The sequence below is a fragment of the Pelecanus crispus genome, chromosome Z (genome assembly GCF_030463565.1).
Source record: "Pelecanus crispus isolate bPelCri1 chromosome Z, bPelCri1.pri, whole genome shotgun sequence".
In the NCBI taxonomy this organism is placed as follows: Eukaryota; Metazoa; Chordata; class Aves; order Pelecaniformes; family Pelecanidae; genus Pelecanus; species Pelecanus crispus.
In genome coordinates, this window is record NC_134676.1 from 4,757,457 (window position 1) to 5,045,814 (window position 288,358).

Here is a 288,358-nt window from a genome sequence, read left to right on the forward strand (position 1 = left end):
AGGCAAGTTCAAGTGAAATGATTTGCAGAAGACTTGTCCACCTCAGTGCTCCCTAAACATGCCCTTTGCCTTGTAACTTGTTTTATAGCACTTTTCAGGGAAAGAACTAGTTGCAGGAGCAGCCAGGTGAATGAAAAAGATGATTATATCTGCAGATGATGAGCCAATGTAGCAAAGATGTGCTGCTCATGATGCATCTAGAAGATGGGTGGAAATACAGCCTGGTCCTTTGGTAGCAATTAGCAGGAGAGTGTGGATCTGACACCCCTAAACCCCTTTTTTCTCTTTAAATCTCCTCTCCCCAGTGTAAGTGGCAGCCATATGTACAGATGGGTATGGACTTATAAACCTAGCTGGGGAGAGGTGTGAAATTCATGCACCTTGGTGATCAGAGATGGCTTTGGTTCTTCTGGATGGAGAGAAAGGGACTGAGCTGGGGATGCAGAACATCAGGGCTGGGGCAATGGGTGCTGGGTTGGTTGTGGTGTCCATCTGTCCTTGCTGAAGATGGTACTGAAGTGAGAAGGGGGAAGCTTGGAGTGTTGGGGACATGGGGCTGGGGTGGTGCCTGGCCTTGGCCGCAATCAGTAGGTCATCAGGGTGGTATGGGATGACTTGATAGGGGCTCACATTCCCACTCCTGAGCCTTCCCTGTGCCTTGGCAAGGGAGAAGCTGAGTGAATGTAGGACCTGGTGCTACAGCTCTTTTCTTGAGCCGTGGAGGCTGGGAGCTGGGCAGGGAACAAGCAGAGCTGCACTTGGCCTCCACAGGGAGAAGCAGGCACGTGGATGCAGGCAGCGGTGACGTGTTCTGTGCCACCGGGATGGGAGCAAAGCTCTCGGGTTTGCTTGGATCTGCTCCGATTCAGGTGGGGCTTCAAGCATGCATTGATCTCATTGACTTTGGAGTTTCTACTCATGCTTTAAATCTCACCATGCTCAATACCTTGCAGAACTGAACCCTTTTGGTTCTTTACCCCTGCTGCAGTGCCTGAAGATAGCTGCTTTCCTCCTCATATCCCTGCTGCTTAGTCACTTCTGCTGCTGCCTCTCATTGTGATCTGTGGTGTTCTTCATTGGGGGGAAAGAACAGTGTCCTTTGAAATACTTTAAGCTGATGTGAGTCACAGTTTTTTTAAGAAACACTGGATTTTGTAGCCTTCTGGCAGAACATATATGTCAGAAAGTTTTAGGATGGAAGGAGGTAGATTGATCCCTCCTGGGCGAAACTTAAAATAACTCCCGTACAAGATGATGAAGGAGCCTCACCATCTGTGGGGATGCTTAGTACTTGGTACAGAAGTGGCTGGTGCTCTGAATCCCTCTTCCCACTTTTGGTGGTTGGGCTAATGTATGTTATGATCAAAAGGAATAGATGAATTACAGTCCTGGGGCTGAATCGCTCATTCTCTTGGAATCAGCAAGGCTCAAACTGTTAGCCTTTAAGGAAAAAGTCTCTTCAATAGCAAACCACATGCAATACTAGTGATTATAGCTAATGCCTTAATCAGGGCTGGCTGTGCAGCTGGTTTAAGCAGAAATAATGTCCTTTAATTTGTTTAACTGATAGTCTAGTCCCTTATGCATCTATATACACTTGAAATTCCTGATCTCTTTGGGTCTTATTTTTGTATCGCTTTGTGAAAAGGCAGTTGGAGAAGCAGGCGAAAATGCAGTCAGCTCCTTTCCTGTTTTCTGCTGTTGCAAAACTCCTTTCTCTTTATGTTCTTTCCCAACCCATGTTGCACAGCTCCTTTGGTGACAGAGGTGGACTTCTCAGCTTTGAGACCCCTCTGTTTATGCAAAAAGCTGCAGACAGAGATTTTGCAAGCTTCTTGTATTTGCTCAGTACACGTAGGCTCAGCTTGACTTTCTAAAGACACAGAATCACAGCTGTAATCACAGTTCAATCTATTTTTAATTGTCACTAATTAATTCTTAGCACTGCTTAAACCTTGTGAATTGATAAAAAAGAAGAGCACCTCTTTCACCACCCTTACACACTTGTTCTTGTAAGGGCTCTGTTTTATCCTTGCAGCATTAAGATGCTGTTTCTTCCCAGGCTTGTGGCTTTTAAAACAACTCATGGCTGTGAATAAACCTTAATGGATTACTGTGCGCATAAGTTGCAAGCTGTGGGTACTCAGATCAGATCCTACATGTCGGACAAGAGCTGTCAAATCAGAGGTACCACAGCCCCAGGGAAAAGTAGACGAGGGCATCGCACTCTCCCAGCACCTCCTTATTTCAATCAGAAGTGTCAGCAGGGTAAAAACCTCTGGGAGATGCTTGGGTGTTGAACCTACGTTGAGCTGTGTGCTTCTGCAGCTCCTCTGGCACCTGAAAGTGGGTAAGTGATGTTTAATGCCTGCGTGGCTGTGTCCTAGGAGGTGCAGGTGAGCTCCGGGAGGTGCCAAGGATGCTGGTGGGGTCTGTGCTCTGGTGCCTGCTTGTTCAGGCAATAGCAGAGACTTCCTTCTGCGTTGTGGAAGAGTCACACAAATCCCTATCTTGACATGGATTTAAGGCCCCCAACTTCAATCATCTGTTCTTGAAAGAGCTGGTATAAAAAAGGGCAAATTCTGTTAAGAGACCTCGTGCTTTATTCTTGTTTTCAAGACTTTTTCTTACGAGCTTGAGTAAAGCAGTTTCCCCAGTCCTGAGTTTGAGATGCTTACAGGAGCTGCTGTTTTGAGGCTTTTGAAGGCTCGGGGTCTATGAGTGTGTCCCTGCTGATGGACTCCTGCAGCTCCTGGGGACCAGGGACTGCTGCTCATCTCCTTGTGGGACACTTAGCATCTCTGATAGCATTTGCTAAGGAAATATTTCTCTTGGCTAAACCCCATTTTACCAGCAGAGGCCCTCATGCCCATACACTTGAAGGCAGTGAGCTCCCACTGGAGCCCATGGACATATTAAAACCTTTCCAGCCTGTCTTTGAGATGGATCGGACTCTGTATCCCAGTATCCCCAACCGCCTCTTGCTGAGCTCTTGGGCTGATGGGATTGCAGTGCAGATGCAGATTTTGTTATTTGCGTTAAAAAAAATAAAAAAAAAAAAGTAATGAGTAGTCAACCGGAGCTGGAAGAAAAAGCAAAAGCTCTTAGTAGGCACCGTGAGGTCTGATTAAATCTGTAATGACTGCTGCTGCAACACTGGCAAGCGGCTCCCCCAGCACCTCCTCTGCCCAGCCTGGTGTAATCTTGTGCGTTACTCATGTACATGGGAGAGAAACGAAATGGGCCCATTAAAGGAATCCTTTGGTATTTATTTCTGTGGCATTAAATACATTTATTTTCTGAACGAGATGGACTGTGTGTATACATATATCGTAACTATATGGCGTGCTGGGCTGCAGGGAGTATTTTCAAGAAACTGTTCAGAGATGGGGGTAGATCCTGCCCTACTGCCAAGTATACGCATAGAAAAAAAATGAAATCCTGCAATACTAAAGCTGAGGCAGTGGCTGCCAACCCTGCCTGCCCTGCTGTGCCCCAGGGGCTGGCAGGTGCCCTGGGCAGAGCATCGCGTGCTTCAAAGCCCCCTGAAGCTCTGCTACCTGTGGTAATTCAGCTGGAGTTCAAGGATGCCCTTTTTTTTCTGGATTATACCCCAACCTGAGCCCCACAGGAGCAGTAGGAGAGGCAGACTCAAACACCTGGTTCATAAAACATCTGGAAAACTGCTTTGCCTATGTCTTGCTGTCTGTCCTTGACAGCCAGTTTCTTTACCCTCATCTCCATGGGGTGTGTTGGTCACCAGAAGAGCATCCAAATACATACCAGGAATGCAGACACCAATTTTTTTTCTTTAAATTGCCCCCAGACTGTGCAATGAGGATTACAGATTTCTCTAGCCAGAAGTGCAGAGCAGCATGTATTGAAAAATAACCTCTCCTGACAAGAGGCTTCACTGCATCCTCCTTGGGAAGGAGACTAGAACAAATGTTTCTTTGGGATATGTCAGCTGTGTTGCATCATGCCTGGGTACAGGACATCTGGAATTCATGGTAGTAAGTGCAAAAGAGGAAAGGGATAGAAGGGAATGAACTGAAGAAAAGGTGTGTTCATGCCTTGCCTGATATCTACCTAATAATTATTAATAATAATCCCATTGCTATTATTAATGGGATAATTCCAGGTCAAGCATTGTACAGCTTTTAGCAGCCCAGGAAAAAAAGGTTACAGGTGAGTTAGGACCTCAAAGAGCCAAATTCTGACCTCTTGTACTCCACCAAATCCGTTATAATTCAAGAAGTCACTCTGGGCTCAAGGTGCTCTGGTGGGTTCAGGCCCAAGTCTTTTTGGGAGGGAGGATTTTGGGGAATCTCTTGCTGAATGCAGGATAAGAATACAGACCCATATAAATACTGTTGACAGTTTTAACTAATGGTTCTCACCAATAGCTTGGTTGCTTTCCCGGTAGTTCTTTATGCACCAATAAACCCCATTGTTCTTCTCCCAGCTGTTATTCACGAAAAGAACAAAAGCGCGCTGGAGTGTTCTCGGCACATTTCTTTTTAATTAGAACAACAGACGAAGGAAGTGTACGGAGCGAAGTTTGAATGAGACATGGTAAGTATCTCGTCTCCCCTGTCACTTTAGCCCGTTGGATAGGAGTGATTTTTTTTTTTTTTTTTTGGCTTATACCTGAGGTCCTGTGCTGCTGCACTGGGAGAAAGTGAAGTGCAAGGTAGCTCAGAGGGGTGGTTCTCACTGGGGCAGCTACCGTGGTGTCCCACCGGTGCCTTCGGTGCCTTCAGTGCCTCTGATGTTTCTTCCTGACACGTGACTCATTAACTGGGGTATCTCTGCGAGCGTAGCTGGGACCGGTGCACGGCCTCAGCCCTCGCTGGGGCTGCATCAGCCTGACGCTGCTTCCAGAGGTGCCCTGAGCATCGTAAAACTGAATCTCTCGGTGCGGGGCGGGGCGGAAAGGCATTTCTTCTATCCCATCTGCTGTCAAAGGCAGGTGACTTACTACGGGGGTGGGGGTAAGCAGATATTAGGAAAACTAATTTTGGACCAGAAGGGACCAACCTTGCACTGGATGACTTGTCCTGAGTAATTGTAATGCTGCCTTTTGGCCTTAGATGTTGATGCTGTCAGCATTTTGCTGCATAGAGCTGGAGCCGTTCAGAGCAGCAGAACTCAGTCAGGGACTCGGTGTGATGAAGTGTTTACCTTGTGAAAGCATAACAAAGATGAGCTTTGCTTTTCTGAGAGATCCCATGATTTTTTCTTTTTCTGAAGGTGTGTGTTTGTTCTGTTCTGTGGGAATTGTTTTTTGGAGGAAAGGGCTGGCTTTTCTACAGCCGAAACCTAAATCCAGCTCCCAGCTTCAAGCTGAAATGTTTGTGCCTGCAATTTCTGCTGCAGACTGATGGCTCTCCCAGAGTGGGGAAGGGCAACAGTTATGAATGTAGCTCACTGCAAAGAATCTGTCTGAGAAAATGTGCTGCATCAGCAAATATCTCTGCAGGATCCCCAAGCTCTTCCGGGCTGGCAACATCCACGTGCCTGGATGGATCCCTTCGGAGCAGTGTGCCCCCAGTGCCTGCTGAGCCAACCGTCCCGTGCTGGCTCCCAGAAGTGCCATGCAGAGATGTGCTATGTGCCTTTCTGCTGCTTTCCAGAAAATAAAGGCCTAAAAGTAAACAGGGGATTTCAGGCACAGTGCAGGTCTTGTGGTGCTGATGTCCCAGGATTTTGGCAAGTGAGAGCTGTATCGTAAAGAAGGACAGTGATTATTTTTTTTCTTTATGATTTTAAGACCTTGGAAAAGCCATTCTTGTGTTTCATCCTGAACCTGTGCTGTAACCTACTTGGAAGCTGTCCCTGAATAATTTACTTTATGATACTTAATAGAAAGATTTCCATTCAGCAACCGAGACCGTAAAAAATACAGTGCTTTTTTAAAATTATTATTCACATGAAATTGTTGGAGACTGGTGCCAAACACCTGCTAAGGAGGGTGGGACAGACCCTTACCAACCCTGAATCCTCTGGGCCTGGTGCTCCCTGTCTGCTCCTGCCTGGGGCAATGCCGCTGCACATCCTGCTGTCGAAACATCTGTCCCTCGTGTTCCTGATGACCTGCCGCTGATGCCATCCCCCCTTCCAGACTGGCTGCTGGAAACCCCCAAGTTTATCTAGGAAGAATTTTAAATCATGTGCATTAAAGACTTAGCATGGCCAAACCCCCTGACTTACCAATACTTCCAGTATCATTAACTTGGGCAGCATACCATCAAGCAAATTGCACTTAATTCATCATTTGAGGAAGCTGTGGGCCGAGTTATCCCACAGGCAGGGTGGGTGGTAGCAGAAGGCTCTGTATCATCAGCCTACAGCCCTGCCATAAATTCAGCTCTTGTTTCTTCCATTAGTGTGATTTAGTGCCAGGCAGAGCGCCCTGCTTGGTTTACGTGCGCTTGAGCTACACCAGAAAAATTCAGTATGGTTTTCCATATCACAATTTTTAATTAAACTTCATTTTCTGTGACAACCCATAACAACACCTTTGAATACAAAGAAATCATTTTTCTTCTTTTCTCTTCCTCTTCGCAGTCAGACTTTAAATCATCTGCTCCTGACTGCAGCTGAGATTAGCCCAGTCTCATGGTGTTTGTCCTTCCCTTACCTGCCACGAGAGCCTGCCAGAGCCTCTGCAGGGCTGGATGCCAACCCAGGCTGAGCAGTTGGGGCTGTACACTTACAGTCATGGAGCTTCGACCACGGCTTGCGCTGGTGGCTCAGGTGGGAAGAGAGAGATCGAAGGACCCTCAATCCCTTCCTATCTCCTGCTGGCATATCTACGTCTGGGCATGGGATTGAAACCGCTGTTGAATGTACTAGATGTTAGGTGAGCCCCATGCTGACATCCCTGGGCACAAGCTGGGTGCTGGGCATGATTCATGCTGTGGTGTCCTTCCAACTATGCTGTTACTTCATTTATTTTTCCCATCCTCCACCTCCCTCGCCTCAATATTTGCCCATTAGAGCTGTCAGATTGGTATATTTGTGCTTGTGCTCAGTTATTAATCTAAGTTTTATTTCTCTTTGGTTGGCCAAGATGGGCTGTTATAAGGGCACCTTGTGTAAAGTGCATTCAGTGTCGTCTTCTGACTGTTGTATTTATTTACTGAGTGTTGATTTTTCATTTGGTTGGAGGTGCAGCACAGTAACTGGGGGCTGGAGGAGCTGGATGCAGGAGTGTGTTGCTGATGCTGAAGGTCTCCAGACAGAGGTCCTGGAGGTGTTTGTTTTTCCTGGTCACTAGCCTGGCTGGTCCAAAAAAAAAAAAAAAAAGAAAAAAAAAATCCACGTAAAGTTGAGACCTTTGTTATCAGTAAGGCGATCCTGATACCATGAATAATGGAGAGGAAATGCAGACCAGCACGATATGGTTGCTTGGTGGGTCTCCTTTTTCACCTGCCCATCTGTCTTATAACCACATGACTGGATAGCACTAAGTAATTTTTCATGAGGTTTCTGAAGCTGCTACATGTTATGAGGAGGACAAATGCCTCTGTTTTATCCTGTCCTGAGCTGGCATGTGAAGGACAAGAAGCAACTTGACCATGTGCCCTCATCTGACCGATTTTTCCAGGGAGCTACAACTTTGATTGGCACATCCTGATACTGTAGACCTAGATTGTCAACTGACCCTGAGCTGAGGCAGCTTTGAAAAAAAGAGAAAGTTCTCAGCACAGACCAATGAATAAATAATAATAACGAAAAGGAGAAAACCCGAAGACCAGGAGAGACAAAAGAGAGAGGAAGATGCCTCAGTCAAGGAGGTGAAGGAAGGCAGGAAGAGTCAGAAGGAGGTGAGCTGTTGGCACCCGTGGGCTGAGAAGGACAAGGGACTCCAGGACATACCTACACTGAGCCGGGGAGGAGGAAGGACACTGCGAAATGAGGGCAGCCCAGCCCTAGGCAGGAAGAGGAGGACTAAAAGGACTTTGGCAATTGGTAAAGGAGCCAGGGTAGGTAGTAGAAGTCAGGTTAAGAGAATCATAGAGCATTGTTAAAAGGGTAGGGGTGAAAAACAATGACATGAAAGAAAAGACCAAAAAGAACAAAGTAGAAGAGGAGGAAGAGGAGGCAGTGGAAGAGGTAGTTGAGGAGGTAGTTGAGGAAGATGGGGAAGATGAAAGCCAGGAGAAAAAAAGCAAAAAGAAATCAAGGTCCAAGGACTCAGAGAATGATGGGGAAGTGAAGAAAAAGAAAAAGAAAAAAAACAAGCGAAGAGACTATAGCAGTGAGGATGAGGATGACTATGAGTGCAGAAAGAAAAAGAAGAAAAAAGGCAAAGAAAAGAAGAAGAAAAAAGGTGACAAGTCCAAGAAAGGAAAGACGGATGAGAATTTTTTGGAGATGTACGAACAGGAGCTTCGGGACTATCATTCGGACTCCTCCAATGCAACAGAAGATGAGTACAACAAAAAAAAAGGTCAGATCCATCGTTTCTCATCTCCCCTCTTGAGCAGGCAGTTATGCTGTTGGCCCTGCAGATGCCCATCTCGGGACCCTTCCTGGGGGGCAGGCACTTGTCTTTCCTATGCGGGGAATATTTCTAATCAAATAAGAATTTTTACTGTGTGAGGTGGCACTGACAGATTGTGTCTGTATTAGCTTTTCAGTTTATGAAGTCACTTTGCCCTGTGCATGGTACTGCTGTAATTACATTCCCCTAATTAATGTTTGCATTGTGGTGCCATTCAGGAGCTGCAATTATCAGATGTGGACAGGCTGGAGAGGGTCCAGAGAAGGGCCACAAAGATGATCCAAGGACTGGGAAGCCTGCCATATGAGGAAAGGCTGAGAGAACTGGCTTTGTTCAGCCTTTAGAAAAGAAGGCTTTGGGGAGACCTTAGCACCATGTTCCAGTATTTAAAGGGTAGCTACGAAGAAGATGGAGACTCCTTTTTTACGAGGAGTCACATGGAAAAGACGAGGGGTAATGGGTACAAGTTACTCCTGGGGAGATTCTGATTGGACACAAGAGGAAAATTTTTCACAATGAGAACAATCTCCCCAGGGAAATGGTAGATTCCCCAACATTGGACACTTTTAAGATTCAGCTGGACAGGGTGCTGGGCCATCTTGTCTAGATCATACTTCTGCCAAGAAAGGTTGGACCAGATGATCCTTGAGGTCCATTCCAACCTGGTATTCTCTGGTAACTCCCCTGGTGTAAGCAGGATACATAGCAAAGATGCACAGTCCTGCTCAAGCATATGCAGCAGGAGCATGCTGGTGATTTCAGCAATCAGATGAGCAGGCAGTGGGATGCTTAGGATTGATGTAGAAGCAGGAGGTCCAGCACACCATCTCTCTGGCTGTTGTAAGCAACCAAATAGGCTGTGGAAATATTGCTAGTTGTCTCTAAACCTTAATAATAAATAATCCACTTGTTTTATATGCACAGGGTACTTTAGTTCAATGCATTCTGAGCTGTGCAGTGACTCTAGGTTTTAGATGAGAGGTGGGCCTGTGTGAACCTCATGAGGTTCAACAAGGCCAAGGGCAAGGTCCTGCCCCTGGGACGGGGCAACCTCCGATATCAGTACAGGTTGGGGGATGAAGAGATTGAGAGCAGCCCTGCGGAGAAGGACTTGGGGGTACTGGGGGATGAAAAGCTGGACATGAGCCGGCAATGTGCGCTTACAGCCCAGAAAGCCAACCGTATCCTGGACTGCATCAAAAGAATCGTGGGCAGCAGGTTGAGGGAGGTGATTCTGCCCCTCTGCTCTGCTCTGGTGAGACCTCACCTGGAGTACTGCGTCCAGCTCTGGGGCCCTCAGCACAAGAAGGACATGGACCTGTTGGAGCGGGTCCAGAGGAGGGCCACCAAAATGATCCGAGGGCTGGAGCACCTCTCCTGTGAGGCCAGGCTGAGAGAGTTGGGATTGTTCAGCCTGGAGAAGAGAAGGCTGCGGGGAGACCTTATTGCGACCTTCCAATACTTAAAGTCGGCCTACAGGAAAGATGGGGAGAATCTTTTTAGCAAGGCCTGTTGTGACAGGACAAGGAATAATGGATTTAAACTAAAGAAGAATAGATTTAGAATAGACATTAGAAAGAAATTTTTTACAGTGAGGGTGGTGAAGCACTGGCACAGGTTGCCCAGAGAGGTGGGAGATGCCCCATCCCTGGCAACCTCCCAGGTCAGGTTGGACGGGGCTCTGAGCACCCTGCTCTGGTTAAAGCTGTCCCTGCTCCCTGCAGGGGGGTTGGGCTGGGTGGGCTCTAAAGGTCCCTTCCCACCCAGAGCATTCTATGATTCTATGATGCACTCAGTTTCATTAGAAGGCCATGGTCTGGAGAAGGATTGTGACCATCAGCCTGGCAATATCTAGACAGCTTGTGGGAAAAGACTGTGCTTTAGCATTTTATCTGTTGGGTGGCAGCTAGTAATCCTATCCCCAGCAAACCTGCAGTGCTGTGGCAGAGAAGTGAGGAAACTGCAAGGCGAGCCCCAAAGACCTGTGGTGTAGCTCCATGATTAAAAAAAACCTCCTTGATATGTAGGAGGATGCTCTCAAGCACAGCGAGGTTATCTCCTTATCAGAGAGGTGGGCAGCAAAGAGGTAATGGACTGCTGAGGGGTGACACTGGCCACCTGTGCAACTGGATCTCAGCGTGACTGGGGCAAGACACTTAACCTCTCAGCACTGTGGTTTCCCCATCAGTTAATTAGAGTAATAACACATCTTGTATGTGGCAATTTAGAGAACCGAGCATGCCTAAGGAATCTTGTAAAGCGTCTCACGCTTGAGGTGTGGTTAGAGGTTAACTATGACTTATGACATCTGTAATGGTGCTATATGGCTGTACTGGGAAAAGAAAAATTATTCAACTGCTCTAATGCAGGAGAAGGGAGGCTCTCCCATACACACTGTATATAGGCCATGCACATAACCTACTTTGTTTGTGATGGCTCTTTAGGGGGAGAGAGGTTGTCTCCCCTCATACCACAATTTTTGTGTAGTAGCAGAACAATAACTGTTACACTTCAAAAGGAGAAGTTCCAGCAAATGTTTGTAATAATCTCTTTGTTGAGAAACTAAGCAGAAGACCACAGTTTCTGCAGGGAAGGTAATAGCTTGTGGCTGAAACATTGGGGAATGAATTCAGCAGGGGCTTGATCCTTACAGTCCCTATCAGAAATTAAAAAACTTGGTCCAAAACTTGCAACACTTACTACCATGACAGCCCCAGGACCTCCAAGAAACTCATCACGTGGCCAAAAGTCCCAAGGGTGAACCACTGGTTGCTCCCTTGGATTGTGGACTCTCCTTCTTGAGCTGTGTCTCAGTATTTTGCACCCTCAATTTCCAGATATTTATGGAAGTGAGTGCACACGTATGTGAAAGAAGAAAGAGAGGGCAAGGGAGAGAAGGATGTTGGGTAAGACATATGCAATCAATGAACCACTGAGGTTTTCCACCACTGAAAACCTGCTACTGGGCCATTGGGCACTAAAAAGCAAAAGCTCAGGAGCAAACTCTAACTGCCCTGTCCTCTTGCTTGAGTTTCAGCTATTCCCTCTGCCATGCACTGTGCTGCTGCTCTTCCTATTTTGATTCAAAACAGCAGATTTTTTTGGTGTGACTTAGCCAGAGGCCACCACTGCTTTTCTTCCAAAGGACCATTGAGTGAAGTGACTGTTGTTGGTCAGGCTCTTGAGAAATGTGTAACCTCTGCAAAAAGTCTCCCAGCACCTTTGGGGATGTCAGCTGCCTTTGGTACTGGTGAATATTCAGTAGAGATATATTTCAGTTCACAAACTGTGATTCCTTTTGCTGTAAAAGGAAAAGAGAGATGTTGTAAATGTTTTATAAGCAGGGAGTCGATGGTGCTTGTGTCATGTGATGTCCTCTTTATCTTATTGTATTAGCAAACAGGAGAAGGGATCCCCCATCACATTCGATTGATGACTGAAGAACAAGGCAAATCCAGCTCCTGGGGACAGGAAAACAACAGATATCAAGTGACGGGGTGATAGTGTATCTGAGAAAATTATAACAGAGATAGCTGGCATTTTTAACTAAATTGCAGCTGTTGTCCATTCCTGTGATCCTGGTGTTAATGAGATTAGTTATTTATTAGTAAGTATTTTCAAAGTTACTTCTACAGTACAGTATGTAAGGCTCTGGGGAGACCTTATTGCAGCCTTTCAATACTTAAAGGGGGCTTATAAGAAAGGTGGAGAGAGACTTTTTACCAAGGCCTGTAGTGACATGGCAAGGGGCAATGGTTTTAAACTGAAAGACAGCAGGTTTAGATTGGACATAAGGAGGAAATTTTTTACTACAAGGGTGGTGTTGGAATAGTTGATCTTTAATGGTCCTTTCCAACCCAAACCATTCTATGATCTTGAATTGCCAATAATAGTGCAAACAGGGCACACTGTGTAATGTAAACTTAATTGGTGGAATCAGTAGATTTGAAGTGCAGTAAGTATCTGGAGACTGGTCATATAGCACCCTGGCTGCCTAAACCATCATTAAAGCTTCTATAGGCACCAGCTACCTGAGGTTCAGAGCGGATGTCCAAGACCTGACACCAGCCCTTTGCAGGAACTCAATCTCTTTCTTTCTCCATACCTTTCTCTTTGTATCTTGAATCTTGTCTGTGATAGGGAAGAGGGAGGCTGGCACAGTTATTTAACCTTCTGCTCAGGTTTGGGGTCAGAGAACCATGAAGGAAGGGCCCAAGTGTCACTATCTGTTTTCTAGGTCCCTTCTGCCAAAGCCATGGATATCTCTGGGTTGGTAGGAAGAAAGAAAGTGTTTCCTTCTCCAAACTTGCTTTTATGCCATTAACTGAGTCTTCCATCTGGCTGAGCTGGTAGCTGCTGGCTTGGTGACTCCAGCCCTGAGACACCCATGGGCTTGTGGCAGATGGTGGAAAGCTCCCTCCTGTACTGTGTCATGGTAAAGTGCTGCTGACTCAGGAGATCTTGGGGCTTCCCTCTTTGCATAGCTGTAGCTCACCAAGAGGCATATCTCATTTCAGAGGAAAACAATCTTTTGGGGGTCCTATTGATGATAAAATCCTCTTTTTTTTTCTTTTCTCCCCTCTTTTTTTTCCTGCTGAGTTTCAGATCTGGATAGTAAGAAGTGGGTATCTTCCCTTTAAAGGGAAACAAATCCTCTAGTGGGTTTTCCTTGTCTCTTGGAAGTTTTTCTGTAGCGTGTAGTCAGACCTGCTGCACTATGCTCACTTGGACACCATCTCCAGGGCCAAGGTTCCCAGGACTGTTTCACAGAGGAAGAAGAATAAGGCACTTCCATACATGCAGTCTCTTAAATGGCAGGTCTGCATGACAGGACATGGCTAGGAGAGCTTAGATGACTCGTGATGATAAAGACACTATGGAGTTCCATGGGAAATGTACACTCCCATGCAGGGGAGCAAAGCTTGGATTAGCTCCCAGGAGATGCAGCACTTTGAGGCTGCAGTCATCTCTTCCAGGGACAGATGCTGAGCACTTTGTATGAAACGCTGCTGGTTTGTCCGTATTGCAAAAAGGGGTGAAGCTGGACTCTAGTGATCTTGGCAGTGCTGATAATAATTATAAAATGAGGAAAGCTACTCAAGAAATGCATGTTTTTCTTAACACATTGTCTCAAATGGTGATGGGAGGAGGGAAATGGCCACTGTTGATTTGTAAACAGATATACAAGCTGCTCATCATTTCTTTTGATGTGCGCCATTATTGTGTTACATTTATCACATCATGTTCCTTTAGCAACTGTGGCAAAGGGTTACTCACACAAAGCATTCAGGACACGCAGAGTTGATTGCTAAGTCCTGTTTAATGTAATTTAGCAGAATGAAGAAGGAGGGCAAGTGCCGTGTGGTCACTAGCTCTCTCCCTGTGCTATATACAGCACTGGAGAGATGTATCACATACTTTTATGATAGATGATCATCCGTTGCAAAATCACCTCGTTTGCACCCTGCACCCACTGATCTTCCCAAACTGAGGCTTTGATTAATATTCCAGATCAGAAGAAACAAGGACTCCTCTTTGGAAGATGACCTTTTTTTTTTTTTTTTTTTTTTTCTCCTTACTGCTAAAATGAGCTTTGGTTTTAGGCATGAAACATTCAGAGAAGAGTTTTGTACCACTGGCAATTTTATGTCTTATGATCCAGTGGGACATGCAAAGCATGCTACCGAGCGAAGGTGCTGCTGCACCTGCCTTGGAGATGTGGTGGATCTTACCTGCTTGCATCTCAGCATTTTCCACAGTTACAAATGACTGCATGAAATAAGAATTTTGAAAAGTTTACATCACTTTTAGAGTTTGTTAGATGAGTGTGTAACCAGGAACTATCAGCTTGTGTGACAGAACAAGCAAATACTAAACTAATTGTGATCTTAAAATGTTGATTACGTTGCAGGAGCACTTGCTAGTATTTTTATGTAGGCACTGAAAAATCTTTGGCCTGGCTATTAGACACTCCCCACTACCTGTGTAGTCCCACTGGAGAGTTAAAGTCGCCTGGAGGTGTCATGCTGAAATGGGGTCTTGCAAATTGGAAATGAGTCGTTAAAATGCTGCAGATGGGGCTTTGCAAGGAAGCACAGTGGCTCTTCGTCTTTGACCTCCATGGTTGGCGGTTGACCTGCAGCAGGGCTGCTGCTGGTCATTGGTATGGACAATCAGTATCGTAAAGCAGATGAGAGTAAAAATAAACCTTGTAGAGCAAGCCCTTGCTGCTATCTGAAGGTTTAGGCCCTTGCAGGTGTCTCCCTTCATTTGCAGGTGTGTGCTCAGCAAGTGCAGGCACAGGGCTGGGGCGAGTGAGTGCTTGGGTACCCCACACCTCTCCCCCTCCCCGGGCAGGAGCCAGCAGCCCCAAGCATATGCAAAAGCCATCCTTGTTACGCACACACGATCCATTTGGGATGCCTCAGCCCAGCTGGCAGCACCACAAACGGCATCGAGGAATAGCAGTAGGTGCCAGGCTGCCAAACACATGGCGCAGCTGATGTGCAGATGATGTGCCGGCCGATGCCGGTAAAACCCACACCCATGAGGGCTGCAGTGTTCCAGCTTTGCTGCTCTCCTCACACCCAAAATACTTAAATCCAAATGGAATGGCAAGTTTAGTTTTATATCCTTGATTGTCTGTGGCTACTTTTTAGACTGAATGTTTCGGTTTTGGACTTTAAAAGAAAATATCTGAGAGTTCCTGAAGAGAAACGGAACAGGATTTCCCTGAGAATCAGATGTTAAATGCAGGTTAATGTATTCAATTCTAGATGTGTTCTCCTGAATCTGTCTGTCCCATCAGCCTGGATTTAATGATGTGTAACATCTGAGGTGGAGGGCAAGGTGTCCCTGCTGAGCAAGGTGACCTTTAGAGGATGCAGGACTAGAACTTGATTACATTGGACTAATTCAAGAAGGTTTGTCTTTTTTTTTTTTCCTTTTCCTTTTTTTTTAATCCTTAAGAAATGAAGCAAGATTCTTGTGTTTTTAGAAAAATCCAAGATTTGCCTGGGTAGTTTTTCATTCTCTGGTTGCAGAAAGAAAACTGAGGATCTGCTTTTGCTCACAACTACAGCAATTCCCTCCACTGGTGCATCGAATTCCCAGTTTCAGGGCTGCATTGGTATTTTAAGGATCATGAGTTTTGTTCCCATTTATAGTTCGCTAAATATACATCTTCTGGGCTCTCTGTGAAGCTGTTTATCATCCTGTCCCTGGGTATTTGGACGAGTAGCTGAATACTGGTCGGCCAAAACAGCAGAATTGCCTCCATCTGGATGGAAAGCCTGGGCAGAAAATCGTACTGAGCTATAAGGGACTAAGCACAGAGGGGGAACCAGGGCAAAACAGTTTTTTATTGCAGCTTAGGTCAATCCCCACAGCTTCAGGTGAGGTGGCTTATCCATCTGAGCCCCAGGAAAGCAGAGACTTGCAGTAGGGTTGGTATCAAGAGCCTCTGACCGCTGCTGAGATGCTATGATTTCCTGGGGGGTTCTGTGTCAGCTGTCGAAGATGCAACTGGGATGTTACTTCCAGATAAGCTTGTAACATACTTTTTGTCTGCTTAAGGCCTCCTCTTGGCTGACTATTGCTGCTCCAACAAATACTTGTTCTCAGTGCCTTGCGGGTGCAGATATTGCCCCAGGCATTGTCAGAGCGGTTTCCATTCTGCCTTTGGTTTTTTTTTCCTTGCTGGACACTGCTGTGCAACACAATGTCACAAACACCTGAGTGGCAACAGTTAAAAACAGACTGAAAATAATAATTGTGGCTTTGTTAATGAATTTACATGCACTACAAGACTCACTGGACATGTGTCACAAAGTAGTTGTTCATCATTGCTGTAACTGGATGTGGCTGTTGGAAACTGTTGGTCTTTTCGGCACTTCACCCCCTAATGTTCAGGTCTGTTGTATTTTTCCACATCAGTTTGGTGGCCTCCATTTTATACGTCTGTATCATAGTAGTATTTCTATCAGACTTCCTCTGTGAGCTGTAAGTATTAATCAGGGGATATTTGTAAAGAAGGAAGAGGTAGGATGTGGGAAGGCCATAGGTTATATTTTTTTTTTTTTTTTTAATTTTTTTTAAGGTGCTGTTTGGATAGTAGTAACTGTCCATGAATTATTAAGTTGGAGAGTTACGATTAATTCATAATGACATCTAACAATGTGCATGTAAATATAGGTAACACTCATAACTTGTAATGAGCTTGTGACAGGTATCAGTCCCTGCTTATGCCAAACATCAACCTGAAATGCAGCTGGAAATTGGGTCTTGGGAGCAAAAGGTGCTGGTTCCTCAGCCGATACCTGCCAAGGGTGCAGTGTCACCCTCTTGTTTGCAGATGGTGTGCCCACCATGGGCTGACCATCCCTGCTTGTGGCATCATCTGGTCCTCACCTGCTGGTGGTTTTGCCAGCTGTTGACTCCTGACCGTGATCCTGCTGGATTCACTGCCTCAGGCTAAGTGGTTTCAAAACATGTCACTGTCGGTGTGTTTTTCTCTGCAAAAACAACTCGGCTGAACAGTGAACCCTAGCTGAATGGTTCTGGGGAACCCCAGAAACAAATTGGGACAAATGACCTGTCAGGGCACATCCAGCATCCAACACCTGCAATGTCTCCAGATCAAGGATGCTGGGGGGTCAACAAAAAAATGATTGTTGGTGAAATTGCTCTTCCTGCTCCCTGGGCATTGGGGGAGGGGTCAGAGCTGGCAGCAAAGAGAGCATCTTTCTTTGGTCTTGGTTGTTCTGCTGCCTAGACAACTAGAAGAAAGTGGGGCTCTTACTTGAATCTGGTCTTGGGATGAAGTAACAGACAGCAGGGCGTTACTTCCAATTGCGTTCTGCGGATAGATTACTCTACCGCAGACTTTGCTTGCTCAATGTTGCAGGTAAAATCTTTATCATATTTTACCCATGCTGCATTTTACACTTCCCATTGGACAGTAATGTTGTTGTCCACAGTTGTGATTCAGAGACACCCATGTCCTGGCAGGCCCTCCCTGTCTCTGAAAGATAATGAAAGAAATGGAACAGGTTTTTTTCAAAAATGTTTCTCTCCCCTGAGGCACAGTTTTCCTCCAGCGCAATTTAATTTTGAATAACAAGATGTTGATTGCTAAGCTAATTCTACTTTGCTGTTCCAACAAAGAACTGAGATGGTTTTTCTGGTGGTGCCAATGAAAAAGCACTTTTAACTGATAGCTGGAGCACCAGATGAATCGAGTTTGGTTTCCTGCGGTGCACGAGAATGAAATGTTGATTTTGCAATAGCTGATGAAGTAAAACAAACTCCAAACCACAACTACTCTGCCTGTGGAAACAGACGGGATAGTATTCAGGGTTGGATTTATATATTAACAGAAAAATGGTGTTTCAGAGCTCAAGATAATGCTCTCTGTGTTTACTAGCGGTAAGTTTGGAGGAAACTTTCCTAATTCATGTCTGTGAAGTGTCTCAAAATGCAAGATACTATTAATTCTGCAATTCTTTATATAATCTGTGAATAACAAAATGTGTAACAGTGTGCAGACAGTCCAAATAGTAGTGGAAAAAACCCCTCTCTTTTGCTTTGAATAATTAATTTGGCATCCATGCCAGACTCAAAAGCTGCTTTCGATAAAGCATATAAAGAGCAAGCAATCTCTCATAGCGTGTGAGGCCCAAATCTGTTCACAGTTTTGCCAATATGAATCCAAAGTCATTGTGCTCAAGTCAATGGAGTTAGTCAGGATTTGCTCCAGAGTGAATGAGAGAATTTGACTCATTTTGTGTATGACAAGAGATTATTGCTCAAATAGTGGCTTGATAAAAACAAACAAGCGCTGATTTCAAAGGCCCATCTTCATGGTGGGTAAAGGATGGTCTTGATAGAACTGTCACCATAGTAAGTATTTAAGTGGTGTGTTCATGTGCATAAAGCATCGTTTTGCAAGCACAAGCTGTAACAGTCAGCACAGACCCTTAAAAACTTCCAAGTATTTTGCATAAATATCAAGGTACTTTTCAGGTGCTCCAAGACAAACATACACTGAAGTGCTTCAGTAGAAGCCAGAGCGATTGGTGCTTTGCATGAATCAACATGACGCGAATATTGAGAATAATCATTAAATTCCCAACGGGAAATACGGTGAAGTGCAAACAACCATTACCGCTGCTGAGGTAAATGCATCCTGCTAAACAGATGCATCTGAAGGTAGCTCTGATAGCCACAGCTTCAAATAAATTTGTGTTGGTTTGAGTTTATATTCAAGATGAATCATAGAATCATTGAATCGTTTAGCCTGGAAAAGACCTTTAAGATCATCCAGTCCAACCATTAACCTACACTACCAAGGCCACCAATAAACCAATTCAGGGGAGAGTAGTAATTTCATGTTTCCTGGCTTGGTGGCTGGATTATTTTTAATGAAAGTAAAACCTAGGAATCATTAAGGTTGGAAAGGATCTCTAAGATCATCAGTCCAACCATCAACCCAACACCCCCATGCCCACTAAACCATGTCCCAAAGTGCCACGCCTACCCGTTTTTTGAACACTTCCAGGGATGGTGACTCCACCCCCTCTCTGGGCAGCCTGTTCCAATGCTTGACTACCCTTTCCATGGCGAAATTTTTCCTACTATCCAATCTAAACCTCCCCTGACGCAGCATGAGGCCATGAAGGCAGCATCTTGCTGTTTTCTTCCACTGCTTTGGTGTAGAAGGGTTTAGTTCTTGCTCACCTTGTGCATGCAGTCTGGAGGTGTGGGTTTGTGGATCTTTGAGGAAGCAGGTAGTGATGAGGGAGATGAGGTTTGCCATGGGTGTGGTGTATGATGTAATAGATCAGCTGAGAGAGGAGTAAAAGGCAGAGATACTGGAAGGTGGCAGGCTGCCTCCAGGACACCGGTGCTTCTGTGCATGCTGGGAGGTTTCATGTCTGCAGCCACCTTGGAGCTTTCACCCCCTTTGTTTCCCTGCCCATGCTCATAGCATGGCTCAGCTCTGGTTTCTGCTTTCCCTCTTCTTTACCCAAATTCTTTGACGATTCCTCACTAGCTTTGCAGTCTTATTCCACCTGTTTAATCATTCTTGTGGCATAACCCTTAATTTTTTTCTACCAAGGGCCACTCTTGCTAGACAACAGTTAGGCACCATAGAATCACAGAATAGTTTGGGTTGGAAGGGACCTCTAGAGATGATCTAGCCCAAGCCCCCTGCAGTGAGCAGGGACATCTTCAACTGGATCAGGGTGCTCAGAGCCCCGTCCAACCTGACCTTGAATGTTTCCAGGGATGGGGCCTCCAATACCTCTCTGGGAAACATGTTCCTGTGCTTCACCACCCTCATTGTAAAATATTTCTTCCTTATATCCAGTCTAAATCTATCCTTCTTTCGTTTAAATCCATTACTCCTTGTCCTGTCACAGCAGGCCTTGCTAAAAAGATTCTCCCCATCTTTCCATCATGAGCTCCAGCTCAGTTCTCCATATTCACTGTACGAGAACATGACCTGAAGGGACCTGCAGTCACTGCCATAACTGGTGCTAAGCAGTCCTGTGTTGTTGGAGTCAGAAAAACCTAAATTTATGAGCCAAAGCACTGTTCTGCCCTGATGATATTCCTTCCTTGTGGAGCTAAGGGAATTTTGCATACTCTTAGCTAGAGGATCTCAGTCTCCACTTGTCAGTCTTTACAGCTTTACAACAATTTTAGCAACTGTTTTGAAGCAAGTATTTCTCTACTCTGGCCATTGAATGGATGGGTTTATAGTATCAGCTTTTTGCAAGACAGGGAAATGGATGTAAATTCTTCCAGTGATGCTGCAATGTAACTTGATACTGATTTTATGCTGTCTATATCTTGTGCTTGAAATGACCATTTTTGAATGCTTATTTTCAACAAAGAAACTAGTGTCTATTATTTCCTTTATTGAGCTTGTAAATGCCCATGAAAAGTAGTAATAGGTTTGCAGTCCATAGCAAACCTGTTCTGCTTAGCTTGGTGAAACTTTCACTGGTTTCCGAAGTCTTTGTGCCAGATAGCTGAACAGGGGAGTCAGCTGGGGATTCAATATCTAACAGATGAGATAAGTGAACCAAATTCCACTCATTTGAGATAATACTTGGAACAAAAGAGTCTGTATCAGTGGCTGTATTAAAAGCTTTGTATTGACTCTGTCTAGCCCATTGGGAGAAGAGCAAGATTTGGAGACTGGCTTGAAAGTCAAGCATTCCCATACTGGCCCTGTAGATTACTGTAACTTGGCCATGTTCTGGGTGCTCAGAATAGATTCAGCTTGGCCTTGGGGATGAGATTGTTTGCCGATTAAAAACACCTAAATGTAGGTGTCTTCCTGGGAGCACTGGCCCACAGAGCAAGACAATGTTCAAACTGGGATCCAGTACTCTCCCTTTTGCTTTTGCGACATCTCTTTGGGGCTCCTCTCCTCATGGTGCATGATGAACTCAGCCAACACTGGTAGCAAAAGCTTTAAGGAGTAGCACAGATGGGCAGGAGCATCTTAACACTGGCTTAATGACCTGACCACTGGCTTAATGACCTGAACCAAGCAGCAGCTTGGGTGAAGAGGCATGGACATTTGGGCCATCCTGTGCATGTTTGAAGGGATGTGGAAGACCGATGCCGATATTTGACAGGGGGACATGGCAGTGTCGTGGTTTACACCTTATATTTGACCAAGAAAGAAATAGGCGTATGGTGGGTACAAAGCCATCCATCCATGGAGAGGCTAAGAGAGCTCTGCCAAAGTACTTCTCAATGTGTAAGACCAGCAGGAATACATACAAAGAGTTGTTTTTCACATCATGGAAGCCAAAAGTTATTGCAAAGCTCTGAAGACAGTTCATGTTTCAAGTCCTGCTGACCAAGACTGGGAAAACTAGAAACTCTTGAGGTGTGCAGCTGGTAAACCATTGCAGTGTTTGCTTAGGACTGGTCTCAGCTGACTCTGTGGAGGAGATGTCAATCGGGTTGAACCAGCCCTCCTAAACTCCATTATGGGAGCAGATCTCTTTGAGGAGCTTAAAGGTTCCCCACTGTAACTCTCAGTGATGTCAGACAGCTAAAAGCAAAGCTGCTACATAGTGACATCCCATAAATTAGTGAGGGAAGAGGGAGACTTTGTGGATGCACTTGGAAACTTTAAGGGTGACCATAAAATCCCTGCGGATGCTCTCTTTATTTGCATTCAGTGATTCTTTCTATTGAGAAGTTGCCTAAATAGTAGGATATAGCCAAATCTGGAGTGCTATACCAAAACCTGATTCTATCTTGAAAAACTTTGCTATAATTTGGCTTTAGCTGCTGGACCGAGCAACAGCCTGAAAGAAAACTTGAACTGACTATGAGCATCAGTGTCAAAGTATAGGAAAATAGCAAACTGTATTTCATTACTTTGCAAAGAAATATTACAGTTTTATTGTGGGTTGGTTGTTGGTTTGTTTTGTTTTGTTTTTTTACCCTTCTATTTGACAATATTAACTGGATGGATTTTTTTTTTTTTTAAACTTTGCCTGGCAATAAGCACATATTCCCTGTGTAACTGATGCAGGTGAAAGATAAGAAAAGCGAATAAACAGGTGGCCAAACTTACTTACACACTGCCCCTGCTAAAAATGAGTTGGGAGATTCTGGAGAATTTGAGTAGGTATTTTCTGCCAATGGAGGGGTTTTAAGGGCTGGCATTTTTGCACCATTGAGGCAAATCTTTGGTGAGCATTAATGCCCATGATCCTAAGAATATTTACAGCAGTGATGGAGGTGGATCCTCAGTATGCAATTGGGATCTCTTGAGTGGTGGAGAGGGGTTTGAAAAATGGGGACTCAAAATGAGAAGATGGGAAATTCCATGAGAACATCCAAAAAGAAAGAGAGGAACTTGGTGGGAAAGGAAGACCTAGCTTGCATGATGAAACAGATATGATACTTGAGATACTTCTGTATTTTCTTAATCTTCTCCTTCACAGCTGGGGCACTGAAGTAGCAAAATTGGTCTTTCTAGCCCAGATTCCACCCTTGGTTAGAAGTGTGACTTCCACAGAAATCCAATTTCGAGCTTTTTGGCTAATTTGGCTTTATTGTCCCAAATCATAAAGTACAAGATGTTTATGCTTGGGATTTGCTAAGGTTGGACATGTTCTCTCAAAGCCAGAACATCCAATATTATTGGGGAGCAAACTCCTGGGGCAGTTAAGAAATGTCACTAGCCTACAGTTCCTGTTGTCTTATATCATGGACACTGTTCCCAGCGAAGGGGCCTGGGGTAGAAAATGCTGCGCCCACAGCACTGTATCCTCTTCTGCCTGCTGGGTCCTCAAGCTGCAAAGATGCTCCCAGCAAAGATGACACCCATCAGCTGTCAGTGGCTGATGAAAAATAAAAGAAATGCAAAGAAAAGAAACAATCCTGGATCCAGACTGCTGAACTTTCATGCCTTCAAAGGAAATGGCTGAATAAGCTGTGTTTGTCTCCAGGTACCTTTTCCAGAAAGAGCTAGCATCAATATCAGTGTTAAACTTTTATTTTCTTCCTGCAAAGGATATCGTAGTCCCTGCATCCATGACATCACTGGAAAGCTGCGACATCGTTTACTTGCACAGCTGGCTGCACAGCTGCAGTGCTGGAGAAGGAGTGGCAGGGCTCCTTTCCCCTTCCAGGGGTGCGCCATGGCACGTGTCAAATGCAGGGACATGCTGGTGTCACCAACCCAGCCCCTCCTGTCCCTCTATGCAAAGTTAATTAAAACGGCGCTAACCACAGTGTCTGCTCAGTAATGACATGGGCTACTCAGGCAGGGCTCAGCACATCTGTCCTGGTAAAAACTGTTCATCCATGCGCTGCCTGCTCGCTGCAGTGCACGGAGGCTGAATGTGGGGTTGTGAACCTAAAGCGCAAATTTGTACGTACTCATGGCTCGTGTTTTCTTGCAACTGTGAGACTCCTATTGTGGGAATTAGAGAAGGGGTTTGATTGTTAAGGGTGGGGGGGAATATTGTGGCTTGTTGATAGTGTTGTCTTAGACATTTAATTTCCTTGTATTTGGTCATCTCATTTGTTAGGAGTTGAAAAGTGGAAGGAGATCAGTCTGACTTACATCTTCTGTAAGGAAATTAAGGTTAGATGTATAGATGAGGTGACGTCAATACCCACAGAGGTGCAGCAGACCGGTTCAGGAATGGGTTTCACTTGATGTAGCACAGGCAGATGTTACATGACAGGCTCTGCCTGCCGCATATAAGTCCTAGCACTTCTCTAGCAGTAAAAAAACACCTCACTAGAAAACCTGCCTGAGCTTTTGAAAGGTCTCTGGGAACTTACAGAGTGTTGTGATGACTTTTTTTCTTCCTTTTCACAGGAAAAATGCCTTCAGCCATGTGTCTGCCAGCACAAAGCTGGGCACAACTTGACCTCACCCCCTGAAAACAGGAACGGGACCAAATTTTGCTGAGCCTCTGTGGGGAGAGGGGGGACAATGCGTTAAAGGCCCTTTTCCCGAATGAAAGCTTGCAGACGGATGCTCAGCTGTAATTGCCACTTTGGCAATGCCTGCAGGGTGCTCTGACAGTGATAAGTACTTCCGTGGTACAGTTAAGTTGCAATATGCTTTGAGATGGCCAGACTTATAAAGCTGCTATAAACGAGTGCAGCAATATTATAACTTAATGACGTAAGCTCTCTGTCTCCGAAGCAGAGTCAATACAGCGCTGAAAACCATGAAGCGATCAGTGGTGAATCACTGGGGCAGGGTGGATTATGAGCCTTCCTCCTGTTAATGGCTAATGCAAGGATGTTGTCTGTCTCCCCGTGCTATGCCAAGCATCTCCCGTTGGCATGTGTGAATGCTAACAGGAGGAAGGTGAAATGAAAACATCGTTCATACATATTACTCATACGCAAGCTGTGGATTTCATACGTTCTTTTTTGCAAAGAAATCTCTTCTTCCTTTGAGCCCATAAATGAAATACACCAAGCCAAGGGATTCTTCAAATTTATCCGAGCACAGATCATAACTTCCTGTATTTATTATAATAATGTCCCTTTCCTGTCCTATTTACATTCATGGAAAGGTGAGGTTAGGAAAATATTATGGTATTTTTTTTCTGTCTCAGTGCAATAACGCTGCTGGAAATGAGAAGTAGTTTCTAATCAGTTTTACATGAGTGGCCTGGGTTTTGCTCTAACACTCGGTCTCCATGCTTTTCAGTTAAAATGTTGATTTAATTTCTTCTCCGTGATGCTTTGAGGGAAGAGTGTTAGTGGGGAAAAACATTTGATGCTCAGAGTCCCAATATGGTTTTTACCTCTTTTGAATATATATGTGATGTACTGAGATAAAGGTGGGCACTGACAAAATATGTAACAGTTCTGATGCACCATGAAGAAGGATGTTTTTCCAGCATTAGTTCTGAGAAATCACACCCTGAGCAGTCAGGCTGTGTAAGATGAAATGATAAAGGTTTAGCCTTTCCTCCAGCTTATGGGTCTGAGCTGGAAATATTGTTATTAGCTAATGACCATCATGTGATCTAAAGCCAAAAAGGTCCATCAGGATGCTTGATCTGGCCATAGGCAAAGCTTTATAATTTCTTCCAATTCTTTCTCTACTGAGCCAACCAAGATGTCCTTCAGAAAGGTAACCTGTTTTCAAGCCTTAACTCTTGTTCAAGCTTCACTCATCATCCTGCTTAAGAAATGCGTGACTGTAATTTGAATTTATCTAGCTTTACCTTCTGGCCATTGGGTCTTGTGAGGCCTTTGTCCATTTGACTAAAAAACTCTTTTTAACTTGTGTATCTCCCAAGAAGATATCGATGTCTGGTAATAAAGTCACTACTCAATCTACTGCTTGGAAAGATAAATAAATTGATAGAGCTTTGAGACTCTAATTTAAGCATTTTCCTACCTTATTCTCCTCATGATTTACCATTTTGTCTTTAGTAAAGTCTCCAGAACAACTGAAATGCAAACTTTCTGGCTGTAGTGATTCTCAGCTTCATTCAAATATATTATCAGAGCAAACAGAAAAGCGTGCATTGAGTTGACATGTGCATAAATGAAAAATGGCTCAACAGCTTTACTCTAACTCTTCATATATATTCATCTGTTATATGTAATACATGCACATGCATTATGGTAGGGGAGGCGATGTGTTCACAAAGTGTTTTATTTTCAGCAAAATCTGTCCTAACTCAATCCCTCTCTGCCCACGTGAAGCATCTCCAGCAGTTTCAGTTTGATGTGATGATTTTCACCAGTTGTGTTGATCCTTAGCAGTGATCGTGCCCTGTCCAAAAATTGGGTTTGTTTTGATGGTGGGTGCAGAGATCCATCTCTGGGGTCTGTATTTCAGCTCAGGTTTGGGGATGACTTGGACCTATAATGTATAGGGTGAGGGATTTCTTCCCTTGTCCTGATCTTTCTTTTCTCCTTCCACAGTTTACGAGGTGGTGACAGTGACAGGAGATGTCCGGGGAGCAGGAACTGATGCCAACGTCTTTGTTACTCTGTTTGGAGAGCTTGGGATTACTCCCAAGACTCATCTCACAAGCAAGTGAGTATCTGGAAAGAAATCTGTATCTTTGAGGCCTTTTCTTCAGTAACTTTTATTGCATTTTGATGAAACGTAGTATGTGCTGATGGATGCAGAGGGAATAAATCTAAAAGGTATTTCAAGATCTCCAGGGAAATCTGCATTTTTGCTGTTGCATATTTCTTACCAAATCCCTTGCAAACCTGCATTCCTTTCTGGTAATGTATGTTCAGATCCGTATTATGTAAGGCTCACACTTGCAAGGTGTGGGGATACTTGCTTTTCTTAAAGCTTAAATTAGGAGCTCCCAATTTAGGAGCTGAGAATATTCATCACTTTTTGGAGTGGGCATGATGGGCCATGTTCTCATGCCTAAATCCCACTGAGGTCTCCATGCTAAGTCAGGTACAGAGAGATAACTGTCCTTGAATGTTTCTGAAGAATAACTCAGTGGGTTTGAAGTAATGTTGATGGGTACCCACCCACACCCAGCCATGGGAAATCTGAGGCAAGCAGAAATGGAAGAATTTAAGCTGTTTCCTAATTTAGGCTGTTTCCATCCTATCTGCTATATGCTTGGTTGCACACCATTGTGGCTGCACACCGTAGTGGTGGCACTGGTCTGTTCTCCTCCAGCTGATGCCAGTGACACCCTCTGGATGCAACTTCTCAATTCTTATCACTATGTTGAACTTCGTGGAAACCATATTTTATCATTTAAGAACCTACTATGAGGCTTTTGACTTTCTCAATAGCTTTTTTTTTAAAAAAAAAAAAAAATAAAGTGAGCATCAGGGCCAGCAGGTACTCAGTTCCCATGAAAGCAAGGTCACTTTTAACAAAGTCCTAGCTCTGCATGTACTAATTTGCCCTTAGCCAGACAATTGCACTGAGAGAGAGCAGAAATCCCTTCTCCACGGAGCTAGGAGAGGTTGTGTGTTTCTGTTTTTCGGTGTTCTTATTGTTTTGGTTTTCTTGAAAATGTGTTTCAGAAATTATTAATCCTGTGCTAATGTCACACGGTAACTTCACATTTTCTCCATTTCTACAGCATGGACAAGAGGTACCTGCAGCTATTTTAAATTTTACCCTCAAAAGAGCTTCTCTTCCCAGTGAAGCAACTCAAACATGAGAGTCTGTAAAGAAAATGATATGGGAATGGTAAAGAAAATACATGAAATTTCAGCCCTGTTTGCCATATTTGAAATTCAGAAATCAGAGCTAGACAAAGGAGTTTTATTATCCCAGCATCTCTAGAAACACCAGGGAGAACTTGCTGATTGTATATGATACATCTATACAAAATGCTTTGCCTCTGATTTCCATCCAGACATCTCAATGAAGTTATAAAGCTGAATACCATTTCTCTTGATTTAACAGAGAAGGAAACCGAGGCAAGGAGGTAAAAGATGACATGGTCCCGTAGCAGGTCAGTGGCAGAGCTGGGAGCAGCAGCAGCAGCTCTGCTGGGGGAAGAGTTTCTAGCACCCAAACCTGCCTCGTAGTATTTGGCAAAGCCATCAAAGCAGCATCTGCTTTCCAGGGAATTTTCTTGTGGTCAACATTTACATTAAGAGTCGTTTAATTGTGAAAGTGCTCTTCTGCATGTGGCTGCAGAAAGAATCCAAATATTACCTTCCAAAAAAAAAAAAAAAAAAGCTGTATGTCCTTTAGAGAAGAAGTCAGGAGATCCCCATAATAGATTTCTTAATCAGCTGTGACCTTAAACAAGCTACTGGTTGTACAAGTCATCTTTGCTGGCACTCTGGTGAATGCCTGCTCTTTCCTTCTGCACGCACCACTCTTTTTTTTTTTTTTTGGTGAAAAAAATAAGGAAGGGACATGCAGGAATAGTTTTAGGTTGCAGCAGCAGCAGTCTGAGCTTGTTCAGACCTAGGTTAGCATTTTGGGCTTGGTCCCTGTTGCTGCAGAGAGCAGATGGCTGAGGTGTCGGTAAGCAAGGATGAAAGGCATGGGAAGCCAAGCTTCTGCAGTTCAGGGCTTTTAAAACCAGTCCCGTAGGAAGTGACTGCTGGAGCTAGAACTGCAGCTACAGCTTTCCACTGGGGGTTTCCCAAACATCAGCAAAATTTCTGCATCTCTAAGAAAAGTCTGACACGTTACAGTGCTTCATCGAGGAGCGGCGAGAGAAAAGCTAGTCTGAGTGTAGGAGTGTCTGCAGATCTGCTTAATTGATAGTCTTGTCTCCTAAATATGAAGCAAACCATGAAATAGTCAGTTTGCCCCCAAATTGATTATGCAGCTTTGCGAATATGGCAAAAGGATGGAATCTCATGCATCTTTCAACTAAATGTTTACACGAGTTCACTTACAACTGCAAATGCATGACATTTTGTAGGTGTTTACATTTCCCAGTGTATGACAGAAAGCTAAAATATCATGCATTGCCTAAAGATGGTACTACCATTTCAGCTTCTGGTTAGAATAGGTTTTTCTTACTTCTTTTGTGATTGTGTGCTGGTAGTGAAATACATGACATTTCAGACCTTTTTGTCATGCACAGTAAAGGGGAGACATGGCAAGCTGATGAAATATCATGTGTTTTTAGCATTTGCCAACAATAAGGTAACTGTGAAAAACAGACACAAATCATCATGACTTGTCAGGAGGAACATCAGTTCTGGAAGTGGCAGCACCCAAATTGTGTCCCAAAAGATGCATTTACTTAGATCAGGGGATTGAGCTAAGTCGTGTTTGGGTCTCGGAGGGACTGGAATAAATCTTCCTTTGCAGTCACTGTCTGCCAGTTTGGGGGGACGGGAACGCCTCCCTGCCAGTGCTGGAGGTGGTGGATGGTGCTGGCAAAGTGCTGCTCAGCCCCGGCAAAATCCTGCTTAAAAACCCAGCGCACGAGACTCTCTGGATCCCCACCTGCCATCCTGCACCAGCTACAGCTCAGTCAGAAGTTAAAAGCACTACCACAAATGAGTTTCTTTCCACAGGCTCCATCACGGGCACATGGGTGAACACCAAGGCATTGCTTGGTGGCATTTTAGCAGTCGCTGAGACCTTTCCTACAGGCACGAGCTGCTTCTCCATGGTCCAGTGCCGAACAAACAGTGCTGATCCTCCATAGTGTTTTGTTTCTCTTTGCTCATGTGTTTTCCACAATGTTGGGGCTGAGGAACAATTGCAAAACTCATCAAGGAGTGCTGCTGCCAGCTCATTCACAGTATTTAGTAGCAAATTTATTTATTTGTTGTTAGTGTAAACAAATCCACTTTTCAGCATCAGGCTTACCTGGTCCAGCTTGGGACAGCTGCAATAAATATTCATGGGCAGATTTTTCCTTTTAAAAAAAAAACCAAAGAGATAGGAAAGATTTAGCGGCTATGGCAATCTGGAAGAAAGATGAAATAATTGGTAAGTGACAGCTGGCTTCTTACTGAATTTGAAGACCGTGCAGTGGATTTTATTCTTTTTATTTCCTGTGCTGAATACCTTTAATTGGCAGTCCCTTCTACCTGGTCTCGAGTACAGAGCTTTTCCTGCTCCTAATGCCAGCAAACATGAATTGCAGAATATGTATGTGATGGTCTTTAGAGGATGTTAACGTTTGTAGCTCTACTACAGCTAAGCCATACTGAGTTGCAGAAGATCTGATTTTGTTGTTTAATGGATCTGGAATAAATAAACAAAGAAACACAGGGAAGCAAGCTTATTTACTCTGAATAGTTAATATAATAAGTTAGGAAGTGTTAGAAAGTTGGTACAGAAGGGGCTGTTCAGGCTAGGAAGCAAACAAACCCCAAGTGCAGTGGAGGAAGACTTCTTGCATTGCTGCTGAAGCACTTCTTCAGAGATGTGTTGCAATCCCTTTCCTTTAATGACAAAGGATGTTTCCTAATTTAAACCTGTTTATGTATCTAACCATACTCTGATTTAGGCCCGTACAAATCCACAGCACTTACACTGCGCTCTGCAGACTTAATGATCTGGGGCAGCGTTAAGTGACAGCACACTTTAGAGTCTATACTCGCTTCTGAAAAAGCAACAAAGTGGGAAATTTCTTCTCTGTCTTGCGCAGGCTTATTGGCTAGCCCGTGTCTAGCATTTCAGGAACAAACCAACTTGGGAGAGTACTTAGGCAGCGGTGATGAACAACCCAAAGATAAGAGCCGGTAGAGTTGGCATATGTATAAATTATAATCCACCTGCAGCTATGCATGTAGCAGCTGGTGGTACCAACTACAAGGAAGGTCAAACCTTAGAGGGAGAAACATGAATTTACTCAAAACAGGCAAAATTTTAAGGGAATTTAGCTGCTAGAGCAGGTCCTTGCTGCTAAGTGCCAGCAGTATTTTTCAGACTGTAAAATCTGTCCAGTTTTCCCATGGGATGAATATAAGGTGCCTTCCTGGAACAAACTCAACCTTTCTGCCTTGATCAAAATCCTGCCCCTACCCCCAACTCATTAATCTCAGTCTTTAAAATGTCTGAGCTCATTCTCATTAAAATTTTCAAAAATATTTCTCCATGGGAATGGGATAGAAATTTTCAGCAAAATAAAATTTGCCCCCAAATTTGACAAAGTAGATGCAATTCAAACTGTAATTTAATATTGGGAAATGCCGAGCAACGTTTGCACCATTATCGATGGCACTATCTGCTTTGTATACAGTTTCTCCAGAAAAAAACAATGAAACCACAGGTGAGAAAGACATGAAGCGTAGCTAAGATTGCCTAAATTAAATACCATTGGTTTATTTTCTTTATGTAAATCATGCCATCAAAGATGAAAAACTGATATTAAGATACTGCTGCTCCATGCAGTACAAAGTGAAGGATCACATATCCAATGTGTGTCATTAAGGCTATTGAAATCTGTACTGGGAATGCTTATGGATAAGGCAGGGGCTGTTTCAGTGTGCCCTATGGCACTCTGTAAAGTTTCAGGGTAAGTTCAGACACAGGCTCTCACAGTTTTGGGCTGGTGTTTGGCTTCTGGGTATCATGACACTGCTGCACCCCTGAGCAATTTATCTTATTTAACTAAATCCTGTCAAGTGGGACCATTTTTTCACTAATTCTTCTGTGCTTGTTTAAGCAAGTTTCCTTCTGTTGGTCAGGTTATTGGTAGAAAAAGAAAATAATGTCCTTGGTGCAGAGATGTTTGCAGTAGCTGTGCTTTTTAGCTGGTTTCTTTTCCATCTGGAGTATTTTTGGACGCATGCTGCCTTATGCAGTATTTCCAGCCACCCGTTGACTGATATTGTCAGCTTCATGACAACAGTCTTGGCAAAATATTTGCAGACCGAACTCCCTGGAGCATTCCTTGCTTCAAGAAGGAGGTTAATGATGCTGCTATTGCAGCTCCATGTTAAGAGTAAATATGGTTTGAACATATGGGTTTTTTGCAGTTAGGCTGTCCGTAAGTTCATCCAGGCCACTGTCGTCTCTCCAGGAGTGGTTGATTGCGGCACGTACAGGACAACCAGGTGATCAGGCCCAGTCAGCATGGGCTTATGAAAGGCAGGTCCTGCTTGACCAACCTGATCTCCTATGACAAGGTGACCTGCCTAGTGGATGAGGGAAAGGCTGTGGATGTTGTTTACGTAGACTTTAGTAAAGCCTTTGACACCGTTTCCCACAGCATTCTTCTGGAGGAACTGGCTGCTCCTGGCTTGGCTGGGCGTACTCTTCACTGGGTAAAAAACTGGCTGGATGGCCGGGCCCAGAGAGTTGTGGGGAATGGAGGTAAATCTAGTTGGCAGCCGGTCACAAGTGGTGTTCCCCAGGGCTCAGGCTGGTTTGATGGGCTGAGGCCAACTGTATGAGGTTCAACAAGGCCAAGTGCCGGGTCCTGCACTTGGGTCACAACAACCCCATGCAACGCTGCAGGCTTGGGGAAGAGTGGCTGGGAAGCTGCCTGGCTGAAAAGGACCTGGGGGTGTTTGTTGACAGCGGCTGAACATGAGCCAGCAGTGTGCCCAGGTGGCCAAGGCGGCCAACAGCATCCTGGCTTGTGTCAGGAATAGTGTGGCCAGCAGGAGCAGGGCAGTGATAGTCCCCCTGTACTTGGCATTGGTGAAGTTGCACCTGGAATACTGTGTCCAGTTTTGGGCCCCTCAATACAAGGAGGACATTGAGGTGCTGGAGCGTGTCCAGAGAAGGGCAACGGAGCTGGTGAAGGGTCTGGAGCACAGGGCTGATGGGGAGCGGCTGAGGGAGCTGGAGGTGTTCAGCCTGGAGAAGAGGAGGCTGAGGGGAGACCTGATCGCTCTCTACAACTGCCTGACAGGAGGGTGTAGTGAGGTGGGTGTTGGTCTCTTCTCCCAAGTAACAAGCACTAGGACAAGAGGAAATGGCCTCAAGTTGTGGCAGGAGAGGTTTATTATTAGATATTATTAGGAAAAATTTCTTCACAGAAAGGGTAGTCAAGCATTGGAACAGGCTGCCCGGGGAAGTGGTTGAGTCCCTATCCCTGGAGGTATTTAAAAGATGCGTAGATGTGATGCTTAGAGACGTGGTTTAGTGGTGGGCTTGGCAGTGTTAGGTTAACAGTTGGACTGGATGATCTTAAAGGTCTTTTCCAGCCTAAACAATTCTATGACAGTGGATATATAGGGAGAAACAGAAGAATGAGGCAAATGCATAATAAACATTTTCCCAATATCTTTTTGGATCTTGTGGCAAGCTGCCGTCTTAGCCAGAGGCCTGATAACACAGATTCACCCAGCCTATAATGTATATTGGATAATGTGAGGATGAGCAAAGCTGTCTGTATTTTCAAGCCAGGAAAACAATAGGGATAGACCAGTGCTCATCCCTGCCACATCTGTACGTCAAAACTATGCAGTCTACCCCTAGTACATAAGAAACTCACCTTCTGTGAGATTGCAGGTGATCCAAATGGCGTTATTTTTTTCCTAGTGAGTGACAGGCTGTAGGATGGATTTTGCTGTGCGACCTTCTGAAATCATCTCCGGTACCAAACCCCCTCCCGCCGCTGCTAAATGTCAGTGGCAGGAGCGGGCAGACCTACAGGCAGGGTTGCAGGGAGGTGCCACCGAGAATTGACTCTTTCTGTTCATTTAATAGAGCACCTTTAAAATTTTGTTCGAACTGACATCCATGGTAACAGTTCGTGCTGCTGTGTAGCCCTTCATCCATGGTGCTTTTGCAGGCCATTCTATGTGTACCAAGCATTGTCGGATAAAACTCCTAATAGAAAGGCAATTTAAATGATCATTAATGCAGTGATTCAAAGCTAATTTATAGTTCAGGTTACTCCATCACTGCTGAAGGTTGTGGTTATTATTTTTATGCCTCTGCTGTGATCAGTACCCAAGTTTTCCCTCTGTTCCTAAAAGCTCCGCTCTGGAAAGCATGCTGTTAGCTGATCGGAAGTTAAGACTATTTTCTACAAATACTCAAAATTTCAATTTCAAATGTGATGTTTCATTTAGGTAGTGGGATTATCTCTTGTTAATTCCCCTTTATTTAAAAAAACAAGGTGATTGACTAGTGCAAATATTTATTTTATGTACTTTTGCATTTAAAATTGCATCATTGATGGTTTCTTCTTGTCAACATATCAAGCAGTAGCAAAACTCTCATGGTACTGGCTCTGTTTTCTGTGCCAACGGCCTACAGAAGAGATGCACGCAGGGATTTATAAATACTATGCTCAAATATGCACCAGTTCTTGCGGTGCTTTTTAGCAACATGGCTTACCCAACCAGGGGACACAGTGCTCTAAATCATTGTACAGTTGCAGCACCACGAGCAGTGCAACCTGCAGGCAATCATTCAACCAAAAGAATCTGCAAACAGCTTCAGATACAAAAAATATTTGAGAATTTCATACACTAATCTTTGGTGAAGTTCCTTGGATGTTTCTTGCAAAGCAAAAGGGTAAAACACTACAACGGACTATGAAAAATAGAGCTGCTAAAGCCAATTAAATATGTGAAATAAAAATCCCGATTGAAATATATTTCTGAAGTTGCTCTATCCTGATATCCCAGCCGAACGATAGGGCTCCAAGTGAAATTCTGCTGATCTTTAAGTGTTTGCTTATGGCTGGCCATGCCCAGTCCCTGGGTCTGAATCCAGTCAAGCCTGAACATTAGAAATTTAGTGCTGCAATTTCCAAGTCAGATTTTTCCCCACTTTATTTGTTACTGGGGCTGTGCAAGCCAGTGTGCTGCATTGTTCGGTGTAACGAGTTCCTTATGGTAATCAGGCTATGAATTTCTCACCCCAGTCTCAGCCTGAACCAGACTCTGACACAGCCCAGCTGTAATTTCTTCTTCTCTCGCTCTCTTTTTTTTTTTTCTTCTTTTTGGATAAACTTCAGTATAGCCATTCACTATGGGATATTTGCTCACTCTCTCTCCTCCCACTTAATTGACAACACTAGAAAAATGCTAGAAGGAAGGACTGGATTTTTCCTTAAAACATTCCCCTTTTTTGTGCTCTTGATGCTGCATATCCATCTCAAGGGAAGAGACTTGTCAAATTCTTCCTACCTTATAATGGCAAGACTTCCCAGGAGTTCAACTCCTGGACCACAGTCATGTTTCCCAGTGCTTCCCCAAGCTCTTTCAAGATGCATGAAGCATCTGCTCGATGGGCACTTTCTGATGCCCGCTTGGTGCTCCTCCAACACCAGGTTTCCTCCGCACCGCTCTCCCACCATCCCATCAACCAAAACAGCCCAGCACAGTGGCGGGACTGCCGTAAACCAGCAGCCACCGGGACCGATGTGCTGAAAGCTTTGGGCTAATTAGTCTCACTTAATACTTTTGTGCCATCTCCGTAGCAGTCTGCAGCACTGCATTGATCTCTGGAGCCGATGTGGGGAGAAGCCGCTGTCATTACAATGCTCGCTCAAGCCTGACAAACTAATTGCCTGGCACTCGCTGACTGTTTTCTCTCTGACAGCCAGGTTGGGGGAGGCTGGGCTGGATTTAATTGTCTCTTGTCTTCACGGCAAGGTTAACTGTTTTAGCCTTTTCATGTAGCAGTGATGCTCCTGGCGTGGTATCTGAAATAGCAGAACAGAGGAGGAGGAGGGCTTCGCATGTATTTGCAGAACAAACAAAATAACCTTTAAACAAAGGCTCATGCAGATCCTTCAACGATGTGGAGAGCTGAGCAAAACCGAACCCCCTTGCTTGGTTTATTAATATTCATTAACTTTCTGAGTACAAGCTGCTTGTCACTGTGGCTTTATGCTGCTGAAGTGCTGTGGTTTCTTGTTCATTTTAATATGACTTCTGGATTTTGCTGTGTTTAATCGTCTGTAGCAGTGCTTAGTTGCCCAGGTGACATGGGGGCCCATCAGGGAGGGCAGGTGGGAGAGGCTGTGTCTTCAGAGCAAGGGTGGGTTTTGCCTTGATGTTGTTCATCGTGTTTTTGTGGAAAATGTGAGCTTGAAAAGGATGGAGGGGCTTGCCAAAGATCACACTGCAGGCTGCAGGCAGAAGTGGGAATTAAATTCTACATCCCCTGACCCGGGCCAATATACTTTATATTGCCTTCCACTTGCATCTGTGAAATACAAACCACACACTTAACACTTCACAAAAAATCATAGAATCATCGAATCGTTTAGGTTGGAAAAGACCTTTAAGATTATCCAGTCCAACCATTAACCTAACACTGCCAAGTCCACCACTAAACCAAGTAAGGGGAGAGTAGTAATTTCATGTTTCCTGTCTTGGTGGCTGGATTATTTTTAATGAAAATAAAAACTAGGAATCATTAAGATTGGAAAGGACCTCTAAGATCATCATTCCAATCATCAACCCAACACCCCCATGCCCACTAAACCATGTCCCAGAGTGCCATGTCTACAAACTAGTCCCTGTCCTATAGCCATTTTGCTTTGAATGAGATACAAATTGTAGGAGAAAGCTGCAAAGGAAGTTTCAATAGTTGTTAAAAAAATGTCTGAAGATCGGTGTGGGAAGAAACCTTTGGTGTGGTTGGATGCTTTTATCTCTGGCTGAGCTCTGGGTAGATCTGTGGCTCCATAGGGAACCTGCCGGGCTACGGAACCCCTTCGCTCCATCAGCAAGAGTGGGTCCGCTTGATACCTGGGGACCAGGATGGCAGGAGACAACACCTCTGGGAGTGGGAAACAGAGATGAAAAGCATATTGAGGTCCTGTAAAGCAACTGAAGTGGACATGCAGGGGTCCAGATTTACCGGGGTCTTCCATGTTGGTTGGCTGACAAGGGCTGTTCAATAAGGGCAAAATGAAGCTCTGACTCGACCATTCCTAATGAACACTTTCCAGCCACCACGGAGGGGAGCAGCTGAAAACATCCCCGTGTTTTTTGCTGTTACCTCTATGTTTTAGCAACCGATGGGTGGGCTAGCAGTGTTGACGAACCACAGACAAGGTGTTACCAAAGAGTTGGAATTCTTAATGTAATTTTTGCCTCATTGGCACTACCTTGAAATATCTTCACTGAAGGTTATTCTCAGACATCTCTGAAAGCCACTTGCTGATGGGAAGGTCTTACAGGCTCCCCTAGCTTTTACCTCTACGGGGAATTTTGCTGAGGATTTTGAAAAACCTTTGTGATGTTTTATTCTTGGAGGTGATATGGAATGTGATCCAAGGTTTGCATCTGCTTGGGCCAGCATTGCATTTCCCCCAAAGCTTCCATCTCAGTTTCTGAAAGGACTCTTAGAGCTCGAGAAGGGAAAAAGTCTGTTAAATGTCAGTATTTAGAGCTATCCAAAACTCGTCATGGGAAAGAGGACAGTGAAAAGTAGGTCTATCCAGTGCTAGAAATGACATTTCTTCATCCTTAAACACTAGCACTCTGTCAGGCCACGAGGCATGCTTGCTGACAAGGTTGCTATTTTCTTACCATAGCTTTTGTTGCATGTGTATTACAGGAGCAGCACGGCCTTTGAGAGGAGCAAAACAGATGTGTTCCGAGTAAAAACCAACAATGTCGGACAAATAAAGAAAATAAGGTACCGGCACAACGTTACTACCACAGTACCTGCTCTGCGAGCTGCTAATCGAATGACAGGCTGTAGAGGCTTTAGTGTTGCCATGTTTTATTCATTATTTGTTAACATGCTCTTATCAAGGTGAAGTTAAGGGGTGGTAAAAACTTGTTTACTGCCTAAGATTTTAACTGAAGCATGAAATCCCCTATGGTACAACTTATAACTATCCACGGTCCCCACCAAGAATTGTATTTCTGTCATATGCAATCACAGAGGAAGGCATTCAGGACTGTTTTTATGTCCCAACAGAAGTAAATGGGTTTTTTTATCCTCTTTTGCTAAATTAGTGTAATGTAAATGATAATTACTATGTTTAACCACCATCTGACTGACCTATATAAAATTAAAAATTAGTAAGTAGTACAAAGAAACCTGGGAAAATGGGAAGAGGTGGATAAAACAAAGAAAAGAGCAGAAGGGATTCAGGGTGGGACAAGAGTCACTTATGTTTTAGCTGTGCAGTGTAAGGTGAATGAAAGCCTATGTTGAATGAACATGCGAGTGTGTGTATATTTGTGTGCAACCCCTTGCAGACTTACCACCTGTGATATCTGCACTCATATATATATATATATATGAAAGAATGTTGTTATTTACAAAATACCCTGTAAAAGCCCATAAATCCTACGAAACACTTTGGACAGGCAGGTATAAGTAGGCATTTTGTATATAGTAGGTCTAGCCTTGCCTAATATAAAATATTCCACAAAATTACAGAGTTAGTGGCCAGTCTTAATCAAAATGTCAAATCCAAGGTTGTTCTTCCTCTAGGATTGAGCACGATAACACCGGACTGAATGCAGGCTGGTTCCTCGACCGCGTGATCGTGACCGACATGAACAGACCTCACCTCCGGTTTTACTTCCCCTGCAACAACTGGCTGAGCAAGGAGGACGGGGATGGACTGTATGTCAGAGACCTCATCGGCAGCCTGAATCCCATGGATGTGCCCAAAAGTAAGGGTTTTCCAAGAAGCTCGGCTTTCTGGTGCCTTGTCGGAGAGGACAGGGTTGCTTTCAGATTACTTCAGCCATACAAAAAATAATTGTGTAGTCTAAGCTAATTTGAGTTTTCTTTATAGTCAGTGGAGAGAGAAATACGCAAGGTGCCTCCAGAGGGTAGGTAATTCCTTGTTCTGTGTTAGACCTGACATCAGGGTGGGATAAATCACTATTTGGAGAAGCTCCACTTGTTGGTTGAGTACTAAAGGATCCATGATGACTACATTAAATTAGATTAAATGGCTACACATAGATGAGAGGCATCCCATCGCAGAAGATGTAGCCGGTATCGTTGTGTGCTATCAGAAGAGGCAGCGTGGTTGCCATGTTGTGTATAAAGTTAAGTGTTTCCAGGCTCTGGTGATGACCTGCAGGAAATTTCCATAAACAATCTCACTGTAATTCTATGCCGGTTTACTGTATGTGTATTATATCCATATTGAACTGGTGCCTATTTTTCAAAGTGGTTTTAAGCTAATGATGTTGAATCCAAGCCAGGACAGCTTGCGAACCAGACATGTACTCCCAAATTGATATCAGCATGTAGGCCATGTGGTGATGTATAGTGCATGTAACGTGAGTGGGAAGATGATCGAGATGTGAAAGTGGAGCCAGCAAACCAGCCTCAGGTGGTATGTCAGCAGTTTATCTGCAAGTGCTAATGAGGAAATTGAATTGTGTTTTCCTGATGGCCTCACCCAATGCACTGCTCCTTTCTGGGAGCTTAACTTTGGGCATGGAAAGTGAAGTACACCAACCACTAGCCACAGGTCTGAGGGAAAGGAGAGGTATAGTTCGGTGCAAAAGGGGGGAAACTTGTGTTTTTGCTAGTATCACATCTTTTGAGAATAAATAGTAGATTTATCACACTAATGTTGCTGACGTGACCACTTAGGAGCATTTTTGTGGTAAAACCAGTTTATTGACAGCCTTAATACAGTGCTTTTAGCATTGCTAGATGCTCTAGAAGGGCAAAGTATTGTTATTTTTATTGAGATCCTGTTTGAAGTTAACGATGAAACAATACCCTATGACACGGTTTGTCCCTGAATTGTTAAATATTTTTTCCCTATTAAGATACAACCTCCTAAACCAGTTTCAAGTATGTTGAAGATGTAAGTATTAAAGGATACTGCATGTGAGTTACCGTGCACAAATAATATCCATAGAAAAGAAATGTATGTGGGAGCATTTTATAAATGCAGACCTCTCCAGGGTGGCTGCCACAGGGGAATGAGATAATGTCTGGAGATGATCTGCCAAAAACCCACCCAGTTACTGCTGGGGCTGCGTGTGCCAAAGTCCTTTGCTGCTCTTTTTTCCTTTCAGTTTGTGAAATGGAAGAGTTAAGGGCAGGAAGGGTCTGGAGAAGGTAGTGGATGAGTCAAAGCAATACACAATTAAGAAGAGGTTCCCTTGAGGAGGAAGTCAACCATTCAATCTTAATAGATCTTTAAATGACACAACAGTTTATCTGAATTTATTATTGCTCCTGCCTGGGAGAGCTGATTCAAAGGAATGCATATGATTTCCTCCATCCTGTTCAACACCTGTCTCTCAGCAGGAAAAGATTTGTGGGCTAAACCCTCAGCTGGTAAAAATCAGTGCAGCTCCAAAGAAATTGCTGGAGCAACTTTGCATTTCACCAGCCGAAAAGCTAGTCCCACTCATTCTTCTGGAGAAGTCGTTTTGGGTTATAGATCAGCTGCTCACTATGTACTTGGTCCAGGACAAATATGAATAAGATTGTTTCCTGCCTTAAGAGTATGAAAGAAGAGATTCAACCAGGCATTTGTCAGAAATGCATCTGTTCTCGTTGCCTTTATCAGATAGAAAAGCCCACTTTTGAGTGGCACAGGCTGGATGCTCTGTGGCCATCCATATAAATGCAGGGAGCTGGGCTGAGGCCAGAAACATGGGTGAAGGGTTGGATGCCTTCCAGGTGGCAGGTCTGGATCTGTAAGAGGAGAGGGTTAGCTCAGCTATCTCAGGTTGCAGTTCCCCTTGAACCATAATTAATGAAAGATAAACATTTGCAGGCTGCTGAGGTGAACTGTCAACTGCAAATGTAAATTTATCTGGATTCATTTGGCTCGCTCTGGATCTCTAAAGGTCTGAAACGAGATTGTGATATGATTTTCTTTGTACATACCAGTCATTTGCCCTAAATTTGGTTGGTTTTTTTCTTTCAAATGGATTAAACAGCGGTGTTTACTCTTTGAGTATTAATGTTATGTGGTTTGGTGATTTTATGTGCCTGTAAAGAAAGAAAGATTAGTTACTTTCTCTTAAGTCCGTGTTCCCATTAGCACTGTTCGGTGCCATACTCTTCTCCTTTTTGGTCATGTCTCTTCAATCACTGTTCCCCTTTTTTCTTTAGTTCTTCTTTGTAAACCACCTGGGCACTGTTGTTACAGACCTTAGTCTCATGCTTTGCTTTCATGCTCCATTTGCTGCCACAGTCTGGTATAGTTTTGGAGGTAACCAAACAAGTTTCCTCCATGTTCCCTCTCCTGCAACATCTTCAGCTTTCTATATTCCTTGGAGAGCTTTCTCATCTTTGTTATGAGGATTTACCTTCCTCTCTTGAACTGGAGGTCATTGCTGGGATCTGCATCTTCTCTGTGATATGTGTGGGATGTGGACTGGAGAAAAATTAAATGACTTCTTGTCTTATTTTTGGTTTGTTGAAGCTCTGTAGAGGCATTTGAAGTATACTTGAAGGGGATTGTTGGTGCTTGTACCAAAACCCACCAAGCCATGGGGAGACTCAGCCTCTTTCTTGGTAAGGAGCACAGGTCAGCCAGAGAATCCAAGTAGGGCTGTGAGCTTTGAAGAGGTTAATTTCAAGGGAAAAAAATAGAGGCATTATTAAAAAATGTAGAAAATAGTATGTTCTGAAAAAATAGTCAACATGTAATTGAAAAATTGGACACACACACACACAAACCAGACAGAGCTCTCTTCATGATCCAAATAGTTACTGAGGATTGGCAGGAATACTTAGTGATTGCAGATGCCCGAGTGATTACATTTACTTATCTGAATAAAATGGCTCCTGTCAGGTTCCCCGTTGAATGCCACACATTTCTCAAGTAGAAAAAGTTACATTTTAAGCGTTCCTGCTTGAATGATCCTCCATTCCTTGCATTCACATCCATGGCATCATATGCCCACTGCCCTTTGACAGTGATAGTGCCACAGATTCTTATTTACCCAGCAGCTGCTATTGGCAGCCTGGATTAATTTACATTACAGGTATTAATTACAAGGAAGGGCTATTGTTCAGCCTTATACTGCTTCACTTGGGTTTATGAAGCCTTAGGATTGTATGACTGTGGCTGAGCCTTTGTGCAAGGGACCGGCTCAAAGCTGAAGTCAGGAGATGGTTTTCCTTTGAGTGTTGCAGGTTTTGGCTCACTCTGAGGGTGTCTGATATCCTACCAAAGCGGCAGGGGAAGAGAGCATTCATAATAGCTTGTAGCTGCACTAATAAGAACTGCTGACCCAACGCAGAAGCAAAAGCAAATGAAATTTGGGAGCCAGTTTCCAACCTGTTGTTTGATATCTGCAGAGCGGTTATGAATCACCTCGGTCACTCTGTGAACAGACCCTTGTATCTCCCACCCCATGGTGACTCTCATTTGGTTGGACTTCATCCTGCTTCCCCGGGGAATTTGCAGCCCCAGAGTTGCTCTGCAGCTCCAGTCTGAGCCCGGTACATGGCATAAGCACCATGGTGGTTACCCCACTGGGTTGATAGACATCACTTGGAGCCAGGCATGGCACTGCCCATGGGAACCTGCTGCAGGTGGGACACGAGGGCCATGTCTTTCTCCATCCCTGTGTGTGTGATGGGTACAGGTTTTATCACCCAGCTGTAAAGCAGAGAGTCCTGAGATTTGGTCTTCAGGTGGATTGAAGGGTGTCTCAAGACATCATACAGGAATATTTTTGCAAGGCTACATTTTGTACTCATTTATAAAAGAAGCTGAAGTTTGGTTGGGTTAGGTGATATGTTAATTACCCACAGGCCATCTTCTCTCTGGGATAACAACCGGCTGTTATCACTGTCTAGGTGGTTGAGGTTAGTCTAGGCTCTGCGCAGTGGGACCGCCAGTTTTCCTCAGAATGAGGGGTAAAGTTAGGTTAGCTATCACCAACACATATTGATGGTTCTTGATTGCCCTTGCAATCTCTCCCTAATCAAAACAATTACCTGGACTCGCTCTTTTATTGAGATAAAGCAGGAATGCAACGGGTGCCTTTACTCACTTGGTCCTTAAAACCATACTCAAGAGCACAGATACCTGAAAATTAATTCAGACTTCTGTGCAATTGCAATTTATGCTAACCTGTCAAATTTTGGTCAAGTCTTGCCAACCTGCCTGTTGCAAATGAGGTTCAGAGCCAAGGACCAATTTCCAGCTGGCTCTTTGGCCATTAGCACCCCGAAATTGTTTAAGATTGGACACGATGGGCTATAAATGTGCATGGGACAGCAGCTCGTGTCAAACTGTTTCAAGGCTGCATATTCACAGTAGGACAGAACCGCGTGTGTTACCTCAAATTGTAAAACTCTATTCGCTACTTCTTCTAGGTAAAGTTTAGCCTTCTTTTGTCTATTAATAATAAATGTGTTTACAATGGGTGCATTACACAGCACAGTACTGAGGAGCAGGGCAGTCACAGTGCATGGCACACCCAGACCTTGAGGATGGGAGCATCCCACACAATGGCGTTACCTTTATTTTTTTCCATACTTAAAAATGCTGGGCATTGGTCACCTATTGTTTTTTGTTATTATTATGTCAAAAATGGACTACAAGACCAGATTAGGTGTAGCTGTGCTGTGCCTAGGGCTAAGTCTGCATAGTCTTTTGCAGGCAGACATAAGCTTTCTGCCTTGCTGAGACAAGAACCAGCTTTGAACTGGAAGGTCAACGGTTGTGTCAATTCTGGCCTGATTTGGGGTTGATATATGGTGCATCTGAGAGTTTGCATGGATACGTCCTAAGGGGTAATGGCTGCAAGGTCACACCGAGCAATTGGGAACTGGATTCCTGTAAAGGCAGATGAGTGGTGAAACGTGCCTGTGTGCTTGTGCATGCAGAGGGTAGTCTTGCCTTTAAAAAATGAGAACAATATTTATTATAATTACAAATGAGAGAAGTTCAGCCGATCAAGTTGCAGGTCAGGCCCAATCCATTAGTCTTCCACAAGTTTTGTTGAATCATTGGTCTGTCCTCATCTGGGGTAGAGTTAATGAGATCACCCGAGGAGACGTGGACAGTTTCTGTTCGTGGTGGGTCAGAGGAGAAGACCACAGGCAGAGAGCGCCACAGAACAGTTTCCTTCGAAGGCAGGAAAGGCAGTCCTTGCAGGCACTATGAAGGCAGTCTGTGCGCACGAAGCAGCAGCCTGTGCCGGACTTCTCTGCCCGGTGTGCTTTTGAGAGCATCTGTGCAAGCACATGCAGAGTTAACACGCCCTAGATATTCTCTGAGGTTTTTAGATCCACTAGGATCTAAAACTCATATATTTGAGCTGGGAATGTGAGCTGTGTTATTTCTTTCCTCTGCGAAGGAGGTTTGCGTTAAGACTTCACAGTTCACTGTCCAAAGTTTTAATGTTGGCTGACTTAAGACTTATGAGGCACCGACCTGGCTGTGGCTTGAGGAAGCACTTGGGGCAGCAGGTATTGATGCACATGCTTGACTTTGAGTCATTGGCTCAGTCATTCCTGTCCCAACGGGATACACATGTCCCCGAGGGCTGGACTGGATCGAACTGAAGCTGTGGCCAATATTTCTCAGTAATGTACTGGTGCTAGAAGCTCTGATAAGGAGCAGCATTTCGGCTGCGAGGCACCGGTAGATGATGCACCGTGGGCTTTGCAGCCTCATTTTACAAAGCGCCAGGCATGGAGAGTGGAACCAGGCCCTCTCCTGACTCCCCCAGGTCATGATTCAAAATGAGGTGTTACATTTTGGAAACTTCCATGATCAGAAAAACTAAAAAGATTATTTATGAGGGGGTGTGTGTGAATGAAATATTAATAGGTGTTGCCTGCTCATCAAAACTCATCTTTATTTACACTGAGAACTGGAAGTGTATGATCAGCACAGGAAAATGCAGCTAAATATATTTATGAAAGAAATATGAGTTGTTTACTTTTGAATAATGGTGAATACCCCCTGTATTAAGGATGAGGCCTTGCTGCATGCTGAGATATTCCATAAACAAGGTTTGTAGAGGGAGTAATATCTTTTACTACCCAATTGCTAAAAATGGAAAAAACCTGTCATGATATCTGGCACACTGAGTATCCAAAAATGTCTTCCCCCCCCTCAAAAAAAAAAATACTTCAGTTGGTCTAATAAGGATTTTATTCTCCCTGCAAACTTTGCCCATCGTATATTGCCATGTCTGAAAAAAAAGTCAGCTATGGACATTTTACTTGTAACGTATTTTTTGCCTGTTGTTTTGTCTCTAAAGGTGGGTAAGGACAATGAAAAATTGAAATGTAGAAATAAAAAGAAACACTGGTGGCTTGTAAACCACAAGGAAGAGAAGATGCACAGAGCTCAGGAATGGGATGGAAATAGAGATTTGTAATTCATATAAAGGACCTCATGTTTCAAGAGAAAAAATTTTGGAGAGGCATGAGACATCTCTATGTGTGGCTGGTGTATAGATCTATATGCATCCAATACAAAACAGATAGCGCAGCACATTTGTGAAGATGGGGGGGATAATTTTGACCAATTATGTCTAGATATTGTAATTATTTCAACTATCAGTTTTGAAATAAAGTAAATTTATTTAAGTATATTATTTAAACAAAGTAAGACTGAAGCACAGTGACAATAATATGATTTTAAATAATACTGTAAAATTATTTTACTCTTCATTCTGAGCAGAAATGTTTTACCCAAGAGGTTATTTTCAGTGATTTCCCTGATTTTGATAATAGCAGATCTGGGGAAAGCAAGAAGCGGATACTTCTTTTGTGAAATGTCAGCCTTTTTTTTTTTTTCATGGGCTCCCACCCTGGGGCTGAACTAATGAAAAATAATGAGAAATCTTGGAGAATTAGATGAACAAGGATTTCCGCGCCGCTGTCACAAGGTGGGTTGCCGCGTGCTAAGCTCCATGCCTCTGCAACTAAATCGCTATTGTCTCTTGAGCAAGGTCGTTCAAAGCTCACTTCAAAATGTCATCATCACTTTGAAGTTGCAGTAGGAACGTCAGTTTAGCATATCCTACAAGCAAAGACTCCTGCATGTGGTAGATTGCCTCTCACAGGCTTTGCAGAGGGATGATCTGGGCTGAATCCTAATATATTAACTGTTTTGATGCATACCTTGATTTCACGTAGAAACCTCGCAAAATGAGGCTGAATCTCGTGGTCTCTGAGCTGGATGGGGACCAAGTGGCTGAGTTCATTATAGGAGGGGCACGAGGCAGCGGTTGAGGATAATGCAGAGCAAACATAATCGTTTCCTTTTCTCATGTCTTATGCCTCCTTGGGTGGCAGCAATAATACCTCTTCCTTAAGAACACATTTTTAGAGAGTTCTTCTGTGAGTAATGAAATGCTGATCCGGGGTAGCACCAGCGTTGCATCCTTGGTGCTGCCTCTGACGATGTGCACCCCAAAGCCGTGCAAAGGCTCTTCAGCCTTTCTCCCCCACTAACACTGTGTTTTGGCAGGGGTGCTCATGGCCGAAAGCAATGCGAAGTTTTTTCTTCATCAGCATCCTCTGCACTCCAGGTGTGCTTGTAATCTGCATTTCCAGTTTGAACCCTTGGTTTAAGGAGCTGTTCACCACCTCTGAAGGCGCAGCTCATTAGGAACGATAGTTGTCAATTACTCTTGACAGAGATTAATTATTCTCAAGCTCTAAACCAACCCTTCAAATTCAACCCTTTCCTGGGTGGGGGAAAAAAATTCTTCCTTAACTGTGTGCAGTTGCTTTGTGCAAGAACAAGCCATGCTTCTGAGACAGAGCTGGCTCCTGGTGAACTCCACAGGGCTCCTCTGCTTTTACAGGCGCTGCTTTAGGTTCTCATTATGTCTTGGTCTGAGGAGCTCTCTCTAGGGTCCCTGCTACTGCAGTAGAGACAGGTGTAATGATTAGGGCTGGGTGAGTTTTCTTCTCTGCAGTGTTTGCAGAGGCTCCAGAGATAATGCTGTGTTGTATGAAAATGCAGTAAGGCATTACTGAGCGTGTCCAGAGAAGGGCAGTGAAGCTGGTGAAGGGTCTGGAGCACAGGCCTTATGAGGAGCGGCTGAAGGAACTGGGGTTGTTCAGCCTGGAGAAGAGGAGGCTGAGGGGTGACCTTATCGCTCTCTACAACTGCCTGACAGGAGGGGGTAGTGAGGTGGGTGTTGGTCTCTTCTCCCAAGTAGTTAGCGATAGGACGAGAGGAAATGGGCTCAAGCTGCGCCAGGGGAGGTTTAGGTTGGATATTAGGAAAAATTTCTTTATGGAAAGGGTGGTCAAGAATTGGAACAGGCTGCCCAGAGAGGTGGTGGAGTCACCATCCCTGGAAGCGTTCAAAAAACGGGTAGTCATGGCACTCTGGGACATGGTTTAGTCTAGTCTACCCTTAATTGGTTTAGTGTGGACTTGGTAGTGTAGGTTAATGGTTGGACTGGATGATCTTAAAGGTCTTTTCCAACCTAAACGATTCGATGATTCTATCTCCAACCAGAAGGTTGGGAGAAGTTGATCTAGGAAGAGGTGCTGTTAGCTTGGTGGGATGGGCTCTTTCCCAGGACAGACAAGAACTAAATTCACGTGCTTGCTCTGAATCAAGCGTGTTGGGATGCCAGATCCCAGCTTCGTGCCCTAAACATAGGCTGTCTGACCTTTTAAGGTTGCTCTGACCAAGAAGTCTAGCTGTCACCGAGGAATATGCTGTCAGAAGTGGTATAAAGGAGCTTCCATTTTGACAAGTCAGTGCTTTCCATCAAGAAGGGGTTTTGTCAGACAATTTCTGGTGGGCTGGAATGACTGACTCGATCTGACAGCAGGGAACCAAGGCATATGGACGTTAAACCACCATCCCGAGCGCTCGCAAAAAGGCTGTGGCAGACTCGGGTTGAAACTGCACCTTGCCTGCAGATCCAGCCCCCTGCCTCTGCCTCTAGCAACAATTCTTTTCACTTTTCATACGAACCACAACTGTATTTCTTTGCCAGCAGCAATTCAGAGACAGTAGCGCTACCTCTCCCCTACCTGTCCCCCCTGCCGCCTCTTCTGAAATCTGCCTGCTCAGTGCTGAGCCGTACAGGATGGATCTTAAACATTGCCACCCTTGGGAGCACTGTGAAAGCAGAAGGATAATTGCTAAAAGTTGCCTTATGAGAAGAATCCATCGCTGCCTATGACTTAGCGCCCTGCTTTTAACCCAGCATGTTTTGCTTCTGAAGGCTGTGACATTTCTTAGTTGCTGGATGCTGTGCCGCTGCCCTGCTCCACGGCAGGTCATGCACAAGGGAGGTAGGCAGGGATGTCTAGCAGGGAATTCGCTGTGCCCTGCAGGAGGTGATAACTCTAGGTAATGAAGCATGGTCGACTTTGATTCCCTGCCTAAATCTGGTGCTCCTGCTGCTACAAACTCAGCAGCTTGTGTGTAAACGCCCTATCTGATGCCCCAAATAATACTAGCTACAAGATTTCTTTAGGCAATTCCATCCTATGGCATTTCAGGTGACCGTGATATCATATTGCTAAATAAACCCCATTAACAGATGAATATCAGATGGCTGAGCAGTCAGCTGCAGCTTGCAGGTGGAAGGATTTGGCTGGGATGTGTCCATGCCGTTTCCATGGTTGGAGGCAGGAGGGAGGTTGCCTGAGAGCACCAGGGGTGCTGGGGCTGGATAAAAAGATCCTGGGTGAGGTGTTGGGGTAGTGTTGCACCCGGGCTCTTTGGGATGGAGATGGCAGTGGGACCAGCCTAGAAGGGGTAAACGGGGTGTGGGGGGTAGGAGGGCTGCAGCCCCATGCCCGCCATCCCCTGGGAGCAGTGCTCTGAGTGCCTGTGGCATCGCAGCCCTTCACCGAAATAAACCACTTGGCTCTCAGTGGAAAGAGCCTGACTCTAACCCACAGTGTGATATTAATCTTCCCTCTTAGCTGTTGAAAGCCGTGGCTGAGTTGATTAGTAACAGACAAGCTGCTTGACTGTCACACCTCTGCTAAATCAATGCAGGGGGGGTCGTATCAGTTAGTGCCACCCCACTGCTTCCCAGAGATGGCATCCTGGCAATGTCTCCGAATGCCTTCTTGGGCCAGCTTTGTGTGCGTCAGCACGTTGGATAAGAGATGTCAGGGGCAGCTGGTTTGTCTCTAATGAAGCAGACACCTTGCTGTACAGAAAAGGAAGGTGCCGCAACCACACAGGACATTAGCGCTTATGAGTTGCAACGGGGAGAGGAAAGACAGCAGAAAATAGTTACTGCTCTTGCTACTGAATTTTTGTTAGCTCTTCTGCTCTTGGCATCTTGCAGTTCGTGCCTCTGAAGTTGCTAATTTCACTTCTAGGAAAGCTCCCCTCTCCCTGCCTGTGCTGCAGCGAGCCCGCACTGCTAGATGGAGTCACAGCTTTTACCAGCCGTACATTAGCATTTTGCATGTTCTCAGTGCTAGGAGAAGCATTCAGGAAAAAAAAAAAAAAAAATATCCAGGCAACATCTTGATCTCTGTTTTGCAGATGAACTCAGAGTCATGTATTGAGATGAAAAAAATACCAACTGGGTATTTTTGAAAAGATGATGTTACTGTTTTAAATAATGCATGATTAAGGGCTTACAGGAGAGGGAACAACATCCACCCATGCTTAAAATGAAGAGTCCTTGACTTCAGCCAGATCTCTGCCTGGCTGCAATGAGAGCCTTTTCCTGCATGCTTCTAGCAGCTGAATCCTTGCTGTCTTTTTGAGATGTAGCATCCCTTTCTATTTAAATTTGCACATCCACCATGTAATTCTGTAAGATGTGCTGAGGTATGAAGCACAGAAGGACCCCTGAGCAGAATGAAGAGCTACTCTCTCTGCTGCAGCTGAATGTTGAAGTGCTCAGGGAGGGAGAGAGCGCTGGCAAAAATTCAGCACGGCTCAGGATTGATCCTGTTTGCTTCCTGAAGATGAAGGAACTAAAATTGTCCCACATGCAGAGCTGAGCTGGGCAGGGATGGGGACTGGCTTGAGTGCGCACAGTTTCAGAGTTGGGAATGTATGAAAAAAAAATGAAGGGGAAAACCTGGTGAGCACACACTAGGCGTGATTCTGTGGTTTGCGAAGCAGGGATATGCTATGACCTAAGCCAAGGACCGCTAATGCTCTTGGAGTAGCTCTGCCTGTGGAAACACACCTGCGAGGAGCACGGAGAAGCGGCATGCAAGCACGTACCATGCACCCCAGCCTTGCCTATACTTCAGAGGACAACATCAAACCCTTGCAGCACAGTGGGCTGTGATCGCCACCAGCCCAAAGTGATAACCCAACGCATTGCCCATCTCTGCAGGATCAGGAATCAGCTCTGTCAAGGGGGTCTCCACGCTGACACTCCGACAGCAACGTCGTGTGTGTGGAGAGCCCTTGGGAGCACTTGGTGTTCTGAGCAGGTTGTCAAATGATGTCATTATAAACCTTAGATCTGAAATATAGCGATGCTGAGAAACGTTTCAAGGTGTTGAGTCTGGCAAATAATTTTACCAGCATTTTTCTTGCTGACCAGATGTATTTCTACAGAAGCTGTACAAGGTGCCCTTCCTGCCCTGTTTTTGGTCACTGTTGCTGATTGCTCTTCATTGACTTGTTCTGTACACGTCCTCCTTGGCGCTCTGCATGTGTTCAGGCACCCTTCTAGTCTATACTTCAGAGGCATAAAGCCTGATCCTACCGGCATAATCTAACTTCAGCCGCTGATGCTTGTCCTTTTGTGGATCCTTTTATCCTGCCAGGCTCCTCTGGCCCCTAAAAAGTGGAGTGAAAAATTAATTGGTGAAATCAAAATAAATATTCTAGATGAGGTGCAAGGAGCAAAGCTTCTTGAAGAATGTGTTCTGTGATTAAAGACCTCAAGGTACAGTGGGTCACTTTTAGTTACAGCAGCTTAGTGGCCAAAGGGGAGCTGTAAATTCCACCATCTCCATCCCTGGCTAATGCAAATGAAATCCTTTGGTGTTGGTGTATCACAAGCAGGTTGTAAGAACTCTATGAACTGAAACAAAAGAGTTAAAGATAAACATTAAGGCATTTTCTCCCTTGACTGAGCCTGGCTCTACCTTCCTCTTGTTATTTAGTATTTATTGCGCTTTTATCATTATTATTTGTAATGGCATGTTTTGTGATGGGGCGCCAAGAATGTCAGCTTGATTTTTAGCCTTTTCAGAGCACATTCATTAAACCGTGACAGGTGATTTTCCCTTCTGTTTGGGCTCTGCCCTTGTACTCCTCACCCTGGGAGCTGAGCACATCTTTATAATTCAGGGGATGGTCCAACAACCGCTTCTCATACGCTTGCTCTCACATCCTCTGCCTCAGGGGGAGCATGTGCACCGAAGTGTCTGCTGTCTTTTAGAATAATTTTTAATGTACACTGATTATGGTGGAGAAGGCAGGTGACCTGCTCTGGGAGTGGTAACCCAGCATTTGTGATGGTCCCTAGCTCCTGAGGGAATTCATTTCTGGTGTTGGCTGGGAAGCCCAGACAAGCTTCTCCCCTAACTTTGCACCTGCCAAAGGGAAAAAGTTGCTCACCATCGATCACGGTGCAAAGAGTTTTATTTTTGCAAGGGAGGTATGTGTGATGTGGCCTGCGCGTTTGTCCCTTTTGCCGAAGCAGCATGCTCAGGACTCGGAACTAAAGAGGTGATGTAGGACAGAGCTTGCAGTATCAGCCAAGGCTCAGTAATGCAGGGTAGAACAGATACTTTGTTGAGGGCATCTATGAGGTCATGTAATGTTCAGTAGTAGATTTTGCATTAATATTTATCAGTCTTGTTTTGTGTCTTGCTGTCTGTCTCCAGCACTGGTTCTGCACAGACAATACAGCACTAGAATGTCTGTCATGTCTGATTTTGCTTGGAGGAACAAGGTAGTCAGGTAGACTTCAGTGGTAGATTTTGAAAGTTGCTCATGTTTGCCCCAAATATAGCCACAGTGAAGGCCGTGAGGGTTTCTCACTGGTTTCAGAAGCAGGTGAGCTCACCCTTGTTGTCCTTTGGAGCCAAGTTAGACCCATCCTGATCCCTCTGAAGGGATTTGCTTCTCAAACTCACTGACACAGCATGTGTAAAATGTTCATGGTGTGGCTCACCCATATGATTTTTGTGTTGCTTGGTGCCACACAAGATGTAGCTTCATAGTGTCACCGCTCCTGGGCTTTACTCCTGTTTCTCCATTAAATGAAAAGGACTGGTTTTTATTTTTTTTTTTAAACTGGGCAGGTTAGCAGGGCGGTCACCTTCAAATTTTTATGCTCGTGCAGTGTGACTGACCTTTCCTCAAAATACTTCTTGTCACCAACCAGGCTTAATACAAGCTAAGCTGAAAAAATAGCTCTAGGATAGCATTCAGACCAGAGGGGTCAGGTCTGAGCTTGGGCAGATGGCTGGCTCTGTAACTCACTGACGTTTTGAAAAAGCAAGGCTGGTGTGTAGGTCCAAGTTCATTTAATGGCCATGTATCAACATCAAAATTTGCACCTTCTTCTCATCTATTTCAGCTTTCAATGTCAAGGCCAGGAACTGAGTGACCTTTTCCTCTTGCCCAGGGCAGTGGCTATCCAAAGCATCAGAGCTCTGCCTATGGATTTTATTCCTCTTGTGGAGGAGAGTGTCAATGTACGGGATCTAGGAGCCATGGTTCAGGCATGCTTTCAAGATAACATCAGCACCGCCTGAATTGGTTTGTACTATTATGTTTTCTATCAAACCATTGAGTTGTTAATGTATTGGGCTTTCTGCCTCTCTCCTTGCAGTCAACAAATACGTGGTCCGAGTTTTTACGGGTGAAGTTAGCGGCAGTGGAACAGATGCGGATGTCTTCATTAATATCTTCGGTGAGAAAGGAGACACAGGTATTCAAATGCAAATAATTTCCTAAAATATTTCTTCCTGCTCGGCAGGCCTGCGACCTGAACAACACACAGCAGCAATCTGGCAAATGCAGAATAATTTGGCTGAGTGAAAGGCACAATAAATGGTGTTAGCTCTGGGGTTTCTCACATCCACAGCTTCTGGAAGCTTCGTCTGCAGAGCAGTAGTCGTAGCTGAGCTGTGAGAAGGACTGAAGTTACCTACCACCAAAAAACCCAAACCCTAGGAAAATGCAGGATGAACCACCAGCATAAATAGTGCAGTAAGTGCAAGTCTGCTGAGGGATCCAACACAAATGTGTATTTACAGGGCATGCAGTGAAAGCTGCATGTCCCATCTGTCTGTGGCCCTGGGTGGATGAAGCTGTCCTTTCAGTGTGGCACAGGCTGTGGCTGAGCCTGCTTGGCCATGTAAAAAGATCATCTAACCAAGGTTTATATTAGCTGGCTTTAAAGTAATGGTGGTAGCTTTTTTGTTTGTTTTTTTTAAATCTAGACTGTACTACAACAGTGGCCTAGGAACTTGAATTTGATTTTTTAAAAATATTTTTAACTGAATAATACTGAAAGATGTGCCCAGACTCTCTGGGTCATGTCATGGAGAAGAGTGGGCGGAAATTCCTGGAGACCCAGCTAGCAAAGTCTCTCTCTTCTATACTGCACCTATCCTGTCAAATTCAAGAAAAAATGACATGTCTGCCAAATGTCCTTGAACAGATTATGAAACCTAGCGGATAGGTCTCATCCTTGATTAATTCTCCCGACTTTTACAAGGGGATTCATCTGATCTTACTGGAGACAGCTGAAATTTAGAGTTTAAATCTAAGCTGGTTGTCCAGGCACTCTGTCATATCTACATAGAGGAATAACACCCCTAGAAAATGATTCATCCCCTTCCAAGGTAAGTGGGATGAATTGTCCTCTGACACCTTTCCCTGCACTGGTGCCTTGGGCAGGTTCAATCCCACCCGCAGCATCGCTCGCACAGGAACAGCGTTGGTTGCAACTGGGGTCAATGCTTTAATACTTTTCATAAAGACAAGCTCCTGTGAGATCAGGAAGAGCCAATACCCCTGGTTGGGTCCTAATTTGAAAAGAAATCCTTCCTGTGCAATGCAGTAAAGAATCCTATGTCCTGAAATGACAAAATCTGCAGCTTGTGACCAAAGTCTTTTTTAAACAGTTTGGAGATTTTTAAAGACATTAAAAATAAAAGGGAAATGTGGTGGTATGAAAAAAAGATGCAAGAGCCATCTGGATATATATTTCTGAAAACTCTGAGAGCTGTAAGTAACTGTGACATTACAGTGAAAATCCTGGTCTTTTGTGTGCTCAAGAAAAGGTACATTTTTTATTAGAATATAAAGTCCTCTGCCTTTACCTTGAATCCTGGTTGCAGAGAGCTGGTACCTGGAGAATATTTGATTAAATCAGTGGTGACATTCCTAAATATTTGCTTCCTTACAAACACGCATATGCCAGTAACCCTTTCCTCCTTGGTTCTTCTATATTTTTTCTCAGGTGTGAGAAAACTGGACAATGACAAAGACAACTTTGAAAAGGGAGCAGAAGACAAGTTCACACTCGATGCTCCAAATTTGGGAAGGTTAAGGAAAATTAATATAGGTCATAATAACAAGGGTGGCTCTGCTGGCTGGTTCCTTGCAAAGGTTAGTTACTCCTGAGACGTTTAACGTAAGCATGTTGTAGGATCAAAATGTCTCACTTACCCTCTCAGTAGTCTGATGCCAAGAAATGAAAGGATGTTTGCTGGTGATACAGGTTCCTGGTTACTGAGAAAGGCACAAATCAAGTTTTCACCTTTCCAGAAGTCTCCTCTCCAGCACTTGCTTTTTCTGCAGAGCAAAGGGGGGCTGATGAAGTGCTGGCAGCAGCCTGCTGCATGCCACTGTGGTGCATCTAAATCAGCTCCAGCAGATTCAAATTGAGCAGTTAGAAAATGAGGGACACTCTGGGTTTAGGTAAATTGTTGAGCATCTCAGGCGACTTTATGGCAGTGAGAAAATCCGATTGTTAAGACTTGAATTTGTGTGCTCTAATAATATTTCTTCTGTCTCAGTCACTGCAGTTTCTTTGACAGATGAGAGGGAATTCTCCAAGCCGGGTCCTCCAAGCCCCCCCCCACTCTGTTGACTTAACTCATTACCAAGACAGTAAAGATACCAGAGTCTTAAGAAATATCTGTTGCATCTGTTTACGCTGGAAATTTGCAAAGACTTGTAGCTTGGCCAAATTTAAGTGATTTATTGTTGGCACAGCAAAAAAGATATACCTGCCACAAAGATCCTTTTCTTCCACTCCCACTTTCCTCCTCATTTTAATCTCCTGCTCTAAGGTGTGAAGGTATTGCAGCTTTTAGTGAAATGGTTGAAAGAGTACTTTAAAAGGAGAAATCTATGACTCTTTCCTCTAATCTCATTTTCTTTCCTCTGCTGGTGTAGTTTAACACAGCTGGCTTTAATCCACTGAAGATCTGACCCCAAATTTGTAAATGCTAGATAACAGGGTGGTTTGATGCATTACAAATGCAAATATTAGCACATGCTTTTCCACCGTCACCATACGCTGCACTAAAAGTTATTATGTTGGTTGTCCATGAAAAATGCAGAAGATGAAAACCAGAGCTGTTGTGCTCCCTGTTATAAATAGGGGGGAAAACCCATGGAAAAGGAACCTCACCTTCACATTACAGATGCAGTCTACATGACATAATTTTTGATGTTGGTTAGGTTGCCTAAGTCCCAAAGCCTGAAGCAGCGACTAGTTGCAGCCAACACATTAATCCTATATTCTGCCACAGGAACCACTGAGATGTTTGTGATTAAGTAAAAGGCAACTTTTGCCTTGCCAGTTCAGCTGGAAGCTTGGAGGAGTGAGCTAAAACATAGCCCAGTTATCTTCTACTGTTGGTAGATGTTTTTCTCTAATGTGCTCCAATATTTGGGGACTCTAGCTCACTCCTGGATGAACTTGCTAAACATCATCAGAAGTTCTTCTCAGGTGTCCTGGGTTTTCCATGTGGCTTACACTCAGAGCTGGTTTTCTACCTCTAAACATATGAATAAAGATATTAACAAGAACCCAGAGGATCAGCAGGTAGAGGGGAATCTGAGTGTTGATATTTCTTCTGAACTTCATATATTTTAGTCTCTAACACTCCAGCACAACACTGCTGTCTCATGCTGACAATCCCAGCCCTGGCAGACACTTCTGTCCATGTTTACCGAGGTACAGTGAGAATTGGTAATGCTACAGGCAACAGCAGATTGTGGAAGGAGTGACAGGAGGGGAAGCTCTGGTTCCCAAAGAATGGTTTCACAAATCTGTCAGAAAGGACAGATTTCAGATTCTCCCTGTTTGCTGTGAAGGCAGAGAAAAGTGACAATGACTTTCTATCCCTAATAGTGAATTTTCTTTCTCTGAGATATAAGCCATGCAGGAAAGTAGAGATTTTGATTTCTTCTTTTCTGGCTGAAAATCTTCAGTACTCTTCACCGCTTGTTTAAAATACTGCAGTCACTCTATGGCAAGCTTCAGGAACCCAGAAGAAGATGTTGGTAAGAAATGCCTCAGCAGGAGGTGCAAGAAACTTCAAGTGGGTAACACCGGCTTAAAGGTGAAGACTGTTCCCTGGCTTGTGTCAGAGGAATATGTCTCTAGAGTAGGGCCAAGAGCCAAATCCTTCTAAATTAGAAACTATTCCTACCACAGGGTTTCATGGCTGTTTTTGCAATGGTTCCATCCTGGAGTAACTGAGGAGAGTTAACACGATATTACTAGGTCACACAAACTGACCCGACAGTCTTGACTTGTCCTAAAATTCCTTGGTATTATTTTAGAACAAGGCTCTAAAACTGAGTGAGAAAGAAGACAGCCTGTTCCCAAAGCAGAACAAAGAGCTGCCATTCAGCTGATGGAGAAGAGTAGCCAGCAAACGGGCTCTGGAGGGAAGGAAGACAGGCCAGCCAGCTGGTCTTGCTAGCAGAGACATCTGGTCTCATACACTGCGCGAGATGCAGATTGAGTTCACGGGATAAAAAAAGAAAAAAAAGAAGCCTGGTTTTTACTCACTGATTGTCTGAAATTCTATCAGTACTAATTAGGGTGCGGAGAGGGATCTGCTTGAGTATTGAATATATTAAATATCAGGTGAAAGTGTGTACATTAAGCTTCTTCCCTTCTGTCACCCCCTCGTGTAACACCTTTGTTTTTTCCACATGTATTTTGCAAGGTGCTGTTTCCTTTCTCTCAGGTCATTATTGAAGACATTGGCAATAAATGTGTGTACCAATTCCCGGTTGGCCGCTGGTTTGCTTTAGATGAAGATGATGGAAAAATCCAGAGGGACGTACTTGTTGGGGGCACCGAAGCCACAGGTAAAGTCACGGGCTGAATCCATGGTGGGAAATGCAAAGATACAAAGGCCTAATTAATACTACTGGCCATGGTTTTTTTAGAAGATTGAATGCCTTGTGCTCAGGGAGACCTGCAGCGGACCGTCTGCTGGTGACAGGCAGTTTTGTCTGAGGGTCCCTGGACTACCATCACATTTCCCACCTCCACATCTCACTGGTGAAGCCGTGCAGGACCTACATGCTGATTTATCGCCTGATGCACCTAGATATGGGGCTGTTGGGCAAAAGATGAAAGATCTGGCTTGTACTTCAGCAAGTTGCTCACCAGCCTTCAGAAAGTAGATGAGTATTTCCACAGTCACCAACGTGCCACGCAGTAGTGCATATTGTACTGGGGAATTATGCATCCTTTTACAAAACAAGAAAGGCAGTGCTGAGCCTTAAAACTGGCTTTTTTATTATCAAACATGGTTAGAGGAGAGACAACCAAAAGTTATGTCTCTGTTAAAAGAAACCTGGATGTAAAGTCAATAAAACAAATTACTACGAGGCAGAAGATGATTTGGATAGCATTCTGCCTGTATTTATTCATTAGCATAAAGGTAAGCACTTTGACTATGCACATAACAGCTGTTCTTTCCTTTATTGCATGGTTTTCAACATCTGCAGTGCTCATACTCCTCCCGGCATGCGTGCAGGTAAAGTGGTCTGGGTGCAGTGTCCTGACTGCAGGATGGGAAAAATCAGGAGAAAAAAATCTAAAAAAAAGTAATTAATTTACTCAAAGCTTCTCTTATTCTTTTACTATTCATGACTGTGCATTTTCTCCTGCTTTCATGCGTTTTGTTGAAGATATTCCATACACACAAGAAAACATGCCTGAGTACAATTTTTAATGTAAACTTTAAAGAAAGAGAGGATTGTTTATAGGAGAGTGGGTTCTGATGTTTCTACTTCATCCCTATTGAAATTTCTGGGTGATTTAAGTAAAGGAAGAGCTTAGCTTGCACCTCAGCTGTTTTATACATGCTCCCTAAAACACTGTTATAGTTACAGAGGTGTCTCCTTATTTGATGCCGTGACACAGCCCCAAGATATGCCCGTCAATGAGCCTACTGAGAAGTAAGGCTTGTAGGAAGAAGTGTTATCTTTCTTAGACCAACATTTAGAGCTAGAAGAAAACAGGTGAGCTTTGATGTATATAGACTTCTTTTCAGAAATACTTTTCTTTCTTCTAGCTGGGCTAATACTGCTCCCAAGCCTTGCTTTGCTGAGATCTTTAGGCTCTCAGAGTGGCAGTGAGGGTCTTCAGTGGCATCGGAGGCTGCTGGCCCCATATTTTCAGAGTTTTGTCATGCTGCAGATCTCACCACCACTGTTTAAAGCAACACCCCTCCATCCTCTAAGCATCCTCTGCTGTGTCTGCTGCTTAGTACCTCTCAAATTCAAGCGACTGACTTAGTTGCCAATTCAATTTTTTGCCTTTCTTCACCTAATCATCACCACATGGTGATAAAAAGCCCCATACTTTTTTTGAGCGAATTTGTTGCCGCAAATCTGTTTCTCTTAGACAGTCTGAAGGTAGCTGTGAGTATGCGTGGAATGAAAACAAATGAAGCGTTGCACTGTGTGTAATTCGAAAGCTAAAAAGACGAGTGGGAAACCAGTAAAGCCCAATGTAAATCCAATCAAAAATTATTACTCTCAGCCTTTTTTCCTCCCTTCCTTTCTTTCTAACTGAATTCCTGTTTCCTTCAGGTATTGTGTACAACGTTGCTGTAGTGACAGGAGATATCAGAGGAGCTGGCACAAACTCCAAGATCCACGTAATCCTCCATGGCTCCAAAGGCTTAAAGAACAGTGGGAAGATTTTCTTGGAAGGAGGTGAATTTGAGCGTGCCAGGACAGATCTCTTTAACGTGGAGATAGCTGCTCTTCTCAGCCCTCTCAGCAGAGTCACCATTGGGCATGATAATTGCGGCGTCAGTTCTGGCTGGTTTTGTGAGAAGGTGAGACTAAGTTGTTTGTCTGTAGGCAGCTGTCAGCCTGTTTCCTATTCATAACCTGACCCCAACAACCAAATACGGTTTAAAGAAAAAAAATTCTGCTTTTATTTGGATGACTATATCACAGGTAAACCAAGTCAATATTATACATAATGCATGGTGGTAGCTGATTGCCTCAAAGGCACATTACATGCATAAGTCATTCACTTGCTAATTGGGTTGATTGCCCCTTTGCAGTCACAAAGATAGAGATTACTGTTTGCCCAGTGCCAAAAGCACCTTCAGATGTTCGCCCAAGGGGCCGGATGGAAATGTAGTCTTGGATTGTGCTGAGCATTTCAAAGTTATCTTCTGTACTCAGACTTTCCTGAAGTTTTTAGATGCTGCTCTGGAGCTCAGAAAAAAAACAAAGTGGCTGGCCACAGCTGTTACTGGGGGGTAGTGGAGCAATATAATATGTGAGTTCGTGTACAAGATAAGCAGGAGCTAATGGGAGGGTGGAGAGGGAGGCAGCTGCCTACCCTGAAGCTGGGAGGAAATGCAGTTTTCCTGGAAAGCAAAATCAGCTTAGGATGTGTTTGAAGGCTTTTTGTATCTTGTGTTTCTTGCAAAACCCTACTGTGCACTGGTGTGGTGCAGGGCATGTGCTGCACACTGACACACGCTGACTCCTGCAACCACACTGCCTGCTCCTGCTCCCTTCCCCTCGTGGTGTTTTACCTTTTCTTGGTTGACCCATTTTGATGTACTTCTGGGAAAGTGGGGATAACAGGACAGGTGGGTCCTAGCTATACGCCAAATTGGGAATTGTGCAAGCAGTCCAGTTCATGTTGGTCCAGAAAATCTGATTTTGAAAGCAGGGCCAAGATCTCCAGCTCTGTCTTTGCTTCAGTTACTTAAGTTTTCAGTACCAAGGTCCTGTGGGCTGCCAGTAACAGAATAACCAAACTCACCTTCCCAGTCTCTTCTCCTAGGTGGTGGTTTACTGCCCATTCACTGGTATTGAGCAAACCTTCCCGTGTGGGAAATGGCTGGATGAAGATGAAGGAGATGGTCTCATAGAGCGGGAGCTCTACGAAATGGTGTCCCTGCGCCAGAGAAGACTGAAAAGTAGGTACAAGTGCCCAGTAGCCTCCTGTGACCCCCCTCATGTAACAGCACCTGGTGTGTCACCTATGCAACATGACATGGGTAGACTCATGGTCAAGTAGAGGCTCAAGTGAATTGAGTCCTGCATGAGTTTCGGCTTTGAACATCCTGGGTTGGGGAGTTTTAAAATGAAGCTTTTTTAAATATTTTGAAGAATTCCACTTATTTTCTTAAGGGAAGAAATTGGACCTGGCAGCCTTCCTAGGTTTACTGAGCTTAGGGCTGCCTCAGCTGCCATCTCACCTTTGCAGACAAGCCAGGCTACGTTTCTTATCACTACAGAAGCAAAGCTTTCCTGTTCCAGATGGAAACAAAACCTAAATATAATAAAAGGACAAACCTGGGGGAAAACAGGAAGAAAACCCAAACTCTCCCCACTAACTTCAACTTTTTTTGCTCTTGGCCTTAGAGAAAAAGCAGCTTAGTCCTGTCCAGCTGCCAAACGTGCCTCCCAAGGCACGCGAGCGCTGCATTTGAAGCCTCTTCTCTAGAGGGAGGCAATGGCACATGTTTGCTGGGACGTGCTGCTCCGTGTCATGCAGGGCAGCGTACCGGCACGTTCATCCATCCACACACAGCTCCAGCACCCGCCTTCGCTGGCTGGTTTTGCACCAAGCAAAACGGTTCGCTGCCGTCTCGCCTGTGCCGGTGCGTATGTGTAAGCAGAATGTTTTCATTAGGATAATAGATACAGTTTAATCCGAAGGCTTCTGGTGGGCTCCTGCTTAAACAGCAGTTCATTTAAATAAGCTTTATCTAAATGTTAGTCAGCGTTATAACCACATCGCGCCTCTGACTCGGTCCATTTAACTAAAGCATCTGCAACCTTTAACCCTCTATTATCAGCTCTGATTGTTATTGACAGGCTAATTCCCCTGCTGCCGCAGTGCAGGAGATAGACAGAGAGCATTAGCCTTGAGAAATCTGTGACCTTTAGCTGCCAGATTATAGAAGCGTAAGACTTGGAGTTAGAAAAGACCTATTATGTCATCTCGCCTATCTCCCCGTGCATACAGGACTGTCCCTTTCTGTAGAGCTGATCAAAGCTTGGTTCAACCTCACTTTGGGTATCCATGGTGAAATGGCTCCCTGCGCAGCGTTTGCAAGCTGTTCCCCCAGCGGATTGCAGCTCGACGTGTAGCTTGTATTTATTCTCAGTCTTTTTTTATCCTCCACCCCCCCCACCCCAACCTTATCTCGAATGTTATCCTGGAAACTGTTGTGTCAGGTCTAGCCCTGCCCCCGGTGTTTGTGCCCTGGGGAATATTTGCTCTGGCTCCAAGAATTTCCAAACTGCCTGGATCCCTTGATGTGAAGGGATAGGAAACAGGGGAACGTGCCCAGCAAGCCTTGGGAGGATGATGATGGGTATTTGGGGAAATGCCTGCTCGTCTCCGGCAGCTGCAGACCTAGCTCACCCACGTTTCTCCCTGTGTGGTTTCTCCCTACACCCCTCTATCAGCATTTAATTCTGGTACAAGTTCACCTTTCCCCCTCCCTGCATGCATCACTCTTCCTTTCCTTCAGCAAGAGGTCAGGGAGGCCATACCAGACAGATGAGAGAAATCTCTGGTGTCTGAATGGCCCTTGCACTTTTCCCCAGGGAGAGCAGGCTGCTTTATCACATGCCATACGCAAACTTGCCTTAGCTTCATTTCTGCTCAGATAAAACTTGCTGGTGTTTCTCAGAATGGAGTGCCCGTCAACATTTTGCATATGATTATAATAAAGGCAAAACTTTTTCTAAAAGTGAGTTCCCTCTTCCCCCTCATTTTTTTGAGTAGCTGTCACCTCTTTTTTTACAGTCAAATGCTGAGTAGATCAGTAAAAATCTAATTTATATGCATGTCATCATATTTTTATATTACATTCTGGGCTCTGAAGGTCAAGCCGTGCTCATGTGGGCTCAGGCATACTGAAAGGGTTAGCAATTCTTTCATCAGGATTTGTTAAATATTCAGCTGATGTCTGAGTCAGGAAAGAAACCTGTGCCGTCTCCTGTAGGTGCTGCAAGACCTGCAGAAGTGAAACACGTTATTATCAATAAAGAATGCAGATGAGGGGCTCTTTAGAGGAAATAATGTCACCTTTGTATGTGTAACCATCCTCCGGTACGAAAACCAATGTGAAGCTGCTGCGGGTGGACTGCTTTTATAGTTAAAATGTTGGATGAAGACTTGAGAGAGAAAAATTTTGTAGCTTTGCCACGATCTTTGGGCATGTCGCTTAGAGTAACACAAGTGTTAACTAAAGTCAGGTGGGATTTAGGCATTTAAATAATTTAAAGACTTTAAAAAAATATCTTTATGTTGCTCTGAGCATGTTTGCCCCACACGATGCAGCCTGGCTAGAGATACCTCAATGGGCTCCAAGCCAGTCTATCCTGCAAAAGGCATATTTGGGGTAATTGGTCCAGTCTCAGGAAGACTCATTAGCTCAGGATGAAATCATAGAATCATAGAATCGTTTAGGTTGGAAAAGACCTTTAAGATCATCCAGTCCAACCATAAGGCTACATGGCTGTATCCATACTCCTCCTTGTTCCAGACGCAGATCATCTGGAGCAAGTTTTAGGAACTACCTGGAGCTGCATTGCACCATACGCACGTAACTGGAGACTCTTTCTCATTGACAAGAAGAAAGCTGACAGTATTTCACTGGCTTTGAAATGATCTTTGAAGATAGAGTTGTAGGTGTTGAAGAAGTACACTGAAACTACAGAGATGGAGCACATCCCTGGATTACCCTGTTAGTAATGTGTGACATAAAAGAATATGGTTCACCTGGAAAGTGGTGATTTATGGTTTTTCTCATTTTATTTTGAATGGAAACACAGAATTATATTTCCAGGCAAGCTGATTCCTGTATATCATGTAGCAGCTGATTATGTTTGTGCAGAAAAGGATAAAAGGCCCTCGTTTTCTGTCATACCATCCTGTCCTCTCTACCACCCAGGGGAAAGAATGAGAACTATGTTTTCACTAGGACACCTTTAAAAATCAGTTTCTAAACAAAATGTCTTGAACCCTTCTTTGTAGAAAGCCCTTGGTCTCTGTGGATCTGGACAAGTGACATTAAGAATGCAGGGACAGATGCCACCATCTTCTTCCAGATTTATGGAGACAAAGGGAAGTCAGATGAGATGAAGCTGGACAACAATTCAGACAACTTTGAAACTGGACAGACTGACAAGTTCATGGTATGAATCTCGTGATAGTGATAAATTTGGTGTGGTATTGTTTTCCAGGGCATTAACTTCAGCCCTGTACGGAAAATCAGCAGCATGAGATCTTTACCTCAGTAGATCCTTCTGAAGTGGAGGTGAAGTCATTCGGTTTGGTGGTGAGGCAAATGATTTCCCCACCTATAGATACGGCTTGTCTTTGCCAAGCAGGGCTTAGGCTGGTGTTCCTGGGTGCTCAGGCAGTGATGACTTCAAGTCATGGTGGTACAAAGTGCCACATCTCCTTTGTGGCTCCTGAAGCAGATAGTCTCCCCTTCAGGCACAGCCCCACTCATGTTATAGACTGCTCTACCCATTTAGACCATGCCTCTCTAAAGCTAATAATTTATCTAGCTTTCCCCCAGTGCGTATGTGGTTATTAGGTATTTACAGGAGAATTAGCAGTGGTGTTTCCTCTCCTCAGTGATCTGTTTTTCAGCCATGCTGGACATGAGCCTCCATGGATGTTTGGGGCTGAGCTCAACAGCATGTTGAGTTTGGAGGCTGGGGAGGGTCTTCTTGTGTTTAGGAACAAATATGTTTGTTTAGGAACAAATATGTTTAAAAGTTAACTGGAGACTGGTGAGAGAAAAATGGAGAAACAAAGGATTTTAATGCATGGCTGCAGCCAAAACATTTACCCGCTTTGCACCAGCAGCTGTAGATGCCTTCTGGAGGAAGCGTGGCTGTGCTTTGCAGACCCTTTGAGAAAGAGCTGAAGCTTGAGAACTGGCCTTAGTTCCTGCTGGGAAGAATGGTTTCAAGGAGCTCTCATGATCAAAAGTGTATGGGTTCAAATTACATGTTCTCCTCTCCTGAAAAGAGAGGCATCAAGCTGTCTTTGCAGAGTAGGGTTTATTACTTTTAAAGAACTTTTCTTTTTTTTTTTTTTTTTTTTTTAACTTTAGTTTTTGGCTCCCCTCTGATTTGGCTCTTAAAAGATGTTCAGAGGTGTCCTTTGTGTGCATGCTTTGCTGACTTACAGAAATGGACAATGCATTTTTTTTTTTCCCCCTCTGTAGATCGAGCTCCCTGATCTGGGCACATTTTATAAGCTTCGGATATGGCATGAGAAAAGAAATCCCTTTGCTGGCTGGCATCTGAATAAGGTGAGGGGACGGCAAGGCAAGGTAGACCTGAAAAGCCAGACTGGTCACAGAGGTGTGTGCAGTGTCAGTCCTGGGTCACTGCATTCCCCAGCTGGCAGCTGAGTTTGATGGGCAGTGGTCAGAGGTGCCTCTCTTTACAGACGGTGCTGGCCAAGGGGTGGAAGTGGAAATCCTACATGAAAATGGGATGTGAAGAGAGCACATCATAGATTCGCAAAAATATATGGGGAGAGAAGGATTCATTGCATGCTTTTTGGAGGAAATTCCTTCGCTTTCCTGTCCCTCTCATTTCAGCCCAGCTATGTATGGAAAATGGGAGCAATGGGAAATGGCAGCTCCCAGCAGCCCAGATTGATGGTGAAAATCACATTTCCCCATCCTTCCAGCGTCAGACCACTGTAGTCCCCCCTCACTGCTGCCGTGGGAGGTTTTCCTTGGTCTTCAGAAAGCTTCCTACTCTTAGACATCATTACTACTCAGAGGCAAACCTACTCCTTCTATGGCCTATTTAGGCTGGTCATAACAAAAACCTGATTATGGTAGAAATCTGTTGTATGGTGGAGTATAAACTGCCCTGAAGTGCTGACAGCCCCATTGCAGGAGGTGGACACCTGGAGGCTGGAGGAGCCTGTGTAGACTTTGCAGGAGAGAGCAGTGCTGTGCTGTTTGGGAAATAAAAAGGGTGATCTTCTGGATCCTCAGTCACATGTCCTTTGTTCTACCAGCAATGATTACCGCGCTGTCAGCCCTCACCTGGGTCTGCAAGGCAGCAAGTTCATCTCTAAGCTTCATCCATACTCCTACAGAGCTTTGAAGACGTTTTCTGCACTTAACAAAACATAAACTTTGCTACGCAGCCATAAATAACTGTGATGATAAATCACAATTTACCGCTTAGATATTTCTCTCGCATGCTTCTAATGACACATTCTGCTCTCCTGCATTGTCAGGGAGCTGCGAAAGCATATGCAGCCAAACAACTTCCCCAGTGGGGAGAGGGCATCAGGTACTGCTGTGTTCACCATTTGGTGGGAGAAGGCGTCTGGCTGTGGTCTTTATCAAAAATAAAATGCTGGTCAGACTTCGGGCCACTGTAATCGTCTCTGTTTGTTTGTTCACAGATGATGAGCAAGAATGTTTACACCTTCCATAGCTATACATTTCCCTGGGGTATCCTCTTTTCCTGCACAGAAATTGTGTTCAGGGAGGACAAGAGGGATCTGACAGTGTGTCAAGGATTCACTTTGGGCCAAACTGTCCAAGCAAATCTGGTGAAGATGCATGAAATCAATCTGCCTGTATACGCCAGTCTGACGTTTTCTGGATGCATCAGGCTCATGGCACATGAATCCCATCACTTGTGCATGCATTTTAGCATCTAGGAACTTAGATGAAGCTTTAACAATGCTTTGTTCCAGTCCTCACACGTTTCATGCCAGGCTTGCTTCATGTCGGGGCAGGCTTCCATTTTCTATTACAAGAACGTAAGAACAGCCATACTGGTCAGGCCAAAAGTCCATCTAGTCCAACATCCTCTCTCCTGTGTCACTTAAGTGGATGACTAGAGAACAGTAAGCAAAGGACAAAACATTTATGATACTTCCCCCTAATATTCTTCCAGCTTTCAACTATTTCCAGTTGGAGACTTGCTTCCTGAACAGATCTACTAAATATGAAGCATTTAGTAGGTTTCTCTTCCATTTGTTGAAAAGTTCCAGTCTCCCCTCAAACAATTAAACTTTTAGAAACCATAATAGTGTTTGGCAAGGACTTAACAAGTCAATTTTGTCCTTTTGTTTGCTTTGAACTGTGTTCTACAAGGATCATTTGATGCCCCGTATTTCTTGTAGCAGAAGAGTGAATAATGGACCTCCCTCTGCCTTCTCCACGCCACCTGTGATTTTGTAGACCTTCATCATACCCTGCCTTCACCCCTTCTCCAGCCATCTGCAAAGCCCCACCTTATTTGCTCATGGCTCCTTTGGAAGCTACTGCAGATCTTTGATCATTCTTGTTGCCATTTTCTGGGTGTTTGCAGTGCCATGCACTGGTTTTGAGCCACAGGGACCAGCAGTGCAAGCACCATCCACGATTTGCTCTGTGGATTTATACAGTGGCATAAGACGAACAATTACTAAGAGCCACGGTATCCATCAAAACTTTCACAACACCATGGAGTGACTGGAGAAAGGAGGAATGAAAAGCCATCGGCTGTGACAGACTTTGCTCTGTGCATCGCTGCAGTGTGCAAATCTGAATGACGGTCTTGTTATTAATGTGTGTTATTTCTCTGCTGCTACCTACTCTTGCTTCTCAGGCAAAAAACCTGTCAGGAGCTTGTTGCTTTTTTGTCTTTAAGCCTCTGAACTCATGCAGTGTTTTGGTTTAATGAAGGTAACTCTGCTGAAAACGCTGACAAAAGAAAAATACTCATTCAACTGTGGCCGCTGGCTAGATATAAATGAAGACGACAATGAGATCGTGCGGGAGCTCCCTGCGGAGGGATCTCTGGTGACTGAAGTCATGCCAGGTGAGAGCCACGGGCTCCGTGCAGGGGCTCGCTTAGGACCTGAATAGATAGAAACCCTCTTTGTGTAAGGGATGCAGAGGCAGACTGATGCAATTCAATTAGCTCCTCTTTCTGGCACTTTCTCTCTGCAGTATTTTCTGTGTGCATCATTAGCTGCATGAAGCCTCAGAAATCCCAGGCGCTTATTCTGAACAGATTTCTCTGTGGTGGGAGATGGGAGAGATCTGGCCACAGCACAATTGTTTCCAGAGTTATATATCTTTTTTTTTTCAAACCTGTATTTTTTCCAGTCTCCCTTAAAATGTGAAATGCCAGGTTTGAAGGGATGTTCATGGAAAGGAAGCTTAGCTGAAGTACAACTTAAAATTTAACAATGATTTTTGGACTTCAAAGTTTTATTTAATTATACGGACAGTTATGCAGCTATATGTGTAAATGTATAGGAAGCTGCACAGAACAGTTGTGCAAGAGCATAGGCACCTTTCACTATGTGTCAGCAATCTCAACTATTTATTGGGTTAACTATGCTCAATCTGGAGATTTAATTAAGGAAAGCTGCAGAACATTGTGTTGGCTTCCTGAAGCGGTCAATTCTGTCTTGACCTTGTGTCACAAGAACGAAATGTGCTTGGAGGGAGAATTTTGGAGAGCAGACTATCTCAAGGTGGCCATTGGGATTTCTCTTATTTCCACCAAAGCACCCAATGGGGCTCTACACTCTGTAAACCATGAGCCCCCTCTTTTCTGAAATTTCCAATGAACTCAGTGATCTGCATGCAGCTGAGCAGTCCCTCAGAAGAGGAAGAGTAATTGTAATTGCAGATATTATTAAAATGTAAATAAACCTGGTTTTGAAATGTATTTTTAATCAACTGTGGAGAGGGCTGCTTGAGTTCAAATGCAGGCACTTTCCCGTGAGGAGCAGTTGTGCTGAGTAGAGGTGAGATGCAGCACTCACGTGTTGGGCTTGCAGGAGGGTTTTGGAGGGAGGGTGGGAGCATTGCTTCTTGTCTCTTCCTGATGCTGGAGAAAAAGCTCTCTCTCTCTCAAAGGTTGTTTTGTGGGCTGGTTCTTTGTTGTGAAATTTCTTCTGGAAATCCTTCACCCAATGGGTGGGGAGGGCAGAGATGAGGGCAGGGTGGGGGGGAGGAAGGTGGCAGCTCAGAATCCATCCAGCAAAGCCCTAAATAAAGATCTCAAAGGTGACAAGGAGGCAAGACACAACCCAACCTCCTGCACTATGAGGGTCCCAAGGAGATGGGGCCAACTGGGCTTTTCCTGGCCCATAAAGCCAACATGAAGAGCCCGTTCCTCAGGTCCTTGAGCGCTCAGCCCTTTTGAACTCTTTTTGTCTGCCTGCCGTGCCCTGGATGCTAACAACAATGTTTTCCCCAAACACGCTGTTACAAGGTCCCCCATCACCAGGACCCTCTCAGGAAGGCAGGAGGGGAGGTAGGAGGGCTGGGGTCCCAAGGAGGCTATGCACTCCAATTTGTGAGGTTTTACCTGAAGGAGGCAGCATTTTTCTGTCCTCCTTTGGAGGGGTTTTATGGATTTTCTTAACATTTCAGGCCTTCCCATTTTGGCTTTTTTTCTTTTCCCAGTGGTAACTTGGAAGTGTAAAAGTCAATACATCAGCAGAAGTACCAACTGGAAGTATGAACACTTAAAATTAATTGCAAGTCTGTGGAAAGTGCAGTAAATTTAAATGGCAATTAATAGTGTTGCTGAAATTGTTTTATTAATTTATGTCTCCACAGTGATAAAATACCGGGTGACAGTTTGCACTGGGATGGTAAGTGGGAGCGGCACCGATGCCAATGTCTTTGTCTGCCTCATCGGTGACCAGGGAGACACGGGAGAGCGAGTTCTCTACAACTGCATCAACACTGTCAATAAATTTGAAAAAGGCAACGTAAGTTCACACAGCAGCTCCTTAAGATGGGTTTTAAAGTGTGTGGCCGTTTGTAGATTTTTTTTTTTTTTTTTTTTTTTTTTTTGTGAGAAGTGTATTTGTAAACTCGTCTGATTTCCTTGCCAGTTTGGGCTAGGGCAGCAGGGAGAAAGAAATCATGTCCACAGAACATTGTAACAGGTTGCAGTTGGAGGGAGGTTTAGGTCAAGGACAGCATGCCCTTGCTTGACATCTCTATGTTCATAAAAGAGTCTCCTGGTTAGTCCCCAGCTAAGTACTGACTGTTGAAATTGCATCTTCAGACTGAGGAAGGCTTCCAGGAAATCTGTCCATCTTCCAAGAACAAGAGGGAGCCTTTTCCCCTCTATCTAATATGGCAAAAATTTGGCTCCCAGGGCAAAGGAAGAAAAAGCATCTTTCTTAATGTGAAAATCAGAACCGAAAGCCTAATGTTTCCTTTATATTTCCTCCAGTCTCCCCTCAACCATGCTGCACGCAATTTTTGTGTCTTATTTTCAATCTGATCTTCAGCATGTTTTTCTATGCCTGTGTCCTGAATGGAGGGGGGTGGAAATTGCCTGATCTGAAGACAGAGCTTGTTCCCAGGAAAGCTGGAGACAATGAAGAGGTCAAACTGTAGTTAAAGCCCTTGCAGCATTAACAAGGAAATAGTGTGCTGATCTGATCCATGGGGTCAACATACTTAATATGTATTCAATTATGAGGCATATTTTGGATCTCTAGGGTCCAACTTAGACTGGTAAAATGTAATCAGTATCTCCTGGAGAAGCTTTTGAGAATCCAATAACAGAACTCCACAGATTTTCCATCTTTTGTGTCATTGTTCAACTGAAGATTTGGAATGGAAAGAAAATGAGGATAAAAGGAGGTCAAGTTTTCAAAACTGACCACTGAATTTAGGCTTCTGAAATATGCATTAACACATTGGATTTGCCTTTGAATGTCCAGAATTTCCAATTCTTCACTGAAATCACTGAGTTTTTTAGACTTTAAAAGAACTTTCATCAAGGTTTTCTTGTGCCTGGAAGACCTGTCCATGGAAACACGTGGCATTTACATAGGGTGAAAGTTTGTTCTGCTTCTAAATGATATAAAGGTTTGCAGACATGGACATTGCAAACATCGTATTTTTGCCTATGCACTTACATTATAGATTTTATTTTTAAAAGGTAGGTCCAAGCTGTAAAGGACAGCATTTTGTCATTTGGCGTAGTCTAGTTTTGTCAAAATGGTAGCAAAATGAGTCATGTTTTGATGGTTGTTTGAAGACTCTTTCAGTGGTGTTCCAAAGAAAGATGCTTGGTTCACAGAAGATACAAATATTTTAAACACAGATGATGACTAGTTTATTTTTACTGCCAAAAATGAGTTATAGGGTAACTTGCATGAAAGGGAGAACAAAAAAAAGGAAAAATAATTGTGGAAATCAATTCATGTGATTAATAGTATCCAGATGATATAAGCCAAACTGGAATCTGTTAACGGAAAACCGCTCTCTTGGCATGAGGAACGGAAAGCTGGTGAATGAATTGGAAGCTGTTTAAGGATTGATCCTGACAAACTTAGAGCTCATATATTCAAGAGACTGAATGAATATATCTACACTGATTAACTCAGATACCCTGTTAAAAAGAAATGTAGCTAAGTCGGTGCGGTCTGTAATCTACAGCCACTTAAACTGATAGTACCTTGATTACCCATTTAACTTGAAAAGTTTGCTTGCAGATGCAAACTAACAGCCTGTATAGGAGGTAAAATTTAAAGATGCCTCTAAATTAGGTGTTTGCTCTGCTGCATTTCCATTTAGTTACTTACTCGTTAATTTATATCAGCCGTTAATAAGTACGATGAACATCAGGCCTAATGAATTAGACTTCATTGACTTAGACTGACTCAGTGAGGTTTTGATACTTCAAATCCCCAATTCAGCAGTTTTGAGTATGCAAGTAACACTTATTCATGCATGTAAACCCATCATTAACACTTAAACCAGTGATAGTATGTTTAGTTGTCTTTATTTTAAAGGTCAGTTTGGAGTCCTGAATGATGGAAAAAATTATGATTCTTTTAATGAATTTAAGTATTTAAATAAATATTGCCTTGCCACCACGCTTTCTGGGAGCTAGCTGGATATATGCTACGACCGTAGGCGCTTCACGGGCTTTTGGGAGATGAAGAATGAATGAATCGCAGTGTTTGGTTAGCTTTCTTTTACCTAATGAGGCATCTCAGCCAGATGGTAACCACAGCAGTTGTGTCTGTTTGCTGGTCCGTATGCTTCAGATACGCTGTGTATTTACACAGGTATTTACCATACATGTGTGTGCATCTGTACATGTACCATAGATACTTGTCTGGCCTGATTCCCACAGGAGGAACTCGCTTTTTTAATACATCTCTCTTCCTTCAGTCATTGGGAACTGCTGCTCCCAGTATGATCTTGGGTAACAAGCTCTGGTCCTGAGGGGCCATCACTTAGGCTAATCTGTAGGTTGGTGATTTGAGCCCTTTTCTGGGGTGGGGGAAAGACACAAAATTCATGTCTCTTGTGGGGTATTAAGGGTATTTAGCTGCTAGGTTAGGTTCACACCAACCTCTGAAGACGACTCACAGGGCAGCTCAAAATACCCCTGTGCAGCCAAGCCTGACACTTGCATGCCAGGAAATGGCTGGGGTTAAATTGTGCTCAGTAGTCCATGTTGTCTGAATTGAATGTGGGGTAAATGTCTTTGAACTGTACCTCTGCATACCTCTGTGGATTTGGGCTGAAGTGACCTGCTCTGGGTTTCCCAGAAAGCTGATATCTGAGCAGGGGTTTGAACTTGGATTTCCTGCCTCGCTGTATGAACTTCTTAATAGTCACATTACTTTTCTTTTTTTACAGTTGTGGAGGGCATGCAATGACGTGGGAGATTTAAAATGCTGGCAGATCATATTTTTGTAAATCTAATGTTATACATCTAGCACAAATGTTCAAGCTTTCATTCTTTGGTAAATTAATTCATACTTTCTCCTTCATCTTGTGAAGAATTATCTTGCAGCATGCTGCTGATGTTTGTTTCATTGCAATAATAAATTTGGTTTGTTTGTTTGTTTTTAAGGAGAAATATTGCCTTACCTTTTTTCTTCTCCTTCTCAAAGGCTGATGAATTCTTCGTTGAAGCGGTAACGCTGAAGCAGGTGAGGAGGGTGAGGATAGGGCATGATGGCAAAGGAGGAAGCAGTGGCTGGTACCTTGCCAAAGTGATAGTGAGGGAAGAAGGACAGCCAGAAAGTGAGGCTGTGGAATTCCCCTGCTACAGGTACTGGAAACAATGCTTGCAAACTATGCCTCCATCTATGCGTTTGCCAGACTTTGAAGAGCCTAGCTGTTGTTCCAAGACTGGAATTTTCTGAGCACAGCTTAATCATTTTTATTTATCCATTCACTTATTTTTACTAAGCCTGAAAGCAAAGAGTGTGGATTGGGAGGTTTAAGGTACAGTTAACTCTCCTTACCAAATGAACAGCGATCTGAATTGTGAACTTCTCGGCAATTAGCTCAGTAATACAGAGAATTTCCAAAAGGTAAAATGCAACCTTCCAGTACCACATCCAGTGTCACTGCAATTGCCTGCTGCAGAAACACGCTCTGCAATCTGCTGCAATCTGCTAGTTTGATTGCATGTGTGGGACAAAGTTCTGGTCTCTTACATGCACATCCCATCTTTCCAGGAGCAATGGGATGCTATTTTTGTGTTGGGAGAATGCAAAATTGTTATGCTGCCATCTTGAGAGCTCCTTGCATGAAGGGAAATGCATATCGTGCAGACAGAGATAGTGGTAGAGCAGAGGGCTGTAACTTACCCCTATGGGTGGGTTATAAATGTATTCTTCTCTTTCCTAGACAATCAAGTGGCCAAAAGAAATGTGCTGTACTGAGGCGGGAACGAGATGCACCATCTGTCCTGGCACTAATTAGGGTGTTCCTCAACATCGCAGCACAAACCAGAGGGAATTGGGTGAAAACATAAGAGACTAGAGCTTCAGTATAGTTCAGTGTCCTGTAAAGTCCCACTTGCCCTCCTAGCATGTTCACCCTGTAAGGTGGAAGTCCACTGAGCTCCACTTAACAACATCAAGTACCCGCTCTAAAAAGGCATTTCCTGGGGGACGAGTGGAATTGTAAAACACAAACACAATTATTTTTTAAATTGCAAACAAAGGTAAACCCACTAAGCTGGTTACTTGTCTCTTGTCACTGTAAATCAGGAAGAACTCCACTATAATGAGGGGAGTCAGCCAAATACAAAACAGGAGCCAGCCCCAGCCTCTCTGCATCACTAAAGCCCCGTCACATCAGAGAGCAAACTCACCGGGGAGACAGCACGGAGCAGCAGATGCAATGTCATCTTGGATGTGAAAAGCAAGCCAGTCTCTCCCTTTTCAAAGAACAAACCACCATGTTGTCATTCCTGCCTTTTGATACATATTTAACAACCATATGTTTTACTGAGTTAAGCAGGCAAGCGAGACAGGTTTTTACTTGGACATGAAGTGTCCACATGAAGAGCTGTTTCGCTCAGACTCCTCAGAGATATTTCTGTGTCTAACCACACTGTGCAGCTGGCTCATTTCAAAGATTTCCTTTTGAATTGTCTCCTTACTGGACTGTATAACTGGGTGTCTTTCCTCAGCTTGGAGTGATGACCCTCTTCCCCTGAAGTTTACACCTGTGGGTCAGAAGCACCAGAGTCCATGGGGCATTCCCCTCAGGCCAGGGACTGAAAAGAGAGAGAAAAAAACGCCAAGACCTTATCACCAAAATATTAATGGCGTGCATTCAGGCTTCAAGTCACAAGTGATGGAATTCCACTCTTCTTGCCTTTCTTAATGTCTCTTTTTCCAAGTGATATCAGTGTTGCTCGTGCAGCTTTGTTTGCTGTCCTTGTGCCAGCATTATCTCTTCCTCTCAGATGGAGTCGGTAACATGACTGATCACCTCCAAACACAGGGACGGCTGCTCCCTCTCACTATCTTTGGTGCCTGTGTCTCCTGAGAGACTGGGGCATCATCGCAGTATACGGGTGTCGTCATGGAGTCTGGAGATATCTGAGGGCGAAGGTGCTCACCCACTGCATCCTCCATGTGAGGGATAAATGTCTCCATGACCTGCAGCGTTTGGATGTTCCCCTCCAGTCCTGTAGGCCAAGGACAGCTTATGTCCTCACTGCTTGGGCAGGTGCTCAGAGAGGCCTGCTTCACCTGCTTCTTCAGAGCCAAGATGTGAAGATGACTTGGCCAAGAAGAGCAGCCTTCTTTTAGTGAGCCAATGCAAGGGAGGTTGGTTAAAGATTCCGTCCGGGGGACACCAGGGAAGCTTCTGTTTCTGCTTGGCCAGTCTGTGGCCAGCCAGTGGACATGCTGATGTTCTCATTGCCTTCTTCTCCAAGACCTGATTAACTTCCACTCTTCTATACAGCACAATTGCATGGTCTGGAGAAAACAACTGCTGCTGCTGTGTCCTTATTGAAAGATACTCCATTGACTTTCTGCTGCTAAGCTGCTGCTGTGAGACAGCTAGAGGACGAAATGCCTTCCAGCAGAAACACATCTCACCCGTGCTGGAAGCTTCAGAGGCTTCTTAACCTCTGTAAAAACTAGGGTGTACCAGCATGTGGAGAGCAGATACGATAGCAAAGAGCTGGCTAACCAGCTTTTGCTATAACTAATGTCTGTAGGATATCCTTCTAGATCTTCATTGCATATAACTTGTTGAAGTCTCTGTTCTTGTTATTTACATATTCATATACACAGCTATGTTTTGCCTGTTAATTTGAAAGGTTTTTTATGACTCTATAGGAACATCTATTACCTAATAGTCACAAGACCTCTATGAGAAGAACTGTCTTTGTTGTACAAGGGAGCCAGCAGAGATAAAGAGAAGCTAAGTGGATTAATTGTGAGTTTGTGTCAGATTCAGGAAGAGCATTGAGAAATAATGACTCCCAGGCCTGTGCTTTCAACTCTTAGAACAGTTGGCTGTAAAGGGAATGGCTTGTAGCTCTTAGATTCAATGATTTTTAAAGTGGTCATTTGATCTATGCTTGCAAGAGGTAAATGCAAGTAACTTCCCAAGCGTTATCTGCAGAATTACTAGTACATCACTTGTATGCATTGCAGTATTATTTCTCCCTTATGACCACATGACATCATAATATCCATGCTTTTAGGGACCGAACGCTGAATCATTCAGTGGCACAGCTGAACAATTTATACCTTATAATACCTGATGTGATTCAGGTATTGTGATTATGAATATCACTAGGAAGTTCAAAATGAAGGAGTTCACCTTTTGCCCCAGAACTGGAGCCAAACCTTTTTGAAGCTCAGAACTGAGTTCTTCAGATTTCATTTTCTCCTCAAGGCTCTTTGGAAGTCCAGGAATGGACTAGCTGACATCCTCTAGAATAGCCTATTTTTCATAATATTTATATCCCAGACAGAAATGAATTTTCAATCAGGCAAAGTCATGAGTTCATGATAGGATAGAATTTTATATGCTATAAGTCATTACAGCTCCACTGAAATCTTCAATGATACTTTATTACATTTTTTTCTAACCATATGGACTGCACCATCCTAATTTTTCTCCAGCACAAGTGTAAGGGAACATCGTTAATTCGCAGAACAACAGACAGACCGTGAATGGGATGATGCACTAGGAGGTTCCTGTGAAAGAACATTTATTCAGCCAAATGCCAAAAGTGTTCATCATACAAAAGATCCAGAGAAACTTCCTTTTGTTGCCTAAAAATAGACTGAAATGTCTATCTATTTTACACATATTTTTATACATAGTTTATATTTAAAGACACACACAAATACATACTGAATCGAATGGATGTGCTAGTCATTCTAATTGCATGCAGGCTATCATCTACTGGATTTCAAATGCTATATATGATGTCATGCCACATTTTTTTCCAGTGCTTCCCTGACTCTCTGATCCTCTAGAAATTCTCTCTAAAGTGGCTTTCATGTCTGCCTTGGGTTATCAGACATACAATATCTCTTTAGAACTAGGTATATGATACAGGAGACAACTACACCCTTGCAAAACCCACAGTAGCATGTGAATTGTATGGAAGCTCTGGTAAAATAAAAGTTTTTGACAGGTCTTTTCTACTAAGAATGTGATGGCACTACACTGAAAAATTCCATTTTCTGCAGCCTGATGTGTTTATAATGTGCCAATCCATTTGTGTTTAGCGTAAGACTATAAACCCCTGGTTGCAATCTGCTGCTCAGCGATACACTATTGGAATTACATCGAAGTAAAATTAGGATATTGCAGCATATGTGCTGAAGGGAAGGAACACAATGGCATTGCTCATCCAAATACTTCCTCTGTCACTAGTTAAAGTCATCTTCTTGAGAAAATAGTGCTTCTGCCACTTCTGGCTATTCTCTTGGCTGAAACAAAGTAAGGAGCTTTAATCCACTTCTGCTGATAAACCTCTCTCTTCCTCTTCCAGCCCAAGACATACTCCTGTTGCCATCAGTAGCTACCAACATTGGTAGAGGGAATTTCTTTATTTAGGGGTGTGTCCTCCTTTTTGGATTAATTTTTCTTGTCCATCCTCACTGCTGAAGCAGTTAACATTTTCCATACTGCACAGAGATCTGTTTCTTGTGGGATGTATTTTCATCCTTGCCACCTTGGCGCAGAAGTGGTTCACCCAGATTCATCCCACGATTCCCTAAAACATCAGCAATGGTGAAGGTGACAGAAAACAACAGCGTGTACACTGGCAGCATAAACAGCAGCTTGCAGGACACAAAAACCAGCACCAGGAGAGCAGAAGTGTGTCTACTTTGTGAGCTTCTGCCTTCCTGAACACCATGCTGAATTCAGTGGTCCTGATGTGGTGGAGTCCAGGCTCGAATTTTGTAGGTCCTACCAGTTAACATCCATGTATGCAGAAGCATCTTGACTTTTGGGATGATGTGATCCCCTAGCCATTGGATACCTGTCCAAGGATGTGAATCCTGAGCCAGCATCAAGAACTGCATGATACAGAGATATTAAGGACCAGTTCTAACAGGTAAAAAAAATCCCCCAACCCCAGAACATCAATAAAGGCTTCCTTTCTTAAGACAACGTGATGTCCTGGCATGCTCCTCTTCTGCCTTCCTTGCACTCCAACCCTGCTTAGTTCTTGACATCAATTTCACGGTCTTTCCTACAGATTTTTCTGCTCCTCTATCCCCACTACAACTCTCAGCCTCCATTGAGGCACACCACCTCACCCGATGCCCTCACATGGTGTTCGTGTGATCACCACACGTTCACATGTTCATCACCTTCATGCTGACTCCCTTAGCTTTTAGTCCTTTTCAAGCCACCTGCACATGGCCACCTGCTTTACAGAGTTGAAAGGGAAGAATACGGGGTAGACTGCATACCTGACAACCCACCGAAGCTTAGAGGGGAGCTGGGAGTGGAGGTGTGTGTCTGTGGTGGGGCTGTATGCACCACTTTTGCATGGGGACTTTGCTGCTAGCGCTTCTGGACCGGCTGGCTTTAGCTCGTGTTTGGATTTCTCTCCCAGTGCTGGTTTTCTGCATGGTTTCTTGGTGCTTATTGTTTTCTTGCAACTGGGAAGGGAGAAGAGACTAAAAAGATAACCTTCCTTCAGATAGATGAAATGGAGACCTATCATCCTTGGTCTTCCAAAATGTTTGGTTACTTCTTGGTCACCATGGCGAGTCCAACTAGTCATGACAGTAAGCTGTGCTGGCTTATTACCAGTGAGTTACTATAGGTTTGATCCAGCTCTCGGTGGGCATTTGTTCGTGTCCCCAGATCCCTGTTATGAGGGTTGTTTGCTGGTTTCCTCATGTGCTGGCTCATCAGCAAAATCAAAAGTGGAAACTTAACTGGGAAGTAAGTTCTCCTCCTTTTGGGTGTGAGGGTCACCCAAGGAGAACACACATGGCACAGTGACATTGCAGGATCGGTATCATGAGTTTGGGGATGTAATTCTTTCAACCCTGAGGCTCAAGGAGCAGCTGTGAAGGTTCCCAGATTAGCAATTGGTTCCCCTCCATTTTCCTTTCATTTTTTTTTTTCCCCTTGAGATCATGTTACATTCTGCTTTGTGCCTGGCTCTTCTTCATTAGTCTAGTTGGGTCATTAGATTAATGTTGAGAAACAAGGAAAATCCTTCCCTTTGCTGGTGTGAGCTGCCTCCACGTACCCAGCCCTGAAAATGGGAACAACAGAATTCAGCCCCTTCCTGGTGGAGAAAAAAGGGTTATATGCTTATCTGTAAGGAAGGGAAAAATGATGATGATAAACTAGAGTGAGCAAACACTGAAAAAGAAGGGGGTTTAGTAACTCAAATGCTATGTAATCAAGGCAGCTAGTACTAAAGGCTGCAAGTATTTCTGGTCAATGAAGGTCAATGCTTTCAAGAGACTGAGACTGCCCATTTACAGGAATAACTTGTGGCTATGGAGTTTGTGCTTTCCAGACAGATGCACATCACAGCAGATGCTTATCTACTGTGAGCAGGGCCGTCATGATCTCTCTTCTTGGAAGAATGGAGGTTTAAAGCGTGACTGCCGTAGGGTCTGGTCAAATTCCTGCAAAGTTAACAGAGGTGCAGAGCCCTGCAAAAATAGCTTTTTGACTATGGTGTGGATTTTTACTATGTGTGGAGCCAGCCTAGATTTTGAAAGGTCTAATAGGTCCTAATTACTCAAAGATAACTTACTTCTGTTTGTAAACCAGATGGCTTGACAAGAATGAGGATGATGGTCAGATTGTCCGAGAATTAGTGCCCGCTGGGGAGTCACCAATGCTAAAAAGTGAGTTTAGCTTGGAAAAAAGAAGGTCTGGGTTTGAGTTGTGTATGCACGTATTTACTTGCTTTATTCTACTTAATGATTCATGTCAGCTCACAGTAAACCTACTGGGTTTTTTTTTTTTGCTATTCTTATGCAAGAAGCTGCAGTGGGTCACTCGGGGGGAAATGCCTCTGACCCTTAAATCCTAGTTTATGAATGGGATTAATTTGCATAAAAGAGAATAATTGGAATGTTATATATGTAGAAAGAGACTTTGATTTTTAATGTTGTGATTTGTGTAAGAATTGCTTTCTAGTATAGCTTTCTTTGAAGTATCTTGAATTGCCACTGCTTTAGTAGAGTAAATTCCATTCAATAACATTGTATTCCCAGAAGAAAATCACCAAAAAGATTACATTGTCCTTTTCTGGAGAGCCAGGGCTCCAATACTACAATTTTCTTTAGAAAACAATGCTTACAGAGCTCAGGTTGAGATGCTTTTTGTTTTGTTTTAGGAAAAATGTCAAAGCTATTGAATTAAACTATAAGTATAAAAAAGCGAAATCACCTCACTTGCCCAGGCTCATTTTTATGGCTTGGTAATCATCTAACAGTGAGAGGGAGGAGTACAGAATATTTTCTGCTTATTAGTGTAACTGTTGCATCTCTTATGTTTTGGTGAATAAATCCAAGGTGTGACAGCTTATCCAGCGTGGCCCTAAGATGCTGGATGCATGAATGGAGGAGCAAAGCCCTTTCTCTGTAGCCGGAACCCCCTGTGTCTGTTTGAAGCCAGTTTCCTGGCACTGGAAATGCCACTCACGTGTCTGTATTTTGTACATTGATCTCACTTTAGATGTCAGTTATCACATCAGTGTGAAGACAGGAGATATCCCAGGTGCCAGCTCAGACTCCAAAGTTTTCATCAAACTCTACGGTGAAAAAGTAGACTCCAGCAAAGAGCCTCTCTTAGTCTCTGATAATGATCTAGGCAATTATTTTGAACGTGGTCGAGTGGATGAGTTTACTCTAGATACGATGGATATTGGGAAGGTAAGAATTGATTGCAGGTGGCTCTGTGCTTCGTGCAGCGGCTGAATTCAGAATCAATATCTAGCTAAAGATTGAATGTGATGTAAGAATCTCTGACCTTTTGCATTGGAGATTAAGAAATATATTTTGTATAGACTATTACATGGGCAGTCTAGCATACATGCTGGTGTGTGAAGAGTGTGTTTTAAGTTTATAGTTAATACATATATAAATGATTTACACAAACATGGTGTAAGAACAGGGTGTCAGGGGAAGGAGATTTTAATATATTAAATAAATGCTGTTGTGTTGGGGTTTTTTCTCCCCTCTTTTTTTTTTTTTTTTTTTTTTTTAACTTTTTTAAAGATCAACCGAATACTGATCGGACACGATAACGTGGGTCTCCGGTCTGGCTGGTTCCTGGCCAGTGTCCAGATCACAGTTCCAGTCCAGGGAAGGCAGTACATGTTCCCCTGCAACCGATGGCTCGACAAAGATGAGGCTGATGGCAGGGTGGAGGTGGAGGTCTACCCAAGTGAGATTGTGCCTATTGAGAAATGTGAGATAAAACACATTGAGAAATGTGTGCTTTTTTTTATAGCTAGGACTAAATTTGTATTACTAGCATTCCTAAAGGACCAGGATACCACTGTGTTAGACACCAAAACCAAAAAGTTCCTGTCCCAAAGAGGTTATGCTGGTGAGGAAAATAAATTATTCTGCTCTCTGTATTTTCTAAAACAGCTGGAAAAACATCATTGAGTTTTCCATCTGAATTTCCTGAGATCGTATGAGAAATTTATGTCCTGGGCAGTGTAACACAGCACAAGGTGCTGTGCTTCTTCATTACAGTATCAGTGGGTTCCTCTTTTTTTCACATTTACCTGCTCCAGTCCTGCACAAGCACACGTCCCGTCCTCCTTGTATTACCCCATTGGCTGGAAGAGAGAGGCTGTTTGATAAATAAGGACCAAATCCCTGCTGTCTATTTGACTTTTATCAGTAGATTTGTTTTCTTTTAAGGCTATGGTTAAAATTTGCGTTGGGATCCTGAGAAAAGATGTGTTTTCCCTCTGCTCTGTGTAACTCCCTCCCTTGTATTATATTAAGATGATCATTTAACCGCTCTATAGTTAATACTGAAATGAAATTCCCATCTAAGGCTCTATTTTGCACCCCTCTGACACTGGCTCTATACCTGTAAAAGGGAAAACTATTAGGTTAGTCCTCAGTGAAGAGCTGTGTTATCTCACATTTGGTTTGGATAAGAGCAAATGGTCGGCTACGTGGTCATTTGTTAAGACAAGGTAATCTAATTTTGAACCTGAGCCCTCGGGAATGTTGTTATCTGAGCTTCTCTGCTGATTTAATTTCTTTATTTTTGGACTAGTGATAAACTACGAGGTGTCTGTAGTTACCGGAGATGTGCGGGCTGCAGGCACCAATGCCAAAGTCTTCATGCAGATTTATGGTGAGACTGGCAAAACTGAATTGATCATCTTAGAAAACAGATCAAACAACTTTGAACGGGGAGCCACAGATATCTTCAAGGTATGATGAAGGCAGTTGTTGATGCTTCTATGAGGGGAAAGAAATGACCGACCAAAACTGAGACATCAACAGACTAATTGGCCCAGTCATACAAAACCATTGACTTTTTAACATTGTCAGGCCTGTTGGTGTCTGCTCTATCCATATTTTTAAGGGATTTTCTGTATCTTTCGGGTGGTTTTGTGTTTTATGGAGTGACTTTCATCTTCTGAGGGACTGGTAGCAAAGGTGTCATGGAAGAATATGGTCTAATAGCAGCATTTGTTTACCTTTAGTTTCAAAAGGAGGTGCTTGCATTAGATCTCAAAAGACCTTAAGCTTAAATTTTGGTCCTGACCACATATTATTGTCCCTTTTCTTTATCTAGTTGGTACATGTTGTCAGCCCAACCCCGCAGAGGTTTGCTGCTCTAATTTCTGTGAACGTGTGAGTGCCCCATGGATTCTACTGCCTGTAGCTCTACTCCAGCGAGCACTGCACAGTCACGGTGCTCCAGGTGTACGGCACACTCCGCCAACTATCAGTCTGGCCAGCATTTAGGTTTATACTTCAGAGTCCACACCTCTTTCTGAGCAACCCAAGCGTAAGCAGAGTATTTGCAGGGATGAAAAGCCTCAGGCATAACTCAGGTATGTGAGCCAGGACCTGGCTAATCCAGCAAGAGGTCCTGGGCTGACAAGGCTGAGCAGCAGGCATGCACCACAGTGTGGTCTGGCATCCTCTCCTGAGTGGGACCTGGCTACACTGGACCACCATCCTTTTATCATAGAATCACAGAGTGCTTTGTGTGGGAAGGGACCTTTAGAGCCCACCCAGCCCAACCCCTGCAGTGAGCAGGGACAGCTTTAACCAGAGCAGGGTGCTCAGAGCCCCGTCCAACCTGGCCTGGGATGTTTCCAGGGATGGGGCATCTCCCACCTCTCTGGGCAACCTGTGCCAGTGCCTCACCACCCTCATCGTAAAACATTTCTTCCTTATATCCAGTCTGAGTCTCCCCTCTTTTGGTTTAAAACCATCACCCCTTGTCCTATTGCTACAGGCCCTGCTAAAAAGCCTGTCCCCATCTTTCTCCTGAGCCCCTGCCAGCACTGCCAGGCCGCAGTCAGGTCTCCCCGCAGCCTTCTCCTCTCCAGGCTGAGCACCCCCAGCTCTCCCAGCCTGGCCTCACAGCAGAGCTGCTCCAGCCCTCGCATCATTGCTGTGGCCTCCTCCGGCCCCGCTCCGACAGCTCCATGCCCGTGCGGTGCTGAGGGCCCCCGAGCTGGGCGCAGGGCTGCAGGCGGGGTCTCAGCAGAGCGGAGCAGAGGGGCAGAACCCCCTCCCTCGCCCTGTGCCCACGCTGCTCTGGGGGCAGCCCAGGACATGGTTGGCCTTTTCTGGCTGGCTTGCTTAGGTTTTCTGTCCAGAGAAACGGATGTCTGGGGGAAAGGAATGGTCTTAGTTCTTGCCCTGATGTGGGGTTAGAGCAAGGACAGGATGTGCTGTCAGGACATGTCAGAGCCATATCCTTTTGTATTGAAGTAACCTCAGGAGACATCAACATCTGGACAGTGAAGCACAAAGTCCAGATGGAAGCAGGATTTAAGGTACATCTGTCATATGTGCTCACAGCACAGGGCTCAGCACAGTGGTGCCTAGGTCTCCTTGTGAATTTGCAGTCCACAGAGGTGGGATCCATTTCATCACAGTTAAGCACCTACTTGGAGTGAGTCACGGAAGCTCCCCTAAATCATCAAGACTGGTGTATCACTCCTGTTGTCACTGGCCAACGGGGGTGCCTTTATCCACAGCTTTACCACAGTTTTGTAATGCATAGTTCTGAGACCAGTTCACCTCCTTCTGCCTCAGTTTCTTGCCTTATAGAATGGAGTTAGTGATGTTCATCCATTTTTAATGAGTTCTTTGGGATTTAAGATGACTAGCACCTTATAAATGCTTGCTTTTATAAGACTCTATAATTTTAAGATTAGGTTTCTCTGATTTTTAAAGGAAATAAGCTTTCCAAAATTTATGAGTAAAAGCTATTAGCCAATATCAGATTTATAATAAAGCCATATGTACAGTGTTCTCTTTACATAGACATGTTTATATCCTCTCTCAGATGTTTATTGCCAGACTTTAAAGTTCTGCCCATTTTCTGTGACTTCTTTAATAAGCATACAAGGCAGAAGCTCTGAAGCATTAATAGACAGATCCTCTATCTCTTTCATGATATGAATATTTACAGAAAGGTATGGGCAAGAATAAGATTCTGTGAGCTACATGCCAATAGGAAATGCCATCAGTTGTAGACAGGGCATGCAGGATGATTATAGCAAATCTAAGGGTAAACAGGTGTAAGGAAAGACACATTATTTATGCCAGGACAGCTGGATTAATTTTAGTTTTCTGATAAGCATCTTGTATGCAATTGATTTTGTTTTAACCTACTATAGAAAAAAATGCTTCTAGACTGAAACCTTATACGCCAAGTTGCCAGTTTTCAGCCTGAAGCAAATGTTTGCAAATTTTATAACATAAACACTGCCTAACAGCGTAAGCAATCATCAGAAACAAGTCATTGGTTTTTGAAGGATTGCGTGGAGTAAAACCTGCTATCCAACTTCATTAGGTAGTAATTCAGATAAACGATCTAAACCAGCAAGGTTTTTTATCTGCTGTATTGACTAGAGAGATGGAAATCTTATTGGTACAGCCTTCTGCCACTGATGCACAGTAATCACTAATGATAGCACCCTCTCAGCTCTCACTACCCTCTCGCTAGCAAAGTGAGAAGGTACTCTTCTAATTTTCCAGATGAGAAGTATGCAGAAGGGCAGTCCAAGCCCATGGTCCGCATCAGAGAGCAAGTTATCCGAGTCCAAGGTTACTGCTTTTTTGCTATACCATTGTTGCTTCTTGCTTGGTTCATATCTTGTGCTAACTATTAAATGTATCTTATTAACTTAGAATCATACAGTCATAGAATTGTTTAGGTTGGAAAATGCCTTTAAGATGATTGAGTCCAACTGTTAACCTAACACTGCCAAGCCCACCACTAAACCACGTCTCTAAGCACCACATCTACACATCTTTTGAATACCTCCAGTGTTGGGGACTCAACCACTTCCCTGAGCAGCCTGTTCCACTGCTTGACAACTCTTTTCCTAATATCCAGTCTAAACCACCTCTGCCACAACTCAAGGCCATTTCCTCTCGTCATATTGCTTGGTACGTGGGAAAAGAGACCAACACGCACCTCACTACAACCTCCTTTCAGGTAGTTGTACAGAGCAATAAGGTCTCTCCTCAACCTCCTTTTCTCCATGCTAAACAACCCCAGTTCCCTCAGCCGTTCCTCCTAAGACTTGTGCTCTAGGCCCTTCACCAGCTAGATCCTCCTTCCGGCCCTTGTAGATGGGTGTCACATTTGCTGACCTCCAGTCAACTGGGACCTCCCCAGTTAGCCAGGACTGCTGGTAAAGGATTGAAAGTGGCTTGGTGAGCACTTCTGCCAGCTCCCTCAGTACCCTTGGGTGGATCCCATCCAGCCCCATTGACTTGTGTGCATCTAAGTGGTGTAGCAGGTTGCTAACCATTTTCCCTTGGGTTATGGGGGCTTCATTCTGCTCCCCGTCCCTGTCTTCCAGCTCAGGGGGCTGGGTGCCCAGAGAACAACTGGCCTTACTATTAAAGACTGAGGCAAAGGCAGCATTAAGTACCTCAGCCTTTTCCTCATCCTTTGTCACTATGTTTGCCCCTGCATCCAATAAAGGATGGAGATTCTCCCTAGCCCTCCTTTTGTTGCTAATATATTTATAGAAACATTTTTCAATGTCTTTTATGGCAGTAGCCAGATTAAGTTCTAGTTGGGCTTTGGCCCTTCTAATTTTCTCCTTGCATAACCTCATGACATCCTTGTAGTCCTCCTCATTTAAAAACAAGGGACTGAGAATCTGATAAACTAGTATGATGTTTTGGCATATTCACCTTTAATGACAACATAGAGACAATACTGGTGAGGAGAGCAAAGGAGAAGCAGGGAGCCCAGTAAATAAGAATTCAGCTCCTATCCTCACCATGGTTGTTCTGAATGTCATCTCAGTCTGTTCAGATGAGATTTGGTGATGGGAATTATGAAAGAATAAAAGAGGAACGAAAAAATAAAGGTAAACTTGCATTAAAAATTGATTTTATCCTTGCTTAGATGGTTTTGGGTGATAGAGGTGATGCTTCTCATTCTTAAGAATGCTCTTTATGAAGTTAAGATGTCTTATATCCTCCTGGGTGCTGACTTTCCCTTGGTGGCAGAGAGAGGCTGCAGATGTTGGCAAGATTTATAAGATTCGGATAGGCCATGATGGGAAAGGCATTGGGGATGGTTGGTTCCTGGAAAGTGTCACCTTGAAGCGGCTTGCCAAGAAGATGAAGGAGTCTGATAAAAAGAAGAAGAAGAAAAAGAAGTCTGATGAGGACGAAGAAGAGGAGACCAAAGTGGAAGAAGTAATGGATGTCTATACATTTGTGGCACACCGCTGGCTGGCTAAAGACGAAGGAGACAAGGAGCTTGTGGTCGAGCTGGTGCCTGATGGAGAATCTGCCCTGGAGGGTAAATATCAGAGGGAACGTGCATGTGTGTGTGGATACAGCGGTTGCATGAAGGATGATAACTGTACTGTGGTGCTTTGCAGGATCATTCATGACCCCCCAGCCATCCCATTGCCCCAGGCCCGCAGTGTAGGTTACACTGTGAGTTGGTCGATCAGCTCTGGGGAGGAAGAGGACAGTGGTTAAACTCAGGTGGAGGATGGAGGAGACAGCCTGAAATGGGAGTATCCTAAAGGACTGCTATAGGATTCTCCAAGGCTTGTCTGGGGAACTTGGGTCACAAGTCTCACAAGTTACCACTGTGACTAGGAATTTAGCAAACTTTAACTATTTATTTGGTTAATGACAGGGGCTGGAGAAAGATGGAGCCCCTCATGTTTTAAAGACATGTGCAAACATTTTAACAAACTCCAGACAAAACCTTTCTTAAAGCTGACTGTGCCAGCGTTTTTGGGATACCTGCTTTCATGGTAAGCCACAGATCTGCTGTAATACAGCTATTTCTGGGCTCTTCCTGATCTCCCTTTGCAATTTTACTTGCAGAGAATACTTATGAAGTCCGTGTTCTCACTGGGAATGTGTGGGGGGCTGGGACGGATGCTAATGTCTTCTTGAGTATCTATGGCGTCGGAAGAGGAGACACGGGTGAGCGCCAGCTGAAAAGGTCGAATAACCTCAACAAGTTTGAAAAGGGCCAGGTAATGCATGAACTCAACTCGCTCAAGTAAGCAGAAGGCTGGCGGAGCTGTCTCAGTTACGCTGGCCATTCATTACAGTCTCTTCTCTGCAAGGCTTGGCTGCTTGTTTCAGCTTAAAGCTCAGATGTGCTTTGTTTCTTAAATATATTATTTAAAGCAAAATGCCTCAAAACATTTTCCAGGGGAAATTCATCTGAATAATAAGCTGAACACCAATTCTACATTGGAGCCACCTGCTGCATCTGCTTCTTGTAGGTATTCTGGTAATGTTTCCTGCCAGAAATACTTGAACACCATAAACTTTAAATTAATATTGGAGAGCATTTGTGAGGCAATTCCAGTATGTCAGTATTGAGATTGAAAATACATTTAGAATCTGAATGTTCTACTCTACCAGTCAGGCAATAGAAGTAATATCACATGGTGTGTTATAATTACATTATAATCTAATCCAATTAAACAACATCTCTTGTAGATTGAATATTTACCAAAATAATATTTATGAACAATTAACAAGCTAGTGTTATATCCAGCAATTGTTCAAGGAATAATTTTGAATAACGAAAAATTACGGAAACAATAACCAGCTGTGGAAAACTTGAGATCTGAAAAAAGAGCCTAAGGTTGCTAAATAAGCTGTTAGCTCTGATTTATGAGCTTGGCACCGGTGAAACTGCAACCTGCACATGGTTCTTCATTCAGTGGGAAGAGCTCCAAGCTGCAAATGTAACATGCTCTGCTCTTGGGAGTAGAAGCCCAAAGTCTACCAACAAGTTAATCACATTAAGATGTTTAAAGCATTATGATAACAAGGTCCATCTGTCACGCTAATACAGCTAATAAATGAACCTCATGATTGTAGTAAATGACAAAAGGAAAAAATTCTGTGGTTTGAAATGAAGCACATGGAGGTGCACAGGAGAGTTTCCGTGGAGTCAATGCGTTTGTGTCCAGTTCCAGATTCAGTCTGGAGGAAAATGCTAAGTCTGAAAGGAATGAGATTTAGGAGACATCAGTTAAACCTAGAGGAAGCTGAAATGGGGATGAGGTAAAGAAAGGATCGAAGGGTCATGCAGCTCCATGGCTGTTACAGCCTCATAGGAGCCAAGCATGAGTGTAACAGGAGAGCTTGCAGCTTTGTAGTTATTTTAGTACATCTACCCTAAGAATACAAGGGAGACTTACAAACACCTTTTGTTTTAATAGGAAAAAATGACTCTGGCCCAGTTACTGTCTCTCTTTCCCCCTTTCTTGGAAACACAGTTATTTACCTCTTGCCTCCTGCGCAGGTGGACATGTTCACTGTCAAAGCCATTGACCTGGCTGAACTGAAGAAGCTGCGGATCCGCCATGATAACTCTGGTGCTAGCCCAAGCTGGTTCCTGGAGAGGGTAGAAATTGTTGACCTCAAGGAGAGCACCACGTGAGCAGCCTGTTGCACCCTTTTCATACAGTCAGAAGAGGGGGCACGTTCTCAGGAGCCTGCAGAACTGCGGGAAGGCAGAGGAGATGCAAAGGGGCATGGTTGTAGCTCCTCACCAACTCACAGGGAGCAGGCATCCCTTGGGAGCCTTGTGATGATTGTGCTGTTATACTGAGTGTGGGGCCATTCTGGGGTACCTCTGTATGGGGTTTTTTCTGTCCCAGCATCTCTGCAGTTTGGGAACCAGCAGTGTTTGGAAGGAAACCTCAGCTTTTCTCTGTTTCTCCTGGGAGGGACTCTCCCTCCTGAAGAGGTCCCCTTGCAGAGCCTGCACTCACGTGTTTCCTTTCAAGGCTCCATTCTGGAAGTCCCTGACCCCGCATTTCATTTGTCTTTTGTACCTATTGCAAAGATCTGGGCCAAAAGCAAGTCCTGACCTAAGCCAGCTCCCATGATTTTCACAGACAGCTGGATGAGTAAAGCCTAGGCTGTTAGAAACCTGAATTACAGGCTTGCCTTTGAGCTAGAACATGCTTGAAGTCACATCCTTAAAAGCTGCACAATGCTCTGGTGGGTGGGACTGCTCATAAGGACCTCAAGATAGGTCCACTCTTCATAAACATAAAATACCTGGGAGACTGGAGGTTCCCTCAAGCTACTTAACTTTTTCTGGGAGTGAAACCCAAAAGGAATCAGTCATATGGGGCTGACAGCTCAGAAACAGCACTTTTCAGTAAGTGCTCGCTAACCTATTTAGGTATTTAGTTCCCACCAACAATACCAGAGCTCAAGGATGAAAACAGATGTATTGTTCAGCTTTGAGTAATCTTGTTTTTTTAAGTAGCCTCTGATCTGTGCCTGTTTATGTTATTAAAGCCTGTGAAGTCCTGTGTAAGTGCTGGGTGCTGCTGTCATTCTTGTAGGTATTATTTTCCATGCCAGCGGTGGTTAGCAGTTGAGGAAGATGACGGTCAGATTGTCAGGGAGCTGGTCCCAGTGGATGAAGCATTTGTAAAGAAAGATTCGGAAAATGATGGCCAGTCTCTTGCAACGCTGGGCCTGGAACAGAAAGGTTTATGTTAGCCTTGTATTTCTTCCAGTGTGGGGTTGAAAAGGAATCAAGTTATTAGCACTGCTGAGGGCATTAGCAACTAGCATTCACTGGGCTGTGAGTAATTCTGCCCCGACCACGAAGTTTTCAGGTGTGAATGAAGTGTGAAGTGCATGTCAGCCAGCGAGGTGGGGACACACCTCATTTTTAGGTGATTTAATCATCTTACAAGATTGGACCCAAAGTGAGAAAGCTAGGAAGATGGATAACATGTTCAGTCCTCATCTCTCAACTGAAATGCACATTCATTGCTAATATCCAAGGTATAAATCCCAGCCATCCCACATCATGGACTGGAATGGTTTAAACATTTTAACATGAAACTGAGCAGAGAGCAAACATAACCAGAGAAAGGGAAGGGACCTAAATTAGTCTCACTTTCCATCTTGCTGCTTGTGTCCTCCTAAATAACTTTGTCTCTCTTGTACGTTATTTTGCACATTAACCACAGAGCAATGACACCCTCCTGGGTCCAATGCTGAAAGGTACTGAATGCCCAGCACTTCTATTGGCTTCACTGCCAGTGAAAGGTCTTAAACTCCCCCCTCAGATGCTTTTGAATACATGAATGATTTCCACAAATAGTATAGCCAACAAATTTCCACAAATTGGATAGCCCTTTGCTTCAGGAGGACCTTCTGGCTGAGCAGCATCTTGGAAACATGTCTAACTATGGAAGAAAGGTGCCTCTTTGGAAGCCTTGAGTAGGTCTTTGCAGCGCAGTGAAGACTATATTAGACTTTTCCACAATTTTTATGAGTTTACTGCGCTCGCTAGATGATGGTGTGATAGAAACCTCCCTAACGATGCTATTGTGAAGGGTGTGTTCATGAATATGAACTGTTTATGTCAATGTGCACATACTTTCTGGTATGTGTTACATGCACATATATTATTTGGTGCTATTGGAATAAAGGGGAGGGTGTTGTGGGATTTTTAAATGAAATAGCATTATAAGCAGAGGCAGATTTGAAGAGCCTTACAGATTCCCAGGAAGCAAATGGGAAGGCTTGAGTACATTAATTATCTGTAGATATGCCAACAAGGTACTGAATGACTGGAACAGTAGAAGACTCTGCAACCAGATAGCCCAGCTCACCCCAGGAGCTGCCACAGCATATAGCAGGAATTAGAGATTATAACATGGCTGTAATCAGTCAAAATAAAACCCAAACCAAACACATATACGCATTGAAAAGTAGAGTTAATTCCTGCTCAGACTTCACACTCTTAAATTAAGATATTTTGTCTGACAGCTAAATCAACAACATACACTGTGAAAGTGAAAACCGGGGACAAGAAGAATGCTGGGACAGATGCCAATGTCTTCATCACTCTCTATGGAAGTAAAGATGATACAGGTATGGCTTCACATGATGGAACAGGATAGCACCTCACTGCTGGACACCTGAATAGACAGGTCATGGTTTCCTTTTGTTTCCTCAGTACCCATTCCTCACTCCTTTTTAGCACAACTTCTCACTGTCTCCACATACATCGTGATAGCTGGGAGCACACCACCAGCTGCAGTAAATCAGTGTCGAACTTTGCGCTGCTGATTTGCACCAGCTGCCAATTTAAAGGCTTTAATTTCAATTATAGAAACAGCACAGTTGACTGGGACTACATTACTGAGTAGTGAATGCAGTGAGTGATTTGCTTTCCTCAGCAATGAATCAGCATGCTCCTGAAATCCAGCTCTCCTCTGCCTCTTTGAGTGGCCCAGAAGTATTTAATCAGCTGATGAGCAAATCCTCTTGGAAGCAGCCGAGTTGTGTGTGCAGTGACTCGGATGCCTGTGAGAGTGACAGGGAACTGATGGGTAGGACCAGTTTCTTTAGCTGTAAACACAGCTCAACGGCATCGTCCCTGTGGCACTGCCAGAGGATCACTCAAGGGAGGAATTATGTATGTTTTGGGTGTTGATACAGATTTGGGTTCAGAGGGAGGGAGGGAGGGTCAAAGCTCAGATCTTGAGATGAAAAGCCATTTTTTATGTGTTAGCCACTGTTGACATTCCCAGAGGATTTGTTTCACATGCTGAACAATGTCCTTTTGCATCACCACAACAGGGATAGTCAGCCTGAAGGCCTCAAAGATTAACAAGAACAAATTTGAGCGTGGGAAGGTAGATGAGTTTACAGTGGAGTCTGTGGACATCGGAGACCTGAAAAAAATCAAGATAGGCCATGACAATAAAGGTAAGATAATCTGCTTTGTAATGTAGTATTTCTAGTACATTAGGCACATTGCTGTATAAAATAACCTGCCTCCGAGACCCCAAACGTAATTTACCTTTTAGTGACAGATCCGTGCTGTCACTTTGGCTGTTGCTGCTACTCTCTCTCCTGCTAATACCATTCCCATGGCTGTGGCAATAAGAGCACAGTGGTGACAACTTGCAGGTACTTTTGCAACCTCTGTCTCTGTAAGAGACTCTTTAGTTTTGCAGCCGCATCTTTAGAGAGATTTCTCATATGTCACAAAACCTGGTAGTTTGTCTTGTTCCACATGGGAGCTATAGACTTGTCTCATTTCTTTTATCAATGTTTTTGTCGTTCTCATCATCAAGTCCTAGCTGCTTCTTAGACAGAGATGTGTCTCTACTTAAAACCAGGGAAGCGGTGGAAAGACACATGGATTCCTTCCCTGTGGGGCACCAAGGGACATGTTTGTTGATAACTCCTCTGTCTTATTACAAAGGCAAATTAATCCAAGTGATGGAGTAATTAGCACTGCTACGTGCACATCTTTAACCTGACGCATATAGAAACGTAAAGCACATTAGCTCAAACCTGGACAATCGCTTGCAATGATATTTATGGTATCTATTCTATTTTTCCATTGTCAAAAGAGAGGAAGACTTATTTCTTAGAGGTCTGGAATGCAATGATTCATTTGCTGTTGTCTGTAAAGGCTTTGTGGGTTATTCACTGTTATCTCTCCAACCACAGGTAATTCAACTGGCTGGTTTCTGGAGTGGGTGGAGATTGATGCCCCATCACTAGGACAGTGCCTCAAGTTCCCTTGTGGCCGTTGGCTGGATAAATCAGAGGATGATGGAGCCATTGAGAGAATTATCTTCCCTGCAGAGCTGCAGACAACAGAATATATCCCATGTAAGCAGAACACCATTTCCTCAAGATACACCCATCGTTACAGACGATAAAATCTCACTAGCTCATGCAGTTTTATAGGCTTGGCCTCTCCACTGAATTTGCTTTGAAAAATTTATAAATACGTCACATGCCAACTATTCCAATTACTACAAGAAGGTTCCTCTGGGTGCTACAGACTAACATTTCCTATATTTCCCAGATCAGAGAGTCATTAGAAGCCATGTGGCTGTGTCGTTTTGCTCCCTCTTGCCCTTTCATCTCCAAGTCTTCAGTCCATTTCAAGCTGTCTTCCTTGTCTCCAGTTTCCCTTTGATCTTGTTCCATTCTAATATTGCTGTTTCTGTTGTCAAAGCAGACACTTTGGTCTTGCTTACAAGTCTTGGTTCTCCCAGTGCCTTTGGCATTGCACACCCCTCTCCTGCTGAAAGACCCTCTTCCAGAGTATCTTCAGTGTCGTGCTTTTCTGATAGTGTTGCAGCAGTCTGCCTCTTTTAGGGTTCTCCAATTTTTCCTTACTTTTCACTTCACTCCCCTCTAAATTAATGTTTGGGATAAACCCAGTGCCTTTTAAGAGCTCCTTCAGACTACTAAGCTTACAATTTTCAAGTCTGCTATGGCACCTCAAACTCTTCTATTCAGGCGACTTCTTTTCCTGTCTCCAGAAAAATGAGAATCAGATAACAAAGCTTTCTTGAAATAAATGACTGGAAACATTATTTTGTTTATTTTGTAGCCTTCTCTTTCCCTTTTCACATGTGCATCCTTGACTGTGTGCAGGGAACTCACAGCCCTGGGACTGTATTTGACTTGTCCCTCCCCAATCTGCCTCATGTCAAGTTGTGGATAAACATTTGGGGGGGAACATTGTCACCGAGGACAAGTAAAAGGCTGAAGTACTTAACGCCTTCTTTGCCTCTGTGTTCAACAGCCAGACCGGTCATCCCCAGGGTACTCAGGCCCTTGAGCAAGAGGATAGGGATAGGGACCAGAATGGAGCCCTCATAGTCCAGGAGGAAGCAGTTAATGACCTGCTATGCCACCTGGACGCTCACAAGTCTATGGGGCCGGATGGGATCCACCCGAGAGTACTGAGGGAGCTGGCGGAGGAGCTTGCCAAGCCACTTTCCATCATCTATCAACAGTCCTGGTTAACAGGGGAGGTCCCTGATGACTGGAGGCTTGCCAATGTGACGCCCATCTACAAGAAGGGCCGGAAGGAGGACCCGGGGAACTACAGGCCTGTCAGCCTGACCTCGGTGCCAGGGAAGATTATGGAGAGGTTCATCTTGAGCGAACTCCACAGGCAAGTACAGGTCAACCAGGGGATCAGGCCCAGCCAGCATGGGTTCACAAAAGGCAGGTCCTGCTTGACCAACCTGATCTCCTTCTATGACCTGGTGACCCGCCTGGTAGATGATGGAAAGGCTGTGGATGTCATCTACCTCGACTTTAGCAAAGCTTTTGACACCGTCTCGCATAATATCCTCCTCGGGAAGCTGGCAGCTCACGGCTTAGACAGGCATACTCTTCGCTGGGTAAAGAACTGGTTGGGTGGCCGAGCCCAGAGAGTAGTGATAAATGGTGTTAAGTCCAGTTGGCGGCCGGTCACGAGCGGTGTTCCCCAGGGCTCTGTTTTAGGGCCAGTCTTGTTCAATATCTTTATCAATGATCTGGATGAGGGGATCGAGTGTGCCCTCAGTAAGTTTGCAGACGACACCAAATTGGGTGGGAGTGTCGATCTGCTCGAGGGTAGGATGGCCCTGCAGAGGGACCTGGACAGACTGGATCGATGGGCCGTGGCCAACTGTATGAGGTTCAACAAGGCCAAGTGCCGGGTCCTGCACTTGGGTCACAACAACCCCATGCAACGCTACAGGCTTGGGGAGGAGTGGCTGGAAAGCTGCCTGGCCGAAAAGGACCTGGGGGTGTTAGTAGATAGCCGGCTGAACATGAGCCAGCAGTGTGCCCAGGTGGCCAAGAAGGCCAACAGCATCCTGGCTTGTATCAGGAATGCAGTGGCCAGCAGGAGCAGGGAGGTGATTGTGCCCCTGTACTCGGCGCTGGTGAGGCCGCACCTGGAATACTGTGTCCAGTTTTGGGCCCCTCACTACAAGAAAGACATTGAGGTGCTGGAGCGTGTTCAGAGGCGGGCAACGAAGCTGGTGAAGGGTCTGGAGAACAAGTCTTATGAGGAGCGGCTGAGGGAACTGGGGTTGTTTAGCCTGGAGAAGAGGAGGCTGAGGGGAGACCTTATCGCTCTCTACAACTACCTGAAAGGAGGTTGTAGTGAGGTGGGTGTTGGTCTCTTCTCCCAAGTAGCTAGCGATAGGACAAGAGGAAATGGGCTTAAGCTGCGCCAGGGGAGGTTTAGACTGGAAATTAGGAAAAATTTCTTTACGGAAAGGGTGGTCAGGCATTGGAACAGGCTGCCCAGAGAGGTGGTGGAGTCACCATCCCTGGAGGCGTTTAAAAAACGGGTAGATGTGGCACTTCGGGATATGGTTTAGTCTGGTCTACCCTTGATTAGTCTAGAGTGGGCTTGGTAGTGTAGGTTAATGGTTGGACTGGATGATCTTAAAGGTCTTTTCCAACCTAGATGATTCTATGATTCTATTCTATGATTTCCTGGCCTACCTTCAGGGGACTATCAAAATTGCCTTTTCCCTTCATTGGGCTGGATGCCACAATGATGAGGGATGAGGTCTGGGACCTGAGAGTTGATTTCCACCCCATGCCCTACCAGGTGCTTCCTAGGTCACTCTGGACGTTTCCTATCTCATTGCATCCCTCATTTTATGCATTGATAGTATCAAAAGCTGTACCTCCCGCAGTTCCTTATTTAGACATCAAAAGTTAGAGCTGCCCAATCTCTCTTTTTCTGTCTCAATTTCCTTCTTCATAAGTAGTTGAGAGAATAACCACACAAAAGACTATCAGCTGCTTTGGCTCCTTCTTTTTTACTGTCAACACTGCGGTTCATGTTAAAGGTCTCTTTCGCACTGGCTGGCCTACCCTCCAATGTCCAGATCCTCATATCCTGCAGTCTGTAACATAAAATCATCTTTCTTCTCTAAGGATCTGCTAACATTATCTCTTTGTGCCTCCCCCATGCTTTGACCAAGGTATTTTTTATTTCTCATGTCTTGCTTTATTTACATAAACTCTCTGGAGCAGAGGAATGGATACTCTTTGCTCCCTTCCTCACTTTCGTCAGTCAGCTGGAAAACATAACAGTCTTTATGTTGGAGAAAATACTTTTGTAGATAGATGTAGTGAATACGTTCATAGGAGTGAATGTAACCCAGAGACCTTGTATGTGCTTCTCAACAGGTTTGTCCATTTTATGCCAGTCAATATATATTTTGATGCGGATCTTGACTATATAACGTATTCATGTCCCCGTATTTTACAGTGATGTAAGAGTTTCTGGCATACTGTGCCTTTGAGTACCTAGGTTGTGTAAACCTGATTTTTGTCAGCCGTCCACATTCAGCCTTTGAAAATAGTCAGGCCTCTCTGGCAAAAAGATTGCACCAGACTCAGTGTCAGCTTAGGCTGTTTCACCATTTAAACCGTTCCCACTGTGCTATTTACTGCATTCTGGCTTCCTAACTATTAACCTGGGGGTTTACGTTTGCCAGAGGTAACTAAAACGGTTTGATTTGTTTTATGATGACTCGTGCCAGAATTGTTTCACGCTGAACAAACGATGAAAACATGTCATCGGCAGTCCAATTAAAATCATGCCTGTGGGGATACAATTTTAAAAGTGCTATGTAAATGAAATGGGAGTCTGACAGCTGAAAGTTGTGCTGCTAGTGACCTTGTTACAGTGCCGCTTTGCTGATTCAGTTCTAATGTGACGTTAATATTCAAGCAACAAGAGCAAGTGCCACGGACTTCAGCGGAGAAGATCATCTTTAATTCATCATGTGTAGCATGTGATTTTTGGTCGCCAGGATTTTTTTCTCCTCTCTTACATATTGGAGAAACTATTCCAGTTTACCTGCAGCACAGCAGAGCAGATCTCATTGAGTTGGACAGAAAGAATATTAAGTACCTCCAGGCTGACTCTCTGTAGAAGAAAACTACTTCACCTCTGTTCTCCTGAGAGCCGTATTTAGAGAGCCTGGGTTTTTAATGAATGATTAGTTTCTGATACGCATAATCAGAATTACTCCAACTAACAGATACGGCGCCAGAAACCTGCTCTTTAGCCTAACGGAGATGCTGGATCTGAAATATAGCACAAAGTACTGTAGCGTAAATAGCAAAGATGACTGAAGTCGATGCAGTGCAGGAGGATGCAGATGACAAGCAGCTGAGAAGATTGTAGTGAAGGATGGGAAATGGTGGAAGCTGGGTGTCAAAGGCTGTGCTTCTGAGTAGTGATGTGGACTACCAGGGATTGTGTCTGCTTGGGGCAGGAGAAGTCCCTTCAGCTAATCAGTGGTGCGCAAGTCTTACCTGGCATTTTTCATCTATAGATTTCAGGAAGGATTTAAAAAAGATAGGGACAGGATTCAGTTTGCCAGATGGCACACCTGAGTTTACATGTCCTCATGACAGTGGAGTGTCTGATTTCCCATTATCATCAATAGATGTTTGGTCATTCACAGATGGTGGATTTGACTGATTCAGCTGACCCTAGGGAAGATACCTGCATTTGCTTGTCTGACTCTTTCTCCAAACTCCACTGACTTCAGTGATTACATGTACACACCTATTTGACGTGCAGACATCTGAACATAGGTCCCTCACTCTGTGAGCTAAACACCATCTCAACTTGAAAACTGAGGTGGGAAGTGACTTGGCTAAGGATATTCAGCAAATCTGTAGCAGAGCCAGGAAGAGAGCCCCAGTCTTATTCCTGGGTCAGTCTTATTCCTGAGCAAGTCCGAGTCATGCAGGACTCAGGACTGAGAAGCTGTGAAGATAGAAAAGGACAAAAGGAGGCATCAGATTTTGGGGTCATGGGGCATTTTGGAGAAACCAAGGGAACAGAATAAGGAAGCATTTAGGGGATTGATCCTTAATGTTCTGCAGTCACCATTGATCTGGTAGTAATTTAACCTGTTTGCATTGGTGTTAAAGAGAAAGTATTACTAAGAGAAAACTAGATCAGAGTGGACAGCAGAGAGTTTTATTTCTTTTCCTTATGATTGATTCCTGTCACTTGTTTAGTAATGAAATAATAGGAGATTTTTTTATCAATAAGGTTCTCTTGAATATTTACACACTGCCTCCAGCTGGCTTAACGTCATCCATCTGCCTAGTTGCTCAAAGATTTGTGAATTCATGTTTTGCTTTAAGACTTGAGCTGTTGAAGTAAATCCTGCTTCAGTAACTTTAGATGGCAGGTATAAATCTACTGAGTGCTTTCTGATCACGTGATTAACCCCAAAATCTCAGTAAATGAACATGCATCAAGGTCAATCGGCTTTATAGGGTTAAAGGAAGTTCCTCTGGATTCTTATAGTCCTGACCAGCTTGATAACTAAATGACCACAAGTGTGTGATTCCTACCCTGTCCTCTTTAACTGTTGAGTTTTCTAATCCAGTTGTTGTTTCATTAAAATATTCTTAGGAGCATTGGCATACTGCTTGCTAACTTTTGTTGGTTTGTTTTAATTTTCTGCCATTTCCTAAATCAGTTGTTCCTTACGAGATCACAGTCTACACCAGCGACATCTTTGGAGCTGGCACGGATGCAGATGTCTTCATTGTTCTCTATGGAAGCGACGGGATCTGCACTCGGCAAAAATCCCTGTGCCTCAACAAGAGAGAGCAAAGGATGTATTTTGAAAGGAACTCGGTGAATCAGTTCATTGTGGAGGTAAGATCAAAGATGCTCACTCTCATCTTTGGTTGCCCTAAGGGGATTAAGAAGAGAAAAATGGAGTGAAGTGGGAACTTTTCCTCTTTTAGGGAAAGCTGTTCAGCTCTTTTACTCAAAGAATGGGGGTTCAAAACTCTGTTCTACAATAGACTTACTGTGTACTGGATCAAATCTTTTCTCACTGACCTCCAGTTAGCAGCAACTCAGAGGCATCAACATGCAGTGTCCCTGTAGCCTAACGCTATGTTAAGCCTTGTAAAGGCTGGTGCAATGTTATCATGGAGCTGAGATGTACCAATACATGGATATGGAGGCTTGCTCTTCCACGCAAAGTTAAGAGCCACTTTGGAAGGTCTTTACATCTTCCATTTCCTAGACCATACTTGGTAAAGAGCGGGTGTCAGTCTCCATGCATGCCAGGTCTAATGTGTGTGCCTCTCCTTATCACTCTTATTTGATTGCATATTTGCTTTTTCTTGCAGGTTGCAATACTTTGAAAGGTAACAGGAAACAAATGCTTGTAGTATCGCTGAAACTAACTGCCTTGTGTTTGAGGTCCCTATGCATCCTTTCGTGTTTCTGTTTCAGCAGATTATGTTGAAGGATCTGGTCCATGGTGCTCACTACTTACGTAGCACTTCATTTGGGGTGGATGGTCTGTTCATTTTTTCTAACTCTGTGGCAACCTAAGCATCATGTTCAGTTTCTCTGTATCCTTGGACAGAGAGATTGTTACTTTGCTGCAGACACCATGATTTTTGAATACCCGAGGCTAACTTTTTGAAAGATCTTATCAAATATTTCCTGAAGTGTTTGCACAACTGTATGTAAATACTAAACTAGTGCACGTAAATGAGCTCATTCACATCTACAGTATTCAGCAACTCCAGTTCCTAATATGTTGTTATTGCTGAGAATTTGTGAGAGGCAAAAATATAGGCAGTCCTGCTCTGGCATATTCTTTTGGTATTGCTTCATGTCCTCACCTTCCCTCCCTGGATGCAACATCAGCACTGACTTTGTAGAGGACCGCACAACCTCTCTGTGTTTTGAGTTTGGTTTGGTTTTGTAAAATAATTGAAGGCAAATCTTAAACCAAACTTTTTAACAAGTTAAAATGCTTCCAGCCTACACTGTTGTGTTATGGCATGAATCATAAAATAAATCCCCAGTGTGATTCCTTAAAAACAAAGAGTGAGACTTATTTTGGTGGAGTTTCCACACAGTTTTTCATAATAGATGTTGCATTAATCCATAGGTATAAATCTTAAACTGAGCAGTGTTGTTATTTCTTTATTCCACAAGATTTATGTTAGGTTTGGTAGAATCTGAAACATCAGTACTTTCCTTAGATGAAGTGCATGAAAATGCAGTTTGTTCTCCAGATTTATAACATCATATTAACCTGTCCCCAAACTTCATTCTCTCTTCCCCAGTTCCTTTTGCTGCAGGAGATGGGGATGAAACAAAATATATTCTTCTTTCACCTACTTGTGTAGAGCCATAATTTGGAGTTCAACAGACCTTAAAAACAATTTGGGCACCTCAGGAAACACAAACTGAGAATTGCCCATTTGTTTTAGGGTTTTTAACTGCCCCTACCATTTTGTATTCTGCAAAAGAGGTGAAAAAAATTAGAGACTGGTCTTGGCTATGCTCCCAAGTAATGATTTGTTGGAGACGCATGCAGCAAAGACCACTTCTTTAACACAGATCTTTAGTGGTCAAGCATCACTTTATTGCTATGTATTGATTAAACGCCTCATTGAAAACTGAGTATTTGGACAGGACAAAGGAGGAAGAAAATAATTTTCCTCTAGTGTATACTTGTGTGCATGCATGAGGTTTAGAAATTAGTTTGGAACATTTAATTATTTTGCAGTTGCTGCTTATGCTGTCTAAAGTCAGGGCAGGGCTGGTGAAGTCAAATGCAGTTCGTCTGGAGTGTGAACTCCTTGAGTAGTGCAGTCAGTCTCATTGAGTCAAGGAGTCTCCTAAAATTAATGATGTCTTTTCCTCAGTATGGGGCAATTCTGTCAGCTGGGAAGAGAAGAAGGGAGTAGTCTCCAGTGGAGGAAATTGAGATGTTCAGTTTTCTCACGTTTCCAAGAAAAAAAAGACTCCAAGTCCCTATGGACACAAAGACAGCTCAGTGTGCTTCTCCTAAGTGCAAAGGAGGTTTGCAGCCAGCCTTGTTTTTTTAAAGGCCAACTGTACAAAAGCTTGCACTGAAATAACCAAAAGCTATTACTTAGAAGCAAATATCATTTTTCCTGTTCACGCCTTTGGAAGGGAGGTGACTTAAAAGTAATGAACTAGTAACAAATTACTCAAGTAATAAGGTGAGGCATAAAAAACCAGTAGCCACTTCATAAGATAGTGATCTTGTTGACTTGCTCAGAATGGCATTGGGATTCTGTGGTGGAACAGGAGAGAGATAATATAAAATGCCAGGCTGTTAATATTGTACTTTGACCTCAAAGCTATTCTTCTGGTGTTATAACAGTGCACATTAAGTGTTTAAAAAGGAAAGGGATGTAAAAAGAACAATTAAAGCTGCAGCAGCATTGCAATTTCTAAAAAATTACCTTCATTCCCACTTATACAGAGAAGCCTGAGATGCAAGATTGCTCTTTTGCAGCCAAACCTATCTGAAACAGTGGGTAATTTGTGTAGAGCAAGATTCTCTCCATTTTTGGAACAGAAGTTCAGGGAAACCCTTCAGTTAAAAAGCAAGTTAGGGCATAATTGACATCAACGTTAATATTTGCTCCCCTGGACTTCATACAGACTGGAAGAATAGAACATAAGCTAAAGAAGTAGTGTCTCAAAAGTCACCTGTTGTTCTTGCCACAATCTTTCTCTTTTATTTTATTTTTTTTTTCTTTTTTCTCTAGCTGGAGGATGTTGGTGACATTATCGAAAAGATTCGCATAGGACACAAGGGTGGAGGACTGAACTCCGGATGGCATTTGGACCGTGTGGCGATTCGGAGACTGTTGCCAAATGGAAAGGTAGGCTGCGAATCCCAGCACTCTGCAATATGTTTCCATTAGCAGCCACTTCCATTTCCCAAAGAGCATCTTCTGTATACAAAGTGAGATTAACAGTGCCAAATGACTCCCTAAAGAACAATGCACACTAATGAACTTGCTAGAGCTTGAGGACCTGAGGACAACAAACATGTATTACCATGTTTTATCCTTCAAATGTTGATTATAAGACCCTGCAATCATTGTTTTTTAAAAAATGCTTTTCTCATCGTACCTTTTGACTAGAATGGAGTTGTTGCCTCCTGGCAGTGGATGGGAGCAAAGCAGTGATGTTGCTCCTCAGCCTTTTGGAGGTCTTCACTACTCTTTATCTTTTGTGTGAAGGAGCGATCTGTCTGCTGAGTTTGGAGGCAACGTTATCATGACTTGCTTGCTGGACTGAGAGGGGAGATTCCTGAGTTTGTACCCATCACTGTGCAGATACAGCTAAAGAATCACAGGGCTGAGCAGATGTCCCTGTGCTGCACTACACCACTGTCAGAGAGTGCCCGAGGCTAACTTACATAATGGTGGTTTTGGGTGACAAGAGAGGCCAAAGCTTCATATTTTCATATGTAGTTTTGTTTTCAACGATCAGAGGGAAGGAAGTGGGAAGTGGGTGTGCCATTTTAAAATAAAAAGTATTGTTGCTAAACATGGACAAGAAATAATTTCATCAGTCCCTTAATTCTGGAAGAATAAATGCAGGGAGCCAGTACAATTAAAACAAGCAAAATGCCTGTCAGTGCAAGTCCCTGAAGCACTCGTATAAAAAACATCAAGTTAGATCCTAGGACTTCTGGTTGCTCATGTCAACAGGATTAAGGCAGCGTGGCCAGATTGGTCATCTTGATCTTGTCCACATAAGAAACTGTTCCTCGGCCCTGCTTTCAGATGCGGCTGTAGGAACAGGAATGAATCTGGCTGCAGGGGAGTTCAGAAGAAAATCATCTCTTTAGGACCAGTTCAGAACTGGAGCAGTAGCTGTGTCTGGGAACACCTGGGCTCTCTCCTCTGTCTTGTCCTTTCCCCTTTTATTCCAAAGGGATGCCAGCTTTCTTCTCCACCTCAGTGCTTAGGTCTGGCCCCTCCTGAAGTGACTTCTAATATCAAGTGTTGGTGTAAACACAGCTTGCTCCGTCATAGTGAACCTACTTCTCATCTTGCTTCCTCCTTCAAAATTTCCAGGATATGTTTTACTTTCTTTGCCTCATGAGCAACTCAAAGGTCTACCTTGAACCTTCCTCATCATGCTCAAACCTGTATCCTCCTGTGAGAGCTTCTTCACAAGCCAATACCCTTTGGCTGTTTCTTATGCTCACCTTTTTGCCAGTCTGTTATTATCAGACCCTCTATGTGTGTATTGACTAACCCTTGCCTTGTACAGCTTCATTGGGTTAAGGAACAAGATGTCATTGTTTTTGGAGATACTGTTTTTGGTCATAGGCTAGGGAAGATGAAGAGGGGGATGCACAAAGGTATGTAAACCAAGGGAAAAGAGATTCCTGGGCTGCCTCTTTCTACACTTACCTTTAACTGAACACTTTGGGAAGCTCCCAAGAGCTCCATGTTGGTGCTTTTCCATTAGCCCAGAAAGGCTCTCAGGGTTGCACAGCTCTGCAGTCATTACAGCAGCTTTGAAGGACAGACGGTGAGAAACCTGGGAAGGTGGAGGAAGGGAGGAAAACGGTGAACAACTTAAAAATGGAGAGATTTACAATTCTGCTGATCTTTTGATTATGGCATGGGAAAAAAGAAGAAAGCAGAGCACTGCATGATGCCGTTGATCAGCTGCAGGATATTATGACCTGCCACAGAATAGCAATATGCTGCCAACGCTTCTAAAAGCTGTGCTACCTGATTAGACTGCTAAGATGTGTCTAGATGTATCTGTAATGCTGCAAATGAAAAATGAGGTCAGTACCTTTTCAGATTAAATTGAAAGCACTTGGGTAGGAAACTAGGATTGTTGCATGCCAATAAAGCTCTGTCTTGGCATGCCAATTATATCTGATAATTATATTTCATTTGTTACAACTTGGAGAAGAGCAAAGCACTGACTTTTAGCACACTATCACACCCTGCTTCTAGCTTAGGGCCAGACTCAGTCTCTAATGAAACAAATTCTGTTCGGAGCTGCAAGAGGATTTTACCGTGGGTAACATAAACCAGTGCACTTTACGTTACTTAAATATGAATGCTCTCACTAACAAGGAAACTCCAATAAAAACTGTGGCAATGACATGGTGATTAACAATAATGATACAATTAACTTTTGCAGTAACTGCACATTATGCCCCACTGTGCAGGCACTCAAGTCCCTAGATATCCTGTTACCAAATAAACAGTGTTCGTATCAATGGCACGTACAGCTAACATTATGAATGTTTAAGAGTGAGAGACATGACTGAAGTGGGATCTCGACTGGGAGGAGAGAGATTCAGCACTGAAGCATTGTTCTGGAAAGCCCTCTCTTCCCAGACTGTAGGTGGGGAGCTAAGCACCGTTCGTCGGCTCAGCATACAGTGGGATAATACAGGTTATGTGGCCAGACAGCCAGCACAGAAATGAGGAGGCAGGAGTAGTGGTGTGGGCAGTCATTAGGTGCTGTATTTTGCTTACACAGCACAAATAACACTTGAAAGCAAAATACCTGAAATCATCTAAAGTGCTGCCAGTTTTGTTTGACGCCGTTTTGTACAAGTCCCTCTCCAAACCGCCTTATGGAGTTAAACGTTGCAAGCCTCGGGTTAAGCAGCAGCACTGCAGGGAGGGGCAGAGAGGAGGAGAAATGGTGTTTTATTGACAGCAGAAGGTTTGGGCTGCGTGGGTTCAAAGGATGGTGTCGTGGTTTAGCCCCAGCCAGCAGCTCAGCACCACGCAGCCGCTCACTCACTCCCCCTACCCCGATGGGATGGGGGAGAGAATTGGAGGAGTAAGAGTGAGAAACACTCCTGGGTTGAGATAAGAACAGTTTAATAATTGAAATGAAGTAAAATAGTAATGATAATAATAATAACATAATAATGATAATAATAATAATAATAATAATAATATACAAAGCAAGTGATGCACAATGCAATTGCTCATCACCTGCCGACTGATGCCCAGACAGTTCCCGAGCAGCGATCGCTGCTCCCCGGTCAACGCCCCCCCAGTTTCTATACTGAGCATGATGCCATGTGGTATGGAATAGCCCTTTGGTCAGGTTGGATCAACTATTCTGGCAGTGCCCCCTCCCAGCTTCTTGTGCCCCTGGCAGAGCATGGGAAGCTGAAAAGTCCTTGACTGGTGTAAGCAGTACTTGGCAACAACTCAACCATCCGTGTGTTATCAGCATTCTTCTCCTACTAAATCCAAAACACAGCACTATGCCTGCTGCTAGGAAGAAAATTAACTCTATCCCAGCCAAAACCAGGACAGCTGGTTCTGCTGCAGACTCAGGAAACTCGATCACACCAGGCCCTTGGAGGGGTTCAGCTCCTGCAGCTCGCCTTCCCTGGGATCTGTGTGCAGCGGTACGATGACCTGCTCGTACCAGGTTAGTGGTGACTGGAACGGGTCTCTGACCTTAGGTGCGCAACCTATTCCTCCCCAGTGACCGTGTCAGGGAGGACAGGATCCGGCAGCTGTAGTACGCAGCGATAACAATATTCAATATTGCTACAGTGAGAGCTATTCCCTTCTTTTTACTATATATTCATTTTTTAGTGTTTAAATTGTAAAAAGAGCAAAGAAAGGGCCCTGTGTTGGATTGATAAATAATTACATGAGAGTAATTAAGGTGGACAGTATTCATATGTATGTTATACATGAAAACGGTGGCAGACAGAGTACTGCAAACACCAGAAAGCCCCTGTGCTACTTAGGAGAGAAACGCTGAAGTTGTCAGTAAAGAAAGGGCCTTTTTTTTCTTCCTTCACTTAGTTACTGTGAGATTAAAAGTAACTTTTTTTTTTTTTCCTGTTCAGTCTTGTGGGCTCTGCAAGTTGCATGATGTCTCATGCCCCTTTCTTTATGGAGACATCGCCTGGGGTGCCCAGCGCACAGGAAGCTGCCTGCCTCTTACCATCTTGGAGGCCTTACAGGAGTCTGTTCTTAATGAGTGGTCTGGGACTGATTTTGTTTACCAAGTGGAAAACACATGTTCCATTGTTTTTGTTTGTTTGATGATAGAAATCATATTTGTTTCCACCAAAGTGAAGTCAAAACAAAAGATCAAAAATTAAATCGCTATTTTTCTCCCCTTAATGCACGTAGGGGAATTGCCTGGAAACCAGCTTGAGTCACAGAATTATAGGGCAAAATCTTGAAGTATTGACTCAGAAAAAAACCCCTACCGACTTCAAAGAGAATGCTGCCTGAAAAAAGATCGAAGAGGGATTGCAGAGGCTCAGTAAAACACGGCTTCAGTGGGAATGATGCAGTCCTGATTAGGAATTTGCGAGATCAAAAACTGGGAAGGGCAGAGATCTACTGGATCATACAGCCAGTCTCACGCAGCCATTGGGAATACTGTTCTCTGCTACACATTCAGTTCTGCTTCTCAGAGCCCTCAGATGTCATCTTTCTGGGGAAAATATATTTCTATGTACTATTTCAGGTCTGCATCTACATACACATGCATACATACATGAGTTGAAAATTCTTGCTTCCATGTCAGAGTATTTTCAAAGGGAAAATGCCAACATGCGTTCACTTTGTGTTGAAGAGTTTGTCTCTGTCATGTTTACTTCAGGGCTCGGAAACTGTCACATTTCCATGTGAAAGATGGCTTGCAAAGTCTGAAGAGGATGGTGAGATTGTCAGAGAACTGGTACCATCTCATATTTTTACTGAAAAACTCATGAAGGATGGGACACTCAAGCAGATAGAGGAAGAAGTTGAAGACCCATTAGAAGGTAATACAACCCTCGGAGTATGTAAGGACCTGTTTATCTGATTTTTTGGAACAAAACATTTGGATGTGTGGTTCAAGCAAATGCAACGCTGGTACAACTGCTCACATTTCTTTCCCTTCCTGTTCTCTGGCCTCTCTCATACCTGAAGCACTTCTGTACAATACCACCATTATTTTCCTGTAGGGCATTTATAAACCTGTCACAGACACACTTTCACACGGACATAGTTTGTACATCTCCTCTGATGCCTAATGAATTTCCTCCATCTTGTCCTTGTCTCCCAGGCTAGGCAAACATCTTTCTTTGCCCAATTTCACCTGCCCTGTGCACTCTGCCTCTTCCTTTCCTACCCTACCAGTCTGATTTATGCTCCTCTTTCCTTCCAAAGCTGTTTTTCCCGCTGCTCTTCAGGTACCTATGGTCACCCTCTGAGGGCAGCCACCCTCACTTCATTAAAGTGCCTCTGGGGAGGAGAATAAAGTGTTCACATTCAGTGTTTGGTCCTCCTGCTAGATGAAGCAACTGAACAAGAACTGAAGTTTCATCCTAAAGTCGTTGCTTCTCTGTATGCCCAGCTGTTCCTAACTCTTTTTCCTCTAGGATGTCCTTTTCCCACTCTGAGCTCCTTCCGCCTTTGAGAGAAGTTGTGAATGTTCCTATACCCTGAGCGAAGCAAACAGAATTCAGCTGCCATCTTCATTCTTGGTTCTTGCATCTGGCAACAAAATGATTCAACAGAGAAAACCGTTCCTCTCCCTGTTTCTTTTCTCTCAGAGTGATTTGCATTTACAGTACACCGTTGTCAGGGTGGAATTTATATGGATTGCGTGTGTTTTCCATTGCCAAGGGAAGAGGTGTCTTGCTGTAAGGAAGGCTGGAGCCTTTGCACTGTGCCTGTAGAAGAGACGGGTACTTTTTCCCCTGTTAGGAACTACGTGATAGGTCATGGGAGACTTTTTTCCTGCGGAGGCAAAGACAGTTTTAATATCAATTAGTAAGTGGCATGACGGCTAGATGCCTGCATGGCATTTTCTTTAACTTACTAACTTCTGTTGCTTTATCTTGCATTAGTTACCACATCTTAACTAACCTAGGTGACTCATTTTTTCCTTCTAAAGGCAAAGCCTTAAAACAAGTTTTACAATCTATGGAATAGGATTTTTTGGATGGCTGAAGATTTCTTTTGGTTGGGAGCTAGGGCTAAGTTTGGGAACTTCTGCTTTAGATATAAAATATCTGGGATGGGAATTGTATCTTCTGCATCTCTATGAGTCCTCATACATCTTGGGCACTGATGCAGTGTAAATGACAGCAACGGAAAATCAGCTTGTGGTATTCGGAGGATCATCTTTTGTATAGGAGACTGCATTTCAGTCCTGAAGGTCTCCAGAACTGGCAAGCAAAATCCAAAGAGGGATTAATCGACTAATTAGACTATATGCATTGCTTCCTTCATTACTAATGTAGCAGTTGTCTTGCAAATATGAAGCTGTAATTCTATAGGACATAATGCGAAGAGGCAAACCAGAAAATCTGGCATTGCACCTAGCCTGATGAGTGGTCACGATCCATTTCTTAGAGAAATCGATGGAAAACTTTCATGGACTATGAAGCAGAATAGGCTCTGTTTTACTGGGAAAGCTAGGTACAGAAGAAAAAGACAATTTAGATATTTTCTTTGATGTTCTTAATGCACAAAGAAGATTCCTAGCTAAGACTTTGTGCCTCTTCCTCATTTGTTTTGCCCTGGGATTTGCAAGGAGGCATTCTCCAAGGCTTGTATGCCACCAGGGTAATCAGAGACTTGTACAGTTCCTAATTGTTTTCCTGGCAAGGATGCTTTTGGTGACTGTTTGTTTTCCCTCTATAATTGGGAAAAGTGTAGCAAAATAAAAATAGGAGTATTTAACAGGTTTAGTAAAGCACATTACTAAAGATTTGATGAGGTTTTATTGGATCGTCATTGAGCAACTAAAGAAAAAGGGTACTTAAACAGTACAGCTCCAACACTTCCTTAATTAAATACTGTCTCAGCAAAAGGACCCAGAAACCTGTTCTCTTTCTGTTTGGGGAATTTATAGAGATACATGCCATTAACTCTTGTAGTAATTGCACATCTGAGTCCCTGGAGTTTGTTTATGGAAGATGGAGTATTAAGAATTCAAAACACTGAATCACTTGTTCTCACATGTAGGTCCCTTGAGCCTCGGTATGAAAAGGTGCTGAGTTCCCTCACCTCTATCGACTTCGCATACAGTAATAACCGTAATGATTCTCTGCATTTTTATGTGATCAAAGTAATACACAGACATTGATTAGATGGGGAAAAGGAAAGTCAGCAAACTTCAGCCCAGTGATTCCCCAACCTTTGGATCATTATCAGAAGCCTGGAAGGATAAAGCATATGGGGTTTTTAAACCTCCAAGAACTGAGTGATGAGCAGAAAGTTTTGGGACCATTTTCTTAGGTAAATTCAGTATCTAAGGTAGACCTTGATAATTCACCTGGCCAGAAATCATGTGTCTCTTTCTTTCTGCAGTTCACACGTACAAGATTAGCGTGTTCACTGGAGATATCTATGGTGCTGGGACAGACGCTAATGTTTTCCTAAATATCTATGGAGATCTGGGGGACACAGGAGAGAGAAAACTCAGCAAATCTGAAATGAACTTCAACAAGTTTGAAAGAGGACAGGTACAAATGCAATGGGTTAATAACACTTTCTGTTTCACAGTCTTTAACCTAACCAGTCCATGACTTTTTTTATAGGATGAGTTTTCCTATGAGGGATGAATTGATTGATTCCATTTACCATGTTCATTACCTCTTAAAATGCTTTGTATGGATTGTCAGCTGGGTATTACGACTGACAGGCACTGCAGCACATGGGTAGATGTTTCTGTGAAGTCACTGATAGACAAATTATGAGCTTGTTCCATACAAACTGGCTTGAATTGTTAGCTGCAGTTTTGAGAGCACACAAAACCCAAGGTCTCTCATTCCCATAGCCTGTGTGCAGCTGATTTGCATGTACATAGTATATATTGTAATTCACCGCAGAGCATGATAAACTGATGGGACCTAAACTGCGGCCACATTTGACAAAATAACTCCAAAAGTGGTACTCTGTGGTCAGTCCATGAGTCATATCCACAGCCTTATATGAGAATATTCAGACATAATGATGGCAAAGATTTTCTTATCTTGATTGCCTATACCAATCTAACTGGGTTAGAAAAGAAAGTCTTACTTAAACTTAAAAACCAGGATGTAACATTCCAGGAATTCAATATTGTAATTGGTTGTAAAAGTGACATTTTGTGCAGCTCCCCTCATAGCAGAAGCAGGCTTCAAAACACTTCCCTGCAGAACAGTTTTAGCGTACAGAGACGCCTCTATAGACTGCTGCAAAGCTTTTAACCAAACACAGTCATGTGAGATGGAATTTAAACACATATTGTGCTCTGTAGTCTCTGTTTGCTTTTGTCCAGTAGATGATCTGTTGAGAGCTCATTAACAGAAGCAACTGCTATTGAACGCTCCACAGGAGGATACGTTTACTATACAGGCTGTGGACCTTGGCATTTTGTACAAGATCAAGATTCGTCATGACAATAGCATGTTTGGTCCTGACTGGTTCCTAGAAAAAGTAGAGATCCTGGATGAGACCACAGAGGAGTCGTTCATTTTCCTGTGTGAACGCTGGCTCTCTAAAAAGAAAGAGGACAAAAAGATAGAGCGTACTCTTTATGAGCAGGTACGGTTATAGCTCAAAGCTGCGATCCCACTGCTACTAAGAAATATAAAATGATTGAATATCTGGTTGAAGTCCAAGATAGATCATTAGGGGCGTATGCTTTTTCACTTGTCCAAAATGAATTTGTGATTTTCAGACAAGTGCTGAAAGTATGGCCGCTCTCAGCCCAGTATCACTAGCTCTGTAATTTGCAATTTCAACAGAAAAATCAAGGAGTCTAAGTGCAACTCTTCAGCTGAGAGTCGAAGTACCTTGCTGATGCACAGTAGAGTATATTTTCTTGCTGTGCTCACAAAGTAGGTTAGTTATGGGTCCCACTATTCAACATCCTCAAGTCAAAATATTGGGTCCTTTGACTTCATCCTCACTGCACTGGATGGGTTTATCTTTTCAGCTCTTTCTTCCACCACTGTCCAAACACAAAAAGCAATCTGTTTGCTACCACTCAAAGCACCACATGTTTTTAGTGAAATGGCCTTTCTACTTGCACATTCTCCATTGCTTTATCAGGCTAATATAGCTAATTGGAATTCAAGGTACATGCACTAATTAAAATTAGCAAACAAGATTAATAGACCTCTCTTGCTTCTATACAGTGAAACATAATAAAGCAGCTGATTATAAGTCCATTGTATTTAAGGAGTCCATTTTGCAAAATACAGTGACTTTTTAATTGACAGTTATCACTAAAATTATCATCAGTGAAATTGGGCCAGACTCATCCTGAATACAACAGAGTGGATGTAAGAAGAGTTACCATGGATGAGTATGGCCATATGCTCCCTCATAAAAATGCAGCACACAATGCTATGAATACTTGTGGTCACACTTACCCCATTGCTCATATTAATTCATAATGAGGAAAAGCTAATAACTTTTTTTAATTGTGTCACTGTGTGGTAAGAGCCTCACATTTATTGGACAATGACACTGAACACATCTGCAGTAACTCTTCAAATACAATAGATGTTTTGTATCATTCAGCTTTGCAGTACTCTCCCTCTTATGCTCTTTGACCTGTACTAGGCACATTACTTTGACGCTACACTGTGTGCCCTGATAAGCAAATCTGGCACTGTTCCATCCGGCTGAATTTTCTGCAGCTGTTGCTCACACAGGTAGCAGAGAAAAAGTCACAACACACCATTAAAATCTGTTAGGTCCATTATATTTTCTTTTATTATAACACACATCCAAAATGGCCTGTCGAGATTACCAATGAAGAAAATGAATGACTTGCAGTAAATTACAAGTCACATTCATTTGAGCTACACTGCGCAAAAAGCTACCTGGGGAACTACAGGGATTTCTTCGCATGTTCTTGGAGGCACATGGGAACAGCTGACAACACTTGAACACTCAACCTCATTACCCTCCCGTACATGCCTTCCAACTAGAGCTATGACAGCGAGCAAAACAGCCTGGATGGCTCATCTCTCAGCCTGTCGAGTCAGGATAGCAATGCAAACCTGAAGGAGATGAGAAAATCCAGTTTGGTCAAAGCGGCAGAAGAAGGATCACGTGAGTGAGCACCGTGTTTGATTGCATGCATGCATGTGTTCTTGGCTTTCAGTGCTTGAGAGGCTGTGTTCATCCTGGTGAAGAGCAAGGAGAGGCAGAAGAGCAACTTGCTTCTCTTCCCTGTGTGTTGTGACCGCTTTGGGAAGGGCTGGGTCAGTGCTTGCGTTTCTGTGTTTGTTGTTTTTCCTACAGCTCTCCAACCCTTCAGTGTTCCTATAGCTCTCCAACACTTCAGTGTTTCCAATGCTCTTCCTTCTCTCCTGTGGAAATCTGTGATGCTGTAGCTTGTCAGGATTAACTTCTCCATTGCCAGCAGATGTAAGTTCTCCAAACAGTGTGGTGCTTTGGACAGTGTGCCAATATCGTTAGGTAGGTGTTTTTTCAAGGGTATGCTGTTTTCTTTCATGGTGAGGTAGAATGCACAGGTGACCTCTACGGGCAACTGCAATAACAAATCATGTCCCTTAGATGCCTAAAGTTAGATGAGTCCATCCACGCCACCAAATGTAGAAAAGGAGCTAGTCAACAACATCCATAGGGCCTCTTCAGAAAGAAACCCACTGACCTGAAGAATCACACTCACTCTTCCTCCTCCTCCACCACCAACTTCATTGCAGACAACACTTCAGAGGTGGGAAGAAATGACACTACCCTCTGAACAGCGGGGTGTGATAGAGTTAAGGGAAGAATTTATGCAAGTTTTTTATAATTTTGTCTTAAGTGTTCTTCAAAGGACCCAAAACTCTTTGCAGTGAGAGGGACAGTAAGCAAGTCAGACATGTTATCACCAAACTCCTGGGCTATCTCCTGGGCTATCAGAGGCTCTTTTCCACATGATTCCTTAAAGTAGCTCTTGTTGCTGATACCAGCTTTTTTCCCCTCCTATATCTCTTTGACCTACTCAAGATGAGATTTCATGTAGCATATTAGATCTGAATTACCAAAGGTGGCTTTGAGTTTCTTGAGACCTTATTTGCCACGTTTAAGCCATCTCCCTTTTTTGTGATCAGGCTAGTAGTTCTCATCACCAAGGATGTTTGTTTAATATGAATTTAAATGTGATTTATTTTAGAACCCTTCGGGTTTTTTCCTTATGACACGTACCTGCATCACCGCAGCTGTTGGGTTGGGAGGGGAGTGGAATATGGGGAGCTGAGCAAGAGCACAGGTAAGTCTCTTGGCTCTCAGAAAACAAGCTTTGACTGAGAGGGCTCAGGTGAGTTTGTTTTTTTCTAGAGGGTGGTCTGTCTTATAACTGGGCAGAGGAGGAGGGTCTGCAAGCGCTGTCACCGGAAAACAGGCAGTCCATGAACTCTGAACTGAGTTTTCTGCTCAAACAACTGATGGAAACACTTGGTGGCTGTAGTGTAGAGTTTCATCTTTAGGCTCTGGTTCCTGAGACAAGGCAAAGCTGAATATAAAACAAAAATCTGTTTCTGGATTGCCTCTTATAAAAAGTGCAATATGCAGGACTGTGTCTGCAAAGGCCAGGTTTGCTCGGCTGCTGCTGATAGGAAGTGGGAAAGTTGCACAGGTTTTGCTTCTGTCCTGTGTGTGAAGGAAGCCTGGAAGATCAGTGTCCATCAGCTGAAGCTAACCTTTGTGGAAAATTTCCCCAGTCCATCGATATTTCCTTATAACTTCATTACCACACAGGCTTTTTTTCTCTGTATTTATATACCTTTTGATTAACCACCTCTGTGTTCCAGGACAATGATTTATCATCTAAATTGCACCTACAGTTTGTTGTCATCCTACATGGCATCTTTTAGCTTTAGATTAAGATTTTAGATGTATGGTTAAGATACTGTGTTGTAACAAGTAACTGGGCAGCCGCTGAGTCACAGTTACTGTCTGTATATGTGCTCTTACTCCACAGCAAGTACAAAATAATTAAACTTATCTTAAACTTCCATGGTAAGCCAAGTGTAAAATGATGTAATTTGACTTTGGAGTTAGAGATAGCTTTCACTGACATGGTCCAAGGGAACTCACACAAATGGTTACTGCAGCTCAGCTGATGGCCAGTAGCTTGTTGTGATGTGATACCTGGGGTGCATGTCCCACACCTTTAAGTTGAGAAGCAGACATAATGCTACACATCATTGCTTATCCTGGTCTGCAACGCATGTGTCTTGGGGCAACCCTTCTTTTGTATTCCCATATTGTGCTCAAATGAAAAATAAGTGATTCCCATGTTCCTTTTGATATTACTTCTGTGGCGAGAAAATGGATAACATCTGCCACATTGGCATTCCATGTAGTTTCACAAATAATGGGTAAATCATCAGCATCTCCCATGAGAATGCCTCTCCAGCAGAGCTAGGATAGTTCCCATCATCCGCATTGTGCCAGGGTGGTCTTTCCTGTCTGAGTCCTGGAGCTTGTCATCGCCACTATCTCTGTTGCAGTGACATGGCCTCATTAAGGAAACTGCATCTTGAAGGAACGTCAGATAAGATGGACTCAGTCACTGAGGTGAGCAGCTCCAGTGCCGGCATGATCGGCAGTGAAGCGCTCTAGCAGGGAGTGCAGGGGGGGTTCCCAAACCGGGGGAACCTCGGGGGAACCGAGAGATGCCGGGAGCCCGCAGATCGCGTCACAGTGGCTGATGAGGCCTGGGTGGGCCAAGGAGCCACGGCAGCCAAGCTGCCCCACACATATAAAGTCCTTAGGGAGCATTACCGTGAATGTCACCAACAGGGCGGGCACAGAGGATGTGGCGTGGCAGTCTGCACAGCAGTTGGCACAGCAGGGCGTGCAGGAAGGGCACTGAAGCTCTGCCAGCTCGACCAGGGAGCAATGGTATCCACCCGGCAGAAAGCCATGGCATCTCTAAGCTCTGCACCCACCACGACTGACACAGATTCCCAGACAGAGCTCCAGCGGGAACATGCTGCTACCCAGGTGTGGGACTGCAGGGTGAGCCCTGCTCTTACGGCAAGACCGGAGGGCAGCAGCGAGCACACCTGTGGGACGTGTGCCCAGGGAGAGGAACTCCTCCACTTGGTGACAGAGCTCCAGGAGGAGGTGAGTAGGTTGAGGAGTATCAGGGAGAGTGAGAGAGAGGTAGATTGCTGGAATCTCACCCTACGTTCCCTGAGACAGGCCCAACAGGCAGACAGGACGCATGATATGGAGGATTCCCTGTCCTCTCTCCGCCTGGCTGAACACAGTGACTTAAGGGACAGGGGGAAATGGTGACAAGTTCCTGCCCGGCACAGCAGGCATGTCTCCTATATGACCACCCCATCTTCCCAGGTGCCCTTGCATAATAGGTACGAGGGTCTGCAAGTGGAATTGAACAATAATGAAGACGATGGTTCTTCTAGGTTGGATGAGTGGCCAAGGTTAAGTCAGCCTGTGCCTTGCGTCAAAACTGCTTCCATAAAAAAGGGTCATTGTCCTAGGAGACTCCCTCCTGAAGGGAACAAGAAGGCCCAATGTGCAGACTGGACCCACTTTTTAGGGAGGTCTGCTGTCTCCCTGGGGCCCAGGTTAAAGACGTGAAGAGAAAACTTCCTACCCTGGTATGGCCCTCAGATTATCATCCATTCTTGATTTTTCAGGTAGGCAGTGATGAAGTTGCAACAAGAAGTCCAAGGGCAATCAAGAAAGACTTCAGGGCCTTGGGATGACTGGTTAAGGGATCAGGAGCACAAGTAGTGTTCTCCTCTATCCTTCCAGTTGCAGGGAATGATGAGGGAAGAAACAGAAAGAGCCAACAGGTCAATACCTGGTTCCAAGCCTGGTGTCAGCGGCAGAATTTTGGGTTTTTTGATCATGGGTCTGTCTACATGACACAAGGCCTGCTGGCAACAGACAGGGTACACCTGACTCAAAGCGGGAAAAGGATTTGTGCACAGAAGATAGCAGGGCTCATTGAAAGAGCTTTAAATGAGATTTGAAGGGGGAAAGGGATAAAACCAGGCTCACTGGAGATAAGCCTGGGGGCAGCACGTCAATATTTGAGGGAGGGTGTGCTAGAGAGATCCTTTGGTCTGCTGCCTCAATGGAGGTAGGGGATGGAGATTCATGTAGCAGCAAAAATGCAAGGGTTATGGATGTGTTAGAAACCACGAAAGCACCTGAGAATGGCCATGTAGGAATTAGGATTTCTCCCCCCAGAAAGGTGGTGGGATCAATGGCCCAACTGAAGTGCATCTACACCAATGCACACAGCAATGGGCAACAAACAGGAGGAGCTGGAAGCCACTGTGAAGCAGGAAAACTATGATATAGTTGTGGTCACAGAAACATGGTGGGATGACCCACACAACTGGAATGCTGCACTGGATGGCTATAAACTCTTCAGAAGGGATAGGCAGGGAAGAAGAGGCGGTGGGGTAGCCCTGTATGTTAGGGAGTGTTTTGATTATCTAGAGCTTAATGATGGTGATGAGAGGGTTGAGTGTTTATGGGTAAGAATCAGGGAGAAGGCCAACAAGGCAGATACCATGGTGGGAGTCTGTCATAGACCACCCAACCAGGATGAAGAGGCAGACGAAGTATTCTATAAGCATCTGGGAGAAGTCTCACAAATGCTAGCCCTTGTTCTTGGGGGGGACTTCAACTTATCAGATCTCTGCTGGAAAAGCAATACAACAGAGAGGAAACAATCTAGACAGTTCCTGGAGTGTGTGGAAGATAACTTTCTGAAACAGTTGGTGAGTGAGCCAACCAGGGAATGTGCCCAGCTGAACCTGTTGTTTGCAAACAGAGAAGGACTTATGGGTGATATGACGGCTGGAGGCTGTCTTGGGCCTAGCAATCACAAAATGATGGAGTTTTCGATCCTTGGAGAAGTAAGGAGGAGGGTCAGCAGAACTGCTACCTTGGACTTTCAGAGGGCTTTCTTTGGCTTGTTGAGGAGCCTGGTTGACAGAATCCCTCAGGAGGCAGTCCTGAATGGCAAAGGAGTCCAGGAAGGCTGGACATTCTTCAAGAAGGAAATCTTAAAAGTGCAGGAGCATGCCATCCCCATATGCCAAAAGACAAGCCAGCGGGGAAGAAGACTGGCCTGGCTGAACAGAGAGCTTTGGCTGGAACTCAGGAAAAAAAAGGAGAGTTTATGACCTTTGGAAGAAGGGGCAGGAAACTCAGGAGGCCTACAAGGATGTCATGAGGTTATGCAGGGAGGAAATTAGAAGGGCCAAAGCCCAACTAGAACTTAATCTGGCTACTGCCACAAAAAACATTGAAAAATATTTCTATAAATATATTAGCAACAAAAGGAGGGCTAGGGAGAATCTCCATCCTTTATTGGATGCAGGGGCAAACATAGTGACAAAGGATGAGGAAAAAGCTGAGGTACTTAATGCTGCCTTTGCCTCAGTCTTTAATAGTAAGGCCAGTTGTTCTCTGGGCACCCAGCCCCCTGAGCTGGAAGACAGGGGTGTGGAGCAAAATGAAGCCCAGATAACCCAAGGGAAAATGGTTAGTGGCCTGCTACACCACTTAGATGCACACAAGTCAATGGGGCTGGATGGGATCCACCCAAGGGTACTGAGGGAGCTGGCAGATGTGCTCACCAAGCCACTTTCAATCCTTTACCAGCAGTCCTGGCTAACTGGGGAGGTCCCAGTTGACTGGAGGTCAGCAAATTGATGCCCATCTACAAGAAGGGCCAGAAGGAGGAACTACAGTCTTGTCAGTCTGACCTTGGTGCCAGGGAAGGCTATGGAGGAGATCATCTTGAGTGCCATCACATGGCATGTACAGGACAACCAGGTGATCAGGCCCAGTCGGCATGGGTTTATGAAAGGCAGGTCCTGCTTGACCAACCTGATCTCCTTCTATGACAAGGTGACCCGCCTAGTGGATGAGGGAAAGGCTGTGGATGTTGTTTACATAGTCTTTAGTAAAGCTTTTAACACCATCTCCCACAGCATTCTTCTGGAGGAACTGGCTGCTCCTGGCTTGGCTGGGCGTACTCTTCACTGGGTAAAAAACTGGCTGGATGGCCGGGCCCAAAGAATTGTGGGGAATGGAGTTAAATCCAGTTGGTGGCTGGTCAGAAGTGGTGTTCCCCAGGGCTCAGTTTTGGGGCCAGTTCTGTTTAATATCTTTATCAATGATCTGGATGAGGGGATCAAGTGCACCCTCAGTAAGTTTGCAGACAACACCAAGTTGGGCAGGAGTGTTGATCTGCTTGAGGGTAGGAAGGCTCTACAGAGGGATCTGGCCAGGCTGGACCGATGGGCTGAGGCCAATTGTATGAGGTTCAACAAGGCCAAGTGCCGGGTCCTGCACTTGGATCACAACAACCCCATGCAACGCTGCAGGCTTGGGGAAGAGTGGCTGGGAAGCTGCCTGGCTGAAAAGGACCTGGGGGTGTTTGTTGACAGCGGCTGAACATGAGCCAGCAGTGTGCCCAGGTGGCCAAGAAGGCCAGCAGCATCCTGGCTTGTGTCAAGAATAGTGTGGCCAGCAGGAGCAGGGCAGTGATCGTCCCCCTGTACTCGGCACTTGTGAGGCCGCACCTGGAATGCTGTGTCCAGTTTTGGGCCCCTCAATACAAGGAGGACATTGAGGTGCTGGAGCGTGTCCAGAGAAGGGCAACGGAGCTGGGGAAGGGTCTGGAGCACAGGGCTGGTGGGGAGCGGCTGAGGGAGCTGGGGATGTTCAGCCTGGAGAAGAGGAGGCTGAGGGGAGACCTTATTGCTCTCTACAACTGCCTGAAAGGAGGTTGTAGCGAGGTGGGTGTTGGTCTCTTCTCCCAAGTAACAAGCACTAGGACAAGAGGAAATGGCCTCAAGTTGCGCCAGGGGAGGTTTGTATTAGATATTATTGGGAGAAATTTCTTCATGGAAAGGGTTGTCAAGCACTGGAACAGGCTGCCCAGGGAAGTGGTTGAGTCCCCATCCCTGGGGTTATTTAAAAGATGCGTAGATGTGATGCTTAGAGACGTGGTTTAGTGGTGGGCTTGGCAGTGTTAGGTTAACAGCTGGACTCGATGATCTTAAAGGTCTTTTCCAGCCTGAGCAATTCTATGATTCTATGACTGTGTGAGCCAGACAGCCACCTCCTGAGCTGGATAAAAAGCCAGCTGTTAATTAGTTGATTAGGGGAATTGGTATTGGGAGTTGCCTGGGAAAGGGAGTGACAGTGTGAGCAGCCCAGTTCTGACTGTCTCATGCGCAAGATGGTGAATACCCTTGAGGGGTAGGAGGTGATGTGAAGATGGAGCACAGAGAAAGGTCCTGTTGACTAGGAATCTCCTTGGGTCTGAACTGGGAACCCTGCTCCGTGCTGGAAGGCAGTGCTGGAGATGGTGTGGTCTAGATCCCTAGTGAAACCCAACCCCCTGTGAGGGGGACACATGCCCTAAACCAGCCTGAACCCTGCACAGGGATTCAGGGAAACGGGGCAAAAGGCATGTTTGCCCTATGGAGTCCCAGAGAAAGAGGGAGACGATGGAGAGAGGAGATAAATTAAAGCATCAGTTTTCTAGTTTTTAAAGGAAAGAACAGCAAACAGTGTTTCCTGCTGTCTGGTAGCAAGCTACTCTATGTCTCTGTATCCATTATTTAAAGTGGGGAATGATAACAATTTCTCATAGTTCTCATTTTTTACATAGGTGTTTCAAGTACTTTGGCTTGAGGATGCAACATCAGTTGGAAATGCTGTGAACTTAGTCTGTCACTGGAGAACAGGGTAAAAACTGTATAAAAGAAAATTTTATCCCTATTCAAAATACACTTTTTTAAAAAGAGGAGTCTGGAGCTGTTCTAAATATGACCCCTCAACATATTCTTATAAAATCTGTCTTGCCTACAGCTAAACCCTTTCTCCTGCTAACGCCAGCAGTACCAATGGTTATTTTGCGAAGAATGCATTGCATATCATTATGCTGAAGTGCACACTGAAATGTAAATGATACCATAAAGGGGAGAATATCTCTTGCCTAATCATCAGTTCATTTTGTGTTGGTACACAAAATCCTCAAACTGGGGCTGAATGAACCTCTTTGGGTTCTGCTCTGTCCAGAGGTAAGAACAGATTTGGTCAGCATGAATTCATGCCTTCCCTGATATTGCACACATATTCTGAGCTTGATGTGAGTTTCTAGCACAACCCCCACCCCAAAAATGCTGTTAGTCATCATAAAGAAAAATTAGATGTCAGTCCCAGATGATCTGAAAGACAACCAAGTTTTTTGTCAAGGTTTATAAACCTTTTTTTTTAAATCGAAAAAGCGATGATGAAGCTGGGCTGAGTTTTGAGTCTGTGACGAGGCAAGTTTCAGAGCTCCGAGTCTTGTCAGAAAGGTTTGAACAGCCCTGCACAAATGTTCTGAGAAATCAAATGAGTATTCAGCATCTAATTCTGCACTGCCAGCTCAGCTTACCCAAATGAGCTTTTGGAAAGTCTGGCACTTCCTTCCTTTTAATAACTCCCTTTTAAAAACTGAACTGCAATTTCTGAAAACCACAGGAAAACCTGCTAAGTCCCAAGCCTTGGCCTGAAGGTTTTTCCCGTAACCAATATTATTATGCAATATATAAAATTATTGAGTGACTTACCTTTAATACAAGGCTTATTCATAGTTTGCCTGGATTTGCAAAGGGATGCTGAAACCCTGAGCTGCCCCATAGATCACAGCAATCCTTCAATGAAGCACAAAGGAGAACATTTGCAGTTGTACTGGGACATTCAGTCAGTGATGGTTTACCTTGGAGTCAGCATGGATTTATTTGCCTTTATTGAACGGTGAGCGTAAGATCGCTTCGGTCTGATAGCCTATTTAAGATTTAGGTGCTCAGTCTCATCTTCCGGAAGGTCTCTTGGTGTAAATAAGGATTAAAGCCTTTTGCTGTTCTGTTGTCTATTAGGGAATAATCTGGACTTATAAACTCTTTGCAGCCAGTAGGGTTGTCTGGGGAAATTAACCCTTGCAGAATTTGGTCCCAAGCGTGTACGGGAAAGTAGTCTCCCATGCATGTTTGTAGCCCAGTGCAGCATGGCGTTATCCCTCTCCGAATGAGTTCAATGGGATGTGAACCTATTCAGCATGCACAACTGCTCCCTCTGATGGGATGAGTCCCTGGTTTTCTGAAGTCTCATGTAAATGCATATGTGTGTGGGGTTTCTGATGACTAAACCTCTGTTGCAGTGATCCCATACCACATCACCATCACGACAGGCACAGAATACGACTCTAGCACCGACAGCCGAGTGTACATCATCATCATGGGTCCTCAGAAAGTGCAGACGGAGAGGCTGTGGCTGGATCTCCCAGAAGGAAAAGACGAGTTTGCAGATGGCTCCGTAGAGAAATTCTCTGTTTGGGGCCTAGATGTTGGAGAGATCAAAAAAGTGGAGGTACTTTGTGAATGCAGCGCAAGCACTGGAGGCATATGAAATACGTGGCCAAAGGAAGCACATGTTCCTGTTATTCTTAGCAGCAAAGGGAAGGCACTCGGGTCTAAAAGGAATGTGAACAGGGATGTGCTAATGAGATTTCACGTGTGTCTGAACCTGAAAATAAGTACGTTTACATCTCACAAAACCAAGATCCTTGGGAAGCAGAATATAATTTTGAATTACAAGGAAGTTGTAACATGCCCCAGTTTTGTCCCATCTCTGGCACTGTTTTTTCATAGTCAAGCCCTGTTATTGACAGATGCAGTGAAGGTTTCCACGATGCAGTCCTCCATCAGTCTTCTTCCTAGTTGATTTTTACACTACTTCCATTTGGGTTTCATAAATTGTGCCTGCAGTGAGAAACACATCTTCTATAATTTTCTAGCTAAATATGAAAATTGTTTTCGCTTGGAGGACCCAGGCTTAGAGAAGAAAATTAATCATCGTTCATAAGTAACATGCACAAATAGATTTCAGTACAGGAGCCATTTTTTCTGCTATGGCTCAGGGAGACAGAATTTGCATAGACTTTCCATCACTGAGCTTAAACTTCACATGAATCTTTCAGAGCGCTTGTGTACATCATTCTTGTTTCATACGGCAGTTCTGTCTCCTGAAAGCCTGCTCCAGCCCCTTGAGTGCTGAAACCCACAGCATCTGAGGACTTCAAGAGCCTATTTAATTTTAATTTTACCCCATGCTCTGTGTTGCAGTAAACCTACCTGTCGATGGTCATGCTTGTGTATTTGGAGGGAGACAAGTGAGAAAAATAGAGAGAGAAATCCTAACTAATCAAAAAATCCTTGCAGTTGTATGTCCTGTTGTAGCAGCTGATAGACTGAAGCACTCCCATTAGCTTTCATTCAAGCAATGGATTCTGACACCTTGAGAAGTCTCCATCCTAGATTTGAGTTTATTATCAAGAGATTTTCTTAATGCACTCCAAGTGCCTGGTTATTACGAGTATGAGTGGCACTTTCTATGTAGCCATCTCTAGGTCAAACTTTGAAAGTGAAGCAAGTACATAAATCCTTTTCTTCCAGACTGTGTGCACATGGAAACAGCCATGGGCTGGGACAGAGGAGGAGAAAAAAGCCAGAAAAACACCTCAGTGTCAGAGAGACCAAAAAGGCTGGATGAAGAAAGAAACAGAAAGGGATGCTGGAAAAGGGACAGTGAGTAGGATGAGGAAGGGGCAGAGAATAGCAGAAAGTAGGAGCAGACACGTGGAAATAGAGGGAAGCAAGGAAAAGAAATAATTTGAAAAGGATTACAAATGTCAAAGAAGAGAAAAGGTTGCAAACGAAAGAAATAAGATACAGCTTTCAAGCTGGGTGATGTTCTTCTGCTCTCTTTCACCCCTGTTCTCAGTGATCTCACCAGTCTGCTGCCTCACCTCTTGCTCATTTTTCCCTTTTAGTTTGTAACCCCCCAGCTCATGGCTGGAGGAGCCATCTGCTGCTGGCCTTCTGCCCTCCTTCATGCAGTGCCCTCTGCTTGGAAGGTCTCTCCTTGTTGATCCACGTCCCAGCGATGACATCGATGTGCCAGTCTGCTGTGGTTGCCATGGAATCAGTCCATATTTTCCCTGTAGAAAATTGCAGTGTTCAGGGACATTGCAGAAAATTGCTAGTTATCTACTTGGGAAAAGTGAGGAACAGTTCATTCTCAGACTTGGCATTTGGCTGCTTCTGGAAGAAGGCAGGAAGTTCTGAATATGAGTTACCATGTGAAAATAGGGTAGCATGGAGATTAAGTTTCCAGAAGCCCTCTGTATAACCCAAGCAGCAGACTGCAGGATTTAGTAGGATCGTAAGATTTGCAGTGTGATGCCACTTTTAGTGTGGTATTATTCTCCTGCTGCAAATATACTGTAGTGAAAGCAGAAACAGTGGAACGTGAAGTAATTTGAAAGGGGCCCATTTATACCTGTCTTGTAAGCCTACAGGTATGGTATTTACTACTGGGGTACTTTAATAGACATGCTGACAGGAAAATAAATAATACAAGTTATTGGGTAGAGGCACTTTACACTGTGTTCTTAAAACCAGTTTTAATATTTCTTCTTCTAATGAGTGAAAGTGTCGCTGTTCCTAGACTGCTGTTGCTGCAGAGAGACACAGGTATGATCAGAGGAGTCCTGCATTGGTCTGCATTTCTAAACCACTTCTGGTTCAGAGCCTTTCTCCATCACAAGCACAGAGTAAAGTCAAGGATATACAAGTGTTGCAAGTCCAGTCTCTTGCTGACTAGGGACCTGATCGTGGAAGACCCTCAGGTCTCTCTAGTATTCTCTGCACCTTACAGAATAAGCAGGAAATCCCTTTTTTTTTGGCAGCTTTTCCTTCTATCTACTGTTCAAATTCTCTCCCATTTTCCCTTGTTGTTGCATTTGGTTTCAATGTGATTGTGAGCTGCTCGGTGCAAATTGTGCATCTTAGTCTTGATGTGAAGTATTCAACAGTCCCTCAAGGACAGTGGGAATGAGTTACAAGGATTTTCAAACAGCCCAAGGATCTACCTGGCTTTGAAATTCTGTCATTCTAACTTAGTTCAAACAACTCAAACAGCTTGTCGTGATGTTGGTACGCATGTCCAGGCTATGCTGCTGGTGTCGCCATGGCTTTGGATCATTCACCATATTGGCATGGTCTACCTAAACATTTGCTTGGAACTGAAAGACAAATCCCAGTGCTCTGCTCTAAAAGACCAGCGATAAGGAAGACTCAGCACTGGATGAGTTTGTTGCAGACTTTACAACATCGTTCTTGGAGCACTTGGAAATCTGCTTGTGTGCAGGATGTCCAAGGCAGCTGGATGCACAGGATGCTTTCTTCTGGCCAGACACTGATACTAAAGGAGTTAAAGGTTGCTGTGAAAGCCTGGTACCTAGCAATGTCTTGGAATGATGCTCTATGAGGTGGCTGTAATGAACTCAGAAGAGCAGCAGACTTTAATGGGCTCATTGGGATTTTCCCTCGGGCTGCTCTGTCCCTGCTTCACTGCAGAGCCATTGCCCTAAACTTGCCCCAGCACCTCATCTGCGCCATCCTGCAACAGGTCTCAAGAGGCTGTGTGCAGACTCTCAGAGGGGCTTTGGGTTTGGAGAAGGGCAGCCAAGCTGGCAGAGAGGGAATGGGAAGGCAAGCATTATATTCCCATTCACCTCACACCCCAGGAATCTGAGAATTAATGCATCCATTGTAGACTTGAATTTCCCTAGTGGTTAACTCTAATTTTCTGCAGCTGCACAGACATTAGTATAGTAATAATACTCCTAATAGCAGTGATGGCTGAGACAGTCAGATGAAAAAGATCACTTGTTTTTTTGGGGAAAAAAAGATACCACAGATATATCACCCTAGATGAACCTGTTATTAAAAATTATTTTCTGAGCAATCCTAAATATCCTAATAATTTAAAACCAACAAAAAAGCAAGAGCTAAGGACCTAGTTCCTAGTAATGACACAAACAACATTTGCTCTGAAAATAATGAACTGTAGGTAGCTCTTTTATTCAACCTTTTATGTACAGATAGCTCATTGGAATGACAGGCTGACTGAGTTTTGTACATCAGCTGGGGTACATAATTATGCTTGTAGGTCTGCCCTGGGATGAGTTGCCCACATTCTTTAAGAGGGACACATGCAGTTTCTTGAGAAGTTTGCACCATCAACAACCTTTTGCTGCTGGAATACCTGTAGGAACATTGCTTGTTGCTCTTCATGGCCAGACTCAGCTCCAGCTGGGCTTTGGCTTTCCTACCCTCATCCCTGCACACCTGGGCAGCGTCTCTGTATGCCTCCAGGTCCCCTGTCCCTGCTGCCACATTTTGTATTCTTTCTTTCTCCATGTAAATTTTGTCAGGAGCCCCTTGTTCATCCATGCAGGCTTCCTGCCGCTCTTGTGTGACTTCCTGCTCTTCAGGATGAACCATTCTTGAGTTTGGAGGGGGTGGTCCTTGAAAATCAACCAGCTATAGGTGTAAGCTCCATCTGTTGGCTCCTATACAAACATGGACCTTTTGCAGTTTAAGGAGATGGGAAGCAGAGGAACAGCCTGATTCATATAGTTGACTTAGACGTGGATTTGTGAGGGAAGGAGTGCTTGAATAATGCACATGGGTGTTTGCCTAGCTGCGCCTTTCATCTGGGTTATCAAGCTTTGGATAGTCGCTTCTAAGTGTTGCAACAGCAGTGGAAGGGGTTGGAAAGATGGAGAAACGGGTCTGCAGGGATCAGCAAACTAGCAGGTTGAAGTCAACGGAGCAGAGGTAGAGTAGCAAGAGAGTGGACATGTTTTCACGTCGGTCAGCGCAGTCTATGTATTTCATGTTCCCCTTGCTTACTTTTAGGACTGGCAGTGTCCTGCATTCCCTTACGCTCAGCAGTAGATGACCTGAGCTTCCTTGCCCACATCAGCTACCATGTACACTGATGTCTTGCCTGTTGGGCAACAATAGCACGAACTATTTCACAGCTCGCTCTGTTCCACTGTGGAAGTGGTTTGTGCGATGGCGTATACAGTCAACACTTAGTCAACTCTTAGTGCTTCATCACTGTTTAAAACTCCCAATCAGGGTCTCTCCTCTGAAGAAATCCCCTTTAACCAGGAAGTGTTTTCTCAATGACTCTCACAGGTGGGGCACGATGGCGCTACCCCTGAGAGCTGCTGGCTGGTGGAAGAGCTCACCATTGTTGTACCCACCAAAGGTGTCATGTATAACTTTGTCTGTAAGTGCTGGCTGGCCAGAGACAAAGGGGATGGACTCACCTCACGAATCCTCAACATCCTGGATGCAGACTGTATTAACATTGGCCTCAAGGTAAGCTCTAGGCTCATCCTGTATCTTTAGCTGTTGCATGGACCTGTGCTGATATAGGTTGTGTGTCAGCAGTTCTTGTACTTTGTCTTCTGCACGTGGTTTGAGCCTTTGATTTGCAGAAGGTTTCTTTGTTATTTCTTTACCAAAATCTTTAGGAATGGTTTAGCATCATTACCACTTAGAGCACTGTTTAATAATGCTGACTGGAGGCAGGACAGGGCAGGGCAGAGCGCGTAGGACACAGTTCAGCAGCATGTCCTCATTTTGTCACCACACCTGGAGCACCCACTGCATCACCTGGTACCCATAGAGTGAGAGCAGCTGCAAGGTGAACACCTTGGTGCGGTCTAACTCCATCGTGTTTTGTTTGAGGAGATGTAACTCAACAAATTAGAGTAGTGGAGATATTTTAATCTCTGCCTAGTGTGGCTCCATCTCAGCTTTTCTAATATGGGATAGGGAAACTGAATTCAGTTAGAAACTAATAATAACTGGAAGTTGTTGAAACATGGAGATATTTGTAAGTTTGATCTTTGAAATGAATAAACAATTAAAGTTGAATAAGCAAATAAAAAGACTATATAGCCTTTTCATGCACGTATATGAAATTTGAAGTAATGTGTGCTGTGCCATATTTCAACCAAGTACAAATTGGAAAGCTGAGCTATGCTGATTTTGGATGTAAGATTTGTAACAGAAATAAAAGTCTGTATGAATGGGACAATAATACTGTGTTTAATACCTGTATGGCAATTTAAAATCTCTATAAATGTGTTTCTATTTACAGTGAGGTTACACTTTCATAGTACATTAATTTTTCTTTATGCTGCTCTTGATTCCCCAGCTAAAGATATTCTCCTAAAATCTTTCTTGTTCCCCAGACACATGAAAGTATGATAACATTTTCAACATCTATGAAGGATTCAACAACTCATCGCAGGTTTCAGTAGTAGAACTGACTTAAGAGGGAAAAAAACCCTCCCTCAGACTGAATACCAAGGTTAAAACCTAATCTCTTGAAAACTTCCCATCAGTTTTTAACCTCCTGAATAAGGTTTACAGACTCCTATTGGTGAGCTGATGGCTTGCCTGTAGATTGAAGTGGATGTTAATGAAGACTTACGTTCAGTCTTCCTTTAAAAGCCCAATCCTGAATATTTATTTTCATAAGCATGCCAAAAATAGACACATCTAACTGAATTTTTTTCTATGATGTTGGGCCAGAAACTTGCTGAAAGGTTTGAGGGAAGTCAGGGGAGATGCTTGAGACATGAAATCAGAAGTGCGCATTTGACTTTCTGATCAGTCTCCTAGTTGAGGGAATTTGGGACTGTTCCCTCATAAATAGCTGTAGTTAGAAACTGAGTTTAATTTTTTTGTTAGAGTTCAAAGACGACTAATACATTTAACGTCTTTGGGAAAGTTAATGCGTTTTTGGTTTGCCTTTGCTTGAGTCTTGCCATAGCCATATGTACCCATTTCAATTTAATTTTCTTCTTGGCTTGATATTCCCTCTTTGTGCTTTAAATTGAGTATTTGCCTTCCCATACGTAGAGAAACTAGTCAATGTCCACCACAGTCATTAAAAACATTTAATGCATTGGTAAAAGTGTTTTTCTTCTCCTACCTATAGGAAATGTGATGTTTTGCTATTATTTAAAATGTGTGTGGATGAATATGTGATGGACAGGTTACTCAGGATTCAACAAACATGAAAAATAATTTTTCTATAACGTTATTCCTTTGCACTGTTTGTTTATGTGGCAATCACAATTCAGGCAAATAAAACTTGCCTAGCAGTGCACTATTTGAAATATATTTTGTTGGGGTTGTTTCTTGATATTCTTCCACCTCTTAAATCCAGAGGTCTTGTTACCATAGGTACGATCTTGAAAGCATCTAAGTGGTCTAAAAGTCTTAATGCCACTGACAGCCACTGGGACTTGCAATGCTTTTGAAATATTTTATTCTGAATCTTATTTTTCCCATGTCAGGAGAAAAGAGCAAAGTTAGGCTAATAAGGTGAAAATGATGCAAAACATCTTTTCACAAATTGGCATGCCTTTAAAGTACGAGATCTGGGAACGCTCTGTGCTTGATGCAGCAGCGTGCAGCCCACTGGGAAAAAGGATAGCTGCATTTTTCTGCTGTACAGAGCATTTGGACATATGAACGTTAAACTTATTAGTGATGTTGGACTAAATGTTACCCAGATGGACACCGAACGCTTGGGGAAAACATTTTGCAGTCAAGGGAAAGAAAAAATTATGTCTTTCGGAGCTGTTTTTTTTAAAAATGGCAAAAGTTTGGTGCAGTACAGAGGTCTGGAGCTCTGGGAGGTGGCTGGGGGGAGACGGCAGTAGCAGGGGACTGGAGACCCACACACTGACATGAGAGCTGTGACTCGGGTGGAGAAGCAGTTTACCAGGTCTTCATCGCTCCCCAAGCATATGGTTGTCAAAATGAGTGTGTCTCTGAGACTATCTAGGCTGAGCAAAGCTGCAGAAAAAGTCATAGATGAAGCAAAGAGGAAGGTCCTGTAGCAAGTTGCAATCTCTAACTCTGCCTCTGGGAACCATGGTGTGGAGATAAACCAAGAAGCTGTGTTGTAACCATTTCTAGCAAAGAAGTAGATCTCCTGCAGAGCCTGTCTAGCATTTTGCCCAGGCTTTTGCGTGGGTTAAGGACATCTGTTTCAATGAGACCTTCTGATTGTTTCAAATCCTCACCAGATCCTTTATGAAGTCACGGTTGTGACTGGAGACATCGAAAGCGGCGGTACCGATGCCAGTATTTTCATGACTGTCTTTGGATCCAATGGGAACACTGAGGAGATGCACCTGGAAAAAAATGGAGACAGGTACAGTAACTTTGTCATTTTTGTTGGTTAGAAGTGGAGTGATAACAGATTCTGGTGTCAAGTCAAGAAGCACTTGGGGTTTGATCGTGCTCCCAACTGAAACACCAAGATAAACTCCCACTGACTGTATAGATTCAGAACTGGGCCCCTTGTAAGTGTTATTATAATGTGTTTAACAGGCTGGAAAAGGAGGGCACTGTGTAGCTAGGGGAATCATCCTTTGTCATTTGCAGAAGTTTTGTTTGACCTGTTCCTCATGGCTTTAGAGGTGAGCATTGAGAAAGAAAAAAAAATTAATTTCGAAGTCTTGCATCAGCTCCAAGAGGAACTGTGGACATTGCATGAAACCACAGGTGCAATTCCTGCAAAATGCATCTTTTGTGGAAAAATAAGTAATTTAATTCAAACATTATTTAGTGGGAATACATGAGCAACCGCATAATGAAAGAAAGACAAACCAACATGCGCATACCTGCCTTGGGAAGTGCCTGTGACGGGAAGGTGCTGACTCTCCTCCATCTGCTCCTCCCGTTTGCTTTGCCGTCCAGATGTCAGCCAGCTTGGTCCAGGAGCCATGTGAGGGATGCCAGGGCCTGAGCTAGGAAGCTGAGTGCTCTGCTGAGAAGTGGGTTTCTTAGCTTGGGCTCTGTGCCACGCTAATGTAACTGTGTGGTTTTGGAACTGGAGCTGGCTTGTCTGCAGCTGGCACAAAAGGGACACGCGATGACATCTGTCTGCCCAGATGTGGCCTTATGGTGCAGAGAGATGGAAACAGGCCATGAGCTGCAACGGACTGCTGCACTGCATGCTCTGGTTTTACTAAAAAGGTGAAATCTCATGTTTTCTTCAGCAGAGACAGCTAACAAATGCTGTAATCCTAGTCTGACGCCAGCACTTCTGTAAGCCAAAAAAACCCACATGCCACTGATCCATTTCCTCAAGCTTTCCTGTTCTTTTCTAGCACCTCCCTCGGTACTGAAAGCTTTGGCAAGAATGAGCATGACACTAACCAGCTTTTAGAGATGGGCTTCAGCAGTCTTAAATTTAATTAATTGACTACCTCTGATCTTATTCAGCAAAGCTTCTACAGAGCATCAGGAGGGCTGGAGCATTTGGCTGCACGGTTCGAGCTCCACTTGCTGAGGTGATGCTGGATTCTTCCCCCAGCCTCCTGGCGATGCAGTTCTTCCATCACAGCTTTGCGTATCACGTGTGGGCTGGATAATTGAAGATAAGGCTTCCTGCATGGAGGTGTTTGCTCAGGGGATGTTTTACTTGCAGCTGTCATAGCAGAGTGGGTGTCTGGGCAAGCATGTTCAGCTAAGCTTGAAACCTTCATGTGTTTAGTTAGTAACAAGCATGAGCCTTGTTTGCTGGGAAAAAAAATGTAGCAGAGGTGCTGCTGACTAAACTCTCCATGAGAAACACCACTGAGTCAAGCAGAAAGATGTAGCTCTTGGCCCTGCTCCTTATCGCAGAGAGACATCCAACGTGCGGGGCAATGTACCTGGGTTACTATCGTGTCTGACTATCGGTGACATCCTCCTTCCAAGACCCCAGGCAATCCCTAAATAATCTGTCTTCCACTATTTTAAGCCTGATATTCAATTCTAGTAGGTGGGAAAAATGGACCACGACTGTATTTAAAAGTAAAGCAAAATTCACATCAGGGTACATTAGGCAAAAATCTCTAAAGGGGACCGAGACATCTCCAACCCATCAAGAGGGAGATTGTGGTTTCGCTCCAGCTGGCCAGGCAAGTGATATCCCTAAACTATGTGGCCTTTAAAAAAATCATCACATTTGTCTATATGGTTGGGATGGATAACCTCTGCTATAAGGATATGAAAGCGCAATAAAGGATGGCCACACATTTTGTATGTTATTAGTTGCTTGGGTTGTCTTCTGCCAGTAGAAGATCTGCAAAAGGTGATGAAAATGCCTTGGGGCTGTATAAAGAACAAGGACATGTAAACATAGCTATTAATATGTTAATACCCTCAAGATGCTGTGCTATTCTTTGGGGTTGTAGTGGCACGTCTCTGCTAGCTGGAGGCACTCTGTATTACACCTCCAACTATACAGAGCTCTCATCATCTCATTAGCACCCTTTGCAGGGGACACAGCGTGGCCCCAAATACCAATACTGCCTGTTTCCACCCCACTCCCACCAGTCTTCATCCAGCTGTTAACAGCACAGGCTTCCCCGGCTCTTGTTTCGCATGGAAATCTTGCCAGCCTTTGCGCCAGCAGCGAAGGGTGGGTGAGAGCCACTGCAACCAAATGGTAAAAGGCACTTCATCTTTATTGGGGCCATCCAGTGCCAATTCACTTGCAGCAGCTTACTGCATTACGAAGAACCGTCTGTCTAACCTGCCGCAGATTTAAGGCAATTTTAGCTACATTACTGTTATTGCCAAGACCTCTGGGCAATAGAAATATTTATAAGTGCAGGCATGGGTAGGAAAGCTTAATGAAATCCCTTAGATAAATGCTTCAGTGTCCTGGAAAAGGAATAGCGGCAGTCAGCTTGTCTGGGTACTTCTTCCCTTCTCAATTTCTTTCAGGCTTTCGTTCATGTTCATATAAATTAGGGATAGAAAAGAGCTCTTGGCTCACCCAGTTTGTCACTTCAGCAATTGTTCCCCCCTAGTACAATGAATTCTTGGAAGTAGCAGGTGAGTATCATCCTTACAAACTGTAAACAGGGCATTTACGGAAGATAAATAATGGTTTATTTTGCTAACAGACTGTTTAGCTTAGAGTTGCTCAGCCTGGAAAAGAGCAGAGTAAGAGACTTCTATGAAGCTTTGTAGGTAATAGTGATTGTAATGAAAACTGATCGTAGGATCATGGGATAATTCAGGCTGGAAGGGTCACACCTTTTTCTTAAATAGAAATGGAAATCAATCCAGTCCAGGCACAAAAGCATATTCTCTTTCTCGCAGCAAGGCAGGCTGTCTCGGTGTCCAGTACCACAGAAAGACAAATAACAAGAGAGGGGAGTTTTTCAAAGAGCAGACATAACCCTTGATAACTAGAAATGGACTGGGACCAAAACGCCCTATCCAAATGCGTCTGGGAGTGCAGGGAAAGCAATGCCTGGATGAAAACTGAGAGGCTGGAGCCAATCTCTATTGCTAACATCTGCAGCTAGGCAGGCTCAGATAATGGTGTGAGGATAATCACATTCAGGCTGCAGGGTGTAATCTGAGCAGAGGTTGGTAAAGAAATGTTCTTTTCTCCATATCCTGTCACTGCACAGCTGTAGGAGGCTGAGACCATTGCCAGGAACGAGAGAGCATCATTATGGATTGTCTATATTATGGTAGTGCCCACAGTGTGCAGAGCTCTCTCCAAACCTCTCAGCAGACTCAGGTAACTCACTCACAAGAAGTTTGCATGAAGGAGGAACCTCAATGGCAGAGTGGTCTGTCATGGTGGTGTTTGGTAGACCCCCTGGATTTGGCTGCCCTTCTGCTTAACAAGGGTTGGATTTCCATCTCCAAGCCCACACAGCAGGTCTGCCAGACTATTTTGGGGGCAAACCTAGAAGACACACTTGCTCGAACAGAGTAATATTGAGCCTGAGGCAGAACTTTCAGTGGAGCAAGGCTTTCTTCCTAGCATCATTGATGCTAAGAGGGAGGTAAGGTAGCTGCAGTCCTAGCCAGTGTAATATCTTCTTCAAGAAGCATACGTTAGCTGTTTTTCCCTTTTTTCTGCTTTCTGCTGATTGCTATGGATGAGCAGCTCCTACACATCCTTGTGCCTATATACAGCAGCCAAGCATAGGGTAAGATCTTTCATGCAACATTACACAAACCCACCCTGGTTCCTACCAAAGACAGAGCTAGTTTGCAAATCCAAATTCCCCAGATCCAGGAAGGGAGTGCGGGACGGTCGCTTTGGGCTCCTCTCTAAAACAATTTGCCTGCGCTTACTAAACTTAGGTGTTGGGCTCCGGCTCGCAATCAGGTTGCTGTATTTAGCTGAGCTGCAGCAACTGTCTCTCACCGCAGCAAATGCAGAGTTACGTGCTGCATCTTAGCGAAAGAAGATTAAGCAAAATTGCTTTGCCTTCTAGCTGGGATGGGCTAAGGGCAGGCACGTGGGCAGATGCCAGGAGGAAGGCGATGTGCAGAAACCTGACTGTGAGGCTCTATTGTTCTGGTTACAAACAGAGCGATAATGTATGCTACAGGCTGCCTGGAATGACTCCAGGTGCCTTGTATGGGCTTGATTTTCCAGGGGAGGCGGAATCCCTGTCAAATCTGCACTGAGGTGTCTTGCCAAAAACACAGTAGCTAGTGATTGCAGGACAGAAAAGCTCAAGTCCAATAAAGTACACTCATAAACTTTTGATTTAAGGCTGCTGGCAACCTCCTCCATCTTTCAATCCCTCCAGGTTTGAGCGAGGCCAAAAGGACAGTTTCATTATGGAGATCGCCGATATCGCACCCCTCAGGAAGATGAGGATCCGGACGGATGGGAAGGGGACTCGCCCACACTGGTTCCTGGAAAGGGTAATGCACTTCACATCACGTGTCTCTTTGCAACCTGCTAGTGCTGAAGCCTCTCAGCCCTTGAGAAAGAGGAGAAAGGCAGCGAGTAACTCACTTTTATTCATTTCCTACATTTTTCCATTGGGTTTCTCATGGTTTTTTTCCTTCAGGAATTAAGTCAGAAAAGAAGAGAGCAAGGGCAAAAGCTGTGCTATAAAGCTTTACCATAGTCTCTGCTGTTAAATCTCACTCTCCCTCCCTGCAAAAGAGCCTTGGCTTGCCACCATGGTACCTGCAATATTTTCTGGTCCCTGGAATGTGCCCTCAGCTCCTGCAGACCCCACCGTGTTCTGACCCCATGGGAGAGTGGATTCCCCTCTGCCAGGCAGCGACAGCTAGCATATATTTCCAAATAATCCATCCTTTCAGGTGAAGCACCACGTCTCTCCCCTTCCCTTCTTCCTCTAGCACACAGGCAGATTTCTTTCTTTTCTTCTTCATACAAGTAAGGTGGTGTTTTCTTCCTGCATTTTGAATACAGCATGCAAACCATCTTCCGCTGCTTCTGCTGATTGTATTTTTCCCTGGTGTCCTATCTCACAAAAAAGGACTGTGCTTGCCTTTATCATTTCTACCAAACCACCGTGTAAACATGACATATTTGGGCAGTAAAATGTAGTTTGCTTGTTATGGGTCCCTATAATTATATTTCTAAGATAGAGATGGAGTGATGTGCTGATTCCACACCATCAGGTGTCATTACTCTGCCATGTGTATTTAGCATGCGTTTTCTGGAGTAGATATCCTACTGGATTTCTGTATCTTGACTTTTTTATGAGAATAGGTTAAGACCCAACAGCTTAACCCATGGTCAGAAAGAAGAGGGCAGGATTTTTATATTGGCTCCTTTATCCTTTTCGACTAGTCTGAAGCTGTCCTTCATTTTCCCATAAATAATATGTCTCTAAACACTGGTCCTAGGTGGCCACCAGTTTCCAGTGAAGTGCTGAACTGCTCTTCACCTCCATTAGCATGGTCTAAAAAGCATTCCTGTGGTGCAGTACCTTTTTGTACTTGAGCATTGTCACTTCTAAGTTTTTTCTCAGCAACTCTTGTGCAGCTTTCCGAAGTGTTAGACCTCCAGCATATATCTTCCAAATATATGCCACAGACACACAATTTTTCTCTCTGTGCCTAAGGAATAACTCAATCTGTTCTCTGATTTGATGCAGTTATCTTGGTCAAACTCCCTTTGCCAGTTCCCCGATACCTTCCTGAGTCTTATAAATCATATTCATTTAAAATGAAATCAAATAAAGCTTATTCAACCAGAAACATTCCAGATCTTGCAGTTGTGAATTAGCAATAGCTCAAAGGCAAGGGACAGCAGCATCGTTAGTGGCAGGAAGCACCTTCACATGTTCCTGTTGCCAGCTCTGTCCAGTCATCCAGCCTGCTGGACTCTCCCAGCCAGAGCAAGGATTTCCCGGAGAGGCAGACAAAAAAGACTTTCATGTGGACCCATCTGATGGGTTTATAGTCCTCTTATAGCTCTACAGAAGCAACAGGCAGACCGTGCACGCAACTCTTTGAGACCAGGAATTTAGAAGCTTTTGAAAATTTAGAGGAACAGAGCATGGAGGATCTTCTAGCTCCAGTGATACGCAGAGAACTTTATTAGTTTTCTTTCCCACCTTTCCTGCAAAAGTAAACATAGCATTTGCATTCCCAGGCAGAGAGTGAGGACAGGAGTGCTCTGGAAGAGGGGAGGAAGGATTTGTGTTCTCTGATTTGTATTCCAGCCTTGAAAACTTATGTAGCCTGGTGTGACATGAAAACTGATCTGAGCCCATTTCCATTTCTGTCAAAAGTGCATATTAAAACTGCATAATGAAATACTTGTGGGGGTAGTGCTAAACTCTCAGACAGATGGTTCACAGTTAGTGCTAACTAGCACAGTGAAATGAGAAGCTAGATTAAGCCATCAACCCCGTAAATAACCATTTGTTGCTCCATTTATCTACAGGATATTCTCAGTTTTCTTGTTCTATTAAAACAACAATAAATGATCTTTTTAATTCTCTTTGGTCTTTTTGTAAAATGTAGCTGGTCATAATTTATACTGCTTTTGGTTTACCAGAAATAGAAGTGCATAAATACCAATTAAAATGCATGAATTATCAATGATGTTGTGCACAGCCAAAAGATTCAATTTACAAGCAGGGAAGTAGCCTTTTTTTTTTTTTTTTTTTTTTGCTTTCTGTCTAGATAAAATACATTGTAATTTCATTCAGAATCTCAGCAAAGTAATGAACTTGGTGCCAAAGATTCAAACTGCACCAAAAGTGGCAATAAGATTTAAACACAGATACTTAATCCTCTAGAGGGAACAAAATTTGATTAGTGATGTCTTGGGCCAGGATAAATATTATTGATTATTGCCATGCACAGAAAGACATACTGAAAACTCTCTAAAGCTGAGCAACACTTTCTGATCTCACCACCGCTGGGAGAGACACAGAGTTTGGATATTTTCCTCTGACCTAATGCTGAATCTCCTGTTCTTCCACATCAAGCTACCACGACACTGCTCTGTGTTTCTGAAAAATCAGAGAACAGTATCATAGGATCATGGAATGGTTTGGGTGGGAAGGGACCTTTAAAGGTCATCCAGTCCAACCCCCTGCCATGTGCAGGGACATCTTCAACAGGATCAGGGTGCTCAGAGCCCCGTCCAACCTGACCTGGAATGTTTCCAGGGATGGGGCATCTACCACCCTACCACCTCTCTGGGCAACCTGCTCCAGTGTTTACCACCCTCATCATACAAAAATTGTGGCTTCTAAGTAGGAAGCTTATCTAAATGCATGCTTTGGAAACCTCCTCCTGGGATAGCCATTTCCTCAGTCCACATGATGATTTCACCTGCTGCCCGGTGTCTTAGATATGAGGTTGAAAAGCTGAAAATAAGAAGGGATGAGAGCTCTCTGAGTGAAATAACAGGAATGGTAAGACTGTCGAATTCTGCAGAGTTGCTTCCCTCAGAATTTTAATGTTACTTTGTGCTGTCAAAGCCAGGCAGATAAGAAGCTGTCTTAATGAAGCACTAATTGCATTGCATTCAAACGTCACAAATAATCCTGAATGTGGGACTTGGTCTTTATTCAGTTCTTTTTCCTTTATATAAAGGAGATTTAAGAGAATTTGAGACAATTCATTATAGCTGAAGCTGACTGTTGTTCTTTGCAACAGAGCAAAGTCTTTTTGTTTTACAATCAGAGGACCCTGTTTTTAAGCCAAGACTAATGACATGCACCAGAACCGTAAAAACGTGTGGTTGACTCTTTAAAGATGAAATCCAGGACCTGTGTATTTTGGTGTTAGTGGGGTGTGAGCCCCTGCGGAGCGTGTTTTACACTGCAGCTGGGAGAAGGCTGGCTTGAGGTAAATCAAATATTCGGACGTGTCAAACCTTTCTGTTACAGCATGCAAAGCACAATTAATTTCAAGTTGCTGGTTTAAAGTTCCTGTCAGCTATGATATTTGCTCAGCTACAAAGCAGATTATCAACATTTTATTCATACATACCGCTCCTGCTTCCTTTTCATTTCAATAGGTGTTCTACAGCCCAGTTAAAACCTATGCATAATTAGTGATAACATTTGAACTTAAAAGCATGCAGGATGTCCACAGCAAGTTCTAGGTATCCTAAAAAATAGGATATGTAAATGCTGCAATGTAAAGCAACAGTCTCGTTGTCAAGCGGTAGCTAATTTTTCTGAGAGGAACAAACAGAAAATAAAAATAGCCTCAGCTCAGCTCCCTGAGATGACTTTCTCGACCCTCGTGATCCAAATCAAAATCCTGCCTCATCCTGCGTGTGTGCAACACCCACAAACATCTCCTTGTAGGATGGGATTAATTTTGTGCTATTTTAGTCATTGAAAAAAAACTACGGTCAGCTTTCACCTCTCCTACCAAACTATTTAGGCCTCCTCTGTAGTGAGCAGAGAGATCTGAGAGAGGGAGAGATGCCTTGAATGGCCGTTCGCCTGCCCCCAGCTTGGGTGGGATGCGTTGCTTCCCTGGTGATACCCAGCCCTGACCGCTGCCCCTGACCCTGACGGGGAGGGCCAACACGATGTGCTCGGGCTGGGTGCCCGGTGCTAGGCGGTTCGTGCTAGGTAAGGTCTGCAACGTACCCACATTGTGACTGAGCAATCAGCCTGCCACTGGCTTCCTGCTGCCTCCATGGCCCTTGCTGTGATCTCCCCTGAGCAAACGAAGCTCGTAAAATGAATCTCCTGCTCCTGTCTGCTCCTCTCTGGAGCACCATCCCAGAATGAGATAGCAGAGGCTGCTCGCTCTGTCTGTGCTAACAGCTTGCATGAAGCTGCATACGGATGAAATCATTCACCCTGCATGAGGGGCTGGGGAGGGAAAGAGAGGGCATTTTGCTCTGGCGCTTTTAGTAGCCAGACAGTTTTTCCCAGACAGCATCTGGAGCGTTGGGCATGGGCTGGTTATTTGCGAGAGGTCTGATCTCTCTGTCTGTGAGTGCACTCCAGCTGGCAACTCTAATCTGCTCCTACCCACCGCTGCTTTCCTGATATTTCCCTGCAAGCTTTGCTCAGGATGTATTGCTGCTAGCAATGTTGTCGTCGTTCCCAAGCAGAGCAGAGGTAGAGCTAGCTCAACCTTTTCCAGCAAAGAGTTTATGCACCAAGGGGGAAAAAAGGGCATTTTCAGTCAACCTGAGATTATTCATGATTCAAATTTGCAAATTTTAGCCAAAGAAAAGTTTCTAGGTTGGAATCCTAAGAGGATGTAGACATCGTTCACGCATCCTTGAGAGAGGAGACTTCCTTCTGGTCTGTGCCCCAGCAGAGAGGGCACCAGCTGGGGTGGTAGAGACCTGATCTCTGCTTGGTTCAAAGCAAGGATTTGATTCAACATATCTTGACTCACAGAGCAGTTTTCTGACCACAAAGTAATAGTGTCACCGGCTATGAATAAGCAGCTTTATAGAAAAGTGGGACAGCTTCAACAACCCATAATGTCCTGTACCTCTGGGATGAAGGTGCTGTGTTACAGATCCCTGTTTAGCATCAGGCAGAGAGAAAACCCCAGATGAGTGCCCTACGCAAGGAACAGTACAGCGCACAAATAGCACGGCTACTGCTTCGGCTTTGGTGTAGCTACTGCCCTCTTTAAAATCATTTTTTATAATCTGGAACAATGTTCTTCTTTTGAACTGCCAAAGGGTCCAGCAAAGCTTGGTTGGGGTCAACAGAAGTGCATGGACTGGGACACATGTAGTTTGAGGACAGAATTTGAGCACATTTTATCTCAAGATAAGTTTTATAAGTTTCTTAGGCTGATATATGAGAGTGCAGCGGAAGGTCACTAAGATAGTCAAGGGGTTGAAGCATATGGCAGACTAGGAAAGCTGAAGGGAAATGGAGTTTTTAAGCCTTCAGAAGAAAAGACTAAGGGGGAATCTAACTGCAGTTTTCTTCTGCTTAAAGAGAGGTTACAGAGACCATCGATCCAGTCTCTTCTCAGAGGTGAATAGTGAAAGGGCATGAGGCAATGGACACAAGCGGCAACAAGGAAAATCTTGATCGGATATAGGGAAAAAAAAAATCTTCCCAATGAGAGTGATGCAGCCCTGGGACGGAGGCCCGCAGTGCTGGGGGGATCTCCACCCTTGAGGATTTTCAAAACTCAGTTGGACATGGTGTTGCAGTTGGCCCTGCCTGGAGCAGGAGGTGGGACTAGACACCTCCAGGTGTCCCTTTTAGCTTAACATTTTCCATGACTCAATGATTTGTTTCTTCCTAATATTTTGTCATACTTCTCTGACACGTCTAGGCTCATGTTTCCATGGCCTTTGCAGAGATGTGCCTTGCAAGACACTGTTTCTTAATGCACTGCTTCTCTCAGGTATGGTGTCTGTTTCTGTTAGATGGTAACAAAAATGGTAATTTGCAGCCCTTCCCTCTAACTCCCCCAATTTGGCGAGAATTTACTGCTAGGTTTTTGCTGTAGGCAAGTATAATGCCTTTCTCCCACTATACTGGTGCTCCACATTCAACAGGACACATAAAGGTGGGTATTTTATTAGGTGTTTGTTGGGAGTAACTCACTGGCTTGTTCTAAATAGGTTCCTATTCTGTTCTTATCACCACAGCATCTGAGCTCCTTCCCGTGACACATTAGACGGTGTGACTAATATCTGTTGCATACTGTTTGTTCTGTCACCTTTTCCCAGAGGGAGAAGAGTGTGAAGCATTAAGTTCTGCTGGCCTAATTTTATCTTGTGCATTGCTTTAACTTGTTTGGGGTTGGTTTGCATATCTCTACGATGATTGCTGTGTGTTTGCACAGAGGAAGCAGGCAAAAGAAAGATACTGTGTACTTCAAGGAGAGGTAGTGAGGTTCTCAATAACTCTCAGTTACTTCTTTAGACTTAACTCCATACTGGCTTCCAGGAAAGGTCTGACTCTCTTAGAGATGAGCTTTGTCTGTAACTTATGTCAGAGGAGCAAATTTCTTCCTATGCTTTAGCCCATGTGTGAAATTGTCCAATATTATGAAGACCATTTCTCAGGACAAGTCACCACAGCAAATATTGACCATAGCAGAAAGCTCCGCTCAGCCCAGAAGAGCTTGGTACAGGTTTTGAAGATATGACTAAGCTCTACCCATGTCCTACCACACTGTGGACTTTACAGGTTTGGTCTTTGCCCTCGTTCAAATGGTAGTTGAAGTTTAGCTGAAGGTTTTTTCCCTTATTTTGGCTCTTCACAGATCATCCTGAAGAACCTGACTAATCAAGAAGTGGCCACATTTACCTATGGTGAATGGCTGTCAAAGCTGAAAAATGCCAAGGGAAGTCTTGTGTGTGAGATGCCAGCTATGATAAATGATGAGCAGATGATGGAGGACACGACATACACTCTTCAGGTTAAAACCAGTGATATTGGAGGCAAGTCCCTGGTGGATATTTTAGGACTTTTCTAGTATGAAGTTTCATTTTTAGCAATGGAAAACATATCCTGCTTAATTTTAAATTATGTTAAGAAAAGCGTAATTTAGCCCTACTATGCTGGAACACCTCCATTTTGGCTGGCTGTTCATCATGACTGTTGTGCCAAGCAATGGGCATAAAATATTTAGACACAAAGCCTAGATTTGACTGCTTGCTTCTTCCTCTGAAGACACCTTAACAGAAGCTATTGCCAGACCATGTTGCAATGGTCAGGAGGCCCCTTTTTCTTTTTGGTCAGGTAGGATGGAAAAAAAGGCTACGGCCAAAGCTGGTGGGCTCCAGGTTTTCAGTCAGCACTATCTACTTTGGCCAAAGAGAGGAGCAATAATTCACCCTCTGTTTCAAAGCGTTTTGAGACCGTTTATCTCAGGCCATGAAAAACCATCCCTAAATGCACACCAGATAGAAGAGGTAGAACAGAGTATAAAGCAAGCTGCAGAGCTTCGAGAGCCAAGAAATGGGATTTCTATGTCATTTCCTGGGATCACTGCCTCTTTTCATGAGAACTTCTGTCAGGCTGCTGAATGAAAGCTGTAACCACATACAAGCTGCCTCATTGCAAAATGGGGCAAGTTAGACATTATCTTGCAGACACCTTGTTTGAGAGGTTGACCGTCAAAGGGGATTTTGCTACACCAGTGCACGTAATCACCTCTTGATCTCTACCTCTCTTTCTTTTTTCTTTTTTCTGTTTTTTGGGTTTGTTTTTTTTTTTTTTTTCCCCCTGGATTTACCAGTGGTAATTTATGCAGCTTGTGAGGTTTGATCTGAGAATATCAAAATTCCCCTGGCAGAGTATCTTCATGCCACCTCACCATTTTTCATCTGTCTGCTCTGCCTGCTGCTTGTCTGAAAAACATGTAGTGAAATACAAAAAACAAAAGAGAGAGAGGAAGATTTTTTTTTATGTATCTGGCAATCCATCTAGTATAATGGTAGATCTTTCTATGACCTTTTTGTGAAATCCAGCCCTAACTCACAAAGGCGATGGAAATAGAAACAAGAGGAGAATAGAAGATGACAGCAACAGCAGACAGATCTGCCCTTCCCATTGAATGAAGGATGACGGGTATTAATGATGAAACATTTTATTTCATTATGAACAGCGACAACCAGTAGGAAAGAGCAGATTACAGAGAGGTTTCAGAGTCTGTTTATGATTAGATCACACAGCGCACTGACATAAGGCTGAACTTTATCCAGCTTACCTATAGAGGGTACAAGTCATGAACCATCTCCCCTTTTTGATCTTTATGTATTCCACAATTACTCCTGGTTGGACCAATTCAGGAAGAAAGACATTTTATTCTTGACAGTTAGTTTAAACACGTTATATCATCTCCTGCCACACTGACATTGTCTAGGGACAGCAATGCTCCACAATGAATAGAATCAGATGTTTATTTCTAGGAATAAAGTTTTTGTCTGCAATAGCTTTCAACTTTCCAGTGCATCAAAGGCACCTAGAAAAAAAAAAAAAATAAAAAAAAAAAGACGATTCATCTCACCTATTTGTCGCTCTCCAAAAAATTATACTCCTGGTCTTAGTTCCTTCTAGTCTAGACTGTCTCTGGTCAATTCATCTGGGATAGGAATCTTAATCAGTGGTGTGGATCATCCTCTGGAGGCTCTCTGTCACTCTCTTCATCAGATTCAGACAGAGCCAGGACAATGAAGTTAGGCTAGATGGCTAAAGTTAGGGAAAATGAAACCCACAAAAAATGTCCTGCGGTGAACTAGAAAGCATCAGCCGTTTCCTCCCCACCATACGCACATATTTAACAACAGTCCTGTTTTACTTCTTCCTCAAAGAAACCTTTGAGTTACAGTTTGGATTTCCAGAAGTCATTCAACGTGGATGATCATGTAACCTACAGAGATTGCATCAGGGAAAGACTCCTCTCTTGCAAAGGTCAAATCTCCTCTCTTTCAAAGGTCAAATGTATAGGCCACCAGAAGTACCTCAGATGGCAGCTCTGAGCACACACAGCTAAGGGGAGAAGAGGTTGTTATAGCAGACACATCCCAAGTCAGATGGGGAATTTTTGGTTAAAAACAAAATCTTGTTTTACTTCTCATCTTATAAAAGAAGTATCTCACAATCTCATTTACTTCAAGGTATGACCCACGGACAGAGCTGCAATAGAGCCAGACCACTTGATGGCTCTTTCTGTAGCACAAAAATGTCCTTGCCTGTTAATTTTGATTTAGACAGATTTTCTGTATTCTATATGCAGGCATCATATACATGGTAATGCAGTAAAGATGGAGAAAGAATAAATACTGCTTTCTCATTTTCCAAGCATTAAAGAAGCAGGAGGTTTTTATCTCTGCTGTTATAAGATTAATTAGTATGTTGTCAGCTCAGCTACAGCCTACAAATTACATAATTTAAGATGGTTGGTGTCAGTTCCTAGTGCCTTATCCAAGACTCTGTTAAGTCAAAAGAAGGGCATTCTTTGGCCTCAGAAGGCTGTGACAAGCCCACTGTTTGTTTAAAAATGATGCAGCTGCCCCATAAGAATCACAAAATCATAGACACTTTGGTTGGAAAGAGCCTCTGGAGGTTATTTCATCCACCTTCCTGCTCAAAGGACTATTGCCAGCCCTAGGTCAGATCAACCAAGGCTCTGCCCAGTTGAGCGTTTGACACTTCCAGGGATGGTGATGCCACCATCTCCTCAGGCACCTGATCCAGACCTGTACCATTTTCCTAAGAAATATTTTTTTTTCCTGACACCCAACCTGAACCTCTCCAGCAATTTGTGGCTGTGGCTCCTTGGGGTATGGTCTGACATCTCCACAGCACATGACCCTGTTGCTGTTATTGCTTTCCCTCCCTGTGATCACAGGGGCCCTTGTTCACCTGCCCCAGCTCCTCTCCCTTGGCCTTTCCTCACAGTTGTGTGCCCCAGCTCCTGTCCATCTTAGCAACCGTCTGCTGAGCCCTCCTCGGTGTCTCGACATGACCCAGGGATTTGAAATGGCAGCATGGTCTAAGTGTGGGCTTCTCAGTGCTGAGCAAAGGAGAGAAGATCTTCCCTTCAGCTGCTGGCCATGCTCCTCCTGATGTAGCCCAAAAAGCAGTTTGCCATGAACACCGAGAACTTGCTGTTAGCTCAGATTCAACCTGAATATGAATATTACGGCTATAACCTCTGGGTCTTCTTCTTCACCTCCCCAGCACATAGATGTGCAGGGTTTATTCCACCCCGGACGCAGAACTTTGCATTTCTCCTTGCTGAACTTCATGGGATTTCTGCTTGCCCAGACCTTGAGTTTCTCTAGGTCCATCTGGGTTGGAATTCTGCCATTCAGCATGTCAGTCACTCCCCCAAATGTAACGTTATCCAGAAATCTGCTGAGGATGCACTCTGTCATTGTTTAGGGTGTTGATGACGGAGTTCAGTGCTGCAGACCCCAGTATCGACCCATGAGCTATTACACTCATTGCCAGTTAAGGCTTGTGCAACCACAGTACCTTCATCTCTTCATTTATCAAATTTGTCACAGTTCCTAAATGTGCCTGACAGTTTCCTGGAATTAACAATGACAACAAAAAAATCAGAGAGAGACCCAAATAGGTGAAATGTGCATTGATTCGGCAATTTCTGTTCTTTTCTTTCCCATCTCCTGCTAATTGCTTGTGAGGGAAATGTCACGGCATGAGGTTTCTTCCTGTGGGGAAGGTATTGCTAAGAAACAGTTGGTTCTGTACTTTTTGAGACCTTGCATTAGTTGGGAACCTGCTCCTTGTAAGGAAATGGACTTTAGTTTGCTTTGTTCCTCACCTCAGCGAGCTTTAGGGTCATAAAAGGTACTGCCAGATAAACTGCCTGAATCCCTGATGCTTTCTCTTCCTTCTTAAGTCCTTCCCAGGGAACTGCTGAAAATTAGCCCCAATTTAACATAGCCAATTTTTCACGTGGACACCAAATATTGCTTTGCCTTTTCTCTGTATGACTCCTTTTCTCCTCTTTTTTTTTCCTTCTTTTAATTTTTTTTTCAGTCCTTCTATTAGAAGAGTTGTGATTTCTCCCTCATTTCTGTATTCAAATAATTATCCCAAAGAAATGGTAGCTTTCTCAAAAAGTTTTCAGTACCCTTGACTTTGTCTCTGCATTGTGTTGTGAATGGAGCTGTGGGAAATACCATCCGTGTGGTCCAAAATGGATTTACGAACCTCTTGTGTAAGAAATGGCTTGGCAGGAGGTTAGAGTTTTCAAAGCTGGGCTATCTAACTGAGGGCAGCAGATGCTGAGTTTCTTTGTAAGACAGGTTTGGGTTTGATGATCTCATTTTCATTTTCCAAAATTTAAGGGCTTTAGTTCTAACACAGCAATGAATGTCTGCCCACGCAGAATCAAATTTCTTTCTATGAATCCACTTTTTTATTATAGCATCCAAAATAAAAAGCCATAATTTTGGTCAAATTATGAATAGTGCCAGGTAAAATTGTTGTAACACCTTCAGCTAAAATGTTCATAAGGTCACTGCAGGTGACAGTTTGGCCTTGAACCCTCCAAAAGTCAGGCAAATTTCTGCAGCAAAATATGGGCAGTCATGGGCACATGAAATTCAATATCAGGTAATAAAGATAATCATAGAAATTATTCTTTTCATAACATACGCGTAAGAAGAAGTGGGAGTTGATGGGGCAAACTGTTGTATAAAAAACTGGGACTTTTCCCATTAATGCAGCATGGACAATATTTTGAGAAACAGGAATATAGAAAGAAGACTTTATGGGAGGGGAAAATGGGCCACAAGATGCCACCGTGGTTTGCTTGATGATCTGCATTTTTCTTTCAAATCCCTGTGCCATACAACACCGGGAGAGCAGCACGAGACAGACTCCAGCTGAAGTGTCCTGGGTGCCACAGGACAGCTTGGAGGAGGTTGTGGGACTGCAGAAGGAGACCACAGTGTGGAAAAGGGACTACGGCCCAGTGGGAAGCCCAGGACATTGTGTACTAATACTTTGACTGTAGCTAGAAAAGTTAAAATATGTTCTTTAATGCTCTTCCATAGATTGCTGGGTAAGTCACTTTGCTTCCCAAGCTACCTTGGAAAAATGGGAGTCACGACACTGACATCCTCTGCAAAGCGACATGGTGCACAGTGCTTCATCCAGAGCAGATATTCCTGCTTCCTCTTAGTACTGCTGTCATCACAGTCACCACACCTTGAACGCAAAGGCAAAGCGTTCCAGCTGTATTTGGAGGGTGGGCTGGAAGGGCTGGCTTGTTAGCTCCCATGGAGTGTCCTCCTCACAGGATCCTGCACGAATTCACTGAAATTTGTTGGTGGTGCCCAGAGAAACCTGACCATCACTGCAGCCTCTTCCATCCTGTCTTTGCTGCCTCCATTTCCATGCAATTGGAGGCTGGGTGTCAGCCCTATGTGGCAGGCTGGCTCGTGATGGTGTGCCTTGCTCTCTCATTCCAGGAGCAGGTACGGACGCCAATGTGTCCTTGATCCTGTTTGGGGAGAACGGGGACAGCGGGACCCTTGCTCTGAAGGAGTCCAGCAAGTCTAACAAGTTTGAGAGGAACCAGATGGACGAATTCAACTTCTCGGACATGCTGAGCCTGGGAGATCTCTGCAAAGTGCGGATCTGGCACGACAACAAAGGTCAGGGCAGTGACCTTGGGGGGGGCGGTGGGAGAGGTCAGGACAATGTTTTCACTCGAGGAGACACATCCTCCTCTGTGGACGTGGGGCAGGCTGAGAGCACTGTTCCCAGCTCTGCTGCAGGCTGGGTAATCTCAAGGATTTTACCTGGATCCTGTGTCCCAGCTTGCCTGTCTAGACATGCCCCCTTCATGCAGGAGACCGTCTCCCCCCAAGCTGGTGTAGTATCTGCTCTAATGCGTCCCCAGCTTCGGTCAGAGCTTAGAGCCACCACTGCAGCACAGATAATGACAGCTCCTCCAAAGCAAAGCCATCCAGCCTGTTATCCCAACACACCGGCTCTATTAATGCAATACCTTTTTCACAGGCTAGTGTGGCACTTTCCTAGCAATTTAACGCTATCAGCCTGACACTGATACACAGGGTAATGCAGCCTGGCATAACACAGTGAGCTTTAGAAGACAGAAGTAAAGATCTGTGTCTGTCTTTATTAAAATCACTGCATCAGACGGTGAGTGTGCAGTGCCCTGCTGAGAGACATTCTGACATTTCCCTGCTGCTGGATACCCCAACTGGTTTCACAAACAGCAGAGCAGCACTGTCGTAGTCATTTGTGTTGTTATTCAGGTCCCAAGCAGCATCTTGTAACAAATGCATCACTCGCCCTGCTGTGATGACATCTCATCCCATCCCATCTTCATCTAAAAGAGATGATCTTGCATTAACAATGACGTGCTCGCTAACGGCAAGCCCTTCCCGCAGCCCAAAGGTGAAGCTTGATGGTTCCCATAGACCCACCTGGGTCAGTATTAACAAGGTCGTTTGGGCAGTAGTATTTATTGAAGTCCTGGGAGAAATGGCAGCAGGACTACCCAGTCGTTGTCTTGTACTGAGGCAGCTGGCTTGTGGCTGGGTTATATGTCAGTATGGGCTCATGCTGGCTGTCATCTTCTTGACTTCTCCAAGTTGTGGCAGCTGGGGAAGGCTGCATCTCATGCAATATTAATAAAAGATGCTACCTCTGGGTCAGACTCTCCCACTGTAAGTTTGCCTCCGTATTGTTGTTCAAAAAAAAAAAAAAAGGAGAAATCTGTTATGAAATAGGGGAAATATGACCATATACCTAATCTGGCTTCATGACTCTATTGCTAGCCACTGCAAGCTTCAGGATCGTATTTATCACTCCCACAACACAGGACAATTTAGTTGTTTAGGCTCCGTAACATCATGTTATATAGCTGGTGCTGAATGCAGTAAGGGAGACCATTTTACCTGATTTTAGTTGCCAAAACACTTATTCCTTGAATCTGCGGTTCAGATGCTGAAATGGAAAGGGCTATCAAAATACCCACTGGAGTTTTAGCTCAGCAAACAGGTGTCTGCAGTTGCAAGGGTGGTTTGGATGTCCTTCAGAGAGCAACAAGAAATCAACGTGGACTTGCAGATTCATTTTCAAATATATTGCCAGCTAAAATGTTTACAAAGAGAACATTTTCCTCAAGAGGCATTGTGGCTCCTCAGTGATTGGTTGTGCTAACAGAATGAAATAAGCCCACCAGATCGGAGCTGATCCTTTGGGCTCAGGCACACGACCAGGCTGGGATGTAGGAAGGTAAGAACTGGGTCAGACCAAGGGTCCATCGAGCCCAGCAGCTGTTTCCAGCAGCAGCATCATTGGGTGCCTGTGGAAGAGGAGGAACATTGGGTGCCTGTGGAAGAGGAGGAACTGAGCAGCATGCGTAATCCTTCCCTAATCCTCTGCATCTTACTGTGCGTAGCTCAGGGCATCTCCTGAACTGGATATCATTTTTATCCGTTAAGTAACTTTCAGTGAATTTGCTCATTCAAGTGCTTGTCCAGACTCTCCAGGAGACTTTTAGCACCCATGGCATCCCGTGGCAATGAGTCCCATGGGTCTGCTCTCTGCTGCATGACAAGCAAACCCTGTTAATCTAGGCGGTTTTTCTGCCTTTTCCTTCTTGCACAAGTAATCATGGTTCACCTTCTCCGTGCCACTGATGATGTTGGTGATACAGTTGGGGAGTTACCACATAGCAGCTGAGCTATGGTAATTGCTATCTGCAAGCTCTTGCTTAGTGGCAAAGGGAAGTACCAGAGTTTAGCCTTAGGCTAAGCAGTAAATAGGCTCAATTAGTTTAAATTTGCTGTGGGCTAAGAGCACGTACCCAGATAGCCACCACAAGTCAGCTAAAATAGTAAACCATGTGTCCAGAACCTGAAAAAAATACTTCATATTTATGAATATAAATACACATTGCAACCTCATATTCTCTTGCCTTATTTCCCTCTTATCACTGGTTTCTATTTATAAATAATAGTTAATAGGGCTTTTACCAGACCTAGCTGACTGCAGGGTTAAGCCTTGGACAAACAACATGCTCAAGTTTTGTTCAGCACAAATGTACTTGTTTCCCCCCACTTGGAAAGAAGGACAACTGTAGTTTAAATCATAACATATGTTGTCTTCATTGTTCTTGCATTAGTCATGTGAAAGGCATATCCTATCTAAAACTTCACACAATGCAGCATGACAGTTTGTTGGGTGGGTAGAGTATTTATTACTGCTGGGATCTCAGGCTATAGCTATCCTTTGCATATATGCCTGCTGTCTATATATAATTTATATAAATTGGCTGTGCCACTGGTTAGAAATTCCTGGCTCTGTTTTTTGGAAAGGAGTAGTGGGGTCAGGAGTCAAGGGTTGCGTATGTTTTTTGTCAGATGCTTGGGGGACTTTGGATATTAAACAAAAATGTGCTTGTATTTACCATTACTTTGAGGCATCAGATGTTGATCATTCTTTTCTCAGTTTTTTTTTTTCTTTGTTGGACTAAATGGTTCTTTGCCAATGGTCTGTGGAAGACTCAGCCTCGCACTGGCCTACCCCGTCGCTCCTCACATGCTGAATACTTGGAACATGGATGATGTTCTTTTCCTAATTTTCTTAATAATTAGACTCAGTGACAGCATCAGCCCATTTTGACACACGTTAGGGACCTTTAGCACCTGTGGGCTAGTTAAGGGAACTCTGAACCATCACAAGGCTTCTTCTTCTGTCAGACATCACCTGGTCCCACCAAGAAGCCAACTAACCTGCCCCCACTTCAGGATAAAATACATTTAAATGGCTTGCTTGAGGTAGCTACTTTGCCATGAAGTCCAGCTCAGCACCCGTCCCCATCAGCAAAGTTTTGCTGCAGTGGCTTTGCTCCCAGTTCACATCTCACTTTTGTTCATCCTTTCACTGAAATTTGACTGCAGTGGGGTGTTCAGAGTTGAAGAGACAGTAATTGCAAAAGCAAAAACTGTCAGAAGGTCTTTAAATTGCAAACAGTGCATTTGTCTCTTCTGGAAAAGCATGTCAGTTTTATGGTCCCTTTTTAATGCTTTTAAATGCTGTTCCCCCCCAAAGAAATGCTGAGTGGCATCTCTATATGAGATACAAAGGAGGAATGAAGCCCCCATCTAATTCCTCTGACTTCAGTAAAATTGATTAGGGAGAAAGTTGGTGCTCATTTGAAAACAGGCAGCTTAGAGGCTTCACAACGGTAATTTCAAGGAACTTGTTCCTGATTTTTAAAATGTTTAGAACTCACCAGCGAGAGTCTGGTAACAATGAGTTGCTGTGAATGAAATTTAGTTTTAAGTTTTGCTCTATGTCTTTTTATCTTGCCCCTGTTTACTTTCAGATACTGATGTTCCACCTAATATATTTAGACTCCCTGAGCAAATTTAATCGTTTCCAGACTCCCCATCTCCTGATTTCAGATAGGCACTATGTATTTTCTCGTATCTCAGTTCATTTACTTCTACATTTATGCAAGATCAGTATCTGTAGGTCTGTAGAAATACTGGCTTTCTAAATATAGGCCTCCATTTTTCCTCTGATTTCAGGAATAAATCACCATTCTGGAAGAATGGCTTAAAGTTTCTCAGTATCTCAGTAATGGAATTATTTACCTAGAAAAAGGGCTTTTTTCCTTTTTTTTTTGGTTTCCTTTTTCTCCTTGCAGCAAGGAGATATGGGAAACCTGGATTTAGCTCCCTCCTCTGCCTGAGCAGATTTGAACCCAGATGATAAGCAGTCTTTCTAAAGTCATTAATTTCAGATTCTTGATTATCTCAGTTGCCATCAGCCAAGGGGAGCCAGGAACAGTCAAATTATGAATAAACCAGACATCTCTGCATTATTATAGGAGCAAAGGCAGAAGTAAATAACCAGGTTATGCAGCCCAATTTCATATTTGCCTCAACAGGGCCCTTCTCTCAATTACACCAACCTCTATGACGTTGTCTTAATTGAGTTTTAAGTAGCCTAACTGCCCCAATGACTCCTTTTGGGTGGCTCTTCCAAAAGATAAGGTATCTTATTCCCCTTTCTTGATCTGGACCCAAGTCAAAACCATTAGTATGCCCTTGTTCTTATTTTTCTTTCTTTTAAGGAACTACCTTTTTAAGGAGCAGTATCTTGGATCAGATCTTAAATTGCCTGGGCCTTGAACTCACAGCACATGGCTTTTCCAGAGACATGTTTCTACAATTCACAGACATGATTCCAAGCCTTTTGGGCACTTGTAGGACATAAACTGTTAAAAGAAACCTAAGTAACTGCCTTTTTAGCCCTTTGTAAGGATTTGCTCAGCTATCAGCCCTGAGAAGGGCTTTTCTAAGCCCTCTTCTCAGTGCTTGACTGTTGCCTCATACTCTGTTGATCCATGGGGCAGATTTGTTGAATAGTTTCTGCTTGAAATAAAAAGTGAGAGGAGAGAAATAGATGTGTAAGACTGCCCAAATTGAAGAGATTCCATCATTCCGCCCTTCCTCAGTACAGAGGAAGACGTCAGTTCCTGCATCTTTCTGGATGAATTGAAGTCAACGCCTTAGACAAGACACAAATAGGCATGCAACCTGCAGACCTGTATAGCATGCCAGCAACTGTGCCGTGGCTGCTTAGTCCTTCAGATTGCCCAAATCTGGCTTCAGCCCCTGAGGAGATCCCAGCACCGACCCCTAGAGCCCTCCTCACATACCATGCCCCTTCCTCTCTCTTCAATGGTAGGTTTTTCTCCTTATGTTCAACAGTCCTATCACAAAGACGTGCTACAGGCATTACAGCACGAGCAAAAGACACTGCAAAGATCTCACAGTCTAGAGTTGACATAAAGTAGAAAAAAAAAAAGATGTAAGCAAATAAAACAGCAGACTTTGAGAGAAGGCAAAGACTTCAGTGTTGGCCTTGCGCAGTCATTCATTTCTTCCCAGTCTCCTATAACTGCAGAACCCTCCGCTACAGAGTGGAAAGAGCCCAAAAGGCCAGATGTAGCTGTAGAATTACCAATTCTGTAAAAGCTTCTCTTCTCCAAGCCTCCTTTGCTCGTCTTGGGGACAAATTATCCTGCACCATTCTTAAATGCTTTTGCATCAAGTATGCCTCAACAAAACACAAAATATGCTTCAGTTGCAAGAATATCATCTGAGAAACTGTTATATCTTCACTCTGAGCTGTTAAGTGTGTTTGCACGGGAGTATTTTATCTGTAAGATGGGGGTCTGTCTGAGAGTAATTAATAGGTGGTTTTGACCTGAGTCAGATCCTGGACTGAACAAGATGCATAGACAACAGAGGAGAGCGGGCAGGGGACCTATTTTCTAGAACTGTCCCAAGTGTTAAGCTTTTGCTTTGTCAAAGGTTGTGAGAGGTTTTGCGTTGCCTGTCTGCTCTGATGAGAAATGTTGTGGTGTGAACTAACACGATCCTAAAGGAGAGATATACAAAATGGATCTATTTTTATTCCGCCACTGGCTTGCTGAATGACCTTGCGTAAATCACATCCCCGTACCTCATTTTCAATTATGTAAATTAGGGATAAAAATTATTCACCTTCTTAAAGTGTTTTGAGATGTACTGATGCAAAGCTAGATGCTATGATTTTAACACCTCACAATTAACGCTCCATTTCTAGTGATCTGACGTTGCTATCAAAACTCCCACCACTTTCTGGGTGATGTCTCTTGTGGTGGGGTTTAGGGATGGATGGTCATCTAACCAGGCAGGGGATAAATAATGTCAGAGGACACAAGGCTGATGAACTGTCTTTGCAACGGTCATTACTTTATGTTTCAGAACATGTGAAAAGAAAAAAAAATGCAATTAGGGAGCTGAGCAGCGCTGGTTGATGGTTGTGAATGGCTGGGCAGAAGCAATTCTTCACTGGCCCTTGAGCAGTCAATGTCCCTAGCAGGATTTTTCTTTTACTCCTATGGGAACATAAGCACCAGTAATGACAACTATTATCTTTGATTGGGCATGAACCACTTTCAAAACCAAACCCAAGAAGATCTGCTACAGATAGACAAAGGATAGAGAGGAAAATTAATTACTATGGCTGCAAAGAGTGGAGATAGTTTAACTCCCATGGACATGTGTGCATCCAAGCCTGGATGTGGTTCTGCCAGCACAGGTTTGATCCCACCAGTTCTTGCTTCACAAGGAATAGTTAATATTCACTAAAGCAATGTCAGGGACCAGGGACCTGGTGAGTGGTGAACCCAGAAGACTTGATTCACTCTCACTCTTTTTCTCCCATCCTCCCATGTTTCTGCATGCGTCAGAACAGCTTAATATTTTAAGGGTGAGTGCAGGCTGGGACAAGCGGTGACTGTTCCCAAGAGGGGCTGAGGAAACTTCTGATGCTGCAAGTTGGGGTTTTAGTTAAATGAAGCGGTAGGTAACTTCATTATCTGTGCTACATCTAGTACTTCTAAAGTCAGGCTCTGTTGTGCTAATCACTGCAGAAATGCATGACAAGGAGCTTACAATCCCAGTTTTGGGCCCCTCAGTACAAGAAAGACATGGAGGTGCTGGAGCATGGCCAGAGAAGGGCAACAAAGCTGGTGGAGGGTCTGGAGCACAGGGCTGATGAGGAGCGGCTGAGGGAACTGGGATTGTTTAATCTGGAGAAGAGGAGGCTGAGGGGAGGCCTTATTGCTCTTTACAACTGCCTGACAGGAGGGTGTAGTGAGGTGGATGTTGGTCTCTTCTCCCAAGTAGTTAGCAATAGGACGAGAGGAAATGGGCTCAAGCTGTGCCAGGGGAGGTTTAGATTGGATATTAGGAAAAAATTCTTCACGGAAAGAGTGGTCAAGCATTGGAACAGGCTGCCCAGAGAGGTGGTGGAGTCACCATCCCTGGAGGTGTTCAAAAAACGGGTAAGCATGGCACTCTGGGACATGGTTTAGTAGGCATGGTGATGTTGGGTTGATGGTTGGACTGGATGATCTTAAAGGTATTTTCCAACCTAAACGATTCTATGATTCTGTGATTTTATAATCCAACCTGTCTGTCCAATGTCAGGAAAGCACAGACTTTAGCATCGCCTGGGAAAAAGGCAAAATGGTCCTGTGGAGACCTGGCAGACATACACAGAGGGTCCTTGCCCAGCATCATCCAGTTGTCAGCTTGGGCCCTTTTAGAAAGGAGGATAAATGGGACAAATAACTGCTCTTTTGGATAAGGACTCTTGGGGAAGAGAATACATTTCCCTACATGACACTAAATTATACAATTGCCAGAGTCAAGCAAGCAAAGTGATTCTGTTTCCCCCAAAGCTCTTCTCCTCCTCTAATTACATTTGAAATGTTTTGCATGTCATTGCAAATGTCACTTCCAGCTGCGGACCATTAAGGAGCCTTCGTGGCACAGCCATGGGTTTTATAAGGGTGGGTTTGCTGCTGGGGATTTCAATGGCAGCAAAACAGGCCTGGAGTGAAGTACCTTTTGTTACAAACATTGAGCACTTGTTACGGTGATAGGGGATCTTCCACAAAAGCACAGTGGTGGCCAAACTATTTTAAAGACCGAGACCTGCATAATCAAGCAGGAACTGCTCAGATATGTGCTATTTCTTCCCTTCTGCCCCAAAGCAGTAACAGAGACAAATGCAGTGGTGCTGGTTTGTACTGGGGTCAATGCAGAAAAGCCCACAATGCTCACCAAGGCATTCATGGAGTTGATTTGTTCCTGAGCCCTTGTTCTTCTGGTACTGTTGGTTGAGGTGCAAAAGGGATACGAACGGATCTGCTGTGGCTCTTCTGCAAACACTGAACGTTGAGTGACGGAGCAGCTGTGGCTTTCATGGTGGACCAAGATCCACCATCCAGTAGTATCCTGGCACTCAGGGAAAAGGCTTGATGAGCCATCGCTGCAGAGATTCTCCAGTTTCTCCTGCATGGCCAGGCTGTGCGAGCAGTTGCCAGGACCTAGGAAAGTCCTTGCACCCTGCTATGTCCACAGCACTTTTCTGGCTCTTCTTCCTCACCCCCTCACTGATGCCCACTCCATAAACCAGCTTGTGCTGAGGATTTGATGCCTCCAGGGTTACACGCATATGCGGTGCAGTTCCCTTTCCTGTTGTTCCTCAGGTGCTGTAACGTCTCTGAGCCCATTGCTCTGCAAAAGCCACACAGAAACAGAAGGTGGAAACAGGGTAATATCCTGAAACCATAATTTCATGACCTGAAAAGTTGTTCTGCAAACACGGTTTCTTCTCCTTCCACTGATGTGTCCCCTGGCATGCAGAGCCAGCTCAGCAGAGGGAAAGTCTCATGTTTAGATTCTGTGCATAACTGGACTTTGTGTTTTTTTTCTATATGGATACAAAAAGAAATTAAATGTATCTTTTCCCAGTCTGAAGCAAGAGAAAAACAATTCTTTTTCTGGTAAAGCAAAATTATTTCTTCAACACTGAATCAATCCTTCCATTTCCATATCGGTTTTTAAATGGGGTTTAATGCTGTGGCAGTGAAACCCTTGATGTGACAACACTCCTGGCCCCAGGGGACATGGACAAGGTGGGAAGATGTGCTGCTCTGGACATAGTCAGTACAACATTCACCTCGGGTGAATTATTTCTCTTGATCAATTAAAAGTACTATAAGATACTTTTACAGCTTCCAGGTCTCCTCATCTAATTTAAGTTGCTAACCATCAGGAGGGAAAACAGGAAAAAAGAAAGAAAAATTCTAGTGAGAGGGAAAAGAAATATTTTTTCCTTAAAGCAAACAGGAGGATGCTTTGAGGCAGTAGAATCATTTTTCTAAGAGTGACCAGCTAGCTCCTTGATTCGAGGTACCCTTGTGCTGTAAGGGACACCCTGTTGGTATTTGTTTTTCAGTGTTGATCCCATGACAGAGCCCAGACCTTGCTCTTTAAATAGCCCAGAGCTGATAAAGGCATCTTTTGCAGGGAACACCAGGAAAAGCTGCACTTTGTGCTTCCTTTGCCCTCAACTCTAACATGTGCTGGAATTCAGCTCTGGCCCAGCTCTCCCTGTGATAAAAGAGCAGGTTTTTTGTTGCAGCTCTCCTGGTGAGTGGCTGCTGGGATCAGGCTGGAGAAGAGGGAGGAGGGTTTGTGCATCTCATTCAGTCTCTCCTGATACCACTGCTTAGCACTGATCCTGTCCCACTCACGCTGTTCACTGCCGGCAATAGGACTAAGATCACCAATTTATTCTATCCTGGCCTGCAGTCATTGATCTACCTTGCTGGAGAAGGATGGGATGTTTTCTTTCTTTCATCCTGTACTGTTTTAACTAAAGTTTTGATGGAAGCGGAGCAGCCTCCTGAATATGCTGCAGGGACGTTCATTGAACTTAAATGGAAACGAGCCTGCCGAAAAGATTAACAGCTGACACTGCCAACATGATTAGAATAAATTTCCAAACAGCCCCAAAGAGCAAGTCGCTTCAGTTAAGAGCACAGTGCGAGTCCTGGGGAACTTGATAAGATCTGCCCAGGAGGCAGTAAACTGGTGAGGATCTGTGAGGGTATTGCCAGCTCACCCCCAAAACCCCTTCATACCCTTGTTCTGCTGCTGGAGCCTGGAGGAGGTCATGCGTGTTTGGGTGGTGCATCCAGCTCCCCTGCCTGGGTGCTGCACCCACGGCATTTGCACAGGTCTTGTCATCGGCACGTGGCACTGTCCTCCCAGTACGGGAGAGATGTGGACATACTGGAGAGAGTCCAGCGAAGGGCCACAAAGATGAATAAGGAATCGGAGCATCTGTTGTATGAGGAGAGGCTGAGAGAGCTGGGACTGTTCGGCCTGGAGAAGGTGAGGCTCAGGGGGATTTTTATCCATGTGTACAAATATCTGATGGGGGAGAGTAAAGAAGATGGAAGCCAGACTCTTCTCACCAGCGCCCAGTGACAGGACAAGAGTCAATGGGCACAAATTGAAATGCAGGAAATTCCAATTTAAACTTAAGAAAAAAAAGCTTTTTTTCTCTGCACAGGTAATCAAACACTGGCACAGGTTGCCCAGAGAGATTGTGGAGTCTCCATCCTTGAAGATAGACAAAACCTGACCAGAGACAGCCCTGAGCAACCTGCTTTAGCTGACCTTGCTCTAAGCAGTGTGTTGAACTAAACTTTCTCCAGAGGTCCCTTCCAGCCACAATGATTCTGCAGTTCTGTGCCCCCTAAATTTAAGGGGCAAATGGTGTCTTTGGTTGAGGATTGTGTTTTGTAGCAGGTGATTTCCTAGCTTGAAGAAGGTTCAGGAAGCCAAAGTACAAAACAGGAATGGCTGTGAGGCTGGTAGCAAGCTGCCAACACATGGTATGGAGGGATCACAGTCCACAGGAGCAGCTGACATAACTCAAAAAGGTGCCATCATTTTCTTTTCAGGGCTAAAGATGATTAATATTTGCAAACTAAGGAAGTAGGCACATGGCAGTGAGTTCTTGGAAGAGCAAGAGCTGTTTAATGTCTCTGCGATGCAAATAATAAGTCAGCAGAGATCTCTCATCATGAGCATAACCTTTCTTTGTCTGACTAATAACAGGACTTGTAAGTAGAACTGTCAGAACCTCCTGTCCCCCCAAGCTCAACAAGGGCTTCTTCTATTTCAACAGAGAAATCAGGAAAATGTTCCCGAATGCCCTTTTCTTCGTTTTCAAGAAAGAAGAAAACTAAACGGGAGCTATGACTCCTCAGAAGTCCCCAAGGCAAAAGTTAGGCGATTTGGTGGTCCGTGCTGGAGCATCCATCACTTGAGTCTTTCCTACAGTCACAGCATTAGCGAATTTACCCTGGCTGCTTGGCAAGATCAGGATAGCATGGGTAATTTCCTTGCATATGCTAGCTGGCAGGGTCAAAGGAGCAAGTTGTAATCTACCTTCTGACCTTCAAATCCAAATATGAAGGGTTTGGGGGGACCATAGAGAAAGACACTAAACCCTACAGCTTGTGGCCACCCAGCACTCCCACGATGTGAAGGGACCCCCACAAACCATGCACACACTGCTATATCTTTTTTAATAACTAGGGACATGTGTGGTGGAGGATGGGGTTAGCTGGAACGTGAATTCAAATCTTTCTTTTGGCTTTAAGGCTTCATATTTCCCTTCACATTGAAGGAAGAATCACCAGTGGTTTCTGTGACGGAAGCTGCTGCATTAACTTTTGCCCCCAAACCATCCAGGAGATTTCATGCTTCTGGCTCTGCCAAACAGGTCTGTAGGGCCCTGATTTCTGCGGGGCTTTGTAAGGGTTTGTTGTCCCTAAGCCACAGTAGTGCTTCTTCCTGGGATGGTCCCTGTGTTGGTGTGTTGACGGGGTACTCCGGCCCTGGCTCTCCCTGCTCACTGCTGCTGCTACTGGTGTTGCAGAAGCCCCATCTCATGCAAAGTGCTGGGCACGGACAAGAGATGGCCCCTTGCCCAGAGAGCTTGAGATCTAGCTTATCTGGGACCATGTTCCAACATCCTTATATTTGATCACAAGCCAGCGAGCCCCTCAAAAGCATGGCCTGACTCTAGAAGGGGGATCAGATTATGGACTTGAGCAGGTCATCATTACTTTTGGTATCAGAACAACATCAAGTTCATTGGTGACATTATCCAAAGCAAATATAGGTCATTTCTAGCACCAGCAGTGTGCTCCTGAGGAGAGGTATCTCACCTCCTTACCCAATCTCTGTGAAAATACCGAAATCTTTTTTATTTTGTTGTTTTACTAGGAATCGCACCAGGTTGGCACTTGGAATATATTGACGTGAAGGACTCTGCCATGGACAAGACGTTTCGCTTCCAGTGTGATCGCTGGCTGGCTAAAGGTGAAGACGATGGGCAGCTCATAAGGGAACTGGCTTGTGCCAATAATGACATCCTGGAACTGAAGGAACGGACCAGTAAGTTTAGAGTTGACTTGTGGCATTTGCTGCAGGACCTCAGAGGCCACAGGACCACAACTCCTGCAAGCTGCTCCACTAAGGGTTCCCATGCAATAAGCGTTTGTATTTGCAGGCTTTAAGGGTTGGATTAGTTAGGGTACTCCTTAGTTCAAAAGTGCAATGCTGTGATAAAAAGACACAAATCAGGATTTATGAGGAAGAAAAAGATCTCATTCTGGGTTGAAACGTAAGAGGGGCCCATCTGCAGTGATTCAATCCAGCAGTAAGCCATAAGGACACATGGTTATGGTCTCATTAGAAATAATGGGCTTGAGTCTTTGAGGTGGAAAATAAGTTCAGTCCTTAAAGCTTTGTAAGTAACATTGCTCCAGCTTTCTCCTTAACATGTTCTGGGCTACTAGCTCAAGTATCTTGGCTGAACATGACGGTTGAGCTTAACATCCCATAGCCCTGGGTCTGCTCTAGGTAATTCCACTGAGTCCAAGATAATTATACTGGTGTCTAATGTGGTAAGCAAGCAAGAGTTATTTAACCACAGTGATGATATGCAAAGTGCATCTCGAGAACTCCTGCACCGCAGTGCTCTTCTTCAGGAGAGTCCTGGAGACTCAATAATCACATTACTTCAGTGTGATTTCACTCTGCCCCTACAAAAAAACAGCCTTGTGATTCCCATTTTGGGTACTTATGTGCCACCATGGCATCTGAGCACATCCTGTTGGGTACGTGGATACCCTCACTGTCCCCGTTAGGAACATTGGCACAAAACCTGTAGGATTTGGGCTGTGTTAAAAAGGGAGTGCTTAGTACAGCAGGGAGCTGGACACAGCTTGTTCAAAAGCAGCTTCATCTACTCTTGCTAGCTGATCAAGCAGTACTGATATTTTTCACGTACTCTATCCCTGCATGAAATCCAAAGCACGTAGAAGTCAAAAGTCCCACAGATTTCAGTGTGCTTCCATCCTTATTTTGCAAATGCTTTTTTGTATGCTGTGATAAATATTAGGAAGAGAGTTTTTAAGCAAAGTGACAGCCAAATGAAGAGATCTTTCTGGCCATCTGCTCTTCCTTTTCTGTTTAACGTGTATGTTAATTATGCTTTAAAGCCTATGAGATTGTCACAGTAACAAGCGACAGAGACGATGCAGAAACAAAGGAAAACATCTGGATCATCTTAGAAGGAAAGCTGGGCCGCTCGAAAGAATTCCTTATGGAAAACTCCTCCAAGAAAAGGAGATTTGAAAGGTAGTGGGACTGGATGGTGGGCTAGAAGAACTCCCCACCAGCTGTGTGTCTTCCACAAATGCCACTTCTTCTCCAGGATGGTCTACAAAGTTGCGTTTGTGCCATGCTGTTTCTCATCCCCCTTCCAAAAAGCCTAATGGCTTCTCACCTAGAGTAAAAGGAAGATGTAAAATTAGTTTCTGATGGGCAGACACAGAGCAGGTTTAAAAACGATAAGAAAAAGGCATTTAGTAAAAGGAAATGTAGATGATGCATGTGCGCGTGTGTGTCCTTTTGTATTAGTACATACAAATGGGCTTCTGGTGAGCCCCCGGGGAGGCTGTGTATTTTTGAGCTGGGAGGAGCAGAAGGAAGCTGGAGGTGTTTTTAGTTCCTTTTACAGCATCTCACTGGCAGCGGGAATCAGAGAGAAAGTAAAAATAGTTGGAGGCTAAATGTTGTCAGAGCTGCTCAGATTTGACTTTCCAGACAAATCTGGGGGGTAAGGCTGAAAGATCACTGTAGTGTGAGGAACGCTGAACATCAGCCTCGTGCGCAGCTGAGCTGGAGGCGCATCTATGTAACCTGGGGCAGATTCCTTTTCCCATGTGGGACCAAAGTGCTCCAGATGTGAGATGGGTTTCTACTTTGTTTAAGGCCACAGCACGCCCTTAGGAGATGGGAATGTTCTCCAAAGCCATGGACTCTGCTGATGTTTGGTTGCTTTGCAGGGAGGAAAGGTTTTTCTTGCGGCTCTGTAAAGGAAGATGAAATTATGGCTGATGTGGACTCTAGTATGAATGGCTGAGATTTCATGTGAAACATGGAAGATCGGGAGGAGCTTCCTCCTGACCTTCAGCTGATGGTGCCTACAGTGGAGTTAGACACCGCTCTCCAAAGCATTAGTCACAGTCCGTCCTTGGAGGCAGGTTGGAATAAGGACCAGTCCAAGGAGAGAAACCTAACGGATACACAGGGGACATGACAGGGAGCCAGCCAAGGGTTTGAGAGAGAGACCTATTGTTTCTCTAAACTGTTTTCAAGCTGAGCTTCAGGAAGGGTGTCTGAGCTAGCAAATTTAAAACAGCTATGGTGGGTAGATGTGTAACAGATACAGTATCTGTCAAGAATGAATGAATAAGTGCCGGAGGGGAAATTAGTCATTCTTTAGCTTTATCTGTAATGAGGCAAATTGATTTTGTATGTGGAACAGCTCAAGTTTATCCTGGAAAGTCCTAGTGGCAACAATTTAAAGTGTCACCCATAATCACAGAAATTACTAAATTTAAATATGGAAATTATACTTTGTGTTGAATGATTGTAGGTTAAATCAAATGACTTTAAATGAAGGCTTATCTTCTATCTTCCGTAGCCATGTGCAAATTACTTAACGTCCATATGAGACAAGTCACTGCCAGCCTTCGAGATACTAACTGAAACCGCTCCCTGTTTCCTGCAGGGGAGCAACAGACACATTTCAGTTTTCTTCAAAGAACATTGGTGATATTGCAGCAATCTGTGTTGGTCACTGCCCAAAAGATGGGAAGAAGTCATCTGCAAAAGCTGATGTCTTCTGGCATGTCCAAGAGATTATCGTAACGGAGATGGAGCTTTGCAACAAGTAAGTGCCTTCTCATCTGCAAGGAGCTGCTCCAGGAGGGCATGGAGAAGCTGAGCAGCTCTGCATGCGTCCTCCTGAAGCATTTCAGACTTAAGCAACAGCAGAAACTCTTACCAAATCTTAATCCCTTTCTGAAAACTAAGGACAAGCTGTTCGGTGTGTCGGGTACAGAACGTCCCTGCCTGTGCAACTTCTGAGTTGTTAGAGAGGGCATTTGCATGCGCAGATAAGTTTGTAAACAAGATGGCTTGGATTACTCTGGCAGCTGTGACAAATTCATGTCTCAGGTTGTGGAAAATACGTAGACTGACTGAAATTTTAGGGGTTTGTAGGATGCTCTGCACAGACTGGCCTTTAGGTAAGTCTTGTAAAAAGAGCTCCTAGAAAAAAGTTGGGAGTAAGACAAAACCTGAGCCTCCGATTCAGACCAGTTTGGATGAGAGATCCTTCGGGTATGGTCCAATAGGCCTGCTGGAAAGGTTGCAGTCATGCAGCTCAGCTGCTCTGGTTTGAATATGACTGAAATCTGCCATGGCCAAAAAAATGAACATGTCTGAAGAGCCCTGAGCCCGTCAGGTCCTACACACTTTGGTCTGAGCCCCGTCTTTGGCAAGGGTGACGTTCATGACTGAGGGAGCAGATAGCACAGGGACTATGCAGGAACTGGAGAAGGTCGTCCATTTGCAGAACAAACTGCTCTTCAGAGAAAACATCCACAATGTTAACTGTGGGTTTCTTTTCTTCCGCATGATATTTCCATTGCGGCTAAAGAATTTAACTGTAAGGATTTTATTCCAACTGAGACAATTGAGTGTTTAAGAAGAAATCCTTGAAGTGGTTTGTTTTTTTTTTTAGAAGCTAAGAGTCTCTCCTAGCAAATTAATCAGCCAGCAGAAGAGCCACAATAATATTTGCTGAATGAAAACTCAGTCAATTACATACTAAAACATGTTCTTTTCTCCTGGTGGGGAAAAACCTGGAACCCTTAAAGTCCAGCTGTGCAATCGAATCCGTGCACTAAATTCATTGGGAGCATGCTGAAACTGCTGAAACAGTATGTTTTGAAGGGGCCAAAAATCTTCTTATAAAGCCCCAGGTTTTTAAAAGTTGTTTTAAATTAAAGAGGGCAGCCAGGAGATACCGGCAAAGCCTGCAGCCTGTCACTGCACTGAAGCAGGGCTCCAGCTCTGCAGACGCAGCACTTCACAGCAGTGTTTCCTCTACAAACGATCAACTGGAACAGATTGCACCACGAGAGCAAGCTCTCGCTTCAGGTATTCCCGATCCCAAACATCCAAAAAACCCCACCCAGTCAAGCCAAAGACCAAATTAAAAGAGTTATGAGACTGCTGTAGTAATAGTTTTGAATTCTACTGGGATTTTTGCCTTTCAGTAGTAGATCTTGGTATGTGAAAGGGCTGTATTTAGAAGCTTTTTCTTGCAAATCCCAGGGCTAGAAAGGTCATCCTTTTTCTTCTTGCCCCTCATAAAGACTGGCATGCTCCATTATAACTCCAGACCATGAGATATTACGTAGCCCAAGAAATAAAACTGCAGCATCAGGCAACACCTCCACCCCACTCTCATGCATTTTTTCTGTCCCTGAGCCTAAAATTTTGCTCCCACCAGAATTTCTCATTTACGAAGCTTCTTTCCAAAGAAAGGAGCATTTTACTTTGGCTGCGGAAAATGTCAAAAGTGTTGGAAGTGCTTAAGAAGCACAGTGCTGCCAGAATCGCAGTAACCCTTCCTCCAGGTGTTTATTTTACACACACGCGCTGCAATCCAGCTCCGCTCCCTCCAGGAGGACATGCTGCAGTTTGGTGAAGGCAGGGGAAGGCGGGGGGCGGGGCAGAAAAAAAAAAAACCCCTCTTTTGGAAATGATCTGCATCATTGGAAATGAAATACATCATTAAAAGCAGACTGCTCCAGCCTCTGGCCGGGCGCCAGGGACGCGGTAATTTATGGATGTGCGAAGCGCTCCCTGCACATCACCAGAGGCAGCACTGCAGAGCCGAGGGCTTTCGGCATCTGGTACCTATCACTTCTGTGCTTGATGCTTTTTCTTTTTTGCCTGCTAAGGATGGGCTGGGTGATCTAGATGAGGAAAGGGTGGGATTTAAACCTCCTCCTCCTCCTATCTTTCCCATTGCCTTTTTCCTAGATCCTAACCCAGCCCTAACCATACCATCAGTGAGGGTAATTGCTGCTCCCCTGCTCTCAGAGCAGTTACACGCCGCGGCGCTGGGCTGCGTTAGCTGCGGGGCCGATTGCTCCTCCTGCCTTGGTGGGTCTGCAAATGGACATGACATTGCACAGGCAAAAGAGGTGACAAGTGCCCCACCCCAACCCTCCCACGTGCAGGGTGTCTGTGGCTGTCTAGGGAGATGTTGGGTTTTCCAGTTGCAGTCGCAATCACGGCTGTTTTTCTGGAGAGAAATTCTAGTGCTAGCACATATATGGAAAAGTACTGAAACAGCATTAATATTGGGCAATTTAGTAGCACGCCCTGCCCAAAACATTTGCCCAATAAAGTGGCCATCCATACCGTTAACAAGCTGCTCGTTTTCCTTCGGCAGATACTTTTTCAGGTGCAACGTGAAAATCCCTCTGCGTTATAAGAGACGGGACTACAAAGTCTTCGAGTGTGCCAAGGTCACCGAGAGCTTTGCCAGCAAAGCCCGGAGCTTGGTGCCAGTCAAATACGAGACCATCGTGGTCACAGGCTTTGAAAAGGGTGCGGGGACCAACGCCAACGTGTTCATCACCATCTTCGGGTTGAACGGGGACTCGGGAAAGCGGGCGCTGAAGCAGAAGTTCAGGAACCTCTTTGAGCGGGGCAAAACCAACAGGTTTTACCTGGAAACGCTGGACATGGGGGAGCTAAAAAAAGTCCGGATTGAGCACGACAACAGCGGTCTGGCGCCGGGCTGGCTGGTGGAGCGGGTGGAGATCACCAACTCGGCGACCGGTGTGACCACCATATTTCCCTGCGGGAAGTGGCTGGATGAAAACCGGGGTGATGGGTTAATCTGGAGGGAGCTTTTTCCCAGGTACTGAGGAGGGTAGGGCGGCAGGAGGGTTTCAGTCCCTTCTGCATGCGCATTTTTCTCACTATACTGGTTTATATTGCATTTTACTTTTTAAAACGCTGCCTTTTATACTGAGAGATTTTTTAGTAGCAAGATGTGCTTCCTGGGTTAACATTTTGTAAAAGTAACACTGCTTCTTCTTTTTTTTTTTTTAACCACATATAAAATTATGAAGGAAATAAATACTTTTCTCGCTTATTTATGATTAAAAGCCACAACTAGCAGAGCCATAAACTATCCTCTAATAGCTCAGATGCCATCTTCTGCTTTCAGTGCTTTGCCCTGCCAAGGCTGGGAAAGGGCGATGGCCTCTGCCACTGACGGGCTCCCCTTTTAGATGAGTAAAGAGGATAAGAGCCACTATATTTAAGAAAATTGAGCTTGGAAATCCCAGTTTTTCCCACTTCTGGCAACCGTGAGCACTGCATGCCCGTACACACCCCTCCAGAAGGCACCACGTCCAAAGCCGTGGGCACAGCAGGGCTTTCTGCAGGGAGCTTGGGAAGGACCCATTACCCACCCAGCCAGGTCTCAGGGGGTGGGATATGGGTGGTGTTTTCCACCCATGGGCGTTCTCCCTCCAAGCCAAAGCCAGGTCTCAGGCTGAATTCATCCGGCTCTGCCTAGAGCTGAGATCTACACTTATGGCAGCCAGAGCAAAGGACCTACCAGATAATCAATTCCACTGCAAGGAAGCTGAGCTAACTATATTCAAAGCAGTCTCAGGATAATCTTACCCTATATGGCCTGAATACCAACTCAGTTTCAGAGCGGCTGCCATTCATTTTAATTTTTTTCTTTTAATAAGGATTGCTGGTTTGTTTTTTTTCTGTGGTGGAGAAGGGATTTCCTGGCTGCAGTAAGGGCCAGTGCTCCTGTAGATGAGCTCACCCAGCTACTCGCGTCTCTACAGGTACCGACAAGAAAAGCTGTTTACAAATCATTATTTCTGGAGCCCTGTCTCCCTCCCCAGGGAGCTCACAGGAGGAGCAGAACAGACCTCGGGAGGGCTGGAGGTGGGTGCTGGGGTCAGCAGGCGTGCTGCATCCCTGGCATCCTGCTGGGATGGGGCTCGGGCTCCCCGGACAGCCAGGAGATCCCATGAGCAGAGTGGAGCATTTGCTTTTGCCGCACTTAAGCAGTGTCTTTGCAAAGCAGCAGTTTCCCCGTGGGTGTTCTGAAACAAAAAAAGGGTCAGGCTTTTGATCTCTCTGCTTTCCCTCCCACCCCAGTCTACCAGGGCTATGAAAAATCCCTCCCTCTCAATAGATTTGTCCCATTTTTTTTTTTAGACAAAAGTGTGCTGCAGTGAAATAGTTTTTCCCATTAAAATGCTGTAGTCCCAGCATTTCCAGTTGGCTCCAGTCAGCACCCGCTTGGTGCAGAGATGCCAGAGTCGCTGGTTTTGCAGCATCGCCGCATCACGGTTTAACCCCTGCCAGCCCCTGAGCAAATTCACCATGACGCACGTGGGACCTGTACTGCTCCACGCTTCCAGCCCTTGGGAGCAGTGAGGCAGCGCCTGATCCACAGACCATCCCCGCATGGGGCAAGGAGGAAAGAGAAAGCCTTACGCTGCGTATGAGATGTGCGCACGTCTGGGAGTAATCACGTGTAGCAAGTAGCTCCAGCTATGGATTGAGGTCCTGTTGAAGCAGGAATGGACACCTTCAGGGTGACCAAACCACTGCACAGGTGAAAGATGGGATTGCAGATATCTGGGTTGCCATCAAAACCACTTTCATCCCTGGATGGGCACGATCAACACAAAAGCTGTGCTGACCTCCAGGCAATGCTGCCCGAAAAAGGGCCAAGGGGCACTTTGCCGATACGAGGTCAGGAACCTCACTGCCTCCCAGGAAGGCAACCTTGACAAAGCATGAAAAAAACTCTGCTTTTTTCTTCTAGAGACTTAAAAAAACGCCCCTTGTTTGTGCAAAACACAACTCCGCCCTGGCTCTGGGGAGTCCTTCTGTTGCTACAACAGCTAATGCTACAAAAGTAATAAGGCAAGAGTGGAGTTTTTCCAAGGGCTGGATTTGCATTAAGCTGCTAAAACCAGCATGTTCTTGGCCAAGTGGAGAACCGAGGAGGAGAAAAGCCAAAATTGTCCTAGGGCTGTGCCTTTTGCAGGGCTCAGGCAATCTCTGCCTGCTGGGGCAGAGCTCCCCAATGTTGTTAGGTAGATGCACAGCTCTTGCATCCCCTGCCTCTCTCTACCTTTTTTTTTTTTTTTTTTTTTCTCTTCCCCCCTTTTTGGTTCTTAATTGGCATGGCTTTAGTGCACAAGCCTTCAGCCAAAAACATTAGTAGAGGTGCAAAGCAAGAGCAAAGGACAAGGACGGTGGCACCCAGAAGGAGTCTTCAAAACCAGGCTACCCCACCATCTCTGCGGTCCCCATCATTTCGGGAGCCCGCTGAAGTGCTGCGTTTATGAACGCACTTGGGTGTTGCTAGTGAAAACCAGTATAACCAAGAAGTCCTTTGCAGTGTTGGATGATAAGAGGGACTGGTTGTCTCTTGCTACAGGACACAGAGAATTAGGTGGAAAATCTCTGTGAAATTGTTGTGGAACACTTTTAATAGCATCATGTACCTACACCAAGCTTACATGCATGAAGGCAGAATAACTGAGGGCTGTGAAGTACCCATCTCATAATCTCCCAGGCCCCACTGTTATGTGAAGAGGCCCATTTTGACATAGAAAAAAGCCTCATTAAAAAGAAAAAAAAAAAAAAACCAACAAAAATTTGATATTTACTGACGGGATTGTACAGCTCTGAGCTGCAACCAGTGGGCCAGCTGAGGATTTCGATACTACAAAACACAAATAAGGGCTAAGCTTCCTGACCGCGGGCAGCTGCCGCGAGAGCGAATAAAGCGAATAAAGATGTTGCACCTTGGCCCGTGCGTTACACCTTAATGGGCACAACCCCTCTCCCTCCCCAGCACAGCCACCGGTTACTGCTCGCCGCGCTCGGCAGGGCTGTTATCAGATCGCAGCGGCGTGTTTGCCGCGGCAGCTTTGAAGCGAAACCGATTGCCATCTCAAGCAACTCCCTCAGCGCCGTTACCCTTTGGAAGGACATCAGCAAGATCTCAGCGTGCAATGGAGATTTTCCCCAACTGGACCAGCAGGTCATTTTTAACCTGTTTTCTGAATTTGTAAAAGCTTTCTATAATGGGAGCTTCATATTGCCTGAATATGGTGCATCCATGCAGCCTTTGCTGGATGCTGGAGGAGCCGGCAGTTCCCGCCGGCTACGATCTCTATGATCACCAGCTGCCTGTCTGCAAGGCTTATTTAGTCTAATCACATAGTCAAAGCTGAGGACTGGTCTCAGTCTTTCTACATGAAACGCATGAGGAGGAACAGCCGAATCGAGAGTAGGCAGGAGGAGAGACTGGCACTGTTCCTTGCGGGAAAAGATAAAAGTGCAAGAGGACCTATAAAGGAGCTGTGCAGGATGCAAAGTTGGGTGTATGGCCCATTGGATTCTCCAACAGGTAACAAAAGCATTGAAAATATCCTCAAATATACCTGTATTCATTTGGAGGATTTTTGGTTTTTTCTTCCAAAAAGTTTCTCTTTCCTTAGTTATTAAAGAGGAGACCCACAGGGAGGGAGATGCTTCTCCACCGGGAGGATGGAGGACCTGTTGGTATCTGCAGAACTTGCTAGAGACATCCTACAGGCACCGTAGGATGTGTTTAGAGGCAAAACCTCTCTTTAACAGGCAATTTCCAGCCTGGTTCTAGAAAGTGATTTTGGTACCTAATCACAAAACTGGTGCCACAGGACATCACGCACGGTGGTGTGCCCGGTGTGGAGAGCCTCATCTCGCCTCTGCCATGGAGCTCAAGCACCAACAGCCTCTGCAAACCAGCCGGGCAGAGTATTTTGTACCCCAGCAGTGTCTCTTTTGCGCATCAAAGCCCAAACGCATAAGCAATGGCAGAAGAATTAACTCCGACCCAAAGAAACAAGCGGTAAATAAAGACCAAGCGATGGCCCTGCCAGGTGACTTCTGCGTGGCACAGGTTTATAGTTAGCAATGCAGTTTGTTTTATTAGTTATAAATAAAGTACAAAAAATCCACCAAAAGTGAATCTAAGCATTTACACAATTTCTAATGTCTTTTCATTTCTTCAATGCACTATTGCTTTAATATTAATAATAAATATTTTTCTAGCTTTCTTCTATAAAATAGTCTATGTAGCAAAATGTTGCACAGCACAACAGAACAGCAGTAGGAGTACAAAAATGTGGGTGATCCTTTCACCAGCCCGGGTCATTAAAGGAGAGGATTTTTGTTCGCTTGCTCCTTGTTTTACTTATCCCTTTTACAGTGTCTTTGCGGGGGGGAACAACCGACCCCCCTGTCCCCGCACGGCTCAAAACTGCAGCTCCAGGCTACAGGGGAGGAGTGTTACAGAGCAGCAAGGGAGAAAACACAGACAGCTTTTAAACCCAGGGTAAGGCAAAGTCAACAAAGCAGACCAGCACACTGAGGGGACAGAGAGGAAAAAAAAAAAAATTAAGGTACAGTCATTTTGTGCCTTTCTAACCCGAAAGTGAATTGCATCCAAAGCCTATTTTTTGGGGGGGCTACTGGCTGAGCACATGCATCGAACCCCACTTCTGTCCCTGCACGGCCGAGCATCTGCGCTGACCAAGAGCGGTTATGGCTTAAAGCTTAAAATATTATCAAAGGTGCTCTAACCCTCTTGCGAGGCTCGAGCACTTGATATCCAGGAGCCTTTTTGGGAAAGGGCAGTGCGTTGCGAGAGCGGTGCGGCCGCGGCTGGGGACGCTTGGCCACCGCCGCAGGAGCAGGACGTCAGCTTGGGGCTGACCTCCTCCTCAGGGACATGAGGGCTCCGGTGCAGGTCCCAGCTCTACGGTGGATTAAAAAGCTCCAAGCTGAGGTTTCCCCCATGGGCTCAAGCTGCACTAGGGGAGGTTTAGGTTGGATATTAGGAAAAATTTCTTCACGGAAAGGGTGGTCAAGCATTGGAACAGGCTGCCCAGAGAGGTGGTGGAGTCACCATCCCTGGAAGCGTTCAAAAAACGGGTAGATGTGGCACTTTGGGACATGGTTTAGTCTAGTCTACCCTTGACTGGTTTAGTGTGGACTTGGTAATGTTAGGTTAATGGTTGGACTGGATGATCTTAAAGGTCTTTTCCAACCTAAACGATTCTATGATTCTATGAAACCAACTGATCAAGAAGATGAGGGTTGAGGGCTTCTGCTTCCATGCATGTTTCACAGCTGGGTTATAGCAAATGCTCATGGCCAGGCATTACGAAGGGATGCCGAATTGCTCCTGCATCCATCCCAGCCCCTCTCAGCTAGACTGGGGGTTAACCCTTAAAAATTACAATGAATCCCTCAGTTTTGTTGCCTCCAAGCTCAAGCTCAATCGATTGCCTCCTCCATCCTCCCTGCAGCGCCCGGCTGGGTGCATGCACAGAGGGTGAAAAGAGCCAGACCGAGCACCGACAGGCACCAAAAATCGAACAGAGCCACCACGCCTGGGCTTCCTTCCTCGGCTTTTGAAGCAATTTGCAGAGTCTTGCGCTAAACGCATGCATTGCCCCAAGCACAGCCTTGTAGCGTGAGCCCGCCAGGTGTTATTGCAGGGTCACGCATGCAGCAAGAGCAGTGTCACCAGCGGCGCCGGGGACAGGGCAGTAAGCAGGAATCGACCGGAACGTTTTGGTTTTGCAGGGCGCCTTTAATCGCCTTCAATGCGCAAGGACGCAAGTGAAAGGATCACCAGAGTTTGATTATGAGTGCAAATAATATTCATATATATGTGCTAAACACAGTCACTATATTGCAGTTTTCCACTATGTCACAGCATACAGAATCAAAGGTTTGCATTTTTATGGAATGTATCCAAGGTAACAGCACCACAGTAATACAGTTTGTAATCACACACCCTGATTTTTTTCGCTTTTTTTTTTTGACAAGATAAGCATTACCCCCGACATCCCATGTTTAATTTTTTTTTTTAAAGTACCGACGCATGCAAAGCATTCCATTCCCAGAAACAATGCAAAAATGAGGTAATAGGAGTAATAAAAAAAATTAGTATTAATTTCTAAATAAATAAATTATAATTAAAAATGCAAAAAACAACTATAAAAATAATTAAATAAGAACCCACAATATCTACAAGTTAGTCATAAATTATGATTGTTAAATATAAGGCATTTAAACTCACAAAACCCTGTAAACTATCAACGTTTTGTTCCTAGAGATATTTTGTTGTTTGTTTCATTTTGTTTTTAGACTCACCCTATTATCGCAACTTACTCGCACAAATTATTTAAACGCAAAGGAACCTGACACACCGATGCAACTCCAGACGCTGTAAATTCGCACGCACCGCGGGATCAGTCACTCACACGAGACCACGGGAGTTTGGTGCTTTTCTTCACCAAGGGTTTTTTTTTTTTTGTCTGTTTTTTTAAAAACTGTGCTTGTTCATTAGGCAAATAGTAATACTTCCACATAGGCTTTAAGAAAACGCACGGTTGGATTCGGAAGCGCTCCTCCTACCCTCCCTGCCCAGCCAGGGTCCCAATTGCCCCGTTCCTCCCCCTGCTTCGCCCCCCCAGCTCACGCCTGGACAGACCAGACCGGCTTACAGTGTATTTTACCAGCAAAGCCTTGCTTTGCTCGTTCATATTATTAGTAATATCGGTATTATTTTTAATGCTGCTTCAATCTGCTGCTGCTGGAGCGAGTCCCATAGGTATCGATGGACCAATCCTTGACCCAAGGAGTCCGCAGCCCCCCGGTCGGGGCTGGGACCACTGCGTCCCCTAAGAAGGCATCGCTTGCGCTGTGTGGCAAATATATCATAGGATCATGGAATGGTTTAGGTGGGAAGGGACCTGTAGAGGTCATCCAGTCCAGCCCCCTGCCATGAGCAGGGTCATCTTCAACTGGATCAGGGTGCTCAGAGCCCCGTCCAACCTGACCTGGAATGTTTCCAGGGATGGGGCATCTCCCACCTCTCTGGGCAACCTGTGCCAGTGCTTCACCACCCTCATTGTAAAAAATTTCTTGTTCTATGCCATCACGTGTCCCCTTCCACTCCCTCCCACCTGCATGGGCACAGCAAGAGAAGGGCTCCTGCATCCTTGCACCCTGCGGGGCTCCTCGCTTTCCCTCCCCTCTCCAGTTGAGTAAAAAAAAAAAAAAAATCTCTGAGGTGCCTCTGAGGTTGGTGTTTTCCAATTACAGCTCACAGGAATCCCACGATCTTTCTGATGGTAATTTATGATTGTTTCTACTTGGAAAGCATCGCTTGGCTCCAGCGAAACAGATGCTCAGGGGAGCCAGAAATCATCCCCACCGCATGAGCATTCTCAATTTATGATGTTCCTGACTAATTCCCCTTGCTCTTTGGCATCTTTCTTTTGCTTCCCTAGTATGTAAAAAAAAAAAAAAAAGTTTAAAAAAAAAAAAAAAAAGAAAAAAAGGGGGTTGGTTGTGAATGCAGGTTCTCCAGAGGGTTTTCAGCTTGGTCCCTACGGTTGGTGTGCTGAGGTCTTTATTTCGGGGGGGAGCTTGGATTGCAACATCTCACTCCTTCAGGGACTACCTCCTAATTCTCTTTTGACTGTTAATGCAAATAGGTTTTTTTTGAACAACCACTCCATTCTCTGTATGGATATGGCCTGAAATGTATACAAATGCACGCGGGTGCAGGTGCACGTGCTTTTAGGCAGGGTTACAACCCAGCCCCTCCGGAAAGCAGCAAACCCGCCCTTCCAACCTGCCTTCTCCTCCCACGCTGAAATGCTCATGGCCTCAGCAGTGCCTTGTGAGCACTGAATTTTCCCCTGTCCTGTTACCAGAGATGCGAGAGGAGTTGGCAGCGTACATCTCTCGGCACCTCTCCAGCGTTATCATACCCCAATGCACAGCTATAGGCACCGACTCCAGCAACCATCATTTTGGACCAGTGCTGGCAGCGGCCGCTGAAGCCAACCAGCCTCACAGCTCACAGGAGAAAGCATCATGGACAATGGCAATCATGAAGACAGCCCTTCCTTGGATTTCGATGTGCCAAGCTACTTCATTAAGATACGGAAAGCAAAGAAACAGCACCTACTCCAATATTGTGCCCCTACAGAAAGCGTCCAGCACCAGCAGATAAGCAGGAACGAAGCTTCTCCCTATCGCTTTGTTCATTTCATTCCCAATTTTTATTTTTTTAAGCTTCTCTAAATTTGCAACACACTGTAAACGCAAGGAAAGGAAGCACACGCGGCTGAGGCAAAGAGCGCAACCCTTCTGACTGTAAACAGGATTTTGCTTTTTCGCCTCTTCCCCCCCAAGGGTGGGAAAGCTTGACCTCTTTATTCCCCCTCTTCAATGTATTAATCAGGCACCAAAATAAGGAATCTATGAAAAAATATTTGGTGCAAATTAGGTAACAGCAACATGTCCACCACAAGATGAGTAGGGCATCAAACACAACATTTCTTAAGCTAACATGCTCCAGCTGCCATCCATAGAAATAGCTAAAGGACCCCTAACATGTTTCTACGTATTCGAGAGGTATATATACAATCCTCATGAAATGCAGGATTGACAGGCCAGACTACCACAACTAGTTCCTTCATGTTCAACACTAAATCTTCTGCAGCACGGGGTCTCTGAGCTCCGGGAATGCCAGCTCCCTTTCACCGGGCCCGTATCCTGCGTATGTGCAATATCTCCTACCGCTAGATATTGTACCGCCACCTCCTCCTCCTCCTCCTCACTAACATGCCTGCAGACTTTTCCTCTCAATCAAATGGCTCAGAAGGCAAAAATTTTGCTGCAAGGGTTTATGGCCATACGACCTGGTAAGGAAAATGGTGTGTCCAGCCAGTCCTTTCAGCTGTCCGAGCCGAGCTGTGTTTCAATGTCCACCCTGCAGATCGGGCACTTCTTGCTCGTGGCCAGCCACTGGTCCACGCACACTTGGTGGAAGAGATGCATACAGGGCAACCGCCTGCAGAGAGAGAAGTACCGCCCCGTTAGGATGGATGAGGTCCAGGGGACCAAGAAGAGCCAGAAACATGGAGAAGCACCGATGTAGTGACACCGGTGCTGCCTGGGTCCTACACCCTTCCCCAGCCACACCAGCTCACGTAGGGTGGTAGGTCAGAGATGGTGTCCTTCTTGGCTAAAAGCCTTTTAGAAAACCCCCGCACCCTCCTGAATTGAGTTGTTCCAGTTATTAATTACCCTGGCTGCTGCTTTTTAACCTTTCAGGAGTATTAGGTTGTACTCCAAAGCCTCTTGGTTCTTCATCGCTGTGGCTCATTAGCAGCCAGGTGGGTCCCCACGGCTCCTCTGTGGGTGTCTGGTGTGCCCCAGGGAATGTGGTCGCTTTTCACCAACACCACCCTTGTCGTCTCTTCACTCGCCCTCATGAGCCGGAGGGACCCTGAACCACAAGGATCCACAGCAAGAGGATCAGAGCTTTTCTTGATGGTTTAAGGCAATTAAAGGGTGAGGAGCAGGACCAGGTAGTGCAGCTGCACTGCCCACCTGCAGCTCCTTCAGCCGTGGTAGCTCAGCCCCTTGCAAATGCTTGTCCCTATCCTCTGTCACAAGCAGACATCTGACCCAGCCAAGAGCCTGGGGACGTCTGTGAGGGATAACTGGGGCTTTTGTTGTTGGCTCAGGATGGCTCCCTGTGACCACGCGGGAGGAGTAATCTCACTTATTCTACAGTAAAGCAGCTCCATCCTGGCCACAAGCCAATCTCCCCTGGACTTCACACCCACACTCCCTTTTATTGTGCTTCGGTCATCTGTCAAGCTCTGACGTTGATGTCCCCGAGCTCCAGATGGCTGTCTGAGACCTCAGACCCATCCTTCTCTGACACTTGCCACCTGGCCCATTGGCACAGCCTTGAGGCAGGTGATCCAAACCCAGGAGATACTACAAAAACTTGGCCCTCCCTGCTGCTGAGCTCTTCCTACCTGCAGCCCATACCGATATCCATCTGAGTGGCATTTGGTTTCCCATTTCCTGCAACAGCCTAAGTGAGTTTGTCAGGACAACCCCACCAGCGCATGGCAGCGTTAATCCCAATAAACACAACTCAGATGGCACCGAGAGGCAGAGGAGCAGATGGAAGGATCATACCTGACGTCTTCTCCGTCTTCGAGCATGGACAGACAGATTGTGCATTTTTCGTCAGTGTCTGACTCCTCTCCATCCTCTTGCTCAGCTTTGCCTTCCTGTGGTCTTCTCTGCAGCAAGGTTAGAAACATAATTTGGTTAGGACTTGACTTTCTAATGCTCTCCCAAGCCTGGGTAGTTGCAGGAAGACAAATAATAAGAGCTTCATCTACCAGCCAGATCCTCCAGCTTGGGGAAACCAGCCCAGCCAAAACAGCCAGTGAGGGGAGGATGCTACCAACATGCTGCTGGTCGGCACGTCTCCTCCTGGGGCTGGTGGCAATGTCCCAGGGAGCAGCCTGTCTTCTGCTGCCCTAACACAGCCCCCCACCACCTCCTCCATCCTCCTTGCAGCGGGGATGGCCCCATGGTCTCCTTTGCTGGAGGCTTCTCCTGGAGACCCCAAAGCATATGGGGCCACCACCACCAGGAAGGGCAACCACTGTGCCCCATGACAGCTCGGCCACTGGCCCAGCCCCACACTGCGCCATGGGGCAGTGCTTAGCCTGTCAGCTCTCCCCTTTTCTCTTCCCCCCACACATCCATTCCTATTAATATCATTTTTCTAGATCCACTGGAGAAGCAGTCAGAGATAAGCGCAGCAGGAGTTGACTCATTTCCAACTTGGGCAATGCAACGTCCCTACTTGTTACTGCCCAGCCGGGAATGACCAACATTTGAAATTACTATGCAAACAAGCACTTTTCCCATTTTCTATTTAGCGTGACCCAAAAACATGGCACCCATTTCCTTAGGGGCAGGAGATCAGCTCCAACAGAGGACACACCTCTTGCAAAATGAGGGGAGGACAAGCTCCCCCACGCCATGGAGCCAGCACCCTCATGGCAGGGCGTGCGGGCAGCGCCGCTTGCATGCAGAATGGGGTGGGTTTGCATGCACGAAGCCCCCTTGGTGTGTGCACTTTCTTACCAGGTGCGGACAGGGGGGAAATTGCACCCGCTGGGTGGGAGAAGGCTGAGACCCTTTTGAAAATTTGGCCCGCAGCTTCCTAGCCTAGAAGTGAGAAACAGCCAGCTGAGCTACACCACCGCTTCAGCCCGGGAGCCCCACAAGATATTAAAGCACCAATTCTGGATTTTACATTTCTTCCCCATATTTCGGGGAATATTGACGGCACCGGTTTGCCAGCCCTGAGGATTGCGACCCACCAAAGTCCTTCCTTCTGTCCGCTCCGTGCCCACAACCCTTGGCCAACTGAGAGGGGCTGGCAGCCGTGCCGCGGTTTTGGGGCACTCACCTTCTTGTACTTGTGGGGGAAGGTGAACCTCTCGATGGTGTTCTGGACAGCTCCCCGGCTCACGCTGCCCAGCCTGTCCTCCAGCTGCAGCAGCTCCTGCGGTGCAGGAACAGCAGCAAAGCACCATCAGCATTGCTCCCGGGGCATGAGGTCCCACCACCCCACCCCACCTGCTGGGCACCAAGGCTCTCTCCTGCCCTTTCCTTGGTGGAAATGTCCATCAAACCCAAATCAGCCATGCTTTAATGATCAGTCTGAGCCCTGGCTCTTGGGCTAGTAACTAAGGGCTCTAGGCGAAGAGCTGGATATCCAATATTTCAGAAATTAGGGTGGAAGCTGAGCTCCATTTGACAGGCTGGGAAACCAAACCCCATAGAACTGAAGCACTTGGTTCACAGACATGAAAGCAAGCCAGAGTCAACCCGAGCCAGACCCAGGCACACTGGCATAAACCATCTTTTACCAAACCCCCTTAACCCCTTTGCCTCCCAGTTATTACTAAAATTGCTGCAAGACTCAATGCCACTGCCACACCACAAAACAGTCTTTGAAGGTTATGCCAGAGCTTGCATAGATTCCCAGCACTTAAAAATTTAATAATTCCAGTCCTCAAGACACATACTTCATAGCTCTCCCGCACAGCGGACGTGTGCCTGCTTGGGTTCAGTCCCTGAAGAGCAAGTAACTGAAGCTGAGGATAAGGGTAATTTCTGATTTCGTGAACCACCTGTGAGAAGTGAGGGAGAAAAATGAAGCCACCTGTACTTGCACATAGAAATCCCTTGTGTACCCTGATTTAAATCTGGTGCTTTAAAAATTCAAAAAGAAAGAGCAGACCAACACCTTCCCCAGTGGAAGCCTTTTAATAACCAAAAAATGAGGTTTTATTAAATAGATCTCCTATAAATGATAACTAAGAACATGCATGTCTTCTGAATAAACTGTTCTAATAACTTCTGTCACATCTATAACATTGCAGTTCCAGACTCTCAGCATGGATTAGCTCAAAAAGAGATTTGATTTTATTTGTTTATAAATGGGTGGATTTCTCTTCATCCAAGCTTTGATTTTTTAAGCCTTGCTGTAGTACGCAGGTGTCAGGGTCCGACTATGGGCATGAGGGAAAAACACTCTTGTGGGATTTCTGAGGATGTTTTAAGGTTTAGCAGTGCTGAGCACTGCTCAGCTCCAAATGCAGCATCCTGCTAGGAGAAGGGCCAGCAAATGACCCCAGTCAGCCCATCTCCTCATCAAATTCCATCTCCACCTGTGCAACAGGTCATGCAAAACCTTTATAGACATAGAGAGCAATGACATGAGGAGAGATGGTCCTGGGGGCTGACCCCAGGGAAGGGAGTCATCTACTGCTAATGCAGGGAGCCCTGGGAGCCCATAATTTGTTCCAGTATTAATAATAGTCTTAGTAATAACTGCTGAGTCTCTCACATCCTTGCCCAGGTTTTGCAGACCAGCTTGTGAGCGTGGTGCTTCACGCGACGGACCAAATTTTTCCAGAGCAGCTGAGCTTTTCTTTCCTTTCTCTAATCCAGAGTGCAATGATGCAACGTTATCCTTTCAGACACTCCCTCCCACGGCCGGAGATAAGTGGGATTCACAGAAGACAGGTGATAGAAAGATAGCAGCCTTTATTTTGACTGCCTTCTGGCAGACAATGCATAAAACATTTCTCGGTAAAAGCATTTCACTTACCATCTGTGTCGAGGATGTGCTTCTGGGGAAATGGTGCATCCGAGGTGTAGCTAAGTAATGCTGATAGGGCTGGGGGACCGGCCGGACCTGGAACTGGGCATGAGTCAGTCCTGCATCGACGCTGAGGTCCCTGTGGGCATGAACGTGAAGCTTTGACTGCACGGTTTTATTGCATGGCTTACAGCAAGTCAGATCGTGCTCATGGGGCAGCTTCCACTGGTGGGCTCTGGGCTGCTGTGGCTGCCTAAACTTGGGGTGATGCTACTGCTTGGAAGGGAGTTTCCTCCAATTTGGGCAATCACCCATCAGGCCAGTACGAAGGAGTAAGGGGGTGTTTTCATGCCATTTAGCATTTGTGTTAGCTGGGGTCAAGAGCTGCACAGCAGCCTGCTAATTTCAGAGCAAGAGCATTTTGGTGGCTCCAATAGATCCCCAGGCTCAGGAACTCAACCTGGCCAGAGCAGGTCCTCCCTGTGCCGCCTTTGCTGCAAACAATTACATTTTGCCTTGAATATTTTGCAGGAATGCAGCTAAATGCCTCGGGACATACACCGATGAGCCATTCTGGGTAGTTGTTAGGAGCCAGCTAGGCACCATCTGGGGGCTTTTTGATGTGCCTGTGCTCTCCTTGGAGGTCTCCCAGCCCAGGCCACAGGAGGACCTAGGAAAACGGGACACTGCACCTCAGGCAAAACCCAGCTTCAAGGAACCATAGAACTGCTGTTTGTGCAGAAAATATAAAAGTTTTAAGAAATTTCTGAATGAGACTGCTGTAGGAAATGGTGTCACATGACCAGTGGGCCAACGCCAACGAAGCAGGACATCCCTCGTGGTCCCACTCGCCTGCACGCAGCCTGGCCTGGGCAAGCAAAGTGGGATCTTCACCCAGGCTGGGGCTCAGCTTGGTGAGTTTGGGCACTTTGTCTCTCCAGAAAAACAACCTGGCTCAAACCCAGGACTTAACATGACCAAGATCTCAGCAAACACCGCAGCTCTGCCCAATCCAAGCACTCAGACAAAAATTGCAAACCCCATCCCCACGCTGCGTCCAGGGGATGGGAGGAGACCTAATTCAGCATCTCCATCTATAATCCAATTAGCTGATCCCTCATCTCTTCAGCCAAAGAGTCTTTCAGCAAATAAGTGCTTTGAACATCATTCATTTTATCACAATTACAAAAGCCTGCACTCTAATAACCATTGTCTTCACATTTGCCAAAGCTAAGCTAATTAGAGCACAGGGGTGTCTTCCCGTTTTATCCTCGAACTTCTCTTCCCCTCCACAGAGGACAGCGGCACCGAGTGCCACGGCTTGTTAGGAGCAACCCAGACGTGTCCTCCAGCAGCTGTGAAACTGTTCGCCCAACAGCAGATAATGGACATGAGGGGACAGTAAATGCAGAAATCCTTTACCTAGAAGAGCCTGTGCACCAGGCAGCAGCTCCAGTGCTCTAGTACCCCCTAATAAGACACCCCGCACCAAGCTGAAGCAAAGAGAGGGACTATCTTTGCTGGCCCTGTGCTAGCCATGTGCTAGACAGACGAAACCTGGCAGAGGATAAAACACAGCAAGCAACTGGCAGGAACACAACCAGGGTGAGAATCCACAGGACTGGGTATTTTCCAGCTCTTGTGTCACAGTCTTGGATATTTATCCAATTGCTGCAGACTGTTCCCAGGTGGATGGAAGGCTTGACTGCAAATCAGGAGGTTTTGAGTCCATTCCCAGCCCTGCCACTGGCCTGATGCATGACCTTGACTGTTTTCTCTCTGCCTTCCCATATTCCCTGTCTACAAAATGGATGCAATAATCCACAGAGCGCTTTGAGACCAAGGACCGAAGAGATCTCTCAAAGATGAGCAGCCATTATTGACTTGCACAAGTAATTGCAGCAACAGCACTGCTGAACTGTTTGTGCACTGGTGCATCTAGATCCTTAAAATCAGATACTGAGGCTCCTGAAGTAATCCTGTGGGTCTACAGAAGAGCCCAAAGCAGAATACTGCATGGAATGGTGTTTTCTCAGGATTTGCAGGTGAATAAGCAGAGCACATTAGCTGAAGAAAACCAAAACCAGCCATCACCTTCTAGCCTGTGCTACACAGACAACTGTACAGCATCCTGATGCTCGGATCGAGGTTCAAGAGCTATGGTGCCTGTGGTACACGGGCTGCCAACAACCAAAAAGCGAAAGATCAGGACCCAGATAACAGGTTGGATGGTCGTCACTAAGTGCGGATGCAGAAGATGATTTAAGGAACCAAATGGGAGCTTATTTCTTCTTCACCAGAAGATTCTAATTGAGGTTGGGCTGTCCGAGATGACTGATCACCTTCAGATCTTCTTTCCATCCCCATTTCCCGCGACAGTGCCTACCACCCACCGCCTCCGAGCGAGCGCCGCTGCTGCTCATGCAGTGGTAACACATTAGAGGAAAGTTTTTATATCTGTCACTGGGCAAAACTGTACATGTGCCCCAAGGGGAAGTGAGTCACCCAAATATATACACACAGTGTATGATTTCCGTCATCCCCATTCCTTAGGTTTTATAAGGCTATGGAGCAACACAGCGGGGAAAAGGAGGGAGGAGGAGGGGAACGTAAAGCGGCGCTTTATCAGATCCTTCTAATGATTATAATTAAACACTCTATGCCAAAAGAGAGGCAGAAAGAATTGCTCTATCCAGATGGTACGTGAACCGTTTTGCAAACTGATCTGAACAATGTCATCCCGGCCAAATTCAGCTCACAGTGGTGCCAGTAATGGGAACACCTGAGAAGAAAATGGCAGAAGGATCTGGCCATATTTTAGGTTGTATATTATTACCCCGGAGGGGCAAAAAAGCCACCCTGTGTTAAAAGGACTCTCCATTTGCAGAGCGAAGCACTCGGATGTTAGGAAATGCCATAATTAAGATTTCCTGTGACATTTTATTTCGGTCCCCTTGTGCATATACATTGCGATTGTCTCTAATTATGTGTTCACATGCTATTTTTTCCATTCAGTGCACAGAATGGACTTTGCTCAGCTAACAAGCAGCCACACAGAAGTATGTTTTTATTTTCTTATTCTTCCAAGTAGGGCCCCATACATTATTAACTATGCAAGAGCTCAAAACTTGCTCTGAAAACAAAACGATCAATTCCCTGCTCGGTTTTTCCAGGGTATCGAATACTGCAGTGGGAGAATGATTAACAACTATTAATTCATTCACACCACCCTGAGGGGCAGCGTAGCACCGTGCTCCCTAACTTCGACCACAGAAAAAGCTGTGGCCACTGTTTTTTGAGTGCCTGGTGGACAGCAGAAGATCTAGTTCAGGCAGAGACATTGGTCTACAGGAAAAAAAACCCTGGCTGTGCCCTGCAGCAGGAAAAGTCCCTGGAGGAAGATTAACACTTGGCTGCACTCTAATTCCATGGATGGAGAGTTGTGGGCAATATCGATGCCTTGATGTTATCATATACATGCATAAAGGCTTTAGCATACACTCACGGCCCTCCCGGAGACGAGTTTTCCCATTGCGCACTCCCCACATTGTATCTGTTGAGCTGCACCATTAGCTTTCACGAGAGCATTGATCCACGATGACATCCACCAACACTTGCAACCACCCCAGGACTTTTTAAATACCTCATTCAACATGCAAGTGAAATGTGGGAGACTTACCAGTCTGTGCCTTCGGCTAAATACCTGGGCTGGGGCCCCATGGGTTGTGGAGTTTGCAGTTGGTGGCTGAAGTCAAAGCTGGGGTGTAGACGGTGAGGCTGAACAGACATGCGCTCTTGAGCCCGCCTGTGGGGAGGAGGAGACCAGCAAGAGAATTAGCCACGCGGCGGGCACGGCTCATGAATGGCTCCTGCTCCGAGCCCGTGTCAATAAATTGGGGGAAAACTCAAACTGTTGGGTTTGTGAATATGTGTCCAAGAGAAAAGAGTCCAGGCAGGTGTCAGGGATGATGGGAAGAGAAACCCAGAGCTGTGTCTTCTACTCGTGGTCACCACAGACATAACGCAAACCTCTACCCTCACCCCCTGTGGCATCCACATACAGTCAGTTTACAAGAGATGCTATTTGGCAGCAACATGGAGAGAAAAAGAGGAAACCGAACTTCTTCCTTAGCAGTTTTGTGCCATTTGCACTATTTTCTTTTTCTCCACTGTCAGCCCCATAAACAACACGCAAGACAAAACTCGTCCCTGGTTCAGCCGTTATCCATCATCGTAAAGAAGCTGCAGGTTGTCTCGCCTCCCCATGCAGTGCATAAACTCCTGGGGAACCTCATTCATAACAGGATTACTCAGGAGTAACTGAAAGCAGAATTTACTCTCGCTGGCCTTTGCCAACATTTCTCTGGATGATGGACAGGCCAGGCTGGGATCCAGCTCCTTCTCCCCCAGCTCTGGTGCCTTTGCAGGCAGGGAAAGAAAAGTGGTAGAAAATATAGCAAGGTTTTTCTAGGGATTTGAGTCTCTTCTCGTGATTGTTGCTTATTTGAACTGCTCAGGGGAAGAGCATCTGCTGCTTGATCAGTGTCCACATTTGGAGAGAGACAAGGTGGATGCAGGAGGAGGATTTGCATTACAGACAGACTCGCGCCCCTTGCTCCCTGCCAAGTCCCTGCTTACCGATGGAGCAAGTGCAAAGCAAAGCTATGGGAAAACACTAGAACAAATGGAACAGGGAACAGCTAGATAAAAAATTTTTCATGCAGCCACAGCTCAGAGGCTTCACTTTTGAAGGCACAACCCAGATTTCCATTACTGGGACCTCATGCCCCACACCTGTAAGGTTCCTGACACCCTCCTCCGATGCAGCTGTGCTTTCAGAAACAGGCTGTGGGACCAGGCAAGAGGTTCCTGCCCTTTTCCACACCACAACCCACTTGCAGATGTAACACTGACAAGCATTTACCAAACCAGCTTCTGCGTGGAATTGTGCTCTGTGCTTTTATTTGAATTCAGCTTATGACTAAGAGATAAACACTTGTATCATCAGTGCCTCAGCCTCACATATATTTGCTACCCAATTATTAACTAATCATTAAATCCACCTAAAATCCAGCTTATGCAAAACAAAACAAGAAGAGAAGAACACACAATTTTCAGACAGAAAGGGTATGGAAAGAAAGTGTTTTCTGTCTGTAGCATTCTTTCCAAATGAAGCGTAATCGCGAAGACTCATCCTCTGATTCTTGATCCATGGGTACAACCCGCAAATAGCTTCCATATGTTTCCAAAAAAAGCACTCCTCTCCTACATGCTATCTAAACCCCTCTCTCAAGAAACACAATCAGGACAAGGCCAGACATCCATTTCCACCTCTGCTGAGTTACAGTAATTCTCTCTGCAGTCGTCAGCCCAGTCTGAATTTAGGCTGCTTTCCATGATTGACTGTGCTGCAGGTCAACAGCATCATTCCCTCATAGATCTGGGAAGCCTACCTAGACCCAGAGGAGCAAGATCTTCATGTGCAAAACCTGACGGGACAGGTGGATACGATCTCTTACATGGTTTTGAAACAGCAGCTATGAGGAGGTAGCTTGTGCATGCAATCTATTGCTCTCTCTGCCATGCAGGACAGGTTCACTGCAACACCAAGGTGGTACCACAATGATTCTCCTACAAGTGACAGTAGTAGGTGACCTTGGGACATGCTAGATGAGCACAGTATGGATCCCCATGGGAAAGGTACAGCTGCAGGTGCAACCTGCCCTGCAGCTTCCCTTCTGGTGGATGCATTTTAGGGGTACACAGATGAACTTGTGAAGAAAACCCAACTAGCACGTATCACCGGGGCTTTGCAGAAGCCACTTTGCTCAAGTGAGGCTGATGTAGCTTCTCAGCATCCTTCAGGAAGAGTAAGACCCCCTTACCTGGGATGGGGCATGAGCCGGCGGTGCTGTGCCTCGAGGAGCTGCTGCTGGAGGAGGTATTGCTGGTGAAGCGCCTGAGGTAGGAAGGAGGGTCCGGCCACGTCCTGGAAGGGCAGGGCTGGCACCGGCGCCAGGGGCTGGTGCAGGGGGCCGCTGTGCTGGTGCGCGGGGGCCATGTGGGGGGTCAGCCCCGGCTGGGGCTGCACCGCGTGAGGCAGGGTGAAGTCGGCGGAGAGCTGAGGCTGGGGACCCAGGTGGAAGTGCCGGCAGGAGGTAGCATGGGGATGCTGAGACCTTTGAAAAGGAGCACCTGGAAGAGAAGAGCATGGCCGTCACGGGGGCCGGCGGCAGCCAGGGGACCCCAGCCTGGTGGTTGCCCATCCAAGGCAAGAATTCAGCAAAGAGCTGTTCCTCTCCTCTGCCAAAAGGGTTAAAAAAGAGAGAGCAGGTCAGTTAACGTTGATTACATGGAAAAATGTTGATTTTGACTAATAGTTTTTCTCCTCCAAAAAACATTGGAACCAAAGCATGGGTTTGGGTTCAAAGTGAGGTTTTGGCTCCAAATTGAAGTGTATAATGATGAAAACTGCTTCAGCTTGTTGTGGTTTGCCTGTCTTAAAGAGAAAAGGAACAAAAATTTTAATAGGGCCTGTAGCGATAGGACAAGGGATAACGGTTTTAAACTAAAAGAGGATAGATTCAGACTAGACATAAGGAAGAAATTTTTTACAATGAGGGTGGTGAAGCACTGGCACAGGTTGCCCAGAGAGGTGGGAGATGGCCCATCCCTGGAAACATCCCAGGCCAGGCTGGACGGGGCTCTGAGCACCCTGATCCAGCTGAAGATGTCCCTGCTCATGGCAGGGGGTTGGACTGGATGACCTTCAAAGGTCCTTTCAAACCCTAATCATTCTGTGATTCTATGAAAAAGCCTCAACATTTTAGAAAAGGAAAAAAAAAAACCCATCTGTTTTCTAAAATACGTTTTCATGGGTTATGAGCTCACCGAAGTTTTCAAAGCTTGCTGACTTTCCATGCAATTCAAGGTATTTCTTTGCCTGTCTAAAAATGTCTCATAGGCAAGGAAATAATCTCTGCCCTAAGAAACTGTCTCTCGCTGACTGCAGGACGTGAATGAGACACCTTCCACCTCTGAGAGCCGGGATTAAGACCGTGCATCTTTGCTGAGACCCTTCAATAGCTCATCCTCGTGAGCTGCATGCAGGGAGAGAGCAGCTGCAGGAAATACAACATGGACTGCTATGAGACCAGCCATGAAACTGATGGGAATGAGGAAGAAATGAGGTGTGAAAGATATCCGTAGAGGAGGCTTTTTTCAAAACATCTGGCGCTGGCTTGCACCTCCCTCAAGATCCTTGCTTGGATGGGCCCTTAGCCCAATCCGGCACGTTAATTCCTACCTTCCCGGAGCATTTACAGGCACCACGGCAAAACTTTTGGCTCTTAAACTAAGGAGAGAGGCAGCTCAGAGGTGAAGGATGAGACTCGAGTGAGGCTATTAGACGTGCCTTTTTGCTCAGGATCAGCCCCAGGGTAGGACACCTACCCTTTCACACAGTCTTTCGAACACCTTATCTTCCTAAAAACTCCTCTTTTTTTTTTTTTTTTTTTTTTTTTTTTTTTTAATCCAGGAACAACAGCACCAAGAGACACTGAGTGCCATCCCATGACACAGGCCAGACATGCCCATGATGCCTTCTTCACCCAGATCCCTTCTGCTCACATCTCCCTTCTGCCGGCATGCCGGGCCAGGCCATCACAGCAGCTCAGGGAGCCCCAAACACTCTCTGTTCCCGTCCGTGTGGAAACACAAAACACACAAAGCAAGCCAGGTGCCGGCAAGAGAAACAATAGGAGAGGACCTAACAGAAACGAATGTTTTGCAAAATTGTGCATAAGTAATCACACACAGCATCTCTTAAATACAAACTAATCCTCCGTAGTGCCCCTCTGAGAGAGGCAGTGGGTAGCAAATGCATGTGCCACCAGCAGCAGAACTTCTTAAGGTGATAGTTTCTCATGCTGTCAGATAACGGCATGATTCAACTACGCTATTAATTAAGACCAGAGGAGGTGGGATCAGACCCACTGCTCCCCAGCGATGGAGCTGCAAACCCAGACCCATGAGCCATCTGTGTACCCCATCCCTGGGTACTGCACGTTATACTTGCTGCCGCCAGCCTGGCCCCAATTCACCGTACCCCACCGACAGGTAAAGGCTGAGTAATGAAATGGGGGTCCTGTGCTGCCCTGGCCCATTGCTCAAGCTGAGCAACACCGCAATCATGGGGAGATGCCTCCTAACTGCTGTGTTTGCTGGGTACTTGCAGAGCGACTCATGGTGACTTGCTCAACCTCTAATGGCCATGGGTCCTCCCAATGGGAAACAGCTACAGCAAGTCACGGGTGAGCCGTTTGACACCTCCAGGTCTTCACGGCACCTGAAGACAAGGTGCTAGTGCAGGTTAAAGTGCTAATCCCTCTGCACACCCAAACACACCAGCCTGTGCCACCAGGCAGCAGTTTAGCTGTATTTCAGACAAAACTGGCTTCGGAGGGCACAAGAGGATGAAGCTTAGTGATATTCCCCCACATTTACTGGGACAAATTTTGTAGCGCTTAAGTAAAGCAGAAGCAGCCAGTCTCTCATCCTCTGCATCTCTCTGGTCTCTTGATGCCTGGTGCAACCTTAGCCAAGGATTTCCAGCCTTTTGACGTATCCTGGGAGGCCTTAGTCTGATTTAGTGAAACATCTGCAGGACCTTTGATGGCACAGCCATGAGGAACTAGAGAGCACAGGGTGGGCAGGTCATCTTGTCAGAACTTTTGACTTGAATTTTTTCCTCCCACACCAAGACAGTCCTTGCAAGGAACTTGGTCGTACACTTCCCTGCAGTCCAGAAAGTACAAACTTCACCTCTGGTATCTGGGCAGGAAGGCATGCAGGGCCTATGCAGAGCCAACATAACCTAAAGTAAAAGCCTAACCCATTTTGTTTTGGTACAGAGAGTTAATTTGCCTTATTTTTAGACCTTACTCAATCAAAACAATCATTTTTTTAGGTTTTTTTCTGGTACCTACTGGTGCAAAGATCCATTTCCCTCCATAGGAAAATTACTATAAAGATGTGACCAAGACCATATGATTAAATAAACCCCAACAATTTGTCTTAACAAAATTCACTATTACAATTGTTCATTCTCTACAACTAATCCAATTGCTGATGAGGATTTTGATGGCAAAGCAAAGACTTTGGGGAATACTTCAGCAACTCTGTGCTTATCAGCAGTCATCAAATCATACAACTGGCACAACTGAACCAGCTTGCACAACAAAGAGCCAGTCCTTGCCAAGCGTGGTACTGGTGGGCCCCAGAAAGCCCTGGCAAACAAATAACAGTGCACAACAGAACATTTCAGCTCTGAGTTATCTATTTTCAAGTTTACCCTCTTCTGTTCATCGTATCTAGCCACAAGGGGCCTTGATAGACACTGCTTTCCAAGTCCACACGTTGATTTTGCATGCACAAGGTAAAACCAGTGTCACCCTGCTGACACCAGCTGAGCAGCGTTGCTCCAGGTAACTCACCATGACCAAAACCAGAATCTGGCTCACAGGTGCTCACCCCCATTCAGCGTAACAGAGGACCCCACGTTAGCAGTGTCTATTAATGATTACTCCACTAGCACATCTTCCTTCTCTTTCCCAAGCCGCAGTTTGGTCCTAGATCACATTTGCATTTGAACCGACAAGGATTGCCCATAAAATACTTCAAGAAAATTTGATTCATGGATTTAATGTGCTTTTTGCCAGGACAGTAATGTCTGCCACAGCAGAGAGCAATCCATGACTAAAAGCCAGTCCAGATACCCGGCTCCAGCTTTTGTTTTTACTCCCCAAAAGAAGGGGTGGGCTGATATTTTCACTAGCTAAGCTTTGAGGACATTTCTGCAGCTAAGCCAATGAGGTTGGAAACTGTGCCTATCAAGCTCCAGAGCCGCTAACTGCACCCTCCATGAGCCACGTTCCCCACTGCCTGCCCCAGTGGTGGCTGCAGGAAGGCAATGTTGCTCTGGGATTGGCAAGGCAGAGACCCTCTCCCCGCTCAATGGGCTCTAGAATTTTGGTCCTCATCCTACAGCAGGATTATCCTTCTCCACTGGGATACTTTGATTTTGCAGGAAGAGGGTTCAGCCAGATCTTGGATGGTTTTTTACACCCGACCCCAAAGGCACCTAACAGGTTCATCAGCTTCAGTGGCCTTTGCTGCAAACACTTGCCTACTCCAGCTGAAGAGGGAAGGGGAAGCCCAGTGTCCTTGCTGCAGAGGCAATGCAGTCCTCACCAGCCCTGAGAGGCTCTTGACCTGAGGCCAACCTGGAAACACGTGTCCCCATGTCCACCCTGCTGGTCAGGAGGAGAGGGTCCACCCCACTGCGTGAGGCTCATTGACGTGCTCCTCCCAGTGGCATGAGTAGCTCCAGCTGTTCATACCTGGAGCCGTGGAGGACTGATTTCTCTGGGCTCACTGTCAGGCTGCCCACCAGCCAGAAATCCTTCTTTCCTTGTCCTGTTGCTCCTTCCTTTCATTTAAACACTGTTGCTGTGGCAGATGATGACAGCTCAGAGCAACATCAGATCAGCAGCTCTGAGATGAGCAATGCGTCACTTCTCTGTCAGCAAAGCAGACAACTTACTCCAGTTTTGTGTAGTCTTCCATTAACTAGTTGTGGCCAAATGTCATTGAGACCAGAGACTTCTGTCTCAATGCAAGCATCTAAACAGAGTTATTTCTTAGGAGAGCAGGGCGATATTTCCCCTGCTGCTTTGCCTTTCCTCTCCCTCTCCATATTAGCTCCTCATACTCTTCTGTTGACCATACACATTTGCAAGGTCTTTCTCAGCCTACCCACGCACCCACCCAAGCTCCCAGCTTGGACAACCCTTGTTGCCTTACACCCCTCTGGCCTCAGCTAAGCCACAAAGGCAGTTAATGCCTGAGCCCAGCTAATCCAGGTCTAAAAAGCGCCCTGCAAAAGTCTAAAGGTTTGCCCTAACACATGGAGGCAAAGAAGGGATCTGGTGGAGCTGTGAAGCAGGTCTTGGGCAGGGCAGGCTGTCTGCGGGGTGGGAAAGAGGAGCTACGTGGTCCTCTGACATGCCTGGGGCCAAGCTATGGCTTGGCATGGTGGTGTAGGACCGTGTGCCCCTGGGTACCCCATCCATCTTGTGCCTTTGGGTGAGCATCAGCAACACCTCCCTGCCTTGCGTGATGCTCCGGTAGCTGCTGCATCCACTCCCCCTTGGCTTCTTCCATCATGTCCTGAAGCCAAGGTCAGCACCAGGGATCCAGGGGCGGGGGAATCGGCGCTTCATTAATTCCTGCTGCTGCCAGAACACGAGTGCAGATCAGTAGCTGCCCCAATCGGTCTGGTTCACCTCTGCTACTGCAACAGACGCTCCGGCTTCGCGCTGCGATGCCAAGGACCCACCACGGAGCTGGGTCTGCTGTATTCCCCACAGCTACGCAGTTCAGCGACGCTGTGGCCCCATATCCCTACCTGCACCGTGAAGATGATCTTCAGCTAGAAAGCCTGTGGGGAAAATGTCTTAACAGCTATTTACAAAGCACCCAAAATGTTTAGCTGGAAGACGGTGTTACAGCCTGCAGTCTCAAGCAGAGGAGGTATAAATTCGTTTTTAGAAAGCCGGCAGATGATGCAGGCGTGTGGATAGCTGAACCTGTTCGGCTGCTCGCTGCCGCGCTGTTTCCACCCTTCGCTCACGCAGGCTCCGAACGCAGCGGAAACCCGCGGGGAAACTCATCACGTCCTCCTCGCCACCTCTTTCTCACTTCACAGCTTTTTCTTTTTTTTTTTTTTCCTCTCAGTTCTACAGTTATATTTATTGTTTCTATACATTATCTGAAGCAGCCTGGACTTTTTCTCATTAAAAGAAATGCTCCCAATTCCTTCGTGCCCCCAGGTGAACCCTGCAAATGACAAGTTCATATATTTTTGCAGCTTGATATGTGACATCGAGTCACAGAAATTTACTGGTCTGATACTGGGTATTTTTATCACTGAGGATTCTCCTTTAGCATCAGTCAGGATCTGACTATGCATATGCACATGCAAATTTATCCGTCCACCAATATTTCACCCAGAAAGGCTCAAGGGGTCTGTGCGCTCATTAAACACTGACCCATCTCAGTGATGCAAAGCCCCTGGGTAAACCCTGCAGAGAGCCAGGGGATGCTACGGGCTTTGTGAAAAGAAAAACCCAGAAAGCAGAACAATTTATTTCCACCTCCTTTCCTCGTGGCAGCAATATTTTTTAAGCGACCCAGCTACTGGTAAGGGACAGCGGATCAGACCCAGAGCTGGCACTGGGGATAGGTATCTCGAGCAGACAGCTGCAGCCCAGGGAGAGCAGCCGCCTTCGAAAGGAAAACAAAATCTGTCTTATGCTGTTAAGCTGCCTGCGATGCATGTGAATTTTTCCCCTGGGTAAGGCAACCTGGCCGGCTTGTCGAGGCATTCATGGTCCGCATGCGAGCATGTGGGGGCCGGGGGGGTGGGAAGGGAGACTGGGGCTATTTATACATCTTGATCCCATCGCGGCGGAGAGCGAGATGGCAGCTCCTGGAGAGCCCTGGCTTCACTCACGGACAGTTTTTGCAGCCGCGGAAGATCTGCCCATTGCAATCGGCCGAACCGGGGCTGGAGCCGCGCCGTCTTGGGCATTTCACCCCAATTAGAGCCCCCACAACCCCTCCTCCTGCCCTGGGACGGCAGATAAACCCCATAAACCAGAACCATCCAGGGTGCCTCTCCAAGCACCGGACTCTGCAGAGAGCCCACCGGGCTTTTAATAACCCAGGCACCTGCAGCTTGTTCTCCTGGACATGCATTAAAATTCCCGCTGGAGACAGGAACACTGTGGGAAGTTAGCATCTATCCCAATGGTATACAGCAAGTAAAGGCTAAAATCATGGGAGCAGCTCCGGCTTCACGTGGCACACGGAGAAGGACTGCCCTTACAAACATGCTGCTGCCTGGTGCCGTCAGCCATGTCTTAACCCTTTGCAAATTAGTTGTGAATATACCCTTATTAAAAGACTTAAATTGACTTACTAATAGGAAATGAGGGGTGACAATGCACCTGGGAAATAAAAAAAAAAATGAAAAAAATAACCCCCCAGACCAAATCCACGGGATATTCAGCTGCAGAAAAATTTAGCGGTCTTGCAGAGAGGGAGCTAGCATGTCATCTCATTCCCATTATAGGACAGCAAACTGCAGGGTGAGGAGATCGGGGCAGGGAGGATGGAAGAGGAGGAGGAGGAAAGAATTTGAAAAAAATTTATCAGACGGGAAGGAATCTGTCTCACTTTCAGCACCTTCGCCAACAGCTTTCCCATTTCATTAAGCAAATGGCAACAACCGTGCCAAAAATAATAGGCAGCCAGCTCAAATCCAGCCCAGGGTGCCGCCTGCCGCCCCACACATCTAATGCCATGCAACGGGTAGCAGACCCCAGCACCAGCCCGTGGCTGGGCGAGGAGCAGCCCCAGCACACATTAGTGATGGATAAAGAACATTTTCTTTTGCCTTATTTGCTTGGCCAGGCTGCGCAGCGCCAGGGACTGAGTCAGGATGGAGCCCCTGCGGTGGGCAAAGGGCTGGTCTGTGGTGGTTGGTGGAGCGCGGTTGGGTCCTGGATGGAAACGTGAGGTTTTGGAGGTTTATTGTCCAGGAGGACAGGGTTAGGGTTAGGGTTAGCTCAGAGTCTTGCACGTTTGATGGAAACACGCTGCAAAGGGGTTTAGGGGAACAGGGCTGAGATAGGCTCCCCCATCGCTGTTTAATGGTTTGGAGGTCACTGCCACCCAACAGCCCTTATTGCACCCCGCCTCCACGGATCTCTGTGCAGGCACAGCAAAACACAGCTCAGCTCACCCCAAAACCCACATAAACACAGACCTCGGAGACCGGAGATTGCCCTCCCGCCTGCTTGTACGACCCCCATTCAACATCCTCCCGCCCTAACGAAGCCTCTCATTAATCGCTGAGTGACGTGAGCTGGCGTGGCTGCAGCACAGGCTCGTACGCGCCCGCGGTCCCTGCCACGGAGCAGAGCATCTCCTCCCCTGCACGCCACAGGGTGAAACCCGCGCACCCAAAAAATGCCGAGGTGGGACTCCTTCCAGAACCTAGACTCGGCATTCAACAAAAAAAACACTTACAACTGGCAATAACGGGCGTTTATCAGGATATTTATGCCAGGGCTGAGGCGATGCTGAGTGGTGGGGATGGGAAGAGGTGAAAGCTAGCGATGGGGTATGGCTGGGCAGAGAGACTGCTGTTTATACAGAGCTGGCTGAGGGTTTTTTTTTTTTTTCTTTCCCTGCAACCCTTTTCCACTAGCTTCAGGGGGAAGAAAAAAGTTTTGTCGAAGATGATGTTTCACAGGAACGTGTTGAATTCAGCAATATTTTCCGAGGAGGAAAGAGAAACACTTCAGCAGCGTTGCTACACTTAAATCCATCTTTTTGCTTTTGTACTTTGCACTATGTTTTAATTATAGCTTTATTCTCATGTACTGTATTGGAGGGTGCATTTATGATTTTTGGATCATCACACACACACACAAAAAAAGCTGAACTGTGCTGAAAGAAAATGTTTTCGGAGATTTAATGGTCCCAGTTTCACTCCTCCCCTCCCAGGCTCTCGTGTGGCTGGAGGGACGGGTGGCCCCATCAGCCTGGCATGATATTTCCCACCCAGCCCAGCTCTTCTTCCCCAAACCACCCCATTTCTCACAGTTTTGGGCCCAGCTCTGTGCATTTGCCAGGAAAGGGCAATGGTGGAAACCCAGCTTTGGAGATGTTGCAAAACCCCTCTGTGACTTTTTTCGTTTCTGTTGGGTCTGAAGGCGTCGGCAAGGATGGGGAATGAATGGCCAACAGGAATCGCTCACCCTCAAATCCTGCACTAAAAGCAGGGGTTGCATCTCAGGTCTCACCAACATTTTTGGGCTGTTCAGCTGTTTGCAGGGCTTATGCTGGAGGCAAAACCCCTGCACTGCTGAGGGCAGAGAGGGTTTGGCCGGTACCTGAACTTCAAGGCAATTACTGGGGCTTTGGCCATCGGCCAGGCACCCTGATTTGCTCACTCATCCCTTCTCCCCCACGATCATCCCAGCCAGATCCTATGTGTAACCAAAACCAATTTTACGTGCCATACGGTGGGGAAAGCAAACAAAATCGGAGCTTTCCCCACTTTATTGGCAGGCGCCTGGGCTCAACGGCTCTTCTCCAGGGTTTGGACTGTTAGCCCAATTAAAAAAGAAAAAGTTGAAAAGGGAGTTGGAGGGGGCCAGGGGCCCTTTTGGTCAAAGGAAACAAGAGAGCTCATCTTTTTGTGGTTATAAATTACTAGCAGGGTGTTATATCCAAGCAAATTAGTCTCCAACCTGGAAATGGGAAAATTAGCCAGGGGAAGGAATTCATCCTCAATTTAAAAATAAAAAATTAAAAATCCTGACGTGACAGTGGTCTATTACTTGGCTCTGCCTGCAGAAAGCAATGGGAAAGCACTTGGAGAGAACCCTATCCCTGCCCTTGGGAATGTAAAAACGTGCTGACTTGTGCATGCAGGAGCCTTCGCCTTTGACGGGCAGCGATATGCTGCAGCCAGTTGTTTGGAAAGGGAAATTCAATACTTGGGTTTCCAATGTTTCCTTGCTTTCACAGTGTCCAAAGCTCTCCCCAGGCATTTGGAAGTGCTCAACACCTGCCTTAAAACACTCTTAACTGCTCCTAATGACCAGCCTGGGGGCTTGCAGCAGCTCCCTCCTGCCAGTAATGATCCGCGGGACATCCAGAAACAGGCAAAAAGCCAAAACCATGGGGGAAAAAAACCCCAGCTAGACATGTCAAGGACCTGGAAGGATCTTGAGTCCTGTGCTGCATTGCTCACGGAGCCTCTTAATTCTGCAACAGCCCAAACTGAATCCCTCCACCCAAATGCTGTCAGACCTGGTGGGTCTGAAATCCAAATGCAACTTTAACCCTTCTCTGGAGAAGGCATTCATGGGAAGAGCCAATGCTCTCAGCTGTCTCCTTGTCACTGTTTAAGCTTCGTGATCCCACCTGGTCTCAAACCTGCACCCGCTGAGCATCAACCCAGGCCACTCCACAGCCGCTCAGACAGGAGCCGAGTCCTTCCGTACCCCCGTACCCCGTGGGCACTCAGGAACCAGGGCTCACCCACGGTCCCGGCACAGCCCAGGGGATGGGACTGCTCCGCCCCGCAAGGCTGTGGGGATGCAGCGACAGCACCCCAGTCCTGTGCTGGCCCCAGGATCCCCTCCCTCCTTGGCAGCTTTTGGCTGAGGACCAGCAGTGGTGGTGCCAACAATCTCCTCTCCCCTCGTCTCCCCTGTCAATACAGATTCCCAGTGAAGATTTCCATCCTGCTCTCCCCTTACCAGCAAAGAGGAGAGAGGTGCTTTTTGAGGTGCAGTTTGCCTGACCTGCTTTAAACCTCCCTGCTAGGGAGAGATCAGAGCAGCATTTGAAACCTGTCCTAAAAACATAGAGGAGGCTGCTTTGGGAGGGTTACTTGCACCAATCCCATCTGTCTCCATTTTGCATGCATTGATTTCCCCACCACCACCCTGTTTCAAATAAGGCTGTAATCACCAGCTGGGTTTTCCTGCTTGGTTTTTTTTCTGCAGCTTAAGCCTGGAGGTGGGAGATCCCACCCAACATGTCCCCACAGCTCCAGAGCGAGTGGCAGTGATTTGTGGGGTTGGTTTGGGAAATGGGTGGAGTGTTTCACCATTTCTGGGAACAGCACATCAGGTTAGATGGGGGACGTTTTTGCAGTTACAGAATCCTAGAATCGTTTAGGTTGGAAGAGACCTTTAACGTCGAGTCCAACCGTAAACAGTCCAGCCTTTCTTCATTGCTGGCTATCTGGCAAATCAGCCCAAAAGCCTGAGCTTTTTGACAGTGGAATCCAGCTCCAAGTTTTGTTTCTCCTAGCATCTGCAGAAATGTGCCACCAAAACCAGCTGTCTGACCTCACCAAGAGAGCGCAGCCCTGGGGAGCAGCCAGCAGTCAGGCTGGCTATTAAAGAAAGGGAGGTGGCAAGTGCTGGGTGTGGTGTTAGTGCCGCTATTAATGCTGAGGGCTAATAGTGAGAGGCGAGAGGCAAGGATGAGAGTCAGGACATGGGACATCTGCTTGCAAAGGGATTGGTTGATCCCATGCTGCAGGTCACCTTCTGGATTTCATCCTAAACCTTGCAGAGACATGCCAGGTGCTGTGCATAACATCTATGAGGCTACATGAGACCCTCAGCAGGGACAGGAGGGCAACACTGCAGCATGCGTGGTACCTGCCACCCAGGGAAGCCAATATACTGTACGGTCCCTCTTGATTTTTTTAGCGACTGCTCAAAAACCACACCAAAAAATGCCCCTCCTTACCCACGAGGCAGAAGCCATGCAGTAGCTGGCACTTCTTCCGAGTGACAATATAAAAAAGACAGGAACATCTTACAAATGCTAGGGTACAAAAAATGAAGATTATCTCTTAAGAGAGAGAAGAAACACTCCTGGTAGGCAGGTCCATGGGATGCAGCGAATGCAACAAGGTTAGCAAGTCCCCCATACAACACTATAAGGTCCTATCCTGAGCCCACGAGCTCACCACCTGGTCCCAGAGCAGCCCTCAGCATGGGGGCTTGCACCTGCAGAGCTCCTGCAAGTTCCCACTCCCCACTGGACGACTTCATTTCATTAACCTGAAAGACTTTGGAGGTTAGACCATCACTGTGCACTGGTTGGAGGTGCCCTGCAGGGACTTGTTTGCACGCCCAGCGCTACGGCAGCAGCCAGGGCCGTGGTCCATCCCAAGGACCAAGGCTGAAGGGAAGCCACATGAGATGTGGTAGGTGCCAGCAGCGAGCTGGCATGGGTCAGGGCAACTCAGTGGCTCTTTATGCTGAACTGGCTTGAACTCAGGTTTGGGAAAACCCCAGCTACCCTGAGTCCTGACGCGCCACATCTTGGCAATTCCCCTTTTATGGTCCATGAATAAGAAGTCTGTAGCTAAAAATCAAACGTTGTCCTGGAAGCCTGTTCCCTATTAAAGTTAATATCCCAGACTTTATAGGTATGTGACACTCCAGGAGAGAGAGCGAGCTGTGTTTAAAGTACAAGTAAAACATCAGTTTCTCCATGCAGAAGCAGCTCTTACTTTACATGAAGTCCTGGCATGAGTTAGTGCTGCTAAGCCCTGCTGTAATAACATATAAGGGAAAACTCTACGCAGACAGCAAGAAATATGTATTTTATAAGGCTAAATGTAAAGTTACCCATCTAAGAACAACCATACAGGTCCTATTTGCTGGTGACAGGCTATCTGAGGGAAGGTGATTTTTTTGGTAATCAGCAAACCATGAGCTCCCAGAGCCCCAGCAGCATCTGAAGGCACAAGTGTTTGCTATATAAAAAGCAGGGTGGGGGTGTCACTTGGGAGCAATAAACCCCTTCTACTGATGCCAAAGCCAGAAAGGAGCCTTGGAGAGGAGCCCAAGGGTGCCATGCATGCACCCTGGAGGGAGGCACTGCAGGAGACCTGTGTCTCCACATCAGAAAGAGCAAAGGTGAAACCGCAGTTGAGCACAGCCTCAAATGGTACCTTGCACTGGTTGGGCAGGATGAGGCTCAACAGCCTGGTAATGAGCCTGACAAAACCCATCTGCTGAGACTGAGCTGCAGCCAACACAGGCTGAAACACTGGGCACCACATAGCCACAGCCCAAATCCCCTCTTCAACACCAGGGCTGATAAAGCCCAGGCTGGATGGTTTCCTAAAGGACATCCCCTCACTTGGACAAGAACTAATTTTTGGCATGTGGGATAGAGAAGGTGACAACAGCTGTCATGCTTCCAGCATGAAAATCCACCCACTTGCGGGTATTTTCCCCTTCCGCTGAAGTCAAAGGAGGCTGATTGCAAGGGACTCGCTTTTCCACCACAACAGGAGTAGAAAATCAGGTTCCTGCTTATTCCATCAAGAATATCCCGCAGGGCTGCAGGTGGCCTGGCAGCAACCAGGTAGGATGCTGCAGATACGGCTCCACATCGCAGGCAGCATCTCCCTTCCCTGCAGCCAGCTTCTGAAATACCTCAGCAAGCATCTGGCATCCCTAAGAGAGTTAAGACTAAGTCAACGTTTCCGTCGTCAACCTCACTTTCAAGGGGCTCGTAACTCTCAACGTTTGTGCTCTCGTGAGGCCAAAACTTGGCACAGAAGCACACGGCCCAGATGCAGTTTTATTTGGTAATAAATAGCTTAAATCTCATAAGCTTTTTTTTGGGGGGGGCTTAAGCATGTAAAACGGGAAAAGAAAAAGTGTGTGGGATTTTTTTTCCTATCTTCCGATAATTTTGGAAAAGCAGCTTATACTGAATAATGGCAGGCTTTTTTCAGATACAGAGTCCACAATGCCGTTTCTTAAATTTTTAATATCCACTCTTTAACAGGATCAGTGTCCTTCACCCAGCGCAGCACCAGCATTACAGTCCAAGATTTCCAGGGGTGACGCGCAACCCTGGATTATTCGATCTTTGGCACAGTAAGCCTGATGTTCAGGAAGAGCTAAAACACAGCAAAATTCCCCAAGCCCTTTAATCAATGTCAGTAACGTTTTGAGGATGGATTGCCATTTTAATTGCGCCCCTGCGACATCCCCCTTCTCTAGAGTTCAGGCAGTTATTGCAGCCCAGCACTATCTAACGACCCCCTGGGTGAGCACTGGGTTTTGTCAGCTATCCGACAGGATTTAGCACTTTCAGATTTACCCCAAACACAGAGTTTGCTCTATCAAGGCCAGCTACTTTTCAGTGGCTAAAAGCCAAGGAGACACCCCAAGCCCCCAGCCCAAGGGCTTGGCTGCCCTTCAAAAGTCCACCTCAGCTGGAGCAGAGAGAAATAGCAGTGATTTTGCTCATACAGTCAGCTCGACATCGGAGGTTCCCCAGTGGGATACTGGGCTACTGTCCAGCCAGTACCGTTATCCAAATGCTTTGTTATCTGCAGGGCTGGGTTTTTGTGGTTTTTTTTTTTTTTCACAGGAGGCAGCAAGGGGCTGCTGGATACAGGAACATTGCACTGATATGGGTAGCTGGGCTGATGTTGGGTCAGGCCTCAGGACTACGCAGATGTTGCTTTAGGAAAATGTCCTTTCCTTGAGGTGGAGATCCACCCATCATCCCCTCTGAGCCATGTCCCCATTTGCTGGGAGGGAGGATTGAAAGCAACCCTACAGGGTTGGAAGTTTTCCCCCAAAACAGCCTCCCAGTAAGTCCTCCATCTCAATGCCAGGCTTGCAACCCAACAGCATGCACAGAGCCTCCACACGCGCTTGTCCCACATCTCAGCCCCCCGAATCCCAGTAGACCCAGCAAAGAATAACTTGCAAGAGAGGTACGGGGAATTTGCTGGCTGGAAGCAAGGCAGTTGGCTTGTGCTGCAGAGCCCACCCCTTGTCCTAGAAGATCCCAACCTGCCACCAGCCCTGCGTACGTGTAGTCTCCAGGAGGAATGGGATGGCCCACATATGGTATGGATTTGTACAGGATCCAGGTGACTCACTGAATGAGGGAGTAGTGAATCGGAAGGAAAACTCCCAAATATACAGGTACACTTTGGGCTGCCTGTCCTTGAGCAACACAAGCCACATTACAAAGCACGTAGGAGATGTCACAGCAAGAAGTCGCTCATATGAAACTACTCTGACATGGCATAGCAATTGCACCCAAGGAAGAAGCATCCTCCTGCTGCAAGGAGGCTGCTGCAGGAATTTTTCGCTGGATACATTGCCACACTGTGTCCAAAGCCACCTCCAACCACAGTGAGATCTTCTCACCTCTCTTTGACATACGGCGTAATCCAGCTGCCACATCTGGGTCTCTGGAGAAAACACCAGGCACGGTCTACGATTGGGAAGCATTTTCTTAACATCAGGCTGTGGCAGTTGTGTGTGCTGCAAACCCACACACACTGGCTTCAATCTGCCTGCAGGAAAGATGGCAGTGGTGGGTCTGCACTCCTTGTGTTCGCCGTCAATGAACGGCTTTTTTTTTTTTTTTTTCCCCTTTTAAATTTAAAGGCAATAGGGTGCCAGTAATTAAACTAGCTTAAAGAAACAAACCCAGCTACCTCAAACAGAAAAGCTGTTGCAGAGCCAAAAGATTAATCCGTGTGAATATTAAATACTGAGAAACTACCAACAAATCCAGAATGAACCAAGCCAGGTGATGAGGGAGGCCCATATGCAAACCTGCAACTCCTGGTTTCGTGTCTTCTGCAGCTGCCACAGGAAGAATGAGGGGCTTGAGCAGATGAGGATGATGCAGGGGAGGAGGAGAGGGACCCTGGCAGCAAACTCTGCTCTCTCCTTTGAGCGAAACACAATCTCCAGCGGTCTGCTCCCCGTCAAATTAGTTCAGGCAGAGCTAAACTGAGCATTGCAGGGTGGGAAACTGAGATGGATCCAGAGTCCTCACACCACATCAATGCCTTGGTTGGACATGATGGGCACGTTGTGGGATGGAAAGCACCAGGGACCTGGGGGAGTTACCAGGAGAAGAAAGTGCCTCTCAGCAAGGCAAAAACCAAACCAGGCAGCCTTAAGACACCTGGAAGGAGAGTTACCAAGGCAGTAGCACTCGAGTTTATCTCCCTTCACCATTTTCTTTCAAAGAATTGCCTCCTCCCATCACTCACAGGAGCAAACCACCCGGCTGGGACCGAGCTGACCTCCCATTATGATTTTTACCATTCCTGACAGTGGTTTTGCTGAGCCTGCTCAGAAACATTTCTTCTCTCTCACGTGGATATTGTTTTTATTACATCCACCTTGGCAAACTACACGTTGCCATTCAGCACAGCCAGCAAGCACAGCAGCTATGGGGAGGGCACGCAGCCCTCAGCCCCACTGGGCAAGCAAACCCCCTTGGAAAGCCCATTAGCGGCACCAGGTTGCCACCCTTATCATGCTTCCCAAAGCCAGCCTTGCTGTTGAGACACAAAACGGGCATTCAGAGGGAATTCAGCTCCTGGGGCTATGGGTGCTGCTGTTAACAGAGACAACAAAACAAAGAGGTTTTCAGTTACAGGTTGCAGAATAACCTGTAAATTGTTGTTTATAGGGCTGGTTAAGTGCCCCATAAATACAAATAATGGCAATGACTGGAGTCAGGTGAGCTGTCAGCTGTAGGGAGGAAGAGGGGATGCTGTGGCAGGGAAAGCATGTGTCCCCAGGGCTTTCCGCACACCAGGCACTTTTTAACTTAACTGATGCATCCACCCACATGTTTTCAGGATCAGTCACTGCCGGCCACATACAGGGTGAGATTTCTCTCATGCCGATGGGTTATTTCATGTTTGCAGGGTGTCCCATATGGGCTCTTAGTGGTTTTAATGGGTGTGAGGTTCAGCTGCTCCTCAAACTCCTGCTCTTGGACCTCTGGAGGCTGTGGGACACCCGGTGTCAGACACCAGAAGTTGGTCTAGGGAGAATTACTGAACCCAATTCGACCAGCCACCAGTGCCAGCACAAGAGCTGAGGAATTTGCCAGGTAATTAGCACAATACTATTAGGAGAAAGTTGGTGGCCTTGGGGAGAAGACTGCAGCCTTGTTGAGCTCTTTCCACAAGAGTCTAAGCCCCTGGTTAAATTAATGCTTTGACTCTGGTTTTCCCAGATGAAATTTGTCTCCAGTACAGTTCCTGCATGGACAACTTTTATGTCAGATGAAGCCTTTAAAAGACCAGATTTTCAAACAAATGCAGGATGTGGTGATGGACCTAATGGACATCCAGAAACAGCTAAGCAGATGCAACCACACAGCAGACCATAGCCAGACAGGACTGACTATTCCCACCTCACTGGGGGCCTAAACAAGCAGTTAATCAATCTCAGACTGGCTCAAGCTTTCCTCCACCCCCAGAACCTTATCTTTCAAAATGGTTGTCCATCCATTGAGGCCATCCCCAGGAAGCCAAGACAGGAGGCTGGCAGATGGACAGCGCTCTGTTTCACAGCTGCTGATTAAACTGGGATGACAGTACTTGGCAAAACGCCAAATTAATTAGCCCTAGCCACACGATCTACAAGTCTCTTTTGGCTTTAAAAAAAAAAAAAAAAAAAGAAAAGGAAATCTAAGAATTTTCCGAATTCATTTTTGCATACCTCACCGGCCTGACATTTTCCCTTGAACTTGCTGTTCCTGAAGTTGCATCTCAATTTCACAGGGGGCTTGTGCCATTTTTAGATGCTGTGAATTTGAACATGTGGCAGAAGGAACTCGGAGCCTTTTTAGCTCTTGGCCTTTTGGAGAGGATGGACTAATCTTTGGCTGATATTTAGCAGAGGCTTGCAGTGCCGCACACGACCTCCTGCTTGATATTGTTATGACCTTTCAGCTTCATTTGTAAGACCATCTGAAATTTGTTTTATTTCAGTTCCTCTACAGGGCCTTCAAGCAGACTTTTTGTGCCATGGTGAATCACAGCCCACCCAAATTAGCTCTTTCTGTACTTAAATGGCACGGAGGGACACTTAACCAGCACAGAGAGAACGAGGCTGGTTAATACACCCTGTTTTACAGGGGAGGACAGGGGAGCTGGGGAGAGGACAACGCTGTCCTGGGCAGCAGAAGTGGTGGATGGTGGGCCAGGACCAGACCATCTCCTCTGCATATCTCCCATGAAAAGGTGTTTGTACAACCGCAGGTTGCTGCCATGCCATTCCCTTCCCCGCTACCTATTGGTGATGCTTCAGGCACCTTTTTCCCTGTGACCAGCCAAGGTCTCCTACATCACCCCATGCTTGCAGGGCTTTTACAGATGCCACCCCACCCAAGGCTCCCATGCCAGCTAGTGTGTTACCACTGCTAGTATGATGAAGCAAAGAATAACAGGGCTGAGTTTCTACCAGTAGCAGCCTAGATACCCCTTTTTTGCCTTACATGAACCATTTTTCCCAGCAGCAGGTGGTTTGCTGCCCTGCAAGCCATGGATACACATGACCAAGAGCAGAAAGACTCATTCCAGAGGGCACTGGGTCAGCCCCAGGGAGGTGGGCAGCAGATTTTCAGACTGTAACATAGCTCAGCTTTGTCTATGTATGCCATTCCTGCATCTTATGGAGCAGAAACCTTTCCTTCCCAAAGGATGACAGAGCACCTTCTACAACATCATGGCCCTAAACATTCAGGAGGCATTTAAGCAATTGTAATTCAATCTTTTAGCTAGCACCACGCCAGCCCAGAGATTCCTCCTGGCGCCAGAGACATCTTCATCGGCTCTAGACTGAGGAGGGACCACACTTTTCCCTGCCAAACAGCTGGGATGGTGGGCTCATTCTCCAATTTTACTTTTTCCTGCAAGAGCCCTGTGCTGGGAACCCCCTGCCTGTACCTTGCCTGCCTGCCCTGCTGCACCAAGGGGCAAGTGCAGCTCATGGTGAGAGGAGAACAGGCAATAAACCTGGCTGATGGTCCCAGCCCAGACACCTACTCTTACCTTTTATCTTTGGCACTCGCAGGGCAGGAACTGACCAGTGGTGGGTCCCAGGAAGAGCCCAAAGCCCTGAGCCACAGGCAGAGGTTTGTACTTCTTCCCACAGTCTCAAAAATCCTGTGGGATGGGAAGAAAACATCCTCCACTTGGTCCAGCTTGTGACCCAGTTGCACAGATGTTCTCAGCCTGCTGCCTGCACTTCCCACCAGAGCAAGGACTGCAACTGAGCACCTGGGATGGGGGTGACCACATCCACCCTGGGCACCCAGACAGATTTTTAGCAGGTGACCATCCGTGGGGCCACGTGGGGGACCGCAAGGAGCCCAATTGCTGCAGGTATCCCACCTGCAAGGAAGGACCCCATGGGGCAATGGGTGCGTCAGGAGAGACCCCATGGATGAAGATCTCAGGGGCACAGGGCCTGTGCATCTTAGTGAAGCAAAGGATACCAGGAGGGTGATGGTGATGGCTATGGGGCTGGAGATGCACCCATCTGAGTGGGGCCAGGAGCATCTCGAAACTTCCCACCAGTCCAGGGTGAATAGACTGTACCACACTCCTCCCCACGGCACATGAGACACTACCAGGAACCCATGCAGTTGCAAAGTGGAAAAAAAAAAAAAATTACACTTTTTTTAGTTCCACATGTGACCTCTAGGCCCCAAGGATTTTTACTAATTATTAAATTTAATTTGTCTTGCTCTCTTCTCAGGGCTAAGGCTTTGCATCGCTGGGCCTGTATTGTTTCTGTTACAGCCTGCTGGAGTCCAGAGAAAATTCAAATTAAATATCAGTCACACGTTAAGGTCAGGCAGCTCAATTCCATTAACAGGCAGCAAGACTCAGCCTCCCTGTAATGAATGCTGCCCACGCCTCCTAATGATACCGGCAGAGGAACCAGGCAGCACCAGCACAGAGTGATTGGCACCCCACTGACACCGGGGACCACAAAATTGATTTTAAAAGTTCATTCATCTTCTACAAATCACGGCTTAAGTTTTTCTGACCTGTGACAAATCTGCACGAGCTTCAGTTAAAAGATATAGCCAAGAAGAGGGGGGAAAAAAAAAAAAGAAAAAAAAAAAAAAAAATCTGTTTCTTGCTTTGGGGATTTCAGCAGGGTTGTTCTGTCTCAGTTTCCAGCCTCCCTCCCGGCCATAAATTTCTACCCCTCACTTTATGAGCAAGATTAAAGGTTTTTCACCCCACTGCCTACCGCAAAGATGGTACAGAGGTTTTATAGATGTTATAAGATCTTCCCTGTTGTTGGACTCGTGGACATTGGATCTGTAAGCTCACCCCAGCCTGTTGGGTCTCCCCTTCCTTCTGCTTTTCACAGCCCAACAGGCACCAACGCTGGGACCCCACCTTGGTCTCTGAGCCCAGCTGGGAGGAAGCTTTGAGAAGCTGGAGGACAACACAGCAGGGAAGTGAGCAATGCAAATGCCCACCCCGTCATCTGCCCATACCCTCCTGGCATGGCCCCACGGCCGGTGGCCCACTTCACCTGCAGTTTCTCTCCCTGCTTCTACAACCAAGCAGTATAGCTGCTGTCACTCATGGGCAAAGGAGAACCTACCACTAAAAAACGTCAGAAAACACTTTTCTTACTCTTTAGCACAGTTAACCCAAATCTGAGGGTGCAGCCAGCTCATGTCTATACCACACCAGTACAACTTCTTATATAGCAACTTCTGCAACTTCTTATATAGCCTTAATTTATCAAAGTCCCATTCTGTGTCAAGGTAGGGATGTTCTCCACCACATAACACAACAACACAGGGAAGAAGCTGCCTTTGGCTGAAGTCAGGAGTTGCTCTGCTGAAGCAAGATGACAATTTTACTTGTGTGTGACTACCCAAGGTCTAACCAGCTGTGTGCCCAACACCATCGCTTCAGAGACATTTGGGAAATGTAATTGGGGTGAGGGAGAAGAGGATGAAATAGGACTTTAAGGCACTACCACAGTATAAGGAATCTGGGTTTCAGGCTGCAAGCTGTCACATCCTTACTGCTGAGGCATTTGGGAGTTTTATAGTAGCTCTTTTACTCTGTAAAATTCATCCTTCCTAAAGGAAAACATTCATTCCACTCAAGTACAAATAAGAGTTAAATACAGGCTCATCAGTTTAATAGTGTAGTTACGCCTATTAAAGCAACTGTAAAACTAACATCAAAGCATTTCACATTAATTCCCTCTCAGTGACTCCAGATCTGATCTACTTCAACAAATCCCCTGCTATTGAGAAGTGGCCACAAGTCTCCATGGCCCTGCATCAGCTGGCATTACAAAAAGTTGCTGTCGGACTCAAAAAGTCAAGATCGATCAGCTACACGGGGAAAGCAAGCCTATTGATCAGAGCAGCTAGATAAGGAAGTCCTACAGTTGGTGTCAGCAGCCAGGTTTTCCCCCAGATCATTATTTTTAAGCAGATTTCACAGAGGAGATGGGGCCTAAGTCACTCTTCCCACTACTGCAATGGGTGACCCTGGGACAATGCCTCCCCCTGAATTAAAATAAAATAATGTTAAAACCATTCTTAAAAAAAATATATATATGACACTAGGAAAGAATTGAGATTTTTATTGCTCATCCAAAAATCTCAGCTTTGTCAGCTTTCTGTTTAATTTCTAAATCTATTTCCTGAAGAAAGCAGAGATACCTGACCAACTTTTTGTGGCTAAATACAATTCTTCAGACATGTCCTGTAACACCTTTCCTCAATTGTGACCACAGAAAGGAGGATGAAAACAAGAAATCCACCTTTCCCCATCCACATTTACATTTTCCCCAGGAATTTCACCTACAAAGGAGCAGAATCATCTGCATTTTCCCTGTTCCCTGAACTTTATACCCAGCGGCCTGCAAGATGGGCACCTGTGCATTGTAGAGATGGAGAAATGAAGGTGGGAGACCAAAAGCACTTATTCAACCTTAGGGAAGGCCAGAGGGTCCGAGTGGGGATCCATGGAGCTGGGGTCAGCATCTGTGCCCACTGCCCACCTGGACACACACTTGCCATTTGGGCAAGCAGGAGCATGTCCAGCACTTTAGGGAGAGCAGTTTTCCCCTCTGGGTGTTGGACACAGCCCAGCTGCTTGGCCTTGGACCATGCCCATGGTGGTTTGAGATCTTCCTCACGCAGATGTGGCCATGGCAGTGGATCTCCCTGCCCATGGAAAGTCCCCTTGTTTGGAGGGGACAACACCAGTGCAGAATGGACAGGAAGTTCCCAACATCAAATTTTATGGCAAGGGAGAGCACATCTACACCCATGCCTATACCATCGGACTGCCCATCCAGCCCTGGGAGCAGGTGTATCCCCAGGGACTGCTGACCAGCAAGCAGGCACCTCCAAGGTGCTGTCATCTCCATCCTTGAATATATCCCAGATTGGCTGGGCAGGACCCCGAGACACTCAGAAACTGAGGAGGCTTGGCTGGAGACCTCCAGAGGTCCCTTCCCAGCTGAATTATTCTGCAACGCTCTCAGCTGGTGGAAGACGCTCTTAAAGAGAGCATCTTCTGGGGCAGCTGGGTATGGGCCTCCATGTTACAGCTCTGAAAGCACTGACAGCAGGGAAAAGTCTCCTCTGCCCTTGCAAGGGGTGTGCTTGTAAATGCACACTCATGCACAGAGCGGTGCAGCGCACAGCACTTCTGCCTCACAAGGAGCGCAGCCTTCATGCAAAGACTGGAATGAAAACAATCCTAGATGTTAAATTTCCATTTATATTGTCAGTTCACAGCATAACTGAACCTTTAGAGAAAGCAGAAGGAGATTAAAAGATTTTTCACTGCGCTAACTGCTGAATGCAGGAGAAGACTTCTGCCCGAGTTGAAATAATACAGCATGAATAACATTAGCCCATGTAATGTCCATTGGTCAGTGGTTCTAGCAGATATCAAGCAGAATAGATAAAAGCAGCAATTATAAAGGTGTATTTCAGATTCAACCCAGCTCTGGGGGAAAAAAAAAAAAAAAAACCCACACACATACAAAACCATCTGTTCAAGCCACTAAATCTGTTGACTCCTCAGAGCTCCCAGTTACAAACAAAAAGGAATTAAAGTTGGGATCTGAACTTCTCAGTGATGTTGATTAAAGCCTGGTACCTCTAAAACACCAGCCGAGCTGCACACTGCTTTAACAAAATTTCTCTTGTGTTTTTGAGAAACATAGGCTACAAAGAATCTAATCCTGTTCCTCCATTCAGAAGAAGCATTTTGACCAAGCAAATCAAACCGAGCCCTGTTAGGAGGTGCTGGCTGGCTCAGAAGTTGTCCAAGATTCGGCAGATATGCCAAGATCTAGCCCCAAAGACTCTGCAACACAGCCCCCAAGCCCTGAATACCCTTCGCATGGAAAACTGGATAGGTGAATCTTGATTTCTGACTTTTTACAGTGCGATCATTCTTATTTTTTAGAGAAACAACAAAGGCTGTATGGATTGCAAACTTCCTCCTGGGACCCCTGGGTTCAGGTCATTTATCCTTCTGCTCCAACAGAGTATCTGGATTTCTGCTCTCTGTGTTTTGGGGTAGCGGCACAGCAGTGAAAAGCCCCGCTAGCACTATCCTGCTTGGAGTTTTAAATGCAGAGATGCCCTGGTATTACAGGTGCAGATTGGGCAGAGCTACCGCACTCCTGAATGCCCCATTTCCTTGATGACAAGTGGTGGCTCATTCAACCAAAGTGCCCAGCCCTTCAGAGCAGCTCAGCTTGCTTGACAAAGGTCTCCTTTTCTCTCAATATTGTGGAAACAAGCCAGTGGCCACCCCTAACCCCTGCCCAGCTTGGATACAGTGGAGACCCACAGCTCTCAACCATTACCAAGCTGCACTGACAAGCATCCCCAGCCCGTGGTGTGGGATCTCTCTAGGTGTTGCTGCTTTTCCTTGACTTTCTGGTCCATCACCCGCTGCCCTGAGAGCCTCCTGGGCTTCCCACTGCGTGTTGCCCTCCCTCCTCCACCATCAGCCAGCACTTCCTCATCAGAGCCCAGCTAAAACCTCTCCCACAGATGCAAGTTTGGCAGGAATTTTAAGCCCTGCTCTTTGGAGGGAGCAGGACACCAGAGGCAAAAGCCACCTTTCTCACCATGGAAGGTGGTGTGCACATGGACATAGCGAGAAAGCAACTCCTACAGCTTAAGGACTGCACCACAGACAACCCCAAACCTCAGGAGACGTGGGGAGCAGAACCCTCGTGGCAGATTTCGATAAGAACAAAGCATTTTTTCGTTGGCTTTTTGGTGTCTGAACTTTGACAAACACTTTGCATTTTCATGGTCCTGTTGTGTTCTGGGCTTTTATCCCTTTTTTCTATTTTTTTTTTTTTTTAAATCACAAAGTCTCATTATATTTGTTGGCTTTCTCAAAGCAGCTCCCTGGCGTGATGCAAAAGTGTGTGCATCACGGCATTGCTACAAACGGACTTGTTCTTTACGCTGAAAATAATAAAAGTGACCGGGAGCTGGGTCTATTCATGGGCTGGAGAAGAGCATTTCGGCTCAGAGGGCAGGGTGCCAACTCTGCACACCCACTTGCTCCATTAGACTTACCTCCAGTAAGCTCCAGGCTGCTTTCAAAGAGGAGTCCCCAAAGTCCTCTGCAGAGGTGGCAGCTGCAAGCAGGGTTAGTTGTTGGGTGCCCTGGTACATCCCTCCTTGCCTGCACCATCCACCTGCTTGGCCCTGGCTCCCAGGAAGGTTCCAGCACCTCTCTGGTGCCCTTTGGCTTTCACGCTGGCCTGGGTGTCACCTTCCCCCAAGGGATGCTGCCAGTGAGTTGGGTTTCTGCAAAGCACGCCCATCCCCCCGTTTCCCATTTGAATTGCAGGGCATTGGGAAGAGGCCTTTGCTGCCTCCCATTTGCACTGTGGGGCCAGAGAGCTGTGACCAGCTGTGCCGGTGCACCAAAAACAGGAGGCAGGGGAGAGGAGAGGCACCAGTGTTCCCTGTTTGACATGATGAGAGAGCAGCAGCACTTTTGCACAATTATTTTCTGCAAAGCATCCATCCAAACCACCCCCTCCCTAAAAAGAGCAATATTTTCTAGAAGTGAAGCAGGGTGAGGGATGCGTACCTAGAGCCCACTCAGCACCACACCATGATGCTCCTTTCCCCTGGCCAAATGACCAATATGACCATGCTTTAAAGCTAGTACTCTGGTTACGAGACAGACTTCCCCATCACTGCGCTTCCAACGCCAGTTATTACAGCATCAATCACAGCCATCTCCTGATGCAGCAGCCAGAGGACACCACTTGTTCTTCAGCCTCCTCATCCCTTCAGCCCAGACAGAGCTCCCAAAGAAAGTCCTCCATCTTCTGGACACACTATCCCACGGACAGCCACAGTGCCTTACCCTCCCCTCCACTAACACACACCAGACCAAAGTGTTATCCAAAGCTGGTGCTGCTATAGAATGTCCATTGTAAAGCCCTACCCTATCTATGCTTTTGTTTGGTTAATAGATTGCTAATGACAAATTGTCCAGGAACAGGACAAGGTAATGCATTACTGTCTTGACTACTAAACCATTAAGAGTTACTAAGGATCTGCCAAGAAGGAAAGTAGGGGAAAGATAATTTCGGCAGGGGGAGATTGCAACCACCAACTCAATTAAAAACTAGAGAGACTACCCCCCGCAATTCTCCTTGAGCATGCGTAGTAAGTTAAAATTATATTGTGCCTTGAAATTTAAGTGAAGAAGATATGAACAAGTAAGAGACAAGTATGCTTAGCAAATTTAATGATTACATAGTCGATAGGTGTGGTGTGTTAATTGTAATGTATAAAAGTTAGAGAAAACCTTGGTGAGTGTGCTAGCTTTGTGGAAATACCACCTAGCACCCAAACTTGCACAGCTTTGAGAATAAAACAATATCTCATCTCAGCATGCGACGATTGGCTTATTGCACACCGGGTAAACAAGCCCTGTTTGGGACAGCAGAAGTGCTTGAGCATCTCAAGTGTTTCCAGCAGGTTTAAGCTCCGGAGCCAGCACCAGCGCTGAGGAAGGCTTTGGTGTCTGGGGAATGAAGGTGAGGAAGGGGCAATTCAGAAAAACCCATTGCATCCATGGGGGAAAACATGGCTGATATTTAAAAACATGGTGGGAAAAGAGAGAGGTAGAAGGTGAAGAAATCAAGTGAAGGTAATACCAACAGCAGTGCTGGCCAGGGGGACTTCTCATGCCTTGTAATGCATTTGCTGAAGAGTAGCAAATGTTGCACCTCTTCAGAGAGCCAGAGGATGGGTCGAAGCCTGGGTATGCCAGCATCGAGGTCAGCCCAGGCTGAAAAGACTTCCTCTCCTTGCTTAGTTTCTAATAGAAAAACATCCAGTGAAAGACGCTGGGCTGTGGACAAGGAATCCTAGGACAAGGACAGGGGTTCAGCACAGCTGGTCCCACACCATCTGGATGAATACACAAGCCAGTGTAATATATCCCCAAAACTGCTATGAGCTTCCTGGATGTTGTTGAGGTCTGGCCCTTGATTTTGTTAATGGGGCTCAAAATTGCTTGTTACAGGAAGAACAGAGTCACACTTGGCACCTAACAAACATATTTTGGCTTCCCTAAAAGCACCCCAGCTCCTTTCAGGAGGAACTGCTTTCTGTCCAAGGGACAGAGGGCGTGGGGATTTACCTTGCCTCTTTTCCCCTTGGTCCATGTCCTATTTTTCTAGGCTTGTAACTGTGTCCTGGTAGTATTTTCCTTCCCCAGGACACCCCTGCACCCTATAGAAGAAGCATCACGTGCCATCTGGATCTGGCAATACTGGACTCTCCTTGCAGATGACCCAGGGCAAGATGAGACATCCTTATCTCCAGGGTACTTCCACGGTCTCCTTTGACAAAATACCCAGGATTTCCACCGACAAGTTTGTAATCACACATGCCAGACAGATTTTCCTTCTCAAATCAAACAAGGCCATGGAGGAGGTATTATTTGTCCCTGTAGGCTGAAGTAACTCAGGTGGATGAGCCCAGTGAGGAGCAAAGCAGTGGTTGCACATCCCGTTCAAGACCTCAGCTCTCATTTTCATTTTGGAAACTGCCTCTGGTCCTCGCAAGCCAGGAAACCCACCCTCATTGCCAACAGAGGTGAGAAGGAAGGAGAAGCAGGGGCCGACACGACCTCCCTCATTTTGTGAGGGGCCAATTACATTTTGTGACCACCCGCACCGAGAACACAGGCCCTGCTTCTGCAAGACTCATCTAGGGCACTTTCTGGTGATTAAATAAATCCAATTCCTGCACACACTAAAGTCACAACATGGTTTCACACTACAAGAATGCAGAGGACTGGGGCAGTCTATTCCTGACCATTGCATGCTTTCCAAGCGAGTACAAAACACCAACTCCATCTCTTGGATATGGAAAAAAAAAAAGTTATGTCTAGGTGAAACATTTCTGTACAAAAAACCCAACTGAAAGATTATGATGAATCGGTATTATTCCCCACAGCCAGTTGATGCTGTTTCATTTTCTGTCATAAGGTAGCATTTCACTTCTGGGGTTGTGGCATATTTCATCTCATTTCAAATGAACCATTTAAAAGCCTTCCCCCACCCCCCATTTTGAAAAAACTCAAAAGGCAATATAAAACTAGGAAAGTAAATTTTCAGCCGGTGAACCAGAAAATAATCATCATCATCAAATCCAGATATCTGTTTTCACGTAGCTCTAGTCCCCTGCAACTCGAGTCGGTAGAAGTGCCTTCAGCTGAGCTGCTGGCCCACCACCCATCGCTCACCCGTGCATCCCCCTGTTGCCATTGGAACGCAACGTCCCTCACTCCGTGGCCCAATTCCCATGCAATATTCCTCTACGTTGCAAATGAGTTTAATTTCTTTTTTTTTCAGCACACAGCTTCAAGGAGCTACCTCAGAGACAAAAGTCTGGCCACCACTCATTAATGTAAGTCAGGAAGGAGTCATGCGGAGAGCTGAGCAACACGGTAAGGATGGGCGATGGGTTTTGTTGCTGCTTTGGTAAGAGCAAGAAGGTGTTTCACTCCCTGGGCTGTGGGTCACCCTTCAGCCCTTGCAGATGGGATGTTTGAGGGGCTCCACCTCCCCACATCCCTGCAACCTCTGGCTGCCTCCTGCCCACCCAGATTCACCCATCATTTCCCACCCAGACCAGATTCACATGCTGGTGACCAAAATGCCAGACGGTGTAGGTCAGCCTGCAGCACCTGGCCAGGTTCGATGCTTACCTCCAGACTCTCCCAAAGCTGCCCTTGACACACGATACAACCATTACCTCAGGTCCATAGAGACATTTCCCACTCAGGCCAACCAGGGCCAAGCAAAACCAACTCCGTAAATGCCTTTGGTACACAATGGATAAAATTTTCTCTATTCAGCCTCATGGAGAGCTGCCTGCAGCCCATCGATCTCAAAGGAAGCCCTGCCCAGAGGAGGGAGTTTGGAGGGAGTTTGTGGGTGGCTAGCATGGGAGGGGATCCTTTTTTATAGGGTTGCATGCAACCGAGACATTCACTATTAAAAAAAAAAAAAAAACCACACAAGCCTTGTAACCCCAAGCCCACTCATGTCATGCTATCTCTGTGCAGAGAGCCTCCTCATTCCTTATCTCAGCCCCTGGAGATTTGTGGGATATCACAAATAAGGGCTGGACAAGATAAGGCTTCTTGCAACACGCTGCTTGGTCCCAACGTCTATAAAGCCCCACCGTGACAAATCTGAACAGGCCAGTGCCTGGGGATGCTACATTTCATCCCTTTTCAGGCCAACCTTGCTCCTTTCCAGATGTTTTGAGCAAACATTTTGGATGTTTTTCTCCCCCCTGTTCTCACACCTTAGATGCCCACCTCCAAACCCTACCAACGCCCTCGGCCTCCCACCAGGAAGAGCAGAGGCCAAAGAGGCTCAATTTTGGCCAAGCAAAGCTTAATCCACTCCTGGTCCCTTCCAGCTCCTAGCGCTGAGGGAACACCTTAATTGCAATTAGCCACTCGTGCTGTAAAACCCCCCGAGGAGGAGGCGAGCTGTCAGGATCTGACCCTCCAGGGTTTACCACCGTGGTAATGCAAAACCAGGCAACGAGATGTTTATAGCCCAGTGATTCATAACACTGCAGAGTTTGCAGGAAATGTAACTCCATTCATGATTAAGAAATGCTCTTGTTTTCTGCTAAATATATAAAATAATCACTCATCCCCTGAGCAGCAGATGCAAATTATACATAGTATTAGCCTCATATGCCAACCGCTATAATTCCGGTGCAGCATGAAGCCATTTCCCAAGGCTCTAGAAGTCCCTTAATCTGCCTTTTGACGTCAAATGACAAATTTATTGCCGGGGATCATTAACAGGATGACTAATGAAAGCTGATAAGTGAATTTATAAATGAAATTAAAGATATTAACATTAAAGGCCAGGCTACAAGAAAGAGATATGTGGATTCAGCAAACCACAACAAGAAGCGCGGTAATCTGCGGGAGATTTACAGCTCTTTTCCTGCCAGGCAAATTAGAGACGTGGTATTTTCCGCCTGGAAGATGCAGAAACTGCCAGGCTTGACGGACACCTCTCCTGAAGCATTATCACCCCCATTACCTTCAGACGCTGCCAGAGATTTAAAAAAAAGCTCCTACTCAAACTTGCCAGCAAATGCCACGCCAGCGCTGAAAACACACCGATAGTCTTGCAAAGATAACTGCATCACCAAACCCTCACGCAAAGAAAATACCTTTAGACTGTGGTCAGTTTGCTGCCAATTACTCCTTTTTTATTAAAAAAAAACCAAAACCAAACAGTTCAAACTAGGTACTCATCTTACCCCAGTATAAATGCCAAGCAACCCTTTTAAAAAAAGTTGAGGATGTATTTCAGATTTATTCACATATAAACAAGTTCAGACCTTTCCAGCTTGGTGTCCGATCCCACATCCAGGCAGCTTCACCAACAAACCCACAGCTCACTTCTGACTCCAGCTGCTCCTCACTGAGTGGGGGGCTCACAGGAGAGTCTATTTAAGTCTCAGCTCCCACCAGCTGATGATGATCAGCCCTGAATGGACCAGACAAACGTCCTCTGCTGCCCCAAGGAGCACAGACAAATGAGATCTACCCAATGCTGCAGGGCTGCATAAGAACAGGCACCTCCTCTGCTATCAACCACAAAAAAAAAAAAAAAAAAAAAAGAGGAGAAATCTTCCTTTTATCTGTAGGTGCCCAGTTTTCCAGAACACATATCATGGAAACAGGTTGGTTGGGCAAGTACTCATGAGTGGTGCCTCTTCATGCACCCACAGCTTCCAAGAAAAACCAAGACTCCTTTGGATATATCAGGACCTTGAGCGTGACATTAGGGAGAGTCAGATGCCACCAGGAGAATGAGAAAGCCCAGAGACACAACACAAAGCCCCACTGGGGAGGGCACATTTGGCTATGGGGACGTTTTCCAAACCCACCCTCCACTGGAGGAGCCCAAAGTGGGGAGCAGCCGCAGGTGCCCGAGGGACTGTATTTCCGAATGTCTTTCAGAGACCCCCCCAAGCCTGGAGAAGACGGTAGCAGGTTTTTGGAGCAGCTCCTAACCCAACCCCAGCGCTGCGTGCCTGGACACCTGGCATGGGAGGCTGTCCAGCTCCATCAGGTTCCTGCTCAAAGTCCCTTCAAAGAAGTCCCGGGAGGTACCCATGGCCCGGCTTTCTCCTCGTTTAGGGAAATGGCTGCTCCTTGTACCATTTGGGGAAGGAGGTGGAGGAGGGACACATGGTAAGAGCTCCACAGCATCACTTGAGCCCCACAGGGAAAACCAGCAATGGCCAGTCTAAGCCGATGGTCACCCACACCTTGGGGTGCCACCTCCAGGCAGGGCAGCCACTGCGAGCGGCCAGGAGCACAGGGATGCGGGGCGAGAGACAGAGACATCCAGGTCCTTCTCCAAGCTACCAAAATGCTCATCCGAACATCTCCCCACAGGCACGTCCTCACTTGGAAGGGTCCCAGCCCACGGGTACCAAGCTGCCCCTTATGGCCTCTCCCCATAATCTGCTGCTTCACTGCTTCCAGCATCTGCTTTCCTCCTAACCCCGCTGGGCTTATTCACTCAAACCAAAGCAATAATCTTCATTAAAGAGCTACAAACCATACATGTGCAACTTCCCTGCGGGCACATGTTACAGCCTTTAAAGGGAGGGAGAGAAAACAAGTGGTTAAGGACACTTACCACGAGGGATCCACCATAGCACGTGCCAACCAGCCCAACCCAACCGGGGCTGGGAAATGTAAAGGAGCAGCAGGCGGGAAAATGGGTGAGAAAAGGTCCCAGGAGACTGCAAAACTGAGCAGAGGAGGAGCAGGAAGGGTTAAGCAAAGGTGGTGGGGAGGCACGGAGCAGACTTGGCTTTGCTTGCCCTGTGTCCCGGCGCTGCTGAGCTCTGCCAAGCTCAGCTCTCCGGCATGGGAGCCTGGTCCCTGCAACGACCAGGATCTGCTGCTCTGACTGAAGTGATTTGTTTTTTTTATTTTACAGGGAGAATTTAGCCACTCCCAAAAGACCTGAGTTTCTCCCTAAGAATGTTTAGGAGTAAGACAAGAGCACACAAGGATTAAATTGGTGGGGGGTGTCTCCCATGGGATCCTGTGCGGAGCTGCTCACAGGCACAGCATGGCTTGGGAAACCCTGATCCCTCTGCCGACTGACCCACTCCGTCTCCCCAAATTGAACCCCAAAAGGGAGAAAATGATCATTTTCCCCACTGGGTCTTAGCCCCACTCTTGCTGCCCACCTACAGGTCCCTGCCCTGGCCCCACCGCAGCCATGCGTTGCCCTTCACCTTCCTAGACCACCGCATCGGCCGGAAGATCTCCCGAGCGTTGTAGCTGACCTCTTGAGTTTTGAGCACCCAAGTTTGCCATAAGCGGCAATTTGAAGCTTTACTTTATATGCTGCCCTTTAATGGAAAAGCCTTGTGCTAGCGCCCGACTCCAGGAGCTGTGGGTTTACATGGCAACACCCAAAAACTGTGAGGTGCCCAAGAGCCACAGGACATTTGGCGGTGCCATCGCAGCGCTCTCAATTGCAAAACCAACTCCGGCCTTGGAGGTGATGGGTATCGAAGGTGATCTAGAGGCAGAGGAAGATCTAGAGGTGGTCAAGAATTGGAACAGGCTGCCCAGAGAGGTGGTGGAGTCACCATCCCTGGAAGTGTTCAAAAAACAGGTAGATGTGGCACTCTGGGACATGGTTCAGTCTAGTCTACCCTTGATTGGCTTAGAGTGGACTTGGTGGTGTAGGTTAATGGTTGGACTGGATGATCTTAGAGGTCTTTTCCAACCTAAACGATTCTATGATTCTATGAAGACCTTCCGCAAAGTCTCCCCTTGCATTTCTGGCACATTTATGTAATGCTCCCCCCAAAACGAGCGCTCCCCGGTTAAGGGGAGGGAAAGACTTTTCTCTGCTGACCTGCTGCAGCACGTGTCCCTTCTTGAACACCTCCAGAGATAAGGACCTTCCAGTTTCGCCACGAGGCAGCCCCAGCGCACGGGTTGGGTTTAAACCAGCGTGTAAATGGGCTGGAGGGGATGCCTGTGCCCTCGCTACCCGGTGTCGTGCCCCGAAAGAGCCATCCTCCCCTCTCCGGCCACCCCTGCACCTGCAGCGGTTGCGACCATCACCCAGCTGGTCGGTGGAGAGGGATGAGCCGGTCTTGGGAGGTCACACGTGCTCCCCGTGGCACTTGGGCTGGGGCTGGGGGGGTCTCCTACAGCTTTGGGAGGCCGGAGCTCCCGCGCCTGTCCCGGCAGCGCTCCATCCTCCCCTTTCAGCTAACGAGGTGCTCCCCAAATTACGAGCAGGGTTTAAAACAAGAACAACAAAAAAGGAAGCTCAGACTTACTCTAGGACAGTCCTTCCAGGAGGTTCACGGAGGAGGACTCGGCGCGAGACCGGTGACTCGGCGAGGCCCGGGGCGGTTACGGCAGCGTCCTGGCGCCTACGGATCTCGCCCCCCTCCCGGTTTTGCACCCCAGACTCGGATGCACCGAGCGATGCCGGACTGTATCCCCACCGCATCCCCACCTCCTCATCCCACCCCGGCCACAGCAGCTTCTGGGTTTTGGGGGAACACCCCCCCCCCCCCTGCAATCCGTGCCCCCAGCTTCGCAGCGGCGTTTGCTTTCTCGCTCGGGCACCAACTCACCGGTTCTTAAATAACAATTTCCACGGGGCCGGATCCGCACACAGCGAGGTAAATCCGGATCAGCTTTCATTTAGACTTTGCTGATAATTCCCGATATGAGCAAAAAGTTTGTTTAACCTTTGTCTTAAAAACGATGGAAATGGTGACAATGCCCCAAACCCTGTGTGAGGACAAGACCGGTCCAGCTGCCATTTGGCATCGTTAAATGCACGCAAGATGTGTATAAGACCTTTACGCAACCCTTATACAAATGAATCTCCCAGCTTGTTTTGTTCGTGTTTGGGATTATCCGTCTCCCTGTTACTGAAAGAAGTTATTTAGAGCAGCCCAGGAATACAGGTTGGTGCTGGCGAGACGTATAGGCTTTATAGAAATCGCTGCGTGTGCCTCCACACCCACAGCAGCACCGCCAGCACGTGACTCGTCTTGGATTTCCTCAGCCCGCGACGCTAAAAATCAAAAAAAAGATTATTTTCTTCGTACCAGGTGGCTTTTCAAGACTCGGGAGCGTCAAAGGAATTAAGGCATTAAATTGCGGATGCATTTGATGGATTATGAGCTATGAAAGCCTGGTGGCTACTGACTAATAAGGCTGGGAGGTGGAGGTAGAGGGGGGGAAACGTTTCCTCTCGTAAGAACGTGTTTCTAACAAGACAGGTCAAAATACGATGCGGATGATAAATCGCTTCGTGCGAGTTCCCATTAACCCAGCAGCTTTCCGTATGATTAGATTCCCGAGGTATCCTCCGAGTCTATCGACCAAACAGTTTTGCTCTGTATTAGCGCTAATTTGCAGAAGCACATCTGGGGTGGGGTGGGGGGGTTTATTCCGCTCGCCGCAGCGAATCCGCCGCTCCTAACAAAGGGGCGGCTGCCGGCAGGTGTCCGTAGCGCGAGGTACGCTTTTTGGGAAGGGATTGGGTTTATCCGTGTGAGGGTTTTGGGGGTGAGGTAGGGGAAGGGGGGGGGGATTCATATTTTTCCACGCCGTAACCCAAAAATCTCATTGTTTCACGTGTCGGGGGGGGGGTTGAATTAAACAAATAAAATAAAAGAAGTGGGGGGGAAGGGGGAGGGGGGGGGGGGGGGGAAAAAAATCACATTGGAAAATGATCAGCCCCAACAGGCATGCATGTCGCCCTTCATGCAAGCGAGAAGCACAGCCTCCCTCCTCGGGATGCGTACGGGGACGTGTGTCACGCACGGAGCTCGGCGCTGGCCCGGGGAGGGGACGGAGCGAGGACAAAGGGCCACAGCACACAGCACACCGGGGGGAGCGGGGGCACCCGTGCTGCTCGGACGGGGAGGGGGACGGGGCGGCCGAACAGTCATCGAGATAGATGGAAAAGGAAAGATGGAGGAAATCATAATAAATGCATGTTGGAAATAAAAAAAAAAAAAAAAACAAAAAAAAAAAAAAAAAAAAACCAAACCAAAGTCAGGATAGAGCTAGGAGGGAGGTGGAAAGGCACGGCCTTGCAAAATGATGCGGCTCTTGGAGGGGTGCTGGGGTAAGGCAGGGCGGGCTGCGGGAGCCCCTGGTTTTTTTGTTTTGTTTGCTAGCGGGCTCCTCTTGAAATTTTAGCGGTGGGAAGCACCGACCTGCTGAATTTCTCTTCCTCTCCTTAAAGACAAATAACCAACGCTGCGTCTCCCCACCTTCCGTGGAAACGCAATTAAGACAAAATGCTTCCACCACCACATCCCCCCCCCCCCCCCCCCGCCGCCCTCCCCAACGCCTCCGCCCCCCACCAACCCCAGCCCCATCTCGGGAGCCCTGACTTCCCTCGGTTTCTGGTGGCATCCAAGCCAAAAATCGGGAGGTTTTACAGGACCATTTTGCAGACCTGGGAAAGGAGGTCTGGTGCAGGAAGGAGGAGAGGTGACCAATATTATTATTATTATTATTATCGCTTTGCAGCTGCGGCAAAACCGCTCGCCGACCGCTATTTGGCTGCCCATCCCTCCCTGCTTCCAATATTTTAAGGTTTCCCACGACTTACTTTTTTTTTTTTTTTTTTTTTTCCCTTCCCCCCTCCCCGCCCCCAACCCCCTAATTTGTTCTTTTGACCAAATGGGGTTATTCAAAAGATGGTGGGCCTGGAGGCTTCGAGCAGGAAAATGTAGTTACAACATTAGCAGCTGGGACGGTTTTACCAGCCCTGCCTTGCAGGGGTCTAGTGAAGATATTTATAGCGTGCCAGTCGCCGCGGGACCAAGGCACGGCAACTTCTCGCCTAGCAGATGGTGGGCAGGGCACTCACATATATGTATATGTTTAAATATACAGCTAACAGATTAGAGGGATTTCCGCCCCCCCCCCCCCCCCGCCCCCAGGATCATTTACCTCTTGTTAATCAGTTTAAAAAAAAAAAAATTTCCCCCCATCCATCCGGAGGTCATCCCTCTCACTTTGGTATCAGTCTGGTAAGGAATGTGTAATGTTGTAACTAGAATGATATAAGCAGCAGACCCTTCATCATTTTTTTTTTTTTTTTTTGGGATTAAGAATGAGGGCTTGGATTTATACACTTTTCCTTTTTTATTTTTTTGCTATTCTGCGGTAAAACAGAATTCTGCATCGGCACAACAGTAATACGGACTGTGCGTCTAGGGAGTATGTACACACAGACTAATGCTGAGGGTAGATATGGGAGAGGAGAAAAAAAATAATATATATAATGTATTAAAAAGCCCCCCATATCTGCACTACGGGGGAAAAAAATCCACTCACTCAAACCTCACGATGGGGGAAAAGCAAGGAAAAAATCTAAACAGCAGGATACGACAATAAATGGGAAAACAGCAATAGAAAAAGCACACTAGGTTAATATAGGAAAACTAGTTTCTTTATTGAGAGATCGTATATTAGTATTAGTGGAATCGTGTGTAACAATGTCATCATGCACACAATACAAAAAGGCAAGGCCCACCATGCTATGGAAGGGCAACAGAACAAAAGCAGCGTACACTGAGCAGATGTATAGGCTACAGCACATTACATTTCAGCAGGGTATGTCTCTACAGAGAGATTTACATCAGAAACTAGGTAATGTAAAAAAATACAGACCATGCTTTAAGTTTTAGTACAAGAAAAAGGTGAAGATACACAACCAAAGGATATTCGATACAGAAAATTACCCACAAAATAAGAACAGGAAGTAATTTAGCACAGCAGAAAAAAATGTTATCCCTGTTTAATGGAAACCCATTTTGCCAGTCGTCTCTTTTCGCAAGCAAATTTTAAGATTGGGGGGGTGGTGGTGGGGGGGGGGAGCTGGGGTGTTGGCGCTCGCCAGGTCGGAGGTGCGCTAACGGGACGGGACGCTTGTGGCTGGCGGGGCCGGGCGGGATGGAGCGCGGGGGCGGCCGGGCGAGCGGCTGGGTGGGTGGGTGGGCACCCACGGGGGACAGCTGTCGGCTGGGGTGTCACCGCCGCCGGGCACGGGGGGGCTGCACCCCTTGGCGGGCAGTGCTCACCAGCACCGGCCAGCAGCTTTTGGGGGGGTATTTTAGCCCCCTTGGCGGGCAACGCTCATCAGCACCGGCCAGCAGATGTTTTGGGGGGGTATTTTAGCCCCCTTTGTGGGCAATGCTCACCAGCACCAGCCAGCAGCTTTTTGGGGGGGTATTTTAGCCCCCTTGGCAAGCAACGCTCACCAGCACTGGCCAGCAGCTTTTTGGGGGGGTATTTTAGCCCCATTTGTGGGCAATGCTCACCAGCACCAGCCAGCAGCTTTTTGGGGGGGTATTTTAGCCCCATTTGTGGGCAATGCTCACCAGCACCGGCCAGCAGCTTTTTGGGGGGGTATTTTGGCCCCCTTGGCAAGCGACGCTCACCAGCACCAGCCAGCAGCTTTTTGGGGGGGTATTTTGGCCCCCTTGGCAAGCGACGCTCACCAGCACCAGCCAGCAGCTTTTTGGGGGGGTATTTTGGCCCCCTTGGCAAATGACGCTCACCAGCCAGCAGCTTTTTGGGGGGGTATTTTAGCCCCCTTTGCAGGCAATGCTCACCAGCACCAGCCAGCAGATTTTTGGGGGGGTATTTTGGCCCCCTTGGCGGGCAGCGCTCACCAGCACCGGCCAGCAGCTTTTTGGGGGGGGTATTTTAGCCCCCGTTTACCCACAGAGCTTACTCACCAACTCTTCTCCAATTGTATATTGGGAATTAAGGCCAATTACGTTTCCTTGGCGGATTTCCCCTCCCAATTTAGTTTTTTTTGGGGGGGGGGGGGGGTTGGCTGCAATCTGGGGGGCTTTGGGGCCCCCCCAAGCCCCTCAGGAGACTCTGCACCCCACGACCACAGCAAAATGAATCCACTTAACAGGAATTTACAGTGCAATGTACTCAGCTAAACAGGATGAAGGTACAAAAATGGCTGTTATCGTCTACAGCTACGCTGAAATGGCCTGGTGGCTACGCTACACGGCGAGACGGGGAGGGATAGGGGTGAGGGGGGGGGGGTGGGGGGTTTAAATTAAAAAATAAAACTAAAATTTAAGGGGGGAAAATAAATAAATAAAAAGGAAAATGGATCTACCGAAGCACAGACTGGAGGTGCAGGCGGGAGCTGGGCGCCGGGGCGGCCCCGGGGGGCGGGGGGACCCCCGCGACGGGCACCGCTGGGCCTTTTCTTTTTTGGGGAGGGGGGCGCGGAGCCCTGCGCGCCCGCGGAAGCGGGGCAGGCTGGCCCCCAGCGCCCAGCTGCGAGCGCGGAGCGGGGGGGAACGGCGGGGGAAGCGGGACCCCTCCTCCTGCCAGGCAACCCGGAGCACCGGGGCCGACCCGCCGGGCTGCGCGCAGCCACAGGCGCCCGGCCACCCACCCAGGACCCCCCCCCCAACACACACACACCACCACCCTGCGCGGAGCGGCCCCGGGACACGAACCCGCGGCCCCGGGACGCGAACCCGCGGCCCCGGCGCACGGCGCGGTACCTCTGTTGCGCACGGAGCCGAAGACGGGCAGCACCAGGTAGCCGACGTGCACCAGGACCATGCTGCGGCCTTTGTGGCGCGGACGCGGCGCGGCCCGGCCCCGCTCCCGCCGGCCCCTCCGACGCGGCGGCGGCGAGTGGCGGCCGCCCGCTCCGCCGGCACACAAAGGCGGCCGCCGCCAATGGCAGCGCGCCGACCGCCGGGCGCCACGCCCCCCCGGCCGGGGAGCCGGCCAATGGGAGGCGGGGGGAGGGCGGAGGGCGGGGCGTGCGCCAAGCGGCGGCGGGCGCCTGCGTGTGCGCAGGCGCAGTGGGCACGTCCGGGCGGGCGGGAGCGCGTAGAGGCTATATAGCTGCGGGTGCGTGTGTGTGTGCATGCGTGTGTACATACGTGTGCGCGCACGGGCAGGGTGGCCAGCAGCTACGCGTGCCTGTGCACACGTGTGTGTGTACCCACGGGAAGGGCGGTCAGGCGTTGGAGCAGGCTGCGCGGAGAGGTGGTGGGGTCCCCATCCCTGGAGGGGCTCAGAAACCGCTTGTGTCAGTAATCGCTTCAGAGTCTGTCAAACTGCCTGGAAAAAAAAAAAAAAAACCCAAAACCAAACCCCACATCGACTTAAATAACCCATTTAAGTCTTGTGTGTGTGCACTTTATTGCTAAGGAAAGGTGGCTTCTTGATAAGGTTTATTGATAATTGTTTAAAGGGCTGGACTCAGAAGATGGCGTTTTTATGGCGAATTTTCTAATCAGGAGCGCAGTTTTTACGTGAATTTGGGTAAGCAGTGATACCCAAGCTGAGGTGCTCAAAAAACGGGCAGACGTGGCGCTTTGGGGCATGGTTTAGTGGGCATGGGGGTGTTGGGTTGATGGTTGGGCTGATGATCTTAGAGGTCCTTTCCAAGGGGCTGATGATCTTAGAGGTCCTTTCCAACCTTAATGATTCCTAGTTTTTACTCTCATTATAAATAATCCAGCCACCAAGCCAGGAAACATGGAATTATTACTCTGCCCTTAGTTGGTTTAGCGGTGGAGTTGGTAGCGTTAGGTTAATGGTTGGACTTGATCATTATAGAATCATAGAATCCTTTAGGATGGAAAAGACCTTTAAGATCTGGATGACCTGGATGATCTTAAAGGTCTTTTCCAACCTAAACGATTCTATGATCCTGTATGCACATACATGGGCGCCGGCACACGCGCGCAAGCACGCGCGCACGTACTCGGGCGCATGCACGCACGGCAGCACGCGTGCACGCACGTACCATATACGCGCACGCGGTCCCGTGCACATGCGCAACACACGCGTGCGCTCACGCATGCATGCATGCAAACAGGCGTGCAACCACACGTACGCACCCACAAAATGCGGGCACGCGCACCCCTGAGGCCAGCAGCCGGCACGCATCGCGCCCCGGGCCCTGCTCTCCCCTCCATACGTCCCTCGGCACCACAGCCCGTGGCACGTATGGGAAACGCGCGTCGAGCCGGGCCCAAAGCAGGGGATTGCACCGGGTGCAGGAGCACGAAGGGGCTCGTCCCCGTCCCCGTCCCCGTGGGTGACACCGCGGCCGATTGTGTCGATGCCCCGGTTACCGGCAGAGCTCCTTCGCTCGGGCGTCGCTGACCTAAAATGGTTCCAGCCGAGCCCGCAGGGATGCAGAGAGCTTGTGGAAACCCCACGGGGCTCCCAGCCGCCCTCCTCATGGGGGAAAGAACCTTTGTGGCTTAAAGGAGGACATCACCACCCCCCCCAAAAATAAAAAAACCCAGCCAAAAGCTCATCCTTGTTGATTTAAAACCATTTTAAAGGAGTGAGTAAGACCCCCATCGCACAGGACAGGTTTCTGTCATGGCCCAGGGGCCCGGGAAACATTTTACTGTGCTGCAAACCAATTTTTTGGTGCGTTTTTCCACCCTGGCCAGGTTGTTTTTGCCACCGGCCGCTGTCCCGCCGTGGGGAGCCCCCTTAATCCCCGCTGAGCTTTATCCGTCCCGTGCATCTGGCGGGTTTAAGCTCTCGGCAGCCTCCTAACATATACGTGCAACGGATTTGTTCGCCTGGATTATTGCGTTGGGTTTGTCCTTGGGTTTATTTCGTAAATTTTTTTTTTTTTTTTTTTTTTTCCTGATCGGAATTAAAACGGGGGCTTGGCAACCTGGGTCTGTTTAACCCCTTCCCTCCCGGCCCCGCAGCCTGAGGGCGGATGCCGCTGGGGACGGCTGCCTGCGCGTCTTCGTTGCCTTCTTCAGAGCTGTGACACCCACCCAGAAGGACCTTTTTGGGTAAGGTTTCACACCTCTGCTGTGCCGAGCTCCCCTCAAATGGGAGCAGGAAAAGTCCTAGGTGCCCAGTGCCTCCCAGTGCCCACCCAATTGCATCCCAGTTTGGATTTTCCCTCCTGCCTTGCCCCCCCCCGGTGTCTTCCAGGAGGCTGCGCCGACTCCAGGAGGGTTTTCCGTGGGGGAAGGCTGGATCTTGTCCCCCGTTGTCACCGTGCTGCTCTGAGCAATGCCCACGGCCGCAGCATGGCCAGACCCAGTCTGCAACACTCGGTGCTTGCAGGCACCACGCAGCAGCACAAATATTTCCAAGGAAGGTGCAAACTTTTTTTTTTTTTTTTCTTTTCCATGCTTACGCTGTAACAAAACGCTTCCTGCGCCCCGTTTGTGATGCAGCGTGGAAAAATTACCCCTTTCCACCCACTTCTACCAGCGGCAAGAAATCGTTCCCAGCAGCAAGGTGCAATCTGCTTGATCGCGCTGTGTTAAACACACCCCGCAAAGGGACACGTCTTTAAGCTCTAAAAAGCCTGGAGGGGGCTAATGTAGCCAAATTCACGTGTGAATCAACCAAGGAGAGATTTCCACCTCGTCTCCTCTTGCCCATCCCCACCGTGACGGCTGCAGGATGGGGCCCGGGGAACTCCCAGGACATGCATGGACCCTGCAAAGCACCCCGGCGTCCCCTCCGTTGTCCCCTGAGACCGCCGCTGGCCCCGGGCCGGGGGCTGCAGCCCCGCCGCCGGCTCTGGTTGCCTCGGGCAGCTGCTCCCGTGGCCCCCGGCCCCGCCGCAGCAGTTGTCGCGGGCATTTCGTGGGGCTCAGCCCTCGCTGCTGTTGCTTTTCATCCGCGTGCAACCCCCCCGCGCCGGGACACCTGATCCGTCACCAGGGCTTTGCATGTCAAGCAGATGCCGCAGGCACAGGTTGACGTTAAAATTAGCCCTTGGCTTCCTCCTGCCCACACGGCTGGTGCCTGTTGGTTTCCTCCAATGCAGCTTTTGGGGTCCTAGCACCCCCAGTTTGGGGCATCCTCCCACTTTTAGAACCATAGAATAGAATCATCGAATCGTTTGGGTTGGAAAAGACCTTTAAGATCATCCAGTCCAACCATTAACCTAACACTGCCAAGGCCACCACTACACCAATTAAGGGGAGAGTCATAATTTCATGCTTCCTGGCTTGGTGGCTGGATTATTTTTTAATGAAAGTAAAAACTAGAAGTCATTAAGATTGGAAAGGATCTCTAAGATCATCACCCCAACACCCCCATGCCCACTAAACCATGTCCCCAAGTGCCACGTCTGCCCGTTTTTTGAACACTTCCAGGGATGGTGACTCCCCCACCTCTCTGGGCAGCCTGTTCCAATGCTTGACCACCCTTTCCATGAAGAAATTTTTCCTAATATCCAGTCTAAACCTCCCCTGGCACAGCTTGAGGCCACAAGCTCTCTTTAAAAGTGAACACCATGAAATTGTTCCTCAACGCGATGTTCTCCAGTCTCGTGCATGTCACACGTGCCACCATTATACCTATGGAGTAGATGTTTTGGAGATGCTGCAGCACAGGCATTGGGGCACCGGGGCTGTCTCACCCCTCAGTCCCAGGGGGAAGGTTTCTCCCCTTAGCCAGGCACACACAAAGGGTACTCAAAAAATATAAATACAAATATAAAAATATAAATATAGAGCAGCTGAGAAGGCCTGGGACACGTATGGCACATCAGCCACTGTCCTCGGGCAGGTCCAGGGGGTGACCAGAACTCTCAGCTCATTTCCAGACCTGGCACTCGCCCTCTGCTCACCTCAAAGCCCTCGGTAATTTCGATACGATAAGGGGTTTTTCACCTTCTCTGCAAAATGGAGCTGAGGGAAATCCTTTGGGAAGTTGGGTTGGGATCAACCGGCTCAAAAACTGATGAGCCAGCATCCTTCAAACTTGGGGGTTTTTTGGCTGATCTCTGGCAGGACAGCGGAAAAAACCCCGGTGAAGGACTTTTTCTGGGAGTTTTGAAGCCATGGTTTGCTCAAGGGAGACATCTTGCACCCCCAGAGGCCGTTTTATGGCAGGCTGGGGAGCAATGGGATTGGCGGCATGAAAAGACCTGATGCCTCGCTCCTGGTAGGGATGAAGTATATGGACGGCGTGATCTCTTTGCTGGACGATGGTCTGAGCCTTTGATTATTTTCGGATCTTCAGCTACGTTTTGGATAACCGATTTCCTTGGGAGCACTTGACGTCAATGGCCATACAACCATGGCTTGGCCATGGCTGGATCTTTGGTGGTGCTTCTCGGGCAAGGGTGATGGGTCTTACAAAAACCCCGTTAAGAAGAACAGGTCTGGGGTTTTGAGGGTCTCAAGTCTTAGATGGGGGGGGAGACAAAAAGCTGCTTGGGAGACCAGCACTGAAGACGAGAACCTACAGGGAAAAGTGAAGGTGGAAAAATTAAAGGCAAAATGAAGAATGGATAGAGAAAGGGTGAAAAGGGAGAAGAAATGTCTCCAGCAAACACCATAGCATCGTACCATGCCTGGGAGCGACAGCAACCCAAACCCAGGAGGGGAGCCAGAAAGTGGGGGGCTCCTGGTTCATGAAAGGGCTTTGTTTGAGATTTATTTACAGTGCAGTTTAATCTATGATTATTTGGCTCCTTTATTTTCTGCCTCCCTGTAATTTTCCCTATTCTGCCTTTTACGCCTTTTTTTAATTTTCTCAAAAAAAAAAAAAAAAAAAGGCGAGGTAGAGAAAATCATTATGCATTCGCTTAAAATGAAAATGAAATATTTTAGCATTTCAATTTCCCAGTTTTATGGGGAGAAAATAAGAAAATGGGTAAAAACCTCACATCCAAAGAGCAACCATTTGGGAGATGGGAAAGAAAACACCGTGCCCCTATTTTGCCAGAGTGGGTTTCAAATACGCAGCCCAGGACTTTCTCCGGAGGAAAGCAGGAGGCAGTTTTTCCTCTTCTCCCGTGAGCGGGGATTTTTGAGAGCTCACAGCTGCTCGGAGGGACCCAGTGCCCACCCAGTGCCCTCCTGAGCTCATTGAAGAGGAATCACAATTTATTGCGGCAAAGGGGGACAGTGGGTTGCATTGTCCCCATTTATGTCTCCTCATTTTGCTAAAATTGAACTATCTTGCTTTGAGGAACTTCATTCTCTGTTTGCGCAGGTACGGCAGCCTACAAAATAACGTTATTTTTCTGACACATGATAGCTGTTGCAAAATGGGAGCTGGCAATGTTTCGCTGCAGCGAGTTCGGAGCGGGATATTGGGGCTGATAAAACGCTTCCTTCGAATTATGTTTTTAACCGCACATCCTCAACATCGATAGTTAGCGATAGGACGAGAGGAAATGGGCTCAAGCTGCACCAGGAGAGGTTTAGGTTGGAAATTAGGAAACATTTCTTCATGGAAAGGGTGGTCAAGCATTGGAACAGGCTGCCCAGAGAGGTGGTGGAGTCCCCATCCCTGGAAGCATTCAAAAAGCAGGCAGATGTGGCACTTTGGGACACGGTTTAGTCTAGTCTACCCTTGATTGGTTTAGTGTGGACTTGGTAATGTTAGGTTAATGGTTGGACTGGATGATCTTAAAGGTCTTTTCCAACCTAAACCATTCTATGATTCTATGACCCTGTGCCTCCCTACGGAGCGGGCAGGGATTGGGCTTTAGGATATTTTGCATGACCCATTTTCAAGAAGAATGGCCCCAAACACACCCTTTTTCCTCCATCCTTCTCATATTTTTGGGGAGCAGAGCTTTTGGTGTGTTTTCCTTGGTGCTCCCCCAGTGCTCTCCCCATCCCAGCATCCCGCCAGCTCCCTGTGGCAGCGGCTTTGGGATGCAACCACAGCCGGTGTGAGAGTCGGGGTGAAAGGAAAGCCCTCTCCTGGCAACGTGCTCGGCAGCAGCCTCGCTGCAAAACCCCACGGTTTCTGCCACTAATCAAGGACACTGCAAAATTTTATCTGTGAAATCCGCTCCTTGCTTTCAAGCTGGCTTTGCATGAACTAAAAATAAGGCAAGGTCGATGACCCCTGTCCACATTCCCAGATCCCAGGCTGGAAACCTAGAGAAACGACTGTCCATCAGACCCATCAGTCATTGGTTACCTCGAAATCACAGCTGGATGATTTAATTTTGGCGTTACGTCTGGATGATTCAATTTCTTTCGTGCTTCCCGGGGCCCGTTTCCCCGTTGCGGGATGGACGCTGGCTGCGCGGGCAGGGTCCAGCCAAGGCAATGGAGTCCGGCATGGTTAGGAAAATGAAAAAATCTGGTGTTTTCACATCCACGAGTCCTTTTTGCCTGTCTTGGGGGGCACTTTGCCCCATTCTGGGGGACGCAGCGGAGGGTGTTTGGCAGCCCGGAGCCCGTATCCTCCGGCTTTGGTGCCATCTAGTGCCTTCCCACGGGCTGCTTCCAGCCCGGGCTGTCAGAGCTAACATGTCAGTGGCCAAATTGCGCTAAAAATCATTAATATTTCTTGCCAAATTACCCCCTTTGCAGACTGGGTGCTGCTGAGACCCCTCACCTCCACCCACACACCCCCCACGCAGCCCTTCCGTGGGGCTGGGAGCCAGCTGGCCTGAGCCTGGGGCACCAGGAATTAAGGGAATTCCTCCCTGGGGCATGGAGATGCGGGTGTAAAGCTAATTTTGAAGCATTTTGGAGAACTCTTCTGAACTTTAAAAAGTTTTGCTATATCCTCGCGCAAGCTGGGAGTGCTGGTCCAGGGCAAGACCCCACATTGGCTATCGATGGATGGGGGAGCTCAGCATCACCCCTCCGAAAACTTGGCTGTAGCATGCAGTGCTGCTGCTTACCGGGGTATAAAGCATCATAAAAACACTTTTTTGGCTGGCAGGGAGCTCAGATCCTCATGGAAAGCATGCTCCTTGCCTTGTGCCATGCCCAGGTGGGACTGCTTTAAAAACTGCCCTAGTTCTTCCTCTTAACAAGCAGCCGGAGGAAGGAGAGATTGTGCAATCTGCAATGGTTTCTGCAGCTCCAAGCGGGATGGGGTTTTTAATGGCCTGAGACTATGTTTTAGCAGCATTCCAGCCACAGAAAAGGTCCTCAAATGCTCTCAGGAGGTGTGGAGGATGGTCAGGTGTGCACCAGGGTCTCATCCTCCTGTTGCAACGGAGGAGATGAATTAAAACAGCATTTTCAACTCGCCACGTCTTGTCTGAGACACGCTGTGAGCTGCCATTTGAAGTTATCCCTCTTTTCATTAGGATTTACTCACTGTTTTGTCCTCTGCTCTGGGTATCTTAAGACTCCAGCCTGCTCTTCACCTTCCCACTGTTGACTTCTAATGGCTTGAGTCTGCCCTGGGTTACCCCAAAGGCGACCTGCACCCATCTCCCCACCTCTGCAGGGGACAGTGGTCCTCAAAGTTTGTGTTGAACCCGTGGGGGAACCCACCATGAGCGATGGAAATAAGATAATTTAAAAAATAAAACCCAACTGAATGAAGAATGATATTGAGACTGGTTTTTACATCTCCCTGCAGCAGCCGTGGGGCAGCACGCTGCTCTCTGGTCCCTTAATCGCATCCTAGGCATCATACGTCAGGGCCTGAGGTGGTGGCTTGGCATGGGCTTGGTTGCACAAGAGGAGTCCAAGGGCTGTATTGGGGCTGTCTGATGCTCGTCATCAAGAATACGTCTACAACACACCCATGGCAAATGAGTGCATCAGCACAGGTAAACACGCGGTCTTCAATTATTCAAGGGAAGGCATCTGCTTACTCGCTCCAGCCTAAGTAATGCATGATCATTTGAGCAGCTCCACACTTCCCCTGAAGCCAACAGACACCAAAAAGCCGCAAGATTGCGTTAGGTGTTAAGGGATGGGTTTGGTGTCAGGTTATTTAGTTGGAGCAAATCTCCACCCAGCCCCGAGCACCTGGGGGAGGACATACATACATACATACATACATATATACTTTGCTTCCCCTACATGCTCCTGGCTCCCATGTCTGGCTTTTCCTGGGCCAGACGCAGTTTGTGGACACATAGCGACTGCCAGCGATTGGATTCTTCATCGTTCGAGGTTTTTTTTTTTAATGAGAAGTATTTTGGAGGCTGGTTGGGCAAAGCACTGAAACGTGGGTGTTTCTACAAGCTGGTGTTTCCATGTCTGATCATCCACCAGGATTTTGTCTGGATGATCTCCATTGCTCACCTGTCCGGAGCTGAAAATGAATCTGAAGAGCTCTGCTCCTTCCACAGACCGAGGGTGAGTTCCTGTCACCACCCGTGCAGCCTAATGTTCAGCATGGGATTGGAAATGTGACACTAACAGTCCAAGAAAAGACCCAGCATGTGTAAAGAACCATCAGAAATGAGAATGATTTGACAAAATACCCAAACCTATAGGTTTTCCTCCTTGGGATGCATCTCACAGACAGACAGGGCCCATCTCCCCCTTGGCTGAGAAAGAGAGACACCGTCCCCATCAAGGATGTGTTTACAAGCTGAGGTTTTGGTCACATCTCTCCACCGTGCTGGAGGTGGCCATTCTGCCCAGGGGTTGGGGATCTCCTCCAGAAGCAAGAGGCAAAGCTGGAGGAGCAGCTTTGGAGTCACCCACCAGCTACCCTCGATGACCTCCCGCTCCCATGGGTCCCATCCTTGTTGGTACCTCGTGGGGAAGATGCCTCCATCCCTCCCCACTCCCGTGCAACGGAGGCAGAAAGCTGAGAAGTGCAGTCGCTCACTTTCAAGAGCCAACCCCAAATGCTCAGAAGAACCTCCGCTTTGCCCAAATCTATTCATTAGCCCACATCGGCGCTTTATTTAAGTGCAAAATGGGTTTCTTAGGGTGCCCTTCCCTCTTGCTGCAAGACGAGGAGGGGGTATCCTCCTCTCGGGGATGTGCTGCTCGCCAAGAGAAGAAGGAAAGCCCAGCCAAGGTGGTTTCCAGCCCACCATTGTGCCGTGGAGAGCTTCGCTGTGGCTCTTCGTGCAGACGACGGATCCCATTAGAGCTGTAAAACATTGTCAGAAGGGAGGTGCTAGGGAGATGTCAGAAAATAGGTCCGTGGTGCTTGGCTGCCGATTTGTAACTGGCAGAGCTCCTGCGAGGGGTATTTTTATTTGGCCATTTTGTCACACGCAGTCCAGGGAGAGTGTGAATAAATGGACCCAAATGGGAAGTGTAATCATGTGGAAAAGCAATAAAATTACCCTTTCATGAATCTCTGTCATATCCTGTGCCGGTTAAGATGAGCTTTGAGTGAGAACACGTAACACAAGTGACACATTTCCCATTAGGATCTTAAAATCATCACTCCAGCCCAACCACCTCTGACTCGAAAACTCCTCTTTGGGTTTACAGGACCACTGCCGGCTCATAACACCACGGATAAACATCTCCCACGTATCTGCAACCCCAGAGGGGAGATTTGAATGGGCCCTGCTTCAAAATGGCAGCCTCCTCTGGAGGTCCATGCTGCCAAACAATCCAGAGGGCCACAGTTGTAACGATGGGGGGAAATCAAGAGTGTTTTAGGATGCAGATAATTAAATCGGTTGGACTCGATGATCTTAAAGGTCTTTTCCAACCTAAGTGATTCTATGATTCTGTGATCTGCGGGTGGTAACATTAGAACAGATGAATGGAAGCAACGGAAAGTCACTATTTTCATGAGCGACTTTGGCACATAGAGTTGGAGATTTCTACTAAAAACTGCTGACCACACAGAGTCGCGCAGCAGCGCTGTCAATACTGGAAGACGTGGATGAGGTCGGATGAGCTGGAGTGACGGACGTGACACTGGAGTTCAGTCACGTCAAGTTTAAGGTAGACACACAAGCACCTGGCAGAAAGGAAATGGGAGAGACTTGGGTGTCCTTGGTCACGGGCCAGTCAAAAGCTGTCAATGCTTTGAAGGCATGGACAAAGCAAATGTGATCCTCAGCTGGACGAGATGGCATTTTGACAGAGGCAGGCGTAGGAAACCCCCTGGAAAAGGCACTGGTCAGACTCTACGAGTTCTGCATTCAATTTGCATTGCCTACAGTAATGAAAAATGAGTTTGACAGGGGGCTTTTATTTGTTTCTTTTTCCAGCTCTGATGTGGTTGCCCTGGATTCACCCAAAGCTGCCAATGCAACTAATAAATGTAGAAAATTATCTGAAATTAAACTTTCAGACAGTTTTCCCCTGTCCACTCCAGCTTTTCCCTGAGATTTACTGTCTGAAGGATCCTTCCTTCCCAGTAGCTGGCACTCAATTCTAATTTTAAGCTGAATTGCAAATCCAGATGACTAACCAGCTCCAGGAGAAAACTTCCAAGGGGCATTTATGAATCAATAGTCGTAAGGGCTCTCAGGAATGCATTTATACTTTCATAAACTCCCCGGTACTGAGATACAGACCTGGGGGGGTTGGACTCCTCAGCTGCTGTTTAGTTTCTCTAAGAGGAGGATGTTCACCTTATTTACACCAAAGACAAAAGTAAATGCAGGGTTTGTCCGTCGCAAGTTTGCATTTTGCAGGCGTGCTGCTCCTTTCCTTTGCAGACAGAAGGGGAACTGCATCCCTGCGATGCTCTGGAGAGAAAGCCACAGCAGCTGACATTCACAAATGACAACCCTAAAAACGAGGGGGAAAACCAAGTAGTGTTTCAGCAAATGGTGGTGATGGACTCAGCAAAGGACACCATTTACAGATTCTCCAGGGAACTGGGGAACTAATCCACTTAGGAAAACACTTTCAGTCTCCATTTTAAGGCAGACAAACTAAATTTTCAGCCAAAAAAAATTAATCTGTGTTGCAATGATTTCACTGGGGAAAGCAACACAAAATCTAACCTGTTTGGGTGGCTTTTGTCAGTTCTCGTATTGCCCCAGAAATGACATTTCCCACAAAGCAAAGTGGCCCGAGCCACGAGGGATGTGCTGGGTGCCGCAGGAGAAATTTTCAGCTTTCCATTCGGTGTATCCTGAAGTCCAAAGGCTCCGGGTATCTCTTGGTGATGGAGAAAAAAAAGATCCAGGAGATACATCAGCTCTCGTCTTTCCACATCTGCACCAAATTCCACAGCGCTGCTCTCCCTCAGCTGGTGATACACACGAAATGAAATCCGAGTCTGGTGGCCACCTCCACAACCACCACCAGGCCCAGAATTTGTATTTTCAAGCTCCACAAAAGCCAAGAACTCAGTGGGGCTGAAAAGCCAACTCACTTCACTCGTAATCAATCCTGACATTTAAAATACGTGGATAAACAGCGCTCCGTATTTGCACCACTGAGAGCCTTCTCATGTGATAAAACATTAGAACTAAAGCAAACTCCCCTATTCAGCTGGAAATGTAATGGATTTTTTTATTATTATTATTCCTATTTCCACATTGGCTATGAGAAGACTGGCAGGCAGCGGGACCCTAAGTTTAGCACAGCGCAGTTATACTTACCATCCTTCTCTTTACTTGCAGCTGTAAATTCCCCGGAATAATTTAGCGGTTCTCCAAGCGCTGTTCAGCCCGGCACCACCTCTCATGGTCTGCGAGGACCTGCCCGGAGCTTCGCCGCTGGTCTACGCATCCATTTCAAATGGCAGCAGATCCCAGCTTGTCGGCACTACCCGGCTGCGTGAGAAAAGCCGAACGTAACCGGTCTCTTAGTCAAACGGTCTCGTCGACCAGCGGAAGACAGCTGTGAGGACGGGACAAGGGGATGCAGTGGGAGAAATGCCGCTATGAAGGTTGCTCCGGCTATCCCTACGGGATTCTGCAGAGCGCAACGGGCTCGGTACCGCTACCTGCGCGTCCCCCGGCATCTACGCCAGCGCTACAGGGAGAACCGGTGGTCCTGTCCTGGTCTGGGAGATAAAAGCAAGCTTTTGTGGTCAGGAAATGACATTTACATTCTGGATGTTCAAAATGAAACGCAGGGAACATTGCTGAATTTGGGCAGCTGGAACCCGTTCCCAGAGCTTAAGGCTTTGTTTTGGAGAGGTGACAAACGGCAGCGTATTGAATGAAGGTGGGGGGAAAAAAAAAATTCCCAAACGAGTTGATGTTGTTTAAATAATACACTCTATTTTATTTTGTCTTAAAATAGTTTAACCTTTATGCTACAGACTTGTTTCAAAAAACAGAAGGTCTCATCTTGCACCAAAAATATATATATTTATATATATATATAACACTCTGTTTTATTATTATTTTTTCTCCAAAGACCATTAAATACTAGATGGAAAATGAGAACTAAATAATGAGTGTCGAGAAGAATCAACTTTTTTAACCAGAGTCGCATGTTTTAAACATTTATATTCTAAGCAATGATTTGTCTTCACTACAGAAGATTCCAAGTTCACACTCCAGCAATTCAGGAACTGCTAAAACCATGACGGGCTTGAGCCAATGCACGCTGAAGCCGACGGAAAGCCCCGCATCAACTCCAGTGGGTTCTGGATCAGGCCCCAAGTGCGTTGGTTCTTAGCCATACAACGGCTAGCATTTCTCTTTCCTACTGAGAAGAGCAAAACCATCCAGGCACCTTTTGCTCTCTTTAAAAAAAACAAAACAAAACACAAAAACGCTTCCTAGCTATCCAGTGATTGCGGTTTTCGGATCACTACCCTTTCAATTTTGTGAAGAATAAGAGAAAATATGTAGTGTTTTAAATAAAAGAAAATCTGCATCAGACTACAATACATGAATTGTTTAAACAAACACAGTGCACAATTGGAGGAAGTTTGGTTAGGACGCAGTCGTTTTTATATATACATGGAAGTCACATCATATACAAACTGAAAACTGAGAGAGTTAGTTTGCATTTTTTCATGGAAGGACGACGAATGGGTCCCTGCAGCTTTCTTCAAAACTGATCTTCAAAAGACTTTGTGAAACAGGAAAAAGCAGCCACACTATATCACTGTTCCAAAGTTACCTTGACAGCATGTGTGCTAGCCCACTAAAATGACGGCTGAGTTGCGTGATTAAAATACAAGGAGAAAAGATCCGACGGCCACTACTGATACAGTGCCCCAACAGCACAGGGCTTTTCCCTACTGCAATGCGAATGGGCTCCGTCCACGCGCCGCTCCCTCCCTCCCACCCCCAGAGAAAGAAATCGGTCACTAGAAGCACCACATACATTTTTCTGGCCATGCAATACACTTATGTTCAATGTTTGAGAAAGCTTGAAATTGGAATATCAATCCCTTACCTAGCTGCTCTTTAAAGTGCAGTCATAACCGTTCTGCTTATGAAAGAAAAAGCTGTTTGTTATTAACTATACCACCACTGCTGGTATAACTGGCAGGTTTTTCTTCCTTTAAGTTATGTGACAACACAGGTAATTTTATTTATTTCTTCTGCCCACAGATAAAGTTACTGGAAGCCAAACAGATTTAGAAAGCAGCCAACACAAAAAGAAAACAGAACTTCCCATGTCCTGACTACCCCGTTCAGCCTTAAATGGCAAAAATTCTGATGATAGAGCTGTACAAAATTCCCACTAGAAACATTCTGAATACAAAGGAACATTTTAATTGCACAATAGACATTTAAAGTGAATATCATCTTGTTAAAGTCTAATCTTTGGTTTTTGCCTTGAGAAAAGCTCAAAATGACAGATGAGGGGCAGGAATTTCCATACACGCCACAGAAACTACAGCCTGCTAAAGTAAGTAGTTCCACTGATTTCAGTAAATATCCTGGTAGAAAGTGTTTCCTGGATCATACCCTAAAAACAATTCCAAAACTAGGATAAGAGACATGACCTAAAGCCAGGAAAATGGTGCAGATCTAGTTGGTTTAAAAAAAAAAAAAAAAAAAGAAAAAAAAAGATCACAACCTTAAGCCCTGATCCTGCAACATCTTTTAGGACAGAGTTTTAAGCACTTGAATGGCCCCACGAATTTCAGCGAACTCTCTAAGCTGAACGCTACGCATCTGCTAAAGTGCTTTGCCAGACTGAGGCTTTGCAAGGTTTTTTTTTTTTTCTTTTTGAGATGGTCAATGAAGCAAATAAGCAACAGTAGAAATTAGGACTACGAGCAAAATGTTTAGTTTTGTCTCCTTCTCCTACTCCAGGCAAGACTCGGATATAGGTAAAAAAGTTCAGCTATGTTTAAAAAGGAGAGGGATGCTGGGCCTTTTGATTACTTTTCTTTTTTTCTTGTGCTTTTGCAATAATCAGCTGCTACTAAGTCACTACTGTTACTATTTTAAACCGTAACAAGCTGTGGGAAATGATCAGTGAAACACAGTAGTCAAGCAGACAGAAGACTCAGCACTGAAAAGAGTGTAAACTATAAATTATATTGAAAATAAAAATCCTTTAATTGAAAGCTGTTCAGTGCATATGTTATGGGCCGTTTGTATTAAAGAATGTCCCTCCTGCTGGTAACATAACCAAATCAGCTTGGGTATAAATACTCCTGGCCCAATTTTTGGAAGTGTTGAATACCCCCAGTTCCACTGAAATCAGTGAGGACACAGCATTTCTCAAAATCAGTGATGCTCACACAGCAAAACACTAACTTCCACTCCCAAACTCACTATACTGATAAATTAAAAATGTTCTGAAGTTGGCGGTGGGAAAGGGTGGGAGGACGTAAGTTTGCACACAGTTATTTCTTCAGATTAACGCACACACAAGTTAGTAACTGTAGATGTGTTTTAAATTTGGAGCTATTGGCTTTGAATTCTGGGAGGAATCCTCCTTTGAGAAGGCAAAAACATTTTAAATGATATTGAAATTGTACTACATTCTTATGGAAATGAAAAACTTCATGAGTTGGAATTTCATAATGCCAGGAACAGGGCTTCTGAAGCTGAAGCTTTAACAATGAACTTCTGTGCCACAAAGGGGAGAAGGGGTCGGGGACACAAACACAGTGACACTGCATTACAGTAGATATTTGCGTCTGGTGTCCTCATCCAAGGTGAGGTCTACAACTTCGGGGGGCGAAGACCAATTCTGCTGGGGAGTCACAGCTGTCCATGATTGTGTTTGCTGAGTGTTAATGTACTGTGAGCCCGAACCGTGCTTCCAGGAAGACACACTCTGAATCACACCTCCCCTGGGATGCACACACCTGTAGCAAGGCAAAAAACACAAAGGATTAAAGCTACTGTTGAATTCAGGCACAAGATTCTTAGCTGCAGTGTTTTATCATGTAGGCATCTTGTTAACATGTCCCTCTCCACAACGTCCTTGTGGATTTTCCATTTGTAGAGCCCATGACATCTTAAATCCCCAGTAAACAAAGCTGAGACTAAACTTAAACTTGGGGGTGGCGGGAGAGATTAAATTATTTTTAAGAACTGAATTCTGCCAGTGGATGTAAAGTGATATTCCTTGCAAAATACGTGCACGGATCCCAAGGATCTTGAAGAAGTCTGCCCCATCACGTGGAGTACCACGCACTATTCACGAGCGTAGTTTCCTGCTAGCAGTTTTACCCACTGGATTTTTAAAAAGAGAAAAATTTTAAGTGATGCTTGATGAGACAAAGAGAAAAGCTATCTTTCTATATGAAATCAAAACCATGTTAAAATAAGGACATAATGATACTTTCATTACAATAATTACCAGAGAGATCTGCTAATTACATTATTACAGCCATTACACTTGATTTTTCTTTGGTCGTCTTAACTTCTTAACTAAAAATTACAAACATGCTGGGAAATGCTCACTGGTAGCAGTACAGCCCCACTTCAGCAAAACATTTGAGCTTTCAGTGATTACAGTCAACGAGACTAAATTATGTATTTAAAGATAAGCACATACTCAAGTGCCTTGCTGAAGTGAGGAACATATCTAATTATTTGCACAGTATTTTTACCTATTATATTAATAATAGATATGTGACAACGTAAGTACAAGCTAGTAATAATTAGAAAAAAAAAACAAAATGAAAGACAGACTAATTTTTTTATACGATGAAGTGATTACGAGAATTTACTGGAGTCTTTAAGATGATCACTCCATTCCCGGCTGTAAATCTTAAACAAGTGCTAGTAAAACTTTATACCTAGTGCTCCAAAAATTGTTTTGCTTTTGTAAGCATTGGTGGTGGCTGTAGCTGTTCCTGGCTGCGTACTTAAGCAGATGTTTGGCTGCTGGGGTAACCTGTTCCCGTTTCTTTGTGAAGGCACGTGTACCATATTTCAGGAACCCAGGTTTTCTGCAGTGGTCAAATCATAGAATCGTGGAATGGTTTGGGTTGGAAGGGACCTGTAGAGGTCATCTAGTCCAAGCCCCCTGCCATGGGCAGGGACATCTTCAACTGGGTCAGGGTGCTCAGAGCCCCGTCCAACCTGGCCTGGGATGTTTCCAGGGATGGGGCATCTCCCACCTCTCTGGGCAACCTGTGCCAGTGCCTCACCACCCTCACCGTAAAACATTTCTTCCTTATATCCAGTCTGAGTCTCCCCTCTTTTGGTTTAAAACCATCACCCCTTGTCCTATTGCTACAGGCCCTGCTAAAAAGTCTGTCTCCATCTTTCTTATAGGCCCCCTGCCAGCACTGCCAGGCCGCAGTCAGGTCTCCCCGCAGCCTTCTCCTCTCCAGGCTGAGCACCCCCAGCTCTCCCAGCCTGGCCTCACAGCAGAGCTGCTCCAGCCCTCGCATCATTGCTGTGGCCTCCTCCGGCCCCGCTCCGACAGCTCCATGCCCGTGCGGTGCTGAGGGCCCCCGAGCTGGGCGCAGGGCTGCAGGCGGGGTCTCAGCAGAGCGGAGCAGAGGGGCAGAACCCCCTCCCTCGCCCTGTGCCCACGCTGCTCTGGGGGCAGCCCAGGACACGGTTGGCCTTCTGGGCTGCCAGCGCACATTGCCCGCTCGTGTCCAGCTTTTCATCCCCCAGTGCCCCCAAGTCCTTCTCTGCTCTCAACCCCTTCACCCCCAGCCTGTACTGACACCGGGGCTGCCCCGTCCCACGTGCAGGACCTTGCACTTGGCCTTGTTGAACCTCATGAGGTTCACGTGCGCCCACCTTCTGAGCTTGTCCAGGCCCCTCTGGATGACATCTCATCCTTCTGGCATGTCAACCGCACCACTTGGCTTGGTGTTGTCTGTAAACTTGCTGAGGGTGCACTCAACCCCACTGTCTATGTCACTGATGAAGATACTAAACAGCACTGGTCCCAGTACGGACCCCTGAGGGTCACCACTTGTCACCATCTGGACACTGAGCTGTTTACCACTACCCTTTGGATATGACCATCCAACAAATTCCTCATCCACTGAACAGTCCACCCATCTCTCCAATTTACAATCCACCCATGTCTCTCCAATTTAGAGAGAAGGATGTTGTGGGGGACCCATGTCAAAGGCCTTACAGAAGTCCAGATAGATGACATCCGTAGCTCTTCCCTTGTCCACTGATGCAGTCACTCCATCATAGAAGGCCACTAGGTCGGTCAGGCAGGATTTGCCCTTGGTGAAGCCACGCTGGCTGTCTCAGATCACCTCCCTGTCTTCCATGTGCCTTAGCATAGCTTCTAGGAGGATATGTTCCATGCTCTTCCCAGGCACAGAGGTGCAGCTGACAGGTCTGTCCTTTCTACCTTTTTTAAAAATGGATGCAATGTTTCCCATTTTCCAGTCACCAGGAACTTCACCTGACTGCCATGACTTTTCAAATATCATGGAGAGTGGCTTGGCAACTACACCAGCCGATTCCCTCAGGACTCTGGGATGCATCTCATCAGGTCCCACAGACTCATGTATATTCAGGTTCCTCAGGTGGTGTCTTACAGTGGAAGGGACTTCGCTCCCCCAGTCCCTGTCTTGCGGTCCATCCACTCGAGAGGTGTGGGAAGAGAGGCTGCCAGTGAAGACTGAGGCAAAGAAGTTGTTGAATACCTCAGCCTTCTCCTCGTCCGTTGTTACCAGTTTGCCACTCTTGCTCATCGCGGGGCGTATGCTTTCTTTTGCCTTCCTTTTCTGGCTGACATACCCGTAGAAGCCCTTCTTGTTATTCTTTGCATCCCTTGCCAAGTTCAGCTGCATCCCTGCCTTGGCCCTCCTGACCCCATCCCTACACAACCGGGCAGTGTCCCTATACTCTTCCCAGGATACCTGTCCCTGCTCCCACTGCCTGTGCATTTCCTTCTTGCCCTTTAGTTGGATAGCAGGTCTTGACTCAGCCATGCTGGTCTCTTCCCTTCCTTGCCTGATTTCTTACACCTGGGGATCGAGAGCTCTTGCACTCCATGGAAATTGCCCTTAAAGATCTGCCAGCTCTGTTCTGCTCCCTTGTCCCTGAGGGCAGTTTCCCAGGGGGTCCTATTGACTAATCCTTGAACAGCTGCAAGTTTGCTTTCCTAAAATTCAGGAGCCTGACTTCACTCTTTGCCTGACCCATGTCCCTCAGGACTGCAAACTTCACCAGTGCGTGATCACTGCAGCCCAGGCTGCCTCCAATCTTGATGCCACCGATTAGCTCACTTGTGTTGGTGACCGACAAGTCCGGTATCGCATCCCCTCTGGTAGGGCTGTCTATTACCTGGCTCAAGAAGCTATCCTCAGTGCTCTCCAGGAGTCTCCTGGATTGCCTGCAGCTCGCCATGCTACTTTTCCAGCAGATGTTGGGGTGTGTGGAGTCCCCCAGCAGGACAAGAGCCTGTGAGTGCGATGCTTCCCGTAGCTGGAGTAAGAAGGCTTCGTCAGTAGGCTCCCCTTGATCAGGCGGCCTGTAGTAAACACCAACCACAAGCTTCCCTTTGTTTCCTCGGTCTCTGATTCTTAACCCATAAGCCTTCAGCCTGCTTGTGGCTATTCTTCAGAGACAGCTCTTCACACTATCCATTTCTTGATGTAGAGGGTAACGCCTCCACCCCTCCTTGCTCGCCTGTCCCTTCTGAACAGCTTGTCACCATTGATATCTCCAGTCATGGGATTTGTTCCACCAAATTTCAGTAACGGCAACTAGGTCGTAGCTTTCTAGCAGCACAGTGGCTTCCAACTGCTCCTGTTTGTTGCCCATCCTGCGTGCATTGGCGTAGAGGCACTTCAGCTGGGCTGTTGGCTGTGTCACCTTCTTAGAGGAACACCCCTTAATTCCTTTGAGGTATTTCATTGGTGTTTCCCTGTTGGCTCCTAGTACCTCAGGAGCCCCTGGCTCATCTCCGTAAGACTTCAAGCGTGCTGTCATGTAGCCAGCACGTCTCAGAGCAGCAGGCTGAGGGCCCTCGCTAGCACCCCGTCCCTCCAACCTTGGTGCGTCGTCCCATGGCATGTCATAGGCAAGCCTGATATTATCACCCTCCCCCTTCAAGCCTAGTTTAGAGCTCTGTCAATGAGCCCTGCTAGCTCATGAGCAACAACCCTCTTCCCCCTTTGAGAAAGGTGAATCCCATCTGATGCCAGCAAGCCTGGTGCCATGCAGGCCATCCCATTATCAAAAACCCCAAAATCGAGGTGGTGACACCAGCCATGGAGCCATGTATTAATAGACTGGGTGTGTCTGTTTCTTCCAGTGTCGCTGTCCACAACTGGAAGGAGAGAGAAAAAAAATAACCTGTGCTCCAGATTCCCTTACCAACTGTCCCAGGGCCCTGAAGTCTCTTTTGATCGCCCTTGGACTACACGTTGCGGCTTCATTGCCACCCACATGGAAGAGAACTAATGGGTAATAATCCAAGGGCTGTACCAGGCTAGGAATTTTCCTAGTGACATCCCTAACATTTACATTTTATTTGTTTTAATTTAAGGTAGTGCAATTTATTTTCTCCAGAACTACTTAGGTTATGCTCATCTCTCTTGGCTCTGGTTAGAGTTTCATGAAACAGAATGAAAAATCTCATTCTCTGAGCTCTAACTTCTCTGAATATAAATGTCTCATTTCCTTCTCAGATACGGTATTTAGTTTTGGATATGATGTTCAGAATGACGTTTTTTATTACTTTTTCAGTCTTAAAAATAAATACTTAAAGTACTTATCTACAAAGAGTTAGTAATAAGAAACTAGAACTCTAACAAATGTAGGGGATTTTTTTTTTTTTTAAAAAAAGCTTTCTTTTAAGAAGAAATATTTTTAAGCATAACTGACAAGAAAAGCTCATAGCCAAAGCAAACTAAATACGATGTTCGGTCTCAGGGACTACGGTCTATCATTCTGATACAAACCAGTCCTCAATGCTTAGGCAAAGCTAATACTAACTTTACTTCCTGAAGATGACAAAAAGCAAGCTATAAATTATCTCATAGAAATGATACCTCACAAAATAAGAGTGTTTATCCTCAAACAAGTCACACCAGCCAATAGCAAAACGTCCAATCAAACATTGGCTTAGGGAACATGCTTTCCAATCTGTAGCTAAGGGGAAGATACCAAGTAAAGGCAACCAAAAAAAGAAAACCTAGAAAAAAAACAGAGGAAGACTGTTCTATACACATGCATGATTAAAAAAAAAATCTACTGGACAAAAATTAAACAAACTGAAAAACATGACTTGGTGTCAAGTAGATGCCAAGTAATATTCCAGTGATGAGAAACACCACCAATTCACTAGCAATCTGAAAGACTACAAATGATGGACAAACTCTAGGGTGCCACGACTCACACCAGTCCAACAACAACATGGAATATGCAGCATGATAAAAAACAGTGTCAGCAAAAGAACTGAATCCAAACACCATACTAACTAAGCATGCAAAAAATACTGATCAAAAACCTAAACCTTTTCCAAACGACAACCCTGTCAGAAGCCCATCAATACTTCAAAACTGCAAGCCTAGACCTGGAAGAGAAATAAAATTCTAAATAGGATTTGAACAACTGAAATGTGTGAGTATTCAACGGAGCCAGTAAGAAGTAGTTTTCAGGAGATAGCTGATAAATGGATTTTAAACAGCAGCTCTGCATCTACTTAACATTTCCATTCTTGTATACAGTAAATATTATCGAGGCAAGCAGCATGGAAAGCTTTTGAACACAGGACCTCAAGCAGAAGGGTTCTGTGTACATAGGGCTAGACAGATTTACATGAACAACTAGTAGTGGAAGACAAGTCTGTGCTGACAACCTCTAAGCGCTGGGTCTGGTGGATAAACAGCCAGGATAGCTACTTCCTACGGAATTAGTATCTTCCAAAAGAGTTAGCCATGCAAGGCCTTTCATTATTCTAAAAGCGAAGACTAAATCTCTCTTCCTTCAGCACCTTAAAATTTCCTTTTTTCATATCCAACAGCACTGGATTGTGCCCACGCTATCTGTACAGTTTCCTGCCTGGAAAATTGGGTCCTGTACACCTTCGTTCTTCCTTCCTCAAGAAAGATACAGTGAAGGGACAATGGGGAACAGCTCTGTTCCTTGCCCCTCACAGCCCTTTCCCACCTCCAAGCATCCACCAGGCAGCAGACTAGTTTTAGAAAGAGCTTGTCTGTACACTGTTTTAACTTGCTTTTATTCCACCAAATTAACCCTTCATACTATATGAAAATGCCAGTCTTGTTCAACTGCTTCATGGTACCTTAAGCCAAGGAAAGATCATAGACTAAAGATGAAGAGTAACATCAAAAAATGCTTATCAAGAATAACAGCTGAAGCACAGCTGGACAGCTTTCTATCTGAGCTTGAGAGAAATCTCTGGCTTCCTTACCCTCATCTGCTTTGGGGATTTGAATTCTCTTGTACCTTGAAATAAAACCAAAATTCATAAGGATCCGATTTTTAATCTAAAGGGGCTATCTTATGACATTAGCCATTGAAAAGTTGATAGTATTTTTACAACTACTGATTAATTAAATAAACTGGAAGCTGATTAAATGCTTAAAGTAAGTGAATATTTTGAAAGGAAACAAAAACCCACATAAATATTTGTGTTTATGTATTTGCATATTCACACTACGCCCTTAAAATCTGAATTCCTGATGTATATAAAGTTGGTATCTCAATATTTAGTATTTTAATACTACATATGTTTAGCCTGTTGATGCTTGGTATCAAATCACAAGCTCAATCTGAACACTTGCTGGTAATTGTCTGAAGGAAAATACATTCTGACATCCCCGTGACCAGCAGAATAGAAAAAAACAAGTGCAACATTTGCTACCTTTTGGGCATCAGCCATGGATGGATAACTACAGAAGTGGAAGTCAGCAGGTTTTTTCTTTATTAATTTTGGCAATACAGATATTCTGATAAAATTAAAGAAATATTAGAGCAAGAAAAAGGAATTCATACCTGGCATGTTCCTGAACTCCAACAATCTCTACTTCGCTATCAGAAGAGGCGATATTAATTTCTTCATTGATCTGGGCATTACCAGAAGAGGTTTTGTCACTTGCAAGGAAGCCTGGATCCAAATGACCTACAGACGGGGAAAATGCAAATACAGCCAATGTTTAACAGCTTACACAACTCAGAAATCAGCTGGAAAATGAATTTCCCAAGCTAACAAAACCAAGAAAAGACTGAAACACTAAGATTAGAAAATCTTACTAGATCAAGTTATCCAACTTTCAGTTCATCACCTGATACAGGATGACTGCTGGATTTATCCAGTCTCAATAGCTCTAGTGATGGTGTTATTACACAAATGTGAACAAAGCCCAACTACTGCATCAAGACACTTGATGTAATTAGGCTTTCCAGCTGTTATTGTACGACAATGCCAAGTCAGACTGTGCCTAAACCTCTTTGAAATAAAGAAATACAACAATCTACTGTCAATAAATCAAACTCAATGATACTGTGGCAAACAAAGCCTACAGGCTGGACAGAAACATCACACACACCAAGGAAAATTAATTTATTTTCTTTTTTTCAAAAACCAGGGGAAGCCAGTTAATGAAAAAAAACCCAACAAACCCATCAGTTTCTGGTTACGCTGCTTCACACATCTGCTCTAACATTATTACAAATACTTGGAAAAAAAAAAATAATCTGTTTTTCAAAAGTTCCATATACAGCAGTGGTGGGTTTTTATTACAGTTCCTCAATGCTATCCAGTTCATTGGTTTGTCAGACAATAAGTGCTTTCTAAATACTCACGAGCGTGGCAGGTTTTGTCTTTCCTGCCAAGTACTGCTACGAAGGTTCCCCACCACAATTAGTGAAGCTGTGTTGTGACATATTAAATGATACTTGCATGGAAAACACGAAAGAGCCAAAATTATTATTTGTTTTACAGAAAAGAAGCAATTACAAAAAATAATTTAAAAATAAGATTTCAATAAAAAGCGCTAACTTCTACTTTTTTTCCCTTAAAAAAAAAAAAAAAAAAAAAGATTACTTCTACTGTCTCGCTTTAGCAGTAACCTGGGGGACACTGGGCAGCCCTGAAGCAGGGCTTCCTACTTCTTGGAAACCACTCACTCAGTTGTATTACACAGGGGAAGAATCAAGGAGGAAATCTGAGATTAGATGAATATATTATGTATATCTAGTTTGACCGGACACCTCTTCAAAGATGAGAGGAGGAGGATGCAATAACGATCCACCGAATTTCAAAGGTGTGCGAAGATGCAGAACTGATTACACCCCCAGGTAGATCAAGAGGATGCAGAGAGAAGAAATTAGATTTAAAACAAGCGCCAGGGAAGCCTTCTGATGACTGCTTTAAGTACTTGGAAAAGATGCAAGCAACTAGAGGGGCGGAGACCATACTGTATGTTCAGCTTTTGGAAAGCAAAGACCCTTGGTGCAACATCTGATCGGGGTTAGCAAGGGAAGGAAACCTGTGTGCTGCCATGTACCCAAAGGAGGAGTTTCCACCTCACAAGACAAAAAAAGCTTTGTCAGCTGAACTTAAAATGAGTTAATAGCCCAGGCAGACTTTTCCTAACATTACAATGCAGCTGAATATTTCTTGGCAAACATCACCGACCGCCAGAAAGCCCCAAAATGGGTCACGGATATTTCTTTAATAGAAGTGGCTGGGCATAGTGTGGAACATGAAATGGAAGCGCTCAGAGGCTTTGATCCGTGTGCTGGCGATGCACAACGGGAGCTTTACGTGATCACCGCCCCGGTCATTCGCATCGCCCCGCTCCTGTGTGTCACTGCTGCCGCAGCACGGGCAGCAGAACGGCAACACCATCCTTGGTCATCGATTCACGCAAACCGGTATGGATATCAACCTGCCTTAATATCTTGTATTAATGCATTCAGGATGTACCACCGTTCTGCACCCTTTGCTAGACAGGGTAATGTCTGGCAGAGGGACAAAGCAGACCACCTCTTAAATAGCCCCCAAATGAATCCCCAGAGGTATAAATGAGAGCCCCAAAAGAGCTTTCATATATTACCAAAGCTTTAAGTTCAGGCAACAAAAAGGTAATTAGCAGTAGAGAAACCACCATTAGCAAGAGTAGCTGACTGTAAATCAGGATTATAGCTCACAGATAGATTTACAGCCTCCGGCCATACAAATTTCATGCCTAATAACATGCCTATGCTGTTAATTTCTTTGCACGAACATTAGGATGACGCCCAAAGGAGATGTTTTGTTTGCCCTACAACATCAGGGCTTGCAAAACAGCCCAAAATATTTGCCCATGCACAAAGATGCGATAGTGTGCCCTAATAAGATCTTTCACTTAGATAAAGCTTATGTTGTTATTTTCCCATGGGAACACATTGTTTAATGTCTGTTAAACTAGACACTCGCTGAAGATTAAATTTGGGAACAAGATTTAAGATTTGAAAATTCTGCTTTCCAAATGTGCAGTCCCAGACGTGGTAAGGAAAGGCCAGTGCTGACAAACGTGCAGTCAGAGGTGGATGGAGGCTACAGGGCTCTGGGGCAAGGTGTACGCAGGACGAAAAAGAGATTCATCTTTTCAGACGTTGAAACGGCCGTAGCACCAGGAGCAAATTTGTCTGGACACGTTCCCACAGGGTCAGGGATGGAGAAGTTCGTTGAAGTTTTCTAGTTTTCTTTTACCTGGCAACCTCTTCCTAGCAAGTCCTTTTGGATACGGGTGAAGGAAGGAAGACAAATTTCTACCTGCATCGCAGCATTGTACTCGTAAGCAGAAAGTGGAAGAAAGCTTGGTAAGAAACATTACTTTTTATCTCCTTACACTCCTTTGAAGTACCAAGCCGTTAGTTCTATGTAATAAAGTTAATTTCAGCTGTTCTAATCATTTAATAAATCACTTTTTATAAAGGAGTGGGCTTGTTAGGGGTCAAATAGCTAACTATCAGTCAGCTGCAATCCTGCAAACAGTACCAGTGAGCTTGGAAAACACCGGCTAGCTTCAAAAAGTGTGGAACAACATCCAGCCACAGACCACAGTGAAAATAATGCAACAGAGATTCTCTTATTCAAATAATGGACTTGTCCACTATACAATAATGGAACATTTCTTTCAAAATGTGCCACATAGTTGTATTTCTTTAAGCCTTATAGACATTGAAATGTAGCTCAGAGCTACCAGGACAATTCCAACGTAGGTGCCCTTTGGCAGGCTTACGTTTGGAAAACACAGCCCGAAACAAAAAACTGCTGTGCTCCACCACTGCAAGCAAGACTCTGTGCCTTATGCAGCTAAAAATCTTAATGTGGGTATTGAAAAAAGGAGTGGAAAGGCAGGCAGTATGTTGGCATACAACGCTACAGGGTGAAGTCAATGGGAAATATTCCATTAGCTCTCTGCATCCAAAACACAGTAGCATGCCACGTTGTTGTTTAACGCTCTTGTTAGTGAAGAGTTGCAAGCACTTAGTGAAGCTGAACAATTTTTATGAGCTACATGAACTTCTCTGAATTCTTCCACAGTATTCCTGCTCTTGCTTTCTTGAAGGAAATTCCTTTGCTGTCTCCTGATGCTAAGCCCACTTACCAGCACCTTTTCACCCTTCATCTTTACCTGACGCTGGTCTGTCCAATTTTCTAAGGTATGTTAGAAATGCAGATGGAATATGGGAATAATTAATGCTTGTATTTTAAAGAAATAAAACGAAAACAAAAAAGACATACTCAAGACAATTACAATACTCAAAATGAGATTATGATCTGTTTACTAGCTGGTGGCATGCGTCGTCATGATCAACCATTCAGTAACAAGCTTAGCTCACTTTCATTTAAAAAAAAAAAAACACCACCACAACACAAAAACCCCAGACCTAAGTTCCAGGAAGTAATTAGAGGGAAAAGGAGTAGAAAAAATAGTTAAGAATATTAGTGTCAAAAATACATTGCAGGAATCTTTGTCAATTTTTATCAGTTGTATTTTGGAACAAATGTCAGACCTTTTTAATAAGCACCTGTACTGTTTTATTGCAAAATCCACACAGGGAGCTTTTAAAGCTGTATAAACTACAAAAATACTGAAAGCAAGCAAGGGAGAGCCATCATCTGAGATGCTGGAACAAATGTCAGAGGAAGAGAATTTAAACATACCTGTATCAGCACTGAGGTCATCTAGCAGCCCTCTGGTTCTCCAGGTAGATCCCGAGTCTTGATTTCCTAAAGAATTATTGTGCTCTTGAACTACTGCAGCCGCCAACAGATTGTCCACATTTACCACTTCTGGGTCTGAATTTGTGTCCGATATATCATAATGAGCTACAACTGGAGGTCCATCTGCAGAAGGAGAGAAAAGCAATGCGTATTAGAAGTCAGTATACTGTGAAAGACGCCTTTAAAAGTACAAGTAGTTTGTTTAAGCACTAATGCAATCTCCTACATGAAGCTCTGAAAGAACTATAAATTATACGAACTATTAAACTTCAGTTAATGAACATTGTCTGAGATTACAGAGACATTTTAAACCTTTGCATACACAGAAAACACTAATGTAAGAAAAACACGTTTATCAACGTATCAGTTATTTGTGTATTATCTTTTACATTAGCACATAAACATCTCCATATCTGACGTTACATTTACAATCTTAAAAGGATAAAACTTTCAAGAAATAATAAGTCACAGGACATTAAATTTGGCAAGACAAGATATTTATCTAGAGAATTTTACAAAACTCAAGTGACAGCTCACAGTACTTCAGGGTTGATTGAATAAAACTAACTTTTTGATATAACTGATCCAGTGACAATGATTTAACATTAGGCAACTTTCCTTTCGTAACGTTTACCTGTCAAGGACAGGGGAATTTTTCAAAATGGCAATGGTTTTTGGTGTTGTTTTTTTAAGATCAAGAGTAGCAAGACATGAAACTATAATGTGCAGTGATAAATGTGCTTTTAATTCAATATGATTACCATATGCATTTTTGGCCACGAAAGTGAAGGGGGAAAGATGGAGAGAAAATTTCTTACACGATTCTGAAATCTGTTCCTGAGAAATAACAAAAAGCTATTTTTGGTCTATTTTGTTAGGACCGACTATTTTCTTTGTGAGAAATGAAAATCACTTATAAGTAGAAAGTATACTAGAAACAGAAGAGGCTCAGAAAAAGAGTAAAAGTCAAGACAAGGATTAATGTGGTAGCAAAGAGAGAACGGAGAAATATTGTAATTCTGAAAGGATGCACATTTTAACTCAAATGCCTCATCTCAGCTATAGCTTATCGACTCAAGAGTAGGTGAAAGTGGCTGGAGTTCCCACTCCCCAAATGGCAGAATCAAAACTTTCTTTGGGCCAAGACTTCATCCACAAAAATGAGTATGAAATAGAAAAACAGGTCGGGCCAAAGCTCAGCTGCTTTGCTACTGCAGTGCTTCAACCCCCAGAAGTTCTGGCAGTTGAGTGTCTGCAGGACTCTTCTGTTAAGGGTATCATTTGTATGGGATAATATGAAATAATTATAAACTAATAATGTGTTTAGGAAGATAGGACCTTCGGAATTACAAAATTACTAAAGAAATCTTTATTGGTCAACAAAGAAGAAAATGAAAAGACTTTTCCGGAAAGATTGGTTTCTTTTAGGAGTGTTTAAGTGCCTGTTGAAGACGGAAAGAACATGATGAACTAAAAAGTTTCAAATTTAGTTCTCTGAAAAGCTGTTTCTACTGAGGTTTTTAGGGTGGGGTTTTTTGGTTTTGGTTTTTGGCGGGTTTTTTTGTAACTTGGTCCCTGAAACATAAATCAACCCACTGTTTTAGGAAACGCCTATTTTGTGATTAGCAGCACACTTCATTTAAGAGTGACCATATTGCTTAACTCATACTAAAGATCAGTTTTGCAACAAGGTATGAAGAAATTCACAAAATATTTCCGATCAGACCTGCCTCCAAAACAACAATTTCATAAAACAATGTTATATTACAAACTTAAAACAGACCCGACAAAAATAAATGGGTAGTTAAATGCCAATGTATTAAAGACCAAACTGTTCGCAACATGAAACACTGATGATTATATGACTGGAAAAGAAGTCCTGATAATTAACTGAAAGGCAATCTTTGTCTTTTAAAAAGGCGATTACAAAATAATGGAATACCGCGTTCAAAATTAAGCTGGCTTATGTTCAGTTAATTATTTGTGAAAGCCGATGATTAAATTACATGCAGAAGTTACAACTGGACTGAATCATGAGAGGCATGTTTTCTTTCAGTCTTATCATCAGAGTTCAGCGTGAACATATATAATGTGATCTATAAAAATAAACAGTCGAGTGCAGAAGATACGAGGGTCAAGTACAATATTGACTATTTGACCATTTTTTCAATAGGTTATCTAAAATTTCAGGAGCTATGTACTGTTCCTTCAGGTCTTTGTTTCTCTCGCTTCTTACTAAGATCTCCAAAAGCAGAAGCGAAATGTGATTTTTAGATAGACATGTCTACACAACTAAAATTATATTTGGACAAAAGGCACCAATAGTCTCAAGTCAAAATTGTACCACTCCTACATGTATAATCATGCAAAAATGTATAATAAATGTATATACATGCAGAGTGATATTCTCATCACCTACCCATAGAAATAACTTGTGTGAAAGTCTTCATCAGTAGGAAATACAAGCATAAACTTGTTATCTGTAGCTCCACTCTTGTATCTTCCACACTTCCAAACAGCACACCTTATAACTTAGCTTAAATTTAGTATACATCAAACAGACAAAAATATTTTCAATAGAATTTATAAACTGTAATTATATTTGTCAGCGTAATAGCCACCAATTTAACAATCTGGAAAAAACAAGCTGCCTATTTACAAAGCAATCACTGCAGACACCTATTTTGGCTTTTCTCAGCTTTGCCTTTCAGGATCAGATTTGGAAATGAAAGGCCCCTGACACTGGGGTTATCCATACCTATCACCACTAAATGACCCATGAGGCCAAGATAACAGCGACAATGCTGCAACAAATCCTAGGATTCCCAGCATGTATAAAAGAAGTAGTAAGTAATCAACGCCAACCTGTGTTTTAAAAAACAAAACACAATAAATAATCCCATATATAAATTGTAGACAACTACAACTAGATGAAAGTTGCAGCAAAGGCACAGGGAAAAAAAAAATCCTCTGAAAATCTTTCATTCCCAAAAACCTGTTTCCTTTTCAGTGCTACAAGGACGGGAGAGGAGGGGTTAAATTTGGAAATAAATAATACTTCCCTAGCCAACTATGTGATCATCCGATGATGTGATGCAAAGTGAATGTGTGCTACCAGGAAATAAGGACAACTGGCTTCAGCTAGGAAATAAGTGGAAAAAATGCTTGCAGGTTGAAAAGGTAAAAGGATTAACTACAACCATAGTTGTAACTTAGCCTCTTTTCTTTACAATAGAGCCACTCCTCATAATTACCGACTGTAACAGGATTTCAACAGATAGAAAAACAGACATCAAAACAAACCGTGCCAGAATCAAAATTTAATGTAGCACAATTAGGAGGTTCCCTGGTCAGTAATTTAAACAATCTACTGAAGAAAAATCGTGTCTTTTGAGAAGCCAAGGTAGCTGGAAGACTTGCATTTCCCTGGTGATAAGCTTTAATTCATTTCTAAAGCAATAAATGCTTGAAAAAGACAAGGCTGAAAGTTAATAAGTACCAGCAGCAAAATACAGCTGTTGACATGTAATGTTAACAGGGGAAGGGAAAGACTGCTCTTTTTTTTTTTTTTTTTTTTTTTTTTAAAGAATTCAGAGGCAGAGGTCATCACAGGGACAGCATTTCCAAGTGTCCAATTCTCCCTTAATTTACACAGCTCATCAAAACTAATTCCGCTCAGGACAACTGAATCGGAAGCCACGTGCATAAAAATTCAGGTCTGCACAGGTTATTTTAAACTTGCAACGTAGAAAATTCACTAATTTCTTCTCCGCTAGCCACTCACATGCTTTTCACAGAGCCAACATCTCAACATTCAGCGGTCTGCACTGTGCTGTAAGATCCACACTCCTATTAGCCCTTAATTCACTAGAACGGCAGCACAAGCAAAAAGGGGGAATCGAGCGTAAAATTTCGGATGTAGGTTAAAAGCAGCGATGCTATAAGAAGCACCGTACCTTTGCGCTGCAACAGCTGTGTAGCAACGCACAGCAGTACTTTATCATAGGAAACAAAAGATACTAAGCTAGCAGAACCTGAACGGGGAATTCTGTCCTTTCAGTCATTATTTCTCTTTAGCTTTCTTAAATTTAGGTATGGTCGTGCCAAGCTCGTCGCCTAAACTCCCTCCCACTGTAGAGTTCCAGAGCGAGGAACTGCAGGGTCAAGTAATCTCAGCCTGGAAATTGCAGCCTGGAGCATCATCACCATCTCCCCTCCTTCCCCAGGACACAGAAAGAGCTCAGACAACCACCTTAGACGAGGCACCTAACTTCGACGCTGCCAAAGTTCAACAAGATGAATTCCAGCCTTAGGGATGGGATTGAAATTTTGCTGTATTTTCTCTACAAGTAGCGCAAAACCCCTGAAATCTCCAGAGGACTATCCTGATTGAAATAATTTCAAAATTAAAAGCCTAATTTTGGTGGTCTGAATCGCCCTCTGGAGTCATCGGTGTCTTTGCAACGAGGAGACGTGGAGCCTTATTTAGGTGCGAATATCACCCTAAGCTTTAAAACACACAGAACAGGTACAATAATAATAGCAATAATAATTACAGCGCTCTATTCTTACAAAAAGCTTTCCATTAGTGGATCTCAAAGAGCTCCGAGGTGGTTATTAACCTCCTTTTGCCTATGGGGGAAACTGAGGCAAGCAGAGATTTGCAGCTTGCTCAAGGCCAACAAGCAGAGGAGCTCAGCTTTGCTGAAAACAACACTCCCCTCAAATTACTGAGCTATTTTTAACTGGTAAATTATTGAGTTTAAAAATAGTGTTTAAGGATGCTTTCGTGAAACATGCAAAAGCTAAGAAGGCAACACACGGAGGCACCCAGGTAATCACAAGCCCAAGGAGACACGGCTTCTTCCAGCCTCACCTCTGCATCTTCACTGTGAATGCAGGCACTGCTTTGGCTCAATCTCAGTACTCTGAACTAAATTGCAATTCTTTTTATGCAACAAAAGAGAATACCGAGGCATTTTAAAATAATAAAAGATCTAAGAATGCCCTCATTTACACTTGACACTTCAATTTAAGAGAGAACTCCATTTACTTCAAGATTAACCAAAACATAGGATGGGCTTTAATACCTATATAAATTTTAAGATCAGATGTTCATTAACGTAATCGAAATAATCACATTTTGTGTGCCAAAAACTAGAAGATTCATCTTAAGTGACTTGCCAAAATAGTTTTACAGCAGACACATCGGTAACTTTGATCCAAACAGAAAGGCTTCATATACAAGACTACAGGCTGAAGCGAGCATCTTTTTGGTTTAGATAAACAATACAAACCTGGTATTATTTAAAACATGATCCAGAGCTGTGGTTTCATAAAATATGTGCAGCTCAAATGGCCCAAACTAGCTGAACCCTAAAGCAATTCCCAAAGGGGGATGCGGGGCAGGAGATCTGTGCTTTTTTATGTTTAGCAACATGAAACACTTTGTTACTATTTATATTTATTTATTTATTCCAGGTTACAGTAGTTACATTTCGAAATTTACAGGGTTAGGCAAAGAATACATTGGAAATACAATAAAAAACAATAGTAGTGTAACAACATTCTCTCTAAAATCATAAAGTGAACAAAAAGTTATCGATGAATCCACTTTCCTCACATTGTCCTTCATTTCACACAGTAAAGCTTTTGTGTTTGGGGTTTTTTTTAGCATAAAAATAAAATAATAAAATCAAACCAACATGATCAAATGAGTATCTGTTCTCAGACTGGATCATTGTCAATATATCACATCAAGAGAGATCTCAAAAATTCAAGTCTTGCTAATCAACATTCATTCTTTCAGGCTTTTTGATGAGTGGATGGCAAATATCTTGGATTCGTTTTACCAAATTATATATAAAGACGTAATAAAGTACTTTTCATTGTGCGTTAAGCAAAGGCACATGGAACATGGCTGCGTATTGAAAATATCAGGAAGTGGCGTGCACTTTATATCTCAGGATAGGATTTATTTTCCCTGATGCCACCTAATGATTCACTAATTATGGAAGCAGATACATTAGCCAGATCTCTTCCCCAGTTTTACTTGCAAAAGCGTATCAGGAGGGTTTTGGAAACCATCACACCCTACTCTTACATAGCTATGACAGTTTAAAAAAAAAAAAAAAAAAAGAATTCCCCCGATGTAAATACAACTTACATTAGGAAAAGGCAGGCAAACACGCACCCCGTAGGCGCCCCTCCAGAAAACATGACATTTTTGCAAGTACAAACTGCACCTTCCCATGGAAGGGCCGGTACAGGCTCGACGCAAAACTTTTGATGGGCCAGACTCACCCCCTGCTCGATCAGGCTACGAGATGTAACAGAGCACTTGAAATCACTTCTAACTTAATAAGCCTGTTTTCCATGTGCCTTCAGTTTGCTGATCTAACACCATGAGACTAATAAAATTTGCGAGCTGCGTGTTCCGCAAGGTACTGTCCATCTCTATCAATCAGCCTGAATATTTTAGCTTCTACAGTACAAATTACACAGCGCATTTGTTTTAATGCTTCCAAACGTAACTGCAGTGGTCGCAGTGCAGACCTTGATGATTTTAAAAACATTTACTCGACTGGCCTGATTTACACACGCTCATCAGGCAAAGACTCCTCGTAAAGTCAGCTGAAGGAGTCTCTGACCAAAAAACTGCAGAATAAGTTCAATTTCTAATGAGGTGAAATGCTAGCCCCATTGAAAGTAGCAGAAATTTTCTACTGGTTTTAATAGGGCTAGGATTTAATTTCTTAATGCCCTTGAACTATTACTTTAAAAAAAAAAAAAAAAGAGATTTACAGTATGTGGATACAGGAAGAGACAAAATATATTAACAAGAGAAATCCGTGATAATAAATACGTTTCAATTTGTAAAATAACTGCCAAATATAATCCCATTTCAGTGAAGTTAAGATTGGTCCTCCAGTCTTAACTCTAGCAGCTCAGATAAAATAACCTAACAATCCTGCAAAAAACACTAAAAGACACAGTGAACTTAAAAAAATAGAGATGTATATTTCTGTCTGACTTATTTTGTTCTAATACTGTTAAAAATAACACTGAAGAGCAGTATATCTGAAAGGTTTAAGATTTTTTTTTTTCCCCTGCTCAGTTATTTCTTGCAATAGAAACACTGAATAAAGTTTCACTGCCTTTACTTGAATTTGGTTTATAGAATCATAGAATCGTTTAGGTTGGAAAAGACCTTTAAGATCATGGTGTATATTACCTTAATTTTTTTTTTCCCCCCTAAATAAAACCTGAAAATTCAGAGGTTTTGTTAGAAGCACGTGAAGCAAAACCCCAAACCCTCAGATAAAAGGATGCGTGAAGGGTGGAATTTCCTACAGACCTTCCTTACCAAACCCGGCTCGAGGGAGGGAAGCAGCGCAAACGCCTGGGGAAGAACCTGCAGCCAAGCCTGCAAAAACACCGCACACGAAAGCCCCCGGACTTCCAAGAACTCCTACGTAGGGTCCAATTCTAGGAGTAGATCCTTTAATTTTTCATTTACCGAAGCGTCAGTTTGACATTTAGGGACATTTAAATTGAATTTAAATTGAGCCTTTATATAAAGCCTTACTTCTTTTGCACTTGCACAAAAAAAAAAAAAAGATGCTAACAGTTTCACCTGCGACTAAATCCCAGCTCTGCAGTCATAGGGGTGTTCAGTTACTCCCATGCAAACAGCTGCCACATTGAAAACATATAATTTGATATTAAAAAAACATGGTAATAGACAAACTTGAATAAGCCAGTTGGGTTTAAACTGGCACCATCTTCCCTGGAATTACGCCGGGGAAGTATGGTCTACACGAGCTGATCTAACTCGATGCATTTACTCTTTCAAACCATAAGATAAGTAAAATTCTCTTCAAAGAAACAAGAATGCTTCTTTATTCCATTCTGAAGTATAAAACCTAGGGCAATTAGAGAAACTCTAAACTGATTCTCCATGTCTGTGCAAAACTCCTACTGATTTCTCCTCTACTCATTAAATTTGGTGGTTTTGAAGTAATTTGTTGAGATGTGAGCATAACCATACATTCAAAAATGTAACTCTGGGTTGGAAAGTAGAAGGGTTTCCTTCTGATAATCTTAAAACGGCCTTAAATAAGGCAAGATTGCTTTAGTGACATACGGAATGGATGAGATTAAAATTTATGTTAAAATTTCAGCTGAAGAAATTTTAACTCCCTGAACGTTTCTACTCAAAGCCCTTTGAAAAGAAGAGCTTATAGTGGAAATCATTAAACTTAACTGCAGCCATAGAATATAGCAAAAATATTTCCAGGAGGGGGGAAAAAAAGATAAAAAAAAAAAATAATCTGAAATTCTGTATTAGGAATCTCTTTTCTCAAAGAGATGCCAAAGGCTATCGCACACACATTTAAAATACAGACTCATCACTAGTATCTGTATCTGAAGGTTGGTTTCTTCAGCGCTCTGCATCTTTCAACTTCTCAACACAACGCAAGAAGAGAGATGCTCCTGTTTAATTGCGCAGCCTGCCAGATCCTTCATCAGGTAGGTTATACTACACCTGAACAACAGAAAACTGGGGTTCCCCTCTCGGCTCCTGGAAGGAGAAACGTGCTGCTTCACATGGAAAACAAGCTCACGGACCAGATATTCAACTGTGTAAATCAAACGCACATTTTTCATTTCAAAGGAGCCGATTTATGACAGCTGAAGATCTGGCTTCAGGTTTGAGGCAAGTTTGCGCTTTCAGAGCAACCAAACAAAATAATATTTACCATTTACAAACCCATTTACAGCCATAGGTCTTGTCCGGGTGTTCTTACCAATAGGTAGCTTTTGCGGGGAAATTAAGTTAAAATTCTATCCAATATGAAGTATTCCCTCAGTTTTCTGGGTGCCTTGGCACAGTTTTATCCTAGAAAGAGTACAGTCTGAATGCTCAACTGCTATAATCCTCTGCTTGCTCTTTCACATTCATAGCTACTTGCTTGGAAAAAAAAAAAAAACAATTAACATGCATGGATAAAAATGTTTGACAGGTTTTCATTTTTGCCTATAGCAATCAAATCCAATTTTTTTTCCTATTAATACACTGAATGATTTCAAATTTTTTTTTTTTTTTTAAAAGAGATTACCTAACCAAGACATTGAAAGTTGGCAGAAATTTCACTGGCTACACCCCTAACAAAGTTATCATCCATTTATGAGATCAATATGTAAAAGTCTCTTTCAGTCTGAGAGATAAGGACGTTCACCTGATCTCCTTACACAATTTGTTTTGAAATACCTAATTGCTCCATATATACTGTTTTATAAAAAAGGTTAAGGGCATGCTTACAGACATACTGAGTTAAGTGACTTTTACACATTAAAAGAAACCAGTCACTGCAAAAAGCTGCTTCTGCATGCATGGGAAGACTTGTAAAGATGTCATGCTTTAAAATATGCTGCTCTTATCATCATCACAAAGGTATATATATTTATATATATATTAAAAAAAAAATCTATGAACACCAGAAGGATCCAATTTTTTTTTTTATGTATCAGCAAATAATCTTCCCTGAAGGATCTTAAACAGATGAGGACAAGTTTACTAAATTGCAATCAAACATAAAATAACTCATTTTACTTTTACCTATAGTTAAGTTAAAAATGCACACAATTTCAGATGTGGGAGGTTTTTTTTTTACAAGTTCATATCAAAATCTTTGTATCAAAATTATGCATGAAGGTGATCTGTAAAGAATTTATTCCAGTACGTAAAAATTATCTCCTGCATAGTCTCTCAAACAGTTACTCTGAAAATAACACAGCTTTCTAACCTCATTTTTTTTTAATGAAGGCATCACATACTTAAAAAAAAGTAACTCTGGGCCAAGAATAATGTTAACACACCAGTGTTAGTATTATACTGATAACAAAAAGCATTTCTTAAGTTCCTGTTACAGGTTTGATCCAAACCCCCATATAAATTCATGGAAAAACTCCCACTGACTTCAGGGAGGAAAAGAAATCAGACCTACAGAAGATACAGTGGTTATTTCCAACAGGAAGAAAATGAATTACACTAAAATAATTAGGGGGAAAAAAAAGTGACTGTGGTTTAAAAAGCAAAATAACAGAGCTCAAGGAGACCTATAGTGTTCTCTTTACTTAAACTATATCTATGCAAAGACTTTCAACTTCCATTATTAGAACTTTAATTTGAATTAGAAACTTTTATTAAGTTCTAACTGATGATAAATATACATTTTTTGGTAGCTATGGAGAAGTTACTTTACATGAAGAAAGGCCTTAATGGAGAGGTGACCAAAAAATCCCTGTGTGTAGTGATAATACTAAGAATTAAATAGAGATTTCTAATATATAGTTTAAATTAATCCTACTTTAAACATCACAGTTTCAAGCCTGCCTATTCAGGATAACTATCGGTATAAAAAAAATCCACACAATAGCAAGTTAGTGTATTATTTAAATGAAAGTAATGTTCTGGCATTCCCCATCACCAGTAAATAATGATTTCAGTGGCATTCAGACGTGGTTCAGAAGCTCTTGCTGTCTCACCCAGACCAGCAACGCGTACCTTCAGACCACCACAGTGTTTGCTAATCTGCCCGTCAAGCCTGCCTTTAAATTCCTGTGCCAAGACTCAATCCATCCAGCGCCGGCTGCTTATCTTAGGACTGACACAACTATTTTTTATTCCAGCACGAAGGCTGCAGTTTAATCGTTATATACAGAAGGAAGCAGCCGTGCTTTGTGCGCACAGGTCATGCATGCACACGCAGTTGGGTGTGATTCATCTCACCTAACTTTAGCCAAAAGTTATCTATTCTAAACCGTTTATAAGGGAGGTTTAGCCAACTAACAGAAGAGAAAGACACTGCCAGGAGGTATCCTCTGTAGGTGCTTATCTCGTCCCGTTGACTCAGGGGATCCACAGAACAGCAAACTAGACGCCTAAAATTAGAGGAGATGACTTCCACCCAAACCAAACACATATATATGTATACACGTGTGTATTTGTGCACGCAATTTAAGAAAGCTGCTTCCATAAATATGCCATGTGCAACACAGCAGTGACATTAATAAAAACTCTGGACAGAAAATGAACTACTAAATGGGAGACAAAAAAAAATTTCATTGTGCACATTTGTTATATATAGCTAAATCTTTAGGGTAAACTTATTTATTACTTCTGCCTAAAAAGGAAGAAGAAAAAAACCTAATGTGTACCACGTTCAAGCTGTAAAACTTGGGAGTAAACAGATAGTTAAGGAAATGTTACAGGTCGTTATCTAGCCTGGTTCTCTAGGGTAATTTACATCTTTAAATATAAAACTTATTTCCTTATATAAATGTTTTAACATGCAAAAAGAGCATTTGGATGAATATTCTGAATGCTCCTATTGTAACAAACATAGCTCTACTGATTTTGGGGTATTTAAACAAGGATTCTAAGTTATATTTTCCCAAGTTTGGTGACGAAAGCTTAGGGTGGTTCCCCCACACACCTTTAAAGGTATTTGTATGTGTGTGCTGGCACATGCACATGAGTATACTGTGGGGTTTTTTTTAAAACTACATATATATTCTCTATAAATTAAAAAAACAAAAAACAACCCATGGTAATAAAACCCAAAAGAGAAAAACAAAACAAACATATACGAAGAGAAAAGCAAACCTTGTTTTTAGCATAATCCAAAGTAACATCAAGATTGCAAAGATCGGATTTTTTTTTTAAGTTTATGATTGATTCAGATCAGGCTCTGCAATATTCCCATTCTCTGGAAAGACAGGTGGAAAATTATTATTAAAAGTCGCTGGAAACTCTAGCGTAGCATCGACATTTTGATAGCCCACGTAAGAATTAAACGACTGTTGTGGAAGTACTTGGCTATCAGGCATCTGTATGAAAGCCCCTGACTGTGTGGTAGGGGGGATTCTTTGGCCAACTAGTTGAATTTTAGGTTCCCTGGGCTCCAGTTGTTGCTTGCTTTCTTCATCTGTGTCAAGACGGGTTAGCTTTTCTATCCACATGCGAAATTTCTCCTCTGTCTGCCTCTGCATCTCGGCAAAGCAGTTCATGGCCTCTTCCAGGACATTGCCTATGCAGTTCCTATCCCACACGGTGCCCCTGTCAAGCAATCCTGGAATTTCCCTGGTCGCTCCTCCAGATCCCCCAGCACGACTGAAGCCAGCTTTAAAGACATTGAGGCCATTTGATAAGACATCATTAAGTAAGAACATAATATTGTTTATTAAGGCATGTTAACTCAGGAAAACAAACTTTTCTAATTGTGTCCCTTGGATATGACAATGGGGGAGGAATTAGCAAATATTAATCAACAGTATTACCGTCAAATAAAAAAAAATTTACACTCACTGAGGTTATAATAGAAATTTTGGCTTCAGAATCATTTTTATTCTAGAATTCTCAGACAATTCTCTCACAAAGGTCTTTTTTTTTTTTTAAACAAACCAAATCAGTCCAATTCCCTTGCAAGTTTTGAAGTCAACTGAAGGTGTCAAAAACATTGTACCATAACATGTTTAGTTCTATTAAGCTGCGATGCAAGATACCACTGTTTAACTGATAAACCTGAATAATTATGTGTATTTTACTTACATATTTGAACCTTTTTATAATGGACTGTAAAACATACACAAAATTGTACACAAGATAACAGAGAGAAAGGCTGATCTAGTGATTGCAGCATCTAAAGTAGCCAAGCCCAAAGCTCTTGCTCTGATTTTGGAAAACACACTAAACACCGGTGAAGAGAATACACAACACAAACACATACACAAAACCATGAAAAGATATGTCAATGCTACGCTAATACATGAGGTGAAAGCACCCTCCGTTAGGTCTGATGGACACAGCTACATCACAGGGGTAATCCACACGACACGCAGGAGCGATCAACCTCACGCCAACTACAAGCATGCCCTTCATCGCATGAGCCGCCGGCTGTGCGGCATTTCTGGCCTTACTTCTAGCCAAGGCAGAAAACGGACATGGCATAGTTGGAAGGAAATTGTTCCTTCTGTCCATCAAAAAGATGGTTAAAATGACTGGCTTTGGGATTATCAGGAAGAACTTCAGCAGCAAGAAGAGAAGGCCATCCTCATTATCTTACTCTACATATCACTAAGAAAAGGCAGTGGTATCTACATTTTTAAGTTTAGAGTTTACTCAGGAATCCTCTAGAAAGCAATAAAACCCCAAGAAAATGAGACTCCGTACCTGTTTGAGGAATAACAGACAAGATGTGCATGCTGTCTGAACACACAAATGTTAGCTAAGGTAACTGCAAAACAAGACAAGCACCACGTTGAACTACACAAAGCAGCTACAGAACCTGACAATTCGATACATCAACGTGAAACTTGTGGGATCCTCTGGCTTAAGAATAATAGAAAATATCCTAAGAATGAGAGAAATCATTGCACAGCCTAAGCAAATATTTACTAATAAAAACATAAGGCACTACCTCTTTATTGGGATTTCACTGTGTACATGAAATTACAGTATTACTTAAACAATACATTCTTTTTAGGAGCTATTTAAATGAGGTATAGATAAGTCCTTCAGTAACAGCTAAACAAAGCCCAGGATTATTCTCTTATCTCCGAGCAGTAGCAATGCTACCCATCAGGGGCCAAAACCCTTCTATTAAAAACACTACTTTTTAAGTCTTTTCTCCCATCTGTTCACCTATCAGACAGGCTGGAAATTCAGCATTCAGGTCATCTGCTCAAAAATAAATTACTTTATAGCACCTAACTTACATCCCTCCAACTGTATTTTAACTACAAGTAAGTAAAATGGTACCTTTTTCCTAAAACATGGTTCCTTTTGTATATTCAATGTCTTTTTTCTCCCTAAAAAAAAATGTTTCTTCTGTTCATATACTCCTAATATTGAACATCCAATATGACTCTGTTTATTCGTCTTTAGTCAGGGATCTTATCCCAAGATCAAGTAACCAAATGGCAGTCTTCCTGACTTCCACAGGCTTACGATCAGACACCTTTAAGTAATGTCGAGTAAGTTTTAAATGCAATTTAAATAAAAACTATTGATGGTGATATGTGAGACATAATCTAGCTAGACTTTTAAAGTTAAGAATGAACTAGCATGGTCAAAGTTGACAAAACTGTTTTGTAAACTGAAGAGACTATGTATTGAAATATGTATTACCCTGCAATACTATTTTTAAAAGGCATCAGTCATAGTATATCTACAGTTTACAGCAGCAGCAGATCAATGTTTCAAACGCTTCCCTTGCAGTTCTTGTAACAAGCCTTATTCAGTCTTTTCTTTACTGGTGGCCTTCAGGGTTAAAAAGAAAATCAAGGCTAAAAATGCCCTTTTATATAAAAAATGCTAGCATTTATCTAATTGCTCCCTTTGCTATCTGTAACCTTACAGCTTTATAGTCCTTGAAGTTAAGCCGAGTTAAAAGGCGAAGACATTTGCAATCACAAAGGGGTGAGAATCAAAGACTCGGATCTCATTTTCAAGACAATACCTCTTGGAAAACAGCACCTAAGAAACACCTCAATGCTGTCTCTATGGGATCTATTAAGCACTATCTAAATAATAACCAAATCCAAAGTTTTTTAATTTAGGAAGTCTGACAATGTTAACATTCAGGAAGATATGCCACATCTTCATTCTAGTTAGCAGGGGTGGATTCCTCTGTGTCGTTATGCCACCCGACATTTCCAAATGAGTATTTTACTGCAAATCACTCTGAACAGATTCCCCCCCACCCCACCTGGTTCTTATACAATTGTCATTCTGAGTTGCTTCAACCAAATTCATCCCTTGCAAGATGCTTCATCCAAGACCTATGCACAATTCTTAGAAGGAAGTAACCTGGCTGAGAGTCCTTCACACACATTGTTCTCCTCTCTTTGGATTTCTACATATTAAAACCCCTTTTCTTCTTTTTTAAAACGTGAGCTGCAACACCTTTTTTAACATCAATACTCAAACTTTCCAACAGATTTTTCTGAAAGCCTAAAACATGAGTCACCCTTACTTCAATTCAGATTTTTCTGAGTTGTAGAAAGCATAATGGTGGTGAAATGCCAATTTTTTCGTATATTTGAATTTTTAAAACCCCCCTTCCTTCTTTCAAAGAAAAGTGTTTACACATAAATAAATATTGATTCCCAGACTTGCTCTCATGCCAATTTATTTAATTTGCATGGTCACATTTGAACTGTTTAAAGGAAAAACTTTCAACAGCAGAAGGTCTAGCAGAACCTATTTCAAGACTCAAAAGATCATCGTCTTGTGCTCAAAGGGAATGCTATCTAGTACTTGTTAAAGAATGTAAAATCCTAAATGCCAACAGAGAGGCTCAATCATTAAAAGATAAGAAATTGCTCTTCATCTGCAGTAATTAAAAAATCATGGCATTCCCTGAATTAAAGAGCCCAAGCTTATGACTGCTCAGGTCAGTGACAAGATTCAGTGACAAGATTCTCAGTAGCATCCATGAAGACTAGATAGAACCTGTATTTTCTGGTATAAATTAACACCACATAATATATTCAGAATAACATATCATATTGTGCTTAACTCTAATGAGCTTACAATATTTGTACTGAAGTATCACCAGAAGATCTCAACTCTTTACTCTTCAATCTTCATTGAGAAGTAAAACAAGACTGCCAATATTTTAATCCACATTTGCATTTGAGTTCAGCAGAGAGAAGTGCCTCTCTGTTTGCACAACTGCTCAGTTCACAACTTGGGTGCACACACAGGATGAAGCTAATAACACTACAGATGTTCATGGCATTATTATGTATGTCACTGACCATTTTCCTTACCTTACTAATTTAGCCAAACATATTTCAGAGCCAGTCATGTGGATGGTTTGAAAAAAAAAAAACTGCACTATTAAAATGGAAGAGGATTAATAACACGACAGGATAGACTACTACTGTGTTCTCAAATGTGGCATTTAATTTTCAAACCACTCACAAGTGAACCATCTTCTTGTAACGCTACATGTGTCAATAGAAGGTTAAGAGCCAGAGTATGTACAACCTTTGTACACGAAGGCCACATTAAATTAACCGTCGCTAAAAATTTTAGAGCATCTCTGTTGGCAAAGCTATTTTGCAGACAATAGACATTTGAAAATCAGTCCCATTAAGAAGCTCTGTTGAGACAGTAACCAACACTACAGCCAAGTGTCCAAATACAGTAAGACTAAGGGGAACGCAGGCTACCTGTAAAACTCTTCTGCATCAATGCGTACAGATTTTTTTTCAAAAGTAGAAGGCAAAAGTTTTTCCATGCTTATGTCCTTCTGCCAGGTGCATTGTAGTTTCTTGACACTCAAGTTCAAGTATCAAGCTTTTAGTTCAAGTCTTAGCTTTTGACTGTGTGCAGAGGACACCCCTGGCCTGAATTTCCTAATGCTTTTTGATACCCTGTGTTATTTTCTAACTATGTGTTCATTCCCTAAATTTTGAGGATATTCACAGTGTAATGCTAAGTGCACTAAAATGGCTTTCTAGTCAAAAAAATAATTCAAGTTAAGCGCTTTGCCAGTTCCAAGAAGAGGGATCGCAGATGGCATGTGAACCTACCACTGCGACGGAGAGCTGGGAGTCCTACTCAGACTCACAGCTCCGCTGCATCTGTTAAGACCACAACGTTTCATTAACCCACAAGCAGCACAGGATGCATTTTTGGCCAACCTTGTCCTTATCTCTATAGAGAATATTTTTCTCTTGTACTTGGAAACTGTTTCCCACAAACCAACGTCGTTTCCATTTAAAGGAAAACCGCAATGTGGCAGGTATGCATTGCCCCTAATTCCAAAAGGCCAGCTCAAAAGTTTTAATGTCTTAAATGTAATTTAGTATCAAGCAGATGATACAGGCTATGAAATAAAAACAGAGGTCACCGTTTCTCAGGATGGTTTTTTGTACTCCCACATTTTGCATCGCAGGTAAAACTGGGCCTCGGTGTAATCATCACTAAATCATCAAGCTCTTCCGTGCACTGCAACGGGACCTTTGCACTGCAAGCATCTCACGGTTAAGACTGAAAGCTCAAATACAAAAGAGCCTAGTGACACAGAAAAAGTACCCTAGAGTGGTTTCAGGTCTCCGCAATGGAAGTCAGAAATCTAGGCAGATCTGAAAATACCATTTGGTGCCTTTCTGGGTCACAAGGTACTTTTATGACTTAAAAAAAAGGAATATAACCTGGGGGATTTATTGTGTGTGTTTTGGGTTTGGGGTTTTTTGGGTTTGGTGGGGTTTTTTTGGGGGGGGAGGGATGGGGGAGGAAATCTGTCCCAAAACTCAATGAAATAGTCTTCTTCAACAGGCTTCAATCAGGCTTTAATTGCCCAGCGAAGTGTAAATATAGTAAATAAAAAGGCACAAAACTATGAAAGCTAGAAGTTTGACTAACTGGTAAAAATAATTTTAGAATTTCTATTACAAGTTTACTACACAAAAATTACAGGAGGACTATGCCTTTCCCAGACTTTCTAATAATAAACATTAACTTCCTTTGTGCAACCTGCTTCCTAGCAATATGTGGGAAAAACGCCAGTTCTCATAGTGACAGAATCATTCGCCATAATCAAGTCATTTAAAACACACTTATTTGTGAGATCTGCTGCAAATATTTTAAATCATTCATCTAGCAAACATTAGTTCAGCAACTTAAGACTAATCATTGCAGTTTTCCTTTAAACGTTCTTGCCCTATGTAAGCTGATATTTATCTCAAAAAAAAAAAAAATTCTAGCACAAGAGGCAAAAAGGCATGCAACCCAGTAAAAATTGGCAAGCCAAAAGTTTATTTTGATGTGATTTTATTTTGATTGCCATATGAAGATTGCCATATGATGACGGTTCTATGGTATAATATGCTGCAAGAATAATTCACACAAAATCCTGTCCACGGCACTTGGGCTAATAAAATAACAAGACTCAGCAGACAAAAAAACTTGAATTCATCTCTCTTTTGCTAATAAAATCATGAGAAGGCCCCTATAATTTGCTGCCTCCAATCTTAAGACGGATGTGTCGGAAAATTGAAAGTATAGAAATTACAGATCCTTATGACAGAGGAAAATGGTAACAGCTTTGTCTAAAATGTTGAAAATTTAGGTGTGGATATAGCTTGGGCACCTGTGTAAACAAATTCATATTTATGTCCTAAAATAGGTGACCAGCTGCAATCTGCAAGAATTTACAATAAGGCTAAGTAGGTTTGTCATGCACTGAAATGTAGAGCTGAAAGCACAGCGTAAGTGCAATAATGAACAGGGCCTTACTGTAACACAGGCAAGAGGTATGCCATGTCATTTCTAAGACAGCTGCCAAGCTGTGGTCTTAATATATTAAAGCAAAGCTGGCCACTTATCTTAAGAATGTATTTATTAGATTATCACCATCTAATGGGATTTGACAGCACTGATAGGAGTTCATATAGGCTTACAAAGGAAAAGATCTGAAAATTCCAGAATTCAAAGATAGTCCTTCCTCCAATTTACCATTTCTATGCTTTGTTGGTGTGCAAAAGTGCACTGAAACCTCAGAACAGATTTTAAAATTTGCCCATGTCTTGTTAATATACTGCAGTCTTCAAATTTACACAGAGCTGCAGTTCTCCTGGTTTTTCTCAAGTGTCACTCATCTAATTTAGCATGACAGCTGAGAAACGATGTCAGATGCGTTACAGTTCAGTTTAAAAAACATCCTCTACCTGGTATCTCTGCAGTGATTGTCTTGCTGCTCCCTGAAACCTCTTCATCATCATCTGATGAACTCGTGCTCGAGTCACACGTCAGGTCACTATCACTGGTACTGCTGTCCTGCAGCAGGTTGTACTTCTTGCGAGCAGCTGCCTCCCGTTTCTGTCTTAACAGCCGGATTCTTTCTTTGTGCTTTTGGCTTCGGTGACCTTTTACCTTGGTAACGCGACCATTCTGCTTATCACTAGACTGTCGGTTTTTCTTGGCAGCCATTGTTGAAGTTTCACTTTCGGACCTGGATCGCCTGGATTTCCTCCCAACTGCAGCCCCAGACACAGCAGAAGGGTCTCCCTCTGCAGCAGCTTCAGCTTGACAAGGCTCATTCTCTTCTGTGGAAGACAATGTATCTGAGTCAGCCAAATGCCCACTGGAAGAAGGGGAAAGCATGCAATGATTAGAAGAGTCACTCTCGTAAACTCGACTACCCGTTGGCTTATCGCTCTCTGTAGATGCTAGCTGAGACTCCGAGGAGTCTCGCCTCAGTTCCATCAGTAAGCAAGGCATCGAAGAGAGCACCGCAGAGTCTGCTGCAGTGGGCATGCTGTCTTTCTGAGTTTGTGTCTCCAGTTCTAGAGGTCCGTCTTCATCAGGAGCAGTCTCTTGCTTTTCAGAAGTCTTTGGTGGAACTTCCGAATCAACAAGTTCCTCTGCTTTTCCCACTGTCTCCATCTTCATTTCAGAACACCAAGGTCCTCCTGGTCTCAAAGCATGGAGCACGCCGTCTGGAAGACTGGGTGAACTAGGTATGGACTTCAGCAATACAGCAGCCTGCACAAGAAGAGAACAGTAAGAACAATTTACCCAAGTAACTCACTCGGTCCTGCTCTTCGCAGTATTTTCCTAAACAACTCATTGCTTTCAATTACAGACAGTACGGTTCAGCATCAGACTGGTTTTCTTCATTTACTCTTTCCTAGTGAACTCATCCTGTTACACCAAACTATTCTTCCTTTTACACACCCATGAAAGATGGTACCGGAATCACATTAAACTTGGTTCACCTCACTAGAATAATCAAAACAGATCAGAAAATAATAAAAATATTTCTAAACTCTTACTTTATAATATTTAAATCAATATATTATAAGCAACATAGGCTAAACTTCTTCACCTAGAACTTTAAACATACTTTAACGAGAATGTTAGCCCTTATAAACAAGGTCAGCCTGAAAATTCCCAGACTTGGTAGTCATCTGCCTGGACAGACCAGAACATAGTTCAGTTTCCATATCTCCGAGAAATCTACTTTCAATTGAAGAAGACCTCAACCTTATAAAATTACAACGTTTTTATGGTAATTAGTGAACTTACAGTACCAACACGACATAGGAGAAATCCAGTCACTTTGAGCAGAAACCGAGCGGCTGCTGAACATTACAGAGCAAGACTACAAACACCTTCCTTTTCCAGCAGAACCGCTCTGTCAGCAGATCTCACATACCAAAGACGTATTTACAAGAAGTGCCATGAAGCGATACTAAATTGTCAGGGACACAGGGTTTACAACACCTACAGGCAAGGTCTTTAGAAGCATTAGCTATGTGTAACATAGATTTGTTCCAGTAGAGAAACACCGTGCTGGTCCGTCACGTAAAGACTTTTTAGGAGTATCTAATACACCATTCAAGTGCTCCTTGAGTGTCCCCCGTACAAGTCCTGGTTGTATGAGAACCTACAGGCTGACCTAGTTTCTCTCAAATCTACCAGAGAAAACAGCATCAAATAGTATGGGCTGCAAGCAAGAAACAGTATCCACCCACACCAATATCCTACATTTTACTTCAAGTTATAATTTAATAAATTGCCTTGCTTCAGTGCAAATAAAACACCCAAGCTATTTATCTGATTGATAACGTGCACGTTATCAACCCAAAAGTACCTGAAGCATCTTCAGGGAAATTTTGTTCGAGAGATCAATATTTATCATTTTATCTTCATTATTCACACTTTGCCTTCCACCTCAATTTTCACGTGGAATTCAGTGCAGAATAAAGATCTTCCAATTACCGTATTTGCTTACGGATCAATGGTATGGAACAAATCGTTTATGGGTTTAGAAGTACAGTAAACGATAAATTTGTGGCACTTCAAAAAAGCATAGACAAGAAAAAGAAGTAGTAAGATTTAATCTACTGTTTTTAAAAAAATGCGTTTCTGCAGATAAGGGCAATTAGTACTTGAGCAGCCTGAGAAAGTATGGATGGTTCAGAGAGATTTTTCCGTGCCCTGACTATCCTTCTCCAGTTTCCCGAACCATCCCAAGCTGCCTGTAATTGTATGTATGTAATTGTACGCTGCTTCCCCCCCTCCACCTGCAGCACAGAATAAGGCTACTTCCCTGCTTCTAAAAGGTGCTGTGAGAAGCTCAGTGGTGTCCTGCCTGCCCTAACCCACTTTGAAACTTCATTTTTAAAAAAATTATTAAAATAGAGTTCATGCTTCCTCCAGGCTAATGAATGAAATGCTGGATGGTGCAAGGGAATTATGAAAATATTTATGGGAGAGAAACACCAGTTAAGGAAAGAATGCTTAGTTAATATCAGACAACACAAGAAAGATGGAGATGACAACTCTAGGTCTACTAAATATATATAAAACAAACAAACAACAACAACAAAACCCCAAACAAACAGAAAACCCAGCATTTTACTTCCAAAAAAAACCCCCAGAAAAACCATACTGCAAAATACAGGAACATATAAAGAAAAATGTTTCCAAATACTTGCACTGAGTAAAACTCTCTTGAAAGCAACTTCAAAGAAGAATTTCTGGAGATGGTAATTTAACATAGGCAATAAATATCATGTAAGAACCAATTTATTTCCAAGGCCACAGCACAGCATCAACAAACCCAAGTGATGAATACACATGTTCTGAAAAAAAACCACATCCCCATACTGTCGTAAAAATCAGTATTTCTACATATTTCATCCACAAATCTACATTATCAAATAATTCTTCTATTATACAGGTAAGTAAAACACAGATTTGATGACTGAATGACCGGCCAAGACTTATAGACAGCAGGATATGTGTCCTACCTGCTAGTGCAACTCCCAGCTTTTCTCTGGTCATGCACTTTGAAAAGAAAAATAAACCTTTCTAAGAGTTTTGAAATCATAGAATCGTTTAGGTTGGAAAAGACCTCTAAGATCATCCAGTCCAACCATTAACCTAACACTACAAAGCCCACACTAAGCCAATCAAGGGTAGACTAGACTAAACCATGTCCCAAAGTGCCACGTCTACCCGTTTTTTGAACGCTTCCAGGGATGGGGACTCCACCACCTCTCCGGGCAGCCTGTTCCAATGCTTGACCACCCTTTCCGTAAAGAAATTTTTCCTAATATCCAAACTAAACCTCCCCTGGCGCAGCTTGAGGCCATTTCCTCTCGTCCTATTGCTAACTACTTGGGAGAAAAGACCCACACCCACCTCACCGTCCCCTCCTTTCAGGCAGCTGTAGAGAGCGATCAGGTCTCCCCTCAGCCTCCTCTTCTCCAGGCTGAACACCCCCAGCTCCCTCAGCCGCTCCCCACCAGCCCTGTGCTCCAGACCCTTCACCAGCTCCGTTGCCCTTCTCTGGACACGCTCCAGCACCCCAATGTATACGCAAGGAAAAATTTGGTTGCTCAAACACATACAAGAAGAATATTAGCCTGGCCAAAGAAATGTATTTAAATATTCATACTAATAACTGCAGAACAGCTTCTGCACTAGTCATCCTTTTAGCCTGGGGAGCACAAAGGACAGAGCTCGACACAAAGCTAAAGGGCAGCCAAACTGAGCTAGAGACGCTTTTTTCACAAGCATCCTACTTGGGAACATCATCTACCTCACACCTCCCAAAGGGACTATAAGAACACCCGCACTTGTCTTCCCATCTCTCTGGCCTATCAGCCAGAAAAAACTGTTTCCTCTACATGGTACCATCTTGCTAACAATCTATTCAATGACTTTAAGATTTTTTTTATTATTAAGTAGGATCTTACTTTAACTACTCAAACCACGTTGGTTTGATCCCTCACACAGGGATCAGTGGATTATATTTTCAGTGAGAAGGCAGCACAGGGACTAGTAACTTCACAGAAGTATATCTGGTCAACATTGACGTGTGTTTCTGCGTGTGTGGAAAAAATACTTGCTCTGATGAGGTTTGTACTCTCCGGGTCCCTTGAACTGGCTATTTAAAAAGTCAACAATTCTAGTATTAGTGGGGTTTTTATAAAAAAGAACTTGGTATTTATCTCGGTGGAAAAAGAGTCTGTCATGACTCAAACAGACTTTGCTGCAGGGAGCAATACAGAACATTCAGAGGCAAGTATCTATGCCAAGGAAAGCCTTGTCTCAAAGAAAGAAAAAAATGTATTGATTTAGTTCTACTTGAAAAACGTATAGACCAGAGAGAGGAAGAGGCTGTAGTGAAAAACTCCCATTCCTTTCTTGCCACTCACTTTTCTAGTAACAGTACTAGAAAAGGTAATCTCAAGGTGATGCTACAGAGAGACCAGTTTCTTACTTAAATGAGAACATAGCACTGAAAAATAAGCTGTGATGCTTACAGACACAGATGGATAGACACTGCTCAGAAATATCATTCTCCTTTTCCTGATGCACAGATACTGCACTGATCATTTTTAAAAGGCAATTCTGTAAAAACTTCCGTGCTAGATTTTTCCAGCAGAGATTGTTTTATTTTCCAGCCACACACAGAACACACCAGTATGCAGAAGCTGTCAAATATCTAACTGTACCTTTACCTGGGAAATATTTTCAAATCACGGACTCATTTGTAAAGGCACACAATTTGTACACTATGAAATCTGCACTTTAGTGAAGAAATCCAGAAGGATTCTGAAGGTCAGATTAGCAGAGACAGCGCAGCCAGTCTAACAATTCACTGCCACTAACAGGGATGGGTTTTACCCCCTACTCTTTTACCACCTAATCGTGGCTGCGCAGTCATATTCCCTCCTTTGCACCAGAACTGCCTCATCCTTTCTTGGGTAGATTCACTTCACTAAGCCAGCAGAAAACAAAACCAGAAAATAAGTGAAATTGTCTGCCAGAGCTGGCAGGAAGATGAGGGAAGGGAGTGCAAGCAACAAACCATCCCTTTAGAAAAAAACAAATCTGATTAAAAACTACCTGCTGTTTGGTCTCATCACACCTTGAACTCACAGGTTCCAACTAGACACAGGAGGGGGAACCGAGTGTTTCTTTCACAGCACTGTTTGCTCTGAGATTTCTGAAGATAAAAAATTTATTAAAAACCAAAAAATTAAATCCAAACAGAGGTGTTAGTAGCTTCCTAAAGACCAACTATCATGGAATGTATGCTATTAAGCAATATATACTACTGCACAAAGAGTTATATTGAAGATGGCATACATTCCATTTATCAATCAATAACTGGCTACTCATACATCCTTCATAATATTTTTGTTTGGTTTGCTCTCAGTAAATGTTCTGCTTTATAACTGTATATCCTGCAATGTCAGAAGGAAACTAGTTTCACCCAAAGAAATGACAAGGCCTGAGATACTTAAACACCATGATACCCTAACCTTAATTGTACATTATCATTTTAGGTGTTATTGAACTGATTCACAATAAAGAATGTCCAGCTTATATGAAGCAAATGAGCTCTTTTTCTCAGCAGCTGTGGATATGACAGATTCTTACTTCAAAAGTACTAAGTTTTTCATAGCAGCTTGCTGTTAGAAGTCACTTTAGTTTATTACCGACACATTTCCTCCTATTCAGAGTCCAACAGACCACTACTTTTTCCTGCTCACAACCGTATCGCCTTCTTACGCCAGTTCGAGCAATTGTTCAAATGAAAAATATTATCTAGCAGAACATTGTCTTTTAATGCCATTTTAGCGCTTAAAGAAAACAGTTTGCACAACCTACCTCTTCGCACCACTAGCCATTCATTCGCAGGCTGTAATTTTAAAAACAATGAGAAACTGTACCTACATTTTTGAAGAAAATAACATCAAGTACGTTCTTTAAGCTTTTGTGACTGTGTAAATGAGAAGTTGAACTGCACTGCTGCATAGGAGTTACTTGTTCAGAATACACAGCTAACTACAGAGATCCTTCCAGAGCATCTACTACCTTACAGCTCCAGCTGTCACAAGAGTCAGTATTTTCATCTCAATCTGAGTATGTGTTCATATTTATACAGAACTAAAGACTAATAGCGGCTCATACTTACACAAACAATTATTTCTGTCACCAGTGGATTCCATTATCTCACATTTACTCAACGTAACTGACACAGATGGAATAAATCAGAGGTGTAAGAGAGGTAATGACAAATGTATACAACTGAGGCTAATAAAATTATGTAAAACAGTTGACTTTTTTTTTATGTAAACACTCAGAAAAACCCATCAAGAACTCTGAATTATCTTGATAGACAATGTGTCTGAGGATGGTGAGCTTGGAAAGGGCAGAAGCACCACATGACCTAGGTACTGATGAGTTGACCGTAACGCACAAGTCCACTTCCTAATACAGGAGAAACTTTTGGGAAAGACCAAGGTTATGTCCTCTTCTGACAGAGAGCCACATAACTCTGAAGATGTCACTCTGGCCACTTCTGAAACTGCACCAAACACCTTTGCAGGTGTATCTGCGTGTTGGCCATGCTTTTTTTCTACTCCAATCACCTTTCTTTCCATGAAAAGCCAACATGCTTAATTCAGGAAACTCACCAGTGACAGTCTCGTATGAGTAACACATACAGACGTGCCCAACAACAAAATGTCTAAGTAACTAAAAACTAATCAGTCCAAATAATTAAACCTCTATCAGAAAAAAACCTAATCTGCATCCAGACAAATGTAGAGGTACCAATGCTTTCTGTACTTCCCAACTGCTGTCTTTTGGATTTGTTCATCTCCTCCCCATGATAACATACATTCTTTTTTATTTTCTTCTAAGTGTCACACATACCCCTGCACTTAAAACAACAGAAGTGTGACCAGCACTCAATTTAACTCAAGCCAGTTGACTCAGCTCTGTGTGGATGTGTGTGCACGATGCTCGAGAGCAGATTTTTCATAACACTAAGCCACCCCCACACGGGTACTGTGTAATTTATATAGTGTTCCTTTGAAAATACTGCCCTAAAGCTGACTCACTGGCATACAATTCTACCTAAGGCACATTTCTGGGAGTGGAGCTGGCTCTTTATCAGATGATTCATAAATCAGGCCTGGTAGCAATCCTAAAGAATAGGACCCTGGTAAGAGAATTGCGGTGCGAAACAAAAGAAGAGAAGATTAAACTAACACTGTGTTTCAACTGGTTTTGGATAAACAAATGAAGGTTAAAAATAGGCTGCTCCTACTGAGTGCTCAACAGGCTGCATACACAAATTATCCAAGACTGAATAAAAATTACAAGTTTATGTGTTAAAACACAAGGTTTGCAGAGCATCCTTTACAACCTTGAAAAGCAACATTTTTCATCATAAATAAGAAGCTAGACTTTACATTTAAATACAGGTTTTTGCATTGTAATGTTTAATGCACATATTCAGCCTCTTTCAAATGCAAGGTAACTACCAGCTATGGGTTAGTTCACAAGCCTGCACACAGGCTTCCAGAAATATTCACCAGCTGCGCTAGAATCCCACCAAAAAAAAAACCCCACAGTCCTCATAAAAATAAATTCATTAGCATACAGATAAAGGAGCATAGGATTGGCTGCACTTAGCCTTCTAAAATCTCATTTCTTTCTCATAGCAAAACCATTTTTCTCAAGTGTGCAGCGATTTAAAGTCTACAATGCTCGCTACTCTAAAATTTAGAGAGGGCATATTTTTCTTACTATCTGTTCCTAAAAATTTAAGCACCTTGCTCTTAGATTTTTCATTATTGTTTCAACAAAACTAGTGGCAGAAATCAATGCTAGGATAGCTGTGCTTCATTTCTTCTTCTCTCTACCATATATTAGCTTGCAGAAGATCACCCTACTGAGGATAGTCATACGAATGTATCATCTTTTTCTAAGATTTTGAGTTTAACAAATTTTCCCACTTCACCTATCCATTTCTGTTACTCAAAGGAAATCTGTTCTGTGCTTCCTCCAGTGGTTCATGCCATGCTATATAAACAGACCTCTTCGTCCCAAGAAGCGTTGGTCTATTGTTCTACCACGGTCAATAAAGTAACGCTCACAGAAAAGCTGCGTTTTAAATTGCTTGAGCTTAACAGTAACAAATTAATCCTGATTTTCAGAGCACAGATTTTTTTTCTATTAAGAACATTTATCTGAAATACCCTGAAAGTAATCAAACATTGTGCTACTGCCAATAGCTGCAATCGGCAGATCAGGACAAGGACAACTGCAATGTAGCTTTGAAGCAGTGAAGTCATCTCAGTACTGCAGTATTCATTTGAGAAGGGCTTGTGCTGCCTCCTGCAAAAATCAGAGCCGGTCCAGCAGGAACAGGCACAAATGCACCTTGCTGTTGCTGTTATTTGGAAATCTTGAAGCAGCAACGAGTGCCATGGGACACGGACTGCAGTTCCAGGAGGCCTTAAGTCCATCCCGAAGTCCACTGCCACTATAAAGAGGTAGAACTGCCTACCTGCCTTAGCGCCCATCAAGTTCTTTCGTAATTCAGCTTCCCAGAGGAAAGCTGTGCACCTTGTCATCGGGCTAGCGGGCCGAATGAGAACAGGGTCAGGGTCCAGAAGGAGCGCAAGGTGAGCATCTTGCACAACAGACAGCAGCGACAGGCCTGGAGCAAGGGAGAGCGTTGGACCATTCACCTGATCTTGCAAAACACCACTCCAAAATTGCACAACCCTTGACATCAGGAGGATCGATACTCTCAGCAGATAAGAGAGCTGTTTTGTCAAGTTCTGTGTAATGTTCTTTTTCACTAACAGTGTGATGCTACAGCCGCCCCGGGGCTGTCTTGAGGGTACTTCTGTAGCTCACACAGCGACTCGCCAGCATCCCCTCATCTCTTACAGCTATCTAAAAGCTCAAGCTGAACTAGAAATGGTATGGATTTATGACAGCCATTTAACAAAGATGAGTTAAGCAGTATTAAGTGACTCCACGGTTTGCAAGTATTTTATGATTGGTCCTTTTTAAACATCTTTGCCACATGCTAGTACACAGCAAATAAATCGACTCTCAGGTATTTTAAAGCTTCAAATACTTTAATTCAACACCAGTGCTGTGCCTCTGCCTTAAGCCAATACCTTCCTGCCACAGGGCAGTAACATATCCATTTTATGGTCTGGCCAACTGAAGGAGAAAGATCAGGTGACATGCCCAAATTCTACAGAAAGCCTAGAGAACTGTAAGCCAAACCCTGAAATCCAGTCATTTCCTCATCCACAAGCTACTAAGACTATTAATTTGTTGCTTTAATTATTAAGTTAGTAGTATAAACTCTAAATATCGCCACGTTAATTTGCAGTAGGTGTATTACTGAAAAAGAAACGGTATCATTACACTAAGTCACATTGCATTCAAATTATGAAAATTTTAGCAACAGTATGATACCAACTGCTGTTGCGCTGTTCTTGACACCAAACCCTTGATCGTTTTTTTTAACCACTAATAAGAGGGGCCAATTGATTTCAGCATCCACCAGATCGCTACCAATCGATACCGTAGTCTTTACATGTCCAAAGTGCTCCTCAAGAAGAAAGCACTCATGACACTGGTCTGTCATGACCTACTGAGGACTCAGTAAGCAAGAGGTATAGCTTCGCTGCAAACATCCCGCTACCTTCTCACCAAGAAAGCTCACGCGTGCCACTGAACCATATTCAAGAGCACAGCTAACTCAAGATAGCTAACCTCCGAGTCTGTATCTTTACAAATCCAAGCACTCTCCTCCTTAGTTGAGCTTTCCTAAGAAACTAACGCAACAAAAAAGTTAAATTCTTGTAGGATGCCATAGTCATAGACAAACGCCTGTGGACACTGGCAGAATTAGAGGGACTGTGGCATGCCCTGTGATGGAAGGAGAACGAAGCCTGGTAAAGAAAAAGGACAGTGCAGGAGAGGGTTAATTCAGAATAGGCTTTTGACCAACAACAGATGAAAAAATAGTATGAAGTAAATACAGGTTGGTTCTACAAATGAACAAAAGCTACTTCGGGTTATTTCAAAAAGCAAAACTGTCTGGGTCAAAAGCCAGTTACATGTGTGTTATGAATAATGCCTCTAACACGGGGTTTACTATCAGATACTTCCTACAGCATTTACTCCCAGTTGGCAGAGGTGAAGAAATTTGACCTCTACTTTGAGAGAATAACAGACAGACCGGGAAACAGACATTTCTTTCCCACAACATACAGAAGACTTTGCATATATTTGACTACAGAAATTAAATAACAGCATGTAAGAAGATACCAAGTTACCAGCTATAAAAAGAGCAAAAGAAAATTAAAAGGTAGTTTTCATCAGTACCATGCAAGTACTGACAGGAGGAAAGAGAAAAAAAAAAAAAGCAAACCCAGAAAAACTTACTTACCCTTAAATAAAAGCACCATTTACCCCTGAATTATTTGTTGCATTACTGTTCTTGATTTAGGAAAAAGAGGCTCAGCTGGAAGAGCTTTCTTAAGAATAATACTAATGGTTAGCAACAGGAGACATAAACAATAGATACAACTTCCCCAGCAAAAGGGGAGATAGAAGAAAAACAAGCATCAAGTTTGGAGTATTAATTCAACCCCATTCTGTTCATTCAAGTCTTATTATTGCTGCAGCTTGATGAGTTCCATACAAACGGTGAAATCCACTCCAGGTGTTAAAAAGTAGAAAAAACCCATTTTGATCTTGTAAAGCAAAAAAGGAAATCAAGTGTCTGTTATCAAACTGACTTTAAATTGAGGTGAGGTCCATAACTTCATAAGCCCTCAATAATTAGCAAACTCTGGCAAGATACTCACCAAATTTCCCTAGCTTAGTTTTATGGTATCCAACAATTTCTGGATTTTCTTTATTACAGTGAGCGGATCCAAAGCCTGTGAATTGCCTTTAAGATGACTTATTAATATCAGTAACTGGAACCATGGAAAATAAAACTTCACCTGAAAGGCTTTTTAAAAACAATACTCAAAGAAATGTGTTTTTTTTAATAATTCCTCACAGATTCTGCATAGCGGTGATCTGTAGTACCAGCTCTGGAGGAACCATAGCTATTGACAACTCAAATTGTATTTATCAGTAATTCAGCTCATGGGCATTGCTACCCACAAGCCCATTCTTTCCCACAATGACAGCTTCATTTCCAAGAGAAATCTTATGAAACACGATGAAGCCTCAGGCTACCAGCATTTCATCCTACTTACTTCATTAGGAGACAGCCTCTAAACCCCCCTTATCTTACAATGTATTTCCAACCACAAGCACATGGAATTAGTAGATAGCTTCCTGACCTACTCCTCTTTACCAACATTTTTCCCTAAAATTTTTCTTTTGCCAGTTACTTAGAAGTGTCTCTTTAGCGAGAGTTGGCATTCCCGGAGAGAAAGAACTGGGAGAGTGAGCTGAGAAGTCAGGAAATTACCAGCTGTTGAGAAAGCCACAGCACAAGAGAACAGTACTGTCGTAACCTTACCTGGCTATCACGTTAAGCTGTTTCCTTTTACTTCAGAAAGTCTGACAATACTATTGGAGCACACAGCGCCGACCTCAAACTGGTATCACGGAAATGTAATATTCCAAATGAAAAACAAATTACTGAAATGGTAATAACTGCATCATCACACAGACGACTGGTGTTACAAAGTCTGGCTCTTAGTTATTCCCAGCTCTGCTGCTGTGAGTCACTTGGTCTCTACACATTTTGGATGAATGGAAGTGAAATCTGCCTTCTCTAAAATAAGTCTTGAAAGACTAATGACCAAGCACTGTGGAACAAGACATTATAGCAGAAATGTAGCAAGAACAACACTTATCCAATCATGGTCTGGCTCTTCCTGCTCATTCCAGGAAATTTTGAAGGATCAAAGCAGAAGAGCATTGTGCAGGTCACTGCAGAAGTCTCACTGTAAGTCAAATCCACGATCCATGGATATTGAAAGAAAAATGCTAGCTTGAAAGAATCTTAAATACTTGCATTTAATTACAAAGTGACCACCTGTTTTGCTTATGATTAAAAAGCTGTCAGACTGAGTCCTAACAGCTTTTAAGCTGTCTTCCTGGAGACCAAATATCACAAGGCATGATATGGCTAAAGCCTGTACACTATTCTACTACTGAAATCAATTTTGGAGCATTCAAGAGACAGACTACACGGTCAAATTGATATCAAAGCCTAAGTACCTTCTTAAATAAAGAGAGATACGAGGCTGGATTGTTCCGAATCTAAAGCTGACTCACCACATGACCACAGGCATGCTACCCGACCTCCCTGTGCATTCGGTAACGCATCTGCAACCGTGTAACGGCAACACCTCGGTGACTGAGCCGCATCTCATTTTCAGTCCTGAATGAGTAATCGATGTGTGCCCGAACTGCAGAAAGTAAGTGGAGAAACTGCTATACTGTACAGGCTCTATTCATGCTGATCGGACAGGTGAAGAGGGAACACTAACAAGTGGGAACGGGCAACCACAAATTTAAATTCTAACCCTCAGCAGTAACACCGAATAAGCGACAAGGTATCGGTCACGCCAGTCTAGCTCAGAGATGTACTCTGTTCTGAGAAAGCAACTGCAGAGGCTAATATTTACACTCTAAGCACATTTTCATTTACAGTTTCTTTCAGCCAGTTTCCTTTTTGCTCAGAACTGCACATTTGTAGACGCTGCATTCTAGACCACAAGTTGCAGACTCAGAAGTGCATTACGCATTAAAAACCTGGAACAACGATGCGACAGAAAGACAAATCACCACGAAAATCATATTAAGTTTCCTGCAATAATATTTGCTGCCATGGATTCCGCTGTCATAACAGTTCAGCTGCTCCCGAGTTACAGTGCTGAAGTTAAAGGCACGTGTGTCAGTTCTCTGCTGAACTTTGATTCACGTACTGGAAAACCGAGACAAAAGTGGTTTCCTTGCCACGTAAGCCTCAGGTTATCTCGGAGCTGTAACTGTGCAGCAACGTGCGCCGCACCACACAACTTTATCCCAGAGCTCTTTCCCAGCACGACGCCTGTCCCCCTCTTCCACTGCTGCTTCATTTTTGGTTCCCCATGGCTACCGATAACGTTCAAGGCAGCAAAGATTTTCAAGTTTTGGTACTTTTTTTGCAGCGTGCTTGTTCTGAGGTGCGAGTTATACGCTTGTAACTATGGTATTTAAACGTATCCATATCGCTCTGATCTAGTGAATGCGTTATTAAACTGCTACTGGGTTTCTGTCATTGTTTACAGTTTTCTAAGTCATTTCATCAACTGTAGATAAAACCACAGAAGCTGACATTGACCGCAGTCCCAATTCCGTCAAGAAGTAGCATCAACACACTAACTTTGAAACGTTATAGAAAATTAAATACAGATTGCTTGAAACTATTTACTCATTTGCAAAGCTTCCAAAGCTTTGACATATCTAGTGGTGACATTCTGGTCAGAGGGTAACCAGCCAGTTGCGAATGCTCGGTGTGCAGCCACTTTCACAGTGTGGTACGTAGAGACTCCCGTCTCATTAACAGATGTTTAAGTGAGATGTTGATATACAGGTGGGTCACAGATGGCACATACAACCTTGGTGGAGCAGGGAGCTGATGTGATAATATACAAGAGAGAGCGAAGAAAGCGAATGAAATCAAGGCAAGGCAAAGAAGCCTGCGTTTTAAAGGTAAACACACAGCAAGGAGATGAGGGGTCAGGACAACCAAGGCAATTATTTCTCGTCGCTCCGATCAAGTTACACCAACTTATCTCCCTAATGCTTAGTGTTCAAAGCCCCTCACGATTCTCTATATTTACTCTTTGTTCATCCAATCTTATCTTACCTCATTAATCCCCACCTCCTCCACACTGTCAGCTGCCAGCATGATCTGCCCATTTGTCAAACGCACACAAACATCCTTCCTACCTCTCTTTATCGGTTAGAGCAGCGCTTGGTTTGTGTGTGTTGTGACCACCCCGTATCGACTGTTCTCAACTGCCTTGCGGTCGGCTTCAGGTTCCTTCCCTTTTCCCCCTCCCTCCGCAGTACCCACTTTAATGTATCCACTCATTTCCCAACTTGTTTGCGCACTTTCATTTCTACCGAGCAGGCAGCCTTCGTGCACTTATCGAGCACGAGCATAGATGGCCAGGCCGTACTGCAATACACGTCATACGCTTGACTATGTACGGCCACAGTCCTTTCCTCTTCCTGATTTCTCAGGAATTTCTCATCGCACCTCTTCCAGACGCCAACTAGCAATTAGGCTGAAGAGCAAACAGAAATAGTCGACACATTATAATTAAAAATTCAAGTGTTTAAAAATGAGTCAGAACTGCGATCCTCATACTCGAGCATAAATACCAGCTGCCCAAACTCACGTACCACCTTCCATCACCCCCACCGTCCCTCCTCCTAATCCCCTAGACAAAACACCAGTGTTACCGCTACACCAGAACCACCGAAAGCAGTATTTTTATTAGCTTTCAGTAGCCATATAACAACTCCCTCTGGAGCTTCTTTTGCCAGCACCAGACTCCTCTAGATCGCTAGATGTGATAAATACTCAGAAAATGATGCTTTAAAATGATTGCTGTTGGACAGCAGAGTTCTCCCTACCTTGTCTCACCACTTTTGTGTTGTACATGTATATGGGGGGAGGGGGGGGGGAAATGTTTGGGTTTAGCAAACACATGACAAGCAACTCCCTGTTCTCCTGAGCGCTTGTTACAAACCTATTCACCCGGCAAAGGCAATGTTTCCCTCCTCCAGGGCAACAGGGGAAGCTGCTCTGTTGTGACTGCCTGACTTTCAGCTCTTCTATCACAGAAACAGCAATTACAGGTGTTAACTAGGGCAGGAGAACCACAAGATGAAGACCTCAAAGAGCACCATGCCCAGTTCCCACCTCAAGGTCAAACATTAAGTTTTTTAATAGACTTAAGCAACATAAGAAACTTTAAGAGAAACACTTTAAATTCAACGTTTGTTTGGTGTTCTAAGGGGAGAGCTATTACTGTCTGTACTTAAAATTCTAGCTTGAAAACTGGAAATAGGCTGGCACTTGCCTATAAGCAAAACTATATTTGGTCTTATGCTTGACAAGTACCAGAGAAGACTTAAAACCAAATAATTTTTTTTTTTTCGGGGGCGGGGGGAATTAAGACAAATTTCACATTTTTAAAGAGATACTCAAGGGTTCAAAGATTTACTACTCATTCATTTTTAAAAGCTAGAACTACTTGCTAGTGAGAAAACAACCAAAACCAAACAGAATTTACCCTTATGTCACAGCACTTCTACCACGCAAGATGTTTCAGCCTTTGAAATACTGTTAGGCACTTTGTGCTGGTTTAAAAAACATAACTAGTTACAACCAAGACCTTGTTTAACTAAGTTATTGCAGTTATGGATTCATAAAGGTACCTACAAACTTTAATACGAGCAGCCTAGTTCCACTATTGACGAACTAAGACACAGACACAATTAGACACTAGTTAACAAAGGGGGAAGTTCTCCGTATCAGCTACACGATGTAAAACTAAAAAAAACCCGCCAAGTCTTTCAAAAAGCGTCCTTTTAAGTAGCTGTCCAATAACCTCAATGCACAGAAAGTCACAACACTGGAATTGGGGAAATAGTTAAAATATTACAAGTCTGCTCAGCCTGCCTTTTTCCTCTTTAAAAAGGACAAGTAGCACAGTTAAATTTTATATTCTCCTCGGATGGCTGTGTCGCCGAAAGCCACATCTGCAACCCATTAGATGGCAGGAGCTCAAGGGGAACTCAGGCTAGATAAGCATCGAACAACTTGAACTTTTTATTTTCCACATAAAATATATATATTCCCACATCACCCAAGGTAAACAAAGAAGAAAAAAAAAAAAAAACAAAACCAAAAAACCCCAAACACTAGAGGAGCGTGAAACTGGAGCAGTTACACGATTTGTTTTTCTCCAAACAGCTCATAGGATCGCACAACGCACTACTGAAGTCGCAGGAAGCACAAAGTGGCCAGAAGTTGCTTCCAGGAGCCGTGGCAAGGGTTTCATCCGCTGACTCCGGGCAAGGTTCGGGCAAAAAAAGCGGCGGCTGGGGCCGGACTCCCGCGTTCCCGGCGCCGTGTCGGGCCGCGATGGAGGTCACCCCGCGGCGAGCGCTCAGCGCCGACAGCCGCCCACCGGGCACCCACCTTGTCCTAAAAGCCCTCGGCCGGCGCGGAGGATGCCCGGCGCGGGCTGGGCCGCCTCCCCGGCCACGGTGGGCCCAGGCCCCCGGGGAGCCGCGGGGCCGTGCCCGCCCGCTCCGGGCCACCGCCGGCCCCGGGTGAGGGGCGGGGGGGAGGCGTGTGAGGCCGGTACCCGCCCCCCGCCCGCCCGCAGCGGGGCTAACGGCAAGGGCTCCGCCGCCGCGGCGGCCCAGCCCCACCGGAGAGCGCAGCGGGCGAGCCCCGGCCGCGCCGGCCCCACTCACCTGGTCGACGCAGGGCCCCTCCTGGCCTTCCCCCCGGGGGGCAGCAGCTGGGGCATGGGCGGCCGGGAGGAGCCGGGTCTCAGCCGCGCCGCCGCCGCCGCCGCCCCCCCCGCCCCCGACGCCAGAGAAAATGTCACCGGAGGCCGCGGGGCTCCGCTGCGTGACGTCACTTCCGCCCGCCGCCGCCGGAGCAGCCGAGCGCCGCGCAGAGCGGCCGCCGCCCCGCCTAGCGCCACCCCGCGGCGCAGAGCGGCGCCGAGGCCCGCAGGCTCCGCCCCCTCCCGCTCCGCTCTCCGCCCCCGCGGCTGCCTGAGGGGAGCGGCGGGCGGGACGGCGGCCGGGCCGGCCCTCACCGGCAGCCCGGAGCAATCGGCCGCTCCGGGTGTGCTCCCTGTCCGCCCACACCGGCGGGAGAGCCCCTTCCCGAGACCCCCGAGCAGCCCCAGGCCACCGCGGGGCATCGCCTGAGGGGCCGCGCCCGGCCGCAGCCAGGCCTCGGCGCGTCGAGGCGCCGGTGCCCGTGGTGGCGGGAAGGAGGTGAGAGCGGTCGACGCCGTGTGAGGGGCACGGCGGCGGGCAGCCGCAGCCGGTTGATGCCGGCTGGAGCCGTGGGTCGCCCACCACGGAGGAAGGCTGAGGGGGCCGGCGGCCGGTAAATCCCCCGGGAGGGAGGCCCGGCTGCGGGCTAACAGCTCAGCACTTGCTTTGGTTTCCCAGCAGCGAAGCAGAAGCGTGCAAAAAAAAAAAAAATAATCCAGCCACCAAGCCAGGAAACGTGAAATTGCTACTCTCCCCTTAATTGGTTTAGTGATGGACTTGGTAGTGTTAGGTTAATGGTTGGGCCGGATGATCTTAAAGGTCTTTTCCAACCTAAACAGTTCTGTGATTCTATTTATGATTCTAAACCAAGCGCGGCGGTTGGAGCCGACACGCCGGAGGAAAAGAGCGGAGAAGGAAGCAGAAGGAAACCAGGAAATGAGAAGAAAGAAGCGTCTTCCCCCGGCGCGGGGGCCGGGCGGCGAGGAGGGCCGAGCTCGGGAGAGACGCGGGCGACGGCGGCAGGAGCCCAGCACCGCGAACGCCTCTCACCGGTCTCGGCTGACGCTCGCTCTCCCTTCAACGCTGAGCCTGGTGATCCAGCTCTGCGCTCCCTGAGATCAGAGGCCTGGGGGCTGGGTGGGGGAAGGCGGTGTGCAATTAGGGCGACATTATAATGCGTACATTAAGCGTCGTTCTGATCGTTCTTAATGAGAGTTATTTAGCTTTGCAGCCCCGGGGTATATATGCTGCGCAACACACTGTAGGTACTGCTCTGCAATTTGAAAACGTGGCAGCAATCATTTCGGTATGGTCCCTACATCCTGATCAGGGCATACAAATGCCTGGGAAAAGCAAGCGTTAAACATGCATCATACAGCAGAGGCACCCTTGGAGGCTCCCGCTCCTCCACAGCTGCTGCTCGCGGCACAGAATCAGCTATAGGGTTGATCATATAGAAACGGGTATGCATCTACCCCTGCCACACACCCAAATCACGTACATGAGCTTCGGAAACAAAGACAGACATCCCATACTACCTCAGGAGCATTTATCACATTGAGGAGAAATAAGAATGAGAGAGACATTCAGCTAGACTTAGGGATACATATTCAGGCATTCATTATTCTCTTTTAAAACAGTATTTTGCGAAGTATTTCTCACCAAACACGTAAAGAACTTCTTTCGCAAGAGCACCAGCCTCGTCAGTGCGTCCAATATTGGCGGTGTCTGCGCAAGAGGGAACAAGCAGGGCACTAACGAAATCCGTGCTTAGGAGAAGATAACACCTGCCCTGCGTGGGGCTGCTGGGGGCTCTAATCCAGAGTCTGCTTTGATTTCCTAACACGGCTCTCGCCGTGCCCTACTACCAGCTAAAATCAACCTCCACAACCTGGCCGGCTACTTCTGGGAAAATAATCCAGAATCTGTATTTACAGGGAAGGATGCGCTTTGGTGGCACGGCTCCTGAAAGGCGGCCGGAGGACGGCACGCTGTTGCACAGGCGTTAGGACACGGCAGCGAGGAACAGGCGATGCAGTTTTGGACGGCGTACAGAAAAGCATAAGGACACAGGCGAGGGCGGTGAGCAGCTGCCTCGCATTTGCAAGAAGAGTGATAAATGGAAAGGTGCTCAAAGAGCCACGACTGAAGGAATCGGCAGCCTGGAGGCATTATGAAAGAAAAGAAGAAATTCTGACTATCATAGGTACAACGGAATTAGTAAACTAAGAAGGGAGACGTTAGTGGTCTATAAATATTTGAATGAAGTAAGCGGCACAAAGGGTGAAGGCTGGAGATACATTAATGATTTTAATGGGGTGAAATTAAGGAAGGGCATGTTTCAGCTGAAAATCAGGGTGGAAAGCTTTTGAATGGAGAACCGTAGGCTGGAAAATTGTCTCCCTAAGGGAAGTGGTGAAAGCTTTATTGCCTGAGATTTTAAATGCCAGATTAGGAGAAATACCGGGGGACTCACTGTGAATTTTCAGGGAGATGGGCTGAAAGATTACGAAGGGAGGAGGAAAGGCGAGAGGTGGTGCTGGAATTTAGGGAGTACAGCCCAGCACCTCTTCTACGCTCCTTTGGCTCCGTCTTATCACTCTTCGACCGCTTCTGCCAAGAGTGAAATGATTTCAGCATTAGTTACCTCCGCGAGGAAGCGATAAGAACTCCTCCGCCACAAAGAAACGCGGTTGAGAAATGGGAGCCTCGGCGGGACATCTCTGGAAGGGATCGGCGGGGAAGGGAGCGGCGGAGGCTCCTTCAGCTGCGGAGGGGCCCGGCGGTGCAGCCTGAGCTTCCAGGGGACCGTCACCACCGCCGCCACCTCTCCTCTATTGCGCTTCCCCAAAGACAATGGGAGGAAATTAGCTCAGCGCTGGAGCAGAGGGCAGGAGCAACCCCGAACATGCTCCTGTGTCAAAGTAAAAGCTGGTTGCAAGAGCATTTTGGCTCGCAAGGGTTTCCAGGCCTGCTTCCCTCACCCGGCTCTTTGCAGGGCGAGCGGAGCTCCTCCGTCCCCGCTCCCATCTCACAACCAGCCCCAAGCCAAAACTTCCCCTCCAGCTCCAGACTGGGAGAATGACTTTTCACGAGCTCATCCTCACGCATCCGACGGCGGTACCCGTAGGCACATGACTAAGCATCCTCTGCAGAAGGAATATATAGAAACTTCACCTTCCGAGTAACATTTAAACAACGCCCGTTTTCCAAGCTGGGCTGCGGGCTGCCAAGCATCTGAAAGCACAAATGCGCCGCTGAAAGCCGGCCAAGCCGTCCCCTCGCTGCGCTCCCGCTCCTTCGCGACGTCACCCAGGCGCCTCCGCAGCCGCCAGCGGCGGCCGGACGGGGACCACGGGAAAGGTGCTCAGGACGCCGAGGAGTTCGCGCACCCCCGAGCTACGGCCCACATCTCCTGGGGGAGGAAGAGGTATAAAATCTTTCCTTGCTGCTGGGTTTTACCAGCCAATATTGGCTAATTAAGCAGCTGCTTAATTAGCATTAAAGGCATCTTTAGCAAGGGGCTAGAGGAAGCATTTATTAGATTAGGTCCTAGTTTTGGAGTTGTTGGTTGTTTTTTTTTTTTTTTTGCCAGAGATTACACGGTTCAGGAAGGACGGCGTGATGCTGGATGACCTCAAGGCAGATGGAGGCAGCGCCGTATCCTCCCACATAGGTGGTACCCAGCGAAGAGAGAAGGAACCACAAGTTTTACTTTAAACACACGCTTATTGGTAAAGCCTCTGCTTACTCACTCGTGGTTTTTTTTTTTTTTTTTTCAGAAGAAATATTTCTGAATTGGGGAAGGAGAAATCCTTCCAGCCCGGTACTGAATTTTTCTTTAATGAATTGAGTATATAAGAAAATGAAAAATGTTTCTAAAGCCGCTTGAAGTTACTAACAGCAACTGCATACTCCGAGAAAATGTGAAGGATTTCCTGCAGCACACAAGGCGGCGTGGACCAGGATTACTATTGTTTCACTGCTGACCTTGTAATTTAAAAATTCAAAGAATAGCTCAGAAATACAAAATCTTTTCCAGAACTGTAAGACCTATTCAGTACTAGATGTAATTTAAAAAAAAAAAAAAAACTTAAATACACTTACAATTTGACATATCACATTTTCTGCTTCCGAGTACCCAAACCAGAATTGCGTATCAAAAGAATATTTGGAGTGTTTTACTGGAGACAGTACAAAATGCAACCGACTTACTTTTAAAATAAATCTTGAAACTATTTTAATATTTTTAAAAATTCTATTTAATTGCAAAGTCCCATGTTTGTATTCTCTATCTACTAAAGGATAGATATGAATGAAAAAAGATTTTGAATACTTTCACGATTGAAAAACAACCACAATGAAATATTTGCAACAAATAGAGTATTTCTACAGTACTAGCTAAAATATATAGCCAAAAGAGATTCCATCTATATTTTCTGATTGAATGCATTTTGAGTAAATAGATACATACTTCAGCTCAGTAGCCTTAAATCTGCCTCATGTATTTTGCATTTCTCTAGCATTTTATTTTGGTGATTCTGGTTTTAGTACTTACATGTTTTCTTTTAAATAAATCCCTATCCCCTAGCTACTCTGGGGATGAATTCTAATTTTTTTCCTAAAGCAATCTTAAAGCAAAATTGCATTTTGGCCTGATACGAACAGCATTTCACTTCGTGGTAAAACATCTACAAGTTTACACTTGAGGTTGATCACTGGTTTTCACGTCTAGTGCATGATTTTAATTCCTTTTTTTCCCCCCAGGTGGAATTTGGATCCTCACATTTTCCAGGAGGAGGAATTGAGCGCACAGTGATAAAGCCTGCACGTCTTTTGCACTTTGTCCGTAAAACCAATGGATCTGTAGCTCATCCTGGCCCCCGCTCCAGCCCCGCGGCGTCCCACAGCGTGGACAGCTGCCCCAGAGCAGCGGGAGCCCCACGGGAAGCACCCAGCGAGCACAACTGCTCTGGGCTTGCAGGTGTTACTAGATGGGTGTCTCCAAAAATCGGGCTGGGAGTTCAGAGCGGAGCAGCTGATGTAACCTGAAGTGAGGGTGAAGCAGTGGAGGCCTCGCCAGGCATTCGTGTCATTCTCAGTTGGGTGATTATTTCATAATATACAACAGCCGAGGGGTCCAGCTGGCAGCCTGCCTCCAGAATGCCACGCAGCTCCTCGCCACCCGCTGTGACCTCCGTGGAAACACTCAACAGCTGCCAGGGCAGAAGGTGAAGCCCCAAATCAAGCATTTTTCTTGGCCGAGCGCTCAGGCTGGCGTGCTCCTGTCTCGGCAGGACTTCTGCGAGGCGTTCCTGTGCCGGCATCCCATCCCCGCGCTGGAAAAGCTGGACCGCCCCAAAATACCAACAGCGAGGAAGGACATTGCTGCTTGCCCTGCAAGGCACCCTGCCCATGCAAACGCGTAGCTGAAGAGTGAGAAATCTTAGTGACAGTCCACTGGCTGCATGAATCTCGTTTCTTTGACTTTCCTCGTTTCCATCAAAAGCTGAACTGTCGGACCTGACAACTGGCCGCTGATTTACGTTGCATGTGCTGCAGACGGCTCAGCTGTGGCACACAGCTCAAATGCAGCTGCTGGGTATTTTTTTTTTTTTCCCTTGCGTTTCCAACGCTAGCAAGCAACACGTGGCTATCTTTGGACAGCTCTTGAGCCGGTCTGGCCCTGCCGCTGTCTACGTTCGGGCTCTTTGCCAATGAATGGGACACAGGACGTGCTGTCAAATAGCAGCAGCCGGGGAGCGGTACAGCTGCCCTGCGGGCGCAGGGGGAGAACACCCCCCAGGTTTCACAGCCGGTGCGGTATTATGTGATGAAGTGGTGCTAAGGGAGTGCCACAGTCCCGGAAAATCCTCCCAAGCCTTGAGTTGTGGTTACAGATGTGCGATAAAAAGCCTCCATCTCACGTTAGCTGAGTAAGTCTTGAGGCTCTCATTGAAAAGCAGGGCTGGTAGCGTCCTCAAGCCCTGATCTAATCCATCTTTCTATCCTGAAGCACGATCAACACTCCCTCGCATTATAAACACTTAAGCAAAGCATTTCTGATCTGCTCTTAAAAGCCTCCAGTGATTAAGATTCCTTAATTGTCAGGCCATGACCTCCAGTGCCTTACAATGGCTTTCTTGTTAAATCA

The 288,358-nt window shown here is 45.0% G+C and overlaps 3 protein-coding genes across 5 annotated transcripts; 1 reads left to right on the forward strand and 2 right to left on the reverse strand.

Moving 5' to 3' along the window:
* Window positions 1-8,061: 8,061 nt before the first annotated feature.
* Window positions 8,062-163,275, forward strand: LOXHD1 (lipoxygenase homology PLAT domains 1). Its single transcript, XM_075726325.1, has 40 exons — window positions 8,062-8,266; window positions 25,964-26,078; window positions 36,939-37,019; window positions 37,830-38,014; window positions 52,058-52,156; window positions 53,696-53,844; window positions 56,448-56,571; window positions 58,309-58,559; window positions 59,531-59,666; window positions 62,744-62,904; window positions 63,951-64,037; window positions 66,432-66,567; window positions 68,328-68,482; window positions 71,645-71,805; window positions 78,282-78,358; window positions 79,194-79,390; window positions 79,736-79,928; window positions 80,760-80,920; window positions 85,211-85,508; window positions 86,051-86,205; window positions 87,495-87,628; window positions 88,552-88,700; window positions 89,996-90,100; window positions 90,812-90,940; window positions 97,513-97,694; window positions 100,595-100,711; window positions 105,468-105,630; window positions 108,170-108,324; window positions 109,178-109,387; window positions 110,785-110,908; window positions 120,024-120,232; window positions 124,915-125,100; window positions 127,833-127,960; window positions 132,369-132,486; window positions 139,279-139,456; window positions 144,968-145,153; window positions 157,196-157,366; window positions 158,476-158,614; window positions 160,053-160,214; window positions 162,795-163,275. The coding sequence occupies exons 1-40, from the start codon at window positions 8,062-8,064 to the stop codon at window positions 163,273-163,275; spliced, it is 6,552 nt and encodes a 2,183-aa protein (XP_075582440.1).
* Window positions 163,276-172,210: 8,935 nt separating this feature from the next.
* Window positions 172,211-220,173, reverse strand: ARK2C (arkadia (RNF111) C-terminal like ring finger ubiquitin ligase 2C). The gene is made up of 8 exons (XM_075727025.1): window positions 220,113-220,173; window positions 182,354-182,663; window positions 180,148-180,273; window positions 176,478-176,607; window positions 175,390-175,494; window positions 174,768-174,863; window positions 173,474-173,580; window positions 172,211-172,328 (listed from the first exon to the last, which is right to left on the reverse strand). Exons 1-8 carry the CDS (start codon window positions 220,171-220,173, stop codon window positions 172,211-172,213), a joined length of 1,053 nt encoding a protein of 350 aa, XP_075583140.1.
* A 13,319-nt stretch (window positions 220,174-233,492) lies between these two features.
* On the reverse strand, window positions 233,493-282,211 carry ARK2N (arkadia (RNF111) N-terminal like PKA signaling regulator 2N). 3 transcript variants are annotated; one of them, XM_075726482.1, is made up of 5 exons: window positions 282,166-282,211; window positions 265,533-266,349; window positions 246,726-246,908; window positions 242,561-242,687; window positions 233,493-235,464 (listed from the first exon to the last, which is right to left on the reverse strand). In XM_075726482.1, the coding sequence occupies exons 2-5, from the start codon at window positions 266,254-266,256 to the stop codon at window positions 235,275-235,277; spliced, it is 1,224 nt and encodes a 407-aa protein (XP_075582597.1). In that variant the 5' UTR covers window positions 266,257-266,349; window positions 282,166-282,211; the 3' UTR covers window positions 233,493-235,274. The 3 variants fall into 3 exon arrangements, with proteins under 3 accessions (XP_075582597.1, XP_075582596.1, XP_075582595.1); XM_075726480.1 differs by lacking the exons at window positions 233,493-235,464; window positions 282,166-282,211 and adding an exon at window positions 238,988-239,867 and having other exon boundaries at window positions 265,533-266,290; XM_075726481.1 differs by lacking the exons at window positions 246,726-246,908; window positions 282,166-282,211 and having other exon boundaries at window positions 265,533-266,290.
* Between the last annotated feature and the right edge of the window lie 6,147 nt (window positions 282,212-288,358).

Bases quoted from the DNA above. Each gene is read 5' to 3' on its own strand.
- LOXHD1 (XM_075726325.1), top strand. From the start codon at position 8,062: ATGAAAGAAAAGACCAAAAAGAACAAAGTAGAAGAGGAGGAAGAGGAG. The intron at 105,631-108,169 runs GTAATACAACCC...TTCTTTCTGCAG, and splicing joins AGTTGAAGACCCATTAGAAG to TTCACACGTACAAGATTAGC. The intron at 160,215-162,794 runs GTAAGTGCCTTC...TTCCTTCGGCAG, and splicing joins GAGATGGAGCTTTGCAACAA to ATACTTTTTCAGGTGCAACG.
- ARK2C (XM_075727025.1), bottom strand. From the start codon at position 220,173: ATGGTCCTGGTGCACGTCGGCTACCTGGTGCTGCCCGTCTTCGGCTCC. The intron at 175,495-176,477 runs GTAAGTGAAATG...CACTTCTCACAG, and splicing joins GCACATCCTCGACACAGATG to GTGGTTCACGAAATCAGAAA. The intron at 173,581-174,767 runs GTGAGTGCCCCA...ACCTTGCTGCAG, and splicing joins TCCCCCACAAGTACAAGAAG to AGAAGACCACAGGAAGGCAA.
- ARK2N (XM_075726482.1), bottom strand. From the start codon at position 266,256: ATGAAGATGGAGACAGTGGGAAAAGCAGAGGAACTTGTTGATTCGGAA. The intron at 246,909-265,532 runs GTAGAGGATGTT...CTCCTTCTGCAG, and splicing joins AATCACTGCAGAGATACCAG to ATGGACCTCCAGTTGTAGCT. The intron at 235,465-242,560 runs GTATGAATTCCT...GCCTTGCTACAG, and splicing joins GGAGTTCAGGAACATGCCAG to GTGTGTGCATCCCAGGGGAG.